Here is a 288,358-nt window from a genome sequence, read left to right as displayed (position 1 = left end):
TGTGTCCCAGTACATTCCACTTATGGATTTACTAAAAGTAATTTCAGGGCATCTTTAGCATTCTCAGAGTAATGATATTGAGTTAATGCTAAAAACCAATATAAATCAGATCACTGCATGAATATTTCACAGGCTATTGGGTAAGATCTCTATCAAGAAATTAATGCAGCTTTATTACTCTCCTCCTAGGCAATTCCTTTACCTTCAGGCAACAAGAGATGCACCTAAGAAGCATAAATGCTCACTTCCTGCAAGCATCAGACAGGTACGAGCTAAGAAATGGTGACCTCGGTAGGGAATAAAATGAACAAATCCTCTTTGAAGAAATTTTGCATACTGAACCCAGAGTCCAAAAAAAGATGTTTTATAAAACAAATTAAGGGAACACAGCATCATACCAATCATTAAAAAGAAAAAGGCACTTTCCCATAGAAACTAGAAGTAAGAAATATTCTAGCAAAATCATCCCTTAGCATGATTTCTGATTCACTGACAGTTGCCCATAAATATTATTTTATTTCCCTTTGCAAATTGTCTTAAACATTGATATCTTTTTTGATATCTTGATAACTCTAGTTTGAGAAAATATATGAGCTATAATTGCATTAAACCATAAATAGTGACAGACATTACAAAATAATTGTTTTAACTAAGAAACAACTGTGTTAGATATTGGCTAAAAGCGGGGCATCCAGATTATAACTTTCAAAACAGTTCCATTTTTTAAAAATCTGCATACATTGTTGTGTGAAAGAGAAAAAGTACCAGTGGCTCCACTCAGGGTGTTAATGAGCAGCTAGGTCCAACATAATTCAAAACAATGATCAGCCAAGCAAATTAAAGACTGCCTGACACATCCTTCACAAACAGATAACAATCACTGGGTGAGATCTCTGCTCCATGTGGCTGAAGAATGTGGGTCAAAAAGAGTCAGGTGCTGGTTAATCTGACATAGGAGACTATCTACAAATACTTTACATTTTGCTCTGGTGTGTGTAATGTAATTTTATACAGCTTAACTTATATTTCGTAATGAATAATATATTCTCATGGTTCAAAGCTTAAAAATAGAAAATAGTGAATGTAGAAGAATCTCCTGCTCCATCTGCGCTCAGCTGCAATGTTCTGTCTCCCCAGAGGCAGCCCATGTTATGTATTATGCATCTACCCAGTGCTAGTGTGTGCACATCTGTGTGCACATACATGTTTATATGTGAAAATGCAAATACATACAGATGCTCCTTGATTTACAATGGAGTTATGTCCTGATAAACCCACCATAAGTTGAAAATATCCTAAGTCAAAAATGCACTTAATACACTTAACCTACTGATCATCAATCCCAGCTTAGCCTAGCCTATCTTAAACATGCTCAGAACAACTTCCATTAGCCTACAATTGGGGCCAACTTGTCTTACACAAAGCCTGTTTCATAATACAATGTTGACTGTCTCTTGCAATTAATTAAATACTTTACAGAAAGTGAAAAGCAGAGTGATTGTATGGATACTCAAAGTGCAATTTCCACTGAACGCAGATATTGTTTTCACACCACCCAAAAGTCAAAAGTAACTTGAACCATTGTAAATTGTGGACTGTCTGCACATGGGTTTCCACCTCTCACTTGTTTTTCACACAAGTGGTAGCCTACTTTACCAACTATTCTGACTTTGCTTTTTTCACTTAATATACCCTCTAGATTGTTTCTAATCATAAGTGAAGCAGTTCCTCATCATTTTTAAAAGTCAAATAGAATTCCATTAATAGTGTATGCCATATCCATTAATTAATGTTTCAATGGATCCTTTGCTATTAAACGCTACAATGGAATATATAATCTTGATTTAACTCAGTTCATAGTTGTAATTTTTTATTTGTATATAGTCGGTGTTATTGATTATGGCTTCTGATTCTTTGGTCATACTTTCTCTGTTACAAAATAATTTTTAAAAATTCCCCAATAAGCCATTCTGTTCGTTTTTTTAAATTATTATACTTTATTTTTAGAGTTTTAGGTTCACAGTAAAACTGGGTGGAAAGTTCAGACTTCTCATATGCCCTTTTTCCCAACACACACACAGCTCCCCTATGATTGACATCCCTGACTAGAGTAGTGCATTTTTTGCACTTGGTAAACCTACATTGACACATAATTGTCATCCAAAGTCCATTGTTCACCTTAGAGTTCACTCTGGTGTTGTACATTCTATGGATTTGAATAAGTGGATAATGACATGTATCTACCATTATAGTATTATACAGAATAGTTCCACTGTCTTAAAAATCTTCTGGGGGCTGGGCCTGGTGACTCACACCTGTAATCCCAGTACTTTGGGAGGCCAAGGTGGGTGGATCACCTGACGTCGGGAGTTCAAGATCAGCCTGGCCAACATAATGAAACCCCGTCTCTACTAAAAATATAAAAAAATTAGCCAGGCCAAGTGTAGTGGTGGGCGCCTGTATTCCCAGCTACTCAGGAAGCTGAGGCAGGAGAATTGCTTGAACTCAGGAGACAGAGGTTGCAATGAGCTGACCTGGTTCCACTGCTCTCCAGCTTGGGTAACAGAGTGAGAGTCCATCTCAAAAAAAAAAAAATCTTCTGTGCCTTACCTATTCATCTCTACCAGCTCCTTACTGCCTTGAGAACCACTGATCTTTTAACTGTATCCATAGTTTTGCCTTTTCTTGAATGTCACATCATTGGAATCATACAGTGTGTGGCCTTTTCAGATTGACCTCTTTCACTTAGTAATATGCATTTAAGATTCTTCCACATCTTTTCATGGCTTGACAGCTCATTTCCTTTTAGTACTGAATAACATTCTATTGTCTGGATGTGTTACAATTTATTCATTCACCTACTGAAACACACAATATTTGCTTCCAGTTTGGGGCATTTAAGAATAATGCTGCTATAAACATCCTTGCACAAGTTTTGCATCAACATAATTTCTTGGCTCACTTAGGTAAATACCAAAAAGTATGACTTCTGGATCATATGGTAAGAGTATGTTTAGTTTTGTAAGAAACCCCCAAACTGTCTTCCAAAGGACTGTACAAGTTTTCATTTCCACCAGCAATAAATGAGAGTTTCTCTTCCTCCATATCCTCACCAGTACTTAATATTATTAATAGTTTGAGTTTCAGCCATTTTAACTGATATCTCATTGCATTATTTTGCAATTCCCTTCTTTAGTGAGATACTTATTATTGTTTTTTACTCATTTTAAAATTTTGTTATCTTATTGTTGAAAATTAAGAATTCTTCGTATATTTTGGGTAACAGTCCTTTATCACACATGCCTTTTGCATTTTTTTCTTCCATTTTGTGGCTTGTCTTCTTTCACGGCTCATGCTTTTGGTATTTCATCTGAAAGTTATCACCAAACATAAAATCATCCTGACTTTGCTATCCAGACTATGTTATCTCCTAAGAGTGTTATTGGTTTGCATTTTCTAGGTCTCTGATACATTTGAAGGTTTCTTCTTTTGTAAAAGGTATAAGATCTATGTCTAGAATCCTCTTTCTTGCATGTGGATGTCCAATTATTCTGTAGTTAATTTTTTCTTGTAATGTCATTATCTGGTTTTGATATTTGGATAATGCTGGTCTCATAGAATGAATTAGAAAGTATTCCTTCTGTTTCTATCTTCTGAGAAAGATTGTAGAGAATCAGTATTATTTTTCCGCTAACTATTTTGTGAAATTCACCAGTAAACTCATCCAAGTTGGGTACTTTATGTCTTGAAAATTATTAATTATTAATTTAATTTCTTGATATAAGTCTACTTAGATAACATATTTCTTCTTTTGTGGGTTTTGGAAGTGTCTAAGTGCTTTGAAAGTGTACATTTTGTGTTGCTATAACAGAATAGCACAAATTGGGTAATTTACAAAGAACAGAAGTTTATTTTTTCACAGTTCTGTAGGTTGGGAAGTCTGAGATCAACCAGCAGGTTTGGTGTCTGGGCAGGGCTGTTCTCCACTTCCAAGATGATACCTTGCACACTGTATATTCCCAACTGAAAAAACACTGTGTTCTTACATGATAGAAGGCAGAAGGGCAAAAAAAGGCAAACTTCCTCCCCCAAGCCCTTCTATAACGGTACCTAATCCCATTCACAAGAGGTGACCTCTCATGGCCTAATCATTTCTTAAGGGCCTACCTCCTAATACTATCACATTGACAGCACCTGAATTTTGGAGGAGACATATTCAAGCGATAGCAGAAAGATTATGCCTTTCAAGGAATTGATCCATTTCATCTAGGTCATCCAATTTGTAGGTATAGTTTACGATATTCCTTTATTATCTTCTAATCTTGATGGGATCAGTAGTGATAACCCCTCTTTCATTTGTGATATGAGTTTCTTGTATCTGCTCTCTTTTTTAATTGGTTAGCCTGGCTAGAGGTTTATCAATTTTATTGATCTTTTCAAAGATCAGTTTTTGGTTTCATTAATTTTTCACTTGATTTTCTGTTTTTAATTTCATCAATTTCTGCTTTGATTTTCTTAATTCTTTTCTTCAGCTTACTTTGGATTTAACTTGCTCTGCTTTTCCTAATTTTCTAAGGTAAAAGCCCTGATTATTTTAAATTTTTTTTCTCCTTTTCCAATATATGGATGAAATGCTATAACTTTCCCTCTAAACACTGCTTTTGCTGCTTCCCATAAGTTTTGTTTTTTTTTTTTAGAAGAAGTCTCGCTCTTTCACCCAGACTGGAGTGCAGTGGTGGGACCTCAGCTCACTATAATCTCTGCCTGCCAGGTTCAAGCGATTCTTCTGCCTGAGCCTCCTAAGTAGCTGGGATTACAGGCATGTCCCACCATGCCTTGCTAATTTTAGTATTTTTTGTAGAAATGAGGTTTCACCATGTTGACCAGACTGCTCTCAAACTCCTAACCTCAGGTGATTCGCCTGCCTCAGCTTCCCAAAGTGTTGGGATTACAGACATGAACCACTGCACCTAGCACACAAGTTTTAATTAAGTTGTATTTTTATTTAATTAAAAATATTAACAATTTCTCTTCAGGGCTGGACATGCTGGCTCACGTCTATAATCCCAGAACTTTGGGAGGCCGAGGCAGATGGATCATGAGGTCAGGAGTTTGAGACCAGCCTGGCCAACATTAAGAAACCCTCTGTCTCTACCAAAGATACAAAAAATTAGCCGGGTGTGGTGGTACACACCTGTAATCCCAGCTACTTGGGAGACTGAGGCAGGAGAATTGCTTGAACCCAGGAGGCAGAGGTTGCAGTGAGCCAAGGTTGTGCCATTGCACTCCAGCCTGGACGACAGAGCAAGACTTCATCTCAAAAGAAAGAAAAATTCTCTTTAGATTTTTTTTTTTTTTGGACCCACACATTATTTAAAACTGTGTTGTTTAATTTCTAGGTATTTTAGGATTCTCCATCTATTTTTTGTTATGAAATTCTACTTTTATTTTATTGTAGTGTGAGAGCAATACATTTTATGATATCCATTCTTTATATTTGTTAAGATGTATTAATGTTTTAATAGCCCAGAATCTGGTTTATCTTGGTGAATGTTCTATGAGCTTGAGAAGAATTATATTCTGCTGTTGTTAGATAGTATTCTATAAAAGTTTATTGGGCTGGGTGCAGTGGTTCATACCTATAATCCCACATTTTGGGAGGCTGAGGTGGGTACATTACTTGAGGACAGGAATTTGAGACCAGCCTGGCCAACATGGTGAAACCTCGTCTCTACTAAAAATACAATAATTAGCCAGGCATTGTGGCACACACCTGTAAACCAGCTACTTAGGAGGCTGAGGCAGGAGAATCACTTGTACCTGGGAGGTGGAAGTTGTAGTGAGCCAAGATTGCCCCACTGCACTCCAGCCTGGGTGACAAAGACTCTATCTCAAAAAAAAAAGTTTATTATATCTTGCTGACTAATGGTGCTGTTCACTATATCCTTACCGATGTTCTGCTTCTGGATCTGTTAGTTACCGATAGGGGTATGTTGAATTCTTCACCTTTAATCGTGGATTTGTCTTCTTCTCCTTGCAATTATATTATTTTTTTTCTTCATGTATTTTGACACTCTGTTGTTAAGGGCATACACTTTGAGAACTGTTATGTCTTCTTGGAAAAGTGATCCCTTTATTATTATTTAAAACTCTCTTATCCTTGATAACTTTCCTTGTTCTGAAACCTACTTTGTCAGAAATTAATGTATCTACTCTAGTTTTCTTTTGATTACTATTAGTGTTGTGTATCTTTCTTCATCTCATTACTCTTTCTCTACATGTGTCTTTATATTTAAAGTGGATGTCTTGTAGATTGGTGGTCCCCGACCTTTTTGGCACCAGGGATCAGTTTTGTGGAATAAAATTTTTCCATGGACCTGGGGTGGGGGATAGTTTTGGGCTGAAACTGTTCTACCTCAGATCATCAGGCATTAGATTCTCACAAGAAGCACCCAACCTAGATCTCTTGCATGTGCAGTTCACAATAAGGTTCACTCTCCTATGAGAATCTGATGCCTCCAGTGATCTGACAGGAGGTGCAGCTCAGGCAGTAACGCTTGCTTCCCTGCCACTCACCTGCTGTGGAGTGCAGTTTCTAACAGGCCATAGCCTGGGGGTTGAGGACCCCTGTTGTAGATGATATGGTTCAGTCCTGTTCCTTATCCACTCAGTCTCTGTTTTTTTAATTGATGTATTTAGAACATTTACCTTTAAAGTAATTGTTAATATAGTTGGATTTGCATCTACCATATTTGGTATTATTTTCTATTTGTTGCCTTCGTTCTTTGTTTCTATTTTCACCTTCCACTGTTTTTCTGCCATCTGTAATTTTGTTTATTTTATATGATTCTACTTTCTCTCCTTTCTTTGCATATAAATTACACTTTTTACTTACTTTGGCAGTTGTTGTAGAGTTGACAATATACATTTACAACTAATCTGTGTCCACTTTTCGATAACACTATACTGCTTCATGGGTAATGCCAGTACCTTTTAAGAGCATATTCCCAATCCTTCTGTCTTATCTCTTATAACATTGATGTTATTCATTTTACTTTTTCACAAGCTAAAATCAGCAAACACATTGTTGCTCTTATTTTGAACAAACTGTTATCTGTTAGATCCATTAAGAATAAGAAAAATAAAAGATCTTAGTTTTCCTTTATTTATGCCTTATCTAACATGCTTTCCTTTACATAGATCTAAGTTTCTGACCTATATCACTTTCCTTCTCTCTGAATAACTTCTTTAACATTTCTTGCAAGGTAGGTCTCCTGCTGACAAATTACTTATTCTTTATTGTCTGAGAAAGTCTATTTCTCCTTCACTTTTAGAGGATAATTTCACCAAATTCTGGGTTGATGGGTTTATTCTTCCAACATATTAAATATTTCACTCCGCTTTCTTCCTGCTTGCCTGGTGTCCAAGGAGAAGTTGGATGTAATTCTTACCATTACTCCTCTATGGATAAGATGGATTACTCTGCCTCTGGCTCCTTTCAGCAATTTTTTCTTTGTGTTTATTTTCTGCAGTTTGGATGTAATACGCCTAGGAGTAGATATTTTGGCATTTTTCATTCTTGATATTCTCCAAGATTCTGGAATTCGTGGTTTCATGTTTGTCTTAATTTTGGAGAATTCTTATTCTGTATTGCTTCAATAGTTCATCTGTTGCTTTTTCTCTTCTTTTTCTGGTGTTCCCATTATGCACGTGTCACATCTTTTGTACCTGTCCCACAGTTCTGAGATATTCTGGTCCATTTTCTAAGTCTCTTCTCTTTGATTTTCAGTTTGTGACATTTCTGTTAACATATCTTGAAGTTCAGAGATTCTTTCTTCAGCCATGTCTAGACTTCTAATGAGATCATCGAAGGCAGTCTTCAATTCTTTACAGTGTTTCTGATCTCTACTATTTTTTAATTCTTTTTTAGAATTTTCATCTCTCTGTTTACATTACCCATCTATTCTTGCATTTTGCTTACTTTTTCTACTAAAACTATCATAATATATATCATAGGTCTTTTAACCCTTTTTACTTGCTGGTGGCACTTGCAGCTGCAATGTTTACCCTGAGATGACTTTGCCATGAAATAGTATTATTTTCACATTGCTCTAGTATGTGAACTTTGGAAATAAAGCACATCATTCCATTTATAGAATTGTTTTTAGTAGCAGCATTTCCATTTACAAAATGTAGTAATTCTCAATCGCTGAAAATGTCAAATCCCAGAAAATAGCAATCCTACTTGTGATGTTAACATCCTCCTCAGATAGTTGTGGGCTGAATATTCAGTTGATGAATCTGATTTTTCCAAAATAGATGATTCTGATCATTCAGATGATTCTGATGTTAATCTTGTTTAGAAATAATTCCATGAAAAGTTTTTATATTTCATTTTCACGGTGAAAATCAGTCAGATTTGCTTCACCCTCGAAGAGTGTGTTTATGTAAAAATTAAATAAGTGCTGGTAGCTAGCCACCCTTTTTTCTTTTTTTCTAAATGGAAAAAGGGTTAAATTCTAGGTCTGCTATTCAACCTCTCTACCACATCTGAGTCTGGTTTTGATGCTTGCCTTGTCTCTTCATACTCTGTGTGTGTCTATGTGTGTGATCTGGGGCTTTGTTTATTTTTTACTTTTAGTATGACTTGTAACATTTCACTGAAAGCCAGACATAACGTACTGGGTGGAAATAATTGTGGTAAATAGGCTTTTCGTGATGTAGCATAAGGATTGTGGAGTAATGGGAAGTGTTCTGTAATCCCATGATTAGTCTCAGTCTTTTAGAGAGCCAGTGCCCTGGACAGTGACTTTCACAAGTGCTGCTCAGCACCTCCTCTCCCTTCTCCCTTTTCCTCTAGTCAGAAAAGCTAGAAGAGGCTTCGCTGGGTATTTCTCTTTTTCACATGGAGTTTAGAACAAGCTAGAGTTGACCATGAGCTTTCCCCAGAGCCGCTTAGGTTCTGGTAAGACACAAGTCAGTTAGGCTCTGGTGAAATAGTTTTCTTGGAGGGTAGGATTTTTAAAAGGAGAAAAGAATACCCTGGGAGTATTTCAAAATAGTTACCTTTCCCCTGTCTCTGCTGGAGATATGGCGGGATTTTTCCTCTGATCTTCACCCTGAGTACCTACTGGGGTTTGGGGAGACAAAACTTGGTAAAGTGTGCTTCCCCACGCACAATGTTCAGCCTTTAGAGTTTATATTTTTATTTTTATTTTTTCCTTGCAAACTAGTTCACACCCAGTCTCCAGCAATTAGTCAGTCAGTATTTCTACCTGATGCTGGTTTCACTGTAGATTTCAGTTTCCCACTCCAGGTAAACAGATTCTCTGTGTCTGCCTGTAACTCCAGTTTCAGGGTGGTGGCTTATCCTATGATCTGAATTCTCTGGTAGATCTAAAAAGAGTTGTTAATTTTCAGTTTTTCAACTTTTCTTAAATTGTGTGAATGAATGGAAGTTGTGACTTGCAAGCTCCTTACACGTTGGACTGAGTCTTCTAGTATTTTTTAACACTTTTTAAAAAATTGAAAACTTCTATCCATCTGGAGTTTCAGTATAAACTCTGAGGTATAAATATAGATTTATTTTTTTCCAACTGGCTTCCTATTTGTCCTAAAGCATTTATTGAATGACCCACTTTTGCACTTATGAAATGCTAGTTCTGTGAGCTAGCAAATTTTCACAAGTCAGCAGAACTATCTCTAGACATTCTATTCTGTGGCATAGATCGATTTATTCAGGTACCAATACTGTACCATTTTAATTATTTTAGTTTCATAATATGTTTAAAAATCTAGCAGGGTTAGTCTTGGTCATCACTTTTATTCTTTACATATTTTCTGCCTATTCTGTCTTATTTATTTTTTCCATAAGAACTTTGCCTAGTAGTTAGAAAAAAATTCAGTGATATTTTTATTGGATTCCAAATAATGCTAGAGTTTAACTTACTGAGGGAATTAATATCTTTGTAATACTGAGTTTCCTGGTCAAGTATATCAGCACTTTTTCCAGTTGTTCAGGTCTTTAAAAAATTGTCTTCAGAAGAAATGTACAGTTTTTCTCACAGATTTTCCACACTTTTGGTGTAGTTATTGATTTTTCTTTATATTTTAATGGACTTTATTCTTCCATTTAGCTCCTCCAAATAATTGTTGCTTTTTGTAAATAAAGGTTGTAAAATTCTGTATATTGACTGTGTACCAAGACACATTATTGAATTATCTTGTTTGTAATAATTTTTAAGAAGATACTCTGATTTTAAGGTATATAATGAATTAATAAGTAGAATATTATTTGTATATTATGTATAGCTAATTATTATATTTTCACTCTTCTAGTTTTTATACTTTGAATTTCTTACTAGTACTTCTCATTATATTAGCTGGCACTTCCAAAATAAATCTAAATAATAATAATGAAAGTGAACATCCCAGTCTTATGATTTAATTTACTATAAGTACTTCCAAACAAGAAAGAAGCTGTTGTCTTTACAGTGAAATAGGTGAAATAGGTGTATTTTATCATATATATTCTCATTTTTCAGCAGTTTTTTAAATCATGAATGGATTTTGAATTTTATTGAATGTCTTAGCATTCATGGAAACAAGCACATGCTTTTTCAACTTAGCTTTATCAACGTTATGACATTATTAATAATTTCTAAGCATTGAGTCACTCATATTTCCGGAGTAAGACACACTTAGTCATGGTGAATTACTTTTTTAATTTGCTGCAAAATTCTACTTAGTAATATTTTATTCATGAATTTTGAATCAATATTCATAACTGGCACTGATTTGTTATTTTCTTTTGTGCCATCTTTGTTTAATTTAATTACTATGGTCATTTCATAAAACGGTTTGATGGCTTCTCTTCTCTAAGTTCTAGAAGAGAACTATTTAATAGTGTTGGGATTGTTATTTTATAAAGGTTTGATAGAATTCTCTTGTGAAAACATAAAACCTAGTGATTTCTGGAGATTTAACTGGTAACTTTTTCTGTTTCTTTTCTGGAAATTAGTCTCTTTATGTTTTTCAAACCGGTTTCAGTAAATTATATATTCCTAGGAAATTATCTATTTTATCTAGGTTTCCAAATACAAGTGCTGAGAATACATAAGCTTCTAGACAAATGAAGTAACTGACACTGGACCTGTCCTTCCACACACATACACACAAATACAAGCACACCTGAAACAACAACAACAAAAAACTAACAAAACATATGAAATCACTGTTTTCCAGGCACTGGACATCAAGTAACCAATGACAGTGATTCCTGAGAGACAAGAAGCAAAGTGAGCTGAACAGTTACCCAAGCTTACAGCCTCAATAGAGTTTTCATGCTAGGGTACAGGGAAGAGCAACCTATGTGGAGCTCAATGAACTCCTAAGTTGAAGAGACAGAGCTAGGAGTCTTGGGGGGCTAGAGTTCACAGAAGAGAGTACTGGAGAGCATAAATGCACAGAAAGATAAACTTGGAGTTCCATAGAGGGTTTCCCTCCAGCGCTCAGCTGAGTACTAGTCGGTATATACATGTGAAGACACTACCTGATGCTGGGGAAAGAACCACCAGAGAGGATAAAAGAAGCAGTGCTAGAAGCACATGTGTGCCCAGGAAAAGTGCCTGTTCCATCAGTTAGACTGGAACATTGTACTTTTATGAAGAATAAAACAGACAGAAAAGAATTTTCTTTAATGAACAGATCATCAGTGAATTATTAATTTTTAAGCAGGCAATTTTAAGCAGCCTAATAAATGGAGTCCTTGAAAGAGAGAGTAGACACAGAAAAAATATTTATTAATAAGATAACAAAAATTTATCAACTATGAAAAAACCACAAATTCACAGATTTAAAAGTCTCACTGAACCCTAACCACAAAAAGCATGAAACATTAAGACATATTATTATCAAATTCCTCAAAACCAGTGATAAAGAGAAAATATTAAAATCCACCAGAGGAAAAAAAGACACATTAGGCACAGAAAAACTAAGAAGAATGACAGCAGAGTTCTTGTCAGAAATAATGCCAGCAACAAATCAACACAGCAACATCTTTAAAGAACCCAACAAATAAAAACTACTTACCTAATATCTATGTTTCTGTAAAGTATCTTTAAATAATTAAGGCAAAGTAAAGACATTGCAGACATACAAAAACTGAAAGAATTCACGCAGAGAAGACCTGCAAGAAATACTTAATAAAGGTTGTCCTTCAAGCAGATATAACATGATACCAGAGGGAAATATAGATCTATACAAAGCAGAATTGGTAACTATATGGGTAAAGATAAAAGGTTTTGTTCTTATTATTTAAATATATTTAAAAGATAATTGACTGCTTAAACAGAAATAATAACAATGCTCTGTGGTGCCTTTAGCTTATGTAAAAGTAAAATGTATGACAACAATAGAACAAAGTTTGAGAGAAGAAAAATATAAATATATGATTTTTAGGTTCTCATATGATATGGAAGTGGTATAATAGCACCTGAAAGGTGTGTACAAAAACTATAGCAACCACTAGGAAAACAAAAGCTAACAAAAGAAATAAAATGAACATTTGCCAAATAATTATGATTAAGGAATTATAATAGTCAAAATTAATATATTAATTCAAAAGTTGGTTTAAAAAATAAGAGAAAAGAAAAACAGGGGGGAAAATAGAAAATAAATACCAAGATGTTCATATTTGTATCAACAACCATATTAATAATCATATTAAATGTAAATGGTCTAAATACTTCAAATGAAAAGGTAGAGATTGTCTAATTGGTTGCAAAAGCAAGACCCAACTATATGCTAATCATAGAAAATACATAATAAATATAAAGACACAACTAATTTAAAGGTAAATGAATGGAGAAAGAGACATTATGTTAACAGTAATCAAATAAAGCTGGAGCTACTATATTAATCCCAGACAAATTAGATTTTAAACAAAGGAAATAAGCAGGAATAAAGAGATTTCATGACAAAAAGATTAATTTATTAAGAGGAAATAACACTCCTAGATATTAACAAAAAACAAAATAATTGAAGCAAAAACTGATATAACTGCAAGGAAAATATATAATTTTATAGTTATAGACAGATTTAGTAACCCTCTCTCAATAATTGATAAAACAGATGAACAAAAACTCAGTAAGGAATAGCATATTTAAACATCATTAACTAATTTGACTTAGTTGATATTTATAGAACACTCCACCCAATAATAACATGTATACATTATTTTCAAGGGTACACAAAATATTTACCAAGGTAGGTCAAACTTGGTGCCATAAAACCAGCCTCAAAAAGTATACAGTTTTCCAAATCATACAAAGTTTGTGCTCTACTCACGATGGAATTACATTAAAAATGAGTAACAGAAAAATCTCTAAAAAGTCCCTCAAACATGGATACTAAACAACACATTTCTAAATAAGCCACCAGTCACAGGAGAAATTAAAAGGGAAATTAGATAGTGTTTTAAAGTGAATTAAAATTAAAATATAACAAATAAGAATTTATTAGATCATCACTAAAGCTTTTAGAGGAAAATTTGGAGCACCAAACACTGATATTAGAAAATAAAGTTCTCAAGTGTAAGACCTCAGCTTCTACCTTAACAGTACAAAAAAAAAAAAAGATCAAGTTAAAGACAAAGTAAGTAGAAGAAAGGAAGTAAAAAAGGTCAAAGTGGAAGTTAACAAAATAGAAAGCAGAAAGACAATAGAAAAAAAATCAATAAAACCAAAAGCTGTATCTTTAAGATCAATAAAATTGATAGACATTTAGCAAGATTGATCAGAAAGTAAGAGAAATCATAAATCACCAAAATCAGAAAAGCAAAGTGACATCAGAATCAAAAGATAATGGCAGGAAAATAAGATAATGTTATGAATGGTTCTATGTTAATTAATTTGACTACATAGATGAAATGGACAAAACCTTTGAAAACCACAAACTACCAATTTTTTTTTATTGTACTTTAAGCTCTTGGGTACATGTGTAGAACATGCAGGTTTGTTACACAAGTAAACACGTGCCATGGTGGTTGGCTGCACCCATCACCCCACCATCTACATTAGATATTTCTCCTAATGCTATCCCTCCCCTAGCTCCTCACCCCCTGACCGGCCCCCGTGTGTGATGTTACCCTCCCTGTGTCCATGTGTTCTTGTTGTTCAACTCCCACTTATGAGTGAGAACATGTGGTGTTTGGTTTTTCTGTTCTTGTGTTAGTTTGCTGAGAATGATGGTTTCCAGCTTCATCTATGTCCCTGCAAAGGAAATGAACTCATCCTTTTTTATGGCTGCATAGTATTCTATGGTGTGCATGTGCCCCATTTTCTTTATCTTGTCTATCATTGATGGGCATTTGGGTTGGTTCCAAGTCTTTGCTACTGTGAACAGTGCCCCAATAAACATATGTGTGTATGTGTCTTTAAAATAAAATGATTTATAATTATTTGGGTATATACCTAGTAATGGGATTGCTGGGTCAAATGATATTTCTAGTTCTAAATCCTTGAGGAGTCACCACACTGTCTTCCACAATGATTGAACTAATTTACACTCCCAGCAACAGTGTAAAAGCATTCCTATTTCTCCATATCCTCTCTAGCATCCGTTGTCTCCAGATTTTTTAACGATTGCCATTCTAACTGGCAAGAGATGATATCTCAATGTGGTTTTGATTTGCATTTCTCTAATGACCAGTGATGATGAGCTTTTTTTCATATGTTTGTTGCTTGCATAAATATCTTCTTTTGAGAAGTGTCTGTTCATATCCTTTGCCCACTTTTTGATGGGGTTGTTTGGTTTTTTTCTTGTAAATCTGTTTTAGTTCTTTGTAGATTCTGGATAGTAGCCCTTTGTCAGATGGGTAGACTGCAAAAGTTTTCTCCCATTCTCTAGGTTGCCTGTTCACTTAGATGATAGTTTATTTTTCCATGGAGAAGCTCTTTAGTTTAATTAGATCCCATTTGTCAATTTTGGCTTTTGTTGCCATTTCTTTTGGTGTTTTAGTCATGAAGTCTTTGCCCATGCCTATGTCCTGAATGGTATTGCCTAGTTTTCTTCTAGAGTTTTTATGATTTTATGTATTATGTTTAAATCTTTAATCCATCTTGAGTTAATTTTTGTATAAAGTGTAAGGAAGGGATCCAGTTTCAGCTTTTTTCATACGGTTAGCCAGTTTTTCCCACCACCATTTATTAAACAGGGAATCCTTTCCCCATTGCTTGTTTTTATCAGGTTTGTCAAAGATCAGATGGTTGTAGACGTGTGGCATTATTTCTGAGGCCTCTGTTGTGTTCCACTGGTCTGTATGTCTGACAAACTACCAATATTTACTGAAGAAGAAATCAATTATCTAAATCAAATTTTTAAAATTGAATTTGTAATTTCTTTTCACATACACACAGTCTCCATTCACAGGTAGCTTCACTAGTATATTCTACCAAATATTTAAGAGAGACAAATTCTGATTCTACAAAAATTCTTCCAGAAAATTAAAAAAGAGACTATCCTTTCCAACACGATCTGAGGCCAGCATCAGTCATACCCAAAACCCTGACAAATAGAGAAAAAAATAGAGGGATTAATATCCCTCATGGACATAAATGCAAAAAAATCTAAACAAAATTTTCACACTCTAACTGACAATATATCAAGAGCAGAAGATATTATGACCAAGTGGAGTTTATCACAAGCATGTATGGTTGGCTTAACATTCAGAATTTAATCATTATAATTAATACTATTATGAAACAAAAAAGAAAAATTGTGTCATCTCTTTAATAGACACAAACATGTATTTGATAATATTCAACATACACTTGACATAAAAGCTCTCATCAAACAAGGACCAGAAGGGCATCTACCACAAATCCACAGATGACATCATACTCAATGGTAAATGACAAATGCTTTCCTCCTGAAGATGAGAAATAACACATTTCTATTTAACCTGGAGGAGGTTCTCACCAGTACAATCAGGCAAGATGAGGAAATTAAAGGCATTCATATTGGAAAGGAAAAGATAGAACCTTTCATTTGCATATGACATGATCATCTCTGTAGAGATGCAATGGAATCTACAAAGAAAGCTGATGGAACTAACAGGTGAGGTTAGCAAAATTTCAGTATGCAAGATTAATATACAGAAATCAATTGTATGTCTATGTACTCACAACAAATTATTAGAAATTGAAAAATAACATTTACTTTAGCATAAAAATGAGATACCTAGGAATTAGTCTGCTTCATAGGAAGTAAAACACCTGTGTACTGAAAACTATAAAATGCTGTTGATGACAAGTAAAGATCCAAATGAAGAAAAAGATACACTATGTTTATAGGTTGGAAGACTCAATATTGTTAAGATTGTCAGTTCTCCACAAATTGTTCTATAGAATCAATGCAATCCAAATAGAAATTCCAGTAGGCTTTTAAAATAATTTGATAACTGAATCTAAAATTTACAAAATTTATACAGAAATTTAAAGAGTCTACAATAGTCAAAACAGCTTTAAAAAATAAAAACTAATTTGGAGAATGAGTATTACCTTATTACTAGATTTATAAAAAGCCTACAGTAATCAAAATAGTGTTGTTTTGGTGAAAATATAGACAAAGAAATTAATGCAGTGTCGTAGAAAGTCCAGAAATGAAGTTACACTATATGAACAATGCATTTTCGACCAAGTTTCAAAGGCAACTTGATGGAGAAATAATAGCCTTTTCAATAAATAATACTGCAACAATTGTGCATCCATAGGTAAACTGATGACTGCATGCTGTGTGATTCCAACTATAGGACATTCTGGAAAAGGTGAAACTAGGGAGACAGTAAAAAGGCAGTGGTTGCTAGGGACTGGGAGAAGGGAGGGAGAGATGAGTAGATGGAGCACAGAGGATTTTTAGGACAGTGAAACTACTCTATATGATACTGTAAAGGTAGATTCATTTATTGTACATTTGTCCAAACCCATGGACTATACAGCACCAAGAGTGAACCCTAATGTTAACTATGGCCTTGGGTTAATAGTGATGTGTGCATGTTCATCAGCTCTAACTAAAGGACCACTCTGGAGTGGGATGTTGATAGTTGGGGAAATTGTGCATATGGTGGGATTGGGGGAGGAGTACATGGGAACTCTGTGTCTTCCTCTCAATTTTGCTGTGCATCTAAAACTGTTCTAAAAAATAAAGCCTATTAATAAAAAGAAATGAAAAAGATGCTTAGAAATGGAAAGTACCCCTATACCTGTTACGCCTGCTCTCTGGCTTTCTCTGGTGGAAACAGAGAAGCAGCTTGATCTGGTGAGGGGTCTGTAGCCTTTGCAGGAAGTAGGAGCTGCATCTGAGAGATGTGCCTCCTCAACTGCTGCCCTCCTTGCACTGTGGAGTGAGTGAGGAGGGGCTGCTCCTTTTCCTGTGGGCATGTAGCTCTGTGAGGGTTCTCAGGCCTTTTTGTTTTTTTCTTCAACAGGATTTCTACATTTGATGTTTATTTTACAACAGTGTCTTGTTTTTCAGGTTTCAGTGAACAGAAGCAAAATAGTAGCTATAAAAAATGTCTTTAGATCTTCAGAAGAAAGCCACCCTATAAACCCAAGGCATTATTACCAGCAATAAAATGATTCAGGACATTCATCTTCTATTTGTCCACTTTCCTAAGTTAAAAAAACAAAACAAAACCCCTTTTCTTTCTTTTGCTAACTTCTCTACACCTCTTTCCTCCCACCTCCTCTAGAAATATAAATATCTGGTTTCAATTATTTATGGGACATAGAGTTATTTTTCTTCCATGGGATCTCAGAGCTTTCCCACGTTTTAAACAATTTTGTAGCTTCCCAGGTAGAAACAAAGGAGGTCTGAGACCTGTTCCCTCACTTTCTCTTTTTCTCAAGATTCAAGACGTCAAATAGTACTCTGACTTCCATAATTACTCTACTGGGTTCTCAATCCAATCGGAAAGTTTTCCAACGAAACAGAACCAGATTTGTCTAATCTAATCTTAGCTATTTTAGGACAACTTTTTTACCAGTCTGGCTATGGACTAATTCCTAGTATTTCAGCGCTTATTATGGGAGATAAATCACTGTAGCCTTGGAAACTGTGGCCATTGGAGTTGGGGGTCTGGGACTGACATGGTTTTTGACTGCTACATGTGTGGGAGCTTAGAAACTCCACCCAGCAATCTGCCCAGGGGACACGTTCCGGGCTCACCCTGGTCTAGATGGGCTCTGAGTTCCGCAGAGCTCAGGTCTCAGGCAAACCTCCCTGGATTCAGCACCCTTGGGCTCTGGCAAAGACCCTGACCTCTTTTCATTGCAGAAGAGCAGCTGAACTAGCTTTTATCAGAGGAGGATATTTTTGATAGTGTTAAACAGTTTGCTGTAGTATTTACTTCCAAGCTGAGACACAGACAGAGCCGGGAGGCATGAGATGTGTTTTCTGGGCAGACCGGTTTCCTCATTAAAATGGGGATAATCATACTTTCCTTTTGAACTTCGCTGATGAACCTGGCAATATGATTTCCCTGCAAGGAGTAGGTCAGCTGGCAGAGAATAAGGTAGCCTCCCTCACTCCAGACTGTCATTTCAGGTTGGGCTATGTGAACAAATGTGAACCTGAGGGGTCCTTTGGGACGGATCTGGAATGGCTAATAGGCCTCCATTTAAAATAGTAGACATTTCCTAATTAGAGGTACTCTGAATTCCCCCTAAAGCCACACTGCACTTCAGCTTTTGAACTTTTAAGAGTCATCTGAACCAACCAATCAGAACCTACCTGCAATCCACCAATCAGATTCAGCTGCAACCCACAAATCAGAACTAAGTAAGTTTCAATCCTTCAGTAAGTTTACATAAACTGATCCGATTGGGAACCTGGCTGGGAAGTCCTTTTTGCTATGAAACCGGAACCCTTCCCTTGTTCACTGGAAGGCACTTTTGCTTTACTCTGAAGGCCTACGTCTCCCCGGTTTGCAGGGGATAATCTACTTACTGCCCTTTTGCTTACCCAAGATAGCTTATACTTTAGTATATAAAATCTCTTCTGAGAAACACAACAACCCTTTGAGATTGATAAGGCAGGTATTGTAATTCCCAGTGTAGAGGAGTGGGGATGTGTTACCCTGCAGGTGGTAAATCTCCTCCCAGGTGCACGGTGGATGATGGGAGGAGGGAGTTCTCCCTTTTCCTAAGGCTGTTTGGAAGAGATTCTCTACATTCTTCTGCAAGTAAAATTTAGTCTCAAGGCTATAGTGACTCCATTTATCCAAAATAAAATGACATAATCGATTAATACATATTCCTTATAGAAAAGTAACAAAATGTAGATACAAAAATATCATATCTCCACATAAGCTCTGCTGGGGGAGTGTGTGTGATAGTGTACATGTTACTACTTTTTTGCATATGTATAACTGATTTTAATATAAAAAGCTGTAGCTTACCTTAGTGTTCAATAATTTTCACTCCTTGCAGGGATGTCCAAGGGATAGAATACAGTCATGGGTTCTTAATTTCTGTTTCTGGTTGGGCCAGTAAAGCCCCTTCCTCATCCCTCTTTTCCACTTATCACTAGAGACAGAAACTAAAAACGATGGCTTCAGACTGCTAACAGCCTACGACAAAACAGAGCACAACAACAACAAAATAAAGCAAATTGGACAAGCTTGCCTTAAAGAAAGCTTTAAAATAATTGAAGATCTGGAGAGAAAGCCTTGGACATTCAAACTGACTTCACCAGTCAATTAAAGTTCAAAGTAATATGAAATTTTAAAATCATTTTCAAGATGTTTCAACAAGGAAAAACTTGGCATAATGGAGACCCCAAGGGCATCCAAGTCTTTGCTCCAGGATCCTGGAGGCTGATTTGGTGAGAAGGAGGCTGAGGGTGGAGGTTAAGGGAGCTGGCACTTGCTGTGTGTTTTCTTGTTCTTTCTTCTCTGTGTAGACACAGAACAAAGGGATCAAAGGTTGCCCAGGGAATGAGTGGTGGAGGCACACTTCCAGCCCAAGTCTGCTGTCCCCAGGCCCATGACAGAGCAAGGAGCAGAGTTGTGGAGGCAGGGGAGGCTACAGAGCTCAGGGCCCACCACTGCAGAAGTCGAGCTGCAGGTGTCCCCACACAGACAAACCAAGAACCATCTTCTCACACGAACACTGCTGAAAAGAGGCAGTCGGCTTCCGGACCTGCCCACAAACTTTTTTTCTCTCATCAGATGTGGGAATGGTAGTACAGTTCTCTCAGTGACCATCTCTGTGGCCAGCCTAGGAAAGCAGTCACAGAGACAACTATGTCTTCAATGAGGTGGGACTCAAGCTCCAAACAACAAACTTGGGAGCTTTTGAAACCCACTGCATTGGGAGGCAGAGGCTGGGACTGACACACACACCCCTCCCTCCTTCACTGAACGATGCTCACCTGCTCTGTGTTGACTCAAATGGTGTGCAGAGATGGAAGTGAGGATATAAGTAGGGATAGCCTTCTGTCCCCAATGGACACTCATCTCAGGATCCATGCCTTTGGATGGTCCTTTCTATTTGAATCTGGTCTGAGCTTGGGACCTGCTTTCAATGGGAGGTGGCAGAAATAATTTAATGCTACTTCCAGGTTAAACCCTAGGAAGGCCTGGCAGCCCAAGCCATGTGCTCTTGGGCTCCCTGATCCATGCAGTAAGAAGAATGGCTCCCTGGTGGAGAGACCCTGCAGAGAGACAATGAGGAGAAGCTTCATCTAGAGGGAGAATCCAGGGCTGCACAGAGAAAGGGAGAGACCCACACAAAATCCAGTGGTGCAGTCAAATCTTAAAGCTCCAAAATGATTCCCTTTGATTCCATGTCTCACATCCAGGTCATGCTAATGCAAGAGGTATGTTCCCATGGTCTTATGCAGCTCTGCCTCTGTGACTTTATAGGCTATATCTCCCTCCTGGCTGCTTTCGTGGGCTGGCATTGAGTGTCTGCAGCTTTTCCAGGTGCACGGTGCAAGCTGTCGGTGGATCTACCGTTCTGGGGTCTGGAGGATGGTAGCCCTCTTCTCAAAGCTCCATAGATAGAGTCCACAGTAAGGACTCTGTGTGGGGACTCTGACCCCATACTTCCCTTCTGCACTGCCCTAGTAGAGGTTCTCCATGAGAACCCCACCCCTGCAGCAAACTTCTGCTAGGGCATCCAGGTGTTTCTATACATCCTCTGAAATCTAGGTGGAAGTTCCCAAACCTCACTTCTTGACTTCCATATACCCACAGGCTCAACACCATGTGGAAGCTGCCAAGACTTGGGGCTTACACCCTCTGAAGCAATGGCTGAACTGTACCTTGGCCCCTTCTAGCAATGGCTAGAGAGGCTGAGATACAGAGCACCAAGTCCCTAGGCTACACAGAGCAAGGGCACCCTGGACCCAGTCCATGAAACCACTTTTTCCTCCTGGTCCTCTAGGCCTGTAATAGGAGGAGCTGCTGTGACATGCCCTGGAGACATTTTCCCCATTGTCTTGGGGGTTAACATTCAACTACTCATTACTTATGCAGATGTCTGCAGCCAGCTTAAATTTCTCCTCAGAAAATGGGATTTTCTTTTCTACTGCATTGTCAGTCTGCAAATTTTCCAAACTTTCATGCTCTTCTTCCCTTATAAAACTGGATGCCCTAACAGCACTCAAGTCACTTCTTGAATGCTTTGCTGCTTAGAAATTTCTTCTGCCAGATACTCTAAATCATCTTTCTCAAGTTCAAAGTTCCATAATCTCTAGGGAAGGAGCAAAATGCCATGAGTCTCTTTGCTAAAACGTAACAAGAGTCATCTTTACTCCAATTCCCAAGTTCCTCATCTCTATCTGAGACCACCTCAGCCCGGATTTTATTGTCCATATCATTATCAGCATTTTGGTGAAAACCATTCACAAGTTTCTAGGAAGTTTAAGACTTTCCCACATTTTCCTGTCTTCTTCTGAGCCCTCCAAACTGTTCCAACCTCTGCCTCTTACCCAGTTCCAAAGTCGCTTTCACATTTTTGGGTATCTTTTCAGCAGCACTCCACTCTACTGGTACCAATTCACTGTATTAGTCCATTTTCATGCTGCTGATAAAGACATACCTGAAACTGGGCAATTTATGAAAAAAAAGAGAGTTAATGGACCCACAGCTCCACATGGCTTGGGGGCCTCACAATCATGATGGAAGGCAAGGAGGATCAAGTCACGTCTTACTTGGACGGCAGCAGGCAGAGAGAGAGCTTGAGTAGAGGAAATGCCTCCTTATAAAACCAGCAAATCTAGTGTGACTTATTCACGATCATAAGTACACCACAAGAAACACTCACCCCCATGATTTTTTTACCTCCCACTGGGTCCCTCCCACAACACATGGGAATTATGGGAGCTACATTTCAAGATGAGATTTGGATGGGGACACAGCCAAACCATATCAGTGGTGGTGGTGGCACCAAATCATTAAATCCAAATGGTATTAATATCCCCATTATATAAAGGAGAAGACTGGCACTCAGGAGCTTCACAGATGGCACCCACTGCCAAGTTCTGCAATATTTTATGAGTGTATTTGTATAGAATGGACAATCTCCAGAGTACATCTAGTCTTTCAGAAATGGTTGCTTGCATTATTTTTATTTCTAAACCTTATTTCTTGCATTGTTTTTTTACCTCACAAACCTTGCTCTCCTTGTTCTCATGCTATTAAGAAGCCTGTGCAATCCTGGGCATCCAAAGCTAACAGATTTCCAGGATTCCATTTGAATCTCTGGGAAATTCTGGGGCCATCCTGGAATAAAGGTGATGTGTTTTGAAAAGTCCAGACGTTTTCATCAGAGTTGTTCTACCAATTATAAACCCCATGGCAGGTGTGGTCATGTGCACCATTGAAAAAGAAACCCGGGTTGGGAAGGGATAAGGGTCTGCTGAAGTCCTATATGGAGGATGAAGGGCCACCAAGTATCCTAACCTCACTTAAGGCCATGACTCATGAACGGACCACCCTGACAGGAAGGCATCACTGAGAAGAGGGCTGCTCCTTTCCTAATCTGCAAAGAGAAATCCCACCTTAGAATAGTCCCAAATGCTCCAATACAGTTAAGAAATTGGTGAGGCTGAACTTGACACCCTTAGTTTCACCTCCCCATGCATTGCTGGAGACCCCACATCCTGGTATTCCTGTTGACAAAGACCCAGCCCTGCTTTCCAGCATCTCATCACCTCCACCTGGTGGGGCCTGTCAGTGTACCACATTCAAGTTCACCTCCTAATAGTGAAGTTAAATGTTTTTCCCTGCATTGAAGAAATTTCCAGTGTCTTGGATCGGGGGCTTAGGGAGCAGATGCTCATTTTTGGGGTATGGAGGTTATATCTTGTAGGCAGACCATTCCTAGGTGCACACAAGTAAGCTTGGCCCTTTCAGGCACTGGAAGGTAAGCCCAAAGACTCAAGAGGGAAAGGCGGCTGGTGGTGTCTGGCAGAAGGACACAGGGGAATAATTCTGCAAGTGTCACAGGGAGCCAGTCTCTGGGATGGCAGAGATAGGTTAGCTATCACCTTGGTGGGAAGAGAAGCATGTCTTTTCAAAGCTTCAAACGGGCCACATTTTAAAAAAGCATCAATTAACCTTTTACATACACACACACACACACACACACACACACACACACACACACATCTGAGAGGTTTAGAACTTTCATCATCAGCAAAAGAGGAATGTGATTGGGAAGGTATAAATTCCCAGCAAATTCTTAGCAGATGTGCTGGAGCCAACTTCCCAACTAGTCCACTCCACTGCAATGGTTCTTTGTATGAATAAGAAAATGTTGCAGAGGAGGGTGATAATGTAAGGATCAAAATTTGGTAACAGTTTTTTATAGGAAAAAAATAGCCTCAAGACTCTAGAGATTCTGTGGAATTCAGTTGCTTTATCAGAGTGAAGAATTCTCCTTTGGGTGGCCTAATAAGAGACCAGCTGCTTAGCAACATGGTCCGTTACACCATCCCAGGACAGTGCATGTGAAATACTCCAGCATCTTGTTAAAATGCAGAGTCTCATTCAGTGGGTCTGGAGTGGGACCTAAGATTCTGCACATCTAAAAGGCTTCTGGGCATTGCCTGTGCTGAAGGTCTGCAGACTGTGTTTTCAGCAGCAAAGTTGACATTGAACCCCCAAAGTGACCATGGACTGATGGCCTCGTGTCTTCCACGCCCACCAATGTACTAACCACAACGGGCATTGTAAAAGGATCTGCCACCTTTTTGAGGGGCCAGCTAGGGATTAGTGGGCATGGGGAGGGCCTGGGAGTCTATACATTTACAAATCTCCAGAAAGTGATCCACACACAAGTGAAAGGAAGAAGGTTGTGAATGCAGGTTAGGACTTCAGCCTATGAATTCTGAAAGGACACAATTCAACCCATAAAACCTAAAAGATGGGGCTGGGGGCAGCCTGGAGCTATTGAATCATGCAAGATATAAAAAATTCTGGAAAGGGTCTGCCCTGTGTGCACCTGGAGGCACACCCTGTGTGCATCTGTCCCATTTGCACAATTGGACCCTTTCCTTCTCCGCTGCTGCAGCAAAACTAATGAACCACAAGAGCTGACTTGGTGGAGGCAGTAAATGACCTCCAGGCAAACCCAGGGCCTGAGCCTTGACCTTTGAGGTTTAGCTGCAATGTTATAGACCGGAAAGCTCACAAGTGAGAGCCCCGAAGACGCACTGCATGTGAGACCATAATAACCACGGGCTTGTTTCCACCTGCAGAGATGTGAGGGCTCATTGGCCCCGCCCACTTTGAGCTCTTTTCTTCTGTCTCACACCTGTTCGACCATCTTTTAAATAGGAACATTTTAAAACCAAATCAAAAATTCAATTTTCTGATACACTGTCTCATTTGAATCCAATTTACTAAACATGTAATATGCTTTTTCCAATCTTATACTAAAATAATAAAGTGGGCTCTATGAGAATGCATATCTTTCTTCAGCTCAAAGAACTGAAAACTAACATTTTATTTCTAGGAAACATGGTTAAATATGGTTCATTTGATTATTTTTATCTATACATGATACCTCAAAGTCAGATGCCTCAAGTCTCAATGTTCAGATAATCTCCTAAAGGAAGATGTATAAAAAGAGCTACTTTTTCTATTTTTAGCTGTGCTCAAAGGATGTTCTTGTCTCTCAGACATTCTTTTTCTTTGGTTATTTCCTCTTTTCTTCTTCTTCTGTGTGGTTGTGCTTTATGTTGCTAACTTTCTCTGATTTTCAGATTTATTTTTAATCTTCGAAGTTTCTTACCTTTGCCTTTTCTCTTTATTCCTATGTTCAATTTTTGCCTTCTTCCAACAAAACATGATTAAAGTTCAGAGCAGGATGGGTCTTCTCTCTCTCTCTCTCTCTTTTTTTTTTTTTTTTTTTTTTGTCTTTTAGTGTGCTCTCCCTCATTAGATTATAAATGTGTATACACCTGTCTACACGTTGTCCATGCAGTGACAGAATTTCAGAATGTTAGGAAACATTGGATATCTGGTTTGAAGGTGGTTTTAAGACACAGCCATCCACATGGCATCACCCGTTGCTAACCGGAGTTGCTAATCCCAGGACCACAGCAGCCTGAGTTCTGAACCCTTGCCTTGTCTATACTGTAGCTTTAAGGTTCATTGGTGCCACCCCAGCTTCATAGCACACAGGATGAGAGAGAACGCTTCACCTGCAACACTCTGGTTGATGAAGCCATTTTCCCTCCAGGTGTTTCCAGGCATGTGTTTAAGTGTGTTCCTGCTTCTCATGTGCGCACGCAGAGCTCAAAGCAGGCATGCTCCTTTCCACTTCTCCTTCAGACACTTCGCTACTCTGTTTTTCTCTCTTCTGCTGTCTGCAGAGAACAGACTTCTTCACCATCAGGTATCTCAGTGCAGCCCTGCATCTCTGCAGCTGGATGTCCCCAGTGATCATGGACCAAGGCCAGTCTGTGCTCCACATGTCCTTCCCTTTCTGCTGTCTTCCAGGCTTGGGAGTTGATGGTGTGTGTCCTGGCTTGTCACTGGTGCAGCAGGGGCTGCAGCAATTCCAGCGCTGTGGCTTCACTGTGCCTGTGGGTGGCCAATGAAGCCACCATCTAAGTGCACAGTGTCACCAGTGGATGTGGCAATCAGACAGGAAATGACATGGCTATACCAAAGCAGCTGTGCCTACACTGCCTTCGGACAGTTGGGTCACCCTTGCCAGGGTCCAGACTCAGTCTCTGAGAAAGTCCCCCTTCCTCAGTGCTACTGAGACTGAAGCACCTACTTGGAGCTCCCTGGGCCACTTGCATGGGTTTCCGTGGTTATATGCTACATGGGAAGCCAAGTCATAGTCAGAAGCTACTTGACTGTGAAAAAAATGGCTTTCAACAAGATCAGGAATAAGCACAGCACATGATCTCTGTTTAGACAGTCAAGAGTAGTTAATCCACTTGCCCAGGACAGGCCAACTGGAGATGCAGAGGGGTGGACCCAGAGCCTGTGCTCCAGGCAGGCACACACATGGCCGCCGGTGGTGGGGGCAGATTTGGGTGGGGAGACACACAAGCAATCTTCGGGGGTCACACACATGACCTCCAAGGAGCTTCCCACGCTGGTCTTGCACAAATCCCCAAGAGTGATTCCCAGGGTATCATATGCCAATAGCCTGGGAACACATTTTAAAAGCTGATGATGGTTACTTAGTGGGATGTCCAGGCCTTTTCTGGTCAGAAACAAGAATTAGAAAGGATGGCTCTGAAATTCAGAGATAGTGCTATACAACAGTGGTCCCCAACTTTTTTTTGGCACGAGGGACCGGTTTCATGGAAGACAACTCTTCCACAGCCACTGGGAGTAGTGGGGATGATTTTAGGATGGAGCTGTTCCACCTTGGATCATCAGGCAATAGTTAGATTCTCATAAGGAGCAAACAACCTAGTTTCCTCACATGCACAGTTCACAAGACGGTTCACACTCCTATGATAATCTTTTGCTGCGGCTGATCCGACAGGAGGAAAAGCTCAGGTGGTAATGCTTGCTTGCCCAGCCCTCACCTCTTGCTGTGCGGCTGGTTCCTAACAGGCTCTAGACAATACTGGACTGTAGCTGGGGGTTGGGGGCTCCTGCTGTAGAAGAACGAGCAGTTGAAACCAGCTCCATGGTTGAGTAGCTGCCATCATCAGCCTGGAGGGTCAGACTGCCTCACAGGCCCTCCACCCCATTGTTGGGCAAATGAGAAGGACCCACTCAGGGGTCATAATGTGTGGAGCAGGAGCTTGTGTCTCTGATAAGCTGCACATTCCTTCCGTGACTGATGGTCAGCGTGGGAAATGCTCCACAGGTTTCTTGAGTGTGAGAGCCCAGAAGTATTTTTGCTTATGAAGAATGTTCACACATGTCATTTCATTCATGGATGAACTCAAACTCCAAGGACACAGAGGCAGTAAACGCCAGGTGGACTCCACATTAGGGCCCGATGAGGGTCCCAAGCCCAGTGATCTCACCAACCCCCAAGAGCTGGCCTCCACCCCTGGGCTCTGATAGATGGCACTGGTAGCATACTCCCCACCCCTTCCTGGCTGGTGGCACCCACAGCCCAGCTTCATGCAGCAGAGAGAACCTCATTCAGGTCTTCAACAAGCCAGCCTTTATTTTTATTTCATATTTAAGCCAATTCTTGTCAAGATTAATAGCATCTTGGTCAATAGAACTATTTGAAACCCTTAAGATATATAATTTTGAGTAGTCTTTGGAATAATGCACTTTAGAAACATCTTCAATGACATTTGACTGGGACAGCTGAGCTGTGTGTTCTGTGGGAAGGGCATTATTCTCACTGGAACATCCTTTCAGGGAGGTCATTTAGCAGTTCAGAGTCATTCGGGCAAGCAATTCATTCTCAGCAGACCACAAACATCCCCTAGCCCTTCCTCCCTCTGTGTCCCAAACCTAACAAGCCTGTTCTTCTCTTGGGAAACATTAATCTGACTAATGGCCTCAATCTCCATCTCATACCCTTCCTGGGAAGACTGGATCATTATCAGCAAACCCCCAGTCTTTCAGAACACCCCTCTGAGAGACCCACACTCATGTCCTGACATATGGACTACTTCCTCACGTGCCCCCCAACTCTGTTTCTCCTGCACCCCAACAGATCAGCTCTCCCCTTGGCTGGAGGCAAGTGGATTGTGCAGGGGACAAGGGGAGTTACCCCCTCTACAGAAACTCCCCGGCAGCACCAACCTACCTGCTACCCAGATGCCCCTCACATCCTGCAGGGCCACGCTGCCAAAGGCCATGGCCTACGGTGACAGCAGTAGTCCTGGAAACACTGTAAATCAACCCACGGCCTTTCCAAGCATCTTCCCAGGGCAGAGGAGGAAAGAGCCCTGATGTGAACAGTGTGGTCATGCACCAGCTGTCCAGGAACAAGAGAAATCACCCCCATGCCTGCATTCCACAGAGGGCAGCTTCACTGGCCCTGGGTCTGCTTCCTGTCGTGCAGGTGGCACTGGGTTTCAGAGTTTCTGAGGGGTGTTTTCTTTTATTCTTACCCCCACCGAATGCAAACCTACTATGCAGGATCAACTCCGTAGCATCTGTGGGTCCCTCAAATTGAGGATTGCCTAAGCTCATTCTGAAAAACAAAAACAAAAACAAAACAAAACAAAAACATCAAGCGGGCCGATAGAATGAAAACCACGGCTTCAGAGTGTGTCTGCCTCAGGCCCGTCTCCTAGGTTACCGGAGTGTGTAGAGAGCATGACCACTGAGCATGGGTAGGAGCTGCGGGGTGGGTCTGCAAGGTATGTGTCACAGTGGAGGTGAGGAAGGGTACAGAATAAAGGCTGTCTGTGAGTCCCCTGAAACTCACACCATCATTTCAGGTCTTCATACACACAAAACAACCCATGTGAAAACTTCCACATTAACTGCAAGGAATCTTTAAGAGCTTGTGGGGGAACTTTTTTCAGGAGCGTATGATGGGAAATGCTTTGAGAGCATCTTATTTCCCCCAAGACTGTTAGAATTTTAAATACATAGGTCTCTCAGCAGGCTGCCTCCTCTCTAAAATGCTGAAAATTCTATAAATTCTCACTGAGCTGTTATGAAGAGATTGTGTCATAGCTCTTTAAAACTAGTGTACCTTATTCTGAGGGGCTTAAAATGTTGAGAGGGAGAGCTTAATAAGGAAAGAGAGAAACAAGAGAGAAAAAGAGAAATTGGCTCCTTTAAGAAGTTTCTGGCAGAAAATCAAGTTTAAAACTAAATTGCTCAATTCAAGAAAACAAAAATCTCTGCAGAATGAACATCTGTAAGGGGAGAGAGAGAGGTGGGGGGGTAGGCAGAATTCCAGGATGGCTCCTGGGGTCCCCCACTGGTGTGTTCCCCCATGCAATCCCTTCTCCTTGATGTGGAAAGGACCTGTGACCCACCCAATGGGATCTGGCGAGGTGATGGGCTGCCCCTTGCGAGATGAGGTTGCAGTATGTGCATATCCTGTATAAGGTTTTGTCTTGCTGTATACACAGGGAGACACTGCCACGGCCCTTGAGGAAGCAAATGCCATTTTGTGACCAAGGACAGAGCCATGCGGTGTGTCTGGGAAACGCAGAAGGCCTTGGGCTTCTATCCTACTGTTGCAAGGAACCACATTCTGCCAGCAGCCAGTGAGCTTCGAAGGGAACCCCAAGCTTCAGATAAGGACATGGCCTGATGGATCCCAACCTTATGAGTCCCTGGGCAGAGGACTCAAGTAAGATATGCCCAGACTTCTGGCTCATGGACACCATGAGATAATAGATAAGTATGTGTGTGTGTGTGCGCGCACACGTATGTGTGTGTTTAAAAAATAGCTATATTTTATGCAGATACAATTCACCCATTAAAAGTATACAATCCAACATATTATGTTTTAATATATTCACAGGGTTATGAAATCATCAACACTATCTAATTTTAGAACATTTTTACTTCTCTTAAAAACACCCCACTCCTCATTAGCTAACTCCGTTTCACTCTCTCTCCTGCCCAGCCCTCAGTAACCACTAATCGAGTTTCTGTCACCATAGACTTGTCTATTTTGGACATTTTATATCAATGGAATAATATATGAGGTCTTTAGTGACTACATATTTTTACTTACCATATTGTTTTCAGGGTTCATGCATGTTGTAGTATGTATTATGGCTTCATTCCTTTTTTTTGTGGGTATTACAGTGTATAGTATAGCACATTTTATTTATTAATTTATAAGTTGGTGAACATTTGTCTATCTCCTTTGGGGAAATAATTGTTCAAATCATTTTCTCATTTTTAAATGGGGTCATTTATCTTTTTAATATTGACTTGTAAGAACTCTTTATATATTCTAAAAACAAGTTCCTTGTCAGATACATAATTTGCAAATGCTTTCACCCATTCTATTCACTTTCTTGATGCATCTTTGGCAGCACAAAAAGCTTTTAGTTTTGATAAAGTCTAATTTATCTGTTTTTTTCTTTTGTAACCTATGTTTTTGGTGTCATTGTTAACTAACAGTTAGCTATCACTAATACTTAAGAAACTATTGCCTCACCTAACATCATGAGGATTTACTGTTACATTTTCTTCTAATAGTTTTATAGATTTAGCACTTACATTTAGATAGACAGTCCATTTTCAGTTTCCTTTTGTGTACTGTGTGAGGTAGGAGACCAACTTCATTTTTTTTTTTTTTTTTTTTTTGCATGTTGATATTCATTTCTCCTGGTACCGTTTTCTGAAAAGACAATGTTTTCTCCCATTGAATTGTCTTTGTAGCCTTGTCAAAAACAAGTTGACTGTAAATGTAAAGATTTATTTTTTTAACTCTCAGTTCTACTCCTTTGAGCTATGTTTATCCTTACACCTGTGCCACACAGTCTTGATTACCACAATTTTGTAGTAAGTTCTGAAATCAGAATGTGAGTTCTTCAACTTCGTTTTTTTACTACCAAGATTGTTTTGGTTATTCTGGGTTCCTGGCATTTCTATGCATATTATAAGATCAGCTTGTCAGTTTCTCCAAAAAAAAAAAAAAAGCCAACTGGGATTTTGATATAGATTCCATTGAATTTGTAGATGATTTGGGGGAGCACGACAATCTTGCCAATATTAACTCTTATAAGCAATGAACATGAATAGTTTCCCATGTACTTAGATCTACTGTAATTACTTTCAATAGTATTTTATAGTTTCAGTATAAAAGTTTTGCACTTTTTTGTTAAATTTATTCCTGTGTCTGTTATTCTTTTGAAGTTATTAAAAATTGAATTGTTTTCTTTAATTTATTTTTCAAAGTATTCATTGCTAATGTATAGCGATCTAATGGACTTTGTACATTGATCTTGTGTTTTGAGCTCTTGCTGAACTTTTTTATTAGTTCTCATGGTGGATTTTTATAGTGGATTCCTTAGGACTTTTCTTATATGCAATGTCATGCCATCTATGAACGTAGTTTTGCCTCTTCTCCAAACTGGCTGCTTTTTATTCTATTTTCTTGCCTAATTACCCTAGCTAGAACTGATAGAAGTGATAATAACATTTTTGTCTGTTCTTGATGTTAGGGGAAAAGCATTCAGTGTTTACTGTTAAATATAATGTTAACTGTGATGTTTTCATTGATGGCCTTTATCAGGTTGGAAGAAAAAGAAATTCCCTTCTTTTTCTTGTTTGTAGAGTGGTTTTATAATGAAAAGATTTTAGATTTTGTCAAGTGATTTTTTTCTTGCATCTATTGATGTGGTCACATTTTTTTTTGTCTCTTATTCCATTAATACATTGCATTACACAAATTGATTTTGAATGATTAAACCAACTTTGCATTCTTGGAATAAATCCCATGTGGTCATGGTATAATACTATTTATATGTTGCCCAGTTCAGTTTGCTTGTGTTTTGTTTGGGAGTTCTACATCTGTATTCATAAGGGATACTGCTCTGCAGAACTTTTTCTTTGTGTGTGTTTTTATGGTTTTAGTATTAGGATAATTAATACTGGCCTTTAATTGGCTGTTTACTATGTCTGCTATTTTGCTTTGTTTTCTGGTGTCATGCTTTTTTGTTTTTCTTCCTTTGCTTTCTTTGCATGTAGTGAACATTTTACAGTGTAATATTTTAATTTCTTTATTTTTAAAAGTTTTTTATTGTTTGTTGTTCTAGAACTTACAATACACATACTAATGTATTATAATATATTTCAGATTAATTCTAAAGTATTGTGAAACTTAATTACAGTGGGATTTATATATTGCCTTTTTCTGTGAAATTATTGTCATATATAGCATGTCTGTAGACATTACCAACCCAATAATATATTGCTATAATTTTTACTTTATATAATTTTTTATCTTTTAAAGAAGTTTGGAGAAAAAAGATTAGTAAGTATAGTATTTTTAGAGTTATTCAACAACCTCATTTTTGTTGTCATTGTCAAATATATTTTATTTCATGTGTTATAGGACCCGAAATGCAGATAGATAATAGATAAATAATTTTTATACGATTGTTTCTCAAATCAGTTAAGAGAAAGAGAAGAAATATAATATTTTACTGTCTTTTAAATTATGTGTATAGTTACCTCTACTGGCACACTATTTTTTCATGTGGATTTGAGTTACTGTCTGGTGCCTTTCAGCATAAAGAACTTCCTTTAGTATTTCTTATGATGTTGGTTTTCAACCAATACATTTCTCAGCTTTTTTTTTTAAATCTGGGAATCTCCTTCTCTACTAATGGATAGTTTTTGCCAGATATGACATTCTGGTTTGGTAGTTGTTTGTTTTATCTTTCAGCATTTTGAGTGCATTATCCCACAACCTTTGGGCCACCATTATTTCTGCTAAGAAGCCAGCTATTAATTTTGTACACCATGACTCATTTTTCTTGTTTTTCTTTCTTTTTTTTTGAGACTGAGTCGCACTTTGTTGAGTGCAGTGGTGTGATCAACAAAGTGGGCCGAAGTGCAGTGGTACAATCTCAGCTCACTGCAACCGCCGCCTCCCTGGTTCAAGTGATTCTCCTGACTCAGCCTCCTGAGTATCTGGGATTACAGGTGCCCACCACTACGCCCAGCTAATATTTTTGTATTTTTTTTTTTAGTAGATACAGGGTTTCACCATGTTGGCCAGATTGGTCTCGAACTCCTGACCTCATGATTTGCCTACTTTGGACTTCCAAAGTGCTGGGATTACAGGCATTAACCACCAAGCCCAGCCATGACTCATTTTTCTTTTGCTGCTTGGAAAATTTTCTCTTCCCTTTGTCTTTCAACATCTTTAGCATGATGTATGTGTCTCAGTGTAGATATCTTTGTGTTAATCAAACTTAGAGTTTGTTGAGCTTCCTGGATATATGAGAAAATGCTTTTCATCAAATATGGCAAGTTTTCAGCCATATTTTTCTTTCAGATAGTTTTTTTTTTTTTTTTTTACCTCCTTTCTCACTCTCCTCTCCTTCTGGTACTCCCTTTACTTGTGTATTGGTATGTTTAGTGATGCCCTGTCTTTTTTATGCCTCTGTTCATTTTACTGTGTCTTAGAGCTACCTACCTCCTGCTCTCTACCCACAAACATGTAAACTGTTTCCCCCAACATCCCCCATGCATGGATTCTCTACTTTCTGTTCCAAATAAAGCCAGTCCTCTCCAGCAAGACTGCAGAGATACCTTGTGACCTACTTGTCTCTCTGGACAAAACTCCTGCATCTCTGCACCACAGCCAAAGAGCTAGGTCCTGCTTCTCCAAGAGTGAGCTTCCCACTTTATAAGGGAAGTTATAAAGTGGGGCTGGGGATACCTTTTGGCCTTCACTGCCTGACCCTCCCAGCATGACATTTCTATCCTACAGGTGAGCTGAGAGAGGGAGTGATTGAGACCCCTGCCCACTCAGCCTGTCACATCTGGAGTAGAGTTTCTATTGTATAAGTGAAGTTGGGTAGAGGAAGCAAGACATAGCCCCTTCAGTTCTGCTGGTCTGAAATAGAGCTTCTGTAACATAGGGTTGAGGGCATGAGAAATGCTACTGCCTGCCCATTCAAGAATGGAACTTAACCCTAGACTAGGATCCAGGGGACAAGAGACCCCTGACTTCTTTGCTGCATACATCCTGGATAGAGGTTAATAGAGAAGGCTATAGCTCAAATGCAACCAACTCTCACTGTTCTTACCAAGAATTAATAGATTTCTGAAATAAATGTTTCTCCATTTGCTGTATGGCCCTAGAAGAATTTCCAGAGACTTAAAATGATCTTTTAAAATAATATCACCAGGTAAATTGTTTTGTTGGAGAGAGGGTTTGTGGAGCTCCTTATTCCATAATTTTGGAAGTCTCACTGTCTAGGTTTCTTCACAAAGTTCTTTGATATGTGGTAATTTGTTACATGGTAATAGGAAACTGAACAAGTGTAATTTGTGTTCTGGTTGCTATACTATTGATGCATTGACTGAAAGGGGATCAGCTTCTGCAGAGACATGCTGTAGGAGCAACCCCTCTCCAGAAGAGTCTCTCATGGGTGCCACTGCCCAGGAGCAGGTGGCTGAGGGTGTGCCTCTCTGGAGATGTGAGTGCATAGGGACCTGCTCAAAGCACAGGAGCAGTGTGAACCCAGAGTGCCGTAAGGGCCCTCTCTGCTCCTGCCTGGCACCCAGGAGGGTTGAAGAACACCAGGGCCCAATTCCTAAAGCCTAAAGCACCCTAAAGCCCAGCTCCTAAAGTACTTCTGACCAAAGCAGTTTATCCCCAACTTCTGACCAAGAAAAAAATTCAGGGACAAGTGACATTTTAGACAAAGGTAATTTGAGACATCAAATGCAGTTCCAATTTTAACAAAGACTGGCTAACAGTTAGCTTTAATAAAATGTTCTTAGTGAATGAGGGAATTTATTTATCACCCTGTTTAGGGTTATTGGCAAATCATACTAACCATGATTAGACTCAGTAAATACTTGTGTCTTATTTTAGAAAAAGGATTACATTTATGGAAGTAAAATTGACTTCTTCCAGTAATCCAGCCACTGGAGAAGACCTATGTAGCCCAGAATCCTGTACCAACTGGCAGGTCTAGGAATTGTGGTCATCCAGCTGAAGGTGAGCCTTTAACTTATTCTGGAGAGGTGGTGAGAATCAAAACTTTCAGGTGAAGCAAATGTCACAAAGGATGGAGACAAGCAGAATGAGAGGCACAGGTAAGGCACAGAAGTACATGACATGGGTCTTACTATGTTGCTCAGGCTACCTCAAACTCATGGGCTCAAGTGATCCTCCCACCTCACCCTTCCAACTATATTTGCCCTTCTGGGGATGGCCAGGACAGAAGTGTGCCTCCCATGTGCCTGCATGGGACTTAGCATTGATGGGTTCATTGCAGAAATAGTGACACCTGGAAAGAGCCCAAACACATCGGCTGTCAGACAGCAGGGGAAGCGTTAGGTATACGACTGTGCATCCATATAGTGGAAAACAATAGCTGTCAAAACTCAGGTGTTTGATATTTTATATTATGTTTTAATGGCATAAGGAAAAATCGAGCACTTATAACAAGCAAGGCAGAAACTTATGAGCACAGTTCTAATTAGTACTATACAGTGTATACATACATATGTATCATATTTTCCAGTTCACACTGTTGTAGAAAAGAAACGGTTTCTTGTCACACGACCAGGAAAAGTTAGGCATGCAGACACTTTGAATAGTGAGGGAAACAGAATTCAATGGATGAAAAGGAAAAAGGAAAAATAACTCTCAGCAAAGCAAGACAGAGTCCTGCTAGCAGGTTTCCCACCTCACAGATTGAATCCCAGGTCACCACACAGAGCAGAAGAGGCCAGGCTCCTCCCCCCTGCCAATCGTGGGAATTCCCCGTGGCTCCACCTACTTCCCCTAGTGAGCCTATTGGGCTCCAGTCTGCTGTGAGCATGCCCAGACAAGCCCCAGGTAGGTTCCCTCCCCTGCACAAAAACATGCATGTAAACACTTGTGGGGCTGGTCCCAGATTCTCCGGGGACCCCTTTTTATCTGTCTGGGCATTTGGCTGTCTCAACATCACACCTCCGGCATGTTTTATGGAAATACAGCTATAGAGATGGTTCTACAGAGAAAGATATATTTAATGGGAATGCTAATAAAAATGGCCATTTGTTTATTTTTAAAATATTGAGCTCTAGTCAATGGATATAGAGCTGTTTACATTTTCTTGTTTCTTCCTTTCTTTCTTTAATTCCTCCTTTCTTTCTTTCTTCCTTCCTTTCCACTTTTCTTTTTTTCCTTTCCTTTTCTTTTCTTTTTAGAGACAGGGTCTTGCTATGTTGCTCAGGCTACCTCAAACTCCTGGGCTCAAGTGATCCTCCCACCTCACCCTTCCAGCTATAGGCATGAACTACTAAAAAGTTAAAACTGTCTTTTACTGAGTGTCTATTGTATGTCCTGTCATGCACAGTGCTAGGTGCTTTGGAACAAGCATCTCGTTTATTTCTTGGAACAACCCTATGAGGAAGTTATATACTAAGTTGAATTGGTGTCCCCAGAATTCATGTCTACTGAGACCTGTGACTATGACTTTACTTAGGGTCATAGTCACAGGTCTGGGTAGACATGAATTTTGACCCCTAAATGGGATCTTTGCAGAAGCAATCAAGCTAAATTCATGCTGGATTAGGGAATGGGTCCTAACCTGATAACTAATATGCTTAAAAGAAGAGGGAAATTTGGACGCAGGCATATAGGGGACAGGGCCGTGTGAAGATGGAGACATGGTTGGGGTGATGATTCCACAAGACAAGGCACACCAAGCCTTGCTAACAGACACCAGAAGCTAACGAAGAAGGAAGGCAGGATTCCACCCTAGAGCCTTCAGACTTGTGGACTCTAGAACTGTGAAAGAATAGACTTCTGTTCTTCTGAGCCACCCAGTTTGTGGTACTTTCTTGCAGCAGCTCTAGGAAACTAATACACAGTATATTTATCCTTATTTGGTACATCAAGACAATTAGGATCAGTAGAATTAAGAAAACTACCTAAGGCCATGCGGTTCCTCACTGAACAAACACAATTCAAACACAGCAAGGTGGTACCCAAGGACACCTGGAACCACAGGCCATATTACCTCCTGGGTTTTGAAAAATTCCACAGGAAAAGATTTTTAAAGTATTTCAGCATTTATTTTGAGGAGTTGAACAATAGATGACTTTTATATTCTTCATCATTTTTTTTTGTTCTTTGTTTTTCATAGTGAACATGAAAACTTGGGGTTATAAGGTTTATAACCCACAGAAAAATAGCTGTTATTAAAGAACTATGGCTCCAATCAAGATGGGACCATGGTCCCAGGTACGGACAGCCACTACACCTGCCCCTTCCATCAGCTCCCTCAGGACAGTCGGGTTGAACCTAAGTCCAAAAAACAGTAGTAGCTTTCCCTCCTATGAAAGAGCCTTACAGCGCAGCAGAGTCAGGTAACCAAACCACTAGTTGCTTAATCACCCAAGACAGTTTGGAATAAGACTGGGTGGAATTTCCAAGAGAGTGGAGACCACCCTTCAAGACCCAGATTCTCCAGGAGCGCTCTTTTATCAGGGTTTCCCCTGCCTCGTCACACACCATCCTGAGACCCAACACCACTGATGTTGTGTGACTCAAAAAGACAGGGAGCACAAGTACAATTATTTCCAACAAAATTGATAAACATTTCTATTTACCAGAAGGGGGCTTTGGAAGGGCCACACAGATAAGAACTTGGGCACAGTTCTGTTGATCTTCTTCCTCCTAATTCCACTGGAGTAACCACTGGAGGCAATAGCAGGCCTGGGCTTTTCTTTTCTGGACTTTGTATTCCTAAAATCTGAGTGTATTAAAGAGGTTATCTTGAGAGCCTTTGTTGGCAACAAGAGGAAAGAGAGAGATTTCTCAGAGGCTAAGCAAGTAGGTGGAGACAGGGAGAAGGGTGGCTGGGAGTAAAATCAAAGAACCCAGAGGTGGAGTGAGAACAGACAATGAATAGAGGGTGAACCCAAGCGCTGGCTCTCAGCCTCAGCTAAAGTTCCTGTATCCCTCTTGGGTCATGGGAGCAGAGAGCTTCCAGGTCCACTGGGCCACTGCCAGCTGAGACAGAGAGGAATCCTGCAGCCTCCACGACGAATCTCAGTTTAGCAGCCCTTCCTATCACTTGGATGGCCCTCAAGGTGTAATCTGGGAGAGCAGGAGGTTACAAAACTGCCCGAGATCCAATTCTCCACCATCCTGAAAGCACAAAGATTTAGTCATATTTCAAGAAAAATAAAGAAATGGGTATGTCTTTCTTAATGGAGGTTGGGGTCTAAAGCTTGCATCTACTGCTTATCAAAACAAATATGAGTTTTTGTTGTGGTTTAGTCTTTTCTTGACTTCAGGAAACCAAGTCTGAAACAAAAGAAAATGTGAGAAAAATCATTTGTATGAATATATATATATATATATATACACACACACATACATATATGTGATATATAAATGTGTGTGTGTATATATACATATATATATCACTTCTAAATCCAACTACAATTTAAATAGGCTGATAATGGAATGAAGTTGAAAACTTTGGTATGAATTCATGCTTATTTTACTATAGATAGGGATAGACAGATACTGAAATAAATGTCAGTGTGTGGACATTCAAGGGTGACTGCACACACACACACGAATACATTCAATAGCTCTGTCTGCCGAGAGGGTCTGGAAGCACAACATCCCAGGGCAGCAAGTGCATCCAACACCCAGATCTTATTATCTAAAAACCATTTTCCAATAAATGGACCCACAATTCCCCAGAGAACTGGCTGATTCTAGGACAGGGGCAGAGAAACTACAAAATGAGCCTGGAAAATCTTGCAGTGCCAACAATTAAGAAAGTGCTCAAATAAATAAATAAATAAATAAAAGGAACAAAAAATAAGTTGGAGGCATTTTGAAAGAGCATAAGGGCCAACCTTAAAAAAAAAATCCCAGTGGCCAAAATCAGAACAAATTGAGCAACAAAATAAATAAGGAGAATATTTGCTTGCAACCCAGAGAGTAAAATAAATATCTGTGAGTACATACGGATTGGAAAAAAACGATTGAAAAACAAAACGATTGAAATAAAAGTGATTGAAAAGTATATAAATGAGGAAATAGAACAAAGATTCCTTAATAATTTCTAAATAATCAATGTAGAAAGAATGAGTGAATAGAAAATCACCATTAGAACAACACAGTAGTAATTGCTGCGGGCAAAAATCCATGGATGGATGCTAAAATTATCAAGTAAAACTTGAAAAAGAAGCAGATTATTGGCATGACCTAAAAGTATCTGCCCCAAAATAATTCTTAATTACCATGTTGGTTTTAATATGGATCCACAAATGCTTTGATCCACTTCCAGAAGTGGATGTTACTTCCCCTCCCCTGAGTGTGAGTTGGACTTGGCGACTCTCATGTAATCAATTGGGTAACGAGAAAGAAAAATAACAGCTTCATGGAGGAGGAATCTGGCAGGCACTTCCTCAACCAGGTGGTCCAGGTTTCCATCAACAAGGACGTTATCTGGCATCATGTTCCCACTGTTGTAGGGTGGTGAGGACGCTTCGCCTCTGTCCCATTCTCCCGCAAATCCATAATCCCAGTGTAACCAGGAGAAAACATGAGATGGACTCAAATGGAGAGACACGCTTCCAAATACCTGGCCAGTGCTCTTCAAAACCATCAAAGTCATGACAACAAGAAAAGGGGTTGAAAATTGCCACAGATGGGAGGGGAGGAAGAAGTCATGAAGACTAAATGCAGTGTGGAAGCCTGGCTTGGATTCTGGGACAGAAGGAGGACATTCATAGATAAAACAGGTCACAGCTAGATAGTCTGCAGTTTAGTTAATGGTGTAGTGCAAATGCTATTTTCTGTTTTATCTTGAGACAGGCTCTCGCTCTGTTGCCCAGGCTGGAGTGCAGTGGCATGATCTCGGCTCACTGTAGCCTCTGCCTCCTAGCCTCAAGCGATCCTCCTGCCTCAGCCCCCTGAATATCTGGGACCACAGATGTTGAAGTGCAATGGAATAGTGTTCAGCCTTAAAAAGACAGGAAATTCTGACATATGCTACAACATGGGTGAAACCTGAGGACATTCTGCTAAGTGAGATAAGCCAGTCACAAAAAGGGAACTATTGCATGAGTCCACTCATATGAGACACCTAGAGCAGTCCAGTTCATAGAGATAAAAAGTAGAATGGTGGTTGCAGCGGCAGGGTGAGGGGAAAAGGGAGCTGCTTAGTGGGTGTGGCTTCAGATTTGAAAGATAAAGAGTTCTGGAGACGGTTGGTGGTGATGGCTGTATAATACGAACGTATAATATTTAAAGCAACTGGACAGTACACTTAAAAATGATAATAGATTTTATTTTATGTGTGTTTTACCACAATAAAAAAAAAGATGTCTAAGAACACAACAGTACATGGAAACATGTAACAGTATGTTGTTAAATGGAAAAAGCAAGTTGCAAAAATTACTTAAAATATGCCATTTTGTAAACACACACCCTCACACACCCCACAGAGAAAAATGTTGGAAAAAGGAAGATACTAACAAATTCACAGATCTGGGTAGTGGAAACAAGTGATTGCTATTGCCTTCTTTTTGTTCATCCGTATTTTCAAATCTTCCAGGAACTTAGTATTCTTAAAAATTACAGCAAATGTTGTGTTTGTAAGAGTGACATGGAAGGCTCTTAAGCTATTCTGAGCTTCAGGTTTGAGGCTTCCTGGGAATGGAGAATGAGAAGGTGTATGGAAAGGGATGCACAGAGGAAGTCAAGCCTCCCTAGGGGCAGCTCTAGTGAGACTGTGGCAGAGGCTGCAGGGATCCCATTCTACACTTAAACATCAGTCCAAGGGGCCCCTTCCCTTGGGCTGGGATGGAGGAGGCCACCAACCCCAGAGCCTCCAGGAGTTCTCTTTTTCCTTGGTGACTTCACCTCCTACAGACATTTCTGGAGCTTTTCCCTCCCACTTCCTTAACTTTTAAAAATAATTTAATTTAATTTTTTTCAATTTTTTTCTCCATAGGTTATTGGAGTACAGGTGATATTTGGGTACATGAGGTCTTTAGTGGTTATTTGTGAGATTTTGGGCACCCATCATCTGAGCAGTATACACTGCACCCTGTTTGTTGTCTTTTATCCCTCACCCCCTCCCACTCTTCCCCTCAAGTCTTGAAAGTCCATTGTATCATTCTTATGTGTTTGTGTCCTTGTAGCTTAGCTCCCACATACCGGTGAGAACATACAATGTTTAGTTTTCCATTTCTGAGTACTTCATTTAGAATAATAGTCTCCAATCTCATCCAGGTCGCTGCAAATGCTGTCAATTTATTTCCTTTTATGGCTGAGTAGTATGCCATTGTATATACATACCACGTCTCCTTTATCCACTCATTGACTGATGGGCATTTGGGTTGGTTCCACGATTTTGCAACTGTGAATTGTTCCACTATAAACATGCATGTACAAGCATCTTTTTCATATAATGACTTCTTTTCCTCTGGGTAGATACCCAGCAGGGGATTGCTGGATCAAATGGTAGTTCTACCTTTAGTTATTTAAGGAATCTCCACACAGTTTTCCACAGTGGCTGTACTAGTTTTCATTCCCACCAGCAGTGTAGAAATGTTCCCTGTTCACCACATCCACGTCAAAATCTGCTGTTTTTTAATTTTTTGATTATGCAGCAGTGAGGTGGATTGCATTGTGGTTTTGATTTGCATTTCCCTGATCATATGTTTGTTGGCCATTTGTATATCTTCTTTTGAGAAGTGTCTATTCATGCCCTTAGCCCACTTTTTGATGGGATTGTTTTTTTCTTACTGATTTGAGCTTGTTGTAGATTCTAGATATTAGTCCTTTGTCAGGTGTATAGATTGTGAAGATTTTCTCCCACTCTGTCAGTTGTCCGTTTACTCTGATGACTGTTCCTTTTGCTGTACAAAAGCTCTTCTTAGGTGCCAGGTATTGATCTTTATTTTTGCCGCATTTGTTTTTGGGTTCTTGGTCATGAAATCTTTGCCTAAACTAACTGTCTTCAAGGGTTTCTCCAATGTTATCTTCCAGAATTTGAATAGTTTCAGGTCTCCACTTCCTTCACTTTTTAACTGGCCTTATGAGAGTTAATCATTGTACCTCACTGAGCTTCCTTGGCCTCAGGACTTTTGTTCAGAGAAGGTCGTAGTGTGAGATTTAACTCTCAGTTGTGCCTGCTGCCTAAAACTGTGTCCCCAGAAGAAAGAGCACTCGGTACAAGATCTTCGAACTTCTGCTAACATTCTTTTCCATCTCATCTTTTTTTATTCCTGTTTTTTGTGATGATTTGATCATGCACATAATATATATCAGTCATGTAGTCTAGACATTATAAAAAGATAAATAAATGGTATAGAGTGAGAAGGTGTACTCAAAATATTGTTCCGATGGGGTGCTGGCTCAAAGTCCATTGGGGACCACCGGACAACTGGAAGCTGCCCCTGCCACACATATAAATACTGGAGCCCTCTCCAGTTTGGAGCTCACTGCATGCCCACCCTCTATTCTCTGATCAAACATTTACTGTTCTATCCATGTGTTTCCGTTTTTCCCATCTAAGGACCATTCCTCATGGCGATTCTTCTTACTAGAACTTTTCCCACATATTTTTCCTTCTTAGATTGCAAGTTTCTGGAGCGTGACGTCAACACCCGCTCTGTCATGACTGCCTTCAAAGTTTTACACAAAGTAAATGTGAAATGATTTATAAGATAAGTGATTGAATTATTGGACAAATTAGATGTTAATTATTCCCATAAGCAATTAAACCCACCTGATAACCACTGCAGTCAGGGCAGGAAAGTGAAGCATGCAGATCACAAAAGTATAGCAGAAGAACTGACAGGAAATATTGGGACAATGGTGAAATGATTAGAGTGTTTTGTTCGAGTCACTGAGAGAAATAAACCAACAAATCCTTTGGTTGCTACGTGTATATTGTGTCTATCAGTTACAATCAGCTTTCACTGTGAACTGCTTTGAGACTGAGAAGGCTAAGAGCCCCTGCCCTGCCAATACTTGGTCCTGGAGTGGGAGGGGGCTGCTGTGCTTGAGCATGGAGGAGGCTGGCACCTGCTCCCCACAATGCGGAGTCATGATGGATCCATCGAAGAGTTTACTGGGCACACAAAGGCACTGAGCATTAAGACAAAAAAAAAAAAAATCTGTCATTAGATTGATTGTTTCTTCTGATATGGTGATCTTTGTTTTCTACCAAAACATACTAAACTAAAACAAAATTATATTTGATGACAGACTGTAGACATAAATAGAAGCCCACAAGACCAAACAAAAATAGTTGACAAACAATAAAATGTTCCCCAAAAAGAGCTCCTTGTGTAAACTTTTGATTATTTGGAGGAGAATAAAACAGGTCAGGGGTCATGCAAAGTTATACCCGTCATAGTCTTCAGGGAGGTTGTGCTTTCCAAAGAAAATGGAGGTGGGAGTGGACTTAGAGGAAACTTGAAATTGTATAAAACCCTTCTTCAAACAGGGGTTGATTGTTCTCTGAAAGTCAAACATAGGTTTCCTGAGAAAATGCTGAATAAACCACATTGATCTCAGCAAATATTTCCTGTTCATTTCCTTGTGAGAGCTGTCTGAGCAACTGCCTGTAGTATTCCTTGAAGGACGGGACCTCCACATGCTCAGGGGCTCCTTGAACCACACTGGAAAGCAGGGAAGCCTGCATCACCAGGCGCTCCCAACACACACAGAGTACAGGGGCATGTAGAGCTCTTTCCAAGTAAGTAGGGCCCACTTCATGGTCCAGCTTATTTCTACACTGCCTGGGAATCCTGACATCCCATAGGCCACCTAAGGAATGAAAACCAACCAACTGAAAGGCAAATTCCCCGGGGATTCACTGCCTGGACAGGAAGAGCATAGGTGAGGCAAACACCATCCTAAAACCAGCAATCACCTTCTCCTCCAGCGGGATGGCTAGTGAGTCTTCTTTTTTTCAGAATATAACATTGTGTTCATTTAACATTCATGACTTGTGTAGAAAAATTAATATTTGTAGCACACTTTGCCTCTTTTGATTTTTAATTATTTATCGTATTTAGTATTTATGGCCATATAACAACATAATTATACATATTTATTATTATTAAATATTGCAGGAATATGAAAATGAGTAACAGAAAATAAAATAAGCATCCTACCTGCTTGGCATGCCACCTCCCCAGCAAAATCTTTCTCTGTGCTCCACAAAGTTCACTTGTGTCCCCACCGTCAGGTTCCTCATTCCCACCCATTTTTTCACGCTGCATTTCCCATGAAATTTCCTAGAAGGTTCTGTGTGTTTACTTCATATGTCTTTAATGCTTTATAAATTGTGTCATAACACAGGCGTTCCTCAGCAACTTGCTTTTATCCTTGAGCATTTTGTTTGAGAGACTTATCTACATTATTAGAGGTAAATCTAAAACCTTGTGTTTTTACTTCTTTGCAACTATACCACCACTTATTTATCCAGTCCCCTGTTGACGGACATTTGGCTTGTTTCTAACCTTTTGCATTTAAAAATTGCTGCTACAATTCTCTTTGTGTGTGTCTCCTGCTTAGTCATAGACTTTCTCTAGGACATAGACCTTTGAAGAGAATTGCTGAGACAAAGGGCTTATATGTTAAGTAAGTTTTTTTTCAAGTTTGTTTATAAGAAAAATTCCCTGGGTGTATCACAGATGAGAAGGCAAAGATGCATTCACAGCTCCCAAACTCACCTGTCCCTGCAGTTTTCCCACATGTCCTTAGGAGGATATTTGAAAACGCATCATACGAAGATGCAATGACTGCTGGGCTCAGAGATTTGAAGATTTATAACAAATGATAAAAGTCTTACTTGGTTTCAGACAAAAAGCCCCTCATTTAGGCATGGGTCAGCAAGAGTAAGTGAAGGAGGTGGGAGACGGTGGGGCTGGGGGGAACAGTTTCTCCTGGTCCTGAAATCATTATGGGTAGATAGATAGTCATCAACCCTGTCCCATGGGCAGACAGGGCAAGATGAGCAAAGAGGACTGTGGGGCTGTTGCCATAAGATGTGTGCTCATGTGTGTGCCTGGGTGTGTGTGTGTGTGCATGCATGTGCACGTGTGTCTGTGTGCATGAGTATGAATGCATGTTTGCAAGCATGTTCGCAGACATGTACATGTGTGTATGTGTGCATGCATGTGCATGGGTATGTGTGCATGTGTGCATATGTGTGCCTGGGTATGTGTGCATGTATGCAGACGTGTGTGTGTGTCTGTGTGTGCATGAGTATGTGGGCATGTGTGAAGACATGTACTTGGGGTATGTGTGCATATGTGCATGTGTGGGTGTGTAGGTGTCCATGTGCATACATGTGTGTGCATGCATATACATGTGTGTCTCTGTGTGCATGTGTCCGTGTCTGTGCCCGTGGTGCAGGGGAGGGGCAGGGTGTCATTTGCTGTATCTCTTCCTATCAAAACTTACCTTCTATTTGGCTGAATAGAGTCTTCTAGCTACCTTTTTCAACATTAAATTTTTTTTAAATTTTTGTTATATTTTGGAAAGGAGGGGACAGGATCTCACTTTGCCATGCAAATGCAGTGGTACAATAATGGCTCACTGCATTATCAAACTCCCATGCTCAAGCAGTTCTGCCCCGTCAGCCTCCCAACTAGCCGGGACAAGAGGCACTTGCCACCATGCCTAGCTATTTAAAAAATTTTTTGGTAGAGACGGGTTCTCACTATATTGCCTACACCTCACCTTACCTCAAGTGATCCGCCACTTCAGCCTCCCAAACTGCTGGGATTACAGATGTGAGCCACCACACATGACCTCTTTCAACATTTTTAAGTTACTTTTTTTTTTTTTTTTTTTTGAGACAGAGTTTCGCTCTTGTTACCCAGGCTGGAGTGCAATGGCGCGATCTCAGCTCACTGCAACCTCCGCCTCCTGGGTTCAGGCAATTTTCCTGCCTCAGCCTTCTCAGTAGCTGGGATTATAGGCACGCGCCACCATGCCCAGCTAATTTTTTGTATTTTTAGTAGAGACGGGGTTTCACCATGTTGACCAGGATGGTCTCGATCTCTTGACCTCGTGATCCACCCGCCTCAGCCTCCCAAAGTGCTGGGATTACAGGCGTGAGCCACCGCGCCCGGCTTAAGTTACTTTTAAAGTTACTTCTTAAGTTACTTCTTTGCAATGGGAGAGGAGTGTTAGTTGATTTCCTCTGACTTTGGTTAATCCCTGCTAGTCTCAATTCATCAGAAATAATGATCAAAATATTCTAATGCTATCAAACCCATTGCTACAGAGCGGGTCTCCTCTCAAGCTGTGATATTGTCTCTTTATGGGTGAAGGCTTGGGTGGGTGAAAATAGAATTAGATGAAGAATATTAGCATCTCCATAAAATGAGTTTGCCAGAGAAGAATCCTTGAGTTTATGAAAAGGAAAACAAGAGCAGTTATAATGTGGTGCTAACACAATGTTGATGCTGTTTTGAGTGTGAGCCTTCTGCAGTGGAGCTGGGCACAGAATGCTGAGGGTCCCGACGGCCCAATAGCCAGGAGACATGCCTTCTGGAAATGTGCCAACTCCTCAACCAAGATAGAGCATCAGTTCCTGAGGGGCTTTTTTTTCAGTCTCCCCCGTGCTGGCAGGTTCTTGTTCAGCATCTGGAATCTGACCCTGGAGACACAGGAACAATTTATTTTGAGACTCAGCTAATCACCCGCCCAATAGAGAAAGTGCAAAGGTGGGAGAGGGAGAGACTGTTCCCAGAATAGAAGCATTTGCTGCTAGTCCTTCCAGCAACGTTGCCAAGTACGGAGCTGAATCAGACTAGATTTCCTCAGTGGCTTCACCTACACCCCACAAATCGCTTGTCACTTCCTTTCCCAGTGCTCATAAAAATACACCATATTTTATAACGTGTATATGAATTCCCCAGAAAAATCTAGTTCGAACTTTATGTTGCCAACGTGCCTGGCCAACACTTTGGCACCCTGTACACTTGAGTGTGCTCATGCTAAAATGCCTACTATTAAGGGGTTACTTTGCCCCTTTTCGATCTTACAGATAAGCAAACTTGAGTGTTAAGTGGCATGTCCAAATTAATGCCAGCTCATTTGGCCAATAAAAGCTGGGAATCAATCTCATTGCTGTGCTTGCCCAGTCCTGAATAAGCTTCCAGCCACCAACCTGGCGGCTCGACTAGCAACTGAGAATCTTCATACACCATCCGCACCCAGTGGCGCTGTTTCCACACTCCTGCCTCCACCACAAGGCCCTGCAGTCACACCTTGATCACACTCCAGCAAAACACCCAAACGGAGAGGGTCACAGACCTCTTTGAAACTTTGATGAAAGCAGCCAAGAGCAAAGCCACCTGCTCACAGAAGCATTTGGCATACTTGCCTAGAAAGGCCAGCGGCATCGTCTCAGCTAAGCTTAGCAGCTGGAGCTGCCCCTTCCTCCCCAACCAGAGCAGCTCCATGACCTGACTCTGCTCAACATATGTGCCCTGTTCCCAGAGAGGCTCAGCCTTTCTAGCAAAGTCCACAGGGCTCCCTGCATCCGCTGCGTGGGGCTGAACTGGCCCCCTCCTCCACTCACTGCTTCACCCACAGTTATAAGCCACGGGGTCATAAAAGCTTCTTCGCACGTCTTCACTGTTTATGTCTTTCACAACAGCACAGTTGTGAAACAGTTCTGTACAAACACATCACGGACAAAGATAAATGAGAAAAAAACAGTTTCCAAAAATTTTCCTTTAATGTGCTTACTGTCGTCAATTTAAAATTATCGAAAACGTCATGAATTTAAAGCCCAGGAAAATAAAGTCTCCTATTATTTTGCCTGCAAGAAGCACACATCAGTGAGATCGTGCAGTGAGTCAGAGTATCTCAGGGGTAGCTCTTTGATCACTTCGATGGTTATCCCCATTGTTTTTAAGAATGGAGAGAAATGGATTGTGGTAAAAAGACGTCACTGTCCACTCAAGGGCAAAATACCACATTTAAACTCCTCACGGCAGGCACAGGTTACTTAGAATACTTTTTGTGAGGTAAACACCATGGCAAAAAAATGAATGAGTCATATAGCTAGGGATGGCAAACATGGCTTGATTAGCTGCAGATACTGAGAATTTCATTCCTCATAAATTAAGGACCAGTTTCCTAGAGAGGAGGGTCAAACAGAAACCAGTAAAAGTCCTTGGGTTGGGAGTTACAGACCTGGCATCTGGGTGATGGACTGTGGGCAGACGCAGAGTGGCTTTTGACCTGCTTTGTGTTACATAGAAATGTCTCCCACCTAAAACCTCTCCAGACAGTCGCACAGTTGTGTCGCTCCCGTGGTGTCACTGATGTGACGGTTAACTTTAGGTGGTGGCTGGGCTAGGCTATGGTGCCCACTTGTTTGGTCAAACACCTACGGTATTTTTAAGCGTTGATTAGCATTTCAATCAGTAGACTTCCAGTGAAGCAGGCTCCCTTCTGTAATGCGGGTGGATCTCATGCAGTCTGTTGAAGGCCTAAGGTGAAAAACTGACCTCTCCAGAGGAGGAGGGAATTCTGCCCCCAGACTGCCTTTGCCTTTGGACTCCAGGGGCAACATCAAGCCTTCTACTCTTCCCTGGTCTCCAACCTGCTGGCCTGCCCTGCAGATTTTGGACTTGTCAGCTTCATGATCACGTGAGCCAATTCCTTAAAATAAATCAGTATCTCTGTCTACACACACACACACACACACACACATCCTATTAGTTCTGCTCCTCTAGAGGACCCTAATACACCTTTCCATGGGTGGAAGTCAAGCAGTGCTGCTGGCGGTGATATTTAGCCAGCTTCATGGTCATCGTGAAGACCGTCATGGGAGGGTCATCCCCTTGATCCCCTGCCTGTGCTGTGATGCATGAGGCTTGCTCTCTGGGGTCTGCTAGTGAGAGAAGGAGCCCTGGGAGCTGAGATAAGGCATTTATCACCCAGCCTTGGAGAAGGAGGTCAGAGAAAGTTTCTGGCAGGAGACAAGCCAGCTTGGAAAGAGACAGAGAGAGGGGATGGCTTCTGGTTTCACTGGAAAACGGGCATCAACATGATGGTGGAACAAGGCCACCAGTTCTGGTGTTGGCAAACATGAGCTTGATTTTCCCTTAGCTGGTCTGTATTGATGCAAAACATATTGTTCTTTATTGCAGTGGTTCCCATAGAGCTGAATCCCCTGGAGGACTTTAAAAAATGTCCTACCCCAGACACCCTGACTCAGCAGATCTAGGGTGGGGTTCAAGAATTTGCATTTCTCAGCTGATGCTGACCCTGCTGATCCTGAGGCCATGCTTTGAGAGCCACTGTCCTATCAGGATAGATTTTTAAGGACTCATGGTCCTCATAGATTGAGGGTTGGGCGAACCATCACAGGCCATTGGAAGGCCAGAGCAGTGGCTTGGTAGTACCTAGAACCCAAAAGAGAGGTGCCCAAGAAAAGATTGGGTTGTTAGTACCCGTCTTTCATAGAAAAGAGCAGTAAGCCACAAGCAGGCTCCTTCTCATTTCCCGCTGCCTTCACCACCACACCAGGATGGAGTGGGCAGAGAGGGCAAAGGAATCCCTCAGCTATCCTACCAGGGTGAGGCTGCTCAATTAAGCATTAAGCATCCATTCCTTTGTCCGCCCTCCACCCAAAACATAAGAAGCTCTTGCTTCTCAGAGCATTGTGCATACACCACCTGGGAGTATTAATGTAAAACACAAATAAAAAGCTGCTCCTAAGGCCACCAAATGCGAAGTTTGGGAACCAGAGCCTGAGAACCTGCATTTACAGTGTCCCATTCACATCAAGCAGGCTGAAGTTGAGACCCAGCCCTATTCAGCCTCCTCTTTGTAGGTTTGGTGGCCACAGCTCCCCGCCACTCTGCACCAGGCTGCTACACACATCCCTTCAATTCTCCAGCTGCACTCTGCTCAGCGCAGCTCTCACCTAACCCAGCCCCTTTAAGGGACACCCTGTAAGCCCACAGTCCTGAGTTAGAGGGATCATTGGGCATCAGGAGATTGGGACCCACCTGCAGAGGAAAAAGGTGCCCTGGCCAGTGAAGTGGGGGCCACACAAGAGCAGCCCCTGAGGGTAGAAACACCACCCAATTCCACACTCACAATTAACCACGTTCATCTGGTGATTCAGGAAGAGTGGGAGCAAATTATGTCTCTCAGTGTTCAGCTTCAACCACAGATTAACCACAGCATGAGGGACCCACAGTCCCTCATTTGCTACACATCAGAGGGAATGAGGGATATGAGTCCTGCCCAGCGATGTCCCATTCTGACTTCCTGGGATTTCTAGCCTCTGTCAGAACAGGAAACAGGCTTGTGTTTGCGTTGAGGATGCTGCCCTTGCTGCGTGGACTCTTTAGGAAGGAAGGAAAGGAATTTCCCCAGAAGATCGGCAGTTCCACATCTGACTCTCGTTTCTCCCAGGGGCGGGAATCAGACTCTGTGTTTAGGGAAAATGGACACTGGGCCTTGTGTTTGGGACATCTACTAAACTCGTCTGAGAACTAAACTCTGCCCAGAAAGTTGAACGATAGAGCCTCTGTGTTAGAGAGTTTGGAAGTGAAAGTGGTCATGGGGTTGAACTTTTGGAGACAAGATTCCGGCTCCCTGGGAGACAGGGATTAAAGCCTAGGTGGCGCACCACCCTCAGGGGCCTTGCCAGGGTAGCTGGGTCCCAGGGCTGCCATTCGAGGAGTTGAGCTCTGGGTGGGGAGGGAGAGTTCCCCTGGTCCATCTCCACCGGGGCAGAGAGCTGGATTCATGAGAGACTCCAGCTCCTGCAGGTGCCAGCCATGGAGAGCCACATCCTGTGGCCCCCAGGAAGCAGCCACAACAGGTGCAACCTGGCTGAGCCAGCAGGGCCTTTCCCAGTGGAGAGCAAAATCCTGGTAGACACATCTTCAGGACTGCAGAGAGATGCTCTTGAGGTATGAGCATCTTCCACAGGAAGGGACCAACAGCCCCTCAAAGTTAGTGCCAATGGCTTCCTACCAAGTTTGGCTAGCAGTGCCTCAAGCCAACTCTAATTAAATCCAAGCAAAGAAAGAAATGTGGTATTACTCTCAGGCTGTTGGGTAGCATGCCACAGATTCTGTGTGATTCAGCTTTCTCAACCACACACAGGAAGACAAGGCTCTGAGAAGCTGGTGGGAGTCCAGAGGTAAGGATGCTAGAAGGCAGGTGGGTTCGTGACCTGGAGTTGTTGTAATGAACACAGAGAGGGGGCCGAAAACAGCTATTCTCATACCTCTGGAAGCCAAAAGTGCAAAATCAAGGAGTCAGCAATGTTGGCTCCTCCTGGAGGCTCAGAGTGGAATCTGCTCCATGCCTCTCTCCTCCAGCCCCCGGTGCTGCCAGCAACCCTTGGCTTGGAGGCGCCTCACTCCCATTGCTTCCTGCATTGTCACATGCCTTCTTTCTCTGGGTCTCTCCTCGTCTTATAAGGACACCAGTCATATTAGATCAGGGCCCACCCTACTCAACTCTAATTAAGTCCAAGAAAAGAAGGAAATATGCCATTACCTCAGATGAGCACCCCACACTTCAGGGATGTTTGGGAAAGATGTTACCTTGAAACTTTTCCAGAAGGTCTACATCATTCCAACCGGAGGTGGTTTTTGCCTCCTGGGGACACATGGCAATCTCTGGAGACATTTTTGTTTGTCATGAGTGGGAGGAAGAGCCTCTACTGGTAACTAAAGGGTCCAGGCCAGGGATGCTGCCCAACACCCCACAGCACCCAGGACAGCCCCACAGGAGAGAATTCTCCAGCCCAAAGTGTCAATAGTGCCAGGGATAGAAAACCCCGCTCTAGATGATTTTTTAAAACTGGGGTTTTTTTTCCTTAATTCAACTAAGAAGATTTCTCAAATATGCTGTGCTTCCTCCTGTCTCCACATTTATGGAAGCTCTAGCCCAGCACGAGCGACACCTCCCTGCTCTAGGCTATGGAGGCTTGTCTTAGTTTGGATTTTTCCAACAGCAGACACTAAGACAAAGTTCTGTTGCAGTGGTTTATTTGGAAGATGATTCCAGGAAGTACTTCTTCTAGGGGAGAAAGGAAGTGAACCAGGGAAGGGAGGAGAATAAGGAAGGGTGTGTTGATGAGATGCTGTGGACATGTGGGGCTCAGTCCTGCTGAGGACCTCTGTAGGTCATCTGGCCTCCCAAGGAGCAAGGGAGATGGTCGTCACTGTCAGTCCCTCTTTGATGAAAGCTGATCCTGGGCATTGACTCCCCAGGACTTCTGGGGCCCAGAGAAACCCTGAGGTTAGAGACTGGCCTTTTCAGGGGCTGTTTAGGGGAGGCCACTGGAGAGGCCTTGGGGTAAAGGCCGGGAGCAGCTGACCTACCTGAGCCATGTGAGCTGGAAGCACCCTGAGCAAACCTCTACGTCACAGCATCACATCACACTGCAACGATCACTGTTCTCTCTAAACTCCTTATAAGCAGGGTTCTTGTCATTAAGCTCTGTATTCCCAGATCCTGACACCTGGTAAGCCTCAAAAAATACCTGTTACTGACAAAGATATCTGTTACTCAGTTTTCACTGCCCCTTGTTGTTTGCCAACATAGTGAGAAATATACCCATACAATAGACTATTAGCCAGAGCACTCGAAAAACAGTACTTGAAAATGCCCCCTGTGCTCAGCATTGATCCAGACAGACAGGAAGACAAAAGAGAAAAGAGCTTGACCCCTGCCCAAGAGCATGGGTATCAACTGAGAAGACTCAACCACACAACTGCCAGCCTGAGAAAGCAGCCAGCTCTGGCCAGAGCAGTGAGTGTTCTCTGGCTCAGTGGTCCCCAACTTTTTTGGCACCAGGAACCAGTTTCGTGGAAGACAGTCTTTCTACGGAGGGTGCGTGGGGTGGGGGCATTTGGTTTTTGTATGAAACTGTTCCACCTCAGATCATTAGGCATTAGATTTTCAGAGGAAGCTCACAACCTAGATTTCTCGCATGTGCAGTTCGTAATAGGGTTCATGCTTCTGTGAGAATCTAATGCTACTGCTGATGTGAAGGAGCTGAAGCTCAGGTGACAATGCTTCCTCACCCACTGCTCACCTCCTGCTGTGCGGCCCAGTTCCTAACACGCCGTGGACCAGTACCAGTTTGTGGCCCAGGGGTTGGGGACCCCTGCTCCAGCTGAACTTGGTTGCTCTTTGCACAGAAGTCACCAGCAGGAAATCAAAACCATAGGGATTCAAAAGATCTTGAAACATCATCCCATCTACCTCTGTCTCCCCACCACCCCCAACTGTAACATTTTATTGTATTTTCGAACATACAGAAAAGCCAAAAGAATTTTACAGTGAGCACCAACAGATGCAACCCCGAGATCCTACCATCCAGATTTTCCTCTGGTTGCCTTCCCTACACACACCTGCCATCCACCTGACTACCCCTCCCTTTGAGTTCCACCACAGATGTCAAAGGCAGTGAAAGTAGGCAAAGAGACTTGAAGAAAACTGGCCTTTTTTAATAAAGATACCAATGTATAAAGTTATAAATTTCTTCAAACATTTTCCAGAGCCAACTAGAGTCAAGCCATCGTCATGTCCCCATTCAAAGTCTTGAGGGTTGGTCCTACCAGTGAGAACACTGTAGGCAGTGTGGTTCTAGCAGAACCCTCTTTCCTGACTTTCAGGCTTGTACAGGCTGGTGGGAAAACAAGGTGCCTCCGTGCTGTGGACTTCTGGGCAAAGCCTGCTGTCCCATGCATCAGGAGACAATGCCCACAAAAGCTGTACTGAAAACTCACCAGTGTGGACATTAGCTTCTGGGAATTTACTTGCTTGCTATTTTGGAAGTTCAACTTTTTATTTCTATAGGTATTATTAAACATAACATGAATAAGGCTGTATAAGAATCTTGTGCTATTTGAATGTTTCTTAAATAAGTTTGTGAATATTTAGCAATTGTTTAGCTAATCAAAGGTTTGAGACTGAAATGCCTGAAATGCAATTAAAAAAAAAAAAGATTAAAAAGGGAAGAAAATAGTGGAGGACAAATACACAAGACAAACATGACATTTTAAAATGACAGAAGTAGATGAATAAATAAATAAAAACGAAAAGAACCATTTAAAACCAGAAGAACATAGGTCAAAAGTAAAACACAAATGTGAATCAGCGGCAAATTATCAGTCGTGCCAAAGAGCGGAACAAAGGAAATGCATATTAAACTATCAGCGCTGCAAACATAAAGGGGTAGAGAAGAGTAAAGACATCTTATTATTCATCTTTGCAGTCAGCGAGGTGAGACCTCCTCTTCCAATTTAACAAACAGTAATTCCTGTTTGTTTCCATTGTGACGACATAAAACAAAGACCCCAGGAGGGCTTACTGTGAGCATTGTTTCCAGGGAGAAGCGAGAATCCAAAATCACAGCCCCAAACCTCTCCCCTTTTGCACCATCCTTGAGGCATCATGACTGTCTGACACCGTGAGCCCCCCAGGGTGGTCCACCCACTGCTGGTGTCTGAGGGGAGGCCTGTCCATCGTTGCTCCACTATCTGCCACTTGGCACATGATCAGAATAAACTTGTCTCTTGAGAGACCAGTGTATTACAATGCTCAAGAAATACACATTAGGCCAGGTGCGGTGGCTCACGCCTGTAATCCTAGCATTTTGGGAGACTGAGTCAGGTAGATTACCTGAGGTCAGGAGTTCAAGACCAGCCTGCTCAATAGGATGAAACCCTATCTCTACTAAAAATATGAAAACTAGCCGGGTGTGGTGGTGGGCTACTCGGGAGGCTGAGGCACAGCATCACTTGAACCCAGGAAGTAGAGGTTGCAGTGAGCCGGGATCGCACCATTGCACTCTAGCCTGGGCGACAGAGTGAGACTCTGTCTAAACAAACAAACAAACAAACAAACAAACAAAGAAATACACGTTAGTCAGCGTTTTCAGGTGTGTCCGAACCAGCAAGCTTATCTTCCACTCCTGAAAACACTGAAGAGATATTCACCAGGGTCAAAACTCCATCTCAAGTCCCTGGCCACTTGGGAAGAGCCCTGCTTCCCCTCACTCTTCCTGGTCTGAAGTGGCTGTCAAGTGCTGTAATCGCTTCTACAGAATAAATCTGACAGTCTTGCAGGTAACTGGAATGCAAGCTGCTAAAGAGCTAATTTTCAGGCTTTCATGAAGTTTATCCATGAAACAAAGATTTTCTAATTTCACCAGTTTTACTAACTTGTGCTAATTTACACAATTTACTATGATTATAGTCATTTCCTGGCACTTTCTATGCTCGCCTACATAAACAGTTAAATAGGACAGCATCTCCACTTCCTTCCTAAAGATTGTTATGTAAGAATGTTGATCACAGCACGTAGATCACTTACCATGAATGATTAAAAACCTTAGGGACGACATTGCAGATGACTATTTAAATGAGCGGGAAAGCAAGTAGGACAGACAGGGTTACCGAAAATAAAGATGGTAGTCTCAAAACTATCTGTTTCTCTCTTGCGATATGAAGGGGGTCTAACTCCTAATCAATTCTAAGGTACTTTGGTTTCTCTTCTTAGTTAAAAATCCCCAAAAGGTGAACATTTCACTACATCACTCTCTTGTTGAACAAATAACTCAGATACTCTGGAATGCAGGCGAGGCTGAATCAGGGAGAGGCCTTGGCCAGGAGCAGCTGGATGACAGACAGCAGCTGCTCAACTCTCCTTCCCCACGTGCAGGGACACATCGGGGGCAGCTGTGGCTTGAGATGAGCCCCAGGAAGGGTCTGGCACCAAGGGGGCTGCTCCTATGACAGGAGCCATGGCAGGCACTAGGATCACCCTGAGAGTCCCATAAACAGAATACTTTCCTACGTAAATCTCTTCAATAACATCCTGCCGCATACAGGATAAAAACCTACCCTCCTGACCGGGCTAAGAATGACAAAATAATGGCTCCTCAAAGATGTCCGAATCCTAAGCCCCAGAAGCCATGAAGATGTTATCTTATATAGCAAAGGTTGCAGATGGAATTAAGGTCGCTCATCAGCTGACTTTAAAAAAGGATGATCATCCCGGATTATCCATGTGGGCCCTGGGTCCTCACAGAGTCATTGAAGGGGAAGGGGAAACAGGAGAGATGGCAGCCTGAGAAAGGCTTGGACTGACATGAACATCACTGGTTTGGAGCTGGAGGATGGAGGAAGGGGCTATAAGCTGCAGAATGCGGGAGTCCTCCAGAAACTGGGGAAGGCAAGGAAACAAACGCTGCCTGAGAGCCTCCAGAAAGGAACCAGCCCTGCAGACACCTTGGTCTTAGTCCAGTGAGACCTGTGTCAGACATTTGATCTACAGAACTGTAAGGTAACACATTTGTATTGTTTTATTCACTAAGTTTGTGGTCATTTGTTACAGCAGCTCTAGGAAGTCAATACAAAGCATATAGGATTTGATTCTGACCTTGGCTTGAGCCCTTCTTACCCTGGCTTCACATGCTCTGGACAGACTGATTTTCTCACTTTTCCTCAATATGACAGTCTGGTTGCTACCTCAGGACCTTTGCACTGGCTGTTCTTTCTGCCTGCACCATTTAATCATTCCTCATCTTTGCATGGCTCAACCTCCTAGCCAATCCACCAATCACAGGTGAGCACATCCTCAGACATGCCTTCCTTGACCTCCCAGCTAAGGTGCCACCCAATTGCTGTGCTCACGCCATGATGATATATCTGTTCAACAAGCTGGCAGGGGGAGAAGAATGGATGCAACAGTGGCTTAAGACTGGCATCAGTACATTTCAGGTGCTTTTATCCATCTCCCTCACCGGGATGTGCTCTTGTTGATTCCATCTTTTATTTGGTTTCTATTTTGTTTATTCTTCCTTGATAGTCTGTATACAACCTCACCAACCTTATGTACAGACTGGTGGAGAGGCACTTAATAATGGTTACGGAATAAATGGATCATCCTGCCAGAATTAAGTGAAAAGGCGGAATATACTCAGGGTGACTTCTAGTTCTACAGGTGCAGGATTCATGTCATGAGCAGGAATATACTTTAATCTCCCTTTGCTTGTGAAAAAAAAATCTACCTCCCTTGGGAACCAATGGCTTAAAATAATGTCTCTGCTGAGGCAGGGTTTTGTCCTGCAGGAGTGAGGTAAGGTGTGGAAGAAGAAGGTGGGGAGGGGAGGACTGCTGGTCTCAGAGCTCCAGTTCTGACTTGATAAGACTTTGGGAAAAGGCACCTGCCCAGGCACACCCACCCCACATGTCACACAGACATGAGCATGCACAGTTATAAACACTGTCGCTCCTGGTTACTTTTATTTCTATCTGCCATCCTTGTTGCCATAGTCACTATTTTCTTCTTTGTATTTTTCCTTTTTACTCTGATGGTTTGAAACTCAAGCCTAAGCATAGTTTCATCAGCTCCCTCACATCTGAGGCTGGTAAAGACAGGAGCCCCTCAGCTCCCAGGTACATTGTAACATGCCAAGTATTCAGCATGGCTGCAAAACGGGCTGAGAGAGAACCTCCAGGACGACGTCCAAGACAGTGGATCCCCGGAGGTCCCCAGTGGTCCTCACAGACCTCACTTTCCCAGAAGCAGACGAAGGGCAGTAAAAATCTCAGGGGTATAGTTTTAGAAACACAATTGTTTTACCGCCCAGAGATGGTTACTCTTGAAACAACCATATTTGAGATTGCTCTCTTGCAATTAATGCTTCAAAATGCATTTAACAATATTAATTCTTCCAATTCATTAAGAAAGGATATCTTCCCATTTATGTGTATCTTCTTCAATTTCTTTAGTCAATGTTTTATAGTTTTTAGTTATAGATCTTTCACCTCCTTGGTTAAATTCATTCCAAAGTATTTTTTTTGTTGTTGCTATTATAAATGTGATTGTTTTCTTGATTTCTTTTTTGAATGATTTATTCTTAGTGTATAAGAAATGCTACTGATTTTTGTATGCTGATTTTTTTAATTCTAAGCTTTTAGGTGGCATCTTTATGGTTTTCTATATGTAAGATCATGTCATCTGCAAACAAAAACAATTTGATTTCTTTATATTTCTAGTTTGGATGCCTTTTTCCTTGCCTAATTGCTCTGGCTAGGACTTCCAGTACTATACTGAATAGAAGTGGTGAGAATGAGCATCCTTGTCTTATTCCTGATCTTAAAAGCGATTCAGTGCAATCCCTATCAAAATTCTAATAACATTTTTTCACAGAAATAAAAAAAAAATCCTAAAACTTGTATGGAACTATAAAACACTTCAAATAGCCAACGCAGTCTTGAGCAAAAAGAATCAAGCTGTAGGCATCATACTACCTGGTTTTAAAATACACTGCAAAGCTGTTGGGGAGTAAAGAATATGCCACCCCAAAATATGCTGCTCTGGCCTGTCGACTATGTAGAAGCAAAGGCACTTTTTAAAACAGCAAGTACTGGAAGATCATTCTGACCTCCATTCTGTTTCCGAAAAGCAGGAGATAGAATTTCTATGTAAAAATATCCTCCCTATACCAAAAGGAAAGTAAAATTCTTCTCATCTAGGACAGGAAGTTGAAGCCAAGGAATCCTGTACAAAGAAATCTTTTAAACTAACCCTTATCTTCCTAGTCACTTCTCTACCCAATTGACTCAATTTACCTTACTTGGTCCAATTCAGTATATAAGTGTCTGACTCTAACTGCTTCTTTCAGTCTTCATTTATTTATGAAGTTTCCTCATATGCTTGTATGTTTTTCTCCTGTTAATCTGTCTTATGTCAATTTAATTCTAAGACCTAGTCAAAAATAAAACCCTAAATGGGAAAAGGTAAAGATTTGTCTCCCCTAACCTCTCATAATCAAAGCAGCATGGTACCGACCTAAAGACAGACACATAGACCAACGAAACAGAATCGAGAGCCCAGACATAAATCCACACATTGATAGTCGATTCTCTTCAACAGAAGTGCCAAGAACACACAATGGGAAGGAATCGTCTCTTCTATATATGGTGTTGGGACAACTGGGTATCCACATGCAGAGAGACGGAATTGGACCCTTTTCTCACAACATGTGCAAAATCAACTGAAAATGGATTAAAGACTCATATGGTTTGGTTCTGTGTGTCCCCACCCAAATCTCATCTGAAATTGTAATTCCCATGTGTTGAGAAAGGGACCCTGTGGGAGGTGATTAGATCATAGGGGCTGTTTCCCCCGTGCTATTCTCATGATACTGAGGAAGTTCTCACGAGAACTGACGGCTTTACAGTGAGGCTCTTCCTTGCTGTCTCTCTCTCCTACCATTGTGTAAAATCTGCCTTGCTTCCCCTTTGCCTTTTGCCATGATTGTAAGTTTCCTGAGGCCTCCTCAGCCATATGAAACTGTGAGTCAATTAAACCTCTTCATAAATTTCTCAGTCTCCGATAGTATCTTTATAGCAACTTGAGAACAGACTAATACAGAGATTTAAACACAAGACCTGAAACCATGAAACTACTAGAAGAAAATACAGGTAAATAGGCTGGGCACAGTGGCTCATGCCTGTAATCCCAGCACTTTGGGCAGCCAAGGCAGGCGGATCACAAGGTCAAGAGATCGAGACCATCCTGGCCAACATGGTGGAGCCGTCTTTACTAAAAATACAAAAATTAGCTGAGCATGGTGGCACACACCTGTAGTCCCAGTTACTCAGGAGGCTGAGGCAGGAGAATTGCTTGAACCAAGGAGGCGGAGGTTGCAGTGAGCCGAGATTGTGCCACTGCACTCCAGCCTGGCGCCTGGCGATGGAGCGAGCCTCTGAAAAAAGAAAATACAGGGAAAAAGCTTCTTTACATTGGGTGGCAATGAGCTTTTGGATGATTCCAAAAGCACAAATAAGTATTACCTCACACCCATTAGAAAGGCCACGATCAAACAGACAAAAGATAACAACTGTTTGGTGGGATGTGGAGAATAGGGAGCCCTTGACCACTCTGGATGGGAATGTGAATTAGTACAGCCAATGTGGAAAATAGTCTGGAAGTTCCTCAAAAAATGAAAGCTAGAACTACCATACGAACTAGCAATTCTAATTCTGAGTGTATATTGAAAGGAAATGAAATCAGCACCTCAAAGACATATCTGCACTTCCATCTTCATTGCACCTTCATTCACAACAGCCAAGATAAGGAATCAACTTAATTGTCCACTACCGGATGAATGGATAAAGAAATGTGGCACCTACATACAATAAAATACGATTTCACCTTTACAAAGACAACATGAATGAACCTGGAGGACATTATGTTAAATGAAATAAGTCAGTCACAGAAAGACAAATACCACATGATCTCACTGATATGTGGAATCTAAAAAAGTTAAACTCATAGAATTAGAGAGTAAAGTGGAGATACAGGGTCTGGGGAGTGAGGAAAATGGGGAGATGTTGGTCAAAGGGTACAAAGTTTCAGTTAGACAAGAGCAGTAAGTTGTGAGGATTTATCATATAGCATGGTGGCTATAGTTTATACTAATGTGGCATATACTTGAAAATTTCTAAGACATTAGATCTTAAGTGTTCTCACCACAAAAATGTGATAAGTAGGTGAGGTGACAGATATAGTCATTAGCTTGATTTGATCATTTCACAATGTATAAATATACCAAAACATCATATTGTACACCATAAATATATACAATTTTTATTTGACTGTTATTTCTTAATAAAGCTGGGAGCAAAATACGTTTTGAAGTTACCACCAATTCTGGATGTTAGAGCTTCTCTGTTGGGCTCAGTCCCACCTGGCTGGTGAATACTGTCCCCTTCAGTCCCAGAGAGGGGGAGGCCCTGGCTTCAACCCAGGCAAGTGACAGGTCGAACTTCCCCACCAGACCCTCCAAAGCATTTGTCACTAATGTCTTTTTTTTTTTTGAGACAGAGTATTTGCTCTGTATGGCGTGATCTCAGCCCACTGCAAACTCCGCCTCCAGGGTTCAAATGATTCTCCTGCCTCAGCCTCCTGAGTAGCTGGGATTATAGGTGCCTGCCACCATGCCCGGCTAATTTCTGTATTTTTAGTAGAGATGAGGCTTCACCATGTTGGCCAGGCTGGTCTCGAACTCTTGACCTCAGGTGATCCACTTGCCTCGGCCTCCTGAAGTGCTAGAATTACAGGTGTGAGCCACTGCAGCCCGGCCCCACTGATGTTTTTAGTCAAAAGCAGAATCAACCTAAAATTTAAAAAAAAAAAAAAAAAAGCCCAAGGAAAGAAGCCCAAGGCCCTGTAGTAACAATGAGAAATGTTTTACAAAATCAAGTTGGATTATAAGTATGAGTTTCTGGAATACAGTGGGGAAGTGGAAAGGACTTTCATAAATAATGAGTGATAAACTGTAGCCTAGCAGAGGTCTTTCAGCTGGCAAGATCAAATTAGACCAGAATGTGTTCCCCTTCAGCAGTGGGGGGTAGGAAGCAGAAAGTCTCAGGACATCTTGGGAGGGGCCCCTCCCATGTCAGCACGCAGTCTCCCCGCACTACTCGCAGTGGGCCTCCCATCTCAGCCCAGCTGACTCTGTGTCTCTCTCGGGTAATACACACAAACTTTGCAAGGTGACTTGTGCCAGCACTCTCTCCTGTCTGAATTCTGTCAGGTGGACCACCTGCGAGGGCAGACTTTCAGGCCTTCCCTGGCATCCTGTCACAGCTTTCAGCTTACAGTGCTGGCAGGAGCAGGTTGTCCTGTGCCACGCAGCCTCTGTGTTCTTACAGGGCCTATATTGCCAATGACTGTGGAGTGTTGAGTGACTTCAGGAAAGTTTCTTTCCTTTTGTATTCCCCTCCCCTACTCCTTTCTTTTCCTTTCTTTTCTTTTTCTTTCCTTTTTTTTTTTTTTTGAGATGGAGTCTCACTCTGTCACCCAGGCTGGAGGACTGGAGTACAGTGGGGCGCAATCTTGACTTACTGCAACCTCTGCCTCCCGGGTTCAAGTGATTCTCCTGCCTCAGCCTCCCAAGTGCTGGGATTACAGGCATGTGCCACCAAGCCCAGCTAATTTTTGTTTTTTGTTTTTTCACTAGAGACAGGGTTTCACCATGTTGGCCAGGCTGGTCTCAAACTCCTGACTTCAGGTGATCCGCCCACCTCAGCCTCCCAAAGTGCTGGGATCACAGAGGTGAGCCACTGCACCCAGCCTCTTTTCTTTTCTTTCTTTCTTTCCTTCTTTCTTTCTCTTTTTTGTCCCTTCCTTCCTTTCCCTCGCTTTCTTTCTTTCAAGATAAGATCTTGCTATATGGCTCAGGCTAATCTTGAATTCCTAAGATCAAGGGACCCTCCTGCCTTAGCCTCCCAAGTAACTGGGATTGCAGGCACACATCACCACACCCCGCTAGGAAGATTTCTTAATTGTTCAGTATTTTTTCCTTGATGAACAATCTTCATAGTCTACGTTCTGCAAAAGGCTTTAGGAGAGAATGGTAATCAGAAATCATTCCAGTGCAGAATACATCTCAGAGAGAGCACGCACTAAAGTGAGGAGAGAGAACCCCATAAAGAAATCCATGGATAAGGTGACTGCCCACCTTTCATTTAACCCTATGCCAAAGCCAAACATCGCTGCTTCAAGAGTCATCCTTGAAAAGTGTCTAAAATGGGGTTCATCCTGGTTTCCTGGTGGAATTTATTCCCATGCTATTTGCTTCTTCTGACTGCATTCTCCTCATCTATCATAAGTACCTTCAAATTTAATTTTTTAAAAAAAAGGAGGTGTATTCGTAGTGTCAGAGGACAGCCTGGGCATTCCTTTGTTATAATTTTTAACGTTAATATGGCATTGTACCAGCCAGCTGGGCAGACAGAGACCTGTCCTCTCTATGGGCCCCAGCTCTGGGTGTGACCCTGGGGCAGGACACTGACCTTGCCCACTGCCCCACGCTTTCATGTCCAGCCATCTTTGCAGAGAAAAAAAAAACCCCTGGAAGTATGACCAACTGGCCTAGTCACTACAGCTGGCCACATCCTGCCCTGATAGAGGCCATTCTGGGAAACCTTTGACCTCAGGTCCTGGGAGCCCATCCAGCATGGGAGGTGAGCTGCCTTCCCTCTGCCCCAAGGCGAGTTTTGGTTGGGGCCAGGATTCTACCTGTACATTCCTGGGAGCCACCTACAATGCTGTTATCAGATCCCACACAGCCAGGCTACCCTGTGGCAGATTCCCCATCCGTCAGCTGGCCAAAATTCTTCACCATCATCTTGGGCCTCATGGTTCATGGTTATGTCCTTCCTGTGACCCACCTCATAGTCAATGTTTCACCCTGATTAGGACAGCTGAGTCCTGGCGCATCACCTTCCTGCCAATGCATGTGGTTCCTCTGGGGCCAGCCCCTGCTCTGGGCACTCTGCCCCAAATCGTGCAGCAAGCTGACCTCTGCCCATCCCATCATCCTCCACTACTGCTGCACGGGCTGGCCATGTTTGTTCTTGTTCTTCCTGGGTCACATGCCCTCAAAACTCTTCAGAGTCCTGCACTAGGGGGCTTCCTCTGGGGCTTCTGGCCACCAGCTGTCATTTCCAATTATCCCCAGGACCCTGCTCAGTGAAATCTTCCTTGGATGTTTGTGTCAAAGATGTAGCTATAAAAGCAAATTGTCAGGCTGGGCCCAGTGGCTTATGCCTGTAATTCCAGCACTTTGGAAGGCCAAGGTGGGTGGATCACCTAATGTCAGGAGTTTGAGACCAGCCTGGCCAACATGGTGAAACCCCATCTCTACTGAAAATACAAAAACTAGCTGGGCACAATGATAGGTGCCTGTAGTCCCAGCTACTAGGGAGGCTGAGGCAGAAGAATCACTTGAACCCGGGAAGTGGAAGTCGTAGTGAGCCAAGATTGCACCACTGCACTCCAGCCTGTACGACAGAGTGAGACCCTGTCTCAAAAAAAGCAAATTGTCCTCTGCAGTCACAGGAGCACCGAGGGGCCATTGTTGCTGCCACTTTCAGGTAAGAAGCAGGACCCCAGGGCACAGTGGGCTATTGTGTGTCCTGGAATATCCTGGCCAATTGAATGATGGTTTTTCTCCTCAGTGGATCTTCCCTGAGCAGCCAGCTCTTTCCTTTCCAGCTCTTGCCCTGCAATGACTCTGAAAGTTTGTTGTTCCATTTACTGTTTACACTCATTTTATTTCATAGAGTAAAAGGTGTCAAACGTAAGTTTTTGTTGTTTGCCATCAGCTACCCCTGTATTCTCTCACTGTATCTCCGGCATGGAGAAGCCAGAAACTAAACATGGGAAGTGAACATCAAAATATATTCCAAGTGTTTTGACTTTCAAAAGTCATTAGAGCCCATGGTGAAGGCTCTGTTTATTTGCTTTGAAAATGATAATCATCAGTTCACATGCCTGCAAAGAATCATGGGCAGGGAAAAAATAGTTATAAATACAGCTGGGTTTTAATAAAATAAGCAAAAGAATTCCTACAATCTTCACTCAGTAAGCAGAATTTTTAGGACTGAAATAGACAAATGTGTGTACCTATGTATGAAGCTTATGTACCTAAGTAAATCGATATCTATTTGGTTTGAGAGGACTATGTTGAATTTACAAGTATGTACTCATGCATACCTGTGTCATATGGGTGTGCTGAATGCATATGTATATGCTATGGTCTGTTCAGTTTGGGATGTCCATTGGATATGTAGAGTCTGGAGTTCAGGGAGAGTTGAGGCTGGGGGTCTCCAGGCAGCATTTGGCAGGACACAGGTGGGCTTTAAGGCCCAAGGATGAAAATGGAGGAGAGAAATGTGGAGGCTGAGCCCTGGGGGCTGCAGGGTGGAATACCCAGATGAGGGATGCATCCCGCCAGGGAGTCCGGAAGGAGCTGCAGTGAGACAGGGCAGGCGAGGGAGGGCCCCTCCATCCATGAAGGGTTTTTCCAGAAGCAGGACGTGGCCGCCCATGTTAAAGCCTCTGACAGGTCAGATAGTCTAGCAGGACGGCAGGAGCCAAAGCCTGACCCCAGTGGGTCCCAGGGAGAATGGCGGAGAAGCAGCAGGAGTTTCTGCAGCATCTACTGTCTACAGACGGTTGGAGGGACAACCCCCTGCATGCTGAGCACTGATGGGATTCCAGCCAGGAGAAAGGGAGCCGGCGCCGCGACCTTGCCTCAGAGGAGGGGATGCGCAGCAGCCAGGCCATTGACCAGGAGTGATGGATGGCTCAGGAGCCCATGGTGAGCCTGGCCAAGGAAGCTTTGGGAGAGTTTCTCCACTTCAGCAGGGAGGAAGGCAACGTCTGGGACAGAGCCAGTGGTTGGTGGACAAGATGTGGGAGCCTAGTCCCTTTTGTTATCTTCTATTTCCCAGTGAAAAAGGAGTCAGGCTCTCAGCTGCAAGTGAGGAGAAGGGCGAGGCCATAGGGCATTCGAGTACGAAAGAGATGCAAAGTGATTGTGTCTGGGTGGGATGAACAAAGGGACCAGGGAAAGTCGCCACCTCTCAGGGCTATACTGACCTGGGAGCATAACACGAGACTAGTTAGCAAGAATTCTGGAATTTCCTGCACTGCACTGGACTGCCTGGAGGCAGGAATGAAGTAAGCACAGAGTTTGATTAAACCAAGCTCAAATATTTGCCAAGTACCCCACAGGTGACACGAGAAGGGAGGGTGAAAGTTGTCACAGGGACAGGTAATGGGGGTTTATAATAATGCACAATGCACTGTTCCCTGGGGAGAAGGCAGGTGAGGATGTGCGGGGAGGTGGATGGCAGCAAGTCGGTGAAAGGAATGAATTGAAAGACCACACCATCCGGGCCTGCACCCAGAGGCACAGGCTGGTACGTGTGGAGTGGCCTGAGCATGGTATATGCAGGAGAGTTTCAAGATGCAGCCCTGTTGAGAGTTGCAGAGGCCATGCAGGAGAGTGAGGGCAGAGTGGAAGGTTCTGGATCCACAGGGTCCAGAGATAAAGGTCAGGCAAGGACCATGATTAGCAGCTATGCAGGTAGATGGAGAGGCAGGCTCAGGTAAGCTAAAGTTGGGGGTAAGCCTGGAGCAGATGCTCAGCCCTGGCTGCCTAGGGAAAAATTAACAGATGCCCATGCAACCCGCCTGCCCCAACATCCCCGGGCACACTGGCTCCACTGGTCTAGGCTGTGCCCTGGACCTGGGAGTGTGAAAAGCTCCCCAGGTATTTCTGCACACAGGCTGAGAACAGCTCCAGCTCAGAGCTTCTTACCTCAACGTTGTCCAAGTGTCCAAGTGTTCCTGGGACACTCCTGTGGGTCTCCTTAAAATGCCGATTCTGGTGCAGGAGGTCCAGGTGGATGGGGTCAGGGACTCTGCCTTTCTAAGGAGCTCCCAGGTGCTGTCTGCTGTGGGTACTTTGAGGAGCAAGGCCTTAGAGAGAGTGTCCTTTTTTTTTTTTTTTAATTTTGAACTCTCATTTATTAGTGTACGAGAGTCTCAATCTTTAAAAAAAATAGAAAAATAAATAAATAAATAAAGCTGCTTCCAAAATGTCTTAGACCATTCTTTTTGTTGTTCGTTTGTTTTGACATAGAGTTTCGGCAGCTTCTACTGTCTACAGCATCTACTGTCTATAGAGTGTCACTCTGTCACCCAGGCTGGAATGCAATGGTGTGATCTCAGCTCTCTGCAACCTCCACCTCCTGGGTTCAAGTGATTCTCCTGTCTTAGCCTCCCTAGTAGTTGGGATTACAGGCACCTGCCACCACGTCTGGCTAACTTTTGTATTTTTTGTAGAGATGGGGTTTTACCATGTTGGGCAGGCTGGTCTCGAACTCCTGGCCTCAAGCGATTTGCCCACCTTGGCCTCCCACAGTGCTGGGATTGCAGGTGTAAGCCACCATGCCTGGTCTTATACTATTCTTTGAAAAAGGAAACTGTTTAACTTTACACCCACCTCCATCCCAATTTCAAAACACATCATTTAATTGTCTTGTTTACAGACATTTTCATGATGAGATTTTATATTTTGCTTCTATAACTTCTGGTTATCAGAAAACCCATGCTTTCCTTTACTGAAGGAGTTTGGTCCGGCTGATGTTGGTGTATCCCTTCCAAAATTCTTCATCCTCATTTTTGCTTCTGGGGGCATTTCCTCTGATCCATTCCCTGACCCAGGTGTGATGGCCATGGCTGATGCTCCTTTGTCATCTGACCACCTGTGGCGAATCCGGTGTGGAGATCTTCGCAGCCTTCGTTGGGAGGTCTACGGCTTCTTCAGCTGACCCTTCTTGGTGTTGCAACTGGAACTTTCCCCTCCAACACTAGAAGAAACGGTCTTCGTTTTCACAGGTTTTTCTGCTGCTTCTTCAGGTGCTCCGGCGGCTCCAGCTCGCTGTGACTTTTCAGACTTCTCCTCTCTCGCCCTCCCCACCGCCATTTCCCCACCGTGCCCCCTCCATGCTGCGTTCTTGACAAAGCTTGTTTCTGCCTGACTGCCTATGCCAGCCCACACAAATAGGCTTCCAAGTATGCTTGCCATTGATGGACAACATACTTGTTTATAGAGAGCAAGCAAACGAGCTACGATTTCTAACACGTTACCCACGAGTAGGCGCAGTGCCATCCACCCGCCATGGTCTGCCTCCCTTCCCGGCTCAGCCTCCAGTGACCCAGAGAGGGTGGCGTTTCTTGCAGCCTCAGTGATCAGCCCAGGCCAGGCCTCCCCAGACCTCTGCCTTCCTTCCCTTTGGAGGCTGTGGAGGAAGCACCTCCTCGCTGTGGGCGTGCTGGGGTCCGAGGGAGACGCTGCCTGGTCACACCAGAGTGAAATAACTGACCAAACTCAGCAGAGAGGCAACAGGAAGCCCGGAACTAACCTGTGCCTGCCATTCCGACTCCCCGTGGCTCTCACACAGCTCCTTCGCCTCTGAACCCCTGAGGTCAGCTTCTGGGGCATTAGTTTGCTTTGCAGGAAGCTGTGGTGGGGACCAGGCTTCTGCGTGGAGGGTGCTAAGGGCCAGAGGTAGCAGCAACAGCTTTTCCCCAGAGCGTCTCTCTGGATGTCGCTGGTGGTTTCAGGGCTGCTTGATTCCTGGCTGGGTAGTGTCCAGGCTGGGTCTCTGTTTCAGAACTTGTGGAAGCCACCTAATACAATTTAATTTACTAATCTAATTTAGTGATATAATTTACTATAATCCTTCCAGCTTTTTTCTTTTTTTTAAGTGGATTATGTTGTCAGCAACCAAGAACTCTGACATGTTTCATCCTTCAGGTTCTGAGACATCACTACACTTGGGAGATGCCAGCACGTACCTCAGTGTCAGGGCTCAACGCCACGAAGCATTTGCACCCGGCATTGTACATGCAGCATTTACACCCTGCATCATACATGTAGCAGGTACACACTGCATTATACCTGCATCACTCACACCCAGGGTGATACACCCTGCAGCATACGTGTACCATTTTCCCCTACACTGCACAGGCATTTGCACACTTTCCTGTACATGTTCATTAGGCTGTCTGCCTCCCACATGTGTTTGACACAGGGCCCAGGCTTATGCCTGCCACGTGTGTGATACTTATTTGGGACCACCTTTTTCGCCAGCCAGGCATCCTTTCTTTACTTTTCCCTTGCCCAGTCTGGTTTGACTGGGATGTAACCAGGAATCTCCTGTTAACTCCATTGTCATTCGGGTTCCCAGGCCCATCCCACAGCCTAGACCCCAAGTCTGTGTTAGGTCTGAGAATCTAGATCTGTAACTTGGACAGTCTAGACACAGGTGATCCCAGGACCACACTAGGAACCAGGCAGATCTGGGTCTTCAACCTTGATCACAAACCTAATTACCTGGGGATCAAAACCACAAAGCCTGAAATTCAAGTTCATTTGGGCTGTGTGCTGAAAGTGCTGCTTTAAGTTCCTCTGGATTTTAATGTGCAGCCACGCTTGTGAATCACTGCGTGGCTTCCAGAGGTCTCACTGCTCCCCGCAGCCCCTCCTCAGCCCCCTGCCCAGGGGAGCCTCAAAGATCAGCAGTCAGCCTCCACCGTCTCTTCTCAGCCTCCTCAGATACCTATTAGGTCCAGTTTGACCTTTTCTTAGGCCATGGGTGCTTGGAAAATGAGGACGCTGCAACAGCATCAATGCAGGGACACTAGCCAATAAATGCAGAAGTGGAGGTGATTGGGCCTTATCCAACAAGCTCCCCGTGCCTGTCTAGGAACCTCAACCACCCACCTTAAAGAAAATGTCCACTTGGGATCCTCCCGCCTGCTCCTTCTAGGTGCCACTGCTCAGGATGAGCTAAGTCTCATCGAGCCACCTCAGGAAGCTAAGGTCTCCAGCTTCCCTGATTCCACCTGGTCTGACGCTCCAGCGTCAGGCAGCCTTGCCTGTCTGATGCCCCTAGCCAGGACATCCACCATCTGTGAAGCCTACAAAGGCGGGGATACCTCCAGGAGCCAGGCGGAGATCCTCAGAATCTCTACGTTCCCACTGCTTGCCCCTGCGACACAGACACACACTCACACTCTCACATGCCACACAGTCACACACACCACACAAACAAATGTAGACAACACAACACAGTCACATACACCACACACAAACATATGCACACAACACATCATACACAGCACACAAACATGTACAAATTACACAATACAGAACACACACACACCATGCAAACACATGCAGACTATACAACACACACTACAGAATACACACACCACACAAGCACATGCAGACTACATAACACACACTACACAATACACACAACACACAAAACACAAACACAAGCAGACTATACAACACACACACACCATACACAAACACATGTACACTACACAATACACACCACACACACCACACAAACACATGCAGACTACACAATACACACACCACATACACTACATACCACATACACACACACCGCACACCACAAAAAGCACATGCATACTACACAACACACAACACACACACTACAAAACAAAACCACACAAACACGCACCAGACAACACTAAGCTATACATACCACACACACTACTACATAACACAAACATACCACATACACACACCACACAGACACTACACAACAAAAACCACACACATACCATAGAAACACACACACAATACACACTCTACACAACACATACTCATATACATGCACCACACACACAGGCACACCACCATTACACACCACCATACACATACCACACACACTACACACCACACAAAAAGTACACACATTTTACACACATTCTTGCTATGCCCACACAAACTCACTCACATATGCACAAACATGCACACACATGTGAATGAATACAGAGAGAAACACACAAGCATACGCACTCTCACACACACACATGGGTGGCAATGCTCAGAGCGGGAGTACTCCAGGCTGGCTCCATTTCCCAGCTCCCCCGAGCCAGGGGCTGGGGTCTGTGCGGGCACACACGTGTGTGTGTGTCCTGCAAGCTGGAGGGCGAGCCCCTCCTCTGTCAGGAGGCTTTTGTCCCACCCTGCATGCTTGCAGTCTTGCTGCCCCTCTGTGACAGCAGCTGTCATACTTGTCACCACTTCTATCTTCTGTTCTTCCCTCTCTCCTAGATTATAGGCTTTCTGAGGACAAACATTTGGTCCCATTCATCACTGTGCTCCCAGTGGCAGTTCTGGGCCTGGCACGGCAACATTAGTTAGTGGAATAAGTAAAGAAAGCAATGAATGATAGATGGGAGGGACAGAGACAGGGAGGAAGAGCAGAAAGTACTTAGTTGCCCAAACCCTGCATTCTAGTTTCTTAAAGGGCCCTGGAATTTATTCTCTATATGACAGACTGCGTAGCAGAAAGAACCGATAAATGTAGCAAGTTTATGTTGAAAATTTCATTAAAAGTGACAAGAATATCAAGGACCTAGAAATAAAAATACCATTTGACCCAGCAATCCCCATTACTGGCTATATACCCAAAGAATTAAAATTGTTCTATTATAAAGACACATGCACACGTATGTTCATTGCAGCACTGTTTACAATAGCAAAGACCTGAAACCAACCCAAATGTCCATCAACGATAGACTGGATAAAGAAAATGTGGCACATATACACCATGGAATTCTATGCAGCCATAAAAAAAGGGTGAGTTTACGTCCTTCATAGGGACATGGATGAATCTGGAAACCATCGTTCTCAGCAAACTGACACAAGAACAGAAAACCAAACACCGCATGTTCTCACTCATAAGCGAGTGTTGAACAATTAGAACACGTGGACACAGGGAGGGGAGCATCACACACTGCGGTCAGTTGTGGGGGCGCTAGGGGAGGGACAGCGGGAGGTGGGGAGGGTGGGGAGGCATAACGAGGGGAGAAATAACAGATATAGGTGATGAGGGGATGAAGGCAGCAAACCACCTTGCCATGTATGTATCTATGCAACAATCCTGCATGATCTGCACATGTACTCCAGAAACTAAAGTACAATAAAAAAAAATGAAGATTAATTAGTTGGAAATGACAAAATTAATGGATAATGTAAATTTGATTTTATTTCTGGATTCTCTATTTTGATTTGCTGATATATTTTCCTATCTTTAGGATAATATATATATATATTGCTTGAATAATGAATGGATCTAATCTTCTACTTTGTGGAGGCTCACAGCATGGCTACTGTCCCGCAAATTTAGGTGAGAATAATATAATACCAGCAGCAATATTTTTAACTCCTGGTTTAACACAGAAAACACCTTGCTTTCTTGTCATCTGAATCAAATAAGATTGATAGTGGGAGAAAAATAAGAGTGTTTTTATCTTAAATTTTCTTCCAACATAGTAGAAAATGGATTGAAAATACTAGTAGCTGCCAGGTATGGTGGCTTACACCTGTAATCCCAGCACTTTGGGAGGCCGAGGTGGGTGGGTGGGTGGACCACCTGAGGTCGGGATTTCGAGACCAGCTTGACCAACATGGTAAAAACCCATATCTACAAAAAAGAAAAAAATTAGCTGGGCATGGTGGCGGGCACCTGTAATCCCAGCTACTCGGGAGGCTGAAGCGGGAGAATTGCTTGACCCCAGGAGGTGGAGGTTGTAGTGAGCACTCCAGCCTGGACAACAGAGTGAGACTCTGTCTCAAAAAGAAAAGAAAAGAAATATTAGTAACCAAAGTGGTTAACTGGAGTAAAACATACTAAATATGTTGTCAGATCCCCCAAGCATCAGAAACAGCTGATCAGCAAGGAATCTGAGGGAGGTAAACAGGGCAACCACTTCAAATCAGCCTGTCCTGGCTGCAGAAAACTGCCTTGTAAGGCTCTGAGACCCCTGCTGTGTGGCTCGTGTACACACACACACACACACACACACACACACACACACAAAATCTCTTTCTCCACCCTTTTCTCAGGGGCCTGCTGAGCTTCAGGACCACAGAGTTGCTGAGCTTACATTTCTACTGTCTCTGGGTTTTGGAATCTATCCAAAGTGGCTGTCTATTCTCCCAGGGCCCTGGTCCCTCCTGCCCGCTTATATTAAGCAACCAACTATCAAACATTTTAATTTGGTGAATAAAAACCTCTTGATCTTGGAAGACTGTAAGTTAGATGAAACCTTGTTCTTTCTCTGCATTGTGGCTCTGCTGGACACTTCTGGCCACCTCCATGTCTCCAGCCCCGACCAGGAGGGTCATCAAGCTGATACCCCCAGGTAAACAGGCAGGCCTGGATTTGGACTCCCTAGGAGACCTTCAAGGGCTCTTGAGTGCCAGACCCTGGCATGGGGGTATCTGTGGCATGCCAGGGTGAGATTGAAAATAGTCTACACATCCTGAATGTTCATGGTGTTAGATGTGAATTTTAATTACGTGAATTTTAAAAACAAAAAGATCAGTTTATGTGAGTAACTGGAAAAAAGATAAACTGCCATCATTTCAAAGCAGGCAGAATGAATACAAACTATGTTTTTACCACTTCATGTTGCTCCATATTACCTCCAGGCCATTGAAGCATTTACCTCTTCAATGGCCTGGAGGTTATATGGAGCAAATCAGACATATCACAGAAGGCTTCCTGCAGGAAGGGCCACTTGTCTGGAACATGTGTGGGATTTAATGTGGTAAGCGAGGAGGCAAACACTTGAGGTGAGGGGGACAGCAAAGGCCCTGTGACAGGAGGCAACATGACAAGAATGAGCTTTCTGAAGGTGGGGAGGAGACAGTCGAGAGAGTACAGGTGTGACAACGGAGAGGTGGCTGGAGCCGGGATACACAGGACACGTAGGTTGTGCAAGAGCGTGGACTTCACCCAGGACCCGGGGAGCTATGGAGGGGCATTTTGGCAAGATCGCTTTGGCTACAGTGTGAGGCATGAATTGGGAGGAGTGAAATTGTGAACGATGCATGACTCTTAAGGAAATTAAAAAGAGTATTAAAAATGAGAAGGCCCTAGGTACGGCCCTGAATAAAACCAGAGGCATCTGCAAAGTAGAGCAAAGTAGTAGCAGACAGGAGAATCAAGAGATGATCTAGGGAAGAACAACTGCCCAAAGAAGGATCCATGCCGGCAGAGTTGGCTGGATGGTCACAGCGGAGGAGTTGGGCACTGGGTGTAGGCACGGAGGACCCAGGCAGTGTCAGCAGGAGGGGCTGTGCTTGCAGTAATGGATTCAAGCTAAATGGGAGAGAGCTGAGGAGAAAGAGAGGAAATAGTAATTTTCTAGGAAGGAGAGGAAAGAGGTAGGATCGCAGCTGTGGGCAGGAGGAAGTTGTCTAGTGAAGGGTTCTGCTATTGTTATTATTGTTTAGAATTAGATGGTTTCCTTGTGCTTAAAACCCAATGGGCTTTCCACCTGAATATATTGCATCCACCAGACTTATCTTCTCGCACTCCTGAAACTCCACTCTAGTGGCAAGAAATTTACCAGATTTGAAGTCCAAAGGGATGAAGAAAGCTGGACCAGAGACATCAGGGAGAAAGACAGCTCAGCAAACGTTTGGGAGAGGAGAAGTGGATGAAGGGCTGGAACCTGGCTTAGGGAAGTGGAAGAGGCTGTGACTTGGACTTGGGGAGGAGGATGCTGACAATGAGCTTGCGGGATTGTCCTCCAGAGCCAAGACAGAGAACTGCATGGGCCCTGGGTATAAGAAACCTGACTCAGGAGCACAGGAAAGCAAATCCCTGGGTGTCTGAGCTGGAATCTCAGGATGAAGCTGTGCAGGAGGGTCATTAACGGTCATCTCCCCTTCTCCTCCTCCTCCTTTTACTGCCACTGGGAAGCCTGAAGGTTCACACCGGGAGACTTATCTCCCGTCAGCTTCCTGTGGAGTCCATTCCTACTTGGTCTACAATGCTGACGTTTGCAAACCACATCAAATACGGCTGTCTCCTGGGAACCGGTAAATATTGTGGTTGGTTAGAATGGAAGCACTGGGATGAGAGGAGGCTTGTTGGAAGAGGGCATCGAGGGACAAAAAGTGGAAAGACGTCTGTGTGTTTTCGGTAGGGAAAGGCTGTTTCCCAGGGGAATGTGTTACATTGAACCATGTGAAATGACCACGTGCACCACCATTTTTAACCATTAAAATGGAATTTTGTAGTCACACTAATAAGAATTTTACTTAAGAAACATTAAATCCCTTGTGTATAAATGCCCTCCGTCTTTCATAAACCAAGCACACAAACCCATCAACACCATCCCAGCCTCCCTTCCTCCCTGACTCTCTTATCTCTTGCTGTCCCAAACAATAAGAGAAGAAACAAAATGACCAGAGTCCTTCGACTCCAGGAGTCTAAGACAGCTTCTGATCATTGCTTTAGGACAGCAATCTCTCATTAGGAAGGCCCCCAGATGCAAGATCCTAGTTGTAGCCTTAGGATCTTGCAAAACCAGAGGTAAATCATAAACCCCAAAAAACCGCCCACCTGTAGGGCCTAACCTGTTGTCTGAAGCCCCACAGGTAATTCAGAATCCTCTATAATCACCTGAAAATAGATGCCACTGTGCTAGAAAGAATCATCTGTAATTCATAAAGGATAGAGTTAATTTCATTCAATAAAAGTTGTGGGGGCTGTGGGATGTACCAGGTTTTCATTGACTATAATGGGTACATAGGCATTTAAGGATAAATAAAAGGGAAGAAAGGAAGGAAAAAATTTTGGAGCATTATGCTTTTAAGTTTAGATCCTCTGGCTAACCAAGAGGAGATAAGTGGACATATTCAGGAAAAATCAAGACTCTAGCTGGGAGCCATGCGGTCATCTAAAAGTCAGAGTTAAGGGCAATGAGCCACTTGAGAAATGGCAAGAAGTGCTGGTGCCGAGCTTAGTTCCATGAAGCAGGAAATGGCCAAGGCAGCGGCCAGAACCGAGCACGTCTCTCTAGGCGCAGACAGCCTGCAGCCCCCAGCCTTCCTCCAGCTTCCCCAGTCACCACCGTGGGATCCTGGGATTTGTGGTTGAAGGTTTTGAGTTCCATATGCTCTATTTCATTGTCTGGAAAAAGAATAGTTTAGGAAAAAACACATTCCTCATTGAGACTGCAAGCTCCAGGAACAGCAGCATGACTCGAAACCAAGTCCATGTTATTTCTATGTGCAGTTTTCTGCCACCTCACCTGCCTCATGAGAGGATAACCCGGTTCCTTCTCATGGAGGGGTCTGCACTCCAATTCTTGGGTACGATCTTTAGAACACATTTACCCTTTAAATTGCCTAGTGGAACATCTCTTGTTAAATCTTTCACACCCATACACACAAAAGTGGGTTTTCTGATTTTTAATTATTTAAAATTTTAATTTTTTATTTAGAAAGAATTGTAGAATCATGGGAATTTGCAAGTATAAGTAAAGATAGTACAGAGAGTTCCATGTACCCTTCACTCAGTTCCTCCGATGGTGACATCTTACATAATTGTAATATCAATACCAGGAAATTGACATTGTACAGCATGTGTATGTGTATGTGACGTGTGTAGTTCTGTGCCATTTATCACATGTATAGATTCATGTCACCATTACCGCAATAAGGTTACAGAATGATTTCACGAAGATCTCACTAGTCCCCTTTGTGTTTACACCCATTTCTCTCTCACCAACAGCCCCTCAGTCCTGCCCCCTGGCAACCACTAATCTGTTTCCCATCTCCATGTATATTATATAAGTGAAATTGTTCCTGGACCAAGCTGAGGGTTGGGCTGCTATTTCTTGTGGCCCAATAATGAGATGCAGATGAACTGGGGAGGAAGAGAGGTTTTATTTCTGTAACCAGTTACAGGGAGAAGGCGTGGAAATTATCACCAGACCAACTCAAAATTACAAAGTTTTTCAGAGCTTATACACCTTCCAAGCTCTATGTCTTTGTGTAAGTGCATTCATCTAAAGACATAAGTGATTAACTTCTTTTAATCTGTAACTAAGGTCTGAGTCCTGAAGACCTTCCTCTGGAGCCTCAGTAAATTTACTTAATCTAAATGGGTCCAGGTGCTGGGGTGATTACCCTTTTTTTGTCTCCTGCTAAATCATGGAGGTTTGAGTATTTCCTTCAGACCCCCAGTAAACTTGTTTGTGGAGGCCTGGGGAGTTTCTTCAGACCCACAATAAAACTTGTTTAATTCTAAATGGGTCCTGTTAAGAATTCCTTCATTATTTTGTCATGCTTTAAGGCCCAGGAACGGCCTGGGCAAAACTCTTGATGGGCTTTTGTTACATCCCAGCCTTGTATAAGGGCACACGGGCTTTTAATATTTAACTTAACCACTCAGTCAGTTCTGAAACAGTTGTTAGTGAGATCCAGCCTGCCACAAAAATCATACAGTATGTGACCCTTACAGATGGGGTTTTGTCACTCAGTGTAATAATCTTGAGATCCAATAAGTTGTTGCATGTATCAACAGTGGATTCTTTTTATTGCTGAGTGAAACCTCTTGGTAGATGTACCACCATTCATTTAATGATTCGTCAAGTGAGAATGTTTTGGCTGTTTCTAGTTTTTGGCTATTACAAGTAAAGCTGCCGTGATCAATCGTGTGCAGGTTTACTGTGGACATTCCACGGAATTCCACAGGGATGAATTTATTTTTAATTCCTCCAGGATGCATGCTCAGGAGTGCAGTTGCTGGGTTGTTTGGTATTGTATGTTTAATTTTTTTACTTAACTCCTCAACTCTTTTCCAGAGTGGCTGTACCATTTTACATTCCCACTAGAGTACTCCAGTTTCTCCACATCCTTACAGACATTTGGCATTGGCAGTAGCTTTTGTTCTAGCTATTCTCATAGATCTGTAGTGAAATTTCATCAGGACCTTTTGTGCATTTCCCTAATGGCTGGTCATGTGCCCTTATCCATGTGTCCTCTTCATATCTTTAGCCCATATTCTATTTGAATTGTTTGATTTTCTTACTGTTAAGTTTTTAATATATTCTTTACAAACTCTAGTTATGAGCCCTTTTGTCAGATCTGCACTTTGCAGTTGTTTTCTTCCAGTCTACAGCTTGTCTTTTCACACTCTTCATAGTGTCTTTTGCAGAGTTAGCTTTCCTTTTAATAAGGTCCTGTTTATTGATGTTTTTCTTTTATAGATCATGCCTTGCTGTCATTTTAAATTACTTTTCACCAAGCCCTAGACCCCAAAGATATTCTCCTATGTTATCTTGTAAAAGTTTTATTTAAATGTAAAGGGGTATTTTGTTTAAATATAAAAGCTTCATTTAAATGTATAAGGGGTATAAACCCTTTACATTTAAATGTATGATCCACTTAGCTTTTGTATTAAGTGTAAGGTTTAGGTCAAGGTATATTTTTTTGCTTATGGTTAGCCAATTGACCTAGCACCATTTGTTTACAAGACTATCATTTTTTCACTGGATTGCTTTTGCACCTCTGTCAAAAATCTGTTGACCACACCTGTGTGGGGCTATTTCTGGGCTCTCTATTCGATTCTATTGATAAACGTATCTCTCCCTCTACCAGTATCACAGAGTCTTCAGTAAAGTACCTATATATTAAGGATTGGAGTCTGATAAAGTGATAGGTCTCATTTTATCTTCAGAATTGTTTTAGACATTCTAGTTTGTTTGCTTTCCTATATAGATTTTAGAATAATCTTATCTATATTCACAAAAAATTTTTAGTGAAATTGTGATAGTTATTATGATAAGCCTGTTTACCAATTTGGAAGAATTGGCACCTTTCTTATTTTGAGTATTCCAATCCATGAACATGGTATGTCTGTTTTTATTTTTGTTTTTTATTTTTCTTTCAGCACTTTGTCTTTTTCAGCATACAAATCCTTTAAGTATTTTGTTGGATTTACATGTGAGAGTTTTATTTTGTTTTACTGATTGTGTGAGATATTAGATTTTTAATTTCAGTTTCCATATGTTCATTGCTAGTATATAAAAATACTATATATTTGTAGGTGTTGGCCTTGTATCTTGCAACCTTACTTATTAGTTCTAGGAGGTTTTTGTTCTGGTGTTTCTTTGTTTTGTCTTGTCTTGTTTTATTTTTATAAATGCCTTGAGATTTTCCATGCATACTATCATGTCATCTGCAAAGGTGACAACTTTATATCTTTCATTTAGATCTACAGGCCTTTATTTTCCTTTATTTCCTTGGCCAGAACTTCCAGTGCTATGTTGAATAGAAGCAGTGAAAGGGGACATCTTGTTTTTTCCCAGATCTCAGAGAAATGCATTCAGTCTTTCACCATTAACTGTGATGATAGCTGTGGCTTTTTACAGATGCTCTTTATCACATTAAGAAAGGTCCTTTCTATTTTCAATTTCCTGAGAGTTTTATCATAAATGGGCCTTGAATTTTGTCAAGTATTTTTTCTGTATAAATTGATATAGTCACATAATTTTTTTAAATGAAGCCTGTTAGTATTGTGGACGATAGGGCTTGATTTTTAAAGTTTTAACCCGGCCTTTTATCTTTGGAATAAACCCAACTTGATCATAGTACATAATTATTTTTGTATATTGCTGAATTAGATTTGCTCTATTTGCTTAAGAATGTTTTTTTCTGTATTTATGAGGGCTATTGGTCTGTATCATGTTTTGGTACTGTCTTTGTTTGGTTTTAGAGTAAGTATCCTACTCGCTTCATAAAATGAGTTGGGAAGCATCTCTACTTGTTTTCTAGAAGAGCCTGTGTAGAATTGATGTTCAATTTTTACACGTTTGGTAGCCTTTTTTAGTGACACAATTTGGGCCTTGAGATTTTTTTGAGAGTTTATAAATTCTAGTTTCTTGATAGCTATAGGGTTATTCAAATTGCTTCTTTCATATTTCGAGAACTGTGGTAGCTGTGCTTTTCAATGAGTTGGCTCATTTCACCTACGTTGTAAAATGTATGTGTGTTGAGTTGTTTACTGTATTCCTTTAGTATCTTTCTGATGTCCAGGGGTGTGTAGTGATAGCCTCTGTTCACTCCTTACATTGGTAATCTCTGCCTTCTCTCTTTTTTTGTTAGTCTTGCTAGAATATGACAATTTTTTGATCTTTTCAAAGATGTACCTTTTGTTTCATAGATTTTTTCTGTTTTGATTTAATTTCTGCTTTTGTCTTTATTGTGTCCTTCCCTGCTTGCTCGACATTTATTTTGCTCTTCTTTTTCTAGTTTCTTGAGGTAAGAGCTTAGATTACTGAGACATTTTCTCTCTCAAACCTCGGCTTTAATTTTTTTGTAATCAAGAAGTAAGGTTTTGCATGGTTTCAATTCAACTAATATGCAAGAAAAAACTTTTCACACATGTGGGTATTGTGTAAAGTTGTAGAATCCTACTATTCTTTTAAATGCCCCAATATTTAACATTGTACCAATCGCTAGAATGCACCATTTTCAGATGAAAACAAATCTAGAGGTTAAGTAGTTTCTTTATTAACCAAACGTTATGGTGAAAGCAAGACAAGAAGCAAGGCTTCTTACCCTCTTCCCAGTCCCACGCTGCTCTTTCCACAGCAGCAGCCAGCCTGTAACAGCTGTCCTCAAGGTCTGCAGTGGGGGCAGTCCAAAAGGGACCTGGGTGGGCTCCATCCGGTCTCATCCAAACCAGCACGTGATAGTCCAGCTTTGAGAGTAGATGTAAGGAGTGGCAAGATTGAGGGTCTGTGATGGCATCTGTCGTCCCCACTCTGTCCTTGGGCTCCAGCCAGGCCCCCTGGCTCTCCACAGGAGCCCTGCGTGGTGGTCATCCACACAGAAAGTCAGCCCAGTGTCTTTCAGGGGTTGCAACCTCCAAAGGGCTAATATACATCAGCAAACTTCAACTGGACAAGGCATCCCAGCTGTCTTTACGGTATCCAGGGTCAAACCAGAACTCTGCCACTTACAGCTGTGTGACTCTGGGCAAATGTACAAACGTCTCTGTACCTTGGTTTTCTCGTCTGAGAAATGGGATGATATTGGTATTGATCTCACAGGGTTGCTATGAGGAGTAGTGAGTCTCTGTGTGTAGAGCTCTCTGAACAGTGCCCAGTATGGCATAAGCACTAGGTCAACAGTATTGGCTGGCATTTGCCCTTATTGCCCTATCAAAACTCATTCAGTCCTCTCTGCTTAAAATCCACTGCCTTTGATGCCAGAAGAGTAAGGAAATTGGCAATTACCCTTTGTATTCATTTCCACCCTCTCTCTTCATTCCCACCATAAAGTAAACCTTTTGGTAGCCAAGAAGAAGAAAAGTTATTCAACAACATTGTTGACACTTGTTCAAAAAGCCAGGGGCAGGGGAGGAATACGCTGAACCAGTCTATGCAGAATGCAAACAGGTTTGTGCATAACCTCCCCATCCACCGCATGCCATTGAATGAATGGTTCAAACACAACTGGGCACTTTTGTTGAATTACAGTTCACAGTGTGTATAAACAGTTTGTAAATGAGGAGCGCTCCTCTAGCAAGCCAGCCCCCACCACACCCCCCAGGTGCAGTATCCACAAAGACAAGGAATTTTTTTGGACTAATTGACTCAGAGCATCAGAGCTGCTAAAGATGGCACTGCCTGTTTGTGGAATTCAGACGCAGGCTTCACTATAAGCCTCCAGTAAGCCTCTGTTAAAATAGTAGAGAGGAAATCAAGAGGGCCTCCCCCAGCAGTGTGTCTTCCAACCTTTCTCCGGGCTCTCCGAATGTAAAGCTCTTAACAAAAATATACACACAAGAACATATTAGGCCCTCATCACCCTCTGCCAGCTGAGTTCTTATTTCCCTCTCTGCTCCCACTGCATCTGAAAACCCTACATCCTGCCCAATGTAAGTCTAGTTCCTCATACCAGAATAATTTGTTAATTTTTTTCTAAATTCTAAAGTGATGCTGCAGATAGCAAACTCTGAGTTTGACCTATGCTTTCTGAGAATGCACGGTAGATAGCGATGCTCAATTCGTAGTGATGGGGCATCTCTGAGCAAATGTCTCCTGCCAGCTATTTGCTGCAATCATTTGGATGTTTGCTCCTGTGCCTTTCATGTTGTGGTTAAGCAGCATATTTCCCATCAGGATCACTGGCAAGAAGTTGGGAACAGAATGGAGAGAGGAGACAGGGTGTGGTTCTGTAAGAATCAATGGCTCTCCTCCTCATGGCTGTGCAGACTTGAACGAGGTCCCCTCTCCAAGCCTTTGTTTGCTTATGGCTGCAAATGACAGCAGCCTCTCTGCTTCACAAAAGGGCGCATGAAGCAACCCTAGCATGGTCTCCAAGAGGCTCAGTGGGCATTCCTCCTCTGCCCCCACCATACTCATATGGCCGTTCTGCAACTATTTCTATGTTTAAAAGAGCTAAACCTGCCTGTTTTCACATTTATTATGATTCTTTCACTTCATAGGTCTATCTGCACTTTGAGTCCTCACAATTCAGATGGATAGAGTTAAGGCTTTTCAGAACATCAACTGATTAAGTAAGGCCCACCCACACTCAAAAGGGCCATCTGCTTTCATCACATGGATATGCTGAAGACAGATTGTTGAAATATTCTTTGTTTTTTATTTAAACTTGTTGCATAATGTTGGTTCTTTTGAGGTGATTTTCAACTCATTTTCAGGTCATTTGAATGTTTCATCTTAACTATATAATGGTTGAAAAAGGAAAGGAAGTCATCACTTACCCACGGTGGTGGTGAATTCCCATTCCGTTATCAGCCAAGGGGAGGGATTGGGGGAAAATATTTCACCCAGAAAGGTGCTGTGGTTGGTTGACTTTGCCTTTTGGTTATTAACGGTACTAATATATTTTTCATCAACAATGACTTAAGGCCCCTAGAAGTTTATGAGCCTGGAGTAGGTGTGTGCTTCCCACTCAGATGTGCCATGTAACTTGCACCTGAGGGTAACATGAACTTTCCCTGGGCAAGATGTTATCAGGGAAAGGAAGGAGAAGGCAGAGCTCAGAGCAAGCAGAAAGCCAAACAGGAGATCAGAAGAGGCCTCAGGGGCCATGTTTGCATCTGCCACAGAGGGGCAGACACATTCCCCCTTCTTCAGTAAACACACACTTCCAAACATGCAGACACATACATGCACACACACAGACATGCACACACACATAGACCATACACACACCACACACCCACACCCACACCACACACACACACCACACACCCCCCACACCCCACACACACAACACACACAACACACACACACATACAACTAGTTATGTTTCTGAATATTACAAACATCCTTATAGAATGTGAAATGTACAAAGAACAGTTCCTGGAGCTTCTGATGGTTCCTGGCAGACCATGAGGTTGGAGGTGAAGACACATTAAGGGCTTAATGATGGGGAGACGGTGACATAATCACTGTGGAGCCACAGTGGAAGAACTGAGACTCAGCACTGGTAGACATCTCTGTCACCAAATGAACGCACCACCCTAAAGAGCTCTGGCTGTGAGTCAAAGGCTTCATTTGGGTCAAGACAGGGTTATTGTACAAAAGGCCAAGTTTCATTCTGCAAATCCACATCCACGTCAATATTTTAAAGTGATTTCCTCCAAGTTCGGCGTAGAGCAAGCCAACAGAGAGAAAATGGCTCTGGGATATCTGGTGAGGTGCAGACGGACTGACAACAAGCTGCTTGTCCCCAATGTAGCCCCGGGCTCCCTTCTACCACAGTGGCCATTATCTGTGAGGTTCTGCCCTTGCCCTGGGGCCACTTCATCAGTCAGGGTTCTTCAGAAAAACGGAACCCATGGGAGGTATACCTATAGCACACATAAAGGCTTTATTATATGGAATTGGCTCATGCAATTATGGAGGCTGACACATCCAACATCTGTAGATCCAAGGTCCCAGTTCTAGTCCTATGAGGATTCTCCTAGTTAGAGACTCTTCTCTAACTAGGGAGAGTGTTGGCTTTTTATCTTCAGTAACAGTCTACTCATGCCCTCAACTACCTGGGTGAGACCCAACCCCACTAGGAAGGGCCATCTGCTATCCTCAGTCTACTGACTTACATGTCAATCTCATCCAGAAACTCCCTCACAGACACATTCGGAATAATGTTTGACCACATATCTGGGCACCCCATGCTCCAGTCAAGTGGACACATACAATTAACCAATGTAACTGTCTGCTAGACCCCACTCCTCCTCTGGAAAACTTCAGGACTTGAGGTGTCAAGCTCATGTGTGCAAACTATGACCAACACACATTTTCCTGAGACGAGGCCTTAGACAAACAAAAAAATAGCATGCATTCACATTTACTCAGATATTGACCATCTGTTGCAGCCGTTGTGCTAAACAGAGCTAAGAGTAGAGATAGTGCAGATTAACTCAGATCCAGAAACTTGGGGAGGCGTCCTGGGATCCTGGAAGCAGAGGCTGGGGGGGCAGAAGGGAGGGAGAAAGGAGCTGCATTTACTCAGTTCTTCCGAGACAACGCTGCTCTCCCGCAGTGCACTGGTTCTGCTGGAGAAAGGGCTCACTTTGAGTTAGAATTTTAAACTGCATGTTCTTTAACTATATTGTACTTGCTCACCAGGCTGTGGACACTAATTTGTCGGGAAAGTGAATGCATTTCATTTTTTAAATTAAAAAAGCATGTAAGATCATATTATATAATTATGTAATACATTTATTCAAATCATATTGAAGTTTAAGGCCACATGACTTTCAAAAGTATACAAATATAACTCATAGTATCTTCTAATTTTATTCCCATAAGCCTAGATTTGATTTAAAGTCTGAGAGCACAGGTAGAGAAATGGTTTCGTTGTTTAGTACCTGCCATTTTATCTTTCCCCAACTTTTCATTATGGAAAAAGTTCAAAGATACAAAGAAGGAGAACAGATTGTACAACCCCTTTCCTGTATCCACCACCTAGAACCAACCATCACCAACCTTTTGTCGTATCAGCTGATGTGCACGTACTGTGCTGAACCATTTAAAATAAGTTTTAGACATCAAGACATTTTACCCTTTAATACTTCAGCGGCACCTCCTAAAATTAAAGCCATTCTCCTAAATAAACATTATACCATTATCAGACCTAAAGTCATTACCAAAAATTCTATAATATCATTCAATATCCCCTTTAATTTGTAATTTCCTCCAAAATGTTTGTGGGTGTGTGTGTGTGTGTGCTGGTTCATCCAGCTGGGAGTCAATCTGGATTTGTGCTTATTATTATGCTTCTTTTCAGCTGTTCTCATACCAGAAGAATCCCTCACCCTTTTTCTTGACATTGATTTTTTGGAAGAGATCAGGCAACTGACTGCAGGACGCCCACACTCTGATAGTCGAGTTGTTTCCCATGGTGTCATTTAACCTGTTGCTCAAGCTCTTCTTTCCTGTAAACTGGAAGTAAAGTCTAGAGGCTTTGCAATTGATTCAATGGAACGCTCTTTGGCAAGCACACAGCACCAATGATGTTGTGTGTTTCTTTTGCATCATATAATGCTAGGTTAAGCCAGTACTAGTAACAGTGAGTTTGATCTTCCTTTAAGGTACAACCAGATGTCTCCATAAAAAAATGAAAAATGGAAAACCTTTTTTTTTTTTTTTCTAATTAGCACCAGTTCGCCTGCACACTTTCGCCTAAGGGTTTGACATTCGCTAGTACACACTGCCTGGCTTAATTATTTCACTAAGGGTTACAGAATAGGGATTTCCTCATTCTCCCATTTCTAAGTTTATGAGTTGGCATTCTTCTGTGAAATTGCTTTCCCCTGTGAACCAGAATGCAGAGGGGGAGACTTATTCAACAGAATTGTAGAGAGGGCTGTTTCTCTCGAGAGGAGTGGTGAGAGGAGATGGTCTCTACAGAGGCATGGAGAGCTCCTTGTCAGGGTCTAGTGAGTGAGCGTTAAGGCTCAGGGAAGGGGCAGTGGATGGGGTGGGGCAGTGGGTAAGTGAGAGGCCTGTGTGTGGAGAGACCCACTGAGGACAGGGATCTTTAGGGAAAGGGAGCCTCAGTGGCTATTTTGGGAGGAGACAGTAACAAGAAGAGGGAGCAAGCAGGGTTCTATGGCCCTGGTCATTTTCTATTTTTGACTGAGGAACTGATTCCTGGGTGTGTTTAGTTCATGAAAACTAGAGAAGCAGGAAACTGAGGATTTGAGCACTTTTTCTACGTATGTTGTACTTCCATAAATGTTTAAGAAATGCACTGCAGGAATTTCTTAGAAATGTCAGTCACATTACAGAAAGACGCAGGAACCACCTGGAACATTTTACCAAGCATCTCTTTCGTCAGAATTAGATTTCTATTTATGCTCATAGGTTCATATAAACCATCAAGGATATTCGAAATCACCAACATCACTGAAAGAGGAATTTCAGTGATGCTGTGGTCAGATCCTGGGTCTCTCTCAGGGAAACCTGCCATAAAGCATGAGAGCCACATTACTCCTCAGGGCTTCAGGAGTCCAATTTCGGAGACTAGTTTTGGAGGCATAAGCACGCCTCAAGGTTACTCTATTATATCTGGGTTATAGACTTTCTTCAGGAACGGAGACCTGGGTGCCAGTTAAAACAACCCTCAACCAGTACCCTAGCAGTGAATTTTTCATCATGGGAAGCAACGAATTGAACAGATTTGTTGATGAACTCACTGACCGTTTGGGTAACTACAGACACAGTGGCCACAGAATGCTGTGTTGTTATCCCGACTGTGAGGATGCCACATGTTCCCTTCTTTCGTTCCCTTCTTCTGTTGACTTGATGCTGTAGGAGTCCAGCAAAGGGAAGCACACGCAGGCTCATACGCAACTTGGGACAGAAGTGGCTTCTCAGAGCCGCGCACTGACACTCTAAACAAGTTGGAAGGCTACAGTGCCGGGAGGCTCCACAGTAGCACCTGCAACGTGGATTAGGTGAAAATGCTGGGAAGTCCCCCAGCTCCCGGGGCCAGAGCCTCTAGGGCCGGCAGCCTCCACAGGCAGGGTCGCTTGCCTCCTTCAGCTCAATTGCTGAGGGCTTGCATTTCTCAGCAGGGAACAGGAGTGCAGCCAACTTCCACTCTTGCCTTAGTATGTGAGGGGCCCTTCACCGCTCAAACTGCACCCCAAGTAAGCATATGCACCCTGCTCCAAGGGAAGGATGCGCTGGGTTCATCCTCTGGGGGCAAGAGGGCAAAAGGCAAAAAGTAACCAGCCGCCTTTGCACGAAGCATCCCCATCTCTGTGCGGTGGAGCTGCGGCCCCGATTCTGCTGGCCCAGGAATACGCAGTCCATAAGAGGCCTCTCCTTCCTCCTTCCTTTTTCGTCTTCTTCCTCCACTTCTCTCCTCTCTCCTTTCCCTCCTTCTCCTTTTTCTTTCTTTTTCTTCTTTCTCCCCAAGCTTCTACGTTTGCTTCTGTGTTCGCTCAATCATGGCCATTGCCATTGACTGAAAATTTGGCAGTTTCCTCCCTGGGATTCTTATGTTTGAAACCTTCACATGGATTTTTCTTTCTTTCTTTTTTGCCACACAAAAGGGGCAAATCCGTATGAGGAAGGGTGTCGCATGGGGGTCGGCTGCGATCCGCCGGCTGCGATCCGCCGGCTGCCGGTCTAGGAGGGGCGCTGCTCTGTGCCGGGGTGGGCGCTGGTGCACCAGCAGGGGCTGGGGGGAGAGTGCCGCCCCCGCCTGGAGCCCAAGCCTTTGCGTGCCTCGGGGGTCGAGCGCAGAGAGGGACCAGCCGCCGGAGGGGACCAGGGCCGAGAAGCCCAAACAAAAACGCTGTCCGCGCCAGACGCCCACCTACAATCCCAAGCCGGTGGTCGGACAGTTTCAGAAGGAAATGGTCAGGATCGGGGCAATGATAATGATAGTATTAATCAATCCTATTAAGAATCGGCTCAAACCCTCGCCGTCAGCGCGGCAGGCGCCCGCCCAAGCCCAGTCCTCGGACCCTGTTCGCCGCCTGTTCCTGCTGGGTCTCCGGGGTGGGCACCTGGAGCTCGCCGGGTGAGAACAGGGTCTGGAGGCCGACCTGGAGACAGGGGCCGAAGAGAGAGCCGGACCCTAGGGGATTGGCAGGGTGGGGGAGAAGGGGTGCAGGGTGGGGGACAAGGGGTGCAGGGTGGGGGCGGGCGGGCGCGGGAGACCAGGCGGCTCGGGCAGGAGGTGGGGAGCGGGAGGAGTGAGAAGATCGGGGGCGGGAGGCGGGGACGAGAGGGGCGGGGAGAGGGGCGGGAGTCAGGGACAGCGAGGGGAGGGGCGGGATGCTGGTCCCGCCCAGGCGGGCCGCTGGAAAAGTTTGGTCTCTGACTCGCTCGGGCAGAGGCCGAGGAAGCCGGTTCTGGGGACAGGGGACGGGGACCCGGCAACCCGAAGGCGGCGGCAGGACGCATCGGACCAGGACACCAGGCCCGGGAACGACTTCGTCGCGAGCCCCGAGATTGCCGAACCTCCGAGCCCAGCGGGCATCCGAGCGCAAGACCGGGCGCCCAGGCACCGCCGCGCGCCACCCACCAGGATGCCAGTGGCCCCAGCGCTCTCAGCCGACGGAGGTGAGCGGCGGGCCCGAGCGGGGAGCGCGGACGCAGAGCCAGGGTGGGGGGCTGGGGGCCGACGGACCCTGTCCTCATTTCCGACAAAATCCCCACCGATCCCCGGTGCAACAGGGGCCTGGGCGCGCCGCAGCCGGAGCGCTCCACATCAGCACCTCTCCCCCAGAGCCGCTGCAGGAACGCGAAGGAGGCCTTTCCACTGCATCGGCAGCGTTCACAACTGGCTGGAGCTGAATACCTGGATGAAAGTGGAGAGGCTGTTGGTGGAGAAATTCCATCAGTCGTTTTCCTTCGACCATTAAAAAGTTAGGCGCCCGCAGTGCCAAGGCCTGGGGACGCTGGACGTGAGAGAGGGTTGTGGTCGTTCGCCTGAGAAAATCACTCTTTTAAGCAATTTTCGCCAGAAAATTAGTTTTTTACTAACATTTCTCAAACAAGGCAATTAGGGCCGTCAGAATCGATGCTGGAAGACAAGTCCCCACAATGCAATAATGAAGTTCCCATGGAAAGTCAGTACGTTGTGTTCAGAACTGAGATAACGGCTAGAGAAGGGGCTTTGGGCTTTTTGAGCCTCTGAATAGCCTGTCTCTCTCTCTCTCTCTCTCTCTCTCTCTCTCTCTCTCTCTCTCTCTCTCTCTCTCTCTCATTCTTTGTCTGTGTGTCTCTTCCTCTGACTTTCTGGCTTTGGACACTCCCAATTTCTTTGTGGTGTTTTTATATTTAGATATAAGAGAGGAACTTCTTGTTGGATTTTTTAAGGGAACACATTTCGTTTTGACTCTTACAATAAGGAAAGGAGAGCTACGGGAACAGAGAGCTCTTTGGAAGGTTATTTTTAAATGGAGGCCCACCCTGTACATAGTACCCACTCCTAGCTGTACCTCTGAGACCTCCAGAATTAGGTGTCATTCTAAAATCTGGACATTAGAAGTCACAGACTTTGTATATAACCACATACTCATAATTTATCTTTTCAATATTTTTTATTCATAGACAAAAATCTTGCAGGCTTGGTTAAGAAAAAGATAATTCCTAGAAAGTACAAGGAAAGGATTATGTTCTGCAGATATATGACTAACAAGGATAGCTGGCCATTCCCAGGGCTGATGTTGGTTAAGGAGGTGGTGATGGTGTGGTATGTGTGTGTGCATGTGTGTGTGTGTGTGTGGTGCTTGAGGAGTTGTGGAAGTATTCATATCTGTAAAGTATTGTTTCATGGATGCAGAGCTCAGTGCTAGGATGAATGACTTTGTTGCCATAGAAGAATCACACATCAGGCTTTTTTCATCAGCAAACCAGTAAACATTCACTCTAGGCCTCCAAAGTCACTCCATCACCTCACACCAGAGATCCATACTGAAGCTAGCCCTTACGAGCCTCCCCTAAGATTTAGAGAGAATGATTTCTCAACCAGTTTTCGTCTTTGAAAATGCCATTTTCCTGTTTACCATTGTGAATTTTTGTCAAATGCATGACTCCCTGATTTTCTACCACATGCAAAGGGTAGAAACTACAGTTTCCTATAGGAGAAACTTTACATAGTTTCTTATTCCTAAAGATCTTATTTCTCAAAATTCAGGACTGGTTTTCCTCTTTCTGGAAATTATGATACTAATTTGATTTCATGATATCTCTTTCATCTTCCTCAATACCTATACTGTATGTATATATTTTTATTACCAAAAAAAAAAAAAAAAAAAACAGAGAGAGAGAGAGAGAGTTTGAGCACGCCACAATCTTGGAAAATCTGAGGTTGCCCTGTTGTAGAATCGTTTAACTGCCAGGACTTTGTACTGTTTCCCAAATGTTACCAGAGCTGGGCCACCAGCCTTCTGCAGTCTGTTTACCTTAGCCAGAACCAGGGTGCTGCGGGTTCATACTTGACTTCCTAATTCCTCTCTTATCAGTTTTGAAGCCATTTCCTATTATTCCTCTGCTGTATGTTTTCCGCCAAATTAATTGCCTTAAGATTTTCCTTAAGGTTTTGGAGATAATATAATGTTTGAAAGAAAAGGAAAAGAACAGACTGAGTGGAATCGCATCTAGTTTCAGTTAATAACACGGTTCAGCTGTTGTTACTGTTATAGCTACTGGGCATAAAGTCTTCTTCTCTTTTTTGAATCCTATTTTTGAGGAATTGAAGCTGTGTCTATAAGGGACATGACGATAGGCCAGTTGGGTCAAATGGGTGAAGAGATTGTCCAGTGCAGACTGGTGCCCAGTGAGTGGATCTTCACTGCCCGAAGGCCGGGCTGGGGTCAGCTCACACAGCGAGGTGAGGGTCCACTCCTCAGGCAGTAGATGGTGATCTTTGGCCTTGAAGGTGCCACTCCATTTTCCTGGCTTCAGAATTTTCCAGATATTTCAGTGGCCCTAGAATGGCATTCTAAGATTGTGCTGGCATGGGAGCACGAGGCAGTTTGTCTCTAAAACATGCAAGAGAATCTCCTGTCACCACCTAGGCAAAGAACCAGTGGCAAGGTGGCAGCCTCCCAAAGAGATCATCCCTAATGTGACGTCCTGGAATCAGATGGCAAGGACACTGGCCAGCTCAGTCTCTTCCAAGCTCTGTGACTAAGGACAAGGGACCCCCACCCCCCAGCCTCAGTCTCCTCCTGTGTACATTCAGCAGGCAGATGCTATCATGGGGGCTATGTGTGCTATGTCCATGGTGCAAGGTGGCATACACGTCTAGTCACCAGGTGAGACTGCTGCTTTGGAAAAGGATAGGAAGGATCTCAGATAGACTTTGTGGGCAGGATGCCTCTTACTTGAATGTGCCTTTAGTCATCTGACAGAACCTGTTTCCGCATCCCTGTGGAAATCTTGAGAGCCATTTAATCCTACGCCATCATGAAGAAGTGGTGGAATGGAGAACGTTTAAAAAGAGTCATGGACAGGCAAGGGGGTCAGATACCTCCTGGACCAGATGCACTTGCCTCTCCGCACACGTCTGGAAGCTCAGGACAGTGTTCACAGAAGCAGATGCTCGGGGACAGGTACTGAGTTTTCTGGGGCACAGCCTCCATCTCTAGGGTTCCCTGGACTGTGCCCAGATAGCTCATAATGTCCCAGCCTTGTTTGTGACAAAGAAGGACTTGTGAAAAAGCCACCGGGAAGCAGTAGGTCTAACCAGGGAAGTGCACTGACTTCCATGCTCTGAAGAAGAAAAGGGAGAAAAGATATGAAGCCCTCACCTGGTTTGTCTGTTAACAGTTGTTATTTCTCAGGGAAGCTGCATTAATGAGCCGAGCATGTGCGGCTGGGTATGTGAAGCATGCATTTTGCAATGGACTATCTCCAAAAGCAGAGTGAGGTCACCCAAGAAATAGAGAGCAAGAGTATTTACTCATTAGCAAAGGAATTTTGCTGGAGCCGTGAAACGGCCGACTCACTACTTCCTTTCTAAGTTATTTTAAATGAATTTTTAAAAAATCTTGCTTTCCAAGAAATTTTGCTTGTTGGCGTATGTTTGGTGTCTTAATTCAGTTTGGAGGATGGACTAGTTAATTTCCCTGGGAATACATGCCTATTAAAAACATAGCATCCTGCATCTGACCAAGAGAAGTTTCTTACTATCTTACTGTGCTTTTCTTTTATGTGGAGAGAGAAAGGGGGGTGTTGGGAAGGAGACCAGACTGTGGAAACATTTTCTTTATTTTTTCTCTTTTTCTTCCTTTTATAGTTTGTTTATTTTTCAACTTGACGTGGGTAGAGAAAGTGAATCGCTAGTATAGAAAATACATCTGGAATCCATCTGGCCTCCTCTCTCTGGCTCACGATCCCCCCAGCCATGCTTCTCCTTGGAAATCGGGGGAAGGTAGGCACCTCTGACCCTTGGCAGGGTCTGACTTGGGGTCATCCACAGCAGACTTATCTTTCAGAAGTTGTGTTATTCCTTCTCAAGAAAAAGAAAACGTGTTGGTATTAAAATGCTTTGAGGTAGTCTGGATGATCCCAGCTTAGTGAGGATGACATGAAAACCCTTAGGTAATGGGGTCTTTACTGAGTAGAACTCAGGGAAGCTCACATGTGAGTGGTGTCTCTCAGTAAGATGCAGAAGATGCAGACAATCAAATACTTAAGTCTCTTGAAGAGCTGGGTGGGGGGCGAGGTCTGCCCAGGTGGTCAGGGAAACGTGTTAGTGCAGCATTTGAAAGAGAGTGGAATGCCCAGGCAAGGATCTGCCATGGAGACAGGCAGTGGGGGCAGCCCAGCATCAGTGTCTGCACTAGAAGACCACCGCTAATGAGGAGGAGCGTCTCTACCCTGCAGCTGTCCATACTCCTGTGTCTTCTGTAATGTGCCCAGCTATCTGAACATATACAAAGCTAGTCTGCAGAGAGCCACATGTCCCAGCATCTGAGTGTTCTAAGTGTTCAGGTGGAATTTAAGCAGCTATCAAATTTACAATGTCACGGCCAGCTCTGTATGCTTACCTTTTGGAATAAAGCAAAGAGTGAAGACTAATACTGCATCAGTCTTGCCCTCTGTTGGGGGCCACCCTTCCTCCCCACACCAGTTTCGCAGGATGGGCTGGCCACGGTCTGGAAAGCTCAGTGCCTCTGAGTCCCAGACACCAACACACCGCTCACAGATAGACGTTGGCCTTGCGGAAACATGGACACATGTTCGCCGAGAGAACATCCTCAGTCAATCTCAGTGGTGCTACCTAATGATAACACATGGGCCGTGGAAGAAATTACCCCACGTCCATAAACAAGAATGAAGAGAGGGTAGTGTATTTGCCCACACCATGAGAGCAAGAAAGAAAATTCAGCATGCACGTGCATCTATGTGCATGACTCATGCAAGCATCATGGGGAGAGGACAGCAACGGACACAATTGTATCCTGCAGGGTTCCGTTCATGTGAAGTCAGAAGAGGGCTAAACTCACCTAGGGGAGAGTCCTATCCCAGGTAGGGGTCATGCCTGGGGGCAGGTGGTGACTAGGAGGGGCACAAGGGAGGCTGTAGCCCCATCCTATTACTGGCCTGGGTGCTGGTCTCACTGATCTCTGTGTGGTGGGGCAGGCCAGCCCCCCAGGCCTGCTGGTACCTGCAGTGCCTGGTAATGTTAGTACCGACACGCCAGAGTGGCTGACTCCCCTCTTGCCCTGAGCAGGGCTCGCTGACTCCAGGAGCCTCAGGCCACAATGGGCTTTGAGCTTTCTTCTAGCAGACTTGAGATCTGCGGCTGATACCCCTCAGGAGCAGAGGGGAGATCTTGTCCATGAGATGCTTTTAACTGTGCACAATAATGTGTAGACACGTCCAAAATCAATCTGGCCTTTAGCCCAGCACTTAACTCTTGGGATGAGGACTGCTTTGTAAATGTTGATAATCCAGAGAAAATGAGCTTTTAGATTCCAAAGCATATCAGATATCTTCCACTTATGCAAAATGCAGAGAATAGTATTTAACAAAAGATGTTCTGGACAAATATGCTTCTTGAGGGATGAATATTTAATTATAAGGGAAATGATAAATCAAATGTTAATGGGAAAATATGTTTGCCCTCAAGATTCATGGTTTTGATGGGTCTCTGGCACATCTTATTCTGTGTTTATTGGGGTTATTTTATTGCTAGTTATTAGTTTTTAATTGTTTGTTCGCTTTCTGCTCTGCTCAATTTTGTATGAGCCGGTGGAGCTGTGGGTTTGTTCTGTTGGATGCACGGCAAAAGCAAAGGTATGGAGAAAGTTCAGAGGAGCCAGGACGTGTATAAAATGGTAGTGTCAGGTTGTCATGGGGGAACTGAGGCAGGGAGGCAAGCTGAGTTAGTACAAGAACAGTCTGAATTATAACCATATGCCAGTGTTACCTTAAAGGATGAGGAACGTGGAGCTGTGCTTGAATCCCTACCTGAGCTGGGGAAAGGGGCCTCAGGCATCTCTGACATTGGAACCAGGGTTTGTCTGCAGCGTGTCAGTTTTCTGAGACAGAAACCCCACAGAGTGGAGTGGGTATCCCAGCAATGCTGTAGGATAAACCTGGACACTGTGGTGTCATGGACAGCTGGCTGCCTGCCAGGTGAAGGCCCCTCCAGTTGCTGTGTAAGCCAGACAGGTCATCCGTTCGGCAGCATGGCAAGGGCTCTGGCCCTGGCTGCTATGGGAGGGAGGCTGCTGACACAGGGCACTGCTCACAGACTGCCTTTGCTCCATGCCTTTTCCATGAACATGAGTGGCTGTTCATATGGAAAATGGCAGAGCCCTCATGGCGCCCATCAGCACTGTGCTCTGTTACTGGAGGTGACGGGAGACAGCCTGGGGGCCCAGGTTGTCCTCACACCTGGCTTCATGCCAGGGTGCATGCCAGGCACAGCACATGTGTCCCCAAGAGGCCCCTGATCAGGGGTGGAAACCCAGCAAATTGGGAATCAGAAATAGTGATTTTCCACTCTCTGTTCACAGATAAATAAATAAATAAATAATAAGCAATACAAGGTCGGATGTGGTAGCTCACACCTGTAATCCCAGCACTTGGGACGCTGAGGCAGCAGATTACTTGAGGTCAGGAGTTCAAGACCAACCTGGCCAATATGGTAAAACCCTATCTCTACCAAAAATATGAAAATTAGCTGGGAGTAATGGCAGGCGCCTGTAAGGAGAATGGCTTGAACCGTGCACGGAGGTTGCAGTGAGCCGAGATCGTGCCACTGCACTCCAGCCTGGGTGACAGAATGAGACTCCTTCTCAAAAAGAAAACAAAAATACTGAAGGGACAGCATCTTTTGAGTACCCATTGGTGTACAGGATGCTGGAGAGGGTACCGTGAACTTAACCATGGTGAAAGTCCTCCCGTTAATGGATAAGCTCAATGCTCAGAAAATGCTGCTGTCTATGGTATTGTTCCTCTTAAAGAAACAGTTTGCAGTAGTTCTTCAAAAGTGGCATGCAGCCTCAGAGAAAAGTCACCAGGGGCTGGGATGATTCCAAAATGTTACAGAGCAAGTGGAATTTGACTTGAGGCTTGAAGGATGGGAAAGATTTAAATAAAAATCAGAAACAGTAGAGAGGAAAGGGCTGGGGGGAAGGCTGCCCACTGAACTGTCCTGTTCACCTCCAGGAGAACCTACAGGCAAGCATGGTCTCTGCTCAGGTGAATGGGGAGCCAAGTAGGGCTGGTGGCTGGTGTGGGTGAGCCACAGCTTGGGGAGGCAGGCCCAGGGCCCTGCACTGCCTGTCATGGCTGTGAGTGATGGGGGAGACCTGGACTGGCAATCCCTTGTCCTGCATCATCAGCCCGGATGTGGAACTTGACTTTTTCTTTCTGCAGTTAGCAGAGGGCCTTGGCCAACACATAAGGCTTTCTGCCAGCACTTGGCATTCCAGCTGACCTCCACCCAAGGCCTCTGTGACTTCAGGAGGCGGCAGCTGGGAAGGGTCGGGGCAGTTTCAGGCAGAGCACAGACATCAGCTCAGACATCCCCTCCTGGGGTTTCCAGAACAACCGACACCTCTAAGCTCCGGGACACTGGAAAAAGTCTTTGCAAAGTAGCAAGGGGCCATCTCTGGAAACCCAGGAACCCCGAATTGATGTAGGAAGAGGAGAGCTTTGACAGTATCCACTACTCTAGAGGGTCACAAGGATGTGGAAATCATTTGGAGCCACCTCTGCTTCTCAGCCCCAGAGAGGCAAGCCCCCGATCTCCAAGGGACTGAACCTGGTAATAAACTCATAGGTGGATGAGATTCGGAGTCTATCACACTCTAAAATGAAAAGCCCATAGTTTTGGTGAGTGGTTCACGTGTCTCTGAAGCAAATTTAGGGCTGTGGTTTAAACATTGTGAAAGTTAAAAAAAAAATTCACTGGATATACACAGTGGGCTATTTTAAATTAGCCTCATTTGAACTTAATTAGCTATTTAAAAACTCAAATAATAAATGATGACTGGGCGTGGTGGCTAACACCTGTAATCCCAGCACTTTGGGAGGCCAAGGTGGGGAGATCACAAGGTCAGGAGATTGAGACCATCCTGGCTAACACAGTGAAACCCCATCTCTACTAAAAATACAAAAAAAAGAAAAATTGCCAGGCATGGTGGCACGCACCTGTAGTCCCAGCTACTTGGGATGCTGAGGCAGGAGAGTCGCTTGAACCTGGAAGGCAGAGGTTGCAGTGAGCAGAGATGGAGCTACTGCACTTCAGCCTGGGAGACAGAGCAAGACTTCGTCTCAAAAAATAATAATAATTAAATAATAAAATAAATGAATCCACTGAAAGCGGCTTCTACCTTGGTGTTTGGGTGTGCGGCCTCACCGACATCACAGAAGGCCGATCAATATTACCAGTGTGGTTGAATGCAAGTGTTCGAGGTCTGGTGGGGGAAGATTTGGAATTCAGAACCCATCAAGGCCTTTGCTCACCACTTTCCCTTTCTTGCAGGGAGCACTCTCACCACCGTGCTCTTCTTGGTCATCTGCAGCTTCCCAAATGTGGCGCTTCTGTTGGCTGACACGCACCCATGTAGTTCTATCTGTATGCAGGGCTCTGAATTTTAAGCCAGACTCAGAGTCGGTGTGATTGGCGCTGCTTTCCTGTCCTTCCCTTATCCTCCGTAGACCTGGGTCCCGTTTTTGCAGGTTGGTGTTCCTTCTTCGCCGGGCTCTAGACTTGTTGCTCACAAGTGCAGTGTTCACAGGGGCACTGCCCAGGCTTGCACTGCTAGTCCCTCAATGGCCGCATGGTCAGGCCTCAGGGCTCTCTCGCAGGCAGACCTACAGCCCATTCAGACCTGATTTCTGGGCCTGGCTCCAGGGGACGCCATCTGGGAAGTGCAGGAGCCTCCCACAGTGTCACTGGGAAACTCGCTAGGGAGGTCTTAGAAATTGAGCAGGCATCCTTGAGATTCCATCCTGCTTTTTTGTCCTGAGAAAATCCTGTTTCTCCCTGGATGACTGGGATAATGGGTCGCCAGCTCCCTGGCCCTAGATGAGAACTAGTTAGTATTTTCCAGTGCTTGGAGATTTCCAGACGGAAGCTGTATTTGGGTCCGTGTATCTTTGTTACAGGATTCAATAACTCATGCACTGAATTTCCCTTCCCAGCAACTCCAGACACCAAATCGCTTCCCATGTTCTCGCTCAATCACTTAGGAACTTAGCCTGTGTCTAAAGACCCTCTCTGCAGCCTGATGTGGCCAGTCATCCCAGTACTCCCACGTTTTCCATGCCTTTCTCGAACAGTGTTGCCGTGGCCCCTTGGGTTGCGATGATTTTATCAATGGTCACTCCCTCTTTTTATCTGCCGGCAGGAGCCCTCGCTGGAGTCTGGCCTGCACGCCTTGCTGAATGAAGCTGGAGCCTCGGCCCTGCTTCCCTTTGAAATGAATGTTCCTCGGGCGCCCTCTCCTGGATTTTAGAGCTAATCGTCTGTGAATGCCAAGTAATGGCTACTGCCCTCCCGCCGCGCCCCCAGCCCGCGCGGGGGAACGAGACCCTGCAGGAGCATTATCAGTACGTGGGGAAGCTGGCAGGCAGGCTGAAGGAGGCCTCTGAGGGCAGCACGCTCACCACTGTGCTCTTCTTGGTCATCTGCAGCTTCATCGTCTTGGAGAACTTGATGGTTTTGATTGCCATTTGGAAAAACAATAAATTTCACAACCGCATGTACTTTTTCATCGGCAACCTCGCTCTCTGCGACCTGCTGGCCGGCATCGCTTACAAGGTCAACATCCTGATGTCTGGCAAGAGGACGTTCAGCTTGTCTCCCACAGTCTGGTTCCTCAGGGAGGGCAGTATGTTCGTGGCCCTCGGGGCGTCCACCTGCAGCTTACTGGCCATCGCCATCGAGCGGCACTTGACCATGATCAAGATGAGGCCTTACGACGCCAACAAGAAGCACCGCGTCTTCCTCCTGATCGGGATGTGCTGGCTCATTGCCTTCACTCTGGGCTCCCTGCCCGTTCTGGGCTGGAATTGCCTGCACAACCTCCCTGATTGCTCCACCATCCTGCCCCTCTACTCCAAGAAGTACATCGCCTTCTGCATCAGCATCTTCACGGCCATCCTGGTGACCATCGTGATCCTCTATGCACGCATCTACTTCCTGGTGAAGTCCAGCAGTCGTAAGGTGGCCAAGCACAAGAACTCGGAGCGGTCCATGGCGCTGCTGCGGACCGTGGTGATTGTGGTGAGCGTGTTCATCGCCTGCTGGTCCCCACTCTTCATCCTCTTCCTCATTGACGTGGCCTGCAGGGTGCAGGCATGCCCCGTCCTCTTCAAGGCCCAGTGGTTCATCGTGCTGGCTGTACTCAACTCGGCCATGAACCCGGTCATCTACACGCTGGCCAGCAAGGAGATGCGGCGGGCCTTCTTCCGTCTGATCTGCAACTGCCTGGTCAGGGGACAGGGGGCCCGCGCCTCACCCATCCAGCCGGCACTCGACCCAAGCAGAAGTAAATCGAGCAGCAGCAACAACAGCAGCCACTCCCCGAAGGTCAAGGAAGACCTCCCCCACATAGCGCCCTCATCCTGCATCATGGACAAGAACGCAGCACTTCAGAACGGGATCCTCTGCAAGTGAACGTTTCTACACGCCCTGCTCTGCAGCTGTGTTCTTATTTATTGCATGCATCGCTTCCACAGGGGCCCCTCGAGACTGTGACTCGGGAGAGCTACCTTACTTTGACCAACAGCCTGCTCAGTGTGGATGTCTCTTACAGAGGAGGCCCGAGGAATCACCACCCCATTTCAGTGTAGGCAACGTGCCTTGTCCACTTTGGGCTCCAGAGTCTTTCAGATGTACTAAGCTGCTGACACCATCCACAGCCTTCTGCTGAATCCTAGACACCCTCCCTGGTGTTCACAGAGAGGGAAGGTCATGGGCCACACAATGCTGTGTGACTCTCCGTGTGCCTCTGAATGGTGTTTCGATGATTTTACACTACATTTCCTGTGCATAGAATGGATGCTTGTATCCTTGTACCTCTCTATGTTATGCAGAATTTGTGTTCCAGGTGTTTGCCATGTGATACCTACATAGAATCTGCATACAACACACAGGTAACAGGTTATACAGGTGGGTTTGGACTGAACCCCTGGTACAAAGACATGGTTGTGAACTAGGTGGACATGCCATCCCTGGTCTCCTTAGACTGACATGAAGTCTCATGTTAATCAAGCTAATTTGGACTTTAATTTGTTAAAGTCCAAATTCCCAAAAAAGGGCTTGTCCAAGGCTGACCCCAGATGTGTGGGTCTGACTACACCAGCCCTGTGTCCCTTCAGTCATTTGTCCCTGTGTAATTTTAATCATATCCCAAAGCAAAATTATGTGATGCTTTTCAGGTTTCTGCAAATCACAGAAAAGCCAGCCAAGATCACCCAGGAACTTGTGCCCCCAGATAGGCCAAAGAAAGAGCCCATGAGGGAGCAGCAGAAGCAGATAGCTGGTCTGGCCCACCTTCCCACGCCACCCTGGCAGGGTCTGCTTCAGGAAACGGAAGGTGTCCAGGAAATGAGCAGAGATTCACAAGACAGCACTTTGATTCCATGTTGAGTTTGTTTCTATATTAGAAAAGCACCAAGTCAGGAATCCCCCGTGGCGTCGCAGCTGAGTAGCTGTGGCCACCAGCAGTTTCACAGCTTCCTGAAAGCGGCACTGATCATGACTATCAGTGAAAGAAGTTTAATTGTCAGGTGAGAAAATGTGATTTGGCAGTTTATGCATTCTTCAGAGTGATGTAATAACTACATGATACTATAATTTTACTTTTCTACATAAGTTGAACCCGTAGCAGTCTGTTTACTTTGTAAAGGGATTACTTAGAAGACATTTTTGTACATCCTCTTCCCCAAGGATTGTAGGTGTTAAACAAATAAATGGAAAGAAAAGTGAACACGTTTGTAGAACTATCATAAGCACACAGTTGCCTTGTTGAGCTCTCTGTAAAAACAAGGACAAAACCAACCAGCCCTCAAAAGAAACTCACATCCGAGTCGCCTAAAGTGTTTTATTTAGGTTCAGTGAGCATTTGCCTGAATAAAACCTAAAAGAGTGGTCTTAACGCATTAATAATTTTTTCTAAGAGAAATTGATTCCTGTTCATCATCTGATACAAATTGCTCTTGTAAAGAGACATTTTTGTGGGTTCAGGGTAACTCACCTCCATAGACTGACCAAAGACTTTTCTAATTTTTGTTACTGATGAGATGAAACCTATCTGTAAAGAGATCTTCCCCAGGAGCATTTCTGTTGCCTTCTTGACATCACTGAAAAGTAGCTTATTCTCTTATCAAATAGTGTGAGAAAACCCAGGGCATTTCTAGGAAAGTAAAACATTAAAGTTCTGGATTAAGAAAACGACAGTACGCCGGGTGCGATGGCTTATGCCTTTAATCCCAGCACTTTGGGAGGCCGAGGCAGGTGGATCATCTGAAGTCAAGAGTTCGTGACCAGCCTGGCCAGCATGGTGAAACCCATCCCTACTAAAAACACAAAAATTAACCAGACTCAGTGGCACGCACCTGTAGTCCCAGTTACTCAGGAGGCTGAGGCTGGAGAATTGCTTGAACCCAGGAGGCGGAGGTTGCAGTGAGCCAAGATTGCACAACTGCACTCCAGCCTGGGCAACAGAACGAGACTCTGTCTCAAAAAATAATAATAATAAATAAAATAAAACAACAACAAAATGCATCAGAGAGCCAAAAATTCAGTATTGCATTTTCACATAGGTAATGAAATGACTTTAGAACTTTATGTTATAGTTGTGAGTTGCTTTGGGAGCCGTGGAGCTCTCTGTAGCTACTGTTCATAACACTTTGTTCCATAACGCTGACAATATCTAAGTATCTCAGCCTTCATCCATTAACTCTACTAGGGAGCCTCCAGCCATCGTTCTCACTTGGAGGTATCAGTGTTTGTGGTGTGACATGAGGTCCCCTTGAAATAACAAGACTTTTGAGCAATCTGAATTAAAAATACACCAAAAAAGTAATTGTGCTCATTTGCTAAATGCAAAAAATAATCACCTTTGATACCAATATGCACCAATATGCCTAACTAGCTAGCCAGCTGGAGGTAATTTAGCAGCTGAATGTTTCAAAGCCCTAACCCTGGAGTTTGGAAACAGGTGGTCTTCTATGCTGCAGAGAAACTATGCATTAGATCTCTTTTCCGTTAGAAACCTTTATTATTTCCAATGTATGTTTGTTAAAAAATAAAACCAAAAGCCTTTGTGTAAACCTGCTCTTGGGAGTCCGTGTGACGGGATTATTTTATTGTTTTCACCAGGCACCCTCCCCACGGCAGCTATGTGCAGTGTTGCAGGCTTGCTTCTCACCTGTGTTTCTCAGCATTTCAGGAATTAAACCACATTCAGAACCCGGAAGAACCTTGCCCCTTTCTTCTTCCCCACTATCACAGGTGGTATTTTAGTGAAGCTTCAGTGCATTGGGTACTATTTACACCAATTTTGGTAGGTCATACTGTTTTGAGGATGGCTGTTTTGATAGGGAGAAATTCGTAAGACCTATCGAGATAAAAGCACAGCTCAAGGACACGGGACCTCTGGTCCTGCCCCATTTGCTGTTGTTTACGCAGCAGGAGAGAACAGGTCAGAGCCAACCCTTGCACACTAACTTTCTCCCGTATACATGGTCCATTTTAGCCTCTGTCCTGCGTCCTCTGTAAAGAGGAGGCCAGTGCTTGGCATAACTGTTCTGGTGGCGATGCTTGCTACAACTCACGATGAAATGCCCCAACACAAGTGAGGATGTAGCTGCCCACCCCTGGTTCTGTCCAAGGCTGACAAGGTGCTAGAAGGTAACATGAGTCCTCTGGAAATACATCTGCCAGGATGCATTTTTATTCCACAGCCTTGATGGATGGGACAATGCTTTGTTGTGACCATTTTTTAAGAAGTCTCCCAGGGAGCCACTGAAAATACCTACTTCCTAGGTAAAAGTTTCAAGCTCCCTCCTCTCTTTTGTGAGGCAATACAAAATCCATCATCCAAATGAAAGAGACTTTTCACAATAGCCTTTATTGCCCAGACTCATGTGTACAGTCCTTTAAACAATCAACTGTTTAGAAAATGGTTGTTACTCTCAACCCTTGAGCCAGTTATTCCACGCTGGTAAGAGCCTTTCACAGAAATGTAACAAGGTGTATTTTATAGAAAACATCTAATTAAATCACCAATTTCATGCTTTTAAATTGTATCTACAAGTGCAAAACCGCAACACCCAAATGTTTTTAGTATCTAAGTCAGATATCCAAAGGTTAGCTACATAATCAGAAATGCACACACCACTGTTCTGATAATAAAGGCACATTTTCCAATAACCAATTATAACAAGAAGTGCGGCATTACCTAAACTGGGTGTGTCATCTTCCCCTCCTGGGTCACAGGATGACACTTGGGGATGTGATGCCATGCCTGCACTTGGCGATCCCAGGAGCACAGAGATGCACCAGACAGATCATGAAGGGCTCACACTTGGAAACCATTTCCTGACAGAGTGAAGGAGTCCCCGTGGACCCATTGAAAGTGAGGAGGGAATTTAAGCTAATTCTCTTCACCTGCTGTGTTGTCAGATCGCCAAAAGATTGACCAGATAACTTAGGTTTTACCATTTGTCATAGAACAAAGATTAGAGAACTTGAAACTCGTTTTGTATTTCCACTCCTCAGGGATGTCCAAAAAGCCAATTCTGTTTCAGTACAAAGTAGAAAGTGGTGAATACACCAAGACGTAGACCATTACAGCAATTCTTTTTGCTTCACAAAAGTTAATGGAAACAAAACAATTTTCAAATAATACTCATCTGTCAATATGTATAATTTGCCATCCAAATGCTTTTTAAAAAGTTACTTATTATTACACATTAAATTTACATGGAGTTGTCTCCTAATCCTGGGATTTTAACACCAAATGTTTAATTCTGAATACAAAGAAACATTCACATACCTAATTTTACAATATTCTGGAACAAGTTATATTCAAAAGTCAAATGAACAGAGAACATTCCACTTGCAACCAACACATAGTTGTTAAAAAAATTAACCCATTAATATTTAAAGACAGATTTACCTATTAATGTCTGTTTTAATTGTCACTTGATTTGGTGGTTAGAAACTTTGGTTATGGTGAAAATGTCCACGTGAGTGCAAATTCATTACCTCAAAGCTCAGGACCACAGCATTCCTTCCCCGTGTGTATATTTTTCTGTCTGCAGTATTTCAAGGTAAGACAAAAAAATAGACACTTAAAATTGTATGAGATTTTATTCCTGGTGCTTTTCAGCAAGAACCATTTTTCTAGCCCTAGGGAAGGAGCCTGTGTGTTTTGGGCCTGAGGGATTCATCTATTCGGAGCATCTGTGACAGCCAGAGGGAGGAAAGAAGGGAGGCTGGGATTGCCTCCCGCCTCTTCTAGCATCTCTACTGCTAGTGGCAACTCCAGGCTGTCACTCCCCATCCGGAGCCTTCCATGCTCTCCTCCATGCCACAAACACTCAGTTGCCTGCAGTGCAAAGCCTCCAGAGTCCCCAAACTGACCTGGGCACTCTGCTCTTGCTGGTTCTAGTGAACCTGCACTAGGGCTTGTCACACACCAACATCTTTGTGTGTGTGTGTGTGTGTGTGTGTGTCTTTATTTCTTTCTAGGTTATAAACTCAGGCAGAGTTATAACCTTATACATTTGCTTCTCTATCTCTCGATCCCAGTACAGGGCCAGCCACATATTAACTAATGCATGAATGAGGCCAAGAAGCTGGCTAGAAATGCCAAGAAACTGTGCCAAATATATGCATCTGCACCTGGGAATACACCAAAGCATGACATCATGAGCACGGCTTCCTCCACCATACCTTCCCTTTCTGCTCCTTCCCCACTGGCCTCATGGCTATGCATGGCTGCATGAACAAAGATCTAAATCTAGACTTGTGTTATCCTCCCCTTCTCTTGTCACATTTATCCTCCTCTACCCTCTTCTTTCTTTATCTTCCCCTGCTGGCTTCTCTGTCATTTCCCACAGTGGGTTCCCCCAACCCCTGTCCTCATGTCCTGTTCCTGTTCCCTTTGTACCGGGTCCCACATCCAGCGGCATCCAGGACCATCCTCCATGGCTGATGCCACGACCTGCCAATTCCCAAATTCTTCACATTTGTTTGACTTCCTGGTTGTCCTTGTTAGTTGTAAAACCAAAGCCCAGGGAGGAGTCCCAAGGTGCACAGCACAGAGCCAATCTGCATGTGCACACAGAGCTGCAGATCCGTTTTTAATCAACGTAAGTATATGCATGTATGTATATACATATGCAATTCACATTCACAAGTCTTGGTATAAAGTTGCAATTTTTCTGGCTGCTATAAAATGTGCCAGTTTTAAAACTGTGCATTTGTTGCTTGCAAACTTATAAATATGTATAAACCCCATTATAAATAAATTGTGGTTGGCAGATGGCATTTAAGCTGCCAGCAATGGTTGCATGGAGTTATAAATGCTTATTAATTCTCCACTTCTAAATTCACAGCACGGACCCTGGGATCTGTGACATGAAGTGGTGTGAAAACATAATTATAAATTAGAGGGAGGAACCGTCAATAAGAGACAGGTAAGGGCTGGAAACTCACCAGTGAGTGGTTCTCAAAATCAAGACTTCAGAGCAGCTGCACCAGCATCACTTTGAGATATTTTTTTGAAATGTAAATTCTCAGACCCCACTCCAGACCTAGGGAGTCAGGAACTTGGCGGGGGTAAGGGCAGGGAGGGGGTTGGGGGTTGGGGGGTTTGGGGGTTGGGGGGGTAGCAGGGGGTAGCAGGCCTGCAGTCTGTGTCTGAACCAGCTCACAAGCTAGTTCTGATGCCTGCCTTCCACTCAGGTCTGCTTGTCATGCATGCCTGTCTCTTGGCCCAAGGACTTCTCCGGCTTGGGAAGTATGCTTAGGTGTGTGCAGGGCCAGTCAGAAATTGTTTCCAGAAACAGCCTTCCATCAGTGATAGACTTGGTGAATAAATACCCCAGCTGTCACCCCATTTTGCTTGATTAACTCTGGGGTGTCAGCTCTGTCTCTCGGGGTTTCCCAGTGGGATTCGGCTCCAGTTGTGCACATCACGGTAACTTACTTGATAATGTACGCCTTCCTCGTCAGCTTCCTTCTCTCCCTACTCCTGGGATCTTCACTCAAATAAACTACATGACCCTCAAGTCCTCTCTCAGGGTCTCCTTCTGGAGGAACCCCAACTAAGACAGAGGAAACAGAAACACTGCCTCTCCCATCTGAATGACTCAGGCTTTTACGCATCTTGAGAGGGAGCACAGATGTAGAACCTGGGGAGGGAAGCACTCCTTGCCGTTTCTATGGGGGGCGAGCTTTACGTGCAGGCCCAGGACGCTGTGAGTGCTGTGCTCTTTCCTAAGTTGATCCCCAGCCCCTTGCATGGCTCCAGTTTCATCTGAAAGGTAGGGCCCCCGCTGTGCTGTCTTACCAAGGTCCCTTCCCTGTGATCCTGAGTTAGGGTCAAGAATCAATGCTGACTTCAACCACAATAAGCACCCCTATGAGAGGCCCAGCCGGCCTCCGCAGGACAGTTCTAGGAGCTGACAGTTCTAGGTTGGCACTATGTCCAGGAGTGGGTTTATCCACTTGGTCTTTCTTGGAGGCAGCTTTGAAAGTTCCACCGGAGAACCTGAGTGTTACTCTGAAACCCACTGCGAAGGCCTGTCTGGGTCCTGCAACGACCTCTTCGCAATCTTTCCACAATCCTCCCACCCACCCCCCATCCTATTGTCACCGTCCACAGAAAGGGATTTATGGACGGCACACAAACTTGGACCAGTGAGAGAGAACCGAGGGGCACGTTGGGAATGCAGAATTTTAGAAAGTCATTGCACTTTATATGTTTCACATACTTGTCAATCCCCAGCACTCTCTCAAGCTGGGAACATGTGTAGCCCTGCGGTGTAGAGCACGCCAAGGCTCAAAGAAATCCAGCAACCCGCCTGAGTCCATGCCATCTGGGTGTGCCAGGGTGGAGGCTGGAGGGAGGTATCTACTCGTGGCCAGCGCTGCCCCTGTTTTGGGAAGGCCTACAGTCTGAGGCTTCTGCCCAGCTCAGCCCAACAGAAAGGACATGTGTGACTGCCTTCAGGTGGAAACGAGGCCCTAGACATCCATATTGAAGCACTGCTTATAGAAAGAAGCTACCCAAGCGTCGGATGTTACTGAAAAGGAAAGCTTCATTTCGGGAGCTGGGGGCCATCCTCAGAATGCCAGCACCAGGCGTGGCGGCTGGGCTGGACACACATGCCCACTGTGCCCCCAGCACATGGACCGTTTAGAGTCCATGTTCCCCTGGGCCTGTCCTTCCTTCTAAGTTAGGGCTTTACCTACACACATGGTTTGTCATTTTCTATCTTCATTAGAAATTACTCACCTGCAGGAAGCCCTTCACCTGCAGGAAGCCCTAAAAAGGCCATATGTGGCCCAGTCAGGCCTTTGTCCATTACCCCAACATTAAAGATGGCCTGAGAAAATAGCCACTCGCTCATCAAGGCTGAGAGGACACCCAGTCTTTAGACCCCTCAAATATAAAAGCAGTAACAGTGGTGTCTTAAGCACAGGATTTAAGATTGAGTCATTTGACTGCGGTGTTTATCACCTGCCCACCCGATTCTCCAGTGAGCTACTCAGAGGCTACCTTGGAGGGTCAAGAATTAAAGCTGACTTCAACCACAGTGAGCACCCCCATGAGAGGCCCAGCCAGCCTCTACAGGACAGAGATGTCATTTGAAGCACAGCTGATTCATTCATAGGGAGAGGAAAGCTGGGTAGGGGTCTCCAGGGCCACTCTGTAAGGGCAGAGGGGCCGTTTTAGGACTGCCGGCCCCTATCTTGTACTTCCAGAAGACACAGAGTTCTGGGTTAAGTGTTGGGGTGCCCACTGGAGGGGCAGCAGGGCCCAGGCGCACTCTGCAGGCTCAGGGTGGCCCAGCACAGCAGCAGCGACTGTGTCCTGGAAGCCTGAGGCCCTGGAAGGCAGGGTGTAGTGCCGCTCCCCCTGTGTTTATTGTTCAGCTTCCTGCCTTGCCCAGGCAGAGATGTGGTCTGAGAAAGCAGGGAAAAGAGGGGCCCAGGCTAGATAAGGAGGAGGCTCCATTGCCTTTGCCTTGGAATCCTGAGCTCAAAGCACAGGCTGGCACACAGCAGGGCTCAGGAAACGCTGAGTGAGCCGAAGAGCGCTGCAGCCAGATGACAACATGGCCTCAGCAAGGTGCAGCACCAGCCCCTGCCTCAGTTTCCCCATGTGTCAGTGAGGTTCACAGGAATGGCCCAGCACACGGTGCTGGAGGGAAGAGTTGAGATAACTAACGTGCGCTCTAACACGCTTTACAAATGGAAGGGAACAAAGATTAGAAAATCGCTGCCATCTGCTATGTCTGAAGCCTGTTCACTTCACTGGCACTATTCTAGTGTAATCAACCTTATAATCCAAGCTTAAAAATATATTTTTAAGCTTTAATATATTTATTTTGAATTAATATTAAAAAGAAAAAATTTGACTCCAATACTTTTTATTTTCTAAATTGATTCTCATGCAAAAAAAAAAATTATATATATTTTCTGTCACCATTGAACTAGACACTGACTTCACAGCAAGAGCTACTAAAGCTGCAGATTACCATTCAAGTCCCCCCAAGAGAAAAATAAAGGAAATCAAATGCTACAGCATTCACGGCTCCTAACTCGCATTTCCTGTTTTGCTATTCTCCCTGAACATTATAATAGCATTTTGACCTTTCACAAGAGGGGAATGCACGAATGTTAAAAGAAGGTCATTTTGCACATTTTTCTATGTGGTACACATTCATGCACAGGTGGGTCAGAGCTGCGTGCGTCTCTCCAGGGCTCCAGGCCTTCCAGAGGACAGATGTGCAGGGCAGCTCTCGGAGCACCCCAGTCTGCGCTGTCTTGGGGCAGGAGGCTGATGCAGCTGCTGCCGGCACCCCCTGCAGCCCTCTGCTTCTGGATCACTGAGTAGAACATCCACATGATGCCTGAAGCCAAAACCATTTCAGGAAGCAGCAGGGCAGTCTAGATTAGTGCCAGACTCTCCAGAGTTTCAATCCACTGCAGAACATTCTAGAACACTGACTTCACTGTCATCTCTAATTCATTAGACCCTCAAAGGGCAAAAGCCCCCAGCGAAGGCTGGGGTCTGCCCTGACTCATCCTCACTGGTTAGCTCTAACGGGTCCTTCCATCTGGCCACACACACACCCCAGGGCAGAAATGGGGCTCATGCCATGGGCATTAGAGCTTAGCAGTATTATTCTCTGCCAGACTGTTCAGTCACCTCGTAACTCTCCTTACGGGATCAGATCTATCACTATCTAACTCTAAGTGTATTCAGGGTGTCTTCCTGTTCCACTGACCCGCACCGTACAGGGTGCTATGCCCTGGGGGGTCTCACCAGAAAGACAGCCAAGCTGCCAATGAGCAAATGGATCCATCTGTTTTTTAAAGGCTATCTGTCAAAATCACAGGGTGGTCTCAGCCCAGATAATATTTAAAAGCTAGAAACATTGCCAGCTTTCTAACACCAAATGACTTCTCAGGAAATGACAGTATTTTACCTGGAAGGAAGGGAATCAAGACAAAGAGTGGGTTGGGGCGCATGCCCTTCCCTGCAGCGACTGGGAAACCTTGTTGTAGGGACAGCAGGCTTTTCCCCCATCCCTCACTCCAGAGGCGGAACGGCAAATGGATTCCAGTGACTCCTGGGGCTGGGTCAGGTCTCTGGCACACGCAGCCCCAGGAGCCTCCGTGCCTGAGTCTCTGGGACTGAGCTCTGGAATGGGACCTACTCTTGCTCTCACACAGGCTTCTCCCCCATTGAATATAAAGCGGGAGGGAAACTTTGCTTGCAACTACCACAAGCAGCCTATAGTCAACTACTGACTAGAAGGAGACACAGACCAGGAGTTCGCCCCGACTGCCCCTTCTACAAATATCCATTTTAGCATTAGATGCACGAGAACAGGGAAGCATTTGTCAACCAATATTTTGATTGGTGAGGCTTTTTTTGGTGCCATTTTTGGCATGAAATGAATTCCCAGGTACTCCTCACGTAACTGGGATCAAGGGTGACAGGGTCCTGTGCTCAGCAGGACCCAGAGGAGCTGGAGTGCCACCTGCTCTTTAGTGAAGCTGCAGCGAGTCGTCTGTGGCGTGCAGTGCAGGGAGCACAGGAGGTGTCCTGGGGAGGCCAAGGGACGATGCCCACTCCCTCCAGCAAGCACAGCCGTGCCTCAGAACCAGTGTCTCTTAGCTTTCAGTGCAGGGCTATGCACGCTCTGGGCAGCACGCCTCACGATTCCGTCACAATTCTGCATTTCTAGTCCCCTCCAATTGTGCTTATTAGGTAAAACTGCAGGCTACATACACCTTTCTAGTGGCATTTCGCAGCAGAATGGGTCAGTTGAATTAAATTTTTGCCTGGACAACTACAGTCAAACTTTTTTCCATTAAAAACATACAGCACAGAACATTAGTCTTACATCTTTCTTAGTCTTAAAAAATATAAATATAGAGGGATAATTTGTACAGGATGTATAGGTATGTACACCTTTAATATGCATATGAGAAATTCAGAACCAAGTTTATGAAACTTGACCTTAGAAGCAGCCTTCTTTCTGGAGCTGTTCAAGAAGACTCTGAGCCACAGGCATCTGCCCCAGTTCCTAGAGCCCCGATTGCAGCCCACTCCGGGTCCTCCTGACCTGGTGCGCAGTGCTGGGAGCAGCGCCGGCCGGGTCACTGCTTCCTCTCCACTGGCTGCTGGAGGCACAGCTCACTCCCTGCAGAGACGATGGGCAGGCTGCTCTCTAGGTGGTGGTTGATGAGGTGGCTGATACTGTCGAAGACTCTGTCTTTTGTCCGGATCTATGAAGGAAGCAAAGGAAGGTTAAGCACATCCCACAGGCAGCAAAAAGAGAACACGCTTTGCTCAGAATCAGCCAGACCATCGGAACTGGCCCAGAAGGAGAGGGGGAGGGGACAAGGGGCTTCCCCCACTTTAGAGATGCTGTCTGCAAAGATCCTGGTCACTAGCAATGGCCAGCGCATTTCATTGGCTGGGCTCACCTCCAAACCACTTGAACACCTTTCAGTAACCATAAGCCCAGGCCTCTGGGACTGAGCTCTGGAATGTCCCAGCCCACTGTCCTATAGGCATGGCCTTCCCAACCTTCACCACCAGGGCCACTCACCTCTCTCTCCTGCTCCCTCCCTGGCTCTCTCAGGATAGCCTTACAGTGGGATCTGCTGGCTCCCATGCCCCTCCCACCTCCAGGCCTTTGCATGGCCATCTCCCAGCCCAGAATGTGTTTCTTCCATGTGAGCCTGGCCCCACCTCGATGCCAACACCTCCAGGCAGCCTTCCTTCCTCCCTAGGCATCCTGGGTACCCATCAGGGGCAAGCCCCATAGTTCACCAGAGGAGCCCCTGTTGCCCCTGCAGTCCCCCACCGGAGGGTGAGCCAGGCAGGGTCAGAGGTACAGGTTCCATGTTCCTGGGCTTTCAGTTCTACAGCCTGCCCATAAACTTTTCCTGAATAAATTAATGCTGGGGGTCAGCGGGGAGAGGAGGTTGAACACACTGCCCTGCTTGCTGGCCTGCACGTGGCCCCTGAGGTCCATCAGCCATCTCCACCCTGAGCCAGCACATCTAAAGATAAAGCTCACACTTGAAAAAGGTGGGGTGGCGCCTGTCAGGAGCAGTCTTTCGAGGAGTTTGGGACACAATCCCCTGGGATTTGCACCCTTGAGAAGTGGGAGATGGCGGCAGGAAGCAGACACCTGGCTAGGTCCATTCACCCTCACAGGCCACCATCAAGGCTGTGCTTGAGGGTCAATGGAATTCCCTGGCTTTACTCTCCAGCCTTAGTGGGGGTCCTCTCTTCATCAGTGTGTGCAAATGAGTTTCCAGGAGCCCATCCTCTCATGGGACAGCCTGCTCTCCTCACCCTCCTGCAGGGACTCCCAAGGCAATGTTCATCCTCCTCACTGTTTTCCCCAATATTCTCTTTTCCCCAAACTTATATTGTCACTCCTGCCTCCACTAATGTGGCCACTCTTTCTTCTCCCCCTCCATCAACCTACCAAAGAAATATCAATCTCTGGACTTCCAACCCCATTCCCACCCCACCCCTAATCTATACTTCCGGTGGGCGTATTAGAAATCGCTACCCAAGGTGCTTTGAGAAGCTCACACTATCTGCTCATGGCTCTACTGATTCACAGCTGAAGGAACAGAAAAACTTCGAAGTTAGAATGTTTTCCTCCTGCAGGAACCCTTCCCACCATCTCTGTAAGCACCGGAGGGAGAAGAGATCTCTGCACCAGAGAGTGTCCCGATCCTTGGTCACTAAACCTCACTAAGGGTGTAACCTGTTGGGCAAGTTCAGAAAGGAAGCTTTTTGCAAGACTTTCCAGCATCACTGAGGCTGTTTAATTCTCTTGGGGCTCCTCAGCACTCCTACCCCAGAAAAACCCCCTGAGTAACTCAAGCAGCATACTTATTTGGAAGCTGGGGGCATCAAGGAACTCAGCTTGAGACCAGTAATGTTGGGGTGTTGCCTTAATGCTGATTCCTTATTCTCATTCCTTAATGACTGACACGAATGTAAGTTCTGGGTGAACTGGACTAAGTGAAGACCGGTTTAGGGCAGGGAAGCATCCGAGACAATAGTCTCAATCTGTTCTCACCTCCAAACCTCCTGAGGACCTTTCAGTAGCCACAACCCAGGCCCCAGGCCAATTTCATAAGGAGCTCTGGGTGGGGCCTGGGCACCAGGTGTCTTAGGCACCTCCAATGATTCCAACATGCTGCCAAAGTTGAGAACCACCAGTTAGCATATTTCAGTATATAGGCTGGCCAACACAAACACACATCTATGAATTTACTGCCTAAGGAAATAGAGAGGGTAGTTCACTTCATTGCCATAAATACTCAAGTCTGGCTCCTGCCCAGAGAACTTATAGACAACAGCACTGTTTGTGTGGACCCACCTGTTATGCACTAGAAATGCTGACGGCTGAGTAAAACTACTAGGCAGCCAGGACAAACCTAGACTCCAGACACACCTGCATTAAGACACATGGAATGTTAACCCCAGACAGCCAGGGGAGGCTGTGCGCAGTAAAGAGGAAATAAAAATCCAGATGAAAGCCTTCCTTCTAGTCAGGCTACAAAGAGACTAAACTGTGCACATACTAGAAATTAAGAAAAGTCTAAAATTAATCATCTAAGCTTCCACCTTAGGAAACTGGAAAAAGAAGAACAAATCAATCTGAAGTAAGCGGGAGGAAAGAAATAATGACACAAATTAGGGCAAAATTCATCAAATTGAAAACAGGAAATCAGTAGAAAAAAATTAATGAAACCAAAAGCTGGTTCTTTGAAAATGTCAATAAAATTGATAAGCCTATAGCCAGGCTAAGAGAAAAGATATAACACTCAAATTGTCAATATAAGACAGAAAAAAGGAGGTACCATAACAGATCCCATGAACATTAAAAAGACAATAAAGAAATACAGAAATAACGGAATTCAACTTTATGACAGGTTTATCAGGGTCTCATTTGCATTTGATTTACAATATTCCCAACATATGATATGTTTATTGGGATGTAAGCCCATCCCAACTTGAGGAGCACCTGTATTATGAATGACTCTATGCTCATAAATTTGATAATCTAAATAAAAAATTTCTTGAAAGACAAAATCTGCAAAAAGTCACACAAGAGGAAATAAACAATTGGAATAGGCCTATGTCTATTAAAGAAATTGAACCAATAATTAATAACCTTCCAAAAGAGAAAGCACAAAGCCTAGATGTGTTCACTGGTGAATTCTATCAAGCATTTAAGGAATAATTTATTTCAATTCCCTACAATCTTTCTCAGAAGACAGATTCAGAGAACATACTTCCTCATGCTATGAAGGCAGCATTACCTTAATACCAAATCCAGACAAAGACATTAAAAGAAAACTATAGCCCAATATCTCTCATAAACAGAGATGCACAAATGCTCAACAAATATTAGCAAATTGAACCCAACGATGTATAAAAAGAAGTACGCACCACAACCAAGTGGAATTTATTTCAGGTATGCAAAGTTGGTTCAATATTCAGAAATCAGTTACTTTTATCCATCATGTTAAAGATGAAAAATCACATGATTATATCAATAGACGCAGACAAAGCATTTGACAAAAATCCAACACCCTTAACAAGAGTTGTTTTTTAAAGTTCTTTTAAAAAAGGTCTTTTTTAAAAAACAAAACAAAAAAAATCTCTTGATAAAGTAGGAAAGGAAATTCCTCAACTTGATAAAGAATATCTATGGGCTGGGCATGGTGGCTTATGCCTGTAAACCCAGCACTTTGGAAGTCTGAGACAACTGATCATTTGAGGTCAGGAGTTCAAGATCAGCCTGGCTGACACAGTGAAACCCATCTCCACTAAAAAAAAATTCAAAAATTAGCTGGACGTCATGGTGGGTACCTGTAATCCCACCTACTGGGGAGACTGAGGCAGGAGAATAGCTTGAACCCAGAAGATGGAGGCTGAAGTGAGTCAAGATTGCACCACTGCACTCCAGCCTTTTTTTTTTTTTAACTCTGTCTCAAAAAAAAAAAAATCTACCGAAAAACCCTACAGTTAACATTATATCTGATGGCAAGAAACTCAAAGATCAAGAACAAGACAAGGATGTTCCCTCTCACCACTCCAATTCAATATTGTACTGGAAGTCCTAGTATTCCAATGAAAACCTACAGAATTTCTTTTTTTATTTCATTTTTGTAAACCATTATTGCTAAAAAATGTGTTACCATTTTTAGGTAGTGATCCCCAAGGTTTCAAAGCAGCTTAATTAAAATATGCCTCTTCTCTAGAGGCTGGGGAAAAAGTGCACACTTGACTCTGTGTGGCCTATGGTCAGCAGGCATCATCCCCAGTGTCCAAAAGTGAGACAGTAAGACAGAAAGGAAATAAAAGATATACTGATTGGGAAAGAAGAAATGAAGCTGCCTTTGTTCACAGATGGCATGACTGTCTAGAAGAAAATCTGAAAGAATCAACAAAAAAATCTCCTTGAACTAATTGTGATTATAGTAAGGCTGCAGGATATAAGGTAAATATACAAAAGTCAATCACTTTCCTATATATCAGCAATGAACACACAGAATTTAAAATTTAAAATGCAATACCATTACATTAGCACCCCTGAAAATGAAATATTTTGGTATAAATCTAACAAAATGCCTACAATATCTATATGATGAAAACTACAAAAGTCCTGTAAAAGAAATCAAAGAAGAACTAAATAAATAAGGAGGTGTTTCATGTTTATGGATAGGAATACTCAATATTGTCAAGATGTCAGTTCTTTACAATATTTACTAAATAATATCAAATAAAGTCTATTTAAAAACAAAAAGAATAAATGAATATTCAGCTTGAGAGCATTGGAGGGGACTAGGTTTTTAGGGGGAGAAGCTGGAGGAGGTGAGGTTTTACAAAGAAATGAAAGCAACATCTCCTACTTCTAAAACAAGGCCACTTGGGAGCCTCTGGAATCATTCATGGTAAGGAATTTCTTCTTTTGATTTGACTTTTGCAGACTGTTACTGTTAAAAATGTGTACCGTTTTTAGGTAGCTATCCCCAAGCTTTCACAGCAGCTTAATCAAAATATGCCTCTTCACTAGGCTAGGGCAGAAATGCACACTCAGCTCTGTGTGGCCTGTGGTCAGCAGGCATCACCCCCAGTATCCAAAAGTAAAGAGAGTGGGGGTGAAAGATGGGGAGGTGACAAGGGGTTGGAAGGTGGAAGATAGGAAGGGTGGGGGTGAGAGGTGAAGGTGGAGGGTGAGAAGCAATGGGGCAGGGAGACAGTGAGCCAGTTGTGGGGCAGGTTTCTTTGTGCCACATTGTGGGTGTGGGGACCTCTGTGATCTGTGGACAACAGCAGGTCTGGCTTGTCATTTTCATTCTTCCCGCTGGGCCTACCTCAGGACTCCCCAGGTGGTGGGTGGGAAGGTGAGGGCTCCTGCTCTGGCTGTGACCTATGTTGAAGTCAAAGTAGGACAAAACAGGGACAATTTCTGGTGCCAGGCTCTAGGAGGACACTAAACAGAATGAGATGGATAAATCATCCTAACAGAAGCCCTTGCAGGGGTTGGCAGAAGACTGCCCTCATGTGCAGTGGGAGACACAGGCCCAGGAGGAGAGCGAAGTGGGCGGGCCAACCTCAGGATGTGGGTGTTGTGAGTGGAACGTACAGGCGTGGGGCGGGGGCCACAGGTGAGTCCCCCTCACTGACTCTCCATGTCTCCTCCATCAGTAGTGACTAAGCTGGGCACTGATGTCTGTTTGCAGGGCCGTCACTGGGTCTGGGTGGAGCTTTGCCATTGGGTGCCATAGCTTGGTGATCCTCCAAAGTGCCCAGTGGTGGAAGGATGCAGGGGAGAGCCTCCTGCCCTCTGGTGGCACACATGGGTCTCAAGAGGACACTCCGGGCTTGGGGAGGTGCCCAGGGGAGTGGTAGGGATCTGCTGAGCTGCAAGCCCAGTTTGACCTCACAGGGACATTGTGCACTGAGCTTCCATACCCACACAGGAGATACAGGCCAGCTGCACCAGCCTTCTGGAAAACTAATATTCTAGCAGAATCAGGTTGGTAACTTTTGTTCTAACTGTATGGAAAGCACACTCGTTGCTAGTGTTGACTATCACTGCCAGTTCTACCTTAAAAATGATTCAGGAGCTCTGCAGCTGGATAGAGGGGTAGTCTCCTACCCCAGGGAAAAGTCCAGGCTACCTTGGGGACTGCGCCATCTCCATGAGACCTCCAGGGCGACATGTAATGAGTCACTGCTCAAGAAACTGCAAAGAAGCCTTCACTCAGCTGCCACAGTGGGGAGGATGATGATGTCCTCAGTGACCAAAGACAGCACCAGATCTGCTCACAGAGTAGAGGGCCTAGGCCCAGGTCACTTCTGGAAAAGCACAGCTGTCCCACAAAACTAACCTGATACCTGTGTAAAAACCCACAAACCAGAAGCAAAGCAGGTGGAGAGAAGGCAGTACCTCAGGAAGGTGAGCAGTGCCTCTCCCTGAACCCTGCCTGGATGCCGGGGCTCACCTGCCTTGGGCCATCCCAGGTGAGGCTCCTCTGTCCTTCACCAAATGGAAACTGAGTATTTCCAGCACTCCTTGGGGCCAGTAGAACACAGAGCCAGGAATTTGAACCTTGAGAGCTGGAGGGCTCCTTCCACATTGCCTGGTGTTGCCCTCTTAAGACATTTCTTTCTCAGCCATGGAACACCTGCCACACAGAGCGCTACCTGGATGCCCAGGATATCAGACTCAGGAATAAAATGGGAGGAGGCTGGCCCTGGAGCACTCTCAGGACCCTGCCTGCCCCTGGGGGCTTCCAGAGAAGGACTGTGGGGTGATCTTTCCCACTCAGAACTTCCACTGGATGGGTAAGTCACATGACTTACCTGAGCCAGAGGTGACTGAATGGGCTGTGTAATTTCCATATTTCCTTTGCAGTGAACAAAGACACAATGCCAATAAGAGAAGTCAGCTGGTCCTCCAGCAAACAGAGCAGAGGCCTTGGTTCATTTTGCTGAACAGGGAACTCCGCTCCCCACCACACCCCAGCAGGTCTGGGCCATGATCTTAGTCAAGGCCCAGGGCAGGAACCAGAAAAGCCTCAGGCACTATTTAAACACTTTGACGGTCCCCTCAGGGCTCCAGGGGCCTAGAGGGAGATGCAAAGACACGTCAGTGCAGGAAGGAAGGGTTGGGCCACACAGTGGAGAAAGCTCAGACCACCTATGTCCCTCACCATTACCTGTGGCTTTGAGGCAGGATAGGTAGTCAAGGAAGTAACCATGTCCTTGGGATGTGGCAACTGTGAGAGGCAGTCAACACAATAAGCCTCAGCATTCACACTGTCACCCAGATAATTCAAGCACAGCTATCTTCAGTAGGGAATTTCCCCCTCTAGAGAGCATGCACACTTTAATTTTACTTGTCCTCAGACTGGTCCTTTGCTCATTATGATGGCAAAAAAAAAAAAACCATATCCCTGAGTGTAGATTTAAGATGCTAATGAGATATGTGACCTATCAACAAGCATGTACAGCTGCTGCGCATGTGCACCCAGAGGACCTCCCTTATAGCAACACCTTTTTCCACTTCCTTATGAATAATCATGTCAGATTCCCATAAAGGGAGTCTCCCTAGTGCCCGTCTTTGCTGTTTCATCCTTATGAGCAGCCTACCCTGAATCCTGTCTCTCAGGGTGTACTGTCTATTCTGCACCTAATTTTCAAAATGTTCTTTTTTCTTTGTATAAATAGCACTGTTCCGCATCTCCCTCGCTGTATATCCCTTGCTTAAATTCTTCTAAATCAAGAAGACAAGAACTGAGGTCTCACAATAGCCGTAAACAGCTTAGAAGGTTTTTGCAGGCATGTAACGGGTTTGAGCAAGTCAGACACTCCTGGCTTTGCCTTCTTTGGAAGGGAGAGCAGGCACAGGCTTCCTCTCTGAGAAGCAAAAACTTAGGAAAAGAGGTCAGCTTGGGGCCTCAGGTCCACCCTGATCTTGGCATGCGAGCTGACTGCCCTTCAGGAGTCAGGAGCCCAGAAAAAACTCCGAGGCTGGCTTGATAAGCCTTATCAACAAAGTCTCTTCGAATTGCTTACAGTATTTTTAATCATCTGAGAAACTCTAAGAGTAGAATAAAATCATCCCACAGATCAAAGCTTCCAGCAGCTAAGTGGGAAGGAATCAAGGTCCGTGCATTTGGAAAGGCTGGGTTTATTTAGGCCCAAGGATGCTCGGGAACCCAAAAAGCAACTCAAAATGTGGGAAATTAAAATCATTAAGAAGTATGCAGTGTATTCCGATTTCCCAAATCCGCCATTGAGACCATAACCAATCTCATTGTTTCTCTTCTCTGCCACAACCTCCAGAAAACCGCTTGGCTTGGGGGAGGTGGAAATTCTTCCTGGCTACTTCTTTTACTTCCTATTCTTACTTACTTTCCAGAAATTCAGTAGAAAATACTTTTTCAAATTTTATTCATCCAAGCATTTACATGATCCACTTCTGTGTTTAACTGGCCATAGACAGCACGACAGAATCAGAAAGTATGACCATGTAGAGGAAAAACCACTGATCAAGATACCAAAAGTCATCAGTTCAAATCCCGTTTCTACTGCTAACTTGACAAATTACATAACACATCCTTCCTCGTTTTTAAAAGGGTCTGTTGCCTAGACCTGTGGCTATCAACTCTAGCCCCTGAAGGGCTTGTAAAAGCTCAGACTACCGCCTCATCTCCATCCCACACCCCCAGGCCCCAGTCTGAGATCCTGACCCAGCAGGTCTGGGGTAGGAGCTGAGGATCTCATTTCTAAGGAAGCTCTCTGATGCTGACGCTGCTGGACTAATGACTGGCCCAGAACAGCAGTTTGAGCTGTGGGTCTGATTTGTAGTTACCTGCAATGCAACAATGCCTTTCCAGTTCACTCAGCTCCCTCTCACTGTCCAATCAGAAACACAGAGCCCCTCTCAGGATGCTCCCCTGAGGTGTAAACGGCATGGTCAGCCCAAGCCAGTACCCTTGAAGCCCTTTCTCTCCTGGGTACACAAGCAGCATCCTGTGCAATATATTTATTTATTTTTATTTACTTAGAGACAGGGTCTTGCTCTGTCACCCAGGCTGGAGTGCAATGGTATGATCATAGCTCACTGTAGCCTCAACCTCCTGGCTTAAGCCATCCTCCTGCCTCAGCCTCCTGAGTAGCTGAGATGACAGGTGTGCTCTACCACTCCCTGCATGCCTTATTAAGTACTGCCTGTCCTGCCCAGTCCAGTGCAGTGACAAGGGGGGATAAGACAGTTTTGAGCACCTGCCACAATGTGGCCTGTCACCTGCTAATGATACTCCTTATAGCAAGTTACTGAAAAATGGCTATGATGAGTCCTGCTTCACAGGACTGTTTTCATAATGAAAGGATTAATACAAGTGAAGTAGTTAGTATAGTGCATGGCATCAAAGACATGCTGAGGAACAAGCTTTTCCTATTTTCTTACCATGTTGCATAGTTTAACCTTACACTCGAGGTGATGTCATCCCAGAAGGATTCTGAGCAGGGAATGGACATCAGCAGAGCCTCTCGCAGTGTGGGCTGGCTGTCACTGGGAGCCCAGGTGGGTCAGGAGGAAGACACAGCTTGCAGGGATATTTAGGGGGACTTGTTCAGCATCTGAATGCAGAGGATGAGAAGAGAGGTGTGGTGTGGAGGGAAACCCGGGGTGGGGCAGCTGAGGCTGAGGAGGTGGAGACAATGCCTTCCACAGCAGACACCGTGGGCTTCAGTTGCTTGGGAAATGTGTAAGTGGAGTTGCCCTGCGGGCAGTTAGAAATACTGCCCACATCCTCTTGAGGCAGGAGGATGGCTGGAGCCTGGGAGTTTGAAGCTGCAATTTTTTTAAAAAACTGTTTAAAATTTTTCTATTAATGAGGACACTCCATCAATGACAAAATGACTACCTCTGCCCCTTCTAAAGGGTCACATTTCTAGAAGGGGCAAAGCCATCAGATGGGGACATCTTGTGATTAAAACACGAGTTACTCCGGAACAGGTCACACACACACACGCATACACAGAGCAGCTGCCCTTTGCCCACTTTCTCAGCTTCTACTGGATCCACTGAGAGACCCCATCCCACCCCCAGGCTGGTAGGCTCCCGACTGGATCCAGCCTAACCCAGGTGTGACATAGACCTCCCCCAGACATGGACATGCTGCCCAAGCCTCTCCTACATTTGAAATTAACGTGTGGTCCAAGTCCATCCCAAACCTGAAGGCAGAGCTACAGAGCTGGGCCCACATCAGCCCCAGGGCTGCAATGTGTAAACTCAAAATAAAATTTGAAGCTTCCTAACCATCAGAATGAACCCATCCTCTCAGCCAAGGCCATCCTCTCAGCCAAAGTTAACCTGAAAAACTAGATCAGGCCATGATGGGAAGTGGGGGTCAGACATGCTTCAGTATACATTCTTCCCTTTGGAATTCAGCACAACTGACCAGCAGTAACAGTTAAACAAAGATCTTAAGATTTTTGTAGCAATCAGACACCCAATTCCAGGCTGACTCTAGCATAGCATCACATGACAGATAGCAGGCCCTGAAAGGGACTGAAGTATTTTACCCTAAAAATATATGTCTTTGGCATATTTTGAAATGGCCCTGCAAAGCTGTCTCTTGTGGGGAAAATCTATATTCTGTAGAGAATCCCTTTCCCTTTCCAGGTCATTTCCTTCATCCAGAAGAGAATTAAGTAAGAGTCTGGCATCTTTTTTAGTTTGATGAGAAACATCAGCTGGGTACAGTGGCTCATGGCTGTAATCTCAGAACTTTGGGAGGCCAAGGTGTGCAGACCACTGAGGTCAAAAGTTTAAGACCAGTGTGGCAAACATGGTGAAACCCCATCTCTACTAAAAATACAAAAAAAAAAAAAGTTAGTTGGGCATGGTGGTGCATGCCTGTAATCCAGCTACTCGAGAGGCTGAGGCAGAATTGCTTGAACTCAAGAGATGGAGGTTGCAATGAGCTGAGATCATGACACTGCATTCTTGCCTGGGTGACAAGTATGAAACTACATCAAAAAAGAAAGAAAGAAAAATAATCATCTATAATCTTTTGTCTCTGAAGCCTGTTACCTGCAGGTTTCATCTGCATGATAAAACCTTGGTTTCCACAACCCCTTATCTTAACCCAGACACTGCCTTCTATTGATTCCAGGTCTTCAGATAAATTCTTTCAACCAATTGCCAATCAGGAAATCTTTAAACCTACCTATGACCTGGAAGCCCCCTACTTCAGATTGTCCCACCTTTCCAGACCAAACCAATGTATATCTTACATGTATGATGAATGTCTTATGTCTCCCTAAAATATATAAAATCAAGCTTAGCTTGACCACCCTGGACACACATGTTCTCAGGATCTCCTGGGGCTGTGTCACTCACATGTCCTTAACCTTGGCTAAATAAACTTCTGAAATGATTGAGATTTGTCTCCATTGTTTTTTGGTTTACAAATGCCAAGAGCCCAGCTTGAGATCCTGTTCTCCCAGGGCTTACCCACCCACAAGCAACCCCTTTGCCCAGGCGAGCACTCACTTTCCACCTGAGGAGTGAACCTGACCTTGAGTCCCTGCACACCTGGGGCTTTCGACAAGTCCTCCCTTCTCTGCTCTTGTGGTTTTCTGGACCGGCCTTGTCCAGGGAAAGAAGTAGACTCCCAGTCTTCCCTGGCCCTGTTGCTTCTGGATCTTACTTTCTTTCCTAGTTCCGAGTTACCAAGAAGCTTCTCGTCACCTCCAAGGTTGCTCAAGAGTCAGCAAAGTCTGTTCTTGACAATAGAAATACAAAAATGGTAGAGAACTGACAATTGTGACCAAACAGGAAATGTGCAGGAAATTGTTCCCACTCAGGATTTCTTCAGAGCCTTGTTGGAGAAGAGCTGAGAAGCTGTGGACACAGCTCTAAGTTCCCCTGGGGCTAGACTCATTGTCCTGGTCGTCTGCGTATTTACACAGAAAAGAAAGGAAACTTCCTTACCAATTATTAAGTGAACCTGATGTTAAAATTTATCCATGTGTTTTTATTTCTTTAATTTTGCTTGATTTTGAAGTTTTTGACAGTAGACAACTAGAGATGGGTAAAGTGCTGATTTTTTATAGCAGTTAGGATGAGTCCAGGAATTGCCCTATCCCACCTTCCCCAAACCCAGAAAAAAGACAGTGCAGGAATTAACTTTTAAAAACAGAAGAGAAGGGTGTAGTGATCTCAACACATTACAGACTAACAGAAAAGGTGGAAGTGTGTCAAAGGATAAAAGAGAGTGAGGAGAAAGGCAGCCTAGAACGCATGGCAGGGGGGTCTTGCAGTGGAGGAGAGGGACCCCTGCAACAGTGGGAGGGGGACAGCCAGGCTGCAGAAAGACCACTCCTTCTTAACTGAGCCTGCAGCTCCCACTGCTTCCAACTCCTTACGGCCAAACTAGCATTTTGCCTTCAGGGAAGAAGTCTAGGGAATATCTATCCAAAGAAATTAAACACGCTGCCTGGGGAGAATTAAGGCAGTAGGAGAAGGATGGTGACCCTAAGTAAAGGACCCTTGGGAGGCACCCAGCCTGAAAGTCCAAGCCCCACTCCCACCGCAACCTAAAGTCTAACCTTCAGATGACAAAACCCCGCCCACACATCATTCCTCTATCCTCTGCCCATACTACCTCCACGCACACAATTCACACATAATCTCAGTCAGTCTTCTGATACTGGGGACAGACTACAAGGAAAGAGAACTATTTGTATCAAGTGGAAGAGAAAATCCCCAGCAAAATACATCCAGCCTCTTGTTCTGAAATGTCATGGTATAAGAATGCCAGACATCTTAAAAACACCAGCACCATGAAGAGAAAGATCATGATGAGCAAACCAACATCTGCCTCAGAAAATAATCTGGAAATAGAAAACAAAGTTAAACAACTTACATTAACAATATCAAAAAGTCGAAAAGATACTGACTGCATCTATTGAAAAGAACATGTGAAAAATAAAACAATTGGAGGACAAAAAGAATCTTTTAGAAATTAAATATATAATTTGCAAAATTATATCTATATCTATCTCTATACCTATATCTATATTTATATCTATATATATCTCATCTATATCTATAGATTAATCTATATGTATATAATCTATAGGTATATAGATTAGATATATGGCAGAAATAATCTATATCTATCTAATCTATATATCTATATAGATTATATCTACATAGAGAGGTAGATATAGATTAAATATATATTGCACCCACGTAAGTTTGTATGATAGTCAAGAAAAGCTCCTGGAACATAGAGCATATTTCAAAGAACTGGAAACTTTTTGGAAAGACAAGAGACAAAAAGTCAATCCAGAAGGTCTACGCCCTTAACCAGGAGTTCTGAGATGAAAAAATATATAGAAGGCAGGAAATTACCAAAAATTTATATAAGAAATCAAAAAAATTATCTAAGAAAATTGTTCTGATTTAAAGAAAAACATGTCTTCAGAATGAAAGGGTACATCAAGTCCCCAGAACAATGAATAGAAAAAGGCACACATGTAGATTCATGACTATGTCATTACAGAACATAAAGATAAAAGAAAAAATTAAAAATTTATAGAAAAAATAACCACGAGGGATGAAGAATCACACCAGTCATACTATAACTAACCATTCTTTTAATTAAATGTGACTGAAAAACATTTTCAGACATGTAAGATGAGAAAATTTATGCTCAAGCACCTCTCCTGAGAAAGGCACTTAAGGAAGCAGTCTGGTAAAAGTGAGTAAAAGCCAAGAAAGAGGAAGATATAGGATACAAGTCCAAGAGTTAAATGGAAATATGTCCCTGGGGTGATGAGTTTGCTCTGCAAATGTATTAGTTCACCTTAGAAAACTAAGTCTATCTGTCCATGTGTCCTAAATAGTAGATGAAATGAGCAAGGCACTGGTTAAGGGTAAAGACATTGTGAGGAAAACATAGCTCTCTTCTCTCAAGAATAGGCTAATTAAAAACTTAAAGATTAATTGATTTTAAAAGCATTTGTATAAAAAATCACATATGAAATGTAATGTCATGCCTAACATATAGAAGTATAATATACATATTACATAAAAAACAAAAAGTCAAATAACAGCTATAAATCATACTGCATCATAAATAATATTAAATATGAATGGATTAGAAATGCAATTAAAAGGTAGAGATTTTCAGAGTGGCTAAAATAAAACAAATAGGTTGAAAATAAAGGAAAGAAAAGAATGTGTCATGTACATAGCAAGCATGACATGAAAGCTGGAGTGCATATACTAATTCCAGACAAAATAGACTTTAAAACAAAAGCAGCAAAAAATGTTACTAGAGATAAAGCAGGACATTTCATACTAATAAAAGATATCTCCATCAGGAAGATACAATAGTTATAAACACATATGTACTTAATAACAGAACATCAAAATACATGAAGCAAAACTGATAGAAAGGGAGAAACAGACAATTCAACAATAATAGAGATTTCAATACCTCACTTTTAATAATGCATAGAACAACTAGACAAAAGACCAACAAGGAAACAGAAGACTTGAGTACCACCACAAACCAACTAGACCTAACAGATATCTATAAAGAACTCCACCCAACTCATTCTTTACACATACTAACCAATTTGATACTTATGTAAAATGGACAAATTCCTAGAAAGACACAAAATATCAACACTGACTCATGAAGCAAAAGATAATATGAATAGACCTATAACAAGTAAAGATAATTAGTAATTTTAAAAACTTACTAGAGATAAACAGGGACATTTCATACTAATAAAGGGTCATTCCATCAGGCAGATAAAACAGTCATAAATACATATGCACTTAATAACAGAACACAAAATTTTTCTAATTGTCTCAAGGGCATTCTTTTTATTACCTGTTTGTTGGAATCAGAACTCAAATAGATGTAGTCTGCTTTTGCATTTCGTTATTTCTCTTAACATTCTTCTATTCTCTTTCCATTTTTCCTCCATACCCGTGATCTGTTTAAAAAACTAGATATTTGTCTGTAGAATACCCCACCTTATGATTTGGCTGTTTCTTGTGGCATTGTTTAACTTGTTCCTCTGTCCCCTGTAAGTTTCTTTGAGACAGGGGACAGAGGAACAAGTTTAACCTGTCACCCAGGATGGATTGCAGCTGTATTATCATAGCTCACTGCAGCCTCGAACTCTGATTCAGCCTCTCAAGTAACTGGGATTACAGATGCATGCCACCATGCCCAGCTAATTTTTTATTTTAGAGATGGGGTCTCACTATGTTGCCCAGACTGGTCTTGAACCTCCAGGTTCAAGTGATCTTCCCACCTCAGCTTCCCAAAATGCTAGGATTACAGATGTGAACCACCACACCTGACCTGTATTTTCTATAAACTGACAGACATAGATTCTTTCTATACAGCTTCATTGAGGTATCGTCTGGACACCACAGTCGTTTAAAGTATACAATTCAATGGGTTTCAGTGTATTCACAGATAATGCATCATCACCACTGTCAATCTTAGAACATTTTCATCACCATAAAAAGAAATGCGATACCTTTCAGCTATCACCTCCCTGTCCTCCCATTCTTCTCTCTCACCCTGCCCTTAGGAATCACTCATTTATTTTCTGTCTGTAAATTTTTCCATCCTGGACTTTACTATGAATAGAATAATATGTGGTCTTTTGTCAGTAGCTTCTTTCACTTAGCATAATGCTCTCAAGGTTCATCCAAGTTGTGGCATATATCAATACTTCATTCTTCATTTTTGTATAGCTGAATTATGCTCTATTGTATAGATATACCACATTTTGCTTTCTTATTTATCTGCTGATGACACTTGAGTTGTTTCTACCTTTTGACTACTAGGAATAATACTACTATAACTTTGTGTGCACAAGTTTTCGCGTGGGAATTGGGTGAGGGTGGAAATGGTTTGGGGGAGATCGGTGTTTTTCTTTAAAAGCCTTTCTGTTGTATCTCCTGAGTTTATATTCTTCAGTGTTACGCTGATAAAAATGTAGAAGGCATGTTGCTGAGACAGGCTCTGGGATCAAACGCTCCATATTCCTCAGCATTTCTCAGCCTCCTTGCAGTGACTCTGGGACTCAGGGACTAGAGGGAGCTGATGTGAGTCCCCCCACAACACAGCCATTGAGAGCCCATGGGTTTCCTCCAGCCTCTCTTCTCCTTCGAGCTCCCGTGTTGAGAAGGTGGGCCCAGGAGATGGACACCACCTGGATCCCGAGTCACCCAAGGACCTGAGGGATCTGGAGAGCCACACAACACACACGGGACTTGGCATGAAGGGGACTGAGCACGCATTGGGTTAAGCCACTGAGAATTCAGATTTTATTTGTTATTGCAAAACAGCCTAGACTGGCTGATACAAAGGGAATTTAAAAATAACAGGGCATTATAAAGTGAGGATTGGGGACATTTTAAAATAACTCTCAGGATAAAAGAAAAAACTAGTTAATGTGGGGGTGTTGGACTGTCATCAATGCTTTGTGATTTTATGAACAAAATCCCCAGCATGTGCTCTTAAATGTGCAATGACCAAAGACCATGTGAATCACGCCCACGGGAAACCCACCCACTGGCATGACAGCAGCACATTCAAATGCGAGCACAGTGCCCACTTCACTTAGCTGGTCCTTCAAGACCAAAGAGATGAATCAATGATAAATGACTCAGGGAATAATTTTAGACACAAGAGGGCTGACTAAACAATTCTGAAGATGTTGAAAAGTAAAGTGTTCCAGACTCCATCTCCGAGGCTTCTCTTAGAGACCCAGCCACTGGCACTTTCCAGATGCTATTTTAGAATCAATATTCTTGACACCTTACTAACGGGGCTTGGAAGATGCCCCAGGCAGCTTCTCACCATGTTTCCAGTGATCTCAGTGAACGGTGGGAAGGCACAAAGGTTGGTATACTCTGGAGTAAATTTAGATGCAAAACTGTTTTGCATCCTTATTTCTCTGAGTAATCTGTTCCCTGCCAAGTTTCCCCCTTTATAGTCAGGGACCAACCAATTACCATGAAAATCAGATGAATAAATATTGAAGAGAATGTGTTCATTGCCTATTTTGGTGTCCTCACAGAAAGAATGTGATGTTACATTTTTAATTAAGTCTTTCATTTCCATTTTCTTTTTCAGCTAAAGCTGTCCTCCATAGGATCAATTTAACTAAATAATTAGATCCAACAAAAAAGCCCCCCCCACCGAAGAACAGTCATTAGTAGGTATGACTTGACAAATTTTCTCAACAATGCTACAAGTTTCTCCTCCAAAATTAAAATTGTATGGTGCACACAGCTTTGGGCATTGGTTCGCTTGGATACCTGGTTTAATCATATTTCTACCAATTTATACTCTCTTTATCTGCTACAGTATGATACTGATTTTTAATGTATAATAAATATGTTATTAGTAGTACACAGCTCTTTTTCAAGTCATTCTTTGATCTAAATTTTAGATACAGACTAAGTGAACAAACAAACTCAATCATCTTTTCTACAAGATGACATATTTAGCTAGATTTTAGCTTTTTGGTTTTTTAAATATTTAAAATTTTGAAGTGAAATATTTGTATTCTCATAGAATTGCTTGGGTATCTTCTCCCCTATTTCCTTTTAGATAACCACAACTGAACTGTTAGTCTACGCAAACAGGAAGAAGTTTGAGCTGATTCTACTTCGGAAAACCTGTTTCTCATTCTATGTCTGCTAGTAGCATGAGACCCTTAGCACCCCGTCACCTCCACAGGCTCTCAACTGTTAACCTGTAAAAACGCAGGCCAATCTTGGTGTTCATTCATCAAATGCTTGTTAAACACCTGCTATGTGCCAGGCACTATTCTACATATTGGGTGCTGTGGCACTAAACAAGTTTGCTACCCTCATGGAGAGTACAGTCTAGTGGAAGCAAGGAGCCAAATAATGAACAAATTAACAAAGAAACAATGTTTGTTTGTGGTAAGTGCTTTAAGGCAAAAATAAATCAGAATACAGAAACGGGGGGATAGAGGGGATCCTATTTGGGCTAAAAAGTTGAGGGAAGGTTTCTCTGAAAAGACTTCTCTGATGTATAGGAAGCACAGCTCCTCTTAAGAGATGAGTATAAACCGGATGAGCGTATACAAGCAAAGTCAGCAAAGACAATGAAGACAGGTTTTACTCTGAACAGAGACACAACAAAATCCTAAATAAAACATTCAGTGAACAAATCCAATAATGTATTTCACAAGAACTATGGCAAGGTGAAGTAGAGTTTATGAGTATAGGACAGGATCACAACATCAGAAAAATCTAGCTGTGTAATTCTGCATATTAAAAATGTAAACACAATTGTTATCTCAAAAGATGCTGAAGAAGCAGCTGATAAATTTCAACACCTATATATAATCAAAGTAATTAAATAATGCGTGTAAGTTCCATGAGAGCAGAGATTTTCTTTTTAAACAGATTCATAGACATATTCCAGCTGCCAAAACACAATGTCTGGATGCAGCAGGCATTCAGTACATATTTATTGAATGAATGAATAAATGGTTGAATGAAATCCTTCAGGATAATCACCCAAAAGATAATCTCCCCAAAGCCTACTGCAGCCAGTACAATCATTCCTTTTCAGGTTTGGAGTGGACAAGGACACGCTCCCCTGGTCAGCCTCTGTAGGCAGCCCTGGTCGGAGCAATGGGCTGAGAATGCCATGTACGGGTGAGACTTGGAGGGCAGGAGGTGAAACTGTCCATGTCTGCAATGGCAGAACCAATGCTCCAGTAAAACTACTGAAAGAAGTAAAATGTCCAGTCACAAGATCATACCACATTCCTCTGTCTCTAGCAATAATCGTTGAGAAAAAGAAACTCAAAATAATATGTCACTTACAACAGGGACTAAAACTAGACACTGTAGGAAATAATCTAATAAAGGAGACAGAAGAACTTTGTGGGAAGAATTTTAAAACTCTACCAAAAGACATCTTAAAAACTGAGTTACTAGAGACTTACACCATGTTCATGGCTGTGCTGATCTAATACAGAAAAATGTCTGTTCTTCCTCAAATTAATCCATATATGTTGAATGCAAGCCCTATCAAAATCCCAGCACATAGTGTCGCTGACTTGAAAACTTGATTCTAAAATCAATATAAAGAATAATATACATCTGAAGCTAGGTAAGACAGTTTAGAAAAAGGAGAATCAAGAGGAAGGACTCATACCACCAGAGGTTAAGAGATTTTCAAAGCCATAAGGATGGGAACAGCATGGTACTTACACAAGGACTAAACTGTCAGATCAGTAAAACAGAATCCAGCATCCAGAAACAGACCATGATGCAGGGAACTTAGTATGTTTTAGAAGGAACATCAGGACAGCAGAGAAGAGGTGAATGATTTAGTAAATGGTGACAGAAAAACTGGCTTACTATCTGGAGATTTAAAAACATGTTGGGTCTCAGCAAGGCGTGGTGGCTTACACCTGTAATCCCAGCACTTTGGGAGGCCGAGGTGGGTGGATCACTGGGGGTCAGGATTTCAAAACCAGCCTAGCCAACATGGTGAAATCCAGTCTCTACTAAAAATACAAAAACAAACATACATATATATGTATATTGGGTCTTGATCTCATTTCATATTCAAAAGTACCTTCAGTTGGAATTAAAGCCTACATGTGAAAGATAAAACCATAACACTAACAAAAGAAAATATATATTCAAATACAGTATATTTGTGATTTGTGGGGGATAAAAACTTTAAAAGTCAAAACCATCAACCACAAAGGGGAAAACTGATGGGTTCAGGTGCATTCCATGAAAGACTTCTATTTGATGAGGAGTATCACAGACAAAATTATCAGATAGATGAAAAAAGCAAGAGAATACATATGAAAATTCTATTGCTGGAAACCTCAACAAGAAAGCACAATCAGAAAGTCAAAAGAAAAACACGGAAAAAAGATAAGAACATAAAATTTACAGGAAGAATCTGCTAATTTGCTAATGAAGTGCAACCAAAGAGTTGCAAATCAAACAATGAGATATTCCCTTTCTCCTTACTCCCACAAACTAGCAAAACTAGAGACTCTCTCAAGGAAGAGCAAGGATGTCGCTGGTGTGCGTCTCAGTAGTGCAGCCATTCTGAAAGCAAACGCAAGCCCTAGTGAAATTCAATGTATGTGTACCTTGTGACCAAAAGTCCACTCTTGGCTCCTGTCCCAGAGAGAGACCATCCCCAGGTACAGACAAAAATATGCAGGAGAGTTTGTAGCAGCTTAGTCATCCTTCTCAAAGCACTCAGTGACTGACACGTGGACTGCGTAGGTGATGGCCCCAGGCAGCCCACCGCAGTAATGAGCTGAAAACAGAAAGCACCATGGACAGATCTCAACAACCTATATGGTGGTGGAAAAGGAAGAAACAAAATGGGATTTGTTGAACAATATCGTGTTTGCAAACTTCGTTTTTCTTTTTTTTCTTTTCTTTTTTTTTTAAACAGGGTCTTGCTCCATCACCCAGGCTGGAGTGCAGTGGTGCAATCACAGCTCAGGGCAGCCTTGACCTACTGGACTCAAGCGATCCTCCCACCTCTGCCTCCTGAGCAGCTGGGGCCACAGGCAGTCACCACCATGCCTGGTTAATTTGCAAATTTCTAAAAGGCACACACACAAAACATATGTTTTCTCAGAAGTACATATATGTTTAAAAAGACACTAAAGAAGGTGGATTGGAAGGATATTCATTACATTTATTGGGAAGTGGCTGCCTCCATGGAAAGGGAAGAGGAACTAGCTCCTGGTTGGAGGTGGAAAGTGACTGCTTCCACAGAGACAGAAAGAGGAACTGTTCAGAGTGCCAGGAGTTGAGACGTTCAGGCAACTGAATCTTGGCACCTGAGGTAATAAACTGTCTCAGGTAACACCCCCACCCCCAACACATGCAGTTTAATTGTGTTCCAGTCCAACTGAAGACAAAGGCTTCATCCCTTCGTCAATCAGAAAATGCCACGTTCTTAACTCCTATTAAATAACTCTACCCTCCTTTGTTGTTTTCACTGAATAAAAGGTTTTAAACAATCCTGGAATTTCACTCAATGGTTAGGTTGATTTAACTGCATGTATTAAACTTAGCAATTCCTGGACTATGCCCCAGGTAAAGTCGAATGTGTTTATTGACAGGAAGATGGAAAATTCAGCCAAACCTGTAGGATTATTCAGATAGAGCTGTAGTGCCAGGGATGGCCAACATCACTAGGCATTACTTATCTAAATGGGAAAAAAGAGACTAAGCAATGGGGGTTCATTTACTGATCATCACATTTTACAGCCTTAGAACAAAATCCTCAGTGATTCAACTTTTCGAGTTAAGTATTTGAGATAAATATTTGAGATAAATATTAAAAGCCTAGGAGCGTGTAACTTCCTTGTCTACTAGGAATTTGTTTGGAGGGAAAATCCTCTCAGTTTCTATATTTATTTACTTTAAAGGACATAAAAAGGCTGTCAATCTAAGCCATAAATGTAAAAGTGCCAAAATTCTAAAAGGCCAAAAATTCTAAAATTAGTGTGGGTCCCTGACTAGGCTCCTGGCTCCTGGCTCTGGCCTGAAGACAGGAGTCATCTGACCCTGGGCTCCCCTGGATGACTTGGTAGGCACTTGTGGATAGAGGTGGGAATGTGGAGGGCAATTGACAAAGTGGAGGCTGTTTAAGGCAGGTCTGCGCCCGTCGGCAGATCCAGCCCCACCCCCATTGGGTGCTCACCGTGCCTTCCGGGTCCACGAGCAGCAGGTGCTTGGCCTGGCCATTGTGCATGCCCGTGAGGACGAAGGAGCCCGGGTTAGTGGTGCTCTTCCTGACCAGGAAGTCTCCGTCTTTTTCCAGCAGCCCCTCTGCCTCCTTCCTGCTCATCTCTCCTTGGTACCAAGTTTCAGCTTGCAGCTCCTCCAGCATCTTGGCATCTGGGGCTCTGGGTGACACAGGGCTGATGCACTCCACGGAGGCTGCCTTGCTTAACATGGGCCCCAAGGGCTGGTTCTTGAGAGCATCTTCAAAAGGTTCTGTCATCAACAACATTGATCAGCAACAAGTCAATCCCAAGAAAAGCAAATGATAAAAATAAAATACAATGAGAGAGATGGAAATGCAAAGGCAACTCCTCTGGAACAGGAAAACAAAGACCACTGGAGAAAAATAGCTGGCTGGTAATATAACAAGAGCCATCATAACAAGCATTGAAAAGCACAGCCCAAATTTTGGCACGACTTTCTGATGAGTCTGCCTTCCCAGGACAGCTGGGAGTTGTGCTGTGTGCCAAGGAGTCAAGCACACCCTTTGTATAGCTAGTTGGACTGACTTCATTTTCGCATGCTACAAGAGGCCATGAATATCACATGCCATGTACTTTCTCTGGAACTTCAGCCAGCCTCTTTAACAAATTCTGAATAAAAACCTGCCAATACCAAAGGGAAAGACAAGCTACAAAGCTTTGATTTTATGCAAAACCTGAGCCCAATCCACCAAACATTTATTTCAAAATCTTTGCATCAGGCAAATTTTTAAAAGAGAAAACTGACGTGCATTGGGTGCCTCTTGTGTGACTAACTCCAGGCTAGGAGCTCTACTTCCCCTTAACCTTCACTTGTTACCTTGTGGAGCAAGGCTCTCGCATGAGTGCCTGAGACCATACCTGATTGCATCCCCTTCGGAGCACACTTTTCAGTGCAAGGCATGCGCGAATGGTGAGACTGCTGCTCTAACAATAAATACCAGCAGCAAAAGAAGTAGCCAGGCATGTCTAATTAAATCTCGATGTTCGATTTTCACGTGAGGTAGTGCGTATGAAAGAACTCTGAAAAACGCGCACAGTGCTATGCGATGGAAGGTAGTGTGATGATTATTTCAGACTACACTGTCTACCCAGGACAACATAAGCAGCCCAAGAACAGGAATGGTTCTTTCCTGAGCGTAACTACACCCTCAGAGCCCAGCATTGCTCCTGGGACACAGTTCATTCACCATAGTCAACAAACGCTGTAAAATAAGCCAAACTTGTTCCATGTTAGTAGAGGGTGGGCAGAAGTGAGGTAAATACACGAAACTAAAATTAGCTCTTTTTGATGCTTATTAATCTTTGACAGATTTGGAGATAAAAATAAGTTAGCAAAAATTAGGTTTGTGGATGTTATTTTTCATCTGAAAATTTTCCTGATTACCTAGAATTGTAATTTGTATTGTACTGTTTCTGTACCATCACCACCTTTGCTATCACCTACATTAGCAGCAGCATCCTCACCATCTTCACCATCCCCACAGTCACTTTTATTGGCACCAACACCATCATCAGCATCCCCACCATCATCGTCATCATCATTATCATCACCATTATCACCATCATCCCCACTGTTACCAGCATAACCATCATTATTACCACCACTGTCACCACCATCACTGTCACCACCAGCAGCAGCAGCAGCAGCAATACCATCACCACCATCAGCAGCATCATCACTATTATCCCCATTGTCACCATCATCATCATCGCCATCACTGTCACCAGCAGCAGCAGCATCACCACCATCTGCACATCATCACTATCACCACCATCATCACCGCCACCACCACTGGCATCACCACCATCATCATTATCACCATCACAACCACCACCTTCACCACCAGCACAATCATCAGTGTCATCACCACGACCATCATTGCCATCATCATCATCACCACCACCGGGACCATTAGTAGCATTATCACCACTACCATCATGAACATCATCATCATCGCCACCACCACCACCATCAGCAGCATTATCACGACCACCATCATCACCATACCATCACACCATCATGATCACTGTCACCACCACCACCACCATTATCATCATAATCATCAGCAGCAGCAGCATCACCATCACAATCACCACCATCACCATCACCATCAGTACCATCATCACCATCATTACACCACCATCATCACACCACCATCATCATCACCATCACCTCACCATCACCATCACCATCATCACCTCACCATTATCATCAGCATCAGCACCATCATCACCTCACCATTATCATCACTATCACCACCATCATCACCTCACCATTATCATCACTATCACCACCATCATCACCTCACTATTATCATCACCATCAGCACCATCATCACCTCACCATTATCATCATCACCATCAGCACCATCATCACCTCACCATTATCATCATCACCATGACCACCATCATCACTATCTGTACCATCACCATCATTATCACCACCCCTACCATCAAAATCAGCAGCAGCAGCGGCACCATCATCACCAGCACCATCATCACATCAGCACCAATATTATTTAGATCTACTGTTCAAAATAAAGAACACAGAGTGCTGGCTTTATTTAATTCAATACTTTTCAATAGGCACCAGTCTTTCTAAGGCTCTTTTCACATTCTGTCTCCCCTCCTTAGGTTTTGAAAGCAGGAGTAGAAATTAACTGATGAAAAAAGGGTAGCTCTGATTCTCATTTTTCATCCCAAATACCAACCAATCTAATCTTCCTTAGGCTCTGGGTCCAGAAGTCATTGGTAAATTGATTAAGTTAAACAGTAAAAATGCTTTAATCAAATATGCAACTACTAGACGCAGTTCGGAGGTACTATAACAACTCCAGCAGAAGCTGGGAGAGCCATCACTGTGCTTTGCATCTTGAAAAAGTGGCTTCACATTTCTCAAGCTATTTGAGATTCTACAGTTCTTAATTAATTTTTTTTTTTTTTTTTTTTTGAGACAGAGTCTCCTGCTGTCACCCAGGCTGGAGTGCAGTGGCGCAATCTTGGCTCACTGCAACCTCCACCTCCAAGGTTCAAGCAATTCTCTTGCCTCAGCCTCCTGAGTAGCTGGGATTATAGGTGCCTGCCACCATGCCTGGCTAATTTTTGTATTTTTAGTAGAGATGGAGTTTCACCATGTTAATCAGGCTGGTCTTGAACTCATGACCTTGTGTTCCACCCTCCTCGGCCTCCCAAAGTGCTGGGATTACAGGCTTGAGCCACCGAGCCAAGTCACTTAGATTTTTTTTAAGTCACAATGCGGGTCCAGTGTGCCTGGGAAGTCAAATTTGCTGGGGAGAAACTGATGTTGTCATGAGGCTGCCTAATTATAAAGGCACTTAACCCTGACCTCGCTCATACAAAATACCACAAATCACAGGTATTGGACCAGCAAGGCTGCCTTTTACAAATGATAAAGTTAGTTAACTTCTAGGATTCTTCATTTCCTCCTCTGTAAAATAAAGATAACTCTAGCTATCATAATACTTACCTGTAAACGTTTAAAAATAAGTGTTTAGCACGTGGTAGAAACTCATTCAAAACTAGTCTCCATTCCCTCCCTCTTTAGCCTATAAAATTCTCAAGAAATTAACTGATGGGAAAAGGGGAGCTCTGGTTCTCATTTTTTCTCATGAAAAGCAAATTTTAGGATATAAAGCTCTTGTGAGCTCGTGACGCTCTTTCAAAATTCTTTAACAAAAATTTTCACTTTCCTTAATCAGTTCATGAATGATTTCATTTCCTCAGCCTGTATGACACACAGAAAGTCTGTGGAACACATCCCACTATATTGCTATCTGTAACAGATTCCCATCGCTCTCCTTATCCTGTTTAGTTTTCATCACTGAGGAGCACTTACCACTATCTGGTAATAAATACAGTTGTTTATTTAAGCTCCACAAGGTAGAGCCTTTGCTGGTTTTCTCTTCCTGTATATCTCCGTCAAGTAGAACAGTATTGACAAATGGTAAGTGTTCAGTAAATATTTGGAGAGGGGTAAGAGGTGAGCAAGAGAAGAAAAATGAGAGAAAAAAATGAGAGAGCAAGTGGGAGGAGGGGAGAAAGAGAAAGCAAACCCTCGTAAGAGAGAGGTGTGTTGCAATTTCTTTCCTATAAGTTAAATGTTGGTCTGCTTTATAGACTGAGAGCTCTGTGGAACCACGGGCCATGCCATTTCATCTCTGTATCCTTAGCAACTAATACAGTAGCTGGCACATAATAGCCAGTTACTATTAAAATGAATAAATAAACACGTGTGTATGTATATTGTTTGTCTCTATATATTCGCAGATCTTCAACAGGAATGTCAATTCCAAAAGGGGGGAGGGAATTGCTCTGTCTCTTGACTACAGAGAGGGTTATAATCCCAAAACCTTAAACAAGCCCAATCATCACCCAGCAAAGTACAGCTAATCATAACCATTAATTAAAATCCTGCTATCAGAAAATTCAGTAATTACACAGATTTCAAATAAAAGTCAGGGTAAAAAGCAACCTCAAAAGAGGGGAAAACCAGGGACAAATGGAAACCCACTCATGTCAAAGAGGTCTTTCCTCGGGCTGCTCTCAGCGCTGCTGACCACAGCTGGCCAGGCCTGCGGTGGGATCGGCTGGGTGTTGACGTAGGTGGGTGCTTCTCCCATGGGGGCCACGTGCAGTTTCCCTTCTGGCATGCTGTAGATGTCCAAGGACCCTGCAACAAGAAAGTGAGCCCATTTTCTTTTATGAGGGTGACATGATTCGAGCCACCCAGCGCTTCACAGAGAAGCTCTTCAGTTTGCAAATGGGAAAACTCCGGCAGATTCCCATTGGTGACATTTTCCTCTTCTGAGCTTGTCACCACACACTGCTGTGACCTGGCTAGGATGTTTTCCAGCCCTACATATCAACATGGGATCTGCCAGCCAATGTCAGTGTAGACACCTTGATGGCATCACTGTGATGGCCTTAGTGAAGATTCTGGCCTTTGCTGCCCCAAGACAGCAGGAGCCTGGCAGGCAGAACATGCCTGGTCTCCTCCTCTCCTTGACAAATGGTCCAAGATCAAACAACCAAGGAGAAGGACCACAAGACTTATTTTAATTGCTCTTGTTTTTTGTTTTTAATATAAGCAAATGTTCTATAAATGAACTTCATTCAAGCAATACAATAGCAGCTCTGTACATTTTAAGGAACAGAGAGAGCCTCCTTCCTTACAAAACAGAGTTGCAGCTACTGCCCCTGCATCTGTGAAGGAAGCCTAGGGCGGGTGTGCAAGTGAAAAGGCCCCTTTGCTGCGGCAGTGACGCTGCCTGGATGGTACTTCACAGCTAGGCAATGGGTGTGCTGAGGCTGGGCCCAGGCTGTTCTGTCACCCAGATCTAGTTGCCTGAGAACACCTGCTCAGATCCCTCTCCGAGTCTTTTTGCGTGTGTGCTCTGTCTCCAATCCTCTTACATAAACACGTTCACAAGAACACCCTGTGGTGTTCACATTTCTGGAAAGAGGGTGTCTTTCATACCCTATGGGCGGTGGTGTGTTGAAGCCAGCTCAATCCAGCTGGCAGGAGTTGGTTCAGGGCTTTTTAAAAATCGTTCCCAAGAGCCTGTGGCTGGACATTTGCCAGCACACCACTGTCTCCCAGCCTGTAGGTGTGAGAATGAAGTGTCGTGCTAACGTTCCCTCGCTGGAGAACACCGCCTGCAACATCACGCACTGTGTTTCTACTCTCCAGTTTCTCAACATGCTTTCTCTGTTGAAGGGTCGAGTCAGATTAGGCGTCCTTCCTTAGTGACAGCTATTTGCAGTTTATACCTTTGTGTACATTGCAAACAAATCAGCCTTTAGAAAAGAATTTCACAAACAAAATTTTTAAAGGAGAAGATCAAGAGCCCAAGCGCATAATCTTCCTGACTGCCCTTTCCCATGGTGCTGAGCTGGGGCAGGAGGACACGTGCCTTGGTGACACCTGGAGTTCATGTCCACTGGGAAGAGTATCTGCCAGCAAATTAATAAGTGACATGCTAATTTGTTCTATGAGAAAAAGTCTTTATTTATTTTATTTTTTGAGGCAGAGTCTTACTCTGTCACACAGGCTGGAATGCAGTGGCACAATCTCAGCTCACAGCAATCTCCACCTCCCAGGTTCAAGTGATTCTCCTTCCTCAGACTCCTGAGTAGCTAGGATCACAGGTACGCGCCAACATGCCTGGCTCATTTTTTGTGTTTTTAGTAGAGACGGGGTTTCACCATGTTGGCCAGGCTGGCCTTAAACTCTTGACCTCAGGTAATGCATCCACCTTGGTCTCCCAAAGTGCTGGGATTATAGGCGTGAGCCACCATGCATAGCCTGTTTATTGTTTTCAAAGAAGAACTGGAAATTTATTGAGAGCTCTGAGTCTCAAATTCCAGGCCAGGAGCTCATTCTGCTATATCATCTGTTCTCGATCTGGCTGGAATCACTTGAATACACCAAAAACAAGACCTATTTTAAAATAAACCTGACATATTTTACAATAGAGTAAATATCTAACAGAAATAACGTGTCCCCTTTATTCTTTAGCAATTATTGTATGTCTATACACACGTTATGGAAGTACATTTTAAATGTATATAGAAAAAGGATAAATAGCCCATAGTGAAAATATCCCTCTGGCAAAGTTATGACTCTGATTTGCTATTTCCAGCCTATTCTGAGGCAGAACATGTGGTGGCTTCTGCCAGGCCTTATGTTTTATTGACTGGGCCAACACTGTGGGTCCTCTTGCATCTGGGATAGGCGAGACATGAAATTCTCTTACACAGAGGAAATTTTTAAAATGTATTGTCATTTGCTTCCTGGCATAAATAGCTATAATAAAGGAATAGCCTTAACATTAAACCAATAAATGTTTAAATTTAGATACATAGAAGCATCAGTTGCATCCCCCTTCAGACTTTGTAGACTTAGTAACCAGTATCCCAGAGCTATTAAAAGAGTTATAATTTTTTTTGAGAAGGGAAGATGGTTAAAATTAAAAGACATTCTTAAAGGATTGATAGATTAGATAGACTGAGATATGAATACATTCATACATAGTTGTATGTGTATATATAACTGTCTAGAGAATAAAGGCTTATATGAGCAATTAGCAGTTACTTCTTAGATAGTTGTATCTAAATTATTATAGCTGTACCTTTTATATTTGAACTAGCTATCTGACTTATAGACAGTTATATGGACATTCATGTTTCTTTATGTATTTTTTATTTTTTTCATCATCAGGTGGAATATGATGGACATTAGTTTTAATGTGTGATGTAGGTGCATGTTATTACACTTTTAAGATACAGAAGTGTTCTCTAAGAGTATCCAGGGCCTGTGAGAGACTTATATCCCTAGTGCCACCTCTGCCTCTGTCCCCAGCTTAGAGTAGGGGACTTCACAGTTCCCCCAAAGCTGACCCTGAGTAAAGGGAAGGAGAACGAGTTAAGGAAGGAAAGGCAACAATTTGCTGTAAGAGGCACTGGGGTCAACCTCAGACTTCGAGTTGCCTCACGAGTGCCTGTCAGAAACTGGGGTGAAGGTGCACCTGAGAAGTCAACTTCTCAGTGCCCTTGGGCACAAAGGCTCTCCCAGCCTGGAGGTGTACAGTCTCAGGCACATGAGGCAGTGAGCACAGACAGGGTGTGAATTTCCTGAAGTTGCAGGGAGGCACCACCTGATTGGTGCCAGGAGATCAACACCATTGCTTCTTCTTTTATTTTTTTAATGAGATGGGGTTTTGGTCTTGTTACCAGGCTGGAGTACAATGGTGCAGTCTCAGCTTACTGCAACTTCTACCTCCTGGGTTCAGGCGAGTCTCCTGCCTCAGCCTCCCGAGTAGCTGGGATTACAGGCACTGCCACCACACACAGCTGATTTTTTGTATTTAGTAGAGTTGAGGTTTCACCATGTTAGTCAGGCTGGTCTCGAACTCCTGACCTCAGGTGATCCTCCTGCTTCAGCCTCCCAAAGTGCTGGGATTACAGGCATGCGCTACTGTGCCCGGCCACATCATTGCTTCTGTTTCTATGGTCTAATCAGGATTCTATAGCAACACACACAGCAACTATTTCCAAAGCTCACTCTGTCAGTCCACAGGAAATAGGCGACCCAGTGGTGAGCATGTTACTTTTGACAAGTGTCTTTTGTGTTTCTCAATCATCTCACCTTGCCTCTCACTTTGCCTGAAAGGCGTTTGCTGCCAGTCTTCGCCAAAGGTGTCTCCTAAGTGTCTTCCCTGGTAATAAGTCTGCTCTTTTCCTGCAAACTATAGACACATGTAAATACAGAGAATGAAAAACTTCTTCTCTTCTAATTTCCCCACTTTTGAAAGCCACAGGACAGTCGGCAGATTGGATCCTCAAGGGGATCACATCCTTTGTTACACCCAATTTTCCCTTCATGCCTCACGGTTGGCATTAAGATTTAGGAAATAAGTTTGTGTGGGTGTGAGGAAAAGGCTGCATCTCCATCAAAACTACACATGCCCCCCCTTGTTGTCATTACCCCCACCACCCCTCCCAAAGTGTGACTGCAAATCAAGCTCTTCCATATGTATGTCCTAAAATAAATCTCAATTACGGAGTATCTATGTGTCAGAACACACTTCCCACATAACACATACGCCCATGATCATTCACACTTGGGCAAGTCCACTCTGTAAACCAGGAAATTTCCTCCAAAAAACCGGGAAATTCCCTCTTAGTGTCAGATCCCTGAGCTCAATGTTATTTTGCCATTTTTAGTGATGTCATTATCATTCCCATAAGGTAGTAATGTTAAAAATTTCCTAGAACAAAATAGAAAAATCATAACTCCAGAAAGCAATTGGCTTACTGTAATTTTGAGTTGGACATAAAACAAGGGAATGAATAAAATAGAAAACTCATAAAATTCTCATCATTTTAGGGGTCTATATTCACTCTCTTTTTAGAGAACCCAATGCCTCCCAAGCCTTTTTAAAATCTTAAATTCTCTCTTTCCCTCACTGAGATCACAGTATGATGGAATATGTCTGGGGGAAAATATCCCCAGACTCATATCGATACCAGGAATCACAGCACAGTTCCTAAGCTTTTGGCTAATGCTTTATGACGTTAACACAACGCTTTTTCTCATCTGCATGCTTTATGAAATCCAATGAGAGAAAACTCATGATTTTCAAAAATGGAACAGAACATCAGCCTGAAATAAAACCAAGAAAACAAAAGGAAATAAAGTTGAGTTAGCCTCCAGCCTCCATTCCTTATAAAAGGAAAAAAACCTGTAAGACTTACCTGGGCTGTGTCAGAAGCGTGGGGTCTGGGTTTCAGTCGGGCATCAAGAAAGCCCCCTGGAGGAGGCATCTTGCTTGGGATGCTGTTGTAATACGGGTGGTCTGAGCCATCTCCCTCCTCTTCCGTCCATGGCTCATCCAGACTCTGCATTCTGATAAAAGAAGATTTCCAAGGACTTTAGCCAAAAGTTGAGCTTACAGCCAAGACCAACAAATCTAATGTTAGTGCCTGTTATCAAGAAAAGAGAGTTTATTCAGTGCCTCCTCAACCATCTAGGTCTCACGCATAGATGAAAAGCAGATGAGTGGTTTAGCAAACTCTCTCTGCCATATTCAGAGTTTCACTCACTGGAACATTACAGTCATGTTTGAAAGAAGTCCTTTTGTAAGAGTGCATTTTACTTAAGAAAGAAATTATGCCTAAGGATAGCCAGCTCCTCGGAGGACAGCGTACATTTTAGTAAGGCATGAAATTTATCCAAAACAAAACCAAGCGCAAAATGGAAATCTAGTGATATGAGGAAAAAATGGTAGAATACGAACCTCTCAGAATTCTCCCTTCTGCTATTTGAAAAAAAAAAACTAAAAACAAAAAACTGTTGTGGTTCAAAAAACATTATCAAGAAAGTAAAAATCCAAACTACAAAATGGAAGAAAATATTTGCTAACATATATCTTAAAAGAGACAAAGAGACATGTATCTAGAAAATATAAAGTACTCCTACAACTCAACAATAAAAAGACAACCCGATCTTAAAAATGAGCTAAGGATTTGAGCAGACTTTTCTCCAACAATACACAAAAGGCCAATAACCACATGAAAAGATGATCGACATCATTAGTCATCAGGAAAATGTACATCAAAACCACGACCAGAGACCACTTCATTCCCACTAGGGAAGCTATAATCAAAGAGATGGACAAGAAAAAGTGTTGATGAGAACATGGGGATATTAGAACCCTCACACATTGCTGATGGAACTGTAAAATGGTGCAGCCACTTTGGAAAATAGCTTTGCAGTTTCAGCATGAACATATGACCACAGAATTTCACTCCCAGGTATATACATAAGAATATTGAAACATATGTCTACAAAGAAACCTGTATACATCTTCACAGCAGCATTGTTCATAAGAGCTAAAAGGTAGAAGCACCCAATTGTCCATAAACTAATGAATGGATGAACAAAGGGTGATATATCTATACACTCAAATATTATTAACAGCTCTAAAAAGAAAGAAATACTGACAGATCCGATAACACGAGTGAATCTTCAAAACATTCTTCTAAGTGAAAGAAGCCAGACACATACAGTATGATTCCATTTCTATGAAATGTCCAGAATGGGCAAATCCATAGAGACAGAAAGTAGATTAGTAGTTGCCTGGAAAGCGGGCGGTGGAGAATGGGGAGTATTGCTGATGAATGTAGAGTTTCTTTGGGGGGTAATGAAAATGTTCTGGACTTAATGATGATAATTGTACAACTTTTGCATATACCAAATCTACTGAATTGTAAACTTTACAAGGGCAATTTATTATATATGAATTAATTGTCAATTTTAAAAATAATAACAAATGGAGTCTTAGTGGCATTTGATTTGTTTTTCAATGTCTTTTTTGTTTTTGTGTTGAAATGCCGTTGGATTTCTGCAAGGAAAATCCTCCAAGAAAAATCAGACTATACTGATAGATTGATTGATCGATTGATTTTTTGAGACAGGGTCTCACTCTGTCACCCAGGCTGGAATGCAGTGGTGGAATCACGGCTCACTGCAACCTCTGCTCCCCAGGCAAGCCATATTTCCACTTCAGCCTCCTGAGTAGCTGGTACTGGTACTACAGGCACACACCACTGAGCCCGGCTAATTTTTGTATTTTTAGTAGAGGTGGGGTTTTGCCATGTTGCCCAGGATGGTCTCATACTCCTGGGCTCAAACATCCACCCACCTCGGCCTCCCAAAGTGCTAGGATTATAGGCGTAATCTTGTAATCCACACCTGGCCAAAAATCCATTTATATAAAAGTACTATTTTTTTCTGGGCGTGGTGGCTCACGCCTGTAATCCCAGCACTTTGGGAAGCCAAGCCGGGCAGATCACCTGAGGTCCGGAGTTCGAGACCAGCCTAACCAACATGGAGAAACCCCGTTTCTACTAAAAATACAAAATTAGCCCGGCGTGGTGGCGCATGTCTGTAGTCCCAGCTACTCGGGAGGCTGAGGCAGGAGAATCGCTTGACCCAGGGAGGCAGCGGTTGCCGTGAGCCGAGATTGCACCACCGCACTCCAGCCTGGGTAACAAGAGAGAAACTCCGTTTCAAAAAAAAAAAAAAAAAACAAAGGTGCAGCCGGGCGCGGTGGCTCACGCCTGTAATCCCAGCACTTTGGGAGGCTGAGGCGGGCGGATCACGAGGTCAAGAGATAGAGACCATCTTGGTCAACATGGTGAAACCCCGTCTCTACTAAAAATACAGAAAAAATTAGCCGGGCGTGGTGGCACGTGCCTGTAATCCCAGCTACTCAGGAGGCTGAGGCGGCAGAAGCGCTTGAACCCGGGAGGCGGAGGTTGCAGTGAGCCGAGATTGCGCCACTGCACTCCAGCCTGGCGATAGAGCAAGACTCCGTCTCAAAAAAAAAAAAAAGTACTATTTTTAATTTCCAGTTGAAGATGGTCAATGGATCTCTCCCCCAAAGCAACAAAGCTGAATGTATCAAATCCTAATACCTCCAGGAAATGTTTTCCACTTTGGAGACTCATGGCCTGAGGGATTGAGTAGAAAACTCAAAAACTTTTCCGAAACAGAAGCTCCTGCCTTGCTGGCCCCTGAAACCTCAGCATCCCAGGAGGAAAACCTGCCAGTTCCGCCACAGATCAGGTCCCCAGAGAACTGGGCTGGAAAGGCTACATGCAAGGTGGGTTCTCTTATGCTCCCAAGGCTGCCCCCGGCTGGAGGAGTGGAGCTGGAACGAAAGGCAGAGCAAGTTCAAGAGGTCCCCATTGCCCCACTGTCAGATAGTAGGCTGCGGACACCAGAGGCCACTGCAGGATAAGGTGAAGCGGGTGTCAGGTCACCGATAGTATGACGCTACAGGCAGGGCCCCCTTGTCACTGTTCTGCTTTAGAAATGATATGCCAATACTTGCATTTGGAGGTGACATTTTTTCTCAGTGCATAAGATCTTGTCTATTACATTTTGTTTCCCCCAAAGTCCTTCAAACTTCACTATATACAAACACGTACAGAACTTCTAACTTTACATACACTGCCAGAGGAGTATGGCAGTTTAACTCCCTCCATTCATTTTTTGATGTATTATCTTAATAGCATTTATCTGACTTTTACGCAACAGCTCAGAAATAAAGGAAAGCATAGTAATTAATATGAAACATGCATTCTCCGTGGAGATTAAATAAGTGTTAACCTTTTGAACTATTACGTTAAGTCAAGTTTAGCCTAAAGCTGCCTCCTTACATATTTAAGTTTGGCCTAAAGGTTTCTCTGTACATCTTGAACTATAACAAGTGGAGGTGTAAACCGATGGTAGTCAACTCTTGTGTCAATTCCCAAGTTTTGGCCAATCAAATGTAACCAACTGTTTGAGCCGTGTTCAAATAAGGCAAATGCCGAGCTGTAACCAATCCAGCTGTTTCTGAACCTCACTTCCATTTTCCGTAAGTCACTTTCCTTTTTCAGTCCATGAATCTTCTTCCACCACATGGCTGGGCTGGAGTCCCCGAGTCTACTCTGTCTGGGAAGGCTGCCCGATGCACTAATTGTTCATTGCTCAATAAAACTCCTTTAAATTTAACTCGGCTGAAATTTTTCTTTTATTGTCTATTACACGTTTCCTTTTTTAATAAAATTTGTCAGACAATTTAATTAATTGGATGGATACATAGATATGTGATATTAAAAGTAAAATGTTAATGGTAGAAGCTAGATAGTGGCTGTACAGTCCTTTGTGTATATTGGAACATTTGTATTATAAATGTTGCTGGGGGTGGGAGATATGCTTGACAAATACAGTGAAACACAACCCATGCACCTGGACTCCTGCCCTGTCCTCAGGTATCCTGGAGATGTGTATAATATTTGTGCATTTTTTGTTGTTGTTTGTGTGTTTGATTTTTTGAAATGGAGTCTCGCTCTGTCGCCCAGGCTGGAGTGCAGTGGCACAATCTCGGTTTACTGCAAACTCTGTCTCCCAAGTTCAAGTGATTCTCCTGCCTCAGCTTCCCAAGTACCTAGGACTACAGACGTGGACCACCATGCCCAGCTAATTTTTGCATTTTTAGTAGAGACGGGATTTCATCATGTTGACCAGGCTGGTCTCGAACTCCTGACTTCAGGTGATCCACCCATCTCGGCCTCCCAAAGTGCTAGGATTACAGGCGTGAGCCACTGTGCCCAGCCTTGTGCATGTTTTCATACTGTTCCCACATATGTATTTATCCATATAGTATATATGCAATCATTTTGGTTTTTAAATTTTCATAAATGGCTCGTATCCATTTGTAACTTGCTCTTTTTTATTCCACTATAAATTTTAAAATTTATGCTGGTAGTACATGTATATTGGTGAATTCTTATTAACTACTATTTCCCATTATACACAAAATAAAACATTTATTTCCCCTCTCTCCTACCTACATTTGGGTTGCTGCCACTGTCTGCCTCTAATTCTTCTATACACATCGTCCTGTCCCAGCTTGCTGAAGTTTCTTTCTTCTTATTGTTTTTTTTTAATGTGATGGCCATTAGGGAGATTTGAATTCTAGCATTTTTAGCCTCTGGAGTGAAGTTTCTAGCAACATGAAAAAAGTGGGTCCTTCAGAGGCCCCTCCAAAATGAATGTCTTTAAGGGAATTTTCCAGGGAAACAGGAAAAGAAATGAAAAGTCTCTCTGAAGAAAGGCAAAGATTGAGAAGGGCGATGAAAGAAGCCTTCATAATCACGAAAGCAAAGGTAGAGTCTGCCTCTAGGACTAAGGCATAGAATGTGGCTTTAGAAGTTTGAAAAAAAGTATAGAGTAAATTTAGGAACAGTAAAGTTTTATTTATAGTGAACACACCATTAGAATAGATTTTCATTATGCAAGTTCAATCAAGGACAGAATATTGAACGACCAATATCCCCCATATTACTTTTCTTTTAATGCTTGATGCTGTGTGGAATATTCTTACAACCTAAGACAACTCAGTGACAGAGCCTGAACATTTTTATAATAAACTAAACATCTCCCAGTTCCTGTTCACAGTCACTATTTTGTTGAACACTTAAAAAAAAAAAAAAAAAAAACCTATGGCACCACTCTTACTCCTATTTCACAGATAAAGCTGCGGAGACGCAGAGAGTTTACAGAACTTGCTCAGGGCCACAGGGAAGGTAAACAAACTACCAAGCTGTTAAGCTGCAAAGGCCAGTGAAGCGGAAACTATGCTGGTAGCCAGCACAGTGCCTCACGGAGGGGACTTCTTGTAGCAGGACTTTGGCTAATCGTGACGACAAGGACAATGGGACACATAGAACCGGTGGTGACATAGACCCAAAGAGGTAACATATGGAAGCATCACATGGCTGCAGAGGAAACAGAACAAAAAAATTATAATGAAGTCGCTTTTTGGTAACCTTGGCGACTGTCACTATAGTTTCAAGAAAATGTTTTTCTACACATTCAAAGCATCATCCATATGTTGGCTTCCATCTGTTGGTTTTCTGTGCCATATCCCGGCACTGACCAGGTGTCTCCAAGCCCAGGAAGCCCTGTGATTAATTGTGCCTGTCCAGAGCATGGCTCAGGGACGCGGATTTAAGAGGAAAGGTCATAAAACCCACAGAGGCTATTGCAAATTGTGTCTCAGCACTACTCACCGGTCATGGAGAGCAGGAATCTTGGTAGGACACTGCAAATACTGCTTAAACCGGAGCTCAAAGGCTTGTCCTATGGAGCCAATGACATCCTGGGCCAGCCCATCGCAGCATTCCAAAATGTGACAAGCTGGGAAAGGAAGTGACATGGGCCTATTAGAGATAGACACTGGTGCTCCCTGGGTTCCTCTACAAAGAGCCCTTGCTGAGGACAGAGGGACAGCGAGGTGCATGCTTCTTCCATTATATGTCCTAGCAGATCCAACCACAGCTTTATCCCTGGGTAGGGAATCCTACAGCTTAAGCATGTCACAATAAGAATGCTTTTCTTAATAGCCTATTGTCTACAAAATTATAGGCTTCATTGTTAAAAAAAATTAAAGAATTTTCAAGTTCAATTTGATGGCCTTAAATTTCTTTAGAGTCTATTAAGCATCAATTCTGACGTCAGTAGGGAAAAATTGTTTAGGAGACTTTAGCACGACAAAGAGCCTAATCTTGGCATGAACCAGGTCCCTTTAAATCCATAAGGCCTTAAAAAATGGGCTGAAACCAGCATCTGTTGAATGAATCTTGATTTATTCAGTGGACTTAGAGCAAGTTGTTCACTTACTTCTTAGTGGGGGTAAAGTGTTGACCCCCATATGTGGCCACTCAAAACAATAAGCAAACCTTTGAAGATGAATATAAAGAGATATTAATGATCAGTTTGCCCACCCCAACAACATAACGCATGCATCTACATAAATTTAAGATTGGATATTCATGCAGATTCTCAGAAAAGCGATTTGTGTCAAAAGTAGATAGAAGTTAGGGGTGGTGGTGGGTCAAAATGAGGCCACTCCGAGGCCGGTGGTGAGGCCTGGAGCAGTCCTTATGCTTGAAGCAGGCACCAGCTGTTACACAAGGACATGCTGTCCTAGTGGCAAGGCTGCGGGATTATCTATGGGAAACCGTCACAGAGAAGAGGGCCAGCCTCTGCCTCATAACAAAGTAGTGCTTTTTCTCCAGGGTACTGGAAAATGTCTCTGCTCTCCAGACCCACGTCCAGAGTGCCCTACCACAGGCATCCACATGTCCCTCCTGAAGGAGCCACAGGGCTGTCGCCATAATGAGGCTAGCATGATCTTTTTACTAATGGGATAAAGGAATTCTCCCTGGGAAGGATGACAGCTGCCTCTCTCACACCCCACCTTTCTCCTGCAGATGCCAAGGAGGGTTCCTCCAAGAGCTGCGTTGATCCCTGCGGTGAGGAGGATGCGTTTCTTCTTGGCTAGTTGTTTCCCAGCCCTGGCAGTAATTAGGGAGACACTGAACTGTGCCCTCCCTATAGGAGAAGCCGGTATATACTGGAAAGAAGAAAGCTATCAGGGAGGGGACAGAGAGACAGATACTGCTGCCTCTGCACTGCGTGGAGCCTCTCAGTGGAACACTGCACTGGGACTTCACCCAGAAGGTAGCCAGCCAGGCCCTGGGGCCTCAGCTCCTTCTCCCCCAGACTCCAGGGCAGGGTGACTTCTGTGGACACATGAAATGTAGTCCCTTGGAAGAGCAAGTACAAATGTATTGCTGCTTTGGGTGGCAACGCAACTCCTTGGATACAGCGGTCCTATTTTAGATATAGCCAAAAGATTTGTCTACAAAGGTTCAGGCGTCCTGGTTGTCATGATTATTGATATTATTTTAGTATTGACATTATTATTTACTAAGTATTGCCCCAGGTAGTCACAAAGCAATACTAAGCAGCTGTTACAGCTGTGCGGGTCATCGGCTGATGCAAACGCAACGTCTTTCCAGCTAAGAAGGAAGGAGGAGTCCCGGCCTGAGTGAGCGAAAGCCAGTGACACCTCATTCCCCCGACCCGTCCTGTGGTTTCCAGCCACGCCCTCCCGAGCCTGCAGTCCAGCATCAGCACCAGCCAATGGGACTGACTGGTCAGTGTTTTGGAGAACCAGAAGAAAGACTGGAAAAGGATCAGAAAGGGTAGACTTTTTTTTTTTTTTTTTTGAGGAGAAAGTAGGTACTCTAGCCTTTAAGATGGAGAATGAAGAATATGATTTATTGAGAATGGGCTGTACAATCTCATCCATATGCCACTAACCTTCTACACACCTGAGAGCACGAAGCCTGGGGAAGAGGCCTCTGTGGGAAGGGTCCAGAACATTTGGAGCAGGTCAGGGCTCAAGGAAAAAGTGCCCTAGCATGCTGAGAAATGGGCATGTTGCTCTAAGTGACTAATAGGGAAGTAGGCCCTGCAGATTGTGAGCAGACCCATGGGTTCTCAGGAATTAACTCACACCTGCAGCTCCTGGAACCTGCCAGAGTCCTCAATGAATGGAGAAAACAAGTCACCTATTGCTTTGGTTTAAGGATTCCTTCTGTAAAATGACCTCTACATGTTCCAGAAACTCACTCCAAATCCAAAATTAAACCTGGACTTTGTCTTTCTGGGCCTGGTATTTCTTCTGAGAGTATTGGCACTTAGCTGAAAGCCACTGTCTTCTAGCCTGCCCTGTGTGATTTGATGTGTGCACCAAATACTGAGGCCTTCCCCAGTGGCAATCATCAAGGCTGCTGGGCTCTGCTGGGCTTCACCTCTCCCTGAGGACATAACAGAACCAAAGATATCATTCACAAGAAATGGAGAAGAAACCAACGAGAGAGATGTGAGTGCGCTGGTGCACAGAATCAAGATCCCAAATGATGCAAAGTCTAAAACATAGCTCAATGCAAACAGAGGTTAGCAAAACAGAGAATTCCACCATCCTTCTCATCTGGGGAAACTGCCCTTTGGAAAAACTCACACCAATGGCCTGCAATAGTTTGTTTACTTAAAAGCAGGGCTCCTTTCCCAACACTGCTTTCTCTCTTGCTTAGCACCAACCAATAAAAAAAAAAAAAAAAAGCTGAAGCCACTCTCTAAGAGGACTAGCCCAAGCTTCCCCGGAGCAGCCACCTGAGCAGTGACATCAGCAAGGGACTCTCAGCAGGTCGTGTCGCAAGGACTACTCCATACCTGAGATGGGCAACTTGAGAGCAAACCACTCTGTTAGGAATGTGTTGTGGCCCTGCAGTCACACTGTAGGAGCCAGGGACATGGTGGCCTTCTACCATATGGTAGCTCCTGGCATGTCAACTCACATCTCCCACTCCCTGAAGAATGGTTGACAGTGGTGGATGAGAAGGCAGTGCTTAGCTGCATCCCAATCTGCCAGACTGCCAGTTCTCAGCTTCCTCATCTCCCCAAATAAGTCCAGAGGCTAGTAGCTGCTCCCAGCTTGGTACTCAGGGCTGCTCCTTGCCATCTGCCAGCCGCAACAGAGCCTCCAGTAAACTGGTACCAATCTTGTTCAGCTGAGCATGCTCTCAACACCCTCCCTGTGACACCTATTCTGTGAGTCAGGGTGGGCGAGTTATGCCACAGTAAGAAACAATCCCAACATTTTTGGCTGAAAACAACCATTTCATTCTGGCTCTCTCATTTCTGGACACCTCTCTAAGGCAGACATCCTCTCATGGTGCCTCAGTGGCCCAGGCTGCTTTGATCCTTTGATCCTGGATCTCAGCACAAGGTCTTTCCCACAACCTGCAGAAGAAAGAGACACCAGGGCTTTGCACCAGGACCAAATGCACCTTCTGTTCTGCTCTCAGCCCACCACACAGAACTGTCATGGGCTTCTCCCAAGCAGAAGGGGGCTGGCAGGTGCCATTCTTTTTTTTTTTTTTTTTTTTTTTTTGATGGGGTCTCGCTTTGTTGCCCAGGCTGGAGTGCAGTGGTGCGATCTCGTCTCACTGCAACCTCCACCTCCTGGGTTCAAGCAATTCTCTGCCTCAGTCTCCCAAGTAGCTGGGATTACAGGTGCCCGCCCTTATGCTCGGCTAATTTTTTGTATGTTTAGAAGAGATGGGGTTTCACTATCTTGGCCAGGCTGATCTTGAACTCCTGACCTCATGATCCACCTGCCTTGGCCTCCCAAAGTGCTGAGATTACAGGAGTGAGCCACTGCACCCAGCCTGGCAGGTGCCATCTTCTGCAAGTTTGGAAGGATAGGAGAGCAGGATACTAGGAATGCTCATCACACCCACTGAACCCCTTCTCTAAGTCACAGGTATCCAGGCTGCTTCTCACTCATGCCTACCACAAAGAACTCTCCCGCCATGCATCCCCAATTAGTGTCTATTTATAAATTATGAATGTACATTCCTGTATTAATATTATGTGTATTATAAAAATGTCTTTAAAAAGATATCTTTTTATCTTCAAAAAGGATAAAATACAGAGAATAAAAGTTTAAGCTGTCTCTTTAGCCCTGAAAGCATTACACTGTCAGTCAGTATCTCAAGACACAAGCACATTAGGTGTGATCCATCATTATTACAGTGTATAAAAATTCATCTTTCCATCCTGGAAATCCATTTCTTAACTGTCTTGAATGGAAGGGCTGATTTCTTACCTTACATGAGTAATGATCAGAGTTTTTACTGTGAAATCAGCCTGTGAAGTTTTCAAAGTGGAAATAAATGTTATCAGATCTTTCATTCATTTCTTTCTTCTTTCTTGCTTTTTTTTTTTTTTTTTTGACAGAGTTTCACTCCTGCCACTCAGGCTGCAGTGCAATGGCGTGATCTCGGCTCACTGCAACTTTTGCCTCCCAGGTTCAAGCCATTCTCCTGCCTCAGCCTCTCGAGTAGCTGGGATTACAGGCACCCACCACCACACCCAGCTAATTTTTAGTAAAGACAGTGTTTCACCATGTTGGTCAGGCTGGTCTTGAACTCCTGACCTCAAGTGATTTGACAACCCCGGCCTCCCAAAGTGCTGGGATTGAAGGTGTGAGCCACCATGCCCAGCCAGCTCTTCCATTTCTTTCCAGCTTTCCATTTTCTTTCATTTCTATCATGGCAATGATGAATATAATCCCTAATGTACAGTTTCTCTCTGAGAGGTTTAGTTCAGTTAAAACTATTTCACACAAGCTGAGAACTCACTTCACTTCGCCACTGCACCCCACGTCCCAGCACATGGGCTGGAAGCAGAGCACCCTGCCCGCTGCACAGCCATCTTGCCCCTCCTCTGCTATTACGGGCTAAGGCCATCCTCAGTTTCCAGATTAGAACAGTAAGCTGATGCTCCAGCCTTCAGGTCCCTCACAGTGGGCTGTTTCCACACTTCTGGCATAGGCCACTGCCTTGGCGAGCTTTGTGTGAACAGCCGGACCCTGCCTGAGCCAGGGCAAAAACTTCTCGGTATCCATGCTCCACTCTCAGGAATTCATACCCCGGCCCCACACTTCACTGGTGCCAGGTGCTGTCCATCGGCCTCCCCAGGGTGGCTCAGCTCCTGTAGTCCATCTGGGGTTCTCCAGCGGCTGCTCATCCAGACACCAGTTGCCTCTGATCCAGCCATGTTCCAGAGCAGCTGGGCAGGGCACAGGGAGCCTTGGAGACAGTCGAAGTCACTACTCAAATGAGGAAAAATCCTGCTGAACAAGGTCGACTATCTTTTCATCTTAGTGATCTGATAACCCACATCCCTTAAAAGGAATATTGAAAACTACTGAATTCTATTGGAGAGATGAGGGCTCCTCAATCTCAGACTGCTCAGCCAACCGTAGGTTGTTTATTCAATGTAGCCAGGCACTCTGAATTGATCCAATTTTCTTTCCTTTTTTTAAAAATCAGAGATGAGTAAGAAATCCAACATTCAGCCACCCTGCTATGAAGAGTTCCTTAATACTTGTCCTAGTCCCAGATAGGGAAATTAAATTAATAAGGATATAGCATTTTGCACCCATCAGATTTCTGGGAATCGAAAAGTCTGAAAAGGCCAGTTATTGAACAAAAAGAGCCCTCGTATACCACTCATGGGATTATAAAGTAAAATGACCATTTCGGAAAAGCTGAAGCTGTCCAAAACAGTGATTTGGCCTCCAGGTACATACCCTAGGGAAATTCTCGCACGAGACTACAAAACCAAATGTGCAAAATATTTACTGAAGACTTATTTAGCAGACATTGTTTGAGCATCTACTGTGCACAAGCCTCTGCCTCAGGATCTAGGGAGAGTTTCAGTGGACACTGAAAGTCAGTACATAACAATATACCTCTGTAGTGGCTTGAAGGGTGGCCCCCCAAAAGTCATGCCTTGAGCATCTGGAACCTGTGAAAAGGGTTTTTACAGGTGTGGTTAAGTTAAGGATCTTGAGATGAAGTCATCCTGGATTAGAGGATGGTGGTGGAGGATGTGGTGGAGGATTTGGTGGAGGATGTGGTGGAGGACAGTCATGGAGGACACGATGGAGGACATGGTGGCGGACAGTGGTGGAGGACAGTGGTGGAGGATGGTGGTGAAGGATGTGGTGGAGGATTTGGTGGAGGATGTGGTGGAGGACAGTCGTGGAGGACACGATGGAGGATGTGGCGGAGGACAGTGGCGAAAGACAGTGGTGGAGGACGGTGGTGGAGGATGTGGTGGGGGACAGTGGTGGAGGACGTGGCGGAGGACAGTGGTGGAAGACAGTGGTGGAGGACGGTGGTGGAAGACAGTGGTGGAGGACGGTGGTGGAGGATGTGGTGGGGGACAGTGGTGGAGGATGGTGGTGGAGGATGTGGTGGAGGATGGTGATGGAGGACATGGCGGAGGACGTGGCAGAGGACAGTGGTGGAGGACGTGGCGGAGGACGGTGGTGGAGGACAGTGGTGGAGGATGGTGGTGGAGGATGTGGTGGAGGATGGTGATGGAGGACATGGTGGAGGACAGTGGTGGAGGATGGTGGCGGAAGACGGTTGGTATAGGATGGTACACAGGATGATCGGGGAGGTGGCACCAGAGGTGGCACTGGAGAAGATTCTTGAAGGGAGTCAGAGAGAGAAGTCCAGGAAGGTTGATGGGAGAAGGCCCAGGCCCAGGGCCCAGGAGGCAAGAGCTTGCTTGGCACAGTCAGGGTCAAGGAAGACCTGGAAGCCAGTGTAGCTGGAGTGGCAGGGAGAGGGGATCATAGGATGAGAGATGGGATGGAGTGGGAGTGAGCTCACAGAGGGTCCTGTGGGCATTGGGGAAATGGGACATTTTATTTGGAGTGAGCAGAGGAGGAACAAGATTGCACCATTTTAAAAGGATCCTTCTGGCTCCCGTGTGAACAAAACCCTTTAGAGAGGAAAAACAGGCACACAGTGACCTGCTGATGAACTGTGGAGCCTGTCAGGGGGCAGCAGGGCAGTAGCAAGGACTGGTAAGATGGAAGGCTTTGCCAGCAGTTGCAGGTGAAGAAAAGAAGGCCGAGAACTGGGGAAGTCAGGGAGGGGGTGCTGTTGATAGCGACCAGCGGGTGCTCTGCAGGAGGAAAGTGCTGGACTTATCTGTGACTGCCTACGTTTGAGAGGCCTGTGAGACTCCCAAGTGGAGATCCAGAGCTGGCTTTCAGGCAGAGGCCAGGGCTGGAAAAATGTGCTCAGCAGTCTCAGCCCAGGCATGGTATGTAAAGCACAGAGCCTGGCTTTGTTTGTAAAAAACACTGCTCATAGTAGCCAAAAGTGGGAAATATCCATCCATCAGGAAATTCACCTGCTACCATGTCATTCGATGGAATATTTAACCACCTGGTTAAAAAACATAAGTCATTGCTTTCACCTGTTATACACGTGAGGCTTTGCTACCAAGAAAGAGAAGTTAGAAGCAGTGCTGTGTTACTTCCACCAATGAGTTCATAATATGTAAGGCCTCTTCCAGCAAGTCACCTCTTGGGGCCAAAGGAAACAGAAATCCTTTTGTTGAAACCACTGTATTTGAGAAGCCCAGGATAAGTAAGCTTCACTGTGGGAAGCATCGTCTTACCCATGTCAGCTCCCCACTCAAGTCCCCTCAGTCCTAAGACCTCCTGTTCTTCAGAAAATCTTGGGAAAAGAGCACCAAGATGTCTTAGGAGCTGGTGTTCAGGCTGGATACGTGGGCTTCTCTCCCATTGGGTCAGCACCACCTAAGCACAGCCATCACAGTTTATCGGAGGTTTTTGCCTTCCGCAGTTTCAGTTACCCATGATCAACATCAGTTCAAATATACACTACATGGGAACTTTCCGAAAGTTACAATTCATTAGTTTTAAATTACACACTATTCTGAGTAGTGTGATAGAATCTCATGCCATCTTGTCTAATCCATCTCAGGATGTGAATCCTCCCTCTGTCCCGAGTATTTGCACTGCATATGCTACCTGCCTGCTACTCACTTAGTATCTGACTCAGTTATCAGATCAAGAAAACATAGTATGTGTAGGACTCGGTGCTGTTTGTGGTTCCAGGCATCCACTGGGGGGCTTGGATGGAACATACTCCCCCAGATAAGGGGGAACTACTGTATAGAAAAGGACTTTCCATATCTCGGTCCAGGAAGTACCAGAGGGCACCTGATCAGGGATACTATTACGATGATAAATTATACGAATTACATGCCTTCTGTAGGTAGTTATACGTCTGATTTCAGCATCATCTATGCCTAATTTGAGCATCATTTGGTAGCTACTTTTGTGACCCAAACAGTCCATTTGGAACTGTCTAACATATACATAAGGTTGTAGGGGATGGGAGTCACCCAGTAGTAATGAAAGTTCCAGTGTAAAAAGAAAATGGTATGTTAGAATGCAGCAAAGCCTGACTTTCTAACAGCTGCATCCCAACAGGTAGCAGTAGTCATCGCCTAGGTCTCCTACCGGTCCTGACTGTTAGCTGTAATTTACCAACTTCATGAAACGTGGCTCATCTTCCACCCTTATCTCTTTGAGATGGTGATGGTGGTGGTGGTGGTTACCATCCAACTCAATGACTTGGGTCAGAGAGCTTTTGTCCTTTGATTGGATTAACTATAGAAGCAATGGATTCTTGACACCAGAGAGACAAATACAGATTCTCATTAGAATTATTCTAGATTAACCACACATACATGCAAGAATGGAGAAGCAGGAATCAGCATGGAAAAAGACAAACAATAACAGCAGCAAAGGACTTGAACCCACCACTGTAAAATTTTATAGAAGACTTTCTGGGATGGGTCTGTCCCTGATGGTCCCCAGGGGCTGTGCCTGCAGCCACAACACTACAAGGCCTGCTCATACACATACATCTAGGAGCCTCTGTGTGGGGACTTGGACGTTTAACCGTCCAAATAAGAACATTCACACCCAGAATTTCTTGCTACTGTGCCCAGTGGTAGAGGTCAATCTTCCTAAATTAACCCCTCTACATGGCCTAGGGGAGGAAGAAGGAAAACAGAGCAGGTGGGAGAAAGCCCTGCCACTGGCTCCTTCATAGAGGAAGTCATCCTAATAGGGACACTGATGAGATGGAGCAGAGCGTGCTCACAGCTGGGCTGCTGGAGGGACGCAGCTAGACCCTCCATCCCTGCCCACACTGTCATCCGAGACGCGGGACCTACTCACATGTGGTGAAAGGAGGGCTGAGGGATAAAGATGGCTGCAAATTCCTTAACACTCTTTCCTTGAAGGGTACATGTGGCTTCCTTCCCCTTGCGTCTGAGCAGGCTGTGACAGCTTTTTTTTTTTTTTTTTTTTTTTTTGAGATAGAATCTCATTCTGCCACCAGGCCAGAGTGGAGTGGTACAATCTCCACTTACTGCAACCTCCGCCTCCCGGGTTCAAGTGATTCTCCTGCCTCAGCCTCCTGGGTAGCTAGGATTACAGGTGTGCACCATCACACCCAGGCAATTTTTGTATTTTTAGTAGAGACGAGGTTTCACCATGTTGGCCAGGCTGCTCTCGATCTCCTCACCACATGATCTGCCTGCCTCAGCCTCTCAAAGTGCTGGGATTACAGGCATGAGCCACCACGCCTGGCTGACAGCTGTGACTAGTAAATCTATGGTGGAAGCAGTGCTGAGCCTGGCCTTTCAGAGCTCTGGAAGCATCTGCTCTGGGTCTCATGGAACCTAAAGCTGCCATGTAGAAAGCCCTACTTCCGTGAGGGATGAAGGGGCCACTTGGAGAGTCTCTGAGATTCCATGGAGAGGGCTGAACCTATAGTCATCCTTGCCAAGGTCCCAGGTGTGGAAGCGAAGCCAATTTAAACCTTCTAGACTAGCCCAGACTCTAGCTAAAAACCATTCGATGACCCTTGTCGATGCCACTTGGGCAGATGAACTGACCAGCTGAGACTTGCCTGAATTCCTGACCCACATTCTATTATAAAATCGTGGTTGTTAAGCTGCTAAGCTTGAAGTAGTTTGTTACAGGCAACAGATAGGTGGAAGTAGCGAGCGAGCATCTCCCACTAACTATCTCAAACAAAGGGCCTGTCTTAGCCTGTACTGCTGTAACAACACCACAGGCTGGTGACTTCAACAACAGACATTTGTTTCTCACAGTTCTGGAGGCTGGAAGGTGCCAGCAGATTCGGTGTCTACTGAGGGCCCTCTTCCTGGTTTGCAGACAGCGCTTTCTTGCGGTGTCCTCACGTGGGTGGAATGAGGGTGAGGGAGCTCTCTGGGGTCTCTTTTACAAGAGCACCAAACCCATTCATAAGGCTTCCCCCTCATGATCTAATGACCTCCCAAAGGCACCACCTTTCACTGGGGCCTTTAATTAATGCAATACCATCATATTGTGGGTTTCTATTTTAACACGTACATTTGGGGGTGATGTAAACATTCAGTCCATAAGACGGCCCCTGTGTTGGTGGGGCCCTCGAGCACCAAAAGCAGTGCAGAGCCTCCTCTGCATCATAGGTCGGCACTTGTCTTCACAATATCACCGCATGCAGACCTGAGAGAGCCTGGTGCAGCAGCCATGGGACATGTGGAATCCATCCTTATCCCAGGATGCTGGGCAGGGACTGTATTGTGGGCAGAAAGTACCCTAGGTTTGCCCCTGAGAAATGAAGTCAAATGACTCAGGGCTAAACTGCTTCAGGATCTGGACCTAAGTCTTATTTCCCGGACTAGGCGGTGCCTTGAAATCACCTGAAGAGCTTATAGAAAATATTGTTGCCTGGGCCCCACTCTCTGAGGCCTGAGCATTGAGATTTTTGTAAGGTCCCTAGACGGTGGCGGGGGGGACAGTTCTCCATAGAGCCACATCATGGATTGGTTCATCTGTTCCATATGGGCTATCTTAAAAATATGTCCAAGATATGGCATTGCAGGGTAAGGTAGCAAAACAGAATATTAGAATCTCATTTGTATTAAAATGTTAAAAAGAGAGCATATGTATACGGATAAAAATTATGCAAAGCAAACTAGAAAATCTTGGTACCTAGGGTAGGAGGGTAGTGAAGGAAGTGCTGTTTTGTGTTGTTATTAATTCCGTTTGTAATTTCACCAATGAGTTTTAAATTGCAGCTGTGCTGCCTGGAACTTCAGGGTAGGGCGCCTTGGTCAGTCCCACCCACCCCAGGCATGCTACCATCCAATGGGCTTTGGTTTTATAAATGATTCCTCCCATCCAGCCTGTGCCTGAGGACTTAGAAGCTGAAAGGGGTATAAGCAGACACTGGCCTCCAGGGCTGCCAGGGCAGAGTGAAGTAGCTCAGGGTGGCTTAGTGGGCACTGAGCACACACCAGGAGCTGAAGTGGGGCAGGAGGACAGGCAGCAGGTGGAGTCTTCCAGGTGTAACCGAGGCCACTGTGAGAGTATGGGCAGGGGGGCTGCTTGTGTGTAAATCGATTGTGCCAAACTAGCAATCTGGATACAGGTGTGTGTTTGGTGGTCAGAGACGTCCAGTACCTCCTAGCTCAAGCCAGGAGACCTACAACCCTTGCAAACCTCATTCATCCTTAGCAATACAAGATAGCACTGCTCATTTGTGGGGAGGAGGCTGAGATAATGAGGACCAGCTCGTATATAATGTGAAGGCTGGCTGTACACAAATGAGAGATGATAAGGGTCAAGCACCACTTACCTCTGCGATTAACAGGGTCCTTAGCCACATATGCAACATAATCAGTTGTGTCCTGTTAAAGAAAAAAGAGATGTCTATATCACTAATCACAAATGAGACACCACACAGTTAGGGACACGGGGCATGAATCAGAGAGTCTAGAGGGACTCAACTACCACACAGCTGAAGAATCAAATGCTGCCTAAGGAACTGCCCACAGAAGACTCAAGCTATATAATGTGAGTAGCAACCACCCAGAGGTCTCACATTGCAGACTTTGACTCAGCAGGTCTAGGTAGGGTCTGAGGCCCTGCACTTCTAACCAGCTCCCATGTATACTGAAGCTGCAGTGTCTCAGTATCCATGGGAGCTGGTTAGAAGGGCATTCACACTTTGAGCAGCAAGGAGAAAAGGCATGTCGGATTGCCTGAGACACTTTAGAAACACTGATACCTGTGTCCCAATGTGCAGATAATCTGATTTAATTGGTTTGGATGTGAGGCCTTCGCCTTAGTTTTTAGATGCTCCCTAGATGACTGTAATGTGAACCAAAGTAGAGAACCACTTCTTTCACCTTTGTCTACACCAGTGGTTCTCCAGTTTGAGCTGGTATCAGTATCCCCTGCAGGGCTTGTTAAAATAGAACACTGAGCCATGCCCGAGTTTCCAATTTGGTAGTAGTTCTGGGGTAAGGGCTCAAAATTTGCATTTCTGACAAGTTTCTAGCTGCTGCTGGTCTGGAGGCCACACTTTGAGAACCACTAGGCTAGAAGAAAACCAGAGTGAATATTTAAAGGCTGACTGCCAACACTGCCTTCGTGGTGGATGAGATGTAATGGTTCTTTTCTTCTTGGACATAAATAGTGATCTTCATCCTTTAATATGTTTTTAAAATATGAGCCCTACTTAGAAGTCTCATCCCTGTGTATGAAATGTGAGTTTCTTTGCCTGCCTTCTCACGTAATCAGTGCATAGGGGAAAGGGTGACCTCAAAAGTAGACCAAGGCAGCCATGTCCGTTTTAATTCCTAAACAAATAAGCAGAGGAAACTATAATTCTCTTGAAAGCAGGAAGGACTCCTCTGCAAAGTTGATATTTTCAACATTCAAGTATCCATGGGGCAACTGGTAAAAGTCTACCCCATTCAGGCAGGCATTTCCCAGATGCCATTGCTTTGAAGGGTTTTCAGGTTATTGATACACTCCCGATATTGCCAGAACCAAAAAGCCTCTGTCATGACTTCCTCCATTGCTTTTTCTGTGGGCAAAGGAGACATCTCTTTCTCTCTACACAGTGCCCTACAAAGCTCTCCAAGGAGAGAGGGATGAGGGAGAGAGTGAGTATGGGGCAGGCATGTCACTGTTGTGGGACATCTGCTGTCAGATCAGGTGGGTGGTGCTGGGCACTTCTCCACACACCATCCTGCTGGATCTTACACAGCCCAAGACCACACCAGTGTAGAATTCTTCCAGCGGTTCCTGAGATAATGGTGCTGTTTCCCCAGTCACTCAGCTGAGCTGTTTTCTTTTCTGCTCAGGACACTGTTCTCTGGTGTATTCACAGACTCACTAGGGAAAGGAAGTGAAAGATCATCCACCTGGTCAAACTGGCTTCTGGTCATTTCCATCAAGGACGATCTGGTCAGAATCTGAAGTTATTGGCAAAAACAAGGGTGACAGCTTGTATTCATAGACATTTCCTGAACTCAGGAGACGTGAATGTCAGAAGGATCCTTAGAGAGCATCTAAGAGAGCGCCAGTGTTTCTCAAGCTGAAAACCATGAAACCCTTGGGTTGGACAGGTGTTTTCTCCAGTGTTTGAGATGTTACCAGCATTTTTTAAATTTTTATTTTAATTTCCTGATTATCTTAAAAATTAACACAAGAGTATCTGGGATCATTTAGATGATCACTGTGTTATCAAGTTCTGCACACAATTTCAATGCCAGGATTTGCAATCGGGCTTCCAGCATTATGAGTGCTAGGTTTTCAAAGAATTAGAAAGAAAAGGACACAGGGAGGTTCCTTTGCCCACATACAGCAAATTGACATTACATTTGTACATGATGTACAACTGAGGTTTTTGCTTGAATAGAAGAAATTAGTGGAAGAATTGAGTCATCCAGGTGCCCATGGTAATGGAGAGACATTGAACTTAAAAGATTCTGCCCCATGGTGGCCAGGCCAGCATCACATTGAGAATGGAGACTTAGTTTCAGCAAATTTTGTCCATGATAGCAAAGTAATATTACATTAAATGTCATTGGCCTTACAATGTTTACTTCTATTTAACCTTCATTTTAAGTAGGGTTAGAGTTAAATAAAAAGTATGAACATAAGAAGTTTATTTTTAATTTATTTTTGCACATATTCAGGTAACAAAATTAGAGTCAGCATTAGTAATGAATACAAGGACATTTTTTTTTACATTCTTACTCTGGCTCAAAGTGGGGAAGGAGGGAGAACAGAGAGACATAATATGTCCCTGTCTCTCAGATGGTCAATGGCTAAGCTTTTTTGATGCCAATATTCATCTTTTTCTGGCAGAGCAGGCAAATATATTACCATTCAAAACAATGTTTTTGTCATCCTAGCACTCTAAGTTCCAAAGACAGAGCTGCAAAGTGCTGTTCTGTGTCTATGCTATCCCTGTTCCCACTCCCCTAGACACTCTGAGCCTGGCCATTGTTCTGGCATTCTTATGGTGGTCTTTTAACACTGCTAATTACAGTAGGTTATGACTACACCATGCCCTTTTTAGAGGGGAATTAATAACATTTTCTCGTCTATCTTGTTTGTCGTTTCAAAATACCATTTTCCTACTGAGTAAACTGAAGCATTAAGCAATAAGTGACATGTACACTTAGCAACATAGAATTGTCAGCTTTATTAAAATGTCTCCCAGTTATGTGCTAAATCCTACTTTTTAAAAAAACATTTATTTAAACCATTACTTTTCATAGTTCATCAAGTCTTATTACAGGTCAATACCTTCATTCCATTACCGTACTGGGTACGTTCGCGAATATTACATAAAACTTCATTTAAAATTAAATAAGAATTAAAAGTACAGCTAAGAACAGAGTCATGATCTGTATGAGAGGATCTACCATTGTGCACCCTAGTCCCTAATATGGTCATTTTTTGTTTCATGGGCCTCTCAACCTTAAACTCATTTTTATTTTAGAGAGAATAAAAGTGCTCCTTTGAGCTCTCGCCCACCACGTGCCCAGTCGCTGCGTCATCGGCGTGTGTTGACCCAGTGGTACCTGTCCACCCGGTGCACGGCAGGCCTGTAACACTTAGGGTGCTTCTGCGAGCCATGGTGTTTCCCAGGAGGCCAACACGGCTGTCCACCACATTCTTTTTGCCGAGTATTTGGAACCAAGATTGAAAGGGCTGTTTCAAGTTTTCAACCTGATAAATATTCTTTGGATTGCTGACTTTAGGAATGACATGAGGTTCCTTGCTACAACTTTCTTCATGGCAGGATGTGCCAGAGGAATCGTCCGATGAGGCTCTACTAACTGCATAACTGATCTGTTGACACAGTTCCCATTCCTCCCATCTGCCTTTAAAAGAAGCAACTGTAAATGGATGGCTTTTCTCACCATACCTACAGCACACTTCAAAGGGATCTACGCATATGGTCAGATCCTTTGGAAGTCCCAGGTGAAAAAAATCCACCTTATTCTCCGCACACACTCTTTCTAGAATGGGATCTTTATTCTGATTGTTGTTTACCCTGATGCACCTGAAGGCTTGCCCTTTAGAAGGGCAATCAGAGTGCCAGTGACTTCTGTATGTTTCAAACAAGATCGTCATCAGCTTTTCTGCAAAGTCTTCTATTTGCTTTTTACTTAGTTTATCATGTTTTTTCACCAACCTTGTGACAAAGAAAACTGTTGTTGCAATTTCATCCCTCGTGATTCAAGAAAAATAGATAAGAAGGTCAACAAAAGCTCTTTAGCCCTCTAGAAAAGTGAGAGTTAGAAGACCAACTGCACGATCCCCTTTGTTTCCAACTCTCACCCACACCTCTATGTGCTAAATTCATGGTTACAAATCAATTTGGAATGGAATCTCATGCACAATGTAAAATGCATTTGAATTTGTTTAAATGGAAAGTAACGAAGCTTCCTGTCCTGTGTTATGACATTTTATAAACCAGAAAAAAGAAATCACAGAAAATATAAAAGGTTGTGGATTATTTTAAAGATTACTAAATGTTTCCAATTTTTTTTTAAATAAGAGGCGATGAGGAAATCTGAAAAAAAAAAAGTATAGTCCTGTGTACATCCTGAAAATAAAATAGTTTCGACACAAACCAGTGTATTTGGCTTCCAACAATCTAGATATTTGTATCTTCACTCACAATATCAACATTAAAACAGCTTTAAGAAAAGCTCTTGAAGGAAGCTATTAATGCAGATCTACAAGACATCTGCCTTTTAACTGTCACACTGGGTTATCCTCCAAATTTAAGAAACAATGGTTCCAAACATCACAAGGGGCAAGCAGTCAGGCAACCACTGCAAATTAGGCAGCAAACAGGCGGACAAATACATTTAGACAGCATCTGAAGAAGTGCTCCTTGGGCCAGGTACAGTGGCTCATGCCTATTATCCCAGCACTTTGGGAGGCGGAGGCAGGTGGATCACTTGAGCCCAGGAGTCTGAGACCAGCCTGGGCAACATGGTGCAACCCTCTCTCTACTAAAAATACAAAATTAGACGGGCGTAGAAGCATATGCCTGTAGTCCCAGCTACCCATGAGGCTGAGGTGGAAGATCACTTGAGCCCAGGAAGTCAAGGCTGCAGTGAGCTGTGATGGTGCCACTGCATTCCAGCCTGGGCAATAGAGTGAGACCTTGTTTGATGAGTTCAACTGGGGAAGACTTCCACTTTCTAAATATGCATCTCAATGAGGACTTTCATCTTACAATACAATGTAAGAAATTATACGGATTAGAAAGAAAGGAAAGGCATGACAAGGGAAGAGAAGAAAAAAAAAGAAGGGAAAGGCATTGTGGCTGACTTTTAACAAGAAGACCCTAAGTATGAAAAAGGGCCCAAGTCACTTGACCCTATGGAAAGGCACAGCCTCAGGGCTAAACAGTGCTCTGACCATCCTTTGACAATTTAGCAGAGATATAAGGGTAAAGAACCATCTGTTGGGTGGGCAAATCCTTTCCCTGCAGAGGGATCTTGGCTTAAAGGTCTGAGATGGGGTTGCTGGGTAGCAATGGGGCCCCAGCCTCTCATGGCAGCTCCTGCCAGCCCAGGCAGGAGCGACGCCCAGCATGGCCATGATATTCGCCTCTGGCAGCTGCCCCAGCAGGACAGGGAGAAGTACTGCTTCCCTGATGCCGAGATTGGTGGCCTGATTGTATGGTTCTTTGGAAACGTCAAGGCTCTGGAGTCTACCTTTGAAGTTGCTCCTTCAATTTGGCTTCCAATATGCCAACAGCAATTTTCTAATCCGGTTTCCAAAATAGAAGGGATAGGAAAAGAAAAGTAGAAAAGTCACAGGGAAAAGCCCCTCCTTAGGCTAGAAAAAGACAGGGTCCCCAACCTTGAGATGAAGAGATCTTGGACCAGTCAACTTTTATGTAACATCTGAAAATTGTCTACTCATAATTTGGCTAAAGAATGCAAAACACCAGGACATTATTTTATATTAAAAGCCTATTTAACACTAAAAAAGTAAAAAGGATGTCTTCTTAGGATATAAGATAATTTTTCAATTGAATAAATTCAGCTCCAGGAAAAACTGACTCTATTATCTTAATTTTAAACCTTTTCTCCAAACCAGTGGAAACTTTACCTAGACTCATGAAAATTCAGATGAGAACATTCTGGAGGGTGAGCCTTCCTCTTCCTCACTTCTGGAAAGGGCTGACTTTGTTTTCTTCCCTTCCCCTTCTGTGCCTCACTCCTTTGTGACCAATTTCCTGCCTGGTTTCTTTGCAGGCCTGGGCTGTCCACAGCAATGGATACTGCCCTGCCCCAGGAGCAGGAGGTGGTTTTCTGAGTTCACCTTCATAACAGTTCAGTTTAGATGACATGGCCACTCTGAAGCTGAATGCTGACATCCTATTGTAGCATTCCCACCCAAATGTGGGAAACAAATTCCCTTGTTATTCCACCTTCCTCTTTAAAGATATTAAGCAAAAATAGAATGTTCTCATTCTGTTCTCAAGTCTCCCTCTTACTCTCGCTCTGCAACTCCCTCCTTGTTGGCAAAGCAAACTATTAAAGGCTACGGTATTACCCTTGGAGAGAAAAATGCCGATTTTAAGTGGCTATGAATAAAGCAGACTAAGTAAATTCATGTTCTTCAGGCAGACTTAAAATATTAATATGGAGTTCAAATAAACAAAAAGTAGGTCGAGGGCAGAGTGACAGCGTGAGAAGCCCGTGGCAACTCTCAGGCCTGGGGAGCTGTTTCATCACCTCGTAAGATTGCCAGTGCTTCCAGGATTTTCAACAGCTTTTGGCTAATGTAATGAAAACTAATGTAGGGTCCTTGTCCCAGGTTACCCCTAAAAATAAAATGATGGCCAAGATGACCTTTTTTGGAAATCAGGAGGGGGAGATTAGTTGGCATCACAATTAACTTTTTTTCACAGTGTCTTGCAAAGCACAGTTTTGAAGCAGGGATCGATCCCTTCTCAGAAATTCTCAACAAGAGCAAGAGTATCCCAAGGGTACTTACCGGGTCTCCCCCAGAGGCGAAGGAGATGGACCGCATGTGGTGATTCGCTATGATCTGCCAGGCCCAAAACAAGAAACGAGAACATGCTGTTATCGCCCTTTCCATATTTTGGAAAAGCAACTGTCCGTTGGCAGGCATTACAAATTGACACGTTTTCCTGAAAATTGGTACCTATATAAAAATAACAATTATAAAAGTAATAACAATCGATCACCTTTCACAATCTGATGGCTGCTGTCCAGCTGCTTTGCCAGAACAGTGTCCATGAAGCCTCGCTGCAGCCTGTGATGTGAGAACTATCGTCATCCCACTTTACAGGTGAGGAGCCAGAGCCCAGAGGGGCCAAGTGGTTTGCTCAAATTAAGACAGCTGGTGATCAGCAGAGCTATGATCTAACACAGGAGGCATCTAGAGCACCCTTGACATAAGTGACTCCATCTTAGAAAAAGACTCCATCTCACATTTTAAAAGGCAACATCCCAACAGGTACCAGATGTTTACCTAATTTATAAAGACAGCACCCAACAAGAGAAGGGCATGAAAAGGCATACTCTTATTATCAGTCCACACCAGAGGGAGGACTCTGGTCATAAACAGCAGGACTTCACCAGCTTGAAACAGTCTTCTTAAGAGACACCATCATGCTGTCACTGTGATGAGCACCCAGCACCTGCCAACGAAGGCTCTGCCCACATCAAAGACTCTTTTTTGAAAGACATTGTTGTCCATCTGGATCAAACCAGGACACTCTCTTTGTCCGTGTCATTTGCCGTGGATTGGTTTATTAATCCCTACTCCTATCCCTTTTTCTCTTGATGTTAAATGTTATGCGGTTTGATGTGGAATGTCTAACCTGTAACATTTATATATTGATTGAGTATACTCTTACGTATGGTTTACAATATTGACTGACCTGTGGAGTGGCTTGAGCCTGTGTGCCCACAGCTCTGATACGGAGTGAACTCCATGTAGCTCATGGCTTTTATGATTAAAATAGCAGTAATAAAAGTCTGACCTTGTGGAAAGACACAAATGTGCATGGACCTGGTTATGTCTGACCTTGAGTTGCTTATGAGAGGGAGGTCCAAGCCGAGGCCAGGGTCTTAACAACCATGCCTCTTCCAGAAGGAAACTGTCTCACTCACACACCAAAACATCGCACCTTATAGATTCTGTTTCCAAAAACACACTGGGGTCTCCGATACAGAACCCGCAGCTAGAATGCGAGGAAATGTGGCCCATCTTCCATTTTATCCCATTTGTATCATGTGCATATAAATTAGAAAGCTGGCATCCAAGAATCCAACTCGGCGCCATCTAAAGCACTCTCGTAATTTATCAATTTAAAAACCAGAGCGGACAATCTATGTTAATTTTAAAATGGGAAATTTCCATTAGCTTTATAAACTGCAGAGTACAGTGGAATTTAGCAGACACTGAGTAAAGTAGAAGCTGCCCTAAATTTAAAAAGCTACATAAGTCTTCCGTGCTAATTTTGTCTTTTTAAAGACAATGAAATGACACTGAAGTGAATTTCCGGGGGTGGGAACAGAGCTCATTTCTATCCCGACATCACCAGGTTTAGCTCTGCAGAGTCCCCTCGGGCCCTTGTCCTCCGGTAGGCAGTCAGAATTTACACAGCTGTAATCAAACATCCCAGGGATTTGTCCAAACGTGCTGCTGTGAAACTTGAAATAAAATATAACTGAATTATAATAGAAAATAAGACAGTTTTAAATGCCTACTTTGGTTCTTGGCACTTACAAAACCTCAGGATCTAGAAAACCCTGAGTACATAAGTGAACAGAAAATGAGGCTGGCCGCATAGGCTGCACCCAAGCCCCAGCTGAGTGCAACTAAAAATAGTGGCCTTTGCGGCTCTCTGGAATCTTCCCTTTGGCGCAAAGGTAAAGGGCTCCTAAGATAGCAATCACTAGAAAATGATAAATTATGGTTCCCAAAGTTTTACATTTTTGCTTACTTAATTTTTGCTTTTATAAGGCAGGTCTAAAACTGGGAGTTTAGAAATTAAATTGGAAACTATGATTTGGGAAAAAAATAATAAAAGTCATATTAGGTCGACGTGATGCCTGAGCCTTATTGTGTGATTGTATGTTGTCTCGTTGCGTAAGACAGAAATTGAAAGCCAGAGTAAGAAAATTAGAGCTAATTGACCTAAATCACGTGCTTTGCCCTGAGAGCATCGCATCTCATTTCAACTCTGTAGAGGGAAGCGGCTGTTGTCTTGCTGCTGTCTCTCTGGATGGAGAAGGTGTTGTAACCCAGCAAGCACAAAATCACCAACGAGACAAAGACTAGGCCAAATTACAGGGTCTTTACTGCTGGCGGCCAAGGAGGACTCAAATCTCTCTAACCCATGGCCCCGAAAGGAAGGTGTCAAGACCTTTTATGCCCATAAACCACCCCCTGGGTGAGGGTGAGGGGCTTCAGACATTCCGAGGGCCAGGGGACTTTGGACATTCCATAAACCACCTCCTGGGTGGGGATGAGGGTGAGGGGCTTTGGACATTCCGATTGTTACATAAGTGGTTCACAGAAGTCAAGATAAGCGTTAGTTTACACATTGCCTGGGTAGGGTGGAAATTACAGACCTTAGTTACTTATCACAAGTCGCAGGGGCCAAGATGGCGTGGGTTTGGACTGCTTGCCTGTCACATTAGGGTTACAGAGAGCAGTTTCAACAGAAAGCCGAGGTATGATCGAGGTATGCAGTTTATGGGGCAATTACCGTGTCACAAAGGGAGTGTCTAGCCAGGCTGTTCTCGATTTGCTACAGTTGGACCCAAAAGTCAGCCAGAAGGGAAAGCCAAAACCCTGTGTGCTTGCCCCTCACCTAACCTTCACACACTCATCAACAAAACTTCAAGTCACCTGGGTGTCCAGAACCTGCCACTTTGCCCCATCCACCCAAACCAAGGGCAGAAAAACAAACTGGACTCTCGCCGCGGCTGCCATGTTCCAGGACAGAGAGGGCCAGCCCAGTGCCTCACCCGACTGCTCTCAGTTTGCTTTCTATTTTACTGAGTCGGGGAAGGTGAGTTCAGGGAGAAGATCCCACAGATTTAAGGAGTCTGAGAGCCAAACAAAAGGTCCAGGAGACATAGGAAAGGAACAGCTCCAGGCACGAAGGAAGAGTGCAGAGGTGAGCCCAGTCCACAAGCCTTCATGAACAGCTCAGCCTCAAACTGTGCCAGAGAAAGAATCCACAACCTCCAGAGCTGGTGAGCTAGTCTCTTAGACAAGTTATGATAAAAAGACACAAGGAATTATCTATCAGTCCTGTGAAGACAAAAGGAGTCAGAGAGAAGTGGTATCTAGTTATGTCAACACACAGCCTGGGTTTTGCTTCCCATTTCTGCGCTAGAGCTAGGATTTATTTCAACATCTTGGTGGCAAGTGGAGGAATGAATGAAGCTGGAGATGCTGCTCACTAACCTGGGGAGTATGGAAGTCAATCAATAGAAATATGTATAGTAACATAAAGGTCACTGCAGGCATCCCTGGTGACAATGTCAGAATTAGGTGGAGTATTATATAGAGAGGTCCCATCCGAGCTCCAGCTCCTACTGCCAGCCCCAGAAACTGAGCCAGAGCAGAGCAAGGGAGGGGATTCACACTCCACACCCTCCTGGATACTGCACAAGTATTGTACCTCCTGCACCTCATTTGACCTTCAAATGTGCCTTTTTGGTAGCTAGAATAGCTACTCAAACACCCATTTTTCCAGCTAAATTAATTGATGATGACTAGATAAATCTAAAAGATAGATAGTATGAGTATGCAGGAATGCAACCATCCTTAATAAAATTAGCCTTAATTTAGCACTGTGGCTGTGGTGCCTCAGTCAGCGCCAAATGAATTCCACACTGGCTATGCCATAGACAACACCACTTCTCATCACCCCCACAACACTATGTACTACAAGATTCTCCAAAACGATGAGCCACTAAAGGAGAAAAAAAATCATCAATTAGACCACGACATGCCGTCCACTTCAAAGGTTATAAATAAAATGTGGCCTGTCAGACCGATTAAATATGGTATAAAAGAAAAAAATAAGGGCAAGGACATTAAGAAGAGACTTTGCACACACATAATTTTTTTTTTTTACATTGCTAGTACATCAATGATTTCATGCATTATCCTCCCAAAAAATAAAAAGCAGAGTTAAAGAGAGCCAATTTTATTTATGCTTCTTTTGGTGACCCTTCAATGTGGCCAAAGTTCATAGACTAGTAAAAATTTGAGGCAAACATATGCCATGTGAGCTCACTAAAGCTATAAGGAGGACGCCTGCAAAACACTCATCACCGGAGCTGTGGGCAGGGTCCCTACAGGAGATCTGAGCACCCATGTACCTGTTTGGAGTCCGGAGTTCGCAGGTTCAGACTGGCAGTGGAGATGGTCAGAGAGATGCTCATTCCCGCAAACTGGAGGTTGCTCTTTCCCAAGATGCTGGACAGCATTTTGCTTGGAGGCTGTGAAATTAAAGAGCATTATTTTAGCTGTTGGTTTTCCATCTCAAAGGGTGGGGATGTAGATGCTTGCCATACCTGAAACTCTCACTGACTGTTCCTCCCTCCTTGGGCATAGGAAGACAAAATGTGAAATGAGTAAGCGGGGAGTGTCCAAAGCTAATATGCAAATTTTAGAATATGCAATATACAAATTGTAAATCATATAATACGCAAATGCTGAGGTGAGAACTCTTGCAGGCAGGCAGAGGTATCAGTCTCCCAGGCCTTTTCTCTGGCCCTGTTGGGAAGTGTCTCACGGGGAAGCCCTTGTATGTAAATCTGGGGAAAGCCCACTCGCATTTTGCAGGCTCAGCAACCTGGTTTTATCACACCTACTTTAGAGGAAGAGTCAAACTAACTTAGAGGAAGATTAAAGCAGGCCAGCTCTAGGGGATTACAAGCATCCCAGAGAGCTGCAAGGATGTTCCCGGCTGAAGGGAATGGACCACACATTTTTTCTGCAAACACTCTCCCTGGTCAGGGTTCTCAAGGGACTGTCCTGTTAGAAACCCATGGGCCTAGAGCCACCACGAGGATAGCTAGACATGGCCTGTCTACCTAGTATATCCGTTACCCTGTCAGAAATGTCCTGGCAGGGAACTGTCAGCTGTGTTTTCGGGCCAGAGACCTTCGTCCCTGGTACCTGGATGGCACTGCCCTTTGGAACCAACCCATCTTTTCTTTTTGGATTAGAACACTCTCTCTTTGGATATGCTAATTTGCTCCTAACCGGGTTCATACCCTTTTTAATCTCCTAAAGGAGCTATTTAAAAACAGAGATGCTTAGGCCCATGAGATTCTGGGTGGAGTCAGGAAATCGGCATTGTTTCCACCAAAAGAACCATGAGCGTGTCCCAGGATGAGCTGGGACCCAGAAGATGAGATTCCCCATCTCTGTTCTCAGTCACCGTCCTTGTTCCTGTAGTGGAGACTCTGGAGCCTTGCTTGGTTCCCCATGGACTGGCCAGAACACAAACTGGCACATCTGAGTCTTCATTCAGCGTTCTCTGCTGGAAACCCAGCTGCCCTGTGGGTGCATGAAAGTCCCCAAGCTCTGAAGACAGAAACAAGACAGAGCTCTAGGGTCAGCAGAGCCAAGCATGCAGCTACCCAGATGATCTGGAATCAGGAACGTGCAGCCTCAGGGCAGATTCAGAGGGTCTTTGAAGGACATTTTCTCCATAATTCAGGTTAGGCATAGAAAAGATTTGATTGCGGATATTTAGTTGAGTATTCACCAGACACTTAACTGAAGAGGTTTTCATCGTTTCTCCTAATCCAGGCGTTCTTTGTTGTTGTTTTTTTAACCCCGTCTGGCTCAAATGTCTTCAGGATGCAAAGTCCTGGTGCAGTGTTTGAACATGCAGCCTGTGCTCTCAGACACCACCCACCCGCATGGCGCCCTGTCCCCTCCATGCCACAGTTGTCCTCATCTGTAACACGGGGATATGCAGTGGTATTCTAGTGTGCTGGATTGGCCCAGCTGATGGAAGCCGTTATCAAATGTTTCAGAATTTTATATTCTGGCCATTAATCACAGCTATTATTAAAAATAAATATATGTAAACTTACCATTAAATAAATTACCTTTAAAAAACAGACAATAAATGCTCAACACGCATCAGTTCCTAACTCTTTTGCTGCATTAACTACTAACTGCTTATCAAGTTATCTGTGCCCACAGTACCTGTATGGTGGAAACTTTATGTAACCATGAGCTACTACATATCTCTTCCCGACTCCATTTTCAAGGGATATCATTTTGAGAAACTGAAATCAGCCACAATAGAAGTATTGACATCACAGAAATCAGAAAATGTTACAAACTCTATTTCTCATTCCCCTGCCCAACCTGGAGAGCTGGTTGTTAAACATTTACCAGCACACCACTGGGGACATCTACCTCAGTTGTTGTAATTAAGTGAATTGATGAATTGAAAGCTCTTAAAGGAAAGGCTGACCCTGTTTTAAGTGTCTGTTGTTACCATTGTCTTCAGAGTTTAAGCCACAGTGAGTGAGTAACCAGGGTGTCTACTTCTGGGACAGAGACAGCTAACCGTTCTCAACCACGTGAGCGAGAAAGCAATCTAAGCCCTTTCTGCTCTTAGAAGTAGCAAGAGCCAGGCCACAAAAGGAGGACAATGAACAATTCTGTGTGACTGAAGACACAGAGTGTTGAAGAAGAGGAAGCAAAGGAGGAGACACAGTTAGACACAGAGCATTGAGGACAGTACCTTTCTCTTCTTGAAGGCGCCCTTGGCACCAGGCACAGCTTCACAGACACGGCTGATGGCTTCCCTAGGACAGGAAGAAAAAGCCGTTTTATCATGTGTCAGTCGGGACTATAGAACCCAGAGATGCTACGCTTGCACATCCAAAGAAAATAACCGCATGTTTATTGCAATATAGAAAACGACCTGCCAGTTTGGGAGTCATTTAATTTTTTTTCTAAAACACAAAACTAAACAAAACGCAGACAGGGCATCGTAAAACCTCTCCTGGCACTATTCTAGTTCTCTTTGTTGTGGCGGCTGGATGCTAATAGTGTCATCTGTGTCAATCCTACACTTTGTTTTACATGTTGCTAAGATTCTGTTTTTGTGAGGCAGCACCCTAAAGTGTACTCTTCCTGACACTGTGGTGCTCTCCATCTCCTTAGCTTTGGTCAGGACCTCAGGCTGAAACCTAATCAACCACCTTGATTGATCAAGATTCTTCTTGAGTTAGAATGAAATTAAAAGAAATGTAGTCATCTGAGTTTTATTCCCAGTTTCTGCCTTTAGTGAATCTTACAAAATCAAGAGGGTTTGGAAGGAGAAGAGGAACTGCAGGGTGTATAAAGGAGCCAGCAATGAGGTGATGTGCAGGGCAGTTCCATGGAACAGCACTGGTGGGGCTGCTGGGGTGTGCAGGTGTGGTGTGCAGGTGTGGTCCTGGTGGAGGAGGCAGAGTGCCCTGCTGCTGAGGGGCCAGGGGGCAGGGGTCCAACACCTGGTTCTGCAGGGGGGCAGGAAGACCCCAGAGGGTGAGGAAGCACGACATGACGGTAGCAGCTGAGGGCTGGGGGTGGCAGGAAGGGGATGCTGGAGAGGAAACACAGCTCAACCTCATGAACCAGCCTAAGTGAGAAATGCCTGGGAGGTGGGCAAAGGTGGCTCCAAGTCAGGGGTCCAGAAAGGAGCTGGTGACCTTTCCCACTCACACATGGAGGGGAAAATACTAGTGCATAGAGAAAAATCAACAGGGACTTGGAGACACAGTGAATTAGAGAAGATAACAGGTCCTCAGAAACATTCTATAAACTTTCTAAGCTCAATACTTCTTCAAATTAATTTCTAACATGTAGATGAAAAATAATCACCATAACAACACAGTGTTTTCAAAAGAAATATGTCCATATCAGTTAGTCGAGAGGCTATTAGGACAAGCTTCCCATTTGCCATGCAATGCATCGTAGAGAGCAGGGAAGGAAACATTTTCCTAAAAGTTTAGATGCCAGGAAAACCGTAGGCAATGAATCATCATGACATGGAAAAACTGAAGCAAGAAACAAATGTTTTTGATGTTTATGCTTATTCCTATTTATTTTATAATAATATTCTAACTGTGGTTCTATCAAAGTGACCAATCACATATCATCTAACATACTTTCTAAAAGCTAATTCCTTATTAAAGAAGGTCAAATTGTTTCTTTACAGAACTATATCAACCCATTATCTACGTTTATCTGTTTAATTTTTAGAAAACCAATTCAGTGAATCTCTGCCTTGTATTTCTTACATTAAATGACATACTTAATTGATCAAGGCAGCTAAACCTCTGGTGGTCCCAGCAGGGTAGAAAGATACTATATGGGGAAATGTCTCCCTTTAATCACTCCTTAAAAATCCCTAATAAGCACCATATTTATTTTACCATCCACCAACATGGAGTCTAAAAGAAAAAATCAGACTTTGAGGACAGTTATCCAAAAAGACACACAGTAGCAAATGTCTCATCCAGTCGGGCCCCGGAGCTTACAGCAGGACTCTGGGGCTCCTGTGCTCCTTTTGGGGAAGAGAGGTAGAAACTGTGCATCACCAGTCAGAAGGAACTACAAAGCTCTGAAAACAATCAACGTTTCTTCCCAATACCTTCTCACACAAAACAGAATGCACAGGACTCAGGGCACACTTGCAGATAGAAGAAGTTCCAGATAGTTCTCAGAGCTCATGTACTCAGGGAAAATCCTCACGATCCCACTTGTGAGCCTTTAGAATCCCCAAAGGAGTTTTCAAATCAAGCTGCTTTTTAGAAAAATGTTCTCTTTTCATCACTGGCATAAATTCCTTCCTAATGTTCATATGATAACACGTGTGTGTGAATTCTCATTTCAACCACGGTGATGGTATCTATTTCTGTTTGAAATAGAAATGCAGCATAACTATTAATAACTGCAATATTTAGATGCCTGGAATGAGTTACTTTAACTTCAAAATCTAATTTTAAATGTAACTATTCTCAACTCCCTTTCTTGCTGTTTAAGTGCAGTACATTTTGGTAAGCAGTAAAGTTTAAATTTGTTCGTTTAGCAATCATTATTTAGTTTTATGTAATTCCACTTAATCCCCATTTGAGTCTCAGGTACCAATTTTGCCCCGTTTTTAATCAGAGGGATTGCTTCTCAACATTCTATTCAGTACGACCCTGTTTCTGTGAGCCAAATCATGACCTCAGAGCTCGGCTAATATGAAAATGGGACATTTGGCAACTCTGTGGTCACTGAAAGTCATGGAAGCCAGCCCAACCCTAGATGTGAACGCTAATTGTCCTCATGATTTCACCATCTTCCCTTCAGAACTGGACCCTTTGAAGGCACATAGTAGCATCTTTCTCTCTCCTCATCCATCACACTACAGCCATCCCAAGGCCTCACAAGGAGTGACCTATGTGACTGGCGTGGATCAACGCATATCAGTAGAGAAAGAGTGACCCAAGAGGCAGCATTTGAGTGAGTGGGCAGCTACCCAGGAAAAAAAATTACACTGGGCTCCTATCCCTTGCCTTATATGCAAATAAATTATAAATGGGTCACAAATTCAATTCATTTGTAATGAAATGATGAAAGGAGTAAAGAAAACTGGGAAGAATATTTTTTAATTATCTTAATGGAAAGATAATTAAAGTTGTCTTTAAAATGATACAAAATCCAGAAGCCATAAAAGAAAAACATTGACACACTCAATAGCATAAAAAAATTATGCACAAGAAAATATGTAACATTTCGCAGTCATCAAGGTAATTGTCTTAATAAAAGTCAGTAAGGAAACCATCAAAAGCCCAACAGAGGGTGGAACAAAGGATATGGATAAAGAGTTCCAGGAAAGGCAATATACACGGCTCTGAAAAATACAAAGACATACCCAACTTTAATTGTAACAAGAATGCAGATTAAAGCCTATGCTGAAATTCAATTTTCATAGCCAAAGATTGAAGCTTTACAGCCCTTTGCAGGGAAACAGGCACCCTTCTCAGTGTACCATAATGCCCTCCCGCCCCCATGCCCTGTGTGAGTTTCTTGCCTTTTCTGAGAACCCTGAGACTCTAAAGTTCCAGCCTCTAAACCTCCCCCGCTTGTCTTCTCTTCTGGCCCCTGTGTGACCAGGACCCTGAGTGAGTGTGTGCTGGTGCAATAAGAATATCCCACGCCCCTGGTTCTTTCTAATTCCATGTACTCAGTGGGCCCTGCTCCTCCCTGGGCTGGACGGAGCCTTGAATCTAATCCACTCACCTCCACACAAGAAAAAGTCTCCCATCACGTATGTGTCACCCCATTTATTTATTTTTAGTAATAAACATGTCCAGGCCCAGCAGAACAGTAAAAACCCTAAACTTCATGGAAACCTCTCCTCTTCCCTCCCTAAGGCCTGCCTAGGGAACCTCCAGGTGGCCACGGAAGAAAAGTGCCTCCTAACCTTCCAGCTGCAGCTCCTGACCCCTTGGTGGGGTAGGGATGACTGTAGGGGGTGATTGTCACAGAGAGGTCAGGGGTGGAGAGGTGACACTGACAGCCTCAGTGCTGAACCCTCTGGCCAGGCTGGTAGTACCCTGCAGGGAAAGAGGCGACCCCCTTGGTGCTCCTGGATGTCCTCCTGCCCTCATGCCCTGTGTGAGTTACTTGTCTCCTCTGAGACTCTCTTTTTTTTTTTTTTTGTGAGACGGAGTGTGGCTCTGTTGCCAGACTGGAGTGCAGTGGTGCAGTCTCAGCTCACTGCAACCTCTGCCTCCCCAGTTCAAGCAATTCTCCTGTCTCAGCCTTCCAAGTAGGTGGGGCCATAGGTGCATGCCACCACGTCCAGCTAATTTTTGTATTTTTAATAGAGACAGGGTTTCACCACGTTGGCTAGGATGGTCTCGATCTCCTGACCTCATGATCCACCCTCCTCGGTCTCCCAAAATGCTTGGATTACAGGCGTGAACCACTGCACCTGGCCTCCACTGAGACTAAATCTCCAGCCTCTAAGCTGTGGCGAGCACCTCCCCTCTAGGGCTCCACCCAACCTGTTTCCTCTCAGGGACACTTTCCTTTTTTCTTTGAAGACTCCTCCCCAGGAGCAGGGGGGCACCCACGGCTGAAATGGACAGTGTCTGTTCTTCACCCCACACACGCACTCCCTCCCAGCATCCACACCAGTGGGAAGCTTCTTGCTGTGAACGTGGCTCCTGTCATCAGCAGAGAGCTGACTGGGCCGCACAGGTACCCCACCCTGGACCAGCACCTCTGCCAGACTGCAGCAGGAGGGCAGTTTCTCCTCAAACACAGCCACTCCCACTGCATGCTTCCCTGTGTGAGTTGGACATCGGTCCATGGGGCCACACAGGCCCTGGTGACGCGTGTCAAAGTCCTGGTCATCTAAGCCTCTCACTGACTCTGAAGCCAGAGGGAACCATCGCCCTCCTCCACAGGAGGACTTAGAGGGCACTAAGAACTTGCTCTTACTCTATTTGTATCTTTAGGGTGAGGATTGGGCAAAGTGCGGCAAAACAGATGCTCACCCCTCTTCCCAAGCCCTTCATAGGAGGGCCACCCCTCCCTTGAACTGTCGGAGTCCTCTGCCCTATGAACTCCAGGCAAACATAACCAGAGTCCCATTTTACCCTGAGGTTGCCTCCCGCCCTCCTGTTTGAAGGGGCCTCACGATCTCTGGGCTCCGAATGCTTCAGGAGCAGGCGGCTCACCCACCTTCCCCACCGGCCCACTGATCTCTAAGTATCAGAATTTTATACATAGATACCATACCCAATGGCTAGCTCCGCTTCAATGTCTTAAAATCATCACACACTTGATGTTTTCAAACACAGCCTTAATTTTCCCCACCAAAAATATTTCTCTCTAGTTTTCCCAGGGCAGAAAACAGCACCGTGGTCTACCCGGCAGCTCACACCCCATACAAGAGAGCAGTCCTGGGTCTCTCCCTTACCAGCCACACACCAAACCCATCACAGCCCTGCCTCCATGGGAAGGTGAGCCAGGCTGCACCCCCAGAAGCCTTCAGAGTAGTGGAGGGGACAGGATAACACAGCCACGTGTGTACTGTGAAGGACCAGATCATTCTACCTTTCAGAGGAGCGAGAGGTCAGTTACCTGGTCAGCAAAGAAGGCTCAATGCCAAAGAAGCAGGTGCTGAAAGAGGCAGTGGAAGAAGATCTTGTAAAAATACAAACCGGAGCCCAGACCAGGAAGGAGCACGGTGGACATGCAGGAGCCCCAGCTCGCTGGGGCCAGGTGTGCAGAGTCCTGGGAGACAGGCAGAGCCATGGAGTTTTCTGATTCAGGTCTTAGAGGCATTTCAGGATATGCCAAGGAGCAGGAAGCAACCAATGCCTTTTTAGTAGTCCCTGATGAGATAGAAATAGACGCGGTATGCAGACAGGCGGAAAGGGCTGAGAAGCTGCAGGCAAGGAGATGAGCTGGGAAGTTACTGATGTTGTGACGGCCAGACTTGGATGGTGAGAGTGAAAACGAAAAGAGGACTATTTGGAGAAGAAGCCCACAGACGCGCTTCATTACGGAGACTGATGCTGAGGGCGGGCCCACAGATGACTCACTCTTTCATCTTGGGGACGGCCTCTCTCTTTTCCCTGTGGGTCATTTTCTCCATCCTGAAGCTGTTGACGCCAGGTGCGCCATGTCTGAGAGCCAGATCTGCAGCAGGGACAGAGCTGGGAGGCTGCCAGGCCAGGCCGAGGGCACGTAGGAGCCCAGGCACCAGGAGTGAGAGTTCAAGGGCAGAGGGACACAGAACCAATGGCTTCTTCCCAGTTTCATCCACAGCCAAGCAGATTAGTCTCCCAGCTCCGGCACACTAAGCATCCAGCCATAACCAAACCATTCAGAAAAACCGAGAGTCAGAAATCGTAGGCATCAAAAATACCACAAACCTGACTTTTTAAAAAGTCATTCGACCAAGATGTGTTGAAACCACTTCAATCTTGTATGTTGCAAACACAACGAAAGAGCCATGGATTTCAGAATCTGCACACTACTGGAGAAATTGACTTCCCTTATACCTTAGCAGTTCATCGGTGCCATTATAATCCCAGCATTCTCCTGAGAACTTGTTCTGTGCCTCGGCCTTTGGTTTACCCCAGAAAAGTGTTTAAATATACACAGTAGGTATATATGACTACTGGTTGGTAATTATTAAACAGATGCCAGAAAAGAATCCTATACACCCACATAAAAGCCCAAATAATGAAACTGGAAAAGAGATTCCTAAACCATGCTGAAAGAGATCTCACAGAGTGAAAGATAAGCTCTTGGGATTACTAAGAATGTATTGACCATAAAGGTAAAGCCCAACAGAGACAAAACTGAGGCTAATATTTCTTCTATGGTTTAAGTAAATAATTAATAAATTTCACTTGAGGTCACAAGTCATGTCAGAGGCATCTTCACTGGACAGATCAGAGACTTGCTTTATTCTTATAAACACTTTCACTGAATTTTTTTTCTCCTTTAGAATTCTAACAGTTGGGTTAGAAAAAGCCTTCTGCTCTCAAATTGACTGCTTCCTGATGCTGATGTGCCAGTCAAGGGGAGAAATCCATACTCCTCAGCTTTCCCACAATTTCATAAATGAGCCAAGTTCTCAGGCAATGAGGAAGGAGCCTCCAATCTGTGCTGTTCTCTGAGGGAGATGGTGCCGTGTCCCTCACATGAGCCATCAAGAAGCTGGACCGCCAAGGCGCTGGAGTCGTGAGGGGTTGAACTGGCCTGGACGGGGCTGCCTAACACAGTGTGGAATCCAGAGACCCATGAAAACCCTGCACACACATATCTTCACTGTCAGTTTTTAGGAACTACTTATCTTTTGGGAAAGATGCATCTTGTGAGATTAAATGCCACGGGCTTTAAAGATCTCAGTTCCAATGACATCTGCTTCCTTAGTCATAAAGCATGAACATGTGAGGTGAGCAGTCTTAGCCCCAAAGCTTCTGCCCTTTAGAAACACACACACGAAAGACAAGGGGACCACTGTGGGGCCTGATATCATTCTGGGACTTGTTCTAAGTGCTCTGAAGTCATTCTGTGTGCGTCCCATGAAGCTCAGGGCAAGTCTCCATCATAGCGTCTCCCTTTTGCACCAGTCTTGATCACATAAACCTGGGGTGAATCCCTGATCTCTTCCCTCAGACTTCTGTTCACTTTTCCTTGTAAAGTGGCAGCTAAATCATTTCAGGTGCCTTCTTCAGCCAAGGCAGTCAGACGGCTCTAGAATGGAGGGGCCAGTCTGCCTCCTGTGCTCTCGCAGTTCCCCGTGCCAGATCCCTGGGGCGGTGAAGAAACGTGCCAATGAAACCTGCCCAATAAAATCTTTATCCATAGAATTCTTTAGGTGGACAGACACAGGTCTCAGAGGCCACTAAAAATAGTCTGAGACAACAGGATTCGAATGCAGCCCTGATGGGCAGTCCTGTGCCACGCAGACATGTTGTCCATAATCGTTCCACTCAGGGGCCGAATTTTCTCCAGTTTCTGTTTAATTCAGCTTCATACAAGGCTTTCCTGGGGAGCAAACCTGCAGAAGGTTAACGCTGAACCCACCTCCCAAAGACACAGATTGGCTCTCCAAATAAGGATACAGGGCTCATCAACCCCATTCTAGAAATGCTTCCCAAACGCCTCCTCATCAGCCTGGCAAGGACTGCCCAGTGAGCAGCCACACAAGTTCTTTCCTCAATAAAACCCTCAGGATCCCACATTTCCAGATTTACAGCACAGTGGCTTCTGCCCAGACCACCAGCCCTGGATCTGTATGGGTGATTAATAGTCAAACCTGCACTGGGGGCTTTCAGTGAGGGTTAAATGGCATACCTATGAATCTATAAAACTTAGCATTAATAGAGCCTGGCATAGGGCACACACAAATTAACTATTAATGTTACCATCATCAATATCTCCATGGAAGAAACAGAACTGTTTTCCTCTGCTGTCACACCACCACATGAATGAGACATCAATTCTACTGCAGTTGGGTTTCCTCCAATTCAGATCCCCGGGCTGAGCGCTCAGTCCCCAAGACTGTGCCCTACTTCCAACGCCAATCTCAATCCCACCGAGGTAAAATAAAGTTCCAGTTTATTTTGCGTCTCCTTCTGACTAACTGGCTACAAATAGGGGTTCCCACCACCCCTAGCTTGGGTTCAATTAATTTGCTAGAATGGCTCACAGAAATCAGGGAAACATATTTACTGGTATATTCTAAAGGATATCGCAAAGGATGCAGATGAACAGATGCATAAACAGATAAACAGAAGTATGGGGGAAGGAGCATGGAGCTTCCATGCCCTCCCAGGACATGACACCCTAGAGAGGATCCTCTGCATGTTCAGCTGTCTGGCAGTTCACTGAACTCAGTCTTATTGGGTTTTTATAGAGGCTTTGATCATATAGGCATGATTAATTAAATCATTAACCATTGGTGATCACTTCATCTTCAGCCCTTCTCTCCTCTCCAGAGATTGGGGATGGAACTGGAAGTCCCAACCCTCTAACCCTGCCTTGGCCTTTCCTGTGACCAGCCCCCAGCCACCAGTCACCTTATTAGCATACAAAAGGACACATTACTTTGAAGATTCCAAGGATTTTAGAATCTTTTTGTTGTATGCCAGCAAACAGGACAAAGACCAAACATGTATTTCACAGTACACAGTATCCAAATCAAAGCTGCTTGTGCATGTTATCTTTCAGTTGTTGAAGGCACATACCCTGATCCTAAAATAGATTTTATGTGTAAATAAATATATACACATATACATAATAAATATATACACATATACACAATCAGTATATACACATACACATTCACGGCCCATGGGGTGATTGCATGCCCTCCTCACCACCATGGGTTCCACTGTGCATGTGCACACCCATCCACCCACATGACGCCTATGTGTGCATCAAGGGGCTCCAGATGTCCTTGGCTATGAGGCACAAACCCTCAGGAAGTCCACAGGAGAACTGGAATTAAAACTAATTTTCCTATTTTCCAATCAAGGAAACTGATGGCAACAAAATCAAACACATAATAGTAATCAGCAAATACCAGAAGTTCTTTCATCCAAGGAGCCTAACTTACGTTTCCCTGATTCCTAGGGTGAAGACCAGCTTGTCATGGGCGTAATTTCTCCAGCACAGGCTCCTACATTTGGAGGAACTAATGTGGACATACTCTGTGAGACTAACCAGAGCAAATCAGAACTTTCCCCTCCCCTCACCAAGCAGTGCTTAGAGGAAAACACAAGTATGATGTCAGATGGCCTCTCTGCAGCCTGGAAGCCCTTTTAAGGAGCTCCTCTGTCTACTCTTAGGGTGCCTATAGGGGGATCAGGGCCACCACAGAGCCCAGACAATCAGTGTAGGAGGGAGGACCAGGGGATCCCACGTGCCTGCTTCTTGTGGTGGTCCGCTTTGCTCATTCAAAATGTTCCTCCCTTGTTGACATTCTATTTTAGGCATTTATAAGACAATGACAGATTATGATTATTATAAACTAATTCTAGACCATGTAAATCAAATATAAAATTCTAAGCCCACCAACCAACTGAATTGACCTCTCCTCTTAGCCAAGAGGATTCCAAAGTAAACCTGAAAAACTAGTTCAGGTCTGGATGGGAAAAGGGGGTCAGACATCCTTCATTATATGTTCCTCCCTTAGAATTCAGGTACAGCAGACCAGCATTAAGATGAGAACAGAGACCTTAAGATTCATAGATCTTTGTAGCAGTAAGATACCAACATGAAAGATAGTAAGCCCTGAAGGAAATTGATGTATTTTAACTCAAAATACATTTCTTTGACATTTTTGAAGTGGCCCTGCAAAGCTATCTCTTGTGGGGAAAATCTACACTCTGTAGAAAATCTCCTTCCTTTTCCAGGTCTTTTCCTGACCCAGGAGAGATTTAACTATGAGTCTGGTACCTTTCAGGGTTGGATAGGAGCCATTTACCACCCATTTTCTCTGAAGCCTGCTACCTGGAGGCTTCATCTACATACTAAGAACCTTGGTTTCCACAATCCCTTATCTTAACCCCCACACTCCTTTCAGTTGATTCCAGGTCTTTAGATAAGATAAATTTCAACCAACTGCCAATCAGGAAAATCTTTGAAACCACTTATGGTCTGGAAGCTTCAAGTTGTCCTTCCTTTCTGGACTGAACCAGTGTACACCTTTACTTGTATTGAATGAAGTTTGCCTGTAACTTCTGTTACCCTAAAATGTATAAAATCAAGCTTTAACCCAGTGACCTTGGATACATATTCTCAGGACCTCTTGAAACTGTGTCTCTGGCCTTGGTCACTCATATTTGGCTAAGGAAAAAACCTCTTTAAACATTTTACAGAGTTTGACTGTTTTTTGTCAACAAAAATGAACAACACAGAATACAAGAAACCAATGTAAAACTTCTGGAAATAAAGACTCAATGGACATAATGGATCTGTTGTTTTTAAAAGCATCTTTAATATCAGGGAAAGAGGTACAATGCAATCAGTAGAAAGGCCACCAGAAAAGAGGAGGGAGGCACAATGAGGTGTGGGGAAACGCTGATGGGACAATCAGACGGAGAGGGGTCCACACGGACAGCAGGCACAGGACAGTGTAGGGGAGAGGCGTAAGGTCATCGTCATGGCAAAGGGATGGGAACAGAGAGCACAAAAATTCCAGCAGGCACAATGCATCCACAGCACCCAGGGGAGGACCCAGCAGAGGCTGCCAGAAAAGCCTGGGCACCACGGAAGCAGCAGAAACCGTTCTGGGTGAGACCACACCTGCAAGGCAAGAGAGAAGATGCTGGTTTATTCTTCATGAACTGTGAATGGTGTCCCTCATCTGCAAAGCTTCCTGTGGGAGGTGCACTTCCTACAGTATTTATGAAGACAGTGCTATCGACTCAGTGGCACTGTTCCGTGGCAGCATCTGCCTCCAAGAGGGACTTCCCCTTTCTGATCACTGGACAGAGCCTGTCCATTCCAGGGCAGTTCTACTGGAGGGTGCACCAGAAGCTGTCTGTCCCATCTTAGTCCTTATCTCTGACCTCTTTCTGTCCATATTTGTGTATTTCTATGCTTATATGAAAAGAAGCCCCACTGATAGAATTGGAGGAGGAGAGAAAGCAAAAAGGAACCTTAGAAAGTGCCTGAGTGAGACAGAGTAAAATTTCTAGGAAGTACATCTGGGAGGTACCCTGTACAATGCCGATCTCGGAGTCAGGAGGCTGAGCCTGGGTGTGGGTAAGGCAGGAGGGAACTGGGACCTGGGGCAGAGTGTCCGGCTCTTTGAGAACCAGCTTCAGACCCCAAAGCTCACACAACACCACAAGCCAGCACTGCTCTTAAGCAAGGAAGCAGCTGCTGAGTTTTATGCCCCTCAAACTGAACCACCATATCTAAGACAAAGGAGTGATCCTTCCCATTTGGGAAAAATAAACCAAAATAAAAGGAAATAAACTCAGAGAAGTTTCGTAACTCTTCCCAGATCACACGATATTGGTGGAGTCAAAATCTGAATTGAGCTCTTCCAGGCTTCAGAGTCACTTTTTCCCAGGTCCCAGGTCTTCTTGGGGGCATGAGGACAGGGAGGGGTCAGAGTCTGCCAGGAGCCCCTGACTGCTTTGACTTCAGCAGTCCACACAGTGACCCAGGAGGTCATACCACAGCCAGCCCCTTCTCGGAGTGAGGAGTAGGAAGCCCTCAAGAGCCATGGCTTGGGAGAGGCAGAGCATGTCACCCAGAGGCCTGCCGGTCAGGGCCCCAGCTCTTAAAAAAGAACACTAAACCAAACACACCTGCCCTGCCTTTAAAAATCACCCATGTGGCCAGGCGCGGTGGCTCACGCCTGTAATCCCAGCACTTTGGGAGGCCGAGGTGGGCGGATCACGAGGTCAAGAGATCAAGACCATCCTGGTCAACATGGTGAAACCCCGTCTCTACTAAAAAATACAAAAATTAGCTGGGCATGGTGGCGTACACCTGTGGTTCCAGCTACTCAGGAGGCTGAGGCAGGAGAATTGCTTGAACCCAGGAGGCGGAGATTGCAGTGAGCCAAGATTGTGCCACTGCACTCCAGCCTGGTGCCTGGCACCTGGCAACACAGCAAGATTCCGCCTCAAAAAAAAAAAAAAAAATCACCCACGCACATACTCAGGCCCACAGGCAAACACACGGAGTGCCAAGTGCCAGCATGGATGAACCATGGTCAGTGAGGCCCTGCAGATAGCATCTCATTTGATTTCTATGACAGTAGATGTGGACGTTGCCCTTACTCCAGGGTGGTGATAAAATATACCTCCACCGATATATTATATATAAAATTTTATCTCCACCTACTTCTCTCTCCTCCAGAGGCAAAGAGAGTCCAGGACATTGGCCAAGACCACAAAGCTCTTGAACTGGGCTCTCTGTGACATGAGAACATGAGACTAGATGCATGGAGTGGAGAGAAGTGACAAAGATTTTCCAGCCAAAGAGTATGCTACCTGATGTGGCAATGGCTTTGGAGAAAGGCAAGACCATGGCCTCCCAGTGTAAGGTTATGGTTGGGAAGTAATTCTGCACCTGACCCCCCTTCCCAGTAATTTTGGCTGGGTGCTCTGTTAATAAGAATGCTGAGGTCAGTGTGATCAATACCTGCCACTTTTCTGTCACTCCAGGGGATTGGGGTTATGGGAGGCTTCCCCCAAGTGGTAAGGCTGCACAAGGTCTTAGAGGCTGAGGAGGTTTCAGAGAGGAGAGTGTGAGCTGAGCACACAGAAATGATGAATAGAGAGGTCAATTGGGCCCATGTAGATTAGGGGTGCACCGGGGTGCAGCCACAGAGAAAGGGGAGTGAGTGACCTGCAGAAGGACCCACAACAGGGAAAGAAAACAGGCAAGAAACCAACATGGGTGATGTCATGAACACTGGGTAAGATGACCTTCCTAAGATTTCAGGAGTGAAAACTACAAGGGAACAAATACGACAGTTGGTGATGCAGAATGAAAGGAGGAAGAATCTTTTTCCTCTAATAGAAATGGAAATGATGAGGGGAGGGTGAGGATCCCCCAAGCACATCTAGGACAAAATTGTGCAAGACATAGTATAACAAGTCAGATATAGCCTGCATGAAGAAAAGCATAGCACTGTATTGAGAGACACAAAGCAAAATCTGAATACATGAAAGCTTATGCTATGTCCCCAGATACATATTACAAGGTAATTTCTCCCCAAATTAATATATCAATTTAATTTGATTATAACTGTCATCCTAATTAAGACCTTTTTTGTACTGAACAATATGTTAGAGTGCATTTCAAAAATTTGGAAAAAAATTTTAAAACAACAAGAAAGAATGGCAAGAAGTAATATGTTCTGCTAGATAAAAAGCATGACTATAACACAACCAAAATCAGAACCAGAATTAATGGCACACAAACAAATGCATCAATGGAAAACAAATGTCACCAGTAGACTGAAATCAAGTGTTCAGAAACAGAGTATGTGGTAATTTAACATACAATCCAATGGCATTTCAACACAGTGGGGAGTCTTGGGACTAACTGGTTATCTTATTATGGGTGAACTAAAAATCCATATATAAAAAGTAAAACTAAATGAAAACATTAAAAGATTAGTTTGATCTACGGTGAAGGAGATAGTCAAGATAAGAAAACTGCAAGCCATAAAGGAATGGCTGATAGACACGTTCTAATAAACATTTTTAATATAAAATTTACCATTTCAACCATTTTTAAGTGTACAGTTCAGTGGCATTAGGTACATTCACATTGTTGTGCAACCATCACCATTATCTATTTCCAGAACTATTTCATCTTTCCCAACTTAAATTCTGTACCTATTAAATAATAATTTCACATAACTCCCCACTGCCTCATCTGGCCAGTCCCTGGAGACCCCGCTATTCTACTTTCTGTCTTCATGAATTTGGCTACTGTCTAATAAACATTCTTTAAATGATATGGCAAGATATTTCCAGCACATACAAAATATGCAAAAACTCCCACAAATTGATAAGAAAGTAAAGAGACTCCAATAACAAAAATGAGCAAGTTATGTGAACAGGTAATTCATAAGAAAGAAAGAAAATGAAACGAGATAGCACATAGATGTGAAAAAGTGTTCACATCTCAAGTATGCAAAAATGCGCAAAGGAAAGCAATAGCAATTACTGTTTTGATGATAAAACTGATAAAACTTGATAGCATTATTAGCACTCAGTGCTGCAAAGTTATGAAGAAAGGGCCACTTTCCTAAATTGCATGTGACATGTGAACTTCAGTCATCTGCAGTGGCCTACCTGTGAAGTCTGGTTCATCACAGAAGGGTGTAGGGACATTGAGGGTTCTCACAGCATTGTTTTGCCTAGCAAAACAAAGCAAAACCAGGAATTGTTGACTATATTATCATTTAGCCATATGATTTGCAACTATAAAAATCAGGTTTTAGACCCTGATCTACTGATCCATTCAAGAAAAAAAAAAGTCAACTGTGGAATAATGGGGATGGTATGATTTCCATTTCTAACAGAAAAGAAGGAAGAGGGGTGGGGGGGTGTGTGTGTGTGTGTGCGTGTGTGTGTGTATCAAAAAATCTGGAAAGCTATTAACACTGGTTATCATTATCTTTTCTTTCTATATCTTTATCTTGTTTGATTCATTATGAAAAACATCTATTGTTTTAATAAAAAAAGAAATTAGTTCATGTTGTTGCATGTATCAGTAGTAGTTCATGTAGTTAATTCCTTTTCATTGCTGGGCAGTGTTTATAGCAAGCACATATCAAAATTTGTTTATCTGCTCACTAGTCAATGGATAATTGGTCTGTAGTTTGAGACTATTATAAAGAATGCTGCTATGAACATGGACATACTGTGGACATACATTTTTATTGCTGAATAGCATGGTAGATTTATCTTTAACTTTATAATAAACTGTCTACCTGTTTTCATAAGCACCTGTACCATTTCGCATTCCTATCAGCAATAACACACAACAACATGGGTAGCTCTCAAAGCATTAAGCTAAGTGAAAGAAGCCAGACACAAAAGATCTCATACAGAATAATTCCATTTGTACAGAATTGCACAGAATGATTCCATTTATATTAAACTCTAGAAAAGGGAGAATAATAGTGCCAGAAAGGTGGTTGCCTCGGGGAGGTTTGGAAAAGGCTGCTGATTCAAAAAGGGCACAAGAAATTTTGGGGAGTGGTAGAAACGTTCTTGACTGCATGGATGAAGTGATCAAGAATCAAAAATTTGGCTACTCTCTAATAAACATCTTTAAAATGATAAGGCAAGATATTTCCAGCACATATAAAATATGCAAAAAGCTCCCACAAATTGATAAGAAAGAGACTCCAATTTAAAAAAATGGGTAAGTGATGTGAACAGGTAATTCAAAAGAAAGGAAATTAAACCAGCCAGCACATAAATGTGAAAAAGTGTTTACATTTCTGGTACACAAAAACACTCAAAGGAAGTGACTGGGGCTTGGGGGAGGGGTGCGTTACTGATGGGGTGGGGAACAGGGGCTTTCTTTGGTCTGGAGTATTCTGATCTGGGTGACTATTACTTGGTGAATGCATACATAAAAAAACCCAATGAACAACACACTTAATATTTGTGCAGTTAAATCCCAAAATAAAAACAAAAACACCAGGCAGCAGGCTTGGGATGTAATTTGCTGTGCCATTAGGAGTCATTGTAGCTTTTGAAGCTAGGGAAAAATATGTTGAATATGTTGAAAGCAATTTCAGAACAGGAACTGGCCATTTTTTCAGAAAGCCCTGGTCAGGGAAGAAGAGTTTGCCACGTTCTCAGGGGATGAATATGAGCATTAGTCCTTGGGTGAAGTGACAAGGCCTGGGAAGGTCTAAGGTGTGGTGGAAGGAAGGCAGGGCCCCAAGAAGCATTTCAAAGAAGAACTCGCACAATTTGAAGATGATGACTCTAAGCCTGGTGATCCAGCAGCAACGACATGCCAATGGTAGGAAGATTGTAGAAGTAATAATAATAACAGCCACAACTGACATTTACAGAGTGTTTACTAAGTGTCTGGCCCTTTTCAACAACTTCGCATGTATTAATCTTTTAATATTGTAGGGATCGTTATGATTTCCATTTCATTAGTGGAACCTGAGACCAGAGAGAGTAAGTAGCCACTTTGAGGTCACACAGTAGAGATGTAGGGGTGAGAGGAGATCTACTTTGCAACGGAAGCCCTGCATGCTGGAAGGGAGATGGTTAGGTCAGTTTGGGACAGCTGGCATTACAGTCATGAGCAAACACCGACCACTCAAGAGGAGAGCCAATGTCAACTTGCATGCCCAGGGACTTTGGGATATAAAGCAAAGCATGATTCAAGTGCAAAAGATCATTCCTGCTAAAGCCACGATGAGATACCACCTTACACCCATCAGATTGGCCACTAACAACAACAACAAAAAAAAAAAAAAAACAGAAAACACAAGCAAATGTTGGCAAGGATATGGAGAAATAGGAACTGGTTGGAGTATAAAACTGTGCAGCCACTGTGGGAAATGGTATGGTGGTTACTCAAAACATTAAACATATAATCACCATATGATCCAGCAACTCCACTTCTGAGTACCTATCCAAAATAAGTGATAGCAGGGACTCAGACACATATATGTACACCATGTTCATGGAAGCATTATTCATGCTGGCTGAAAGGTAGAAACAACACAAATATCCTTAACTGATGAATGAACCAACAAAATGTGGTCCGTACAGACAATGGAATATTATTCAGCCTTAAAAAGGAAGGAAATTCTGACACATGCTATAAAATGGATAAATCTTGAGGATATTATGCTAATGGAAATAAGTCATCACAAAAAGACAAATACTGTATGACTGCACTCAGATGAGGATGCTACAGTAGTCAAATTCATAGAGACGGAAAGCAGAATGGGAGTTGCTGGGTTAGGGGGAGGGGGAAGTGGGGAGTTGTTGTCTAACAGGGACAGAGTTTCAGTTTTGCAAAATGAAAAGTTCTGGAGATGGAGGGTGGTGATGGTCGCACAACAATGTGAATGGTCCTAATGCCACTGTGAAAAATAATTACAACGGTAAACTTTATGTGCTTCCTTAAAAAATAAGGAGCAACTAAATAAAAGCCAAAAACAATTATCCCCATGAAAGCCACACATCAAGAGCTGTGGGCACAGTCACAGGGCTCAGTTGCAGCCCGGACACCCCCACCTCCAGAGCAAGGACAGAGAGACTGAGTTTCATATTGATTTTCCTCTCTTCCTTCATTCTGAGCAAAATTAGACCTCCAGTATTCCAAATTCATCATCACTTTGCTATGCATTTTCATGCCTGTAATGATAGAATTCCTGCCTGAGGCTATAAATAATTGAGCTAAGACACTTCCAAACCTGGATGATAACATGTTCCTCGTGGGACATCCGAGGCAGCATCCCTCAGCACTCCCTGTCCTCCGCAGCTATTAAAAGTCTCTGTGGGCGTCTGGCCACATGTCAGAAAGTGCTGCCTCAGATGTAAACAAACCACAGCTAAAAAATAATAAATAACACATAGAGAGCTATGCACATAGATTTCCAAGGAGCCAGTTCTCTTCAAGTACCCGCACAAACGTTGAATACGCATGAGAGAGGCTTGTTTAGATAAAACAAGAATTCAACCAAACATATAAAAATGTTGCCTGCTACTAAGTAGGCACGAGATAATTGGAGATTCCTAGAAAGCCAGGAAATTCTTACTTGCTTTGGTCTGTTGGGTTCCAGGAGCCTAGAGATGTGAGGCAGGCTCCATCCAATGCACCCCCAAGGGAGATCTGTGATTTGACTCAGCTCCCACTAAAGGTACAAGGGTTCACAAGCTAATTTCCATGAACACTAAGCAAATGGGTTGGAGGGGTAGAGAGTGATAATATTAATATATGCATACAACATACAATTAAATTAATGTATTGACATGATTACTTAACATTACTCGTAACAGAAAAATGAAGGGCACAAGATTTTGTATAAAGTGTGACGTAGAAAATTAACTGTAAACCCCAAGTCCTCTTTTTGTACATTTCTTTGTTTTCTAAAATTTCTCTAGTGTACATATATTACCTTTATAATGCAATACAATTTATTTCTAAAGAATGTAGGTTAGTGTGGTAGAATGTAGGTTAGTGTGGTACAGCCATTTTAACCCCCAGTGAACATCTGGCAAAGTCTGAAGGTTGTCACAATGTTAGGGGAGATGTGCTACTGACATCTAGAGAGTGAAGGTGAGAGGAGCTGCTCATCATCCTAAAATGCACACGACTACGGGTCCCAAAGGTCGACCATGTCAAGGAGGGAAAATGAAGATTGCTTTGTTGAAACAGAAGAGAGCAAGACAGAATGGCCAGGACCTCATAAAAATACCAGAGACAATGTGTGATGGTGACAGGAAGGGATGCAGGTGTTCAACCACATGTACCAGACAGGGTCCACCAGAGAGGACACTACAGAGACCCCCGGGTGAGGAGAGGATCTCCACGGTGAGGAGGCCACCAGCCAGCCCTGGACACCAACAGGCAGCACTCAGAAAGAGCTTGCTCTCTTGAAAAGAAAACTGGCCACAAGCCACCTCCCCATAGGAGGCAGGATCAGACTCATCATTCAACAAAGTACATCTCTTTTAGCAGATATTTTAGTATTAAAGTGCATTTAACTAAATTACAGGAAATTACAGATTGGCCAATTTAATTTAATTTTCAGTGCTCAAAGGCTTTACTTCAAAAGAATTATAAGTTCCTAATCTTTATCTAACAAGTCTTCATGTTTCAAGGTTATAAGGAGTAAAATGAAAACATGAAGAGAAAGAACTTTATCCCAAAGCACTACGCCAAACAAAGGAAGCTGCGTTTTCTAAAATAAGTGACTTCCATCCCGCTAAGCAGATGCAGATGTACTAATCTTCATTTTTAAAAGGCCCCGGGGGAAGAAAGGAAGGAGGAATTATCGAATATAACTTTTTCACATGGAGTTTGTCTCATGAGTCACATCTTCTGAGCTGGTGCTCTTAGCAGCTTGCTTCATTTTTAGTCACTCCCCTGGACTCCTGAAAATTTAAGATTTTGACAACGATTGAGAACCTACTATGTGCTGGGCCAGGAGTTCCCACAGGCCATTTCCAAGGGCTGCCTGTCACCTCTGTGGGCCACCAGAGGATGCCTCCCAGTGGATTCGTCAAGGAATCTCAAACCCAAGTTTACAAAGTAATGGCGTTCAATCTCCATTGCTTTTAGATACTTTAGACTTTGTGCTTTTTCAATTATGAAAAAAATATATTAACAGCATTTAATGATGAGAAAATGCTTATGATTCTAAAGAGGAAAGATGAATCCAACATTTTCTATACAGTTGGAACACTATCACAACAAAAATGCACGTAAAAATATGCCATCTTAATTAAATCATTAAAGTTGGCATCATCAACACTGGGCCACAGTGACATCGTGTACCTCCATGATAATGCACTGGGAAGGACACAACAATTTACATCGTCTCCTGCCAGGAATGCATAACCCAAAACTAATGAGACAGCAACAGGAGAATTAAAATTGATAGAAATTCTATAAAATAACTGGCATGCACTCTCAAAAAATGTCAGTGTCAAGAGAGACAAAGAAAAGCTAAAGAACTATTCCAGATTCAAGGAAACCCAAGAGATGTGACAACAAAATGCAACGTGTGACTCTAAACTTAATCCTGGAATGAGGGAAAAAACCATCAGTGAAGGACATTATTGGGACAATGGATGGAATTTGGATTTAGACTATTAGGTAATTGTGTTCTGTCAGTGTTAAAATTCCTAATTTGATCATTGTGCTGTGAATATGTAGGAAAATAACATTGTCCTCAGGAAACACGCACTTAACTAGTTAGAGCTATGACATCTCCAACTCATTCTCAAATAGTTCCAAAAAAAATTTAGGCTGGGCGCAGTGGCTCAAACCTGTAATCCCAGCACTTTGGGAGGCTGAGGTGGGCGGATCACTTGAGGTCAGGAGTTTGAGATCAGCCTGACCAACATAGGAAAACCCCATCTTTACTAAAATTAAAAAATTAACCAGGCATGATGGTGGGCTCCCGTAATCTCAGCTACTCGAGAGGCTGAGGCAGAAGAATTGCTTGAACCTGGGAGGCAGAGTTTGCAGTGAGCTGAGATGGAGCCATTACACTCTAGAGCAGAGATCACGCCACTGCACTCTAACCTGGGCAACAAAGCAAGACTCGGTCTCAAAAAAAAAAAAAAAAAAAAGGAGGATTCCTTCGTCGTATTCTTATATCTCTTTTCTATTAGTATAAATCATATAGAAAGTTTGAAAATGCACAGAAAAAATGAAGAAATTACAAGCTCTATTTAAGAGAATTGAAGGAGTGATTGTAAAATAGATCATATTTTATGTTTCACAAGTAAAGAAAAAATATAGCCAATTAAGACTATGACACAACACTTTCCTATCACTTAGACTTTTTCTTTTACACTTTTAGAGAATTCTTTTAGACTTGCTAATGATCGATTTTTATTCTTTATCACTCTTACATATATATAAACAAATAGGTAAGTGAAATAAGTTAAAGTTCTCCTCCAACTTCTTCACATTCCCATTTTAACACTTCTGAACGCTTTGATTCAGAATTGTTCACATTTGTGCTTTTCTATGCAATATCATCCTCTGATCCATCAAGAATGTAGGTGATACAGCAGCTTTTCAAAGAATATTCCGTGATTATTTTCAGTATTTTCTTCCAAACCACTGAAGCCTATCCTGCAAGCTTTAATGCTTGACCTTTCCAGAAGGGTTCAGGGAAAGGACTTTGGCCAACAGTGAGGACTGTCTTTCCCTGAAATGCTGGTGTACCAATCATTGACCTAATTCTGCCAACACAAACAGCTTCAAGCATGCCCACACCCAGAACCAACAGCAACCATACAATTGCCATGGCCCTGGCAGAAGCAGCTGTGAAGACACGTGAATATAAAATGCATCCAGATTTCACAGATATTAACATGTGAAAAGGGTGCATCTTGGAATTAAAACGTGATATTTTAAAATCTTAACAGTGTTGAGTTTGTGGATGGGAGGTTATTCCAATTTTGTATCAATAAGCACATATTAATTTGTTGGTGTTATTTTTATAATCAGAAAAAACGAATACATTTTGATCCACAAGGCATAGTTATTTTCTCTAAATTTCATGCCTGATTTTTATCTATGCATTCCCTGTCTCCCATGGCACAACGTTACCCATCTATTAGCTCAAGTCTAAGGAGCTTCTCTGCTGTAGAATTCATTAATTGACCCAATAAATGTTAATTAAAAGCCCATGAGATATAAGGAAAAGCAAAACTCAGATGGTGTCATCAAGGGTCTTAAAGTACAGTTGGAAAGAGAAGATGAGTACTTTTTTCTAATTTTAACATTAGAATTGATCTGAGTATTTTTTTTCTAATTTTAACATTTCTGAAATTGCTGTGGGCCAGGCAACAGTCATGATATAGTTACCATTTCCTGCACATACACATCAAAGCTTGCAGAATGGGTATGATTAATTTGAAAGAGAATTCCAAAAAAGTTGAGAGCTTTTTTAAGAGTCAGGTTTGTCGAGGTATAATAAACCGTTTTTAGATGTTCAGTTCTGAGGGATTTTTTTGTTAATTTTTTGTAGAGATGGGTTCTCACTATGTTGGCCAGGTTGGTCTCAAATTCCTGGCTTCAAGTGATCCTCCTGCCTCAGCCTCCCAAAGTACTGGGAGCTACCATGCCCAGCCTCAGTTCTACAAATTTTGAAAAACATGTATAGTCACGTAACTATCATCAAATCAAGAGATAGAATAGTTCTTTCATCTCTAAAAGGTTTCTCCATGCCCCTTTTGTAACCAATATCCCTTTTCCCCACCACCAGATCCTAGCAACCAGTGATCTAATTTCTTTCTCTATAGTTTTAGCTTTTCTAGAATGTCATATAAAGGGAATCATATAGTATGAAGATTTTTGTATCTGGCTTATTTTAATTAGCGAAGTGTTTTTGAGAGCCATCACATTGTTGTGCATATCAAGATCTTGTTTTTTATTACTTAGAATTATTTCATTTAAGTCTGTTCTTGTGCTAATTCCACACTGTATTGATGAGTTTTTGAATTATTGATCACTAGTGTGAATTATGTTTGAACTGATTTTTCAAAATTATTTTGGTTATTCTAGATTTAAGAATCAACTTGTCAATTTCTACAAAAAGCCTACTGGGACTTTTACTGGAATTATGTTAAATCTATAAATCAATTTGGAAATATTCTGACATTTTAACAACACTGAGTCTTCGGTCTATGAACACAGTATATCTGTCCATTTATTTAGATCTTTAATTTTTCCTCATTAATGTTCAATCATACTTAGCATATAAATCTTCCGCATTTTTTTAAAATGTAATACTAAAATATTTTATGTTTTTATGCTATTGTAAATGGTCATTTTTTGAATCTTATTTTCCAACTGACCTTTTCTAGTATGTAGAAATACAATTGATATTTGTATTTTGACATTGCATCCTACAACCTTGCTAAACTCACTTATTGGTTCTAATAGTTTTCATGTAGATTTGTCAGGATTTTCTATGTAGATGTTCATGTTATTTGCAAAAAAAAAAAAAAAAGATGCTTTTACTTCTTGTCCAATTTGAATGGCTTTTATTTTTTCTTGCCTTACTGCACTGACTTGCCTTTTTCCCTGTCTTAGAGGGAAAGTATTCATTTTTCACTATTAACTATGATATTGGCTATAGATTTGCAGTGGATGCCCTGTTATCAGATTGAGGAACTTGCCTTCTATTCCTGGTGCTCTGACAGTTTTTATGATGAATGTATGTTGAGTTTTGTCAAAGCCTTTTCTGTATTTGTTGAGCTTTATGTTGAATTTTGTCAAAGGCTTTTCTGTATCTGTTGAGATTTTCATATATATATATATATATATACATGTATATATATGAATATATATTTAGTCTGCCTATATGGGGAATTACACTGAATTTTTTTAATGTTGACTCAACTGCACAATTCTTGGAAAACCCCTACAGGGCATAGTACATTATTTTCTTTTTGACATATTGCTTGATCCAATTTGTTTATATATTGTTAGGGTTTGTGTCTAGGTTCGTAAGTTTTCTTTTCTTGTAATGCCTTTTTCTCGTTTGGATATTGGGATAATACTGCCTCTAAAATAAACTGAAAAGTGTTTGCTCCTATCTTCTGGAAAAGATTGTGGATAATTGATGTTATTTTTTCCTAAATGTTTGGTAGGATTCATCAGTGGTCCCGACCCTGGTGTTTTCTCTCTGAAAAATTTTTTACAATCATTTAATTTATTTAATAGATGTAGGCCTATTCAGATTATCTATTTTTCTCTAGCAAACATTGGTTGTTGTATCATTCAAATATTTGCTTATTTTATCTAAGTTGTCAAATTCATTGGCATCAAGTTTTCCCTGATGCCCTTATTATTCTCTCAGTGTCCACAGTCTGTGCAAGGATGATGGCCTCTCCTTTGTTCTTGATATTGATCATTTGAATTTCTCTCTCTGTTTTTGATCTATCTAACTAGCAGTTTATCAATGGCATTGATCTTTTTGAAAACTGCCTTTGGTTTTAAATATTTCCCCTATCTATTTTCAGATTCCAATTTTATTGATTTCCAGTGCTCTTCAAATGACCTAATAGACAATAAAACTTAGGGAAAAAAATTGGTGGTAATGAATCTGGGACAAGAAATGATTCTGTATATTCAGACTCTGAATTTGAGGAAGACTTTAGGAATTTTTTTTTTAGACGGAGTCTTGCTCTGTCACCAGGCTGGAGTACAGTGGCACATCTCAGCTCACTGCAACCTCTGCCTCCCAGTTCAAGCGATTCTCCTGCCTCAGCCTCCCAAGTAGCTGAGAGTACAGGCACGCACCACCACGCATGGCTAATTTTTTGTATTTTAGTAGAGACAGGTTCCACCACGTTGGTCAGGATGTTATCAATCTCCTCACCTCGTGATCTGCCCGCCTTGGCCTCCCAAACTGCTGGGATTACAGGCGTGAGCCACCACACTCGTCCAGGAATAACTTTTTTATATTGCTTATTTTTCCTTTTAGGAGATGTACAAGTGTTATAATGATGTAAGTCTTTGCCTGTAAAAACCCCAAATAGTGTTTCTAATATATATAAACTGATTCTAAGTGATATGAAAGCATCGTGTCATATTTTAATAGACAGTTTTTCTTTTTTTAGTGATTACACGATAATGAAGTGTTTTACAGCAGATGATACAGTAAGTCCTCACTTAATGTCATGTATAGTTTCTTGGAAACTTTGGCTTTAAGCAAAACAATGTATGGCAAAGTCATTTCATTATACCATTGGAGAGGAAAAAAAAATATTGGTTTTGTTATACACCATTTCACTTAAAGTTGCAGTTTCCAAAAACCTATCGATGATGTTAAGTGAGGACTTTCTGTCTTTAAAAGTAGATGAAAAGTAGTCTGTGCCTTTAAAAGTTCAATATGATGTGCAATGAAATAAAAGTCTCTAGATGAATATGGACACAGTGGCCTTGCAGCTCAGGACAAAAGTAAATACATCTGTGGCTGAATATATAGCCTGGAGGGTGATGGTGGGGCACGGACTGTGGACCGGGAGAATGGACAGCAGGCATTCAGTGTGGAGGATACACTGAATGGGCATTAGGAGAAATGTTTGGAAAGGCGTGCTGCAGCCAGGCAAGTGGAACTTAACACTGAATGCTAAGTTAAGAACGTTTTCATTGTGTTCAGCACAGAATGGATAAACAACGTTTAATAGGGAGTCACATGTTTGAGGCGCATTAACCTATTAGCAGGAACAAAGGAAACTGAAGCAGGGAGACGGGAAAGAGAGAGAAATGACAAGGGAGTTTCTGAGGGAGAATCAGCAGGTATTCGTAATTGGACAGGGAGAAAGATGAGATGAAACCAGCTCCAAGCTTTTGAGTTTGGGAGACCACGTGGATTGCGGTTAAGAGAATTCGGAAGTGTGAGCCGAGCCTGACCCGAGTAATGGAGGGGAGAATGGGGGGAGTTATGAGAAATAAGTTTGCTCAGGTAGCTGCTTGGCTACCTCCAAAAAGACACGTCTAGCAGGCTAGGCTACTATAACCCAGGCCTGAACCTCAAGAGGAAATTCAGAGGTGGGATAGAGATTTGTGACTTAAGTACCTGGAAGTGTTGTTTGAAGCAATGAGATTACCAATATGGGGAGGATCAAATAAAAATGAGAATATCAATATTTGTCAACATGTTTGAGCCCTTGCATGTCCTAGGCAGCCTGTTAAATGCTTTTCAGATATTAGCTCAATTAATCCTCAGCCCTATGATGGAGGTGCTATTGTGATTCCCATTTTAAAGATGGGGCAACTAAGAAACAGAGGGCTTAAGTCACGTGCTGGAAAGTTGTGGAGACTAGACAAAAACCCAGATGGTCACACTCTAAACCTACTACCAGAGGCTGCCTCTGTCAAGAGCAAAGGGATCCTTATGGAATGATATGTCTGGGGGATAAGTGAACTCAGAGGAAGAGACAGAAAAGGAGCAGTCAGAGAGGTACACTGTGACACAAATGTGTTTCTGGCATGAGGATTATAAATATGCACCATGCCAGATGGTTCTTAAGGAGAATGGGGGAATGAACACCACGGATTCATTTTATGGATTCTATTTAAGCCATTCTCAGTCACCAAGTCATCTATGTTCTCCATTTTTAAAATTTCTGGATGAGTGGGATCAATTGAAAAAAAATAAACAGACTCATTTTCAAAGCTGTGGTTTCATAGATGGTAGTCGCAAATCGTTCCTAAGTTAAAAATAGAACTCTAAAATACTGGTTCTCAAACTGGGTTACCTGGACCAGCAGCATCAGCAACCCCTGAAAACTTGTTGGAAGTTCACATTCTCACATTCCACTTCCGACCTACTGAATCACAAAACTCTGTGGGGTCGGCTCAGCAATACGTGTTGTAACTAACTCTGTAGGTGATGTTGATGTATTTATGCTCCAGTTTGAGAACCACTATTCTAGCAAATGAAATGATTTAAGTATGTATAGCAAATCCTTGAGGGCCCCGTCCCAAGTCAGAGTACCCACAGAACACAGACCAGCCCCACGACCCCTCTGCAACCAACCTGACGAATTCTTAAAGGAATTTGTGCTGCGGGGGAGCCCACATTAGGTGAGAAGTGCTTCCCCTCTGCTGTGATCCAGAGATCTTCTGTACTGTGCTGTCACCACCTCGAGCTAGGAAGCAGGACCGCCTTGGGGGTTGCCCATTCCATCCCCATACCAAGCCCATCCTCTCCCCACCCCATCCCACCCTTCATTTGCTATCTGAGGTAGTGAGGTCCTTATCTTTTCTATAAATTATTCCTATTAAATTTTTAAAGACTTCTATGTTGTTATGTATCCTTTTATTCTTTGGGGAAATTCAACTACGAGTTTCTGAAGCACAGAAAGAAGGGACATCACCACGCCCAGGATGAGCACAGTCAGGTGAACGTGGGCAGTGCAGTCTTCGCAGAGGCCATGCTAACCCCAGGACTGACCCTTCTCTTTACATGCACTGCCCGCTGCTTCCCAGCCAACTGCAAGTGCCTCGCACAGACTCTACACTTATACTCATTTTTTTTTGCACCCTGCTCGAGACCATCACACCATGGCGGTCAGCAAATGTATCTTGATGGTCTTGTAATTAGCAGGTAATTTTCATCCTCCAAATGATGCCCCTCTGCACTGCGTACTTGTGGGGTTTGCGAGTCCTTCTGCCTTTCTGAAGGATGCAAACCCTCTCACTCAAGCAGCAGTATAATGGCTACTCCTGACTGTAGTCTCTGGCTTCAGACTGTTCTAGCTCAAATCTTGGCTTTGCCTTTTCCTAGCTATCTAGTCTTAGACAATTTGCATAAACTTTCTGACCCTGTATCCTCATCCCCAAAATACACACAGTCTGCCTCCCAAGGTTACTGAGAAAAGACCACACACACCCTCATCGCTATCTGAAATTACTGTGCTGAACTATATAAAATTACTGATATTGGTTCATTTCATCTATAAAAATGGCATGTTCACATGGTTCCCCTTAATATCCTACTTATGTATATGTTTGAATATTTCCCTCTCCCCACAACAGAAGGTAAGCACTTACTTGGTGTTTTATCTTCAATATCTAAACAGTGACTAGACATGGTATGTGCTCGATAAATATTTGTTGAATGTATGAATGACATGTTAGCACAGCGTCTGGAGCAGGGTAAGTATTCACTTCTAGCATCATCCTCATCCTCGTCATTAGAATTAGTAAAACAGGAACACAGAATGAAATACTAGACAACATCAGCTCAAGAGAAAATTAATGCCACATCACTACAAATTTTTGATAAGTTCAGTTTGTTGCATCAAACCAATCTTTCTCTTCAGTTAGAAAAAAACACCTTGGATTGAATTGGTTAATAATAATAACAATACCAATCAGCAATTGATGTTATTATACACAGCATTTTATCAGGAGTGAGTAGCAAAAGGAGATTTGTGGTAACAACCCCATGCAGATTTATTGAACATCTACTATGTATCAGGTGCAGCCCCAGCACGTTCAGGTCTCATTTCTATGTCTCTCAACAAGCGTTGAAGTGAGGGTGTTATCTTATTCTCTGAATGAGGACCGCAGCCTTAGAGCAGTCAATCTCATTGGTGGAATGAGTGTCTCTGCTGAGTGGTAGTGTGGGTGGGTACCCAGGAACCCTTTCCTCATCCACTAGAGTAGGAAGCTCACCCTACATCAACAGGCTCTGCTCCAAGGGATCAGGAGTCTGCTGTCCAAAGACTGAAACAGGTAGCTCTTTAAAGGCACCTCAACTGAAAATTCTAATTTAGAGAGTGAGACATGGGAGCCGAGTCCTCAGTGCTGTCGCTTGGCAGGTCCTGACACTCTGAGCTGCATAGACACTCCCGTAAATGCTGCCATGCTCCCTGGAGTGCCTGCACCTGGTCTCTGCTGCTCCAGTGGTGGCTTCTCCAGCTTTCTCAGCCCACACAGGCATTCTGAAGGAGCAGGGAACTGTCCTTCAATAGTGAGGGGAGGCAGTCAGTGAGCAGACACCCCAGCTTCCCCAGTTCTCACACAATTCCTCAAAGGGCCCAGCGCCCACAGCAGAACCCTGCTCCAAATGGTCCCAGGGACAGGTCTCCCTTCCTACTGGCTGTGCCCACCCCCGCCACTGCTCCCTAAGTATTATCCCAGATAGTCTCCTCGCACCAAATCTCAGGAGCTGCTGGGGGAATGCAACTTAAGATACTTTTGGTCTAACCAAGAAAACAGCTCGCGGATCCCTTCCCTGCACCACAATTGGATCAGACATTTCCGCAGTGATGTCTGTTTAACCACACAAATGAAAATAAACCTACTAGATCCATAATGGTTGAGAAATTGAACATGAAAACAGAACAGAATGAGGCCTGGAGGAAGCAGAGCCCCAATCCCTCTGTCCCAGGGCTCTGCTGGTGTTTTAACAGCAGGAAGGCTGGAGCCTGATGGGTGCAGACTGCTCCATGGTCCTTCACTGAGCCCAACTCAGGTCCCTACTCTTTGGCAAGCATTAGAACTGCTGCACAGTTGGACCAGCTAAGAAACTGTCAGGAGTGACCACCTACATTCCAGTCACCCTGATGAGCTGGCTGGAGAACTCAACCCAAGTCAAAGCAATTGCTTCAGTCCTACAGCTGCCATATTGTTGGAGGAGAAATTCACTCTGGCTTAAATGCTCCCTCCCTTCTCTGGGAAGTCTCCCTGGCCTGCAGGGACCCTCTTCCATGTTTCTGGGGTAGTATCCCATGCCTGCGGTGAGTACGTGGCCCTTCGCCCTGTGACTCTGGGCTTCTTTCCTGGGTTGTGGTCCCTGAGGACTCATGATACCTGCACTCCTGTGTCTAATGCATTTTTGCACATAAATGCTCATGAAGGAGATAGGAGGATACAATATTATCCTAGTTAGCATTAAAACTAGAGTAACAGTGCAGAAGTGAAGTGGAGGCATCCAGCTTACTTTATGCCAAAGGCAGGATGCATGCACACACAGGCAAGCTGGTGTTTTCAAAAAGGACTCTAAACCAAGACAGCACCAACCTCTTCCTGCCAGGCCTCACCCCTCTGCAAATGCAGGCTGAGAGAGGCTCGGCCATGAAACGTGTTTAGAATAAGCACATTTAGAAAGAGCCTGTAAGGCTAAAATCCAAAAGCTAGCCATTGTGCACCACCCAAATGCACAGGGATCAGGGCTGGGGTGGAGTGGGGTGGTGGGTAATTCACACCACTGCTCTCTGTTTTAATTCTGAGATTCAACAAGCCTCAGAGAATCTATAAAAATAGATTTACTCCTTTCCTTCTCCCTGGCACATTTAACTTAAATCAACATTAAAAGTGTTTATTTTGCAGAGAAAAAGGAATTCAGAAATATTATTATCAAGTACATGTACCACATAAACATTTCAGTCAATGATGAGCCGACTATATCAAGGTGGTCCCATAAGAGTATAATAGTGTATTTTTACTATACCTTTTCTATGCTTAGATATGACAGATGCACAAATACTTACCACTGTGTTTCAATTGCCTACAGAATTCGGCACAGTCACATGCTGTGCAGGTTTGTAGCCTAGGAGCAACAGGCTATGCCATGTAGCCTAGGTATGTAGTAGGTTAGAGCATCTAGCCTAAGCGCACTCTACGATGTTAGCACAATGGCAAAATTGCCTAATGACTCATCTCTTGGACCCTATCCCTGGCCAGGCACGGTGGCTAGACACGGTGGCTAGGCACAGTGGCTCATGCCTATAATCCCAGCACATTGGGAGGCCGAGGCAAATGGATTGCTTGAGCCCAAGAATTGGAGACCAGCCTGGCCAACATGGCAAAACTCTACCGCTACAAAAAAAAAAAAAATACAAAAATTAGCTGGGCATGGTGGCATGCACCTGTGGTCCCAGCTACTTAGGAGGCTGAGGTGGGAGGATCACTTGAGCCTGGGAGGCAGAGGTTGCAGTGAGCTGAGATCACATCATTGTATTCCAGGCTGGACAACAGGAGTAAAACCTTGTCTCAAAAAAAAAACATGCATATATCCTTGATGCGTGACTGAAGTGAAATTGTAAAGATCTAATCTATAGATAAGATTTCTTACCAGATCTAAGGAAGCCCACGAGCAAAAGTCAACTTTGTTTTCTATACCCTGCGCCAGGTATAAAAATATCTTGGCATGGTTTCTATAATGGATTTCCAAATATGAGACTCTTCAGAGTTACATTCCAGTGTTTGCAAAAATGAGAAAGTCACCCTAACACTAACAGAATGACCTTCATTAACATAGAACAGCTGCAGCCAATTCATGCCCACTTAGTAGAGTTCATGCTACCCACTCTCAAAGAAGAAATTATTACCACAAAATCTGAACAAAAATATTCAGATCCCACTGCCCTGTATATGGGAATACACTTCATCCAACTGGGCAGGTATAATGAAACCTTCAAAGCATTCCTCAACTTCTGACATTCTCTGAGGTTCCAAGGAGGCCTGACCTTACCTGCCATTCTTCCTCAGTGTCCATTTTCCACTCCACACAGCTTCTCCCAGCCTGGGCCAGGTCCTGAAGATAGGAAATTCTCTACAAACACCACAAATATCCTGTTAGTAAATGCAGCTTGTCTTAAAACTGCACAATATGCATTGCTTCCATCCCCAAATGAACTTGTGATTAAACATCCATGCAACACAAAAATGTCTGAAGAGAGAGGTAGAGAGGTCACAGTGGAGGCACAGGTGAAGGAGGTCCTTCCCTCGTGCCATGGTGCCCAGCATGTAGTCTGGTTGGCTCCTCCATTGCAGGAAGTCCAATGAGGGTGCACACCCAGGCTCATGCACACAATACATACATAGAGTTGGGATGGAATGCACATGGGTAAGGATGCTCAGAGACATGATGGAGTGGAAAGATTGCAAGGTGAAAGTTTTTACCTTGGACTTTTGTTTTCTGAGAGCATTTATAGAATATTGGAAGCTGGAAGTGACCTGAGAGTTGAGTTGTGCTAAGTCTTCCAAGTGAACTCGTAGAAGAGAAGAGAGGGTGGACAGAGTTGCAAAGCTGTGCTGAGGTCTTGTCTGGCCTGCTCTTCTTCAAGCTGAAGATGAAACCCACCATACAGAGGGCTGGCAAGGAGACCACCTCCATGCCTGCCAGGTTGTGATTCTCACCAACATCCGCAATTCAGACATCTCCAGGCTCCTGTTTCCTTCTTCATCTCACCAGGGCTTGTTTGCTCGTTTGTGCAGACTCAAAGCCCTACTGAATGCTTAACACTTTTCGATCAAGATCACATGGTTACTCAGCTAACTCAGCAAAGTCTCTCCCATGAACTATCTAACAGAAAAGTATGCAATTTCATAGCATTCAGTCCACTCATGCACTGATGGCTGATCCACATGTTCCTTCATTTATACCTACGCCTTGTTGTTTATGTAGCAGGCCACACTCTGAACTACAACACACACACACTGACATCAGTGATAAATATCTCCTCAGAATCCAGCCAATACACTGAAAAAGAACAAAAAGGAAATACCTTTCCAAAAAGAAAGATATTTTCCTTTCATATGTTTCCAACTAAGAAGATTTTATGCATATTCCTGGGTAATTTTCAAAACACCTCAATTCTGAGGTGGAGTCCTCACATTTGTATATACAAAGTGAAATGCTGGGAGTGAAGCTCTGCTGTAGGGGCAAAATTTTTAATTGAACAGATCAGTAGGTATTAATTATCTCCTTATAAAAATATTTTTTAATAAAAGGTGTAACTGGAATGCCTTTGGAAACCAGTTTTCCTGATGCCTGTATAATATAACTTAATTAGAACATTAGACTTCCCTATAACCTTCCAAGAATCCCTTTAGTATATAAAGTAAACCATGGCAGTGGAGTTTAATCACAGGTATGTTTAACACTTAGTTACCACAGAGACCTTAAAAGCTCCACAGTGTGCTACATCTACAAGACATTGCTGTATATTCTTCAACCGGATGCAAAGGGCTTCATTCTGAAGTTGATTTGTCAAATTGTTTCCTTTGAGTGACCTCCAGCTATTAGCTAAAGTAAGAAACATGTCACGTGCTAAAAATGATGGAAGAGACAGAAAGCATCATGGAGACAAGCAAATGTAGTTCTCAAGAAGTCTAGTAAAACCCAAGGCAATTCTGGCACAAACAGAATTCAACACGAAGTTTCTTAAGTACAAGAATCATGCTCCACTTGCCACATTATGCTATGTCACCTTCCCAAAAATCTAAACGGAACGGGATTGAAGAAAGACATCAAAACCTCCAAATCCATCAATGCCTGTTACAACTGCTTTCTTCTACAATGTTATTACTTCTGCCCATCTGAGTTCTACCCCAGAGGGTCCCAGGAGTTGTATCCTCATCAAAGAGAAAATTGGAATTATTCACTTGTTCTCCCACCCCACCACTACCCCAAGGAGCAGAACTTGTTCTGTGCCCCTCAGATGCCCCTCAATCATTTGTGTATACACCTTTCTCCAACACCGAGAGGCCTAGCAAAGCAGGATAGCCATGTTGTCCAGCATGTTGTGTGTGCACAATCAGCAATAGATAGTTAAGATTACACCAGGAGAGTTAAAATGGCATGAAATCACCTCAGAAATCCTAGCATCTAGAAAGGGAACCCAGTAGGAATGGTTGACAGTTTTCTCCCAATTGACTGTACTTCCCTTAAAACAACCACCACACGGGAGAACATGACCAATGTCACACAGTTCCCATATTCCTCCAGGCACTGGCACAGTGTTCTGCCCATGATGATGCCACTGGCATACCTTTTCATGAGTAAGGTGAATAAATGACTAAGCAAACACTCAAGCTTTTACTTTTAACCACAGTACTCCTCTATTCAAAATACCATTCCATTGTCTTTGAAATTTTCATAAACCATTTTCTACAAATATGTGGAAGTGGATTCCTTCCTTCATGTAGATTACTGATACATTCACAATCTGTATGTTTCAAGGCACTTAGGAAAGAGAAAAAAAAAACATTAACTATTTATGAATTTCTTCAGTGAGGAAGAAGAGGTATTATTATGGTACTTAGAACAGAATCGAGGTGTGTATGTTTCTTAGCAACTAATGACTACAACCAATTGCTTTCTAAAGCTCAATCTTTACACTTGGCTTGCTAATCCAAATATATACAATAGAATGATTTGAATAAAGTAAATATGAGGTATTTTTCTGAGGTTACTATTTAAATTAAGTGACTGCATAAGTGCCAAAGCAACCTAAGCTCCTGACCACAGAAATGTAGCAGTTTCACAGACTCTGTCCTAGCTTTCCAGTTCTCCTTTTCAAGCTGGCTTGAAACTGGCATTTTTCTAAAGATGTAAGCTCTACTAGGAGCTATACCAGAGCATAGCATCTTATTTTTTAAAAACAAGTGCTTAAATACTGGTCCCCAAGAAGCTTCAATTCTACTTGGTGGTGGAGAATATATAAAACCTGTTCGAAGTCACAGACACCTTAAAGAATCGGTCTGCTTGCTGAATGACCTACTCCCATCGTTGTTTCTACTTCCAATTCTATGCATTTTACTCTCTGTGTATACTGTTGGAAAGTCTCTCTTGACATCTTGATTTTCTTTTTTAAAAAGAACATGGCTCAGTACATTTTTAAATACCAATCTTGTGTTCGAGTTTCACACGTTAAAGAAACAAACATAAATACTCAGCTGCTCCATATGTCTGCAGCTAAATTATAAAAAGAGCGTGCAAGGGCAAAGTGTCCTTCAAGGTACTTTGGTTGAGAGAGACACATCACAAACATGGATGAACAACCACATGTCTTGAGACGAGGATAGTCCTGACTTACTGTCACTAGCCACCAACCCTCCAAGGGTCCATCTTTACTTCTAAAAATGTCTGAGTTGTTAACCTCTGAGATATTTCCTTCTGAGGTAAAATCACAGAAGTCCATTTTCAAGAGGGCTTACCTGGTAATTTGTGTTCTTGTACTGAAGTCAAGAGACCTCATTGAGCGCAGAACTTCAATGCACCCCAGGTACTGCAAGGGGAAAAAATGTAAATAGTGAGCCCTGAGAACTGAGATAAAGAGACAACTCCTAACTACACAAAGGCATTTTTGGGAGCCATACACATTTCTTAAATCACACTTTAACTTTAAATTCTATGGTGAGGCTTTATTTTGTTTCTATAAAAGCAATAACTCATAGCCGCAGAAAATATCGTGAGTGGTTAGATTGGCACTATACTGGACTATTCTAAAACCTATTCGTATTTTCATCTTATTTGGATGTATACTTTTTAAAGCTTTTGTTGAGGTATAACTTATATACTGTGAAATGCAAGCATATTAAATGTTTAATTCAATGATTATTTAAACATATATTTGTCATGAAACCACCACCCAGATTTCAACATTGTATTTCTAGTCTTTTATGAGACTTCTACAGGTTTATAATTTTTAGAGAAACAATGAAAACATAATATGGCCAACGTTTTCATCAACATCAAATGTCATTGTCTAATAAACATTTTGGGTTCTATGAACTATAGATTACTCTCAAAGGTGATTTACTTTGGTTTACCAGAAGGTCCTCTTCTGCATGATCATAAAATTTTAGAAGCTCAGATTTATACATCTAAATTTATAGCTAAATTTTGATCAGTTTCACACATGAAAATGTGTATGTGTAAGTATACAGACATAACTAAAGTTATGGATAAATAACTAGATACAATTTTTATGTTCCAAAGCCTTTGGGGAGTTTGAAGATAATAAATTTTTTACATAAATGCCTTAGATTTAGCAGGAAGAGATCTCATGGTATGGTACAGAAAAATCTGCATTTGAATTATTTAGAAAATATAAATTGGAGGCTGGCTTTGTCTATCTTCTAATAAACTTTAAATTTTCCTGAGCCTGTCTCTACACCCATAAATGTCATTATTATTCTCACCATTGCACCAGCACCAATACCACCATTGTCACCAAGATATGTGAAGACCACAGCAAACTTTGCAGACTCACGGGATTATCACACCTAACACCATCAGAATTATATGACTACCACTACAACCATCATCATGGAATTACTTGAATACCTCAACTACTCTGGCAGTATTAAGAGATTACCACTACCAAGACAGATATTTGAATAGCACCACCACCATTATGTGAGTTCCATGACCAATGTCACAGAGAAATATTAATTAGGCTACCATCAACATTGCAGAATTATGTGATTACAACAACCAACATCACAGGTTCTTGTGAATAATAGGACCAATGTCACAGAAGTATGTGAATACCACCAGCATCAAAGCCACAGAATTACCCCACAGTCACCATTGCAGAGTTACATGAAAACTATGACCTACGTCACAAGGTTATATGAATACCACAACTCAAACTGAGTTATGTGAATACCCTGAACACAAATGTCATAGAATTATGGAAATACCACCACCACCATGCTGTCCCAGATTTATGAGAATTGTGAAAATACTACAAAAAAAATATGGTAGAGTTACACGAATACCACCACAATCACTGTGGAATTATATAAATATCACGACAATGTCATAGAGTTATGTGAACACTGTGAACAATTCAGAGTTATGTTAACACTACCACTACCATTACAGGGTTGTATAAATACCTGCCCCACCATGGACGTATACAGTCAGTCTACATGTGTGCATGTCCCCCATTCACAGATTCAACAAACTGTGGATTGAAAATAGTGAAATAGATAAAAGTAATGCAAATAAACAATTCAGTATAACAACTATTTACATAGCACTTATATTAGGTATCATAAATAATCTAGAGAGAATTCAAAGTATATAGGGCATATATATAGGCTACATATAAATACTATACCATATTATATAAGGAATCTGAGCATCTATTAATTGTGGTATCCTAGAGGGTTCTGAAACCACACCATGGATGCTAGGGAATGAGTATATTTATATAAATAACATGACTAGAGTCACAGAATTATGCAAATACTCCATCCATTATCACAAAGTTAAGTAAAAACTATGACCAGTGTTGCAGAGTTATATGAGTGCCACCACCATTGTTGCAGAGTGATGATTTGCAACCTCATCCAACATTACATGTTTATAAGAATACCACCAGCAGTAACACTGCAGTTATATGAATATAATCCCCACCACTATCATATCATAAAGTTAGGTGAATACCACTACTACTGATGTCACAACATGATGTGAATACCACGTTCAACATGACAGAGCTATGTGAATAGGCAACCAATGATATAGTTATGGGAATACCACCAACACTACCATCACAGGGTTATGTGAATAACACGACCAAGTTGCAGGGTTATTTGAATACCACAACCACCATCACTGTTATATGAATATCGTGACCACCAGAGTAGAGTACCACCTGAATCAACTTCAATAACATGACCAACATCTCAGAGTTAGATGAGTACTGCCTCCTCCGTCATTGCAGAATCATGTCAATGCCACCATTAATAACTTACAGATTTATTAGAATAACACAGCCAATTTTGCAGTTATCCATATATGACCATGACCAACATCAAAGAATATTGTGAATAGTACCATGACTAACACCACAGAACTACATAAATACCACCAGCAACAATGATGCAAAATTATGTGAATCCCATAACTGGCAAGGGAGTTATGTGAACACCACATTCACTGTCAGAGACATTATGAATACCACAACAGCCAATGCTGCAAAATTGTGTGACTATCATGGCAAATGTCGTGGGTTCATGTGAATACCACTGCCACCAATAGAGAAGTATATAAATACCACCATTAGCAATGTCACAGTGCCATTTGAATACCACCAGCAGTACCAATGCACAATTATGTTAACACCGTGATGAATCTCAGTTCTGTGAATACCATGGCAATCATCTCAGAGTTGCATGCACATCATGATAAACTGCACAGTGCATGTCAATCCTACTACCGCCAACATTGCAGAGTCATGCAAATACCAGGAACACTTTCAAAAGATTGTGTGAACACCATGAGTAATGTCATTGATTTATATGACCACCAGCAACAACACTGCAGTGTCACATGAACAGCAACGACAATGTCACAGATTTACCTGTATACAGCCACGACACTTGCACTTAAGAGTAACACAACCACCACCATCATCACAGAATTATGTAAATGCAATGATCAATATCACAGTTATGTGAATAGCACCACAAACATTGTAGAAACATGCAAATACCACCAGCACTAATGTCACAGTGTTAGGCAAGTACGAAAACCAATGTCACAGTTATGTGACTATCAGCAGCAGAACCATAGCACAGTTACATGTGTACCACCATCAATGTTGCAAAATTATGTGATACTGTGATGAAGGTTGCAGTATGGGACTATTTTGACAAATTTTGCAGTTATGCGAACCCCACCACCAATTCCAATATTGCAATCATGTGAATACCACAACCACAAGTGGAGAATTACATAAACATCACCAAACAACATCACCATGTTATGAGACTAACATTACTACAGTGCTACACAATTATGTCAACACCACAACAAATGTTCCAGAGTTATGTAAACACTATGAAAGACTTTGCAATCTGTGACCACCATCGTGGTGCTATATGAATACAACCAACATCACAGAGTGATGTGGATACAACACCGCACTATCACAGAGTTATGTGAATACAACCACCACCACCACGGAGTTTATGGATACTGTGGCTAATGTCACAGATTTGTGTGGATACCACAATCAAAGCTGCAGAAATATATGAATATCATCAACACCAACACTACAGCATGATGCAAAAACCACAACTGGCATCACAGTTATGCAAACACCATAAACAACGATGCAAAACTATGTCAATACCAACACTCAGAGTTATATGAATACCGTGACCTCCCATGTCACAGTTATGTGAATATCATGAACAGTATCACTGAGTTATGTAAATACCACCACCAACATCACAGAATTATGTGAATGACTCCGTCAACATCACAAGGTGAAATGAATACCATGAACAACATGGTAGAATTATGTGGATGCCATGAAAATACTGCGGTTACGTAAGTACCACCGACACCATGACAGAGTGCTGTTTGTACCACATCCACTGGCACAGAATCATGGGAATGCCACTGTCACCACTATCATGTGAATAACAACCAGCATCGCAGAGTTATGTAAATATGACCATAATCAGCACCACAGATATTTGGGATGATGCCCTGCTCCTCTGTCATAGGGTCAAGATCACAACGGAGGTTGCAGATTTATGTAAATATCACAATGTACATTGAAGAGTGATGTGGTTACCACTACTAACATGTAGTCACAGAATGATGTAAATAATACCACCACTTCTTTTACAGAGTTATGTGTAGCCTGGGCCTAATTTCTTGGAGGTACATGATTACCACCAACACCACCTTTGCAGTGAATGTGAATACCAGCACCAATGTTACAGACCTGAATTTCCCTGTCAAGGGTGTGCAGTAATTTGTCCTCTCAGCACCCATGCATAACCAAGCTTAGTGGTCTCTATCCTTCCCAACACCGCACAGTGTCAATTTTTTGAATCTTTGCCAAGGATGAGCAAAAGTAACTCATTCTGTTTTAGTTCTCATTTCCCTCAAATCTAATAAGGTAATTTTTCTCACGTTTATTGAGTACTTGTATTTATTTTTCTGTTACTTGATTGTTGATATCTTTCTGCCCAGTTTTCAATTCAATTATTTAGTTTTTCTTATAGATTAATGGATGTTAACTTCTTTTTCAATCATTTTTCTTTTGGAGGCATCTACATTTTATCTAACAAACATTACTGCTTTCAGTTGCTGCAGGTATTTGGGGAAAAAAGAAAATTATTACTGTAGTCATTACTATAATCATATATGTTGGTCATTTTCTAGATGGCTTCTGAGAGTTCCATTTTGCTTTAAGAAGGTCTTCCTGACCTTAAGTTCTTACTAATATTCTTCTAACTTTTACTTTAACAATATTTATTATTTTTACATTCATTTATTTGTTTTATTTATTGTTTTTCATTTAGCTTTTCAATTCATTTAGAATGTGTTTTTCTACATAGGATATGAGAAGAGCCATGATATTTAGCCTCCAGATGGACTGTCACTCATGTTCATACCACTTATTTAATAAGTCGTTCATTTCTTCCTGAACTGAGGTGCCAACTTGGCAGTATATTAAATTCCTATTTCTGTGTGGACTTTTACCTGAATTCGACTCTGTTCATTTGTCAACTGCTGTCTCTTGTATGTATATTTTCTTAAGAGATTTAAAATCATTTTGTGAAGTTTCCTTACCCCTCAAAAACAATTTAGATTCTGATTGAAATTTCATGTTATAGTCTATACTTTTCTTCTACAATGTAATCCAAGGCACTTTGTTTTTCAAGCTTTAGTCACTACTGGGAGTGAGAGTTTCATTTTTTTCATTCCACCTCTATCAATTTTTTTTTTTTTTTTTTGGCTATCAGAGACAAAAATCTATTGACTTAGGGCAAAAAGAGAAAACTCAAGCAGTGGGCTCCAGAGATGTACAAAACTGGATTATGAAAGCTGAACAATGGAGCCCAGGAAATCTCCTGGTGCCAAAAAGACTGAAACACAAATGAAAATGGAAAGTGTTAGAGTTTAGATCCATCTGCCTCATAAGAATTCCAGAAAAATACAATTTTAAAAAGAAGAAAAGAAATATTCAGATATCAGCAAAACAAAATGTTTATTTTTAGAGAGAGACAGGGTGATTGCATTTTCCTGGCTCCCAGGAGAAATGTGAAGAAAGATGCACTCATGGACCCACAGTAGCCTAATTTCAGGACACACAGATCAAGAGAGAAACATTCTAAAAGTTTTCCAGGAGTAGAAAAAAAAAAAACAAAGACAGTTTACTTAAAAAGGAAGGAGGCGTAGAATAATTTTAATGTTCTCTTTCAGCATCAAATACATGAAGACAAATAACATCATCAAAAGTCTGAAGAATAGAAATATTGAGCCAAGAATCTTATATGCACCCAAACTAGCATCCCAGTAGGAGGGCAAAGCGAGGATTCAGAAAGTTAACCACCTACAGACACTCTGAAGGAATTATTCCAGAAAAACAATGAATACAAAGAAGAGGAGGATGTGGGCTGGAAGAAACAATGATGATAAAAAAATCAGCAAAAGTTACAGATACGCCTTATGCCTTAATAACTATTGATGCATAACTTTAAATATGTATTTTTACAATGATCAGGAACTAATATCCCAGGAGATCTAAATATAAAAGGTATGAAACCATTGTCAAGGAGAGGTGGGAGAAGAAAAGGAAAGGCATGCCAAGGGCTGTTCAGTTTTGTGGAAGAAGATCCAGAAATGCTTAGTTCCAGGTAGCAGTAAAAAATTATGTTTATATATGTATATACAAAATTATATACTGCTGTAAAAATAGAATGGAATAAGAGACTTTCAAACTACTACAGAACAAAAGGAAGAAACAAAAATAGCCTAACCAGTAAAAAGAAGGGATACAAATAGAATATGCACAGATGAAAGGCAAAGATAAAATATAAACATCAGTCATAGTTCCCAATACCTCAGTAACCACAATAATCATAAATGCATCAAATCTGCCAATTAAAAGTCAAAGCCCTTCACGCTGGTTAAAAATATATATGTGTTAAATAAAGTGATGAAGAAAAGAAAGAAAATACTAAATACATAAAACATATTCTGTATCAGACAAATGCTAGCAAAAGAAAACAGGGCTTAATATGGGGAAATATCTTGTTTACAATAGCAAGAAATAAAAAACATAAAATGAATTTAATGAGAAATGTACACAATCAAATTGAAGAAAACTTTAATGAAAGATGGATGAATAAAAGAAAACCCGCTTATGTGGAAAGACATGCCATGCTTTCTGGATTGGAAAATTAAATAGAAAAACATGCCAATTCTTCCCCAAATTAATCTACAATTTGACTCTGATGACAATTAAGTCCCAACAGTACTTTTTCCCCAGAAGCTGGGAAATTAATTCCAAAGTATATTTAATAAAAGAAGATTCTTAAAAACAGGAAGAAATGTCTGAAGAAGATAAAAAGGAACTTGTGAAAATAATGTAGGAGCAGGCAAGTCATACAAAGAATTAGAAGACAGTCCAGGAGAAGGAACACACATGTCCATGGGAACCATTGAAGAAAAGATGAGCTATAAAGTGATGCTGTGATTAGCTAGTACATTAAGAAGAGAATCCACGGAGCAGCCCAGCCTGGTGCCATTATGCAAGGTTGTGTAAGGCATGTGTTACTGTGGTGCAGAATGGGATATTCTCCCCAGCATGTCCAGCATACCCCATACACAAAAATAAAGGCTAAAATGGTTAAAGAGCCAAACCTAAGAAACAAGATACAAAAGCATTAATAAGAAACTAGAGAATAATATTTTTATAACAAGACCTAAAATTCAAAGGCCATAAGTAAACTCAGGAAAATCAATAGTTTTTGTAGAACAAAACAAATGACATAGGTAGCACGAAAAGGCAAGTGAAAGACTGAGAAAAATGTAATAAATTAAACAAAAGCTTTAATATCCAGGGTACTCACAGAGTTTCTGTGAGGCATTAAGTTAGTCCATCAACTTCATAGAAACAAATAGGCAAAGGGTACAAATAGGAAATTCACAGAAGAAAGGCAATTGGCCAATATACATCTGTAAAGACTAGTAATCTGGGAAATTGAAATTAACACTGAAAAAGATACACGTTTTCACCCAGCAGAATGGTCAAATTTGGTGAGAACACAAAAGAATGGGCCTTCTCACATATTCTTCTAGCAAATGAAATTTAGTGAAGCCTTCTTGGAAGACTATTTGGAAGTATCTATGGATATACAAAATACACACACCTTTTGACCCACTAACTTTATGTGTAGAACTCTATTCATGTGTAAGTGTATAAAACTGTATATGTAAAGATATTTATCACTTCCTTTCCTATATAGAGTGAAATTTTAGAGTCTGGGTCATAATTCTGAGAGACGCCATCTGGAATGACACAATCCCAAATGTTGAAATCCCAGAAAGATCAAAATCCAAAAGATATAATTCTGGAAAAAAATTAAATTATTTAAAATAAAATAAAAATAAAATTATATTAAAATAAATATTTAAAACAAAAATTTTAAATTTAAAAGAAATTTATTTACATTTTCAAAGGGGATTTATTAGAGAAATATATAAAAACACAACCACTTCATAAGCCAGTTTACACAATAAGCTAGGCAATAATAACATATTTTTGCAACATACACTTTGGTATGCTAATGACAATTACATGAGTATAAGTTATGGGCCTACAAACCATATTCATATCCTTAAAGTTTATATAAATGCTGTCAGCTGAACTATTGTGATGGACAACCTAAGTCTTTTAATGAAATCAATCAAAAGCTGTGATGGGTCACTACCACATATGCAGTCACCCAAAGATATAAGACCAAGAAATTCTTTCACCAATGCAAATGTACAAAAAGAAAGAAATTTCCTTTTTTTTTTTTTTAAAGATGGAGTTTCACTGTTCTTGCCCAGGCTGGAGTGCAGTGGCATGATCTTGGCTCACCACAATCTCTGTCTCCCGGGTTCAAGTAATTCTCCTGCCTCAGCCTCCCAGGTAGCTGGGACTACAGGCATGCACCATCACGCCCCAGCTAATTTTGTGTTTTTAGTAGAGACGAGGTTTCTCCATGTTGGTCAGGTTGGTCTCCAACTCCCAATCTCAGGTGATCCACCCACCTTGGTCTCCCAAAGTGTTGGGATTACAGGCATGAGCTGCCTCGCCCCGCTGAAGTTTCAATGTTTTTAAGTATACACACAATGCTTACACACAAAGTCAAAGTTGTGATAATACACTCGTGTGGAGTCAAATTTGCATGAAAATGTGTAAAACAAATTAGAACTCTCTAAAAGTCTTTACACAATTTATACTTCCAGTATTGGAAATGATGCAAAGATGAAATGCATAGCATGGTGAATTATAAACAAATAATACTAATAATTTAAAGTAGTGGGAGAAAAGATTTTAAAGACTTTAAAAACCTAAAAAATTCGGCATAAGAAGTATATTATAAAGACAAATTACAGCAATTGCACAGAGGTGGTCCACAACAGCTGGCCAACTTTCACAATCATTAACTATATTTTGAAGTCTTGCATCATGATAAACTACTGCTTTTTTCTTTTACATCATGGCTCTCCTTGGAGAATACATTCACATTCATTTTCTACATGGCAATGCAACTGAAATTCTTCCATAATTCAATATACCCCAACACAAGCATTCCCTATTAAAATTTTCCATCTTCTGTGCCATGCTTCTGTGTTGTTTTGGACACTTGGAAATCCATTTCATATGCACTCATATACAGACCACAAATTTGGTGAAAATAATACCAGTGATAGAACAGCAACACTATTGCATAAATGTCCTCTTATCCTGTCATGAACATAATTATATCTGAAGCAGTCAGTAACTTTGCTACCTTCTTCAGGCAAATGAAGCTTTAATTCACTAAAAGTCCTGGACTATCACTAGCTGGCAGGAATGCCAATGCAGACAAACGATGCATTTTTAAAGTTGTCATCACTGCCATATTACGTGGCCAATCTACTCATCTGAATTGTCTGCCAAATGTACTGGGCTGAATGGAAAAAAACAACTTTTAATGGCAATACATTGAAATGTACTTTTAGAAGGCTTGACAATACCTAATTCCAAATCTGCCATTATGGCTTAGGGATTCAATTAAATGTTAGGGATTTTAGACCAAAGGCAGCCATTTTTAAAACAATGCACACTTAGATTCTCCAAAAGATACCAGTACTCCCTCCACATTCTATTCGTTAAAGCAAGTCAAATTCATTGGGAGAGGATGACCTAAGGGTATGAACCTGAGAAGACTTGGCTCACTGCGTCAACCTTTGGAGACATGCAGGCACAGAGAGGAGACTTGGATGGAGCAGGTGCTGCCAGAGTGGGGGAGCAGGAATTGTGGGAAGGAGGCCTTTTCTTCCTGATCAGCATAGACTTGCTTCCTGATCAGCATAGAAACCAATAGTATGGCACCAGCTTTTGTGAAAAGAAAGGCTTTATGGTAAGTCAACTGGCAAGGAGACAGGAAGCTAGGCTCAAATCTGACTCCCCAAACTAGGAATAGGTCAAGCTTTTATAGCTTTTCTATCTAGTCCCAGGTGATGCCAATGCAGTCGATCTACTAGGTGGGTGGTGTTACCAATTAGGAGTTTAAAGCTTTTTCCCATTGCACATGCCAGGGATAGAAGACGCAATTTTGGTTCTGCACCATCTGTAACAACTTAAGCAATGGTTAATTGGCTTCAGCTGGTCCTGTGGTTATACTTCTGTTTTGTTTAAACATGTAACAAGAATGTGTTTACTAATTACTTGCACAACTTCAAAATAATAAAAAAACTAAAAATATTTTCCACCAAAAGAGAAGATCATGCTTAATAAAACCAGACCTCCATAGTGTGATCAGAACTGCTCACAAGATAACCAACAGATGTCTGGTGACTCCAGTTAGAAGCTATCTAAAACCTTCCTCCTCAATGATCCTCTTGAGGGTCATCTCATTCTGCTGAGGGATGAAAGAGGGAAGTGGAGGCAGTGAGACCAGCCCAATCTCTGCCTCCAACAAATCTCAGGTGGGCTTGTTCATGTTCATCATTGAAATCCATCCTCCTGACTTCAGCAATTGGTCAGGGATAGGTGTGTGATCCCAGCCAAGCCAATGAGATCTGGGGGTGTTGCTGGAACTGCCTGGAGCACCTATTGCTTTTTGGTTTTGACAAAGTCAAACCTAGCTTTGGAGAGCTACACATCATTCTATCCTCCTGTTTCTTGGCCACCAAACTTTCCTGGCCAGAGGTAAGAAGAATTCATGGATAACTAACCCTGGTGAGTTCTACCTTCGGTGACTATTAGAGCCATCTTCTAAAGTCCGTTTGGAATTGTGGTGTCCCAGGCCTGTTGTTTCCAAGCAGTGCCCATAAATGGGAATATCATCCATGTTAGACCTGATGGCAAATCTATTATAATGTGAACATTTTATTGTAGTATGCTGACTAATTTGCCTTTTAGGCATCTGGTACTGGGCAAAAAGGGGTTTCTTAAATGACTTTAAAATACTTAAGCAATCATTCAGTCATTCAATTGTAGCTAATAATAATAGAAGCATTTGGTTCCTAATTACATATAAAAACTCCCACATTGCCAACACACATGAAAAAAAGCTCATCATCACTGGTCATTAGAGAAATGCAAATCAAAACCACAATGAGATACCATCTCACACCAGTTAGAATGGCAATCATTAAAAAGTCAGGAAACAACAGTTACTGGAGAGGATGTGGAGAAATAGGAATGCTTTTACACTGCTGTTGGGAGTGTAAATTAGTTCAGCCATTGTGGAAGACAGTGTGGCGATTCCTCAAGGATCTAGAACCAGAAATACCGTTTGACCCAGCAATCCCATTACTGAGTATATACCCAAAAGATTATAAATCATTCTACTATAAAGACACATACACACGTGTTTATTGCAGCACTATTTACAATAGCAAAGACTTGGAACCAACCCAAATGCCCATCAATGATAGACTGGATAAAGAAAATGTGACACATATACACCATGGAATACTATGCAGCCATAAAAAAATGAGTTCATCTCCTTTGCAGGGACATGGATGAAACTGGAAACCGTCATCCTCAGCAAACTAACACAGGAACAGAAAGCCAAACACCACATGTTCTCACTTATAATTGGGAGTTGAACAACAAGAACACATGGACACAGGGAGAAGAACATCACAACCGGGGCCTGTTGGGGAGTGGGGGAATGGGGAGGAAGAGCATTAGGACAAATCCCTAATGCATGAGGAGCTTAAAACCTAGATGGCGGGTAGATAGGTGCAGTAAACCACCATGGCACATGTATACCTATGTAACAAACCGCACATTCAGCATATGCATTCCAGAACTTAAAGTAAAATAAGTAAATAAGAAATCTGAAATAAAATGAAAACAAAATCTCCTGCATCACTCAATTAATAAACGTGTATCTGCACCTGTTAGGATATTCTGGTAGGGAGGAACTAAATCTTGCATTGCATTCAAAGACCTTAGAATTTACTAGTCACGCCTGAGAAAGTCATCATGTGGGCAGCAAAAGAAATCTGCAGAAGCAGGAATTAGAGATAAACTGCTGGGACTCAAGGAAGGGGACCATGGAACAACATACATGGGAGCTGTGGGTCTGCAGCAGTGGGTCTCCAAGTATGGTCCTCAGGCCGGCAGCATCAACATCAACCAGGAGCTTGTTACCAACACAAATCTCAAACCTCCCGCAAGCTTCCCAGGAAATTCTGATGTCCAGTTAAGTGTGAGATTTGCCTGTGTGAGTCATCTAAATTTCCAAGCTTGCTTTGTCTCATCAGTGTTTTGTTCAGGCCAGAAAAATTCAAATCTTTGTTCTCTAATTGTTTAATGTTAGTTTTTTTTTTTTCAATTAAGTCTCCTTGAGCCTCAGTTTTCTTAAATGAAAACAGTGATGGCCAGGCATGGTGGCTCACGCCTATAATCCCAGCACTGTGAGAGGCTGAGGTGGGTGGATCACAAAGTCAAGAGATTGAGACCATCTTGGTCAACATGGTGAAACCCCGTCTCTACTAAAAATACAAAAATTAGCTGGGCATGGTGGCACACGCCTGTAGTCCCAGCTACTCGGGAGGCTGAGGCAGAATTGCTTGAACCCAGGAGGCAAAGGTTGCAGTGAGCCAAGATCGAGGCATTGAACTCCAGCCTGGGTAACAAGAGCAAAACTCCGTCTCAAAAAAAAAAAAGAAAAAGAAAACAGTGATGATAGTGTCTACGTCCTGGATTTATTGTAAGTATAAATATCTCACACGGCTCCTGGCACACCATATTGTCAGAGGCATTTGAACCAGAGCAACTCCACCTTGAATAGGGGCTGGGTAAAATGAGGCTGAGACCTAAGCGGCTACATTCCCAGAAGGTTAAGGTAGTCTTAGTCACAGGATGAGATAGGAAGTCAGCACGAGACACAGGTCATAAAGACCTTGCTGATAAAAACAGGTTACAGTACAGAAGACCCACCAAAACCAAGATGGTGATGAGAGTGACCCCTGGTTATCCTCACTACTACACTCCCACCAGTACCATGACAAATCCCAGGCAACGTCAGGAACTTTCCTTATATGGTCTAAAGAGGGAAGGAACACTCAGTTCCAGGAACTGCCCACATGCTTCCCGGAAAAGAATTATCTATCCCTTGTTTAGCGTGTAATCAAAAAATAACCATAAAAATGGGCAACCAGCATCCCTTGGGGCTGCTCTGCCTATGAAATCTCCATTCTTTTATTCCTTAACTTGCTCAATAAACTTGCTTTCACTTTACTCTATGGATTTGCTTCAAATTATTTCTTGTGTGAGATCCAAGAACCCTCTCTTGGGGTCTGGATCGGGACCACTTTCAGGTAACATCCTCTGGGGAATCATGGAAGGGATTACACTAAAGAGACCCCTGACCCAAAGGAAAATCATCTGCACACAACACCAATTGGCTGGTAAGTAGGGTGCATATATCTAAGTAAAGGATGAGATTGGGTTAGACACCCAACTTAGGGGAGTTAGAGACTCTCCTAAGACAAAGTGGGTTAAAGGTCCCTCTTAATAAAAGGTAAGGATGCTTGACCAAGCTTGGGTTCAAGGCCCAACTTAGGAAGGTTAGAGTCCTTCCTAATAGTTAGCAGGTTAGAGGTCCCATTCAGTAAAGTCTCTCTCTGCTAAGAATGGGTTTGGCAGCACGGAATGTTAATTGCTTTTCTCTCTGAATTAATCTGCCTTGCACATTTTGCTGACAGCTGTGGGTGAAGGGATTAGGCATGTAGAGAATCATGGGACATGGGGAGCTTTTTTCTCCCCAAAAGGGGAACCTTGAGAGCTGATGGAAATGCTGGAAAAGATCCCTTCACTACGGACAAGTTGCCTCCTGAACTTTTGATTCAGCATTTCTGAGGTGGGTGGATCTGTCTCTGGCCTCCCTGAGGTCCTCACCTTCCCCACCCTGATGCAGGCACTGTTTTTCTCTCTTTCCCTTTTTTCTCTCTCTGTGCAAACTAGCTGAATGAATGGTATAAATCACTGTTTATCTCAGTAAAGTTTTGATTCATCAGAAAAAGGATTTGCAAGGCTAGTCTTAAGCTATAGTGAATCTGTTGTGCTTTGTGCTATAAATCTGTCTTTCTGTATCTTTCTATCAGAAAGAGGGGTACCTTAGTATAGAACAGGGGCTTAGGACCCCATAAGCCTACCGTTCAAGATGACCCAGCAAACTGGTCAGTTATGTCCTTGTGAGTTTGACCTTGTAACCACGTGGCGGTACTTTCTCTTAGTCTCTGCCATCCAATGAACAGGAATTTTGGAATTCATGTCATAGTTAGCCCTAAAAATTGTCTTAAGCAGTTAAAAGCTTTTGCAAGCTCAAAACTGATTTCTTTAGGCTCCTTCTGGGAAGACCAATGAAGACTACCCAGTGCTGCAGCTCAGTAGCTAAGGCTTTCTTTTCACAGTGGTGATCTGGGTTCAGGGTTCAATCCCTGGCTTAAGGAATGAGTCCTTTCTGGTTTGATACCTGTGTGACCTTTGCCATTTTTTAATTATCTTCCCCTCCATGATGAACAACTTCTGGCTTCCCTTCTTGAATTTTTCCTTTCTCTATGCACCTGGGAGGTTACTTTTGGTAAAGTTCAAAAGCCAGAAATATTAGCCATTTGGCACGGCTAAAGTCAGGTAATAAGAGATTTAAAACAGTTTTTTTTTTTTTTAAACAGTGCTGTGGTAAGAAGAAAGCTTAATTGAAAGTGGATATTCAAGCTCTAACAGCCTGGGGCTCCTTGAGAAAAACAGAGGAGGTGCCACAGACACTGTTTTGGAAAAAACCTCTGTTTTCCTCATGTAACCCCAGGAATTAACTGTGGATAGATCTCTCTCAAAATCTGAGGCTCTGTTCTGTTGTGCATTGTGTTTTCTGACATTTTTGACTTTGAGAGGTATCAGAAATTACTTTCCATTATGAAAGAGTTTGGTATGTAATAACTAGGTAGGAAATATACTTTGGGGGATAGCTAATGGCAGTTATGGGATGATACTTGCCTCTTTGCATGTTTGTATCAGAGAAGTATGCTGTTAGTCACCTAGAAGGTATGGCAATGTCCCCACCCCACCCCCTCATTGAGAAATAAAACTCCCACAGGAGATGGGCTGATTCCCTCTTTTGGGAGATATACAACCCAGTATAAAAATGGAATCCTTAATTTTTTGGTATCTGTTTTGCCTTCTAGCTGTGCCTGCTTTTTAGGCTGTAGAAACTTCATGCTTTCCTGGCCCTATTCCTCCAAGAGCTCCACCCTGAAATGAGTGATCCAATTAAGAAACGTGAATAAACAATCATACAACTACCAGATATTCTTCTGTCTGTCAGTGTATTTATATGTGTAGTCTGTGTGATGTTTATATATTAAAGGGCTTTGATTAATTGGTTTAAAAATAAAGCTTAAATAAAATATTTTGTCAGAGAAAGAAAAACTATAATGCACGTTGGTTCATGTGACTTTAGTGAGCTTTGAGAAAATAAAGCCAGTTTTAAAGATTATTGGTAAAATAAAAATGTCTTCAAAGTTTAGACATTTGGTCTAAATTACACAGGTCAGATATTAGATTAGGTTTGCTAAACGCTTTAAGGTCACAAACTGCTTCTTTGACTTTAAAAATTGTTCAGATTCTCTACTTTGAAGCATTATATTCTAGATAAGGCCTGGGGACATGTGAAGAGCCATGCCCTCTAGCCATGCTGGAAAAAGTCAGCTCTTATCTGCATTTCTGTCTTGGTGTCCTTGGCTCCACACCCTGGTACATAATTATGATCACTTATGAACCAGGTTTTTCACCAAGAGTAAAAGTTGCTAAAAGTTAGTTTGTTTGAGACTACTAAAGAAACCGTTCTACATGCAAGGAGTGTAAGGAAAATAGAATATACTTTTGGTAAAAGATTATAAGAAGATCTGGGAATGTGGATTTCTTGCCTGAGTTTAAAGGGTAAAAGGATTGTTTTAAGTGAGATAGAAAAAATTTAAAGGTTTGAACAAGTTGTGGAAAGTTTATAAAAAGTTAGTTGTTAAAGAGATTCTGTGTGTGAACATATTATCTAGAGTTAAAGGGGGTACTGTTCAGTTTTTCTGTAAGTCGAACATTAAAATAGAAGTACAACAGGATTTTCTCAGAGCACTAATCTGCTCTTTAATAAAAATTGTAAGGAGTTATAAAAGGTTTGTAAGTATCTTACCTTACAGTTGAACTGATTAAGATTGGATAGATTTATCTAATAATTATAATTGTTACGTTAAATTAACATTTGCTACAGATGTAACCAAAATTTGTGAATTGTTACTTTAAGAGTGGCTGTCTTAAAACATTTTGTCATCCACAGACAATTGTTCTCTTGCTTTGATCCTCTTCAAAAGGTGGTTTAGAGTCAGCTACAAAATTTGACAGGTATTATTAAATGCAGGTTTCTGATAACTTTGGGGATTGTAACATTAGAATAGAGGAAAAAACTTTAAGGGCTCTCATGGAGAGCTGAAATGTTCATTAATATTAAGCACAACAGAAATTAATGGGCTGAACTAATAGAAGACTGAAGTCATCCATTTTACTTCTGCTTAAAATGTGGCTGATCCTTTGTTTTTGTTTTTGTTTTTGTTTTTTCAGAGTTAAGGAAACTTTTCTTTTGAGCTATTTAAAGCCTTTAGCAATTGAGTAAAATATATCCCTGTAAACAAAATTTGGAATATATTTGTTTCTCTTTACATGATTTCTCCAGAATTTAGAAATTATTTGTAAGTTACCTTAATTTATGGCAATATAAATATTTGTGTAAGTACAACAATAATATTTTCTTTTGCAACAGGAAACAATTGGAGAAACTGGTTATTTTACCAAGGTTTTGATTGGAATGGTGCACTTTCTTATAAGGAATCAAACTTGACTTGTAGAACCAATAAAAGCCCCTTGGGAAAACTGGCCTTATACTTTGTCTACAACAGTTCCTGTGCAGGGTTCTTCACCTGTGATAAGCAAAGAATGTCACTTTCTGATGGGCCAAGAAGCTCCAAGTTGTCTTGAGACCTCAAAAGGAGAGGAATTTACTCAACTTTGGTATTTGAGGGTACAAACCCATGGCTGGGTTCAACTTTAAAAAGTCTTATCTAGGATTCCTTTTATGGAAAGGAATTACATCAAAGCCAATTTAAAAAGCCTATGTAAAAAAATTATTTTTGCTGTACTTTATACAAATAATCTGGTCAAGTATAAGACTAAGGCTTATTTTTGCAAACAAATTAGTCCTATTATGATTTATCTTTAGTAAAAATGGGACACTGGAGAGAGAAAAAATTACGTTTCAAGCACTATGGTACACCTGTTACAAAATTCTGGTCTCATCAGTTGTTTTTGAGGGTTGTTTTCCTGCAATTTAGACTGACTCTGCTTATTCCTGTAAATCAATCAGTGATCTCTGGCTGCAGCTCAGAAGAAATGAGATGGACGGGTAATGTAAAAACAATATGTATCAATATTCTAATTCTAGGCACATATTGCAACCCCATATCAGCTAGCTAGCAACCCCATATCAGCTTGGTTTCAACAGTTGCCCAGTTCATAGAAAGCCTTCTTGTTTAGCCTACTTGGGATAATTTTGCCTAGTTTGCTTTGCTGTAGTAGAATATATTGCTGTTGTACTTCTTGTGTAGGAATGCAGGATAAGCTTACTCAATGTTCTCTTAAATTGAGCAGTTATCAATCTTTCAGATATCAACTTTTGTCAGAACTCTAGAGTCATGAATGACCCACTCCAAACTGATGCTTTCTGACTGAGCGCCTCTCTACCCTGAGAAAAACCAATAGTTAGGCAGGAATATCATCACCCCTTTTCAGCCTGAAGATATTACAAAAGATGGATCTTTGTCCCTCTACAACCCTTGGGATTAAGGGTTCTCTTAGAAAAGGGAGGGAAGAAACATGTCAGAGGCATTTGAACCAGATCAACTCCATTTTGAATGACAGCTGGATAAAATGAGGCCGAGGCCTACTGGGCTGCATTCCCAGGAGGTTAAGGCATTCTAAGTCACAGGATGAGACAGAAGGTCAGCACAAAATACAGGTCATAAAGACCTTGCTGATAAAACAGCTTATAGCAAAGAAGCTGGCTAAAACCCACCAAAACCAAGATGGCAACAAGACTGACCTCTGATCCTCCTCACTGCTGCATTCCCACCAGTGCCATGACAGTTTACAAATGCCAGGCAATGTCAGAAAGTTACCCTATATGGTCTAAAAAGGGAAGGAATGCTCAGTTCCTGGTATTGCCCACCCCTTTCCCAGAAAACTCATGAATAATCTACCCCTTGTTTAGTATATTATCAAGAAATAATCATAGAAATGGGCAACCAACAGCCATTGGAGCTGCTCTGCCTGTGGAGTAGCCATTCACTTATTCTTTCACTTTCTTAATAAATTTGCTTTCATTTTACTCTATAGATTTGCCTTGAATTATATCTTGTGTAAGATCCAAGAATTTCCTCTTGTGGTCTGGATTGGGACCCCTTTCCAGTAACAATATGGCTGGAGTGTATTAGTCCATTCTGCACTGCTATAAAGAACAATCTGAGACTGGGTAATTTATGAATAAAGAAGGTTTGATTGACTCACAGTTCCACAGGTTGTACAGGAAGCATGATTGGGGAGGCCTCAGGAAACTTACAATCATGGCAGAAGGGCAAAGGGGAAGTAGGCATGTCTTACATGATTGAAGCAGGACAGAGAGAGAGTGATAGGGGAGGTGCTACATACTTTTAAACAACCAGATCTTATGAGAACATACTCACTGTCATGAGAACAGCAAAGGGAAAATCCACCCCCTTGATCCGATCACCTTGCACCAGGTCCCTCCCCCAACATTTAGGATTACAATTCAACATGAGATTTGGGTAGGGACGCAGAGCTAAATCGTGTCATGGAGATACCATTATTATTTGTCACTTTAGTCCAGGTTCTCAGAAGCACGTTCATATACATGGCTCAGGGCTCAGTGACAATTCACACTTAGCTAAAAATGGCTTAAGTTTCAGTGTGTTTTATTTGTCAAACTTAAGATTACCTTGAGGATCTCAACACATTATGGCTTTTTGGCTCCTCCAGGTTTCCTGCAATATACCCTAGATAAAAAGCTTCCAGTTAAAGCATCCAAAAAATCTCAAATCTTAAGAAATTGATGGTACGATGGTGGCAAACAGACTTTGTGAAAACTGAAGTTCATGATTAAAAAAAAATTCCAATCAAGTTTCTGAAACTTTTTATTGGGAAACAGGAATATTAGCAAACTGCACTATTATTAAAAATAATAACTCAAGGGAACAGAATAATATTAGCTTTCTGAATGAAGAATGTTAAAAGCAAAAGCATCTAGGGGTGGAGACAGAGTTCCTGTAACAGAAATGAGAATGTCACTGATAGAATAAACTGAGCTAGCTTGCTAAAGAATTCAAAGAAATAATGGGAGTGTGTAGGCAAGAAATCAGAGCTATCAGAAGAGCTGCAATTTACAAAGACCCCAAAAGCAAACTCAATTCATCAGGAGCAAGAGGAAAATAAATGAAACACATTGCTCCTTCAATCCATAAGAAAAGAGTGATAACAGTCCATAGCACACAGACAAAGCCATTATTTTGTAATAGAGAGCCTGACAAAGACCTTCCCTTGCAACTATGAGTCTGCAAACGCACTGAAAGGGCAGGAAGCCAAACCAGAGTTGGGAAAGATTAGTCATAGATGTCACCCTTTGTAGACTCTGATGCCTCTCGCCTTGCCCTGGAAAGCTGTGAGCTGCCAGCTACAGAGACCTGGGAGAAACAGACCATGCATAGTCTGAGGGCAAGAGTGACAGCAGATCTGTCCTATTACTGGAGAGGAGTCCCAATCCAGACCCTAAGAGAGGGTTCTTGAATCTCACATAAGAAAGGATTTGAGGAGAGTCCATAGAACTACATGGAAGCAAATTTATTTAAAAAGTAAAGGAATAAGAGAATAGCTAATCCATAGGCTAATCCATGCCCATTTTTACGGCTATTTCTCAATTATACGCTAAATAAGGGGTGAATTATTCATGCGTCCCCTTTTAAGACCATATAGTGTAACTTTCTGACATTGCCATGGCATTTGTAAACTGTCATGGAGCTGGAGGGAGTAAAGTAGTGAGGACAACCAGAGGTCACTCTTATTGCCACCTTGGTTTTGGTGTGATTTAGCCAGCTTCTTGGCTGCAATTTGTTTTATCAGCAAGGTCTTTATGACCTGTATCTTGTGCTGACCTCCTATCTTATCCTGTGACTTAGAATGCCTAACCATCTGGGAATGTAGCCCAGTAGGTTTCAATCTCATTTTATTCAGCCCCTATTCAAAATGGAGTTGATCTGGTTCAAATGCCTGTAACATTTTCCCACTCCCTTTTATAAGAGAACCTTTAATCCTAAGGGTTGCAGCAGGACAAATATCCATCTTCTGTAACTTCATCAGGATGAATAGAGGTGATGACATTTCTGCCTATTAGAGTCTCTTATATTAGGGGTAGAAAGGAGCTCTTCCAGGAAGAATCAGTATGGTGAGGGTCATTCATGACTCTTGAGTTCTGAGAAAAGGTGGTATCTAGAAGATTAATAAGCATTCAAGTTAAGAAAATATTGAATAAACTTATCCTGCATTCCTATACAAAGAGTACAACAGCAATATATTCCACAACAGTAAAGCAAAATAAGTAATATTATTCCAAGTAAACTAAATTAGAAATCTTTCCATGAATTGGGCACCTGTTGAAACCAAGCTGATATGGGGTTGTTAGCTGATTCTAATGCACCCAGAATTAGAATATTGATTTTATCCAGATTTTTTTTACATTGCCCATCCCTTTTGTTTCATCTGAGCAGCAGTCAGAGATTACTGGTTGGTTCACAGGAATGAGCCAGATCAGCCTAAATTGCAGAAAAACTCAAAACAACCAATAAGACTAGAATCTAATAACAAGTGTACCATAGTTCTTGAAACATAATCTTTCTCTCTCCAGTTTACCATTTTTACTAAGGACCAATCATGACTAATTTACTTTATTATACTTGGCCTGATTATTTGTGTAAAGTGCAGCAAGAATAATTATTTTTCATATAAGTTCTTTTTAAACTGACTTTGATGAAACTCTGCTCCATAGAAGGAATCTCAGATAAGACTTTTTTAAATCTGAGCCCTGCCATGGATTTGTACCCTCAAGTACCTATATGTGGGGTGAATTCCTCTTCTCTTGAGGTCCCAAGATAACTTGGGGCTCCTGGGCCTGTCAGAAAGTGACAGTCTTTACTTATCACACAGATCAGGAATCCTGTACAGAGACTGCTGTAGACTAGGCATGAGGCCAGTTTTTTCAAGGGGTTTTATTAGCTTTATAAGTCCAGTTTGATTCCTTAAAGAAAAGCACACCATTCCAGTCAAAGCCTTAGTAAAGTTACCAGTTTCTCTAATTCTGTTTTATTGCAAAAGGAAATAGATTCTTATTGCACTTATACAAATAACTATATTGCCATAAATTAAGAATACTCTCAAATAGTTTGCAAATTCTGGAGCAATCAGGTAGAGAAAAGCAAATATGCTCCAAATTTGTTCACAGAAGTACACTTTACTCAATTGTTAAAAGCTACAAATAGCTCAAAAGAAAAGTTTCACTGATGCTGAAAACCAAAACAAAGGCTCAGTAACATTTTAAACATTACTTCAGTTCTCTATTAGTTCAGTCCCTGCAGTTAACTCCTATTCTGCTTGATATTCATGAACATTTCTGCTCTCCATGAGTACTGAAAGGTTTTTTTCCCTCTATTCTAATGTTGCAATGTCCAATGTTACTAGAAACCTGCATTGAAGAATACCTGTCAAAGTCCTATAGCTGATTATCAGCCACCTTATGAAGAGGATTAAAATAAGACAACGATTGTCTATGAATGACAAAATGTCTTAGGGTAGCCACAATTGACAAAGAAACTTTGATTACTTCCATTTCATACAACAATTTTATGTAACAATTCATTATTAATAACATACACTATGTCATATCAGGGTTATATGAGTTTCCATAATTTTGGAACACATACCAATAACATATTTATACAAATACAGTCCAAAAAAAGCCAAATACCATTTCACATTTCACAATGCTTCCTTTATGATTTTCATACCAAATAAGCCAAATGCCACTGTTGAATTAGTGCATTATTGATATCAAACCCAATTCTTTTTTTTTTTTTTTTTTTGAGACGGAGTTTCGCTCTTGATACCCAGGCTGGAGCGCAATGGCGCGATCTCGGCTCACCGCAATCTCCGCCTCCTGGGTTCAGGCAATTCTCCTGCCTCAGCCTCCTGAGTAGCTGGGATTACAGGCACGCGCCACCGTGCCCAGCTAATTTTTTGTATTAGTAGAGACGGGGTTTCACCATGTTGACCAGGATGGTCTCGATCTCTTGACCTCGTGATCCACCCGCCTCGGCCTCCCAAAGTGCTGGGATTACAGGCTTGAGCCACCGTGCCCGGCCCAAACCCAATTCTTAATAAAACCTTTATAAAAATAAAACCTTCTTTATAGACAAATTTGTTCAATCTCAGCTTGACCATATGGCAAGATTCTTATTAACTTTTTATAACTTTTTATGATTTTTGTTTAAACAAAGATCAGTGCTCAAAAAAAAATCTGTTGTGCTTTTATTTCAATGTTCAATTTGTGGAAAAACTAAATAATACCCCTTTAACTTTAGCCACTATGTTCACACACAGATTTTCTTTTACAGGATTAACTTTTCATAGGATAACCTTTCTTTTACAGGATGACCCTTCCATAACTTCTTTAAGCCTTCAGCTTTATCCAATCTAACTTAATCCTTTAACCCTCTAAATTTAGGCAAGAAAACCACATTCCCATGCCTTCTTATAAACTTTTACCAAAAACACTTTTCTTACACACCATACATGTAAAAACAGTTTCTTCAGTAATCTTAATTACATGTTACAATGTTAATTAACTCTTAGCAACTTTTACTTTTGATGAAAACCTTGGTAAGACATTTTAATTATGTACTAGGTATGGAGTTTAAGCAATGTTAAAAAGATTACTTCAGTCCATTTATCTTATTACAAAGTTAAAAAGATTACTTACATAAACTAAAAGTCCTTTATTAGTTCAGTCCATGCAGTTAACTCCTGTTCTGCTTGATATTCATGAACATTTCTGCTCTCCATGAGTACTAAAAGGATTTTTTCTCTCTATTCTAATTTTGCAATGTCCAATGTTCCAGGCTAGCTAGGGAACATGACTCTCCACACATCCCTAGGCCTTATTTAGAATCTAATGCTCTAAAGTAGGTAAATTGAAAAATTTTCAAGACTTAAAGAAACAGTTTATTACCTTAAAGCATTCAGCAAGCCTAATATCTGACCTGAGTAATTTAGACCAAATATCTAAATTTTGAAGACATTCTAATTTTACCAGTAATCTTTAAAAGTGTCATTTCTTAAAGAGTACTAAAGTTACATAAACTAAAAGGCATTAGCCTTTTTACTTAGAATGCTTGATTTAAGCACTTATTATTTTTAAACCAATTAAGCTTTTTTTTATATCACACACACAACACACATAAATACACAGATGGAAGAAGACCCAGTAGTTGTAAGATTTTTTCATTTACCAGTTTCTTAATTGGATTACTAGCTTCAGGGTGGAGCCCAGAGCCAGGAAAGCATGCATTTTCTAGGGCCTAATAAGCAGGCACAGCTGAAAGGGAAAACATATCCCCCCAAATTAAGGGTCCCACTTTTATACCAGATTGTGCATCCCAAAAAGAAGGAATCAGTCCCTCCCCATGAGAGTCTTATCTCTCAATGAGGGGTGAGGATATCTCCATACTTAGTAGATGGTCAAGAGCATGTATTTCTGATGCTGAGTACTTTTCAATAACTGCTATTAGCCATTCTCAAAACTACATTTTCTACCTAGTTATTATATACCAAGCTCTTTCATAATGCAAAGTAATTTCTGATACCTGCAAAAGTCAAAAACATCAGATAACACAATGCAAAACAGAACAAAGCCTTAGCATTTTGAGAGGAAACTAACGACTTTTAATTCCTGGGGTTTCATAAGGAAAAAAGACGACTTTCCCAAAAAGGGGTCCATGGTACTTCCTCTGTTTTTCCCTAGGAGTTTCAGGCCCTTAATAATTACCTTAGGTTCTCTCATGCAGGCATTAACAGTGGCAAGAAGACAAAAATGGAGAAAAACAGTTAGTTGACTGAGAAGAAAAACTTTTTTCATAAAAACAAGATTCAAGAAGAGGAAAAAGATAAAGGCCTTTTAAATACATATAGCTTGGATATCCATTTTTTAAATTAATTAAGCTGATTTTCAACCATATCAGCCTTTTAAAAAGTCATTTATATTTCTTATTACCAGACTTTAGCCAGCCAAATAGCCAGTATTTCCGGCTCAGAGAAAGGAAAATTCAAGACAGTTCCTGGAGGAGAAGAGAATAAACAAATGGTAATGGTCACACAGATACCAAACAAGAAAGTACTCATTCCCTAAGCTGGGAATTGAACCCTGAAGTTGGGATGCCATTGTAATGGCAGATACCAAGAGAAAGTACTGCCATGTGGTTACAAAGTCAAGCTCCCAAGGACGTAACTGACCAGTTTGCTGGGCTTATGAAGTCCTAGGGCCATGTTCTATCCTAAGGTACCCTTCTTTATGACAGAACAATACAGAAAGACACAAAGCACATCAGACTCACCACAGCTTAAGACTAGCCTCACAAATATTTTTTCCATTAATAAAAACTTTACAGGAGATAAACAGTGATTTTTACCATTCATTCAACTGGTATGCACAGAGAGAGAGGCCAAAAATCTTACTGGTAAGAAATTTTTACCCTTTTGCCAGCATGCCAGGTTTCTGGGTTCCCTTTCCCTAGTGAGTGGCCCTAGTGACCTATTGACTGCACCACAGCCCTGAGGGCCAAGTCACATCATAAAGGAAAATTATCTTTTTCTGTTTTGGCCAGAGAAATATACATGTGACTAAACAAACTAGCCGTCCTGCTTAGCACCCAATATCCAACTCCTATGGCTCAAACTTGCTCCCAATTGGGCCCCATCAACGTTAATTCAACCTCCAACCAGGAGTTTCAACTTGTGGTCTCAGGGCCAGATGACCACCCTGAGTAACAGAAAAGATAGGAAAGGGAAAGGAGAGAGAAAAATGTATTGGCTGCAGCAGGTGGCGGGAAGGTGAAGAGCTCAGGGAAGCCAGAGAAATACCCATCTATTGCAGCAACACTGAAAAGTTCAGGTGGACATTTGTCAGTCATGTAGGGATCTTTTCCAGCAGTTCCATCAGCTCTCAAGTTTCCCCTTTAGGAAGAAAAAAGCTCCCCATGTCCATTGATCCTGTACATGCCTAATTCTGTCACCCACAGCTGTCAGCAAAGAGTGTAAGGCAGATTAATTCAAAAGGAATAGCAGTTAACATCCTGTGGTCTCAAACTCTTAGCTCAGAGGGAGTTTACTGAATGGAGCCTCTAATCCCCTAAATCTTAGGAAAGACTCTAAGCTTCCTAAGTTGGGCCTTGAACTCAAGTTCAGTCAAGCGTTTTTGCCTTTTATTAAGAGTGGTCTTTAAGGCTGGATGTGGTGGCTCACACTTGTAATAAGAGCACTTTGGGAGGCTAAGGTGGGTCGATCACTTGAGGTCCAGGAATTTGAAACAAGCCTAGCCAATATGGTGAAACCCCATCTCTGTAAAAATCACAAAAGTTAGCCAGATGTGGTGGTGGGTGCCTGTAATCCCAGCTATTTGGGAGACTGAAGCAGGAGAGTCACTTGAACCCGAGAGGAAGAGGTTGCAGTGAGATCATGCCACTGCACTCCAGCCTGGGCAACAGAGTCAGACTCTGTCTCAAAAAAATAAAAATAAAAAACAATAAGAGGAGGGGCCTTTAAACCACTCTGTCTTAGAAGAGATTCTAACTCCCCTACGTTGGCCTCTAACCCAATCCCATTCTTTACTCAGGTTTATGCATCCCACTTACCCAAAGTCAGTCAATTGGTGTGTGCAGATAATTTTCCTTTGGTCCCAGGGTCTCCTCAGTATCCTGTGTTTAGGGTTCACCAGAAAGATGCTACTGGACCCCACCACTTACCCAAAATTAGCCTTTGTGTCGAGGGTTTCCTCAGAATTGTCCCTTGCATGGTCGCTAGAAAGATGTTACCAGAAATGGGTCCTAATCAAGACCCAAGAAAGGGATCTTGGATCTCGCACAAGAAATAATTCAAGGTGAGTCCATGGAGCAAAGTGTAAGCAAGTTTGTTAAGAAAGTAAAGGAATAAGAGAATGGCTACTCCATAGACAGAGCAGCCATGAGGGCTGCTGGTTGGCCATTTTTACGGTTATTTCTCAATTATATGCTAAACAAGGGGTGGATTATTCATGCCTCCCCTTTTTAGACCACATAGGGTGACTCCCTCATATTGCCACGGCATTTGTAAACTGTCATGGCGCTGGTAGGAGTGTAGCAGTGAGGAAGACCTGAGGTCACTCTAGTTGCCATCTTGGTTTCAGTGGGATTTAGCTGACTTCTTGACTGCAAAGTCTTTCTGACCTGTATCTTGTCACGACCTCCTATCTCATCCTGTGACTTAGAATGCCTAATCATCCGGGGATGTAGCCCAGTAGGTTTCAGGCTTATTTTACCCAGCCCCTATGGAGTTGCTATGGTTCAAATGCCTCTGACATTCCCACCCAGGAGTTTCAGAAGGTGAAAGGAGTTGGTAAACAGATGATTGGAGGCAGAACTTCAGAAGCTTCCACAGAATCTACAAAATTAGAGACAGAGGGACAGGGGTCCAAGTGTAACAAATTTTTTTCATGTTCATGAGTCATAGGAGAACTGGTCAGTCAGAGATGGCTTTTAGAGCTGGAAGAATTATTCCGCTCTGAAATTGGTCTTGCTTTTGCCTGTTGCTTGGAACCTCCAGGGACCCAAGTGGCAGACTAGCCTTTTTCAGGGTCAGTTAATGTGTCAGTGTGCTTTGTAAACTGCAAGGTTATACTCAAAATATATATGCCTCATTTTCAGACGGGAGGGAAGTACCACTAAACCGTTAGGCCACTGATACATGTCTGAACTCCATCGAAGTGTGCTGCACCCTTCTTGGGGGACTTAGGGTGGTGGTGTGGTTTGTCTCTTGAGCCCTGGTGTTCACTCTTTAATATCAGGGCCTGATTCTGAGTTTTCACAAGGATCCATTCATGAAAGTTCTTATTTAAAGAAAGAGGATATACAGCTTGAAGTTCCCATGAACTTGAGAAATAGTAGAGTAAGTCATAATAAAAGATGTGTGCATATGCACAGAAAAGTCTACAAGGACAGGGACCAGGCTGGGAACTGCACTGACCATCAGATGGACTCATGCCTGGTGTGGTGAAGAGCGGCTTTTGTTGTTTTGCTCTGTGTATGTCTTACAGTGTTAAATGTTTACAAGAGGAATGTATTCATGTGTTACTTATGCAATTGGAAAGAACAAGTGAAAGAAACTGATGCCTAACAGGATGGTTCTCAAACTGGAGCATGCATTGGAATCCGCAGGAGGGCTTGTTAAATGCAGGCTGCTGCGATCCACCCCAGAATTTCTAACTCAGCAGGTCTGGGTGGGGCTTAATGCTAATGATCTGATCAAAGGCCACACCTTGAGAACCAGTAGTATCTTAAGAAAGGTGGAGTTCTAAGCTTCAGTCTTCACTGGAGGAGCCAGAATTTGAACCCAGACTACATCATGTTAGACCTAATGCTTGACCTCAACCGTCTGCTGACCAGGGCTACCTCTGTGTGATGGAATTAAGGAGAATTTAGTTTTTGATCATTTTCTTAAAATATATTTTTAACTATTTATTGGATTTTTATATATAATAGCAACTCATCCTGAAAGTCCTACAACTATGCTTTCTGTAGTTTTTCAGAGTTGTTAAGTATTTGTTGCTTTGGTAATTTTTGTTAATTGTGTAATGAGCCCTTTTTTTGGTCTCAAAGCAGTGTCTCCCTGAGATGACAGCTCTGGTGTGAATCTAAACAGGACTCCAGGATGTGGGGATGCCCTCTCACTCCACACCATACAGAGCTGGCGAGGACATATCTTTTCTCTAACAAAAGGCAGTATTCTAAAATACAAATAGGTTTCACCAACTCAAAAATATCGAGAAGGAAATACATGTATGTCATGATGGAGAGAAATTTTTTTTCCATTTAAAAATTGACTAAAGGTTCCGGATGATGTTGGCAGTCTGCATGCACACAGCAGCCTCTCCCTTCCACCCACATTCCCAGGAGTACAGAAGAGTTGTAAAGAATAAGCAAATCCCTAAAACAGAAGAAGGGGTGTGTTGGCGGACCAGCTATATTAAGGCATCCCTGAAAAAGGGAAAGCCAATCAGGATAGGACTGAATAGGAAATTCACAAACACCATGCATACATCAGAGGACTGATGCATTAGCACAGAGAGCACCAAGAAACCAAAAATAAAAGTTGCCAAGAGAATGCCTTGTACAGATGGACTTTATTCTGCTTCCTGAACCAATTATTTACAAGGGGAAAGTGATTACAATGTCTTGCTTAAAGTAATCAAGACCACTCCTAGAGACAGTGCACAACTCCAAAAATATATTACTGCTACATAATGGGAAATGGACCTTGAGGAATCAACCACAGTGAACAGTAAACAGCACAGATATACAAAAAGATAAGGTGAGTAAAAGAAAATGTAAGAGATATGGAAGATAGATTCAGCTGTTATGTCGTCCATCGAATACAAGGTACAAAAGTAAGAATACATAGGAGAATTAACAGGACAAACTTTCCTAGAACTGAAAACCCAAGTCTTCATTGGAAAAGTTGCACTAAATGCTTAACAAGATTTTTTAAATAGACGAAAATAATCTTACATTTTTGGTGCGATGTCAGAACAATGATAAAGGGAACATCCTAAAATGTTCAGCGATAGGGGAGGAATATCAGATAAAGTAAGAAAGAACAAGCCAACAATATGAACATACTTAATGCCACTGAACTTACATTTAATATGGTTAAACTGGTAAATTTTACATGTATATTTTACCACAGTTTTTAAAAATACATGATTTTTTTAAAAAAGAATGAGCACATGGACAACAAACTCATCAGCAACTTTAGACACGAAAGACAATGAAGTAACATCCTCCAAATTCTGAGGAAAAATAAATTTTGAACTTGGACTTCAGCATGCGGCTACAGTATACTGCAGCTAAGTAGTGAACATTTTCAGATTCAAAAAACTGACCTTGGGAGGCTGAGGCGGGCGGATCACAAGGTCGGGAGTTTGAGACCAGCCTGGCCAATATGGTGAAACCCTGTCTCTACTAAAAATTCAAAAATTAGCCGGGCATGGTGGCTGGTACCTGTAGTCCCAGCTACTTGGGAGTCTGAGGCAGGAGAATCACTTGAACCCAGGAGGTGGAAGTTGCAGTGAGCAGAGATCACACCACTGCACTCCAGCCTGGACAACAGAACAAGACACTGTCTTAAAAAAAAAAAAAAAAAGCTGACCAGAAGCACTCCCTGAAAGAATTAACTGAGGCTGTACACTCAAGCAAGAATGAATATATGTATATATGTGTGTGTATATATATATATACACACACATGTCCAACCAACAAAAAGAAATGGAAAACAAGAATCAATGAAATTAATTAGGTCTAAATAAGTGCTGTGGTTGTGTTTTAATATAGGAATAGTCTGGAAGTAAAATCCCATGTTAACCTGGAAGGTGGGGTGAGCATGGGAGAGGGAGAATGGCAATGAGGGGAAGGGAAAGAAGGCAGAGGTCCTCATCTTCTTTGGGATGGAGTCCTGTCTTCCTTCAGATGTCAGAACTAGTGTTAGAAAAATACTAGTTTAAATATGTGCATTAAAACTTAAGGTCATTTGATGTGGCAAAAATACACATGAATGGTAAAGTGAAAAATACAGTATCAAGTGTGGGTGAGTATGTGGAGTAACAGGAACCCTCATTCACTGCTAACGTGGGTATAAATTGGGGTAAACACTTTGAAAAGCATTTTCCAAATGTTTGGCATTTTCTTCCAACGCTGAACATGTGCACGTCCTATGACCCATAAGCTCCAATCCAAGAGAAATGAACCCATATGTCCACCAAAAGAAATGTACAAAAATATTCATAGTAGCATTATTCACAACAGCCTCAAACTGAGAAAGAAGCAAATATCCATCAGCAGAGTAATGAATGAACAAACTGTGATATGTTCATTAAATATATCACAAAGAAATGAGAAGAGAAGAGCCTCAACTGCATGCAACAGCCTTTCTTTAACTGACACACACACAAAAAGGCTCTTCGACCCTCACCATTCATTCTGTAAATGTTGACTGAGCCCTATTCTGTGCCAGACGCCCATCTTGGTGCTAAGTAGGGCATCAGTGAACAAAATGAGTGAGGTTCTGCACTCACTGAGAATTGACTCTGCTCAGGCAAGTAGGTAATAAACATGAATATACAATTGGCCTGGCTTCACCCACCTTCTGCCCTTCTCCTGCCAAACTGAGTTTTCAGCAACATCGTGCGCCCTCACACATTCTATTTCTGCATATGTGATTCCTCCTTCCTGGAATCCCTTTTTTCCTTCCCTCCGTCCCTCCCGCTTTCCCCTTCTCCACTTCTCACATCTTTTCCATCCTTAATGATCCATATCAAATATCATGTTGCCAAGAAAGCCCTCCTCACTCCTCGAGTAAAAACCTTTCTGCTCTCAGAAGAGAATACTCTGTGTCCTGTTAACACTGACTTATTTGCCAGTTCACACCACGCCTTTTTCCCCTTTTATTATGCCAGAAAGCTAGGCGCAGAGAATGTAAGAAAGTCACACTGCTGAAACTCAAAACAGAGGAAATCCAAATCTTTAAGGTTCCCTGGTGTTGACATTCCCTTCCTCCCCAACGATATCCTGACACCCCAGCTCACCTCCGAAATGTTGAGTCAGTGTCCACCTTCCCCCTTCACCCAGACACCTAGCACAGGCTCCAGAACCCAGGTGCACATTCTGTCACTCACAATCGGCAGGTCGTGCCTTCACTCCTCTGCCTATGACTAAGGCCTCACATGTAATGGGTACAAAATAAATGTCGTTGAATGTATTCACTAAGGGCTAACGAAGTTAAAGATGTTTTTGATAACCCTCCAGTGAGTAGGACGGGAAAGCTGATAGTACTTCATTTGATGATGCAGGAATCTCATGAATCATAATTTCTTCATTAACTTTTTATTTCACATATTAGCACCAATTTGTGTTGGTTTGCAATTTGTAATGAAATTGAATGTTGTCTGATTGTGTTTCTGTGAAATCAGTCTGGAATTTCAATATTTCATGATTAAATAGGCCTTCCCCTCAGCTATATGAATCCAGGTGGATGTCTGAGAACTTGAACATTGTAGTTCAAGAGCAATGAAAGTAAATTTTAAAATGGCATCTGATCTTAGCAAAGGAAGAAAAAAGTTAAAAGTGCATTCTATTTAGAATCTCCTGTAAGTCTGCAATTATTTCAAAAGAAATTGTTGAAAAAAACCCCACAGATTTTGGCAGAGAAAAGAAGAATACTACAGCACCATTGCTATAAATTTCAACTTTTTCTCTCAGTTTACCTGGGTGCCCATTTATTCCTGTCAAGAGCAGCATGCTGGAAAGGATACAAGTAACATTTAATTGGGGCTCAGGTGTATTTCCTAAAAGATCAATAAGTTGACATTTTCCAAACTGAATCACAGGTTACTTAAGATGAATGTATATTCTATGAGTTCATTACCCGATCTTTAAGTCTAAATATTATCTGGTAGTACACTTTTAAGCTGAATTTACCACAATTACACCATTCAACATTGATTAACTGTTTCTATGTGGCAAGCACTGACATAGAAGAAGAAAAAGTCACTGATCAAATTTCACTCCATCTTCTGTTCTTTTAAAAGCCTGAGGCTATAGATTTATGAAAGGCATACGTTACTTTCCCTGGGCTGGCAAATGACAAAGCCTATAAAACTTGCATGTATTTCTGCATTCTGCTTTTTAGTAAGACAAGAATGGAATTTGGAGTCATATAGCCCTCAGTTAAAGGCCCATTTCATGGAATGTTATGTGTGAACATTCAGCAAATTACTTGAGCTTGTGAAGTCTCTGTTTACTCATCTGAAGAATGGGTTATGGTGAGAATTAAACAAGAGGGCATAGATTTTGGACAAGCGGCATCGCTCTGTGCATAATCAAAGCAATTTAGACATGCTGCATTCTAGACAATGACTAGCTCCCAACACACACTAGTGTGGTAAGGATTTTCAGTGCGCTTTTCCTAAAACTTGCACCAATTTACACATCCACTCATGGTGCACGAGGGCTCCTTCTCCTCCCTCTGCCAGCTTTGCAGGGTATGATCGCAGGTGACTTCTGTTTATTTTCTTACTTCTCCGAATATTATAATTTTTGCAATGAACTTCATTGTAAAATAAAGCATTGTAAAATGCTTCAGAAGTAGATTTCATTTAAATTTTAATGTCCCATCCCTTTCACCTAATCTAGGGAAATAATCAGAAATGCAAGAAGAAGAGGCATGATTGATCTCTCTGCACCCCTCTTCCTCAGACCTTGTCACACTAGGCTCCTGTCATCTAAAGTATTTTTTCCTCCCCTCTTCGTCTAGATAACTGCTACTTACCTTTAGACCCCAGAACACTGATGAAGTCAAATCCCCATGTATCTCTGGTTCATTTTATTTAATATGGCTGTATTTTTTTTACAAGTATTTTACATTGAGGTATAATTCACATGCCATAAAAATTCATCTTTTAAGAGTGTACAATTCAGTGATTTTGAGTAGGTAGTAGTTCCCCCTTTATTGTAGTTTCACATTCTGTGGTTTCTGTTCCCCACAATCAATTGTGGTCCAAAAACATTAAATGGAAAACTACAGAAATAAACAATTAATAAGTTTTTTCCACTATACATTGTTCTGATCAGTGAGATGAAGCCCCAGTCGCTCCACCCACAGCATGAATCATCCCTTTGTCCAGCAACTCCAGGCTGCCTCTGCTACCCACCCATTAGTCACTTAGTAACAATTCCAGTTATCAGGCTGACTGTCATGGTACTGCAGTGCCGGTGTTCAAGGAACCTTTATTCTCCCGAATAATGGCCCTAAAGTGCAGGAGTAGTAGTGCTGACTTGTCGTCATAATCGTTCTAATGTATTATTAGTTATTGTTGTTAATCTCTTACTGTGACTAAATTAAATTAAACTTTATCAAAGTTACGTATGCATAGGAAAAATCATAGCATATATGGGGTTCAGTATTAGCCATGATTACAGACATCCACTGGGGTCCTGGAACATTGCCACCAGGGATAAGAGGATAAGAGGAGACTCCTGTATTCACAGTGCTGTACAACCATCACCATTTAATTCCAGAACCTTTTTTCTTACTCCCTAAAAGAAACCCCATCCCCATTAACAACTACTCCCCATCCTCTCCCACACCCAGTTCCGGGAAATCACTAATCTGCTTTCTGTCTCTATAGGTTTACCAGCTCTGTATAGTCCACGTAAATGGAATTGTACACTATGTGGTATCTGGCTTCTTTGCTTAGCATGTTTTTAAGATTCGCCATGCTGTAGCATGGTCAGTACTTCACTCCTTTTTATGGCTGAATATTGTTCTGTTGTATGTATATACCACTTTCTGTTCATCTATTCAGAAATTGACGGGCATTTGGGTTGTTCCTATCTGGGGGCTATTGTAAATCATGCTTGTACACAAATGCTTGTATAAACATACATTGTCAGTTCTCTTGGATATATACCTGTGAGTAGAATTGCGGGGTCTTATGGTAATTCTGTATTTAACTTGAGGAGCTGCCAACATGTTTTCCAAAGCAGCTGCACTATTTTACATTCTCACCAGCTGTGAATTTTAAGTTGGGTTTTAATTTCTCAATTCCACCAATACTTGTTATTGTCCATCTTTTTAATTACAGCTATTATTTTTTTATTATACCCTAAAGGATATAAAGTGGTGTTTCATCTTGGTTTGATTCACATTTCCCTAATAAGTAAAGATGTTGAGCATCATTTCATGTGATTACTGGCCATCTGCATGTCTTATTAATTTTTTTAAGACATGGTCTTACTCTGTTTCCCAGGCTGGAGTGCAGTGCTGTGGTCATTGCTGACTGCAGCCTCGATCTCTTGGGATCAAGCAATCCTCCCACCTCAGCCTCCTGAATATCTGAGACTACAGGCATGTGACATCGTGTCTGGCTATTTTTTTTTTTCTCTTTTTTTTTTTTTTTAATTGCATTTTGGGTTTTGGGGTACATGTGAAAAACATGCAAGGTTGTTGCATAGGTACATATGTGGCAGTGTGATTTGCTGCCTTCCTCCCCTTCACCTATATCTGGCATTTCTCCCCATGCTATCCCTCCCCAACTCCCCACCCCCCTCTATCCCCCCTCTCCCCCCAACAGACCCCAGTGTATAGTGCTCCCCTCCCTGTGTCCATGTGTTCTCATTGTTCAACACCCACCTATGAGTGAGAACATGTGGCGTTTGATTTTCTGTTCTTGTGTCAGTTTGCTGAGAATGATGGTTTCCAGGTTCATCCATGTCCCTACAAAGGACGTGAACTCATCGTTTTTGATGGCTGCATAATATTCCATGGTGTATATGTGCCACATTTTTCCTGTCCAGTCTATCATCGATGGGCATTTGGGTTGGTTCCAGGTCTTTGCTATTGTAAACTGTGCTGCAATGAACATTCGTGTGCATGTGTCCTTATAGTAGAACGATTTATAATCCTTTGGATATATACCCAGTAATGGGATTGCTGGGTCAAATGGAATTTCTATTTCTAGGTCCTTGAGGAATCGCCACACTGTTTTCCACAATGGTTGAACTAATTTACACTCCCACCAACAGTGTAAAAGTGTTCCTATTTCTCCACATCCTATGTCTGGCTATTTTTTTTAAATTTTTGCAGACATGAGGTCTCACTATGTTGCCCAGGCTGGTGTATGTCTTTTCTGAAGAAATGTCTATTCAAATCCTCATGTGGTCTGAATGCTGGTGTCCCCCACAAATTCATACCTTGAGACCTGCTGCTGAATGTGATAATACAAAGAGGTTGGGCCTTTTGGTAAGTGATAAAGTCATGAGGGCTCTGTCCTTATGAATGAGAGTAGTAACCTCATAAATGAGGTTCAAGGGATCACTTGCCCCTTCTGCCATGTGCAAATGCCATGAGAAGGAGCCATTAATGAAGCAGAAAGCCCTCACCAGACATTGAATCTGCTGGTGTTTCGATCTTGGACTTCAGGCCTCTGTTGGTTGTAAATGGCCCCGTTTAAGGTATTTTTGTTATAGCAGCAGGAACAGACTAAGACCAATTTTGGGCTGTTTTTAAATTCTGTTATTTTTCTGTTTTTAAATTCTGTTATTTTCTTTTTATTGTTGAGTTGTAAGTATTCTTTATATATTCTAAGATAGAATATTATGCAGCTATTAAAAACTACATCTGCCAATAATATTTAATAATTTGGGGAATCTTTGAGCCTGATCTCAAGTTTGCATAAATAAAAATAAGGACTAAAATAATTCATGGAAATTTTAAGAAGTCATGATGGAGGATTATGGTTATAGATGATTTTAATTTTCTTCTTTATGTTTTTCTCTATGTCCTACTTTTTCTGCAATTAGCATATATCACCCTAATAAAAGAAAGTTAAATATTATTAACTTAAAGTATTCATATTCAGTAAGGTTGTGCCCAGATTTCTGGATTTGCAATAATGTTTGATGATTCCTTTTCTAGGATTATATTGTTAATGGAGCCAGCTCCTAGTGATTTGAATAGTTTCAGATTGTATCAGGGGAAGTGGCCATATGTTACAAATTACTCTCTGGAAAATTAGAATTAAAGATATGGGGTGTAAACTGACACTGTAATCAAGCTCCTAAGTCTTAACTCTGACTTAGTGAATTGTCACTTATAAACGGGAGAATCCACAGCCCCGTGAACGAGGTATCTCTTTAACCGAATCCTATGGGTTGCTCTTCCTCTCCCCAGTGGTGGCCAGTTTGCCTGGGCATAGATTAATTATCATGTACTGTAAAAAGTAGAAGTCAAATAAAATCAATTTACAGGACCATTTGAAATTCCAGCAAAATTCTGCTCCAGAATATTTATGTTTTGCTAACGTTAGTTGTGGCTTGGCCATCTTAGTGGGTCCACCATGGACATCCTCAACATCTATGTTCAACTGTCTTAGCAAGTTCACCACATGTGTTCTAGACACCTGTGTGCAATAGCACCTTCTCACAATTCTTTAAAGTCAACCACTGCCCACTCTCTAGCTTACGTAACATGGCACATCCGTCTGATATTGGCATTGGAATAATGTGAAGTTCCAAAATGACTTGATTTGGTCATGTTAAAATTAAGATGATTTGTTATAAGCATTTATATGTATTTGAGCAAAGGAAAACTCTACTTTTGATCAATTAATTCGTCTAATGTACTTTATACAGGATTTTGCACCATCAGTTACGTATTTATGAAATCTTTTCTAAATCATACCTTGAATTGATTTAAAAGTAACAATCCATACTTAGAAAATATGGGCTATACTTAATAGTACTAATCTGACCAAATATTGTTAGTATTGTTTAATTTAAAAGATAATTGCCATAAACTAATCAATGGTGACAGAAGTCAAAATAGTAAATACCCCTAAGACTATCAAATACAAAAGAAATACAAAAGAACTCAGGGGGTGGGACTGGGAATTTGCTGCAGATCTTAATCTGTTGGTGTTTGCATGGGTGTGATTCTAGGAAGGATTTTATAGAAAAGGGGAGGTGGGTGGAGGTTATCTGGTCAACTCTGCATTCATAGGGGCTGGACTTTTCTGTATAAATATTTAGTTGTGGAAGCCACAATGTAATTATTATTAATAATAGAGCTAGTAAGGTGTCAGTTAGTAGGGCTAGTATTAGGTTAATTACTCTTTTTCTAACATTAATATAAATGTATCCTCATTGAGATGATTATTTAAGGTTTTTGGTCTACTATGTATGTTGTGTTCAATAAAAAAAGAATGAAACATCATTTATTTTAAGGGGTCCCTTGAAATTATTTTCTTTCTAATGCTCACCTTTTTCTGATAAATAATGTATGTTCTTTGAAGAAAATTTTGGAAAATACAAACAAACATCAAAAAATTAAATCATTTATAATCAATCCCCCCAGAATAACTTGGTATTATGAGAATGTTGTCTGATAACCTGCTTACAAGGCAGCAGGACTGCTGGGAGCTGTTTATGAACGCCATCAACTTCAACACTAACACCACAGACATCATGCTGCTCTCATCAAAGTGTTTCAAAGCTCCTCCCTGGTTATCACCTTGTCCCTTGCTTTATGTGATTGGCTCACGCTGTTACTGCTGTGGCCCCAAAACTCATTTCCCGAAGCTGTGAAGCTGAGAACCCTCATTCAGGCCAGGGAGGGCCAGCAGTCACTCCACCTTTCACCCTAGCAAGTCTCCACCTCCTGTCCACCTCGGGGGCCGCAAGAGCAGTGCTACGACATCACCTTCAGCAGAACAAATTTCACAGGCGCTAAGAGGCTGAGCTGACACAGAGCTGGAGTCACTATCCTGTGATATCGCAGTATTCTCTCTTGAATAAAGGAGATATGACTAAAGGCAAGATTGGCCCTGACTCATGGGGCTTTGGGGAAGTGAGCTCTGGATTTCGCAATAGGACAGGAGATGGCTCAGACTGCGGACCCTCAGTGGGCCTCTTCCACCTACCAGGTACTCCGCGGAGCCTTTCACAGACATTCCCTTCATTCCTCCTGACGACCCCATAAAGACAGTGCTGCTGTTACCCCCATTTTACAGATAAAGAACTCAAGGCTCATGTGCACCTCCATATGACAGGCAGCATCCAAGGGAAATGGAAGGCTCAGAGCAAGCTGGTCCAACCCTAGGCCTGTGGGCTACTTGCAGCCCAGGACAACTTTGAATAGTGGATACCCCTGGGAGGTTACTGACTGGTTGGAAGCTGTTCTGTTTCTTAAAACATTATGAGATTTTTTTTGTGTGATTTTTTTTTTTTTAGCTCATCAGCTATCATTAGTGTTAGTGTATTTTATGTGTGGCCCAAGACAATTCTTCTTCTTCCACTGTGGCCCTGGGAAGCCAAAACATTGGACACCCCTGATTTAGAGTTAAGTAAAATTGTCCATGTGTCCACAGAGTCCCCGTACCCGCTGCTAAGGGGGAAGCCAACTCCGAGCTGGAATGCGTGTCAGCCCAGCTCGGCACACAGGCCCTGTGAGGAGGGGATGCCCCGTGGTACTTTGGGCATGGAAAGAGGGTTGGGTGTGAAAAGTGCTGCCCACCCACTTTCAGTTTTCCAGCCTCCTTTGCCAGGCATTTCTCAACTTCCATACAGTCACTTCAGGCAAGAAATCAGCTATTCCCCTAATCATGTGTCTGTTTCCTCACCTACTAAGACAACTCCCTTTTAAATCTCTCCTCTCACAGAAAAAGTTATATTAATGTAAGTGCTATATAGGTGTTCATCAAAAGACCTAGGATGCCTTTGTAAATGTGAGCTGGTGGCGTGTGTCATCGGTCTCATGTACGACAAGGAAGCTGAGTCAGAGAGAGGAAGTATGACTGGGGTTTGGTTAAAAGTAAACCACTGTGCTTGATTTCATCTGAAAATCACAGCAATGCAATAGACCACATCTGCTACCCAAAGTCAAAGGAAAAGAGCAAAGAAATATTCCAAAAATACGTATTGGTATTATGGCTAAAGCCACATTCTAGCTGGTGGGTGAGGCAGATAGAACTAAGCAGCCGTCTTCATTCCAGTGCCCTTCCACTTCTATTCTCGTTTTCACTCTGCCACTAAGCTGGCTGCTTTAGTCTTAGAAAATTCATTATCTCCCCTTGAGCATTGCTTTTCTTCACCATACCCCACAAAAAAGACCGCTCGTCAGCATGACCCTGTGTGGCCTGCTGAGCCCCTCTCTATGCAGCTGAAGCCAGTGCCACCAGCCGAGTTCTCAGTGCTGTTTCTGGTTCGACGGAGCCAGCTTTCTCTCAGCCTTGGGATGGCGTGAATGACCAAGAAGAGGCCCAGTTGTCTCTGAAGCCTGGGCAAGAATGATGGTCTTGGGGGTCTCAGCTCCATGCGAGTGTCACCCACACCTCACAGGGCTGCTTGCAGCTCCATTCCCTATGGAATGTCAAAAAGGTCTTGCTACCACCAGCCAATATGCCGGACTTGTTCCTGTGTGCCATTGAGCCCAAAACACCACCGTAAGTAGCCCACTGGAGAAGAAGGGCTGCTGACTCTGGCCTCAACTCAGCCCCTGAGCCACGTGAGCCATGTGAACCACGTGAGACATGTGTAGTTGCCAAATCATCATCTACCTGCTTCTCCACCTGGTCACCTCACAGGGACTTTCCTTGCCTTGGGTTTTTCCCTCCTAAATCTGTAGAGTGTCAACCCAGCTCTAGTTAACTGACTTTGTACCTGAGGGTCCATCTGTTAAAACTGTGTCTAGCACAAGAAATTCATGCCACCACATCTACCTCTTTGCAGAAGAAAATTATTCCTATTAAGCTATTAAATTCCATCTTTTCTCATCAATGGGAATGATTCTTACTGTCATCCAGGGTCTCTTTATGGTGTCTTCCGGCTTAAAACCCATGAGTCTATATCCATGGCAAAAACATTTATGTTTCCGAGGCCTCCCGGCATTTGTGCCCTTATAGAGTGCCCTCCCCCACTGAATGGGGCTGACCCATGTGATCAATAAAATACCGTGAAGGAGACAGTGTGTGCTTTCCAAGGCTAGGTCATAAAAGATATTACTGCCTTGATTGCTGCACACTCTGGGGGAAGCCATCCATCATATCATATGGACACTCAAGCATCCCTATGGGAAGGATATGGAGAGGGCCATGCAGAAAGGAACTGAGCCCTCCTGAATATAGCCAGACACCACCTGCCATCCCTAGGAGTTCACCAGCCCGAAGTGGACCCTTCAGCCCCCATCAAGCCTTCAGACAATTATAATCCCAGCTGACATCTAATAACTTCATGGAAGACCCTGAACTGAAACATCATAAATATGACTAAGGATCCTTAAAACAGAGCAGGAACCCTTCTTAGGAGCCTGTGGGTGCCCCCAAATATAATTTTTTTTTAACAGATCAGGATATCTTTGAATCCACCTATGACCTGTAGGCCTCTGCTTGGAGATGTCCTGTCTTTTTAGGTCAAAACAATGTATAGCCTACCTGTGTTGATTTAAGACTTTGCCTATAACTTTTGCCTCCCTGCCTCCACAAACCTTTACCTTTAAGCCATCTGGGAGGTCGGGTGTCAAGCATAAGCTACCCAATTCTCCTTACTTGGTACCTACAGGTAAGGGTTAGACTTAAATACCCTCCCACTAACACTGTCCTTTCTCCCACTACAAACCTCAATAAATATTTGGCCCTACTGCACAGGCGAGTGGACCCCAGTTCAGTTCTGTAACATCCTGAAATAGATCACTCTGGATTATCAGGTGACCCATACGTGTAACCACAGGGTCCTTATAAGAGATAAGCAAAGGAAAATCTGACCACAGATGAGAGAAAGGCAAAGTGACAGTGGAAGCAGAGATTAACGTGGCCACAAGTCAAAGAATTCTCACAGTTAGAAGCCTTAGAAGCTGGCAGAGACAAGATGCAGACTCTCCCCCCAGAGCCTCCAGAACAAATGAACAAATGAGCCCTGCAGATACGCTGATAGTGGTCCTGTAAGTCTCAGGGCAGACTTCTCACCTCCAGAACTGTAAGATACATTTCTCTTGTTTTAAGCCACTAAATTTGTGGTCATTTGTTAAACTGGCAACAAGAAAACGAATATATTGCCAAACTGTTTTTTCAATTTTTGTCAGTCTTGCTAAGTTTAATGATTTTTTAAAATTTCAGGATCTTGCTCTGTTGCCCAGGATTGAGTGCAGTGGTGCAATCATAGCGCACTACAACCCCCAGCTTCTAAGTTCAAATGCTCCTCCTCCCTCAGCCTCCTGAGTAGCTGGGACAGGCACTCTGCCACCAAACTAGGCTAATTTTTTAAAACTTTTTTTGCAGAAATAGGATCTGGCTCTGTTGCCCAGGCTGGCCTCGAACTCCCAGCCTCAAGTGATCCTTCCAACTTGGCCTGCCAAAGTGCTTGGAATATGTACAGGTGTGAGCCACCATCCTCAGGCTGTTTAATCTATTTTGTCAATTTTTTTTCCAAAAAAATCTGATTGTGGTTTCATTGATTTTTTAATTGATTTCCTATATTTATTTTTATTGATTTCTGCTTTTATCTTTCTCATTTCCTTCCTTCTGCTTGCTTTAACCCTTTGTTTTAGTTTCTTGAGGTAGTTGGATTATTGTTTGAAGAATTTTTTTCTAAGGTAAGCATTTGCTGCTATAAATTTTCCGCTTTGCACTGTTGTTATGTCTCACATATTTTGACATGTGGTAGCTTCATTTTCATTCAATTCTATGTATTTTTTGTATTTCCTTTGAAGCTTCTCCTTTGTCTCATTAATTATTTGCAGCCATGTTGTTTAATTTCGAAGTATGGAGATTTTATTACTGTTTTTCTATTATCAATTTAATTCCATTTTAAATTTAATTCCATTGCCATCAGAGAACATGCTCTGTATGACTTTCATTCTTTTAAATTTGGTTATATTTGTTTTATGGCCTAAGACATGGTCTATCTTGGTAAATGTTTCGTGGATACTTGAAAAGAATGTTTATTCTGCTGTGATTTTGTGGAAGGCTCTATGTATGTCTATTAGATCCTGTTGGTTGATTATTTTGTTCAGGTTTTGTCCATCCTTGTCGATTTTCTGTCTAGTAGTTCTGTCAATTGCTAGTAGTATCAGTTACTAGATTATTCTGTCTAGTGGGCTGTTGAAGTCTCCCGCTATAATTGTGGATATATACATGCTTTCTTGTTATTGTTTCTGTTACAAGGATGGGTTCATACATATGTTTGTTTCACCATGCTCTTCTCACTCAACAATTCCTTGTAAATATCTTTTCAATTCAACTGTAATAGAACTCTAGTTCGCTTTTAAAAACGGCTACATAGCATCCCATAGTGTAAATGTACCAGAATTTACCCTACCATTCTATAGTGTGACATTTACATTGTTGGGTGGGTGACATAATTCCTAATGACAATTCCACTGGCTTTCTAAATTACAAGTCTGAGTTTTGATGACAGAGGCTGCAGAAACTCATAGTAGTTAAGTGGACCATAGCAAATAGTAGGGGGTAGAAGGGTAGAGGATAGACACGAGTCTGTATTGAGCCTTTTGAGAAAAGAATGTGTGACTTTGAAAACCATCAATAATTCCATTTGTAGGTCATAATAAGCCATAAAGAAAGCTCTACCACCCTTTCCTTAAAAAAGAATAGTGGTATCTTAGACAAAGATTAAATTATCTCTTAGTCATGTAGGCATATGAACTGAAGACCCAAATTATTCTTAGGATAGGACAAAACTCTACAGATAGAATATACACCAACTCTGGCCAACACAGTAACTCAACCCTATCCCTTACTATGAGCAGGGTGTCCTAAATTTAATTTACAAACCAGAATGTAAAAAGTAAGAGAATCTAAATATAGTAAGATTACAACTATTGAGGAAGTGAGAAATGTTTGACTTGGAGAAGGGGAGGCTAAGGAAAAACACCCCTTTAGCTACTTCAGGGACTGTCATCTGGTAAGGAAGGAGCTCCATTCTGCAGGGCTTGAGAGGGCAAATGTCAGCCAGATGGAGGGGGATTGTATTAGTCAGGGTTCTCTAGAGGGACAGAACTAATGGAATAGAAATATATACATAAAGAGAGTTTTATTAAGCATTAACTCACATGATCACAAGGTCCCACAATAGGCCATCTGCAAGCTGAGGAGCATGGAGAGCCAGTCTGAGTCCCAGAACTGAGGAACTTGGAGTTGGATGTTCATGGGCAGGAAGCATCCATCACGGGAGAAAGATGTAGGCTGGGAGGCTATGCTAGTCTAGTCTTTTCACATTTTACTGCCTGCTTTATAGTCTGGCCACACTGGCAGCTGATTAGATGATGTCCACCCAGATTAAGGGTATTCATCTCTTAGGGCAACACCCTCACAGACACACCCAGGATCGATACTTCGCATGCTTCAATTCAATCAAGTTGACAATCAGTATTAACCGTCACAGAGGTCATGGAGTGCAAGGCATGATGGCCAGCAACATGCTGGTCACTTCATTCAGTAGGGAGCTCCTGGCCATGGGAGGGCTTCACACAGAGACTGCTTCCTAAAGATTTTAACCCTGAATGAGTGCATTCCAACTCTAAGGTGCTACAGTCTGTGTTACAGATAAATGACAGCTAATATGTAGTGTCAGGTATCCCTGACTACAGCCAGTCTTCAGTAGCACATCTTTCCTATCCCCTTGGCAAACACTGTGCACTCTCCCACCTCCAAAGAGCTTCTCACTCTGATTTTCCTGCTGTGAGCACCCTCCACTCCTCCTCCTACCCAGATCTGAATAGCCCTTTCAGACCCATAATAAATCCCACCTTCTCTGTGAGGCCTTTTTTGATAACCCCAGCCCACCACTGATCTCTTACTACATAATTAACACCTATTTGGAACATAGATTTTTTTTTCCTGTTCTACTGAATTAAAGTTCCTTTTAGGCAATCACCCTGCACCTCTTTAACAACCGGCAATACCTTCCACAGAATAAGACGTGTAATTGAGCCTTCAAAGAATACTTGTTGATCCATTCATTTGCCCCTTTCTTTTTCATAAATCCATGTACTTTTAATTAGAGGTGGGGGCAAGTGAAAGTGTTAAGGGGTTCAGCTTTCTGTTTGGAAATGTGCTGGTAAAATTTGGCTATACAATGTTTTAACTTAATAATGATCTCTCATGGCTATCATTAAAGTTGAGTCTCTTACCGAAACCTTCCTGTAATTAGGTGTCAAGAGAAAGGACAGATGAACACAGAATTCAAGGGTCTGCTAATAATGCTTTCCAACTACTGAATAGCTTTCAAAGATTTTGGGTGGGCTGTGGTATATGTATTAGAAGGATCAATTACCAATGAATTTACAAATAGAACAGAGTTCAAAATGTGCCTCCATGGAATTATGTTCTTAATCCCCAGCAGTATACAAATAGGCCCCAGGTTACCTTCTAGTCCAGCTACTGTTGATCAGGCACATCCCCCCAGTGCCCTGGAGCCACTCCCATTCCTCTGTCGTAGGTCACATATTAAGTATTCATCACTGCTCCTTCTCAGAGAAGCCTTGGCAGAGGCTTGCTGATAGAGTCTGGATCTGGTCCCCACTCATATCTCATGTTGAAATATTATCCCCAGTGTTGGAGGTGGGGCCTGGTGGAAGCAGACAGGAATACAGGAGCGGGTTTCTCATGACTGGTTTAGCACTATCCCCTTTGTGCATCCCTGCTGTGCTGTCCTCGTGATAGTGAGTGCATTCTCATGAGATCTGGTCATTTAGAAGTGTCAGCGCTCTCCCTCTCTCTCTCTTGCTCCTGCTTCTGCCATGTGCCTGCTCCCCGCTTCACCTTCTGCTGTGAAGCCTCCCCAGAAGCTGAGCCAACATCATGCTTCCTGCACAGCCTGCAGAACCATGAGCCAGTTACACCGCTTTTCTTACAAATTACCCAGACTCGAGTATTTCTTCACAGCAATTCGAGAATGGGCTAATACATCAGCTGAACACCCATCCCACAATCCATGGCCTTACATCATGTCCTCGACAGCTCAGGCTGCCATAACAAATATACCACAGACCGGATGGCTTACATTACAAACATGTATTTCTTATTCTGGAGTCTGGACATCCTAGGTCAAGGTATTGACAGATTCAGTGTCTGATGAGGGCTCGCTCACTGGTTGCAGAAGACTGTCTTCTTGCTGCATCTTTACGTGGTAAAAAGAAGGCAAGTAAGCTCTCTGGGACCTCTTTTATAAGGGCACTAATCCCATTCATGAAAGCCCCACCCATATGACCTAATCACCTTCCAAAGGCCTCACCTCCTAACATCATTAAATTGGGGGTTAGGATTTCAACAGGGGAATTCTGGGAGGACACAGACACTCAGTTCATAACACATCACATACCACAATTCATGGTCTGATGACACACACATGTAAGCCCATTTAGATTATGGTTTCCCTGACAGTGGGGCCCATTCATCCAATTCATCTTGGATTCTCAGGGGCTCCAGCACTGGGCATCTGCTAGAGTCTCACTTCATATGGATTGACTTGAAGGCTGCAGAGCTCTGGAGAGCCTGAGCAGAGGGCACCAGCTGCCCAAATGGGAGACACAGGAGAGACCAGTTGCTTATGTGAGCTGAGTCTTGAAAGCTAAAGAGCATTAATTGGGGCCAAGATGAGGAGAGAAGGGTCCCAGAGGGGAAAAATTTGAACTATCCCAAAAGTGCAACTGGTTTGGGAGAAAACAAACTTCTCCATATGGTTGGAGGATGAGGGTAGGAGCACAGGAGATGAGACTCCAGAAGTAAAATGAGGCCAAACTGAAAGTTTTTACACTCATAATAAGGAATTTGGATTGAATTCTGTAAGCAAGGCAAGCAAGCAGCAGAGAGATTTTAATTAGGCAGATGAGATGACAGACATGTATTTTAGAAAGATAAATAATTCACCACATTTACAGAAAAAGGTGAAAATGCATATTTATCTTACTAGATGCTGAAAAAAGCCCTGATATAATTCAGCAACCATTTCAGATTTCTCAAAAACTAGAATCATAGGAAAATTTTCTTAACTTGTAAAAATGTATATAATAATAAATGTTCTTGATATTTGAATACAGAAGAGCTCACTTTGTAGCCAGGAGCAAGAAAGCAGCCTTCACCAATAAAACTGATGACTGGACTCAACACCACAGTCAAGGCAGTAAGAGAAGGAAAGGATTAAACTTATGATACACACGGTGAAAAATACCTCCCCAAATGGAAAGATGAATATAGAAGGATATTTACTATTTTATAATTTGTGAGAAAGTACAAACTGTCTCCCTACCTAACAACAGGGAACTGCTGGAATAAATTTTAGTTCGCCAATAATTTGAGTGCCAAGTATATACCAAAAAAAAATGAGACAGAATTATAGGTACTAATATTGCAAGATCGTCAAAGCATATAAAATGAGAAAAGCAAGTCACAGAGCAATATATATAGAATGTTTTGTGTTATGTAAAAGAAAAGTTGAAAAAAAAAAAAGAAAAAGATGTGTATGTGTGTGTTTACACACCCTGGAAATATACATAGCAGGTCCTTGTTGGGGATTATCTCTGAGAGGAATAAAGTTAGAAGTGTAGGGAAGAGAGCTCAGAGGAAGCTTTCACTTTTCACCCCAAACATTTGTGTATTGTTTGAAACATTTCAGAGAGACCGTATCATTTTTTTTTCTTTAATTTAATAAGAAGAGCCTTTCCCAAAGCAATTTTCTGGCAAGATCAGTAGTTTATTGCAATCATCAAGGCAAAAAAAAAAAAAAAAAAAAAAAAAATGGTGAGGGCGTGCATCAGGATAAAAGGAAGGAAAAAGAAGAAAAACTTGGAAACTTTAGAGGTGGAAATGAGGTTGGTGACTGAACAGATGTAAGAGGCATAGGAAAAGGAAGTGTTCAGGGAGGACTTGGGGGGCTCAGATTTGGGGAGAAGGTAAATAGCAACACATGAACAAGAAACAGATGCCAGAGAGAAAGAACGTGAATTTATTTTGAGACATGCTACACTTAAGAGGCTCCCGAAATGGTGGATGGGCAGGTTGCTCTGCCGTTAGTGACACAGAACTGGGTAGATGTTTCAGTAGCCTTTATCCCATGACGCTTGTCTCAGCTGCCATCATCACACCTAACTGTCTTCCAGTTGTCTCTACTTTCATTCTTACTTTTGCAATCATTTCTCCACACAGAAGAAAGAAAATTGCCAGTGGCTTCCCACCACACTTGCCAAAGTCCAGTGAGCTGCAGGTCTGACCCCATAACCTATCTGGTTCCACTCACTCCAGCCACACAGGCACACTCTGCTTCTGTCACCTCCTCTAGATGGGCTCACACACTCATGCACTGACACCTACACACACATGTCCCACCCACCTGCCAGATAATCCCACTCATTATTTAGGGCTCCATTTCAGTATCATCTCCTGAGAGAAGCCGTCCTTGATTTCCACGTCACCACGACTGGTGTGACCCCTGGTGTTTTCTCTCCTCCGTCTCCCCTACTGGCACCGAAGGAGCAGAAAGCAAACAATTCACCAGTTTATCCCCAACCCTAGCTCAGGCCTAGCACAGAATGGAGGCTCAATAGATACCCATTGAGTGAAACAGTTGATTAAAAAATTGATGAAGGAATGCACTAATGAATGAATGGACAGATGGATGAATGGGGAGGGCAAGACTGGAAAACATTCAGAAACAAAAATGGGAAGACAGGAGGACTGCATAAGAACCACAGGAGAAGACACATCAAGACCGAGACTGGGAAGTCCTCCAGGGGAAATGCTGTGAGCCAACAGCACCGGGGTCTGCGGGGAGGGCAATCAGGCTGCAAAAGAATCAAAAAGGGGTTTAGCTTTTGTACAAGGGGGCACTGATGAACCTTTTGAAGATCACTCTCCATGGATGGGGAGAAGCCAATCCCTGCATGTTGATGTGAATAAGAGAGGGAGCCAAGTGGGAAGGAAAGGAAGCACAGGGAAGAGAGAGGGCTTCGAGTGGAGGGAGGATGGAGGGAAGGCCGATTTAGGGTGGAACAGATCTAAGGAGTGTGTCCCTCTCTCTGTTTATGTAATTATAAGAAAAGCAAAGGTAATAAGCACTAAAAACGCAGCACCTCCTAATTATTGTATTACACATTGCTGTCATCTACACGGTGAGCTTGAGTCCACTGTACCGTGTGGTGTAGACTCTACCAGCTGAGCTACTGCACTCCTCTTCCCGTCTCCCAGGCCCAGTAGGGTAGTCACTCTTCACAGCACAAAAACCGGAGAAACTTCAAATCATGACTGTTTTGTCCCGAGAGCCAGATGTTAACCATTAGCCAGCACACCCCGCCCTGGGGGTCCAGCAGGAGAGAGGAAGGGAGAAAAGGAGAGAAAGGGAGGAAAGGAGGGAGAAGGAGGGGGAAGGGAGAGCAATGAGGGGGACAGAGGTTCTGGTCAACACCTGGACATCAGAATTCTCCCAAATAACTGGCTGTTATTTGTGTCTTATTTTCTCCTCTCACCTGAGTTAATAAGTCACTCTGCAAATGAGGTTCTTATCTATTACAGGAGTTGCTACTTCCACTGAAAAAAGTCACAGCTCAGTTCTCTAGATAGTGCAGTCATCACCTCCTTACAAACAACAATCCTTAAAGAAGCAGTTTCTCTGTCCCAGAGACCAGAGGAGACCCTGGAGAACTCAGCCCTAGGAAGGGGTGAGGCATGCTGACCAAGCAAGGGGTACAATGATTCCATCAGTCATATGGATGGATGGAGGATTCCATCAGTCAGAGGATGGATGGAGGCTTCTCAGCATGTGGGGAGCAGGAGGGACTCGGGGACACCTGCCCAGCCCCGGGCCCTGCCAGCTCACCCACCTGACCAGTGACCTTCCATTCTCAGCCCAGTTTCCCAAAAGAGGAGCCACCCTGCCTAGTTCCACTTTCTAATAGTACTTGTTTGCTATTTGTTCTTAAATTTGGTCAAAGCCAAATAGAAACATGTGCTGACATACTTTTTAGAACTTCCATGACAGCAAATCTTAAATTGAGAAAAATCACATCAATAAATTATTGTTATTGTTTGCAAATTAGGGGGAAAACCCATGGCTTTTTTATTTTACTGGTGAAACACCCTGATACAAAAACGTGTTTCCCCTCCTGGGTAACTCTGTCTCCAGCCGTGACTCAAAAGCATCAATGTAAGGTGGCTACATGTCCTGCTGCTGGGCTTGGTCCCACCTCGAGGGACCATGTCAGGTGTGATTCCAGGAGCAGGTGGCCACCCGGGCCCCCACACCCTGAGCCAGCTTGAGAACCGCAGCCATGGGCCCTTGCTACTCAGCCCCATAAAGACCTACTCACAGCTCCCTTTGTGAGCAGAGTCGCAGTTTATCCATCTTTTTTTTTTTCTTTTGAGATAGAGTTTCCCTCTTGTTACCCAGGCTGGAGTGCAATGGCGCGATCTCGGCTCACTGCAATCTCCGCCTCCTGGGTTCAAGCAATTCTCCTGCCTTAGCCTCCGGAGTAGCTGGGACTACAGGCGGGCGCCACCATGCCCAGCTAATTTTTGTATTTTTTTAGTAGAGATGGGGTTTCACCATGTTGACCAGGATGGTCTCAATCTCTTGACCTCGTGATCCACCTGCCTTGGCCTCCCAAAGTGCTGGGATTACAGGCATGCACCACCGCGCCTGGCCTAGTTTATACATCTTATAGCTGAGACCCGTACTCAAGCATCTATCCACAGTAAATTCTCAACAAACATCTGAGGAATTTTTAAATGTTTCTCTATTTGATGCCCACATCAGTAATAAATCCAAATAGTAATAAAATCTGAGACTCAGGCAAGTTTATTTGATCATTTCTTATCTCAAATTTCCATATTTTTAGGAAATAGAAATCCCTACAAGTGGTTCAGGTCCACTAGTGGCCACTCTAGAAAAAACTTCAGGAGTTTATGCATGTTTCAGAGGGTGAATTGTATATGTCCACTTGACTAAGCCATGAGATGCCCAGATATTTGGTTAAACATTATTCTGGTGTGTCTGTGAGGGTTTTTTCCTTTTTGATAAAATTAACATCTGAATTAGTAGTAAACTAAATAAACAGATGGCCCTCCCCAATTTGGGTGGCCCTTGTCCAATCAGTTGAGGACCTGAATAAAGCAGAAAGGCTGACCCCTCCCCTGGATAAGACAGAATTCCTCTTGTGGGGCTGCCTTCAAGCTGGGACACTATTTTTTCCCCACCTTCAGATCAAACTGAAACATTGGCTTTTCCTGGATGTCAAGCCGGCCAGCATCAGAACTGAAACTGACACCATCAGCTTTCCTGGGTCTGGCTCAACCTGCAGATCTTGGGACTTGCCTGCCTCCAAAATTATGCAAGCCAATTCCTTATAATAAATCTCTTTTATCATAAGAAACTCTTGGTTCTGTTTCTCTAAAGAACCTGACTAATACATTAAAAACAACTTGGGAAAACACCCATTTCCAGAAGGCTCCTCTGACACTGAAAGAGGCCCTGCCGGACACTAAGCAGCGGAGGCTGGGAGGTGTGACTCCCACCTCCCCACCTGAGAGCTAGGAGGCCTGCCCCTTCTCACAGCTCACAGTGCTTCCCAGGGAATACAGAGTCAAATGCAGGGTGTCTGAGCACGCTCGGGACCCTGGACCACTTGGCCATATTTGGGCTTAATCACTGTTAAGCCCAAGCTGCAACCTGTTAGTCAAGAAGATGGAGTGCCCTCCAAGCACTGAGGCAGAGGCGCCACCCAGACCTGCACAATTCTAGAGCCCCACTAACACCACTTGTATATTCATTCCTGTAGGACAGTCACCACGTGCCAGCTTGAGGCCCTCATTCCCACTGCATGAGCAGTGCCTTCATGTCTAGAAGGAATTTGGACATCCAGACCACCGCTTGACCCACACCAGAGCAAAGACAGGCCCACGTAAGTCTGCAGAGGAGCAACAGGCAAAGCCTGCAAGTCTGGAAACTGCTCCTAAATAGAGCAGGGTGGGGTGGGGTGCAAATGGCACTGATCTGGTGACTGTTAAAATTGGGTGGTGGGTGATGCGAATCTGGGGGTTCATTTTACCACTCTCTTTATTTTGTTGTGTTTGTATGCTTTGTATGTTGATGTATGTTTTTATGTCAATGTATATTTTAAAATCCTCATAATAAATGCTTAAATTTTATAAAAGGGTGGTTTACAAGGCATGTTACAAGGTTGGCAAGTGATCTTGCAAGGTAGGCAGGGCTGTAAGCAGAGGAGGTGGAGATCGGTGTGAGGTGGGTTAGGCTCCCTCACCCCTCCCACCAGGTCAGGGATGAGCAGGGCAGGACGAATGGGCTCAAGGCTCTTTCTCCTGCTGCCAGTTTTTAGAGGCCTTTCCTGATGAGTGGGTTATGGAGGCCTTTTTGGGAAGACCAGAGGCATCCAAACCAAGACTCAAGGAGGGAGAGGCAGCACTAAACCCTGCGTAGTGAGGGTCTCTTTGAGATTCGACATGGTACAGCCCAGGGACACATTCAGGAACTAAACCATGTGCCTGGCATGGGCCAATCTGTATTTCTGCCAGCCTGAGGCACAGCGCACGCAGTCAAAATCAGCAGGGAGGGCCCACCAAGGCCAGAAGAGACATCTGCACTGCTCACTTTAATCCTAGAAAGATGCATGTGCAGGCCAGGCACAGCGGCTCATGACTGTAATCCCAGCACTTTGGGAGGATGAGGCAGGCATATCACTTGAGGCCCGGTGTTCAAAACCAGTCTGGGCAACACAAGGAAGCCTACAAAAAGTAAAACAACTAGCCAAGCATGGTGGTGTGTGCCTTTGTCCCAGCTATTCAGGAGGCTGGGGTGGGAGGATCACTTGAGCCTAAAAGGTCAGTGCCATGATCATGCCCTTGGACTCCAGTATGGGTGATAGAGTGAGACTCTGTCTCAAAAAAAATGCATATGCTAGGGAATAGTGAAATACAGTTGGCCCTCCAAATTCATGAAAATATTTTTTCAAAATACATGATAAAAATAATACAAAAATAAAAGTAACATAAATAAAACAATGCAGTATAACAAATGTTTGTATAGCATTTACATTATAATAGGTATTAGTAATCTAGAGATATTGTATTTAAAGTATAGGAAGATGTGCATAAGTTATCTGCAAATACTGCACCAGTTTATATCAGGGACTTGAACATGCTCAAATTTTGGTATCCATGAGGGTCCTGGAACCATTCCCCCTCAAATCCCAAGGGATGACTGTACACAAACCCCTCATAATTCACTTACATTTTGTCCATCTTCAGGAGGGGCAATAAGTCTTTGTGTGGGGCTGGGTCTTCCAGGCAAAGAATACTCAAAACAACCACGTTTTCATTGTTTTATCTTAAGCAATAAAAGCCTTCTGTGACTCCTTCTTGGTAAAAACTGTAAGAAGCCCAGAATATACAGTACCTCTGCTAAATACCACCTTAGGGGAAAATTCCTTGTCAACAGAGTTAGAACCATGTTTCAATTTTTTTGTTTGTTTTGGAAAAAAACAGAAAGTTTCTATTTGGGCGGGTGGCACTGGAAATTTTTAATGCTTGCAAAGCAAAAGCAATATTGTCAGTAGATTGCCAAGCAATTATATTTAATGGAATTTGATAAAATGAAGTTTGTCAGAATGACCTCAGAGTAGAGAGCACTTCTGATGTGAGGCTGGGTGAAGGCCAAGTTCCAAAGTTTGAAGGGTTCATACAGGTTTAAATTCTTGAAATTTGGAACGGACTCTTTGCTTCTTTTTCTGCCTATTCAGTACACAAAAGTGAGCAAAGCCTGTTTTGAGGGGTCTCCACTTTGGGAAAACCATGCATTTCAGATGATGTCCAAGGATGGCTTCAAGTCTGAAGTAAGTAGCATTACAACAATGAGCTCTTTGAACATTTTTCTTCTTGGTTTTGAGAAGATTCAGATATCCAGACAGCTGCCGGGATGTCAGTCGCCCGGAAACTCCAAGGAAGATGGGGTAAGGCACCTGTTTAAACTGTCTCCTCGACTTCCCTTTTCTGCAGCTTCTCCCTCCAGCATCTAGGCTTCACTGCAGATCCTCACAAGCACCTGGGCTCATGGCTAGAAACCCAAATCTTCACTAGATGGCAGTGGCATTTGCCAAACCAGCTGTGGAGCAGAGCAAGGCATGTCTGAGCCTAGAATCCATAGATCATAGAATCCATGGATCTAAGCTGCTGCCACCTGCCTTAAAAAGAGACCCCAGCCAGAGCTTCCAGCCAGAGCTGATAAGATGCTCGCCTACCAAGAAGAGAGTGCTGGTCCCCTCTTCCAGGCATGTCAGGTGGTACAGAAGGGCTGGGGTATATCCAGCACCTTCTCACCTACTCTCTTCACAAAGATGAAGAAGACCAGCGTGGCCTGTAACCATGGAAACACAGCCATTGTCCCCTGGTATCTTGCTGGGGGTCAAGTGGTCCAAACAGGGATGCCTAATCCCTCCCACCGCAGTGTAACTGGTGCCACTCGGCTTGTTTTATAAACATGACTGCTCTGCAACTCTGAAGTGGTCATTCAGGAAAAAGTCACCAATTCTAGCACTGGGAGACACGGACTAATGATACATCAGTGGACTCCTGTCACGCTGTTGTTTTGGTGGGGAGGGGAGAGGGGAAATCATAATGCAGTCAGAATGGTTTGTTTGTTTTTCTTAACTTAATGGAAAATGAGTAATTATAAATTTGTAAGACCAAAACCTACTTGTAAGGCATATTGTGCAGCTGCACACTCCCCCACACTCATCACACATACACACACACATCACACACATCACACACACACACCACACACACAATCACACACAGAGACATTTCACACACACACACCACACACATCACACACACACAATCACACACACACAGACATCACACACACACACACACACACACACACACGATGGTCAACATCCACTCACTCAGTAGGCCTTTCCTCTGCTCATTGCCTCCCACCTTAAAGATATTATTTATCCACCACATATTGTAGAACTTTTATGATAAATTGCAAAATTGTTTTCTTGTCCTTTACCCAGGAAATACACATAACTGTTCATTCCTTTCTATTGCATCTGCAACCACTTTATTTGTGAAATGAATAATCCATTAACTCGATTACCCTTGGGCATTTTCACTGAACATGCCAGCTCCTCCTTGTTGCTTCCCTCTGAGCCCCGCCATGGACTTGGGTCCTTGCACTGCAGGGTCTGGCCCTGGCCCCCAGGATCCAGCAGGTATCCACCAGGTGAGCATGCTCCTGATACTGCAGTGTGCTTCCCTGGGCTCATCTCTTCCAATTACATTAGATGTTGGAGCAAAAAACGATATCAATCCTGATGCCATTACTTCCACCTCGGCCAGGCCCCCAACCCGTAGAGGCCAACCCAACCCTCGCACAACCCTGCCGTCAACTTGCTGAGGGCGGGGACAGCCAGGTCCAGAGAGGTGAGCTGACTGCTCAAGCCCCACACTAAGGTGGTGGTGAAGCTGCAGCCCAGTGTCCTGCCTCTCACCAGTCCAGGACCTTCACCAGGCCAGGTGTCTGCTCTAATGGCCCCTATCCTGAGCCAGGCACTGCAGACCGGCAGCACTGGCACACCCTACAGGGTCGGCCTGTTGGCTGGAAAGCCAGTCTTGCAAGTGGGATCACGTGTTTGCAGTCAAGCCTTTCTGTTCCCAGGACTCTGCTTTAGTGATATTAATCACATATTCCTCAAAACTATGACATGCACTCAAAGGTAAGACACCGTGCGGAGGCGGGGGAGCAACCATCTGTTCTTTATAGGACTAAATTTTCATCGTAGCTTATCTTTTTCTTAAACATGAATATAAAAGAAATGACTGAGATAATTGGATATTTCTAGAAATATGACATTTCCTATTTTCTAACAAGAAAGAAAACAGCCCCCATCCAAAGTCATCACAAGTCATCTACCTGTGGGCTGTGGGATGTGCGTGTTGTATGTGTATGTGGTGTCTGTGTGGTCCTGTGTGAGTGTGTGGTGTGCATGTACATATGTCTGGTGTGTATGTGTGATGTGTGTGAGGTATGCATGTGGTTTGTGTGTATGTGTGGGATGTGTATGTGCCTTTAAAACATCTATGCTGTGTCACATAAAAAGGGAGAATTCGCTATCCAGATCAAATTAATAACTTTATCTATTAATGTCAAAAGAAATTCTTAAACTATTTTTCAAACCATTTAGACATTTACATGTGAGCCATCCATATTATAAGATTTTTAAACAATTTTGAGAAAAAATCAACTTTTAAAATTCAACTCCACATCAAAAAATAATTTTTCAGTCTAGAAGTAAAATAAAATTCTCCTATATTATAGTAGAATTGATTATAGTTATTTTAATATAGTTAAAATAACTTTTGTATGGTCTTTGCTCACAGTTACCAAAAGAATACAGCTCTAAGAAAATGAAAATTTAAGGTATTTTTATACACTTGGTCAAGTGAAAAAAAATTAAGAATAAATTTTTGAGCTAATGTAAGGCCACCTATAAAAAGCAGTAGAGCATTTACAAATGAAGCAAATGATTTATACCACCCCAAATATCACTAGATGCATAAATGGGAGAAATAAAATAAGTTTTAAAGAGTCTTTGTAAAAACAAAGCTTTGTTCCAAAAGGGGAACATATCAGGAAGAGTCCAGCAAATCAGGAAATAATACAGTACTTTTCTGATCATTAAATCTCCTATAAATAGCTCGCCATTTTCGCTGTCAGTAAATGTACAACACTCCACAAGCTGAAACCTATATAACTTCGCTGGAGCCCTCACAGGTGTTTATGAATGGCGTAATCTGCTTGCTCACTGAAGCTGACGCTGTTAGAATAGCTCTGAGCAGCGGGCACCTAAAACCATTGCTTTTAAATTGGGCCTCCTGATTCTTGCCCTTGGCACTTGGGTCAATCCTAAATATGGTTGCTTCTTATCCTTTTGAAGTCTGTGCTGTGATGTGCTCTAAAAAGGGGCCCTTCTTCTGGGGACCACACTGGGGCCAAAGGCAAATCCAGCACAGCCCACACAGCCTTGCCTCCTGCTCCAGCCTCACCCGCCTAGCAGGCAGATTCAAAGCTGAATGTCAAGGCTATGCTTGTCTTCAGATGGCCCAGTGGTTCTTTAAAAACTGAACCCCCGCCTCCTGTCCCCTGCACTGTTTGTGTCCCTCCCTACAGTTTCCCCACCGTGGATCTGAGGATGGAGAAGGTGGAAGACCAGGATATTGCCTTTTGAACCTGCTAAAGACCAGCAGCCTCCTTGGGTGATTGGGGTCCTACCTAGTTTTGACTTTAGGATAAGATCATTTAAAGGTGGTCAGCACAATAATCAATACTCATTTGTGTTTCTATCAGCCTTTAGGGAATATCGAATACTTTTATAATGGAAATTTAATGAAAATATTCATTGCTCTTTGCTTTTGGATTTTTCATTTCTTTCAAGGGCATAGTTTCTTATTCTTTCTCTTACGTCACCAAAAGAAAAAAAAGAAATGTCAGGTATACATAGGGGAGTAAAAAGGTGCTGCCAATGAGGCCCAACTGAAAGGAATATCAACCTCCGGTCAGCGTAAGCTGCAGCCTTCCTGTGTACCTAGCCCAACCTGTTATTTAGCAGCAAACTCAATGATGGACCAATTAGACGTGCTTTGAGCTTTGAATTCTAGTGTTGCTAAGGAATGTCTTCCATTTTTAAATTTTAGGTTCTTCATTAATTCACATTATAAGCTGTTGCTCAAATAGTTTAATGTTTCCTAGATGATCAAAATTTACCAGACATCTGTATTTTACAGTCCCTGTTCTCAGATTAGGTTGAAATATTTTTCAATTATAATTTGTTTGTGTAATATCCTAATATCACCTGTAAGTAGATATTTCTTTGAGAGGGGAAAATCTATTATACAGTATACAAATTTTCCAGGAAACTAGAAAACATTTGAGGGCTTTATTTTTAATTTAGAAAAAAAATTACATTGAAGAGAATAATTCATCCTTTCCCAAACTCTAAACCTTTAGATTTTGTGACTGGTATCTACTCATATGATAAAGGCCCCTTTCTATCTACCAGAAATCTTTTAAAGTAAAGATACCAGTAGAACTATTCAAAAATTCTAAATAATGCCAAATTAAGATTTTTTTTTCAGTTTAATGATTTTTCAATAAAATAAGTTCACGGTTTTAAACTCAACATGGGCAATGTGGGAATTTGCACATGTGCACCAACAGAGGGCCATGTGATCATTTGAATCAAACATGCACACAAGAAACTGTCCTTTAGTGTCTGCTTTTCTCTCTGCGTGATTTCAAACTTCTCCGGAAAAGTGGAGGACACTGACTGAGTTTATGTTCACGTCACACCACCATTCACAGCGGTCAGTGAACAACGAAGCAAACCATGGACGGTACAGAGCCCTAATTAATCATGCCATGCACTGCCAGCCATTACTGCAATCCCTTAAATATGACAACACAAAGTAATCCCAAGACACAGATAAGCTCTGTGCAGATCCAGCCCTTTGACTATGAATACTGCTGCTGATGCTGCCGGTAAGTCACAAACTTACAGCAACAGATTGTCGGTGGAGAGCTGTCTTATTTTAGTACATTCATCATGGTTTTGCCACTTTCGACCTTTCAAACTGGATGCCTGCCTTCTTTCTTTACAAAGCCAAAGCAAAGCTCTAAGCAAAGTGACTAAAACAAAAATTTAAAGGCAAGTTTGAGAATTCTCCCTCAATTTGAAAACTACTCTGTTTAATATGACAGGTACAGAAAGCTTTGCCAAGGTCTATTTGTCTATTTGAAATGTAGTCTTTTTAAAACAGCAATTATACTCACACTCTAGAAGTCAACACAACCTCAAAGCCATCAGGGGTGTTTGTTTGTTTGTTTGCTTTGGTTATTTCTTTTTGTTTTTGGCCCCTGGTTACATAACTTAAATAAGCAAAACAAGAAGAATCTTCAGTTTCTCTTAAAATAAACTCAACCACATATGTATATTTTATGCTCATTTATATCCCTTTGGTAAAATAAAATAATTATACTTAGAAGCTAAAATCAAGATTAAATTAAAAGGCAGACTGAAAAGGTGAAGAGGCCCTCTTCTAAGACCAATGGTCCCATTCATCTGTAAGTACTTTTTATATAGTTAAAGGCAACCCATAAAGTTAAGTATTTCTGTTAATGTTTTGGTTCCAAAATTACCAGATATTGCATTTTACCTGAGGATATGTTCTGTTGGATTTTTTAACTGGAATCTACAGCATTTACGGAATAGACATCCTGCGGGTTTCTCAGTGTTACTGAGGACACCGAGGGGATAGAGTTTGTGTCTCATTTCTTTTTCAATACAAAGCCATGCCTTGGAGTGGCAGGATTGTAATACTGCAACTTCCAACCTTAACCCCTTGTGCAGGGGATGTCTGCTAGGCTGTGGAGGCTGGTAAAGCTCGGGGCTGCCCAACGGACAGAAGGAAATAACCGCATGGCAGATTACTTGAACTGTGCTGAGAATTTTTCCTTAAATATCACAGCACGCTTGCATAAGGGTGGAATTTTATGGACTACATCGTGATTTTATCATCTTTGTGTTGGAGGAAAAAAACTCCTTTCCAGCCTGTGGCTCCTAGCTCAGCGCCCTCGTTCCTTTTTAGCACATTTAAATGGAAGACTACAGTCACCAGAAAAGTAGTCCCAGAATTCTTGTTCCGCTGCTGTAAACCAGAACCTTTCCTTAAGGAATGAAAGACAAACCCAAAGAAAACCTGGCCTGGGTGAGAAAGTAGAGCCCGTCGAAGAGAAAGCAACACAGCATTTGGCCTGCTCTGCAAGGAGCTGGGAATTCTTGCTGCGGGGGGATGAAGGTGCCCACTCTCCCTCCGGGGAAGACACAGCAGGAGTAGGGCCACTCCGTGCTCTCTCCTCCTCTGGGCTGCCCAGGTCTCCCCAGCGCGTTTCCTAGATACTAGGCAGGCCGGACCCCCGCTGTCCAGAACTGGGCGCCCACGACACTGGCCGGACATCTGTAAAGCCAGGTGGCAAAGGCGTGCCAAAAAAGTGGAGCCCAGGGAAAATCGGGACGGAGCGGGTCACCCGAGTGGTAAACCTTTTCCCAAACGATACGGGAAAAGCGCATTTGTAGTTTCCTCCTCACCGCTGTCAAGCTAGCTGATTACTAAGGAGTGCGCATTTTCTTGCCTCTAACGTGACAGTCGCGGGTGCGCCCCGCACCCTGGGCTTCAGGGAAGGAAAGGGGTCTGCCCCGAACTGGCTCCCACCCAGGCCCGGGGACCCCCGACCTCCAGGGCAGCCCGCGCCCGCACCCACCTTGACCACATAGGTGACTCCGGGCCCCAGCACCTGGTCGCTGGCGTGAGGCGCTCCCCGAGGGGGCCTGGGCAGCGGCTCGTCGCCTGGTCGGCCTTTCCTGGCGGCGTTCATGGCCGGGGCGCGGGGCGCCGGGGGCGCGCTGCCGTCCGGGGCGGCCAGGCTGGGCGCGCTGCAGCTGCCGGAGAGCCGCGCGCCCGCCCGCTCCCGGGCGGCCGACGACAGGCCGCGGAGGCCGGAGCTGGAGAGTTTCAGGTGGGACACCTTGTGGAGCAGGTGGCCCAGGCTGCCGGGCCCATCGTCGGGCGCCTTGCGCAGCGCTTCGCCGGACACCAAGTAGGGAGCCGCCGCCGGGGTCGCGCGCGCCGCCGAGACCTTGCCTCCGCCGCCGCTCACCGACAGACTGTGGAGAAGGTCATCGACCGATGTCACCGAGTCATTCCTGAAGCGGTTGTACTTGGTGCGTGGAAGCATGCCCCTCCGTGGGCTCGCTGCATCCGCCCGGGCGCTGCTGGTGCCGGCCCCGGTGCGGGCTGCCGCGCATAGCAGGCGAGCCACTGTCCCCGGAGCGGGACGGAGAGTGGGGGCCCCGGGACAGCCTTCTGGAGAGGGAGGGCAGAGCACGAGGATGGTGCCCTCCCACCATTAAAAACCAGCACAGCAGCGGCCGCGCAGCCCCGGCCCGGGAGACCGCTGCTTGGGGTTGCACGTTTGCTTTGCAAAAGTCATAGTTGCTTCTGATGGAGCGCCCAGCTGCTTGGGGCTGCTCACAGCAAAAGCATGACTCACTCCGAGAGGAGACCCTTCTCAACAAAGGCTCGGTGAGCACTGCAAATCACTTCCTGTAGCAGAAAAAAAAAAAAGGGAAAAAAGAAGAAAAAACGACATCCACCCGCTGACAGCACAGTAGAGCCAATCAATTCTCAAATTTCCTTTTTCTACCTTCCCAGAGATTTCCTTCCAACCTTTGATTTTTCACCTTCCCATCCCCCGCACTCTGCATTTGTGCCAAAGGTAAATCCAATCCAGTTCCTTCAAATCGTCAAATGAACTTTCTGAAACCCATTATTCTGTTAGGTTTTGCTCGTGCCTGCTCAGCCCATCTGTGTGAGCCTGTAAAAGTGTCTAACAGCGATGCGTTAAAATGTGACGAAGGCTTTTTAAGAATCAGATCTTCAGCGAATCCTGATGAATCCTGACTTGGAAGGCAGCAGGAATTTTTAAATAGAAAAAACAAAAAGGATATTCACCCCCAGGTGAACATAAAATACCAGTTTCCTGGGTTTTTCTTTTTCTTTTCAAATGAACAGAGCAGCGATGACAAGTGTCTTTGTAGCAATGCAGTTCCTCAAAAAACAAAATCTGCATATGAACTTCTGCACAGTGCCAATCAAGGGGTCTTCCCTGCTAATTTACAGCAGTCTTTCTCAGCCAGGGTTAAGTTGAATATCCACTTCCAAAAAAGAAGAAGAGTGCTGCTTTGACGAGTGGCTACAGGCTCCAGAAATCCATTCCAAAAAAGGGGCTGCATTTGAAGCTTTATCCCTACTGAATGTGTTTAAGGTCTGGAAAAACGCCTAAGAAATGCTGCAAATACATTTCAGTGTTCCTTCGGTTGCTGCTTGCAACCCTGCAGTCAGGAAGGAAAAAATGCAGCTGTTCTCATTGCACATCATATCCACAGGGGGGAAAATATGCCTTCTTTTCAGGAGTCAGACTCAGGCTTGCAAGTAAAATGCACAGGCCTGCTTCCTCTCAGTTAGGAGAGCAAGGCTTTCGCCGTCCCCAAAGGTCTGCCCGAGACTGAAGCTGACTCTTGACCTCAGTGGGCTCTGCCAGGCTTCCTCATGCATTAAGATCACCTGCTCCACAGTGAAACACTCACTATCAAAGTTTCCCCGCAACTTCCGACCAAGAGAATAAATTCACCTCTAGCGCACTCTCAGGTCACCCTGAGTCCTCTCACGCCCATGACCGAACATGTGGGGCACGTGAGGTCCCCAGTCTTGAACCCTGCTCTACGGAGCAGCGTTTAATGAGCATCACTCATGGCGGGCGAGCGGGTGAGGCCAACCACTAGGACGCAGGAGCGCAGAGGAGCCGCGGCGTTCCCGGCACAGGAAGCGCGTCCCCACGGCTGGCCTCCTGTGCCGCAGCCCTAGCAGAACAGCCACACGGCACTCATTTGTTCCCTTCCCCTGGCTTGCATAGCAACAGCAATTGCACACCCCATAGAAGATTTTGATGGTTATCAGAGTCCTCCCCAGATCTGAAGCGAAACAGCCCTATCATTCCCAAAGCGAGATCTTCATTAGATGCAGACAAAAACAGCAAAATGTGAATGAAATGCTGTTTGTGTGAATGAAAAGGCTAGCGAGCGAGCCAGCGTTTCTGTGAATGAAGCAGGGCCTTGCAGCCGGTGCCAGGCAATCCCCTGGGCTCCAGCGGCCTCAGCCAATGAGCGGCCGCCCCGATGACTCATTCAACAAAGGCTTGCTCAATAGTGGAAGATTCCATTTCAATCAAAGGCGGGATCTTTTATCCAACGGCAGTGTGGGAAAAAAAATAAAAAGAAAAAAACCACCCAGCGGATTACAAAGATACCGGGAGGAAGAGGCCAGCTGCTATGGAGAGGAAAAGCTAGTTTTACAAGGGAATTCGAGATCCCTTAGTCAGGTCTGAGTGTGAAGAGGGTCTCTCTTGGAGGTGAGCTGTGCCCCTAAACTTTCATTCAGCCGTTCATTTACATCAAGGAGCAACCATGAATGTGCCACTCGTTCAGCTTTTATTATGAATGCACATTGAATGCACGTTCAAAACCTGGGTTCCTAGCCCTTGATTCTTTTTTGTGAAAGGCATGTAGAACACCTATGCACATTCTGAGGCTCCAGGGAGGAAAAAAAATCCGAAGCTACGCTCTTAACCCTTTAGCAAACAGGAGATTTTTATTTCTTTAATTATGAGGCCAGTGGAGGGAAATTGGTCATTTTAAAATATAAATAGCAATATAAATGTACTATACGTGAAAAGATATATAATCAGAGAAGGAAAATAATATTCCAAGAACACAATAGTATGGTAAAACCTCACTTACCTGGAAAACAGTATCAATGTTTTGGAACATAGCAGAAAGGTGGAAAAAGAAAAACCCGAAGGCCTCTCAGCATCAGAAGGAGGCTGTGCTCCCCACGCAGAAGCTGACACACCTTACGCATGAGAAAGCCCTTTCCCCTTTCTGGGAGCTGTTTGTGTTTATTTTAGACCCTGTACCAGAAAGCCCACGTATCTGCTTGATCAACATAAAGACAGATGAGAGAGGAGATGGCTGGCACAGAAAACGCTAAACGTAAATGACATTTTCTGATGCTGGCTTGCTTGATAGCCTTCTGACAACATGGAAGGAAGCAGGAAAAAAAACTCCATTTTCAAGTCAGCCTTGAGATTCACCAAAGCTACGCAGTCTGGAGTCGTTTACAGTGAGAGCTTTTCCCGTATGTTGTGGTTTTTCTTTTTTAAATCAATGCTCAAACACGTATTTGCTTTCTATGGCTGCCATAACAAATTACCACAAAATCAATGGCTTAAAATAACACAATTTATTATCTTCCAGTTTGTAGGTAAGAAGTCCAAATGGGTCGTGCTGGGATCCAGCAAGGGTGTGGGCAGAGCTGGTTCCTCTAGAGGCTCCAAGGGAGAATCCACAGATTTCTGAGAATGTGCCATGAGCTGGGCCCTGGGGAAGGTGGTTTTGCCTTCTGGAAGGCAGAAAATCTGAAATTAATGCTATAACCTAGTTAAAGCTATGTGAATTTTTAAATATGTGTAAGATACAAAAACTGACCGAAGGAGCAAGATCAACCTGAGGATGCAGAGGTGACCCCTGACCTCAGTGGGAATCCTCCAGGTGGACTTCACAGGAGGAAACTGTGTGGGTAAGGGATCCAGGCCTGAGCAGCCAAGAGTCTCCCAGAATCCCTGGTAGGTTGGTTGGGTTGGAGGAGGAGGTCAGGAGGCTGGGCACTCAAAGAGGCTTAAAGGGGTGATGTGGTTTGGATGTGTGTCCCCTCCACATCTCATGTTGAAATGTGACCCTCGGTGTTGGAGTTGGGGCCTGATAGGAGGTGATTGAATCATGGGGGTGGATCTCTCATGAATGGATTAACACCATTCCTTTGATGATGAGTGAGTTCTCGCTTGGAGCTTACATGAGATTTGCTTGTATAAAAGAATGTGGCGACTCCCCTCTCACTCTGTTTACTGCTTCTGTTCACACCATGTGAGAGACTCCTGCTCCGCCTTCACCTCCTGCCACAATTGGGGCCCTCACCGGAAGCCAAGCAGATGCCAGCACCATACTTCCTGTACAGCCTGCAGAACCATGAGCCAATTAAACCTGTTTTCTTTATAAATTAGCCTCTGGCATTTCTTCATAGCTATGCAAGAACAGATGGACATAGGGGCTTGAGCGGGGGTCACACAGTCAGGTTTGCCTTTATGGAGACCACTTTGATAGTGACTTGGGGTGGCTCTGGGAAGTTGAAAGGAGTGGGAGATAACAGGACAAGTTAAAAAGAATGAGGGCTTCAATAAAAGCAAGAGCAGTGGAGCTGGAAAGAGAGGAACAGATTCAAGATAGCTGGGATGGTAAAGGATCTGTCTCCGTGATGAGGAAGTGTAAGAGAGAATGAGGTTAGGTAGGCTGTCTGCAGCCAGAAGCTGACAGAGTTTGGGGTGCAAGATGCTTATTAGGGATCAAGCTCCACGGAAAGCGGGGCGGTTGCAGGTGGAGCAGAGGCAGAAGTGGGCTATGACCCAGGTCCCACACACCTCGGTCCTGCCGAGAGATCTGGACAGAGTGCCATCCACAAAGAGTGTCCCCTGGCCTGCAGGGCCCCTCGTTCGCTCTCACGCACCTCCTCACTCTCTCCCCCATTCACCTCCTTAGTGTGAGCTGCCCAGGGAGAAACAGCCTCCAGCAGGTGGCACCCTGCAGCTGAGCCCCCCAGAGAAGTTGAAGTGAAGGCTGCTTGGCCCTGGCACCCCGAAGCCCAGCCTCTTCCAAGGAGAGGAATGCCAAGCAAAGCCCCTTGTTTCTAACTTGGACCATTGGGCTGAGTTGAGTATTAGCCATGAGGATGACGAGCACAGGCGGGTCACTGGGAAAGGCGAAGGCTGGGCTTTGAATGTATGTGAGGAGTGAGGATCTTCCGTGTAGCGATGGCCAGCACTGAAGAGCAGTCAGAGCTGGAAGTGGAAACTTGGAAATGCCAGACTTTCCAGATGGGAGCTAAGAAAAAATGGTCAGAATTTGGAGGATAAATATGGAAACCTGGTTTGATGGATGCGATGGAAGAGACTTTCGAGAAAAAAACCAGTGATAGTTAACAAGTACAGTGATGACAGTCATAACCACCTTGACTGAGTGTCCCTAGGCACCAAAGCATGCCTGTTCAAGATAGATACAGATAAATGATTTACAGCCTTTTCTGGGTGATAAGAAACCGAGGGTCAGAGGAGTCACAAAATGTGCCAGAGCCACACTGTGTGAGTGATATGGTTTAGATGTGTGTCTCTGCCCAAATCTCAGGTTGAATTGTAATCCCCAGTGTTGGAGGTGGAACCTAACAGGAGGTGATGGATCATGGGGGCAGTTTCTAACGGTTTAGCTGTCCCTCAGTGCTGTCTTGTAATAGGATCCTCACCAGATCTGGTTGTTTAAAAGTGTGCAGCACCTCCCCACTTTGCTCTCTCTTCATCCTGCCCCTGCCACATAGATGAACCTGCTTCCTCTTCACCTTCCACCATGACTGTAAGTTTCCTGAGGCCTCCTCAGCCATGCTTCCTGTACACCTGCAGAGCTGTGAGCCAATTAAACCTCTTTTCTTTATAAATTACTCAGCCTCAGGTATTTCTTTATAGCAGTGTGAGAACAGACTAATACAATGAGGAACTGACAGAGTAGTCTTACTCCAGCATCACCCCAATTCACACAGCTTGTGTAAGTTACCTGCTGAGCCCCATCCTCGGCAGGTGTTGATCAGCCATTGCTGGCCATCTTAGCAATGGGGATGGAGGGGCTTCCACTTAGGTAACAGGATGGTGTGAGCTGAATGAGATAAGAAATGAATGAAAGGATCATACTTTCCAGAAGATGGAATGAAATGAAAGGTAGAGCATAGGCCAATAGCCAGCAGTACAGCAGAGAGTACAAAGCAGGGGATGGAAGAGTTAGAAGTGTGTTTAGGGGCCGGGAGCAGAGCAGAGTAGGAGAAATCAATGCAGGAAGGAGACAGGTCAAGAGCATGGGTGACTCTTGCCCTGTGGGAGTGGTAGGACATCTCATCCCCTGGAGGAAGGGAGGACTTGATGAGCAGATTATTCAGGGTCCAAAGTAGGAAACAGGAGTCCCTTCCCTTTGAAGTGGTTCAAAGGCAAAGATTTTAATATAAGAGACATAAAAAAGGGGTTAATGTAGCCCAAAAGGATGGTGATATACCAGGGATTCACAAGACTCAGAGGCCATCTCCAGCTTTAGGACCAAAGGAACAGAAAGGAAATTGAGTCACTGGAGCCAGTAGAACTGCAGCTGGAATTTTGGAGTGGAGGCTGTCAGGAGCAGCTCAAGTTTCAGAGGGCAAAAGATACTGACAGAGAGGAGCACACGGAGAGGAAATACTTAGCTGTCTTTTTCCCCACTCTTATCTCCTGTCAGTGCCTCCCATTGGCCACACCCATGGGAAGCCAGAGGTCCAGGGAGCTTGGTGACAGGACCATGGGGAGGGGAAGCCCCTAGGCACAGAGCAGACTGGGAAGGCTGAGGGGAAGTGCATGCTGAGTGTGCCTGCACGTCAGTTTGTCTGTGGCCATGGTAGGAAGCTCAAAGGTTTTATGTCTGATTTGGATGTTACAGCTGATTTTCACCATGAATAAAAGGGAGGGGTGTACTTAAAAAGTGAGAGAATTTCATTTCGGTAAGGCATTTGAGTTGCAGGTGAAGGTACAGAATGGCTGCTGAGGGGGACGAAGGGTGCTGCCGATGCATCAGGATGAGCAAGGGATTGCTGCATGGCACCACGAACCAGCCCCAGAGAGGAGCCCAGATATGGGCATCCATCTGCCCGTGTATGAAATGGAAGATAGTGAATTGTTAGCTACATGGTCCATTCCAGGACGAAGACACAGGAGGGAGGGCATGGAGGATACAGCCAGCAGAAGTCAGGAATGGATGTGGGGCGGAGAAGGATAGGATGGCCACTGAAGGAAGATCAGATGCAGGCACAGTGCTCTCAAAGCCCTGAGAAGACTGCAGCCTGGGGCCTTGGGGTGCACATCACAGAGAGGTGCACGGGAGCAGGTCCCTAATGGTGTCTCTTGAGGGGTAGGTGGGAAGAAGGACCAGCCTCACCACAGTGTTGGGGGCATGGGAGTCCCAGTTTTGTTGAAGCCAAAGATTGGGACCATCCTAAGAGGAGGCTGAAACAGAAAAGAGCTTCTCCAGAACGATGTGGGAAGAGTGAGATAGCTGGGCACTCAGGGAAGAGCAAATGAGGGCACAGGTTGTTTAGAAAACAGTCACACCTCATATTGACAGTAGAGGGAGGGGTTCCCAGGCAGAAGGGCAGATGTATGCTTTGCAGGAACCCTCAGGTGACCACATGCCCATTCCCCACTGTGGGAGTGGGAAAGCAGGACTAGATATAGGAATACCTGAGGTTAAGAATACCCTAGAAGAGGGCTTCCAACAGTGGAACCCAATGCTTCAGCACCAAGGAGAGCTTCTCACAACTGGAGGCCAGGACCTGGCTCCCTGACCTCAGAGAAGGGCTTTGAGCCTCAGCCAGCTCCAAGGATGGGTCAGAGCGCTGGCTCATCAGGCTCCAGTGCCCTCCATATTCTGTATTTCTAAGGTTCCAATGATCTAAGTTTTAAATTATCATTCCTCCCTCCAAACAGCTTTAACTCCCCATATACATGTGAGAGTTGGGGTGAGGGCTACAGTTCCTCAAAGGCTGCTGCTCACTGGGCCTGGTACCATGCTGAGTGCTTCCTGTGGGTCCATTATTCCTCATGACCCTACCATGACAGTCCTATTATTACCCCATTTTACAGATGAGAACAATGAGGCCAGCAGAGGCCAGGTGACTTTCTAGAGTGACAGGGCTAGCAGGCAACAGAGCAGGGAGTCACACCAAAGCCAGCCTGACCCAGTGTTCCCATAAAGATAATCATACAAAGAGGGTCCTCATACAAGCTCTGCCACTGCTCAGTTCCCACCCTTAGGGAGGGAGAAAAAAAACACAACCTACCACTGCCTTACACTGTTGCCATGGTTATCAGGCAGCATAACGGACCATGAGGGCTCAGTATGGGGAAAGATTGACATGTCGCTGCCTGCTTTTACCGTAAAGTAACACTTTACAATTGTATATGTGTAAGGGCCACAAAGAGATGTTATGATTTATAAATACAATGTAGAATATTTCAATCAAGCTAGACAACGTATCCACTACCTCAAATATTTCACATTTAAGTCACTGCCTACTTCACATACAGAAAGGGGACAAAGTAAATCTTGGGAGAAGTCTATCCCCAGGCCCATGCTGGCCTAGTTAGCGGAGATAAGAAAGGGGAGGGAGAAAACAGAAACACTGTAAAGCAGGCAATGCTAGGAAATCAGTTCTTGTTTCAACAGGAAGAATCCCAAGGGACAATTCCTCAGAAAAAGAAGAGGGAATGGCAAGAATTTGCACTGAACAGTATAGCTAGGAGGCCACTGTGTGCTCCAAAATAGTTGCTGGATTGAAATACGTAAGAACCTTATTTCATTTGTAAAACAATGAATTACAGCTTTTCCTGAAGAAAAAATGTTCATTTAGAAAATTTAAACGAGACTCTATTCCTTTCAGTTCCCTGACTATATGCGTACTTACTATATGTATCTGAGGAAACAACTTCATGTTTCTCATTTTCCATCTAAAAGACCTATTTTAGATACTTCTCATTTTATAATACAATCTCCACAAATACATTTCACGGCTGAATAGTGGTCCGGGGCGTCCAGGCATGATCATTCCCTTAGACCCTCTGCTGTCACGGGACACTCAGTTGTTTCCGACTTACCAATACTGCAAATGTTGACATAAAAGAGAGCCTTTGCACATGCAGCTTGTGTTATAGCCACTGAATGATTTCTGAACCTAATTCACAAGAAAATGAACATTTCTACAACTCTGGATTGACGTTGCTAAATGTTTGATCGGTTTTCACCACTGGCAGTAATCACTGGGAGCATATTAATTTTCCTGCAACCTCAGCAGCTTTGGTTTTTGCTGTCTTTGCTGTCTTCATAGTTGCAAATGGTGTTTCATATTGAAGAGTTGTGATATGATTATTCAAGAGTTTGTGGCTTCTGATTGGTGGAAGGAATGTCAAATTTCTGACAACATTCGACTGGTTGGCTCCAAACAATAGTGTTGAGATTTACCAGACCTCAGTGGGAGGCAGTCTGCCTGTGCACTTGAACCTTTACCTACACCTTTCATCAACAAATGGCCCGGCAGTTCAAGGCTTCAGTGAGCTGTGATTGCCCCACTGCAGTCTAGCTTGGTGAGTGAGAGTCTGCCTCTAAATATATGTATGCACTTATATAATTTTATATATGAATAAATATATTAATTTATAATTATAGAAACGTTTATTTATAATTATATAATATATTTTAAAAATTATTTCAACTAAAAAAAATTTTTAGTAGCCTGCTCTAAACTTGAGTCTCAGTTCTGGAGGCACAGTAATGTTTAAACTACTTTTAATTAGATCATTTCTGCCGGACTCTGTGTGAGTTTTCCCTATAGCTGTCAAATGTTTACCATTTTTTTCTCTCTTGATAAATATTTTTGTACATATAATTATGTATAATATAGTTACCTTGTGTGATATAATTTAAACATATTATATAAGATGCTATGCATTAGAATATATACATAATTATATATCCTTATATGTAATCTATATTGGTATAATGTTTATGTATATTAATTACATGAATTATTTCACTTTCATGTGGTTAATTTATGTGCATAATTATATATTCCTATGCACAGAAAGCCTACATTGGTACAATTTGTACATGCGTTCTATTTGTCTTTCATATGAGAATCAGTAACAGCGACACAGGGACATCAGTCTCTAGATAGCAGACGCTCCAGAAAGGCCTTCCCCACCTGAAGAACTTAGAGAAGCGGAGACCATCAAGACTTTGTGTTTCCCACTACAAGCCATGAGCAACCATTCCATATTCTGTGGTTCTCAAACCTAAGCAAGCTTCCAAATGCCCCTGCAGACTCTTTACCCACAGACTACTGGGTCCACCCCAAGGTTCCTGACTCAGTAGGTGTAGGGTGGTTCCCAGGTGATGGCAGTGAGACTCAGTTGATTCCCACCTAAACAAGGCCTTCTGAATGCTCAGCCGCTGTGCAATTCTGTAATTTCAAACCGAAAACAAAATTTCTGGACACGTTCCAAGCAAAGGATAGAACAGACTGAACATATATGCCTGCCCAGAATCTGGGGAACAGCAAGATGGTCAGCTTTGAGAGGGCTAGCAAGACAAAATCCTAGCGAAACTGCTGACATGGCAGCTTTGTGGAGCTCAGGAGAACCCTGTGACACAAAGTCCCTCTGCAAAAAGAGTTCCCAGCCCTGGCCACATCCTAATTTAAAAAACCAAGAATTTAAACCAAGAACCCCTCAAAATAATAGGAATAGCCAAAAATATGTGCCAGGTACTCTTCTAAGTACTTTAAATGTGTTTTCATCCTAACGACGTTGGTACTATCATCACCCCTGTTTTACAAATAAGAAGACTGAGGCATGGAGCAGCTAAGCAACCTGCCAAGGTCACAGCCAGTTAAGGCTATAGCCAGGACTCAGCTCCAGGCTGAGCCGTGAATGATTCTGACTCCAGGCTGAGCTGTGAATGACTGACCTCAGCAGCTTTAGAAATGAGCAACACCAGGTATCTGGGAAGTGAGTGCAAAGGCAGGGGAGGTGCTAAAATGAGGAGGCTTGGATGGAAGTCTGTTTGATAACCAGTTTGATCTCCCTGGCCCTCTTCCCACTCTACACATCCTGGCCATGGTGCCCACCAGTATGATTCCATTTATTTCTATGAAACGTTTACACAAGGCAAATCTATTGAGACAGAAAGCAGATCAGTACATATCTGAGGTTTGGGTCAGGGCAGGATCAGGAGGGGATCTTTTGGGGTGATGGACACATTTTAAAACTGGATTGTGGTGGTGGTTTTATAATCCTGTAAGTTTACTAAAAAATACTGAATTGTACACTTTGAATGAGTCGATTTTATAGCATGAACTCATGCCTGAAAAAAACCTGTTTTAAGAAAAGGTGTGTGAAAATGCATTTATCAAAAATAGAAACTAAGATGTTACTTTATGTAAAGCCATTTCCGTTGTGTTTCTTCCAGTGATATTATGGGCTAGGCCTTATAATCATTTGTTTCTCATGCAAGATGCTACGTTAAGTCAGCTGCCCTGCACCTTGCTAGCCACATAGCTGTGGGGTGGAGTGGCGTGAGATAGGGAGGAAGAGAGCTGACAAAATAAAAGATCTGCAACTTTAGAAAAAGAGAGATAATTATTAAGTTGTTAAAATGAAATGTACTATACTTTGAGGTTTCTCTGAAGGAGCTGTACCCATGACATTAAATTTTGCAGTAAAGGTTATTCCCTTAGGGTACTTCTCAACATTAAAGGTTAGTCAGTGGTGGTGTGACTGACTCCCATCTGGAGAGAGTGTTGGAGTGTTCAAATGTGGAATGATAGTCACAAAGATGTAACGTTGAGAGAATAATTCATACAAAAACTAATGAAAATTGGTGATTAATATTAATCCATGATCTAATCTAAAAAGCCATTTTAAAATTTTGTTTAAAAACTTGAATAATTTTTGTGTGACCTTCTTGCAGGGTTTGCTGATTGTGTTTGGTTTTCCTGGCAGCCTTTATCAAACCAGAAAAGTGTAATATGTTTAAAGAGTTAGTATGGATTCAAAAGGAGATGACTGCATTTAGATTCACCTGAAATCTCCCTTTTAAGGACAGAGAATAGCAGAGAAATTATTGATAATAATCTGTAATGCTATATATGAATAATATAATAATACATGAATGATAATGATCTGTAATACCACAGTAATCTGTAATGCTATTTATGAATAATATATGAGTGATACATAATTTGTAATATATATGTGAACATTTTCCTGCCCTGAGCCTGCAGGCTACTTTTTGATAATATTTAGTTGTGATTATAGGTTAGCATTGCCTCATGTTTCCCCCCCTGAGTCAGACACTTGCTCTAGGGTTGTGTTCCAGAAGGAAACAGCCTTCAAATCCAAATGTTCCAAATGGGGGTTTAGAACCACCATTATTTGATACTACCTAGTGTCCACACCACCTGTAATGATTGCATTAACTGATAGAAGAATAGAGCTATAGGTCAACATGTGATTGGCTTGGTATTTTTAGACTAGACTAGATTATACTATGGTAACAAAAGACTTCAACTTTCCATGACTCGTTTACTGATCTTTCCACACATTCATCCCTGGTCAGATGGGGCTCTGTCCCTGTTGTCTACTCTCAGGAATGAAGCAGACAATGTAACCTCTATCTGGACTTTGTGCACACAATTGTATGCAGAAGAAAGAGTCCTGGCAATGCTCATGCAGCCCTTCAGGCTTCCACCAGGAAGTAACACAAATCACTGTTGCTTATATTTCACTGGCCATAGCAAGTCATATGGCCATGCCTGAGTACGGCAGGGTGGAGTTGCACAATCCTTACAGAGAGGGAGAGCAATGATTGGTGAATGGCAACGCAGTGTTCCACAGACACTTGTATCTACTGGCTAGGCTGCCCTAAGCATCTCTGTATCTTCAGTATCTCAGCTCTGCCTGGAACACATTACAGGCTCATTCACATCTCAAGAAAGACCACCCAAATGTATGGTAATGAATAAGAACAATAAATCCTAAAGTCACATAGTCCAGAGCTTGACTAGAGAAAGGCCCAGAGCCTTCACCATGAAGGAATGCCACCTACAATGCTCAAGACCAACAGGGCCTGCCCGCATGGCCCCATGACCAAGTGAGAAGGTAAATGTAGAACAAGTAATCATGAAATTGTTATGAAACGGGAAGAACAGGGCTTAGGGGGTCATTTAAATAGAAACCTAAGATACAGGCACACATAAAGAAGAAAATTAAACCTTGGCTAACATTGTCTGCTCTTTTATTCTCTGAGCATATTTTTACACATGAATAAAATCATGTGGCTTCGTTTCCTATCCTTTTCATTTTTTCATTGTGAGTATTTGACCTTACCAATGGACATTCTTCTAAGAAAGCTATCTTCTTAACCCGAGGTCTATGGAATGCCAATGGGAGGAAAATGAGTCATTAATTGTAATTTAGCATTTCAATAGTATATGGATGCAGGCAATAGCCACAGTAGTTGGTTATCACAGTATAGTTGCTACATGTCTTTTAAAATATCATTTATGTTTCTTACTCCCTCAAAATTATAGTAGTAATAATTACCACCACTATATGAGGATATTTTATGAATTAATGAAGAAGCATCTAAATTAGTATATGACATATATTTTTTAATATTGATAATTGCATTTCATATACAGTCAACCCTCCATGTCTGCAAGTTCTATGTCCTTAAACTTAACAAATCACAAATCAAAAACACACTATTTGAGCGATGCAGAACTGATAGATAAGGGAGGCCAACTCTTCACATCCACAGGTTCATCAGGACACTCTGTGGGACTTGAGCATCTGTGGATTTTGGTATTTATGAGGTGGTGAGGGGAGGTGTCTTGGACCAAGCACCCATGAATCCTGAGGGACAACTGTAATTTGTTGCCTTTGAAATTCTATAAATTTTATTTTAAGATGGCATTCTGTCTACATATATGCCATCTAAAGGAGACTTTTGGTCTAAGGATGCACATAGGTTGAAAGTGAAGTAGTGGAAAAAGATATTTCACCCAAATAGTAACCAAAAGAAAGAAGATGTGGCTATACTAACATCAGAAAAATATATACTTTAAGTGAAAAGCCTGTTACAAGAGACAAAAAGGGACATTATATAATGATAAAAGGGTCAATTCATCAAAAATATACAATAATTATGAACATACATTCACCAAACATCAAAACTCCTAAATAAATGAAGCAAATATTGACAGAATTGAAGGGAGAAATTGCTCTAAAATAATAGTAGGAGACTTCAATGCCCCACTATTAATAATAGATAAAACTAGACAGACGATTAATAAAGGATGAGAGTAAATGAACAACACTACAGACTAAATCAACTAACACACAAATATAGAACGTTCTAATTAACAGGATAATACACATTTTTCTTAAGTACACATGGATAGACAATATGTAATACCACAAGACAAGTCTTAATAAATTTTAAAAGATAGAAATCATACAAAATATCTTTTCCAATTATAATTGAATGTAACTAGAAATCAATAACAGAAGAAAAACTGAAAAATCCACAAATAGGAAGAAATTAAACCATACCCTCTGAGATAACTAATAGGTCAAAGAAGAAACTATAAGGAAAATAAAATATCTTGAACCAAATGAAAATGAAAACACAGCATATTAAAGTTTATGGGGTCCAGCAAAAATAGTACTAAGAGGAAAATGTATATCTGTAAAGGATTACATTTGGAAAGACGAAAAGTAATTAGGCAAGAGAAAAAAATGAAAGGCATCCAAATGGAAAAGAAATAAGTTAAATTGTTTATTTGCAGGCAACATGATCCTGCATATAGAAAACCCTAAAGACTCCACTAAAATACAGTTTGAGTTAATGAAGAAATTCAGCAAAATTGTGAGATACAAAATCAACATACAAAAATCAGTAGTATTCCTATACAGTAATAGCAAACTATCTGAAAAAGAAATCAATAAAACAATCTGATTTATAAAAGCTACAAAAAAAAAAAAAAACTTAGAAACAAATTAACCAAGGAGGTAGAAGATCTTCATACTGAAAACCACAAAACACTGATGAAAGGAATTGAAGAAGGCACAAATAAATGAAAAGATATTCCATACTCATAGACTGGAAGAATTAATATTGTTAAAATGTCCATACTTCCCAAAGTGATCCAGAGATTGAATATAATCTTTGTAAAAATACCAATTATAGTCTTCCCAGAAATACAAAAAAAACAGCCCTCAAATTCTTGTGAACATACAAAATACCTCAAATAAAGCAATACTGATCAAAATGAACACAGCTGGAGACATCATATTACCTGACTTCAAAATATACTATAAAACTACAGTAACCAAAACAGTATAGTACTAGCATAAAAATAGACACATAAACCAATGGAACAGAATGGAGAATACAGAAATAAATTCATATGCTAGTAGCCAACCAATTTTTAACAAAGGCACCAGAACACATAATGAAGAAAGAATAATCTCTTCAGTAAGTGGTACTGGGAAAACTGGACATTCACAGAAGGACCAGCCTTGGAAACATAGAAAGACCCTCTCCCTACAAAATATAAAAGAATAGAATTAAAGAAAGCAATTTGATCCTCAATACTAGGGCTAGGGACTAACGAAAGGTGTTGAATGGCTCATGAATAGAGAGGAATGCAGAAGAATAAAGGTATACCTCTATCTCTTCCCATACACAAAAATCACCTAAACGTGGATTAAACACTTGAAACAATAAGACCTGAAACAATAAAAGTACTAGAAGAAAACATAGGGAAAATCCTTAATAAGACTAGTCTGGGCAAGAGATTACATTTAACTAGCTATCTTCTGCACAGCAAAGGAAACAATCCATAGAGTAAAAAGACAATCTATAAAATGGAAGAAAATATTTACAAACTGCATCTAACATGAGGTTAATATCCAGAACATATAAGGAACAACTCAATAGCACAAAAACCAATAAGCCAATTTAGAAATTGGTAAAAGATTTTTCTTACTCATTTGTGTTACTATAAAGGAATACCTGAGCCTGGGTAATTTATAAAGAAAAGAGATTTATTTGGCTCACACTTCTGCAGGCTGTACAAGAATCAAGACTACAACTTCTGTTTCTGATAAAGGCCTGAAACTGCTTCCACTTAAGGCCAAAGGCAATGCGGAGCTGGTGTAGGCAGAGATTACATGGCAAGAGAAAAAGTAAGAGAGAGAGAAAGGAGGTGTCAGGCTCTTTTTAAGAACCAGCTTTCATGGGAACTAATAGATCAAGAACTCACTTATTACCTCAAGAACAGCACCAAAACCGTTCATGAGCTATTCAACACCTTTCATTAGGCCCTACCTCTAATATTGAGGATCAAATTGCTTTCTTTAATTTTTTTTATTTATTTTGTAAAGAGAGGGTCTTTCTATGTTTCCCAGGCTGGTCTTGAACTCCTACCTCCTGCTTTGGCATTCCACAGTGCTGGGATTACAGGTGTGAGCCAACATGCCTGGCCAAAGATCAAATTTCACCATGAGGTTTCGGGGGTCCAAACATCCTAAGTATAGCAAAACCTAAGTAGACATTTTTTCAAAAGAAGATACACAAATAACCAACAGATATGTGAAAAAATGCTCAACACCATGAATCATCAGAGAAATGCAAATGAAAACTGCAATGAGATATCACCTCATCCAATTAGAATGGCAATTATCAAAAAGACAAAAAATAACAAATGCTGGCATGGATACGAAGCAAAGAAAATCTTATATACTGTTAGTGGAAATGTAAATTAGCACAGCCATTATGGAAAACAGTAGGGATGCTCTTCAAAAAATTAAAAATAGAACTACATATGATTCAGCAATCCAACTACTGGGTATATATCCAAAGTAAATGAAATCAGTATGTCAAAAAGATAGCTGCACTCCTATGTTTATTGTAGCATTATTCACAATAACCAAGATATGGAATCAATCTGTGTTCACCGACAGATGAGTGGATAAGTAAAATGTGGTACATACACACAATAGAATACTACTCAGCCATTAAAAAAAATAAAATCCTGTCTTTGTAGCAATGTGGATGAACCTGGAAAACCTTATATTGAGTTAAATAAGCAGAAACAGAAAGATAAATAGCACATGATCTCACTCATATGTGGAATCTAAAGAAGTTGATCTCATAGAAGTAGAAAGTAGAATAGTGGTTATCAGAGGCTGGAATGGGGAGAGGGAGATAAGGTGAGATTGACCAGTGGGTACTATGTTATGGTTTGATAGGAGGAAAACGTTCTGGTGTTTCACACAGAGTAGGGTGACTACGGTTAACAATATTGCATTGTATATTTCAAAATAGCTGTTAAGAGGGGATTTTGGGGCCGGGCACGTTGGCTCACGCCTGTAATCCCCAGCACTTTGGGAGGCCTAGGCGGGTGGATCACGATGTCAAGAGATTAAGACCATCCTGGCCAACATGGTGAAATCCTGTCTCTACTAAAAATACAAAAATTAGCTGGGCATGGTGGCACACACCTGTAATCCCAGCTACTCAGGAGGCTGAGGCAGGAGAATCGCTTGAACCCGGGAGGCAGAGGTTGCAGTGAGCTGAGATCCCGCCACTGCACTCCAGCCTGGCGCAAGACTCTGTCTCAAAAAAAAAAGGGGGGATTTTGAATGTTCTCACCACAAAGAAATAATAAATGTATGAGGTGATAGATATGCTAAATACTCAAATTTGATTTTTACACAATGTATATGCATCAAAACATCACACTGTGCCTCATAAATATGTATAACTGTTATGTGTCAATTAAAAAGAAAATTTTTTAAATTATCACAGTTTCTTTAAAAATCAAAAAAGATTACAAATCAACATTCTAACTTTCTACCTTAAGGAACTAGAAAAAGAAACAAAAGACTAAGCCCAAGTCTAATGCAAGAAAGAAAACAAAAAAGATTAGAGCAGCCGTTAAACAAAATAGAGACCAGAAAAACCATAGAGAAAAACGAGCAAAACCGAGTTGTTTCTTCAAACACATCAACAAAACTGACAAATTAAGATAAAAAGAAAAGAGAGACAGAAGACTAAAATAACTAAAATCAGAAATAAAAGACATTACAACCAATTTTACAGACACAAAAAGGATTATACATAATTGTTATACAATTATAGATCAACAAATTAGATAGCCTAGATGAAATTGATAAATTCCTAGAAACACACTATCTACTTATACTGGATCATAAAGAAATAGGCAATCTATACAAAAACTAGTTATCAGATTGAATCAACAATCAAAAGCATCCCAATGAAGAAAAGCCCAGAGCCAGATGGCTTTACCAAGAATTCTACCACACATCTAAAAAAGAATTAACACCAGTCCTCCTAAAATGCTTTCAAAAATTCGAAGAGGAAGAATACTTCCAAACTCTTCTATGAGGCAGCATTGCTCTGTGTGTTAGTCTGTTCTAGCATTGCTATAAAGAAATACCTGAAACTGGGTAATTTACAAAGAAAAGAATCTTAATTGGCTCTTGGTTCCCCAGGCTGTACAGAAAGCATGAGGCAGGCATCTGCTCAGAGAAGCCTCAGGGAACTTGCAATTTTGCCAGAAGGTGAAGGAAAAGGAGGTATGTCTTACATGGCCAGAGCAGGAGGAAGAGAGAGTGGAGAAGGTGTGACACACTTTTAAACAACCAGATCTCATGGTAACACTCTCGCCATGACACCACCAAGGCAAATGGTGTTAAACCATGAAAAACTGTTGCCATGATCCAAACACCTCTCACCAAGCCCCACGTCCAACATTGGGGATTACAGTTTAACATGAAATTTGGATGTGGACACAGATCCAAACCATATCAAAGACAAAATACGATAAAGCTAAAGACACATACAAGAAAAAGACACTACAGATAAATATATTTAAGAAATATTGATGAAAAAAATCCTCAACAAAATACTAGCACAGAGAAACCAACAGCATATTAAAGAATTATGCACCATGACCAGGTGGGATTTACTCCTATAATGCAAGAATGGTTCAATATATGAAAAGAAATCAACATAATACATACATAAACAAAATGAAAAGAAAAAACCCAACACAGTCATCTGATTTGATGCATAGAAAGCTTCAAAAAAATTTTATACCTTTTTATGATAGAAAACACTCAACAAACTAGAAGTAGAAGAAAACAATCTCAACATAGTAAATTCCATATATGAGAAGTCCCGTGCCTAGCATTATATTCAATAATAAAAAACTAAAAGCTTTTCTTCTAAGATCAGAAACAAGACAAGGATACCAGCTTTCACCACTTGTATTCAATATAGTGCCAGAAGTTCTAGCCAGAGAAATTAGGCAAGAAAAAGAAATAAAAGGCACAAACATAGGAAAGAAAGTAGTACAATTATCTGTGTTTGCAGATAATTGTGATCTTATATGTAGAAAATCTTAAGGATTACACACACACACACTTGTTAGAACTAATAAATTCAGAAAAGTTACAGGATACAAAGTTAACATTTAAAAATCAGTGGCATTTCTGTATACTAAAAGTAAACAATCCAAAAAGAAAAGTAAGAAAACAATTTCATTTATGATAGTATCAAAAATAATAAAATACTTAGGAGTAAACTTAACCAAGGAAGTGATAGGCTTGTATACTAAAAACTACAAGGTATTATTAAAATAAAGAGAACACAAATAAATAAAAAGACATCTATGTCATGGATTGGAAGACTTAATATTGTTAAGATGTCAATATACCCAAAGTAATCTACAGATTTAATGCAATCTCATCAAACTCTCAATGGTGCTTTTGTTTTGCTTTTTATTGCAGAAATAGAAAAATCCATCCTAAAACTCATATGGAATATCAAGAGATCTGTTAGTCAAAGCATTCTTGAAAAAGAACATTATATTTAAAAAGATACCTGTACTCATATGTTTATTGCAGCACAATTCACAATTGCAAAGATATGGAATGAACCTAAGTGCCCACCAACAAATGAATGGGTAAAGAAAATGTGACTGGATATTCACATGCAAAAGAATAAAGTTGGGCCCTTACTTTACACCACATAAAAAAATTAACTCAAAATGAATCAAAGACCTATATAAGACCTCAAACTATTAAACTCTTAGAAGAAAACAGGGGAAAATCTTCAGGACACTGAATTTGGCAACGATTTCCTGGATATGACACCAAAACTACAGTCAATGAAATAAAAAATAGATAAATTGGGCTGCATCTAGATTAGAAACTTAGGTGCATCAAAGGACATAATCAATATAGTAAAAGGGCAACCCATGGAATGGGAGAAAATATTTGCAAATGGTATACCTGGTAAGGGATTAATATCTAGATTATTTTTCTACCAAAAAAAGAAAAAAACTACAACTCAACAACAACAAAAATAAGCAACCTGATTTAAAAATGGGGAAAGGAATTGAAAAAGACTTTCTCCAAAGACATACAAATGTTCACTGAGCACATGAAAGGGTACTCAACATCACTAATCATTAGGGAAATACAAATCAAAACCACAATGAAATACCATCTCATACCAATTAGGATAGCTACTATTAAAAAAAAAAAAACACTCAGAAAATAAATGTTGGCAAGGATATAGAGAAACTGGAATCTTTGTTGTTGGGAATTTAAAATGACATGGCCACTATGAAAAACATGGCAGTTTCTCCAAAAATTAAGCATAGAATCACCATATGACCTAGGGATTCCACTCCTTGGTATTATACCCAAAGGAATTGAAAGGAGGGACTTGAAAAGATATTTGTACACCCATGTTCATAGCTGCATTATTCACAGTCACCCAAAGTGGAAGTAACCCAAGTGTCCTTCAGTGGATGAATGGACAACAAAATGATCAGAACGCACATTCTTTGTCACTGTGCCATTTCCAATAGGAGGAGGATGTGCTGGCCTGGGGCACCCTGCACCAGTAGAACCCTGCACAGCATGTGGTAGCTCTCAGTAAATTACCTGGTCAGGATTCTGACCTATAGGTGTCTTCCCTTCAATCCCCATTGGGCACCGCACTATATATGGGGAACTTCACAGCCTGCCCTCACACGGGGAGCCTAGGTACACATGGGGAGATTGGTAAGGCATGGTGAGGGCCTGCAGAGAATGGGCATCTGTATCAGAGCTTCACAGAGCACAGGGAATGGAGGAAGAGAAGCAGCAGTGCTGGTTGGGTCAAGGTCAGGCCCAGAAGAGGCCTCAAGGGGATGTGACAAGAAGGTCACCAGACTGGAGGCTAAGCAAGTCTGTGAGTTAGATGTTGAGTCAGAGTCATAGGGATGTCTACCTGCTGGAAGAGAGTCAGGGAGAAAGCTGGAGAGCCCCTCAGACAAAGTTAAGGGTCTGTACTAACTCTTTGGTTTAGGAGAAACCTCTAGAAGTATGATAAACCATCAGGTCACAGGACAAAGGTTTATAGCATTGGAAAGTAGGATGGAGAATAAACTGGACAGCTGAGACTGGAAGCAGAATGACCCCCCTGGAAATGTCTGTCCCCCTGCTGCCTCCCATGATGAGAGATGGTGACTGCATGGACAGAAGAGCTTGGATGTCATCAGCACATGAAACGTCTGGTCTGCAGACCAAAGACCAGACACCTTGTCATGATACATTCTCCAAGTCATAGCCTCCTGGGCATCCCACCCCATCAGAGGCCTCAGTCTCCTGCAGTTTTCTCCATCCACCCACTCCAACCCCAAGTTTCCACTCTGAAAATTTTCAAACCTAGAGAAGGGTTGGAAGAATAGATCAGAGGAATGTGTCCTTCTCATGATTCACGATTGTTTACATTCTGCAACATTCACTTGCTCTTTTCCTATTTGAGCACATTTTTGAACCCGTTGAAAGCACACTGCAAACATCATGGCACTTCACTCCCAACTCTCTCCGTGTGCATTTCCCAATAACAAGGGTGCCATGTCCTCCTCAGAGCGTTTCATCATGTTCATTTGATCCAGTATTGGTTAAGTTCAAGCTTTTGGTGAAAGATTTGCCCACCAGATTTCTTCACCAGGATACCCTTCATTTTTAAGAAATCATAGTGTAATGTGAGATTCTTTTTGAAAAGCATTTTCAGTGCTGATTTCATATATTAAATTTGCCTAAAGAGGACTGGGCTATAGC

The 288,358-nt window shown here is 42.7% G+C and overlaps 4 protein-coding genes, 1 long non-coding RNA gene and 2 pseudogenes across 6 annotated transcripts; 3 read left to right on the top strand and 4 right to left on the bottom strand.

The window, feature by feature from the left end:
* Window positions 1-67,011: 67,011 nt before the first annotated feature.
* Window positions 67,012-67,467, bottom strand: LOC110568481 (PEST proteolytic signal-containing nuclear protein-like; annotated as a pseudogene).
* A 19,780-nt stretch (window positions 67,468-87,247) lies between these two features.
* On the top strand, window positions 87,248-88,518 carry LOC105724637 (uncharacterized protein C9orf47). Its single transcript, XM_012463415.2, is given in 5 exon segments — window positions 87,248-87,387; window positions 87,389-87,425; window positions 87,731-87,959; window positions 88,126-88,149; window positions 88,152-88,518. Coding segments are annotated over 5 exon segments (540 nt in total). The 3' UTR covers window positions 88,262-88,518.
* Window positions 88,519-88,587: 69 nt separating this feature from the next.
* Window positions 88,588-101,155, top strand: S1PR3 (sphingosine-1-phosphate receptor 3). 2 transcript variants are annotated; one of them, XM_012463393.3, is made up of 2 exons: window positions 88,588-92,879; window positions 97,220-101,155. In XM_012463393.3, the coding sequence occupies exon 2, from the start codon at window positions 97,354-97,356 to the stop codon at window positions 98,488-98,490; it is 1,137 nt and encodes a 378-aa protein (XP_012318816.1). In that variant the 5' UTR covers window positions 88,588-92,879; window positions 97,220-97,353; the 3' UTR covers window positions 98,491-101,155. The 2 variants fall into 2 exon arrangements, with proteins under 2 accessions (XP_012318816.1, XP_064217663.1); XM_064361593.1 differs by lacking the exon at window positions 88,588-92,879 and adding an exon at window positions 95,181-96,548.
* A 2,391-nt stretch (window positions 101,156-103,546) lies between these two features.
* On the top strand, window positions 103,547-104,382 carry LOC110568493 (uncharacterized). Its single transcript, XM_064361592.1, is given in 4 exon segments — window positions 103,547-103,811; window positions 103,813-103,868; window positions 103,871-104,166; window positions 104,169-104,382. Coding segments are annotated over 4 exon segments (657 nt in total). The 5' UTR covers window positions 103,547-103,668; the 3' UTR covers window positions 104,331-104,382.
* Window positions 104,383-104,693: 311 nt separating this feature from the next.
* Window positions 104,694-266,602, bottom strand: SHC3 (SHC adaptor protein 3). The gene is made up of 12 exons (XM_012463356.2): window positions 266,129-266,602; window positions 206,452-206,522; window positions 172,004-172,067; window positions 169,611-169,730; window positions 165,232-165,285; window positions 158,537-158,588; window positions 146,636-146,762; window positions 140,765-140,915; window positions 139,656-139,755; window positions 136,020-136,178; window positions 131,422-131,717; window positions 104,694-109,857 (listed from the first exon to the last, which is right to left on the bottom strand). The coding sequence occupies exons 1-12, from the start codon at window positions 266,600-266,602 to the stop codon at window positions 109,729-109,731; spliced, it is 1,797 nt and encodes a 598-aa protein (XP_012318779.1). The 3' UTR covers window positions 104,694-109,728.
* On the bottom strand, window positions 161,675-162,571 carry LOC105724615 (protein BTG4-like; annotated as a pseudogene).
* LOC105724617 (uncharacterized) lies at window positions 182,750-206,441 on the bottom strand. The gene is made up of 2 exons (XR_002478768.2): window positions 202,982-206,441; window positions 182,750-183,081 (listed from the first exon to the last, which is right to left on the bottom strand). It is a non-coding gene; the product is annotated as an uncharacterized LOC105724617 (long non-coding RNA).
* Window positions 266,603-288,358: the final 21,756 nt, after the last annotated feature.

The sequence above is a fragment of the Aotus nancymaae genome, unplaced genomic scaffold (genome assembly GCF_030222135.1).
Source record: "Aotus nancymaae isolate 86718 unplaced genomic scaffold, 86718_ANA_hifiasm-v0.15.2.pri h1tg000041l, whole genome shotgun sequence".
NCBI classification, from domain to species: Eukaryota; Metazoa; Chordata; class Mammalia; order Primates; family Aotidae; genus Aotus; species Aotus nancymaae.
Note: the sequence above shows the minus strand (reverse complement) of the source record. Positions and strands in the feature narration are given on the sequence as shown.

Excerpts from the sequence above, each read along its gene's own strand:
- S1PR3 (XM_012463393.3), top strand. The coding sequence starts at position 97,354 with ATGGCTACTGCCCTCCCGCCGCGCCCCCAGCCCGCGCGGGGGAACGAG.
- SHC3 (XM_012463356.2), bottom strand. The coding sequence starts at position 266,602 with ATGCTTCCACGCACCAAGTACAACCGCTTCAGGAATGACTCGGTGACA. Across the intron at positions 146,763-158,536 it reads GGACCCTGTTAATCGCAGAG|CTTGTCACATTTTGGAATGC; the intron begins GTAAGTGGTGCT and ends TTCCTTTCCCAG. Across the intron at positions 140,916-146,635 it reads ATTCCTGCTCTCCATGACCG|AATGCAGAGTCTGGATGAGC; the intron begins GTGAGTAGTGCT and ends TTCTTTTATCAG.